The sequence below is a fragment of the Panthera tigris genome, chromosome D4 (assembly GCF_018350195.1).
Source record: "Panthera tigris isolate Pti1 chromosome D4, P.tigris_Pti1_mat1.1, whole genome shotgun sequence".
Lineage (NCBI taxonomy): Eukaryota > Metazoa > Chordata > Mammalia > Carnivora > Felidae > Panthera > Panthera tigris.
In genome coordinates, this window is record NC_056672.1 from 20113439 (window position 1) to 20401796 (window position 288358).

Genomic DNA, 288358 nt, shown 5'->3' on the forward strand with positions numbered 1-288358 from the left:
TGCGAATATTGAACCAGCCCTGCATCCCAGGTATAAATCCCACTTGGTCATGGTGAATAATGTTTTTAATGTGCTGTTGGATCCAGTTGGCTAATATCTTGTTGAGGAATTTTGCATCCATGTTCACCAGGGAAATTGGTCTGTAGTTCTCCTTTTTGGGGTCTCTGGTTTTGGAATCAAGGTAAAGCTGGCATCATAGAAAGAGTTTGGAAATTTTCCTTCCATTTCTATTTTTTGGAACAGCTTCAAGAGAACAGGTGTTAACTCTTCCTGAAATGTTTGGTAGTATTCCCCTGGAAAGCCATCTGGCCCTGGACTCTTGTTTTTGGGGAGAGTTTTGATTACCAATTTGATTTCCTTACTGGTTATGGGTCTGTTCAAATTTTCTATTTCTTCCTGTTTCAGTTTTGGTGGTGTATATGTTTCTAGGAATTTGTCCATTTCTTCCAGATTGCCCATTTTATTGGCATATGATTGCTCATAATATTATCTTATTATTGTTTTTATTTCTGCTGTGTTGGTTGTGATCTCTCCTCTTTGATTCTTGATTTCATTTCTTTGGGTCCTTTCCTTTTTCTTTTTGATCAAACTGGCTAGTGGTTTATCAATTTTGTTAATTCTTTCAAAGAACCAGCTTCTAGTTTCATCTATTCTACTGGGTTTTTGTTGTTGTTGTTGGTTTGTTTTTGTTTGATTTGTTTTGTTTTGAATAGCATTAATTTCTGCTCTGATCTTTATTATTTCCTGTCTTCTTCTGGTTTTGGGTTTTATTTGCTGTTCTTTTTCCAGCTCCTTAAGGTGTAAGGTTAGGTTGTGCATCTGAGATCTTTCTTTCTTCTTTAGGAAGGCCTGGATTGCTATATACTTCCCTCTTATGACCACCTTTTCTGGGTCCCAGAGGTTTTGGGTTGTGGTGGTATCATTTTCATTGGCTTCCATACACTTTTTAATTTACTCTTTAACTTCTTATTTGGCCCATCCATTATTTAGTAGGATGTTCTCCAGTCTCCGAGTATTTGTTACCTTTCCAAATTTTTTCTTGTGGTTGATTTTGAGCTTCATAGCGTTGTGGCCTGAAAATTTGCATGGTATGATCTCGATCTTTTTGTACTTACTTACAGCTGATTTGTATCCCAGTATATGGTCTATTCAGGAGAATGTTCCATGTGCCCTGGAGAAGAATGTATATTCTGCTGCTTTAGGATGAAATGTTCTGAATTTATCTGTTAAGTCCATCTGGTCCAGTATGTCATTCAAAGCCATTGTTTCCTTGTTGATTTTTGATTAGATGATCTGTCCATTGCTGTGAGTGGGGGTGTTGAGGTCTCCTACTCTTATGGTATTACTATCGATGAGTTTCTTTATATTTGTGATTAATTGATTTATATATATGGGTGCTATCACATTTGGTGCATAAATGTTTACAATTGTTAGGTCTTCTTGGTGGATAGACCCCTTGATTATGATATAATGCCCTTCTGCATCTCTTGATACAGTCTTTATTTAAAGTCTAGATTGTCTGATATAAGTATGGCTACTCTGGCTTTCTTTTGTTTACCATTAACATGGTAGATGGTTCTCCATCCCCTTACTTTCAATCTGAAGGTGTCTTTAGGTCTAAAGTGGGTCTCTCGTAAACAGCATATAGATGGATCTTGTTTTCTTATCCATTCTGTTACCCTCTGTCTTTTGATTGGAGCATTGAGTCCATTGACGTTTAGAGTGAGTACTGAAAGATAGGAATTTATTGCCATTATGTTGCTTGTAGTGTTGGAGTTTCTGGTGGTGGTCTCTGGTCCTTTCTAATCTTTGTTGCTTTTGGTATTTATTTATTTATTTATTTATTTATTTATTTATTTATTTATTTTTTCATCTTTTCTCCCCTCAGAGAGTCCCCCTTAAAATTTCTTGCAGGGCTGGTTTAGTGGTCACAAACTCCTTTAATTTTTGATTGTCTGGGAAACTTTTTATCTCTCTTCTATTTTGAATGACAGCCTTGCTGGATAAAGAATTCTTGGCTGCATATTTTTCTGATTCAGCACATTGAATATATCCTGCCACTCCGTTCTGGCCTGCCAAGTTTCTGTGGGTAGGGCTGCTGCTATCCTGATCTGTCTTCCCTTGTAGGTTAAGGACTGTTTTTCCCTTGCTGCTTTCATGATTCTCTCCTTGTCTGAGTATTTTGTGAATTTGACTATGATATGCCTTGTTGATGGTCAGTTTTTGTTGATTGTAATGGGAGTCCTCTGTGCTTCCTGGATTTTGATGTCTGTGCCTTTCCCCAGGTTAGGAAAATTTTCTGCTATGATTTGCTCACATAACCCTTCTACCCCTTTCTCTCTTTTCCTCTTCTGGGACCCATATGATTCTGATGTTATTCCTTTTTAATGAGTCAATGATTTCTCTAATTCTTAAATTGTCTCCTTTACCTTAATCTCCCTCTTTTTTCTGCTTCAATATTCTCCATAATTTTGTCCTCTATGTCACTCGTTCTCTGTTCTGCCTCATCTATCCTTGCCTCTGTGGCATCCATCTGTGATTGCAGCTCAGGTATAGCATTTTTTATTTCGTCCTGACTAGTTTTTCGACTCTATCTAGTATTGTTACTGTGATTCTAAATTCTGGTTCAGACATCTTGTTGTATCTGTGTTGGTTAAATCCCTGGCTGTGGTTTCTTCTTGCTCTTTCTTTTGGGGTGAATGCCTTCGTTTTGTCATTTTGAAGGGAGAAAAAGAATTCATGAGGTAGAAAAAATTAGAAAAAAACCCTAAAATTAAAAAAAAAAATTAAACACACACACACGAAATCGAATAAATGATGCTAGATCCTAGGTGTGTTTTGGTCTGGGTGTTGAAAATTGTTTGATAGATTAGAGAAAAAAGGAGAAATAAAATAAAGGAAATCATATGAAAATTTGAAAAAAATGGATATATTGAAGCCGACTAAAATGAGATGATGGGAGTAAAATAGAATTTGAAAAAACTTACATGTAAGTAAAGAATAGAGTAGACAAAAAAGTTAAAGGAAAATATTTTTAATAAATAAAAATAAAAATCAATTTTTTCTTTTTGTATTCAAGAAAAAGAAAAGGAATGAAAAAGAAAAAAAAGGAAATCATTTGAAAATTTGAAAAACTGAGTACAGTGTAGTAGACTAAAATAACGAAGTAAAATAGAATTTGAAAAAATTTACATAAACTAAAAAATATAGTAAAAAAGTAAAGAAAAATATTTTTAATAAAAATTGAAAATAAAAATGATTTTTTGTCTTTATTCATGAAGAAGAAGTTAAAAAAAAATTGAATAGATGGACTTGTTAACAGATTGAAATACGACTGAAATTACTTTGTTTTCCCCTATAAGTCAGACTATGAAGCACTTTATAGTTGAAAAATTAACCAGGCGGTGAGACTTCTGTTCTTGAAGAGGGAGGTTGGCCCAAATGGGTGGGGCTTAGTGTAACGGCTCCATTCTCCACTAGATGGTGCTGCTAGCCTACTGGGGTGGGTTGTTGTGGCGCTCATAGATGGGTATGCACATGCGTGGGAGCCGTGAAAATGGCATCACCCAGCTACCCAGTCTCTAGTATCACAACTCTGTTCTCCCCACTCAGCAATCGCGCACCTGTCCTCTGTCTACAGCCCAGGCAGTACCTCCCTCCCGAGTTTTGTCTCAGATGCGGCTGTTTTCCCCCTCCCCTTACTTCTGAGGGACTGCGGCTTTGACCCATTCCGCCCCTCCACTGGAGGGTCTCACCGAGCAGTGGCTGAATGTCAGCTACACCCACGAATGCTTGCTGGACCCTGCTGCTGCCGCTGGTGCCCAGAAACAGTTCTCGAGCTAGTGTAGCAGCAGCGTTTCAGGGATTATGGAAAATCGCAACACACATCTGGCACCAGGCTTCACCCTCAACGACCTTGTTCCAGCACCTATGAATGTGGCCGTTTACTGGGGTCTGCTGGGCCCAGGTTGCCTCACAGTCTCTACCAAATGTCTTTCCAGCAGTGGAACCGCTTTTCCCTGTGTGGCTTAAGAAACTCCCGGACCCCACTCTGCTCCTGGGGATCGCCCTTCCCACGAGAGCACCTCCAGGTATTAAGCTATGGAGTTGCAGACTCTGCTCTCCCCCTTGTTAACAGTCTTAATGGAATTTAAACTCTCCCCTTTCTCCTTTCTCCCTTTTTAGTTTAGTGCCTGCGGGTGTTTCCAATTCTCCACTTTCTCTCCGGCTGCTTTTGGGGAGGGGTGCTTTTCCCATATTCCCCCCACCCTCTGTCCTCTCTGTGCCTGCAAAGGTGACCCCTTGCCCTTTGCGACTTCTCCCTTCCCCAGTTCATCTCTGCATGCCACATACCTGCTGAATTCTGTGGTTCGGGTTGTGCAGATTGTTGTGTTTTTCCTTAGATCAGTTTTCTAGGTGTGCAGGATGGTTTAATGTTGGTCTGGCTGTATTTCATGGACTTGAGACCCACGAAAACTTCCATGCTGTTCCGCCATCTTGGCTCCCTCCCCATCAGTGCTTTGAAGTGACAAAATTATATTAGTGCCATTGTGGGCACCTTCCAACGTTCTGAAAAATCACTCATTTCTGCCAAACACCGTGGCCTGCGACTGAGCATCCAAGAATGGGAGATGATCACCCACAATCCCACAGAAAAGTAGAGACACCGAGAGGGAGAGGGGGAGAGAGAGAGAGAGAGAGAGAGAAACCAACCATTGGCTCAGTTGTGACCATGTGGCATTCAGCATCACATACTACTTGTATTGCAAGACATTGCTCATTTAAAGTAGTTAAAGTTTTTAGAAATGTTTACTCATCTTTTGAACACTTGCAGAACAAGTTACTCACAATCCAAGGTTGTACTGTATTCTGTTTGGGATTAGTTTAGCTTCTTGAATCTCTAGGTTATTGTTTTTCATCATCTTTGGAAAATTTGCATAATTTCTTAAAATAATTTTTTTGCTCTATTCTTTTTCTCCTTTTTCTCTGGAACTAGTTATTAAATGTATACTGGATATCTTGTTATTATCCTCAGAGTTCACTGATGCTGTCTTAAGTTCAATCTTTTTCCTCTATGATTCAGTTTAAATAATTTATTATAACTTGTCTTCAAGTTTACTGATCCTTTTTCCTTCAGTGTACAGTCTTTTGCTAAGCTCATCTTTTTTTTTTAATGTTTTAAATGTTTTATTTATTTTTGAGGGAGAGACAGAGTATGAGTTGGGGGAGGGACAGAGAGAGAGAGGAAGACACAGAATATGAAGCAGGCTCCAGGTTCTGAGCTGTCAGCACAGAGCTCGACGTGGGGCTTGAACTCACAAACTGTGACACCATGACCTGTGCCAAAGTCGCACGCTTAACCAACTGAGCCACCCAGGTGCCCCAAGCTCATCTTTTAAGTGAAAGTGTATACTCTGTGAGTTCTGAGCTGCTAGCTTTAGATGAAATTCTCAGCTATAACTACTTTTTGATGTCCCAAGGTCTTATATCCTATTTCCATGTGGCCTCTAAAATTCAGCCTGTTTACTGAAACTGACATCTGATGTCCTTTCCCATACCCAAACATCTACAGATGTAGGCTCTGCTGATTAGTGCTATTTATGTGTTTCTTCTGGAGATTTTTCTTACATATTTCGTGTGTGTGTGTGTGTGTGTGTGTGTGTGTGTGTAGGTGAGTGAATTCAAGTGTGTACTTAAAAAGATATTGTATTGTATCTGTAAACTTAAAGTTTTTCCATAGCTTTCAACTTTTTGGTTATTTCAATTATCGTATTATTGGAAATAGAAGTTACCTTTTTGCTTGGGTATACTTCACTGTCTGTCTCTATGCCCCAACTTTTCTTTCCTCTTCTGTGGTTCCTAAATTTAGGTGATGATTGAATGGGAACTGGTGAGTAAGCATTGCGGTGATTCTGTCAAGAGAATTTGCTGACTTTGGGTTATCCTGGTTTACGATATATTCCATTTACATTTCCTGATGAAAAATACCCCAGTTAACTCCACCTTTGCTGTATGTATTTAGTTTGTCCATTTATAGTATTTAACTGTGGAGGTGATGATCCATTGATGAAGGTCAACTAAGTATGTATGGGAAGGAGACAGGATGGCTCATTATCTTTTTAGTCTCAGGAGACCCCATAGCTGACACCTTTTTAGACCTGAAGCAGTGTTCATATTCTCCTCTCTCTATGATACCACTTACGGGAGAAATTGTGAGGAGTTTTACCAGCACAGTCTTTGGGGTCATATGAGCTTGACTCCTAAACTTTTCAAGTCCTAGTTTCTTTTTTACCTGCAGCTTTATTGAGGTGTAGTTGACAGATAAAATTGTATATATTCAAAGTATACAGTGTGATTGTATTGCACACATTGCAAAATATTTACTGTAATCAAATGAACACCTCATTCATCCACATTTACATTGTTTTGTGTGTGAGAATACTTAAGATCTAGTCTCTAGGCAACTTTCAATATGCAGTCAGCATTTTTAGTTACAGACACCAGTGGTGGACATTAGATCCTTAAAACTTCCTCTTGTTGCAACTGGAACTTTGTACTCTTTGACCAACCTGTTTCCATTTCTCCAACTCCTCAACCCTGGCAACCACCATTCTACTGTCTGTTTCTATGAGTTCACAAGTCCCAAATTCTTTATCAGCAAAAAGAGCGCAATAATACTATCTGTTGCATAATTGCCTGGAGATTCTTTTGAGGATTGAGGTGTGATGTCATGCTCACAAAGCACTAAGTCGATAGCCCAGTATATAGTACCTCTAGATCAACGTTAGCTATTATAATTCGGTGTGGTATTGATATCCCAAGTAATTGGTATGTTACAGAACATCGAATAACAGATTAGGTCACAATATCAAAAGCAACATTCCTTCTATGAAATAGAAGGCCTTCTGCACTCAGAACCCCATTGTGGCCCCTTGATGGTCAGCCAGCTTCTGGTCACAAGTCAGACTTTTATGTGCTAAGCCCTTCACTTGTTTCTCACTTGGATATTAGTAATGCTATATCTGGAGTGTGGGTAATATATCTTTAAAAGATTGCAGACTACTATTTATGCACAAGTGACCATGAAAAAAATTGCATTGTGTTGTAATAAAAGAACCCTCTCAACTAGAACTGAAGTGTCGTTTCCACAACACTGAAAGAGAGACTAAACAAAGCAAACTGGAAAAGCTGCTTGGTGTTGTGTGAGTAGTTCACATTGTTTTCCTTTTTTTATTGTACTGTTTTACCACTGGCAATCAGTGTGGGGCCTTCACTTATGAAAATATAGCTGTTGGCAGTTTAGGCTCAATTTCATTCTCAAGCTGTCATAAATGATCACATGGGAAGATAATACTTGATGGGAATTTTGTTTTCTTTCCCCCCTTTTCCCTTTTATTTTTCTTTGAGGCAACTTGTTAGAGAGGAGAGCAGATAAGATTGAGATCTATGGTATGGTGCAATGCTTGGAAAATACACATGCGTTCTCAGAAATTCTGTTCACACAGCAAAAAGATAAAGGCAGTGCCCTAATTGAATTAAAGCATTTCCCATCATTCCCACTTGTTTCCTACTATTATCTTCATAGATTCTTGAAGAAGAGCTAACATAACGAAATTTTGTTCAATATAGTACTTTGCTTGTGGCAGATCTGTGGTTTTCTCTGCCCATTTTCTAATAAACACTGAATTCATGCATTCTTGCCACAGATGTGTAACCTGAATTGAATGAAGACTTTAGACCTAAATTCTGGTTTATAGGGCACACAATTTAAAAGAGGAAGCAATCAGAAGTGTGTAGGATGTGGGACACTTGGAAGGAAAATTGGCCTGATCTCTTCAATAAGTCATTGTCATGAGAAGAATGTGGGAAAGAATAGAACCAACAAAACAAAACAAACAGGAAAAAAAAATGGTACTTCTTTGAACCCTGGTTCTATCAAACCACTGTTTTTGAAAACCTGTGGAAATTTAATGCATACTAGCTATTCGTTTTAATTAAATTCTTGTGGATTTTGGTGAATGTGCTAATGGTATTGTGATTATAGAGAAGTATTCTTACTGTTCTAAGGACTGCAAACTTAAGTACATAAGGGAGTAATGTCATCATATCTATTATTTACTTTATAAAATAACAAACAGCAAAGCAATACATGAAGCAAATATTGCAAACTGTAAAAAATGGTTAAATGTTGGCATTGAGCTTATAGGATTCATTATATGCTCTATTTTTCTGTAAGTTTGTAAACTTTCTCAATAAAAAAATCTTCATGGTACTATGCCTTTAAAAAACAAAGAGTGCTATTTATAATGTTTTCTGAGAAGAGAATTCATAATACATAAATACGGACTTATAGAAGTAGATTAAACACAGGTTGATGTAGGGATGAAGGTGTCCTCAAAGCAGTGTCAGATACTCCAATAAATATTTAGAGATACTTGCCTTTTATTTTTTAATTTTTATTTATTAAAAAAAATTTACGTATATTTATTTATTTTGAGAGAGAGAGCGTGAACGAGCACCCTAGCACAAGTGAGGGAGGGGCAGAGAGAAGAAGAGACAGAGTCCCAAGCAGCCTCTGCACTGATGATGCAGAGAGCCTGATGTGGGGCTCAAACTCACAAAGCATGAGATCATGATCTGATCCCTGATCAAGAGTTGGATGCTTAATGGACTGAGCCACCCAGGTGCCCCTGCCTTTTATTTTTAAGAGGACATGCAGTTTATGATGGGGATGCTGCTTTTTCTAGGTATAGGGACTAGGAAGATCAATTTAATATGCTCCTTGTAATAAAAGGAACTGTAGAGAATGTCAGACCATAAATTTGGTAGAGGGTGTCAGCCTGATGGAATGGGAAGAACCCAAGATTGGCCTCCCACATGGGCCTAAATTTGACTACTCTTATTTTACTAGCAGTGTGAACTTGAGCAAGTTTCTTAGGTGATCCTCCAGTGCCTCCTCTGCAAAATGGGGATGATGGAAACTTACTTTCCAGGGGATGTTAGTATGAAACAAGGTAACATACATAAAGAATTTAAGATGTGTGAAATACAACTCTGCAGTATTATGCTTAGACATTCATTAGAGGCAAGTGGAAGAGGAGTGATCAGGAACTCAGAACAGATGAGATTTAGCTGACCACTGAAGACGTGAAAATGGCAGCAGAGGGGGCATTCCAGATGCCCTGAAGTGATGGAGCCCATAATAGCAAGTGGTTCAGTTTAATTTCAGTATAAGGTTACTGGAATGGAATCATGGGAAAATAGCCTGGGACCTGATGATTTCAGCTTTTGATTGGTAGTTCAGAAAACGTGGACTTTAGGCACTGGGTGGTTTTGACAAGCTTTGACATAGAATTGTGCTGTGGAAAGATTGATCTCACAATTGGGTTCAGGTTGTTCCTGGCAAGTCTGAAGGCTGGGATGCCATTGCAGAGTCTTCCGATCTACTTAATTGTCATCCACCTTCTTTGTTACAGGACTCTGGTTTTGGGGAATGGTCATGCAACCACAGAAAAGGAAAAAAAAAAAGCAGCCGTATTTGCCACATATTATTTTGAAATAAAGGGTGGCATTGTTTAGTTTTGGCCAATGAAATAGAAGTTGAAGTCATAGGGTTGAGTCTTCCAAGAACGCTCTTTTAAGAGTAGGAGGTAGCTTTAGGCAATAGGGTTGCTGAAGGCCCTGAGAATATAGGTATGGAAAGCCAGCAATATCTTGGGCTTTCCCACACTGCCTGCTGTCGGCCCTGTTGTTACATGAGAGAAGAATAACTTCCAGTTTTTTTTCCCTGAGATGCTGAATATACGGCAAAGGTTTGTGTTCTGTGTAGCTGAATTCAATCTGCAACTGATGTAAGCACCAATTAGGAAGTTTTACAAGGTGAGTAGCAGATGAGAAGCTGTAGGGAGTTGGACTGTGGTAGGGTCAGCCTCAATAGAAATGGAAATGGATGTAGCCAGGAGACGCACACTGGGGATAGACAGGCATCATAAGACAGTTACCCATTGGATGTGTGGCCGGGGTGGGGGGAAAGGGAGGAATCCTGTATGACTTGAAAGTTTAAGCTTGGGTGATCAAGAAAATGGTAACATTATTGACAAACCAGAGATACCTGTAGGAAGAGAGAGCTTGAGTGGCAAGTGAATGAAAGTACATTTTAGATGAGTGAATTTGACTCCTGAAAGAAGAGCCCAGACAATCCAAGTGCTGAATCAGTAATACGGACTCTTAAGCCCTTAGATTGGTAGGAAGGAGAGATTGGAGTAAGGCAAGGGGTCTTACATTCCATTGCAGGGCTTCTTCTTCTTCTTTTTTTTTTTTTTAACACTTCCCATTATGAAGATGGACCATAACTATTGGTCAGGATTTTTAACCATGGGTTTAAACCACATCTGGGAAATATATAATCATTTTCTCTGGGGCACAATGTCTAGAAAAATGCTTTGCTTAGCTAAGGCATAGGTCTGCTCCGAGAGTAGAATATGGGCTAGGTGACCTCTGGATGTGCTTTATAGTTCTGTGATTCTATAATTATCTCAGGCTTCAAATCACTTTCTAGGGAACAGCAAATAATTCTTACTAATAAAACACAATTTGAAACTTGGAACTGAAATTACACATTTTCAATAAAGTGTTGTAATAAAGTTAGCGACTGGAGACTCCCCCTAGGAATAAAGAGCGAAATGTATTGGTTGGCCACTCGTGCAAGGCAGAGCTAAAGTCTACATTGATTCATCACGTGCAAGATGTGGATGCTCTATATAAGTTTTAAATATAAACCTGACAGTAAATGAAAGATCCAAAAGGACATTGTTATTTAACCGTGGAATCTGCAGTTAATATCAATAGGTGCTCTAAAGTCTAAATTCTGCATCAACCCCACTGAGAAACTTCTGCCTGATTCTAGTTCCTGCATTTAGTTCCTGTCTGAAACCTCTTTATTGGACAGTGGATGGAAATCCATCTCAGGGTTCTTTATAATTTTACCAACAATAAGAGAGCAGTGTTATTAGAAAAGGTAGCAAAGATATGGGGAGCTTTATACCAATAAAAGTTTATCCTAAATTCCCCCAGATTCAGAAGAGCAGTTATTTGGGCAATTTGGTTTTTCAGAGACTTCAGCACATGACAGAGAGCAATTATTAACATAAATTATTTATGGCGCAGTTAATTATTTTCTTAAGGATTCTATTTCCCACAGACATGTAGTGCTTATGAAGTGTAGGCTTATACATATATTAAAGTGCAGTGGTTTCTCGAGTGTCTTCAGGTAGTAGGTGTTCCTCCAAAAATCAGGCCAGGGTCAGATAAGTTTGAGATGTTCTGTAAACAAAACCTCTGTTTCTCTTTTGCAGTTCTTTTCAGTACCTTTACAAAGCTCCGTGACCCTCTCTCTCACCCCGTCCCACCCCCAAGGAAGAAATAGAAGCAGCATTTCCAACAGCATTCCAAAATCTTGGAATTATTTTAATGAGATTACTAGGGATCAAGTCCCATTGATGTTTTCTTTTTAAGGGAATACCAATTTTTTTCCCTCATGTTGGAAACTTGCCTCCCTAACCTCCCTCCTGTTTAAGCTGTAATAATGTCTTCGGTTCACATGGATCAAAGAAGCAAAAGAAGCCTGTCTGGAGACTGAAAAGAGCAGCACAAACACACAAGTTTGAGCGTGCCAGTACATGCACTAGATAGAGCAGGGAGGAATTTGGGGGAGGGGTGGAAGAGAGGGAGAGAGAGAGGGGCAAGAAGGAGCTCTGAAAGTGCTTTAAGTCCCTCTTTGCACTTTGTTCAGCTATAGCCTTTACTTTGTGGTGGATTCCTTTTCTCTTAAGGTTGAATTACTTCCTGTTCTCTCCAAAAGTGGTATAATGACTACAGTCACACAAGGGCAGAGTAAGACCTAGAAAATAAGTCACTTCACAATCAGCTCCGTGCCTTTTCAACTACACGACCTGTACAGGTTTTGAATCACACTTTAGAAATAGCTTGTAGTTAATATTTTTTAATATTAGGAAATGAAAAGAAATAATTTTTTCCATTGCAATTCTCTTAAAAGCTATTTATGTTTGCTTATCTATATCTGTATGCATTGCATTTAGTTTATGCAACATTTAATAGAGAAAAGGACAAAATATAACTAACACCTGTATCTACTATTTAAAATGAATAAATGATAGTGCTCATGATGTTTGCTTAAAATGTGTTCCTTTTTAGAGAAATAAACAATAGATAATTTTGTTTCTGACCCTCTGATCCAGTCCCTTTGAACTCTTCCTAGAGGCGAATCTAATATGAATTTCGCATCTTTCCAAATCATACTATTACGCTTTTATGGTTTAGGACTCTCTATTCAATACATATGTGTGCTTGAACAAAATGTATTTAAGCGGTATTTTATAATCCATAACACTCTGCAATAGTGTTTTTACATTTAACATTATGCTTGCATATGTATCCCCAATTTATTTTATTTTTATGAAGCAAGATTTAGCCTTATTTTGTAAACATTATCCTTTACTTGAGACAGGGCTTTGCCATGTTGTTGCGTGGTTGTGGTGTTTATCCTTTATGCCTGGATAAGCTCCCACTGAGTTGACATATGAGAGTTTGCTTTACTGTTCTCATGTGATGTAGGTAATTACCATATATTTTTGGTCATTATAAACGAGTGAGGAAAGAAGTAAGTAAATGATATAATTTAGGATATTTGAATGTGAAATTAAGAGAAAGCCTCATTAACCGTGGCTTAAGCCACTAGGATTATTTGCTGTTTACATAAACCAGGGCCTGTTAATGGCTACACAGCCGTGCTTGGGATCAGCATCAGCTTTCTTTGCAATTCTCTGCGTGCCTCATGTGTACAAGGTGACTGCCACTGCTTCAAATGTCACATCATCACAGGGCAGCCTCCAAGCCAGAGGGAATAGGGTGGGAGAAGAAAGGGCCTCTTTCTTTATGGTTCTCTTTTTCACCTTTCCCTAGGAGCTTCCAGTAGACTCCACTGTTTCGTAGCCAGAATCAGGTGATCTGTCTAAACAAGACTTAGCTCTGCAAACAACAGAATTATAGTGATTGACTTGGGCAGACATGATTCTGTTCTAGGACTAGGCACATCAACCCCCCTCCCCCACATACACACCATAGTAGATTTCACCTGGCAAACAGGGAGTGGAAATGGTGGTGTATTAGTCACGGTTCTCCAGAAGAACAGAACCAATGGGAGATAGATATCTATATACCTCTGTATTATCTATCTATATAATTTAGTATAAAGAACTGGCTCACTTGATTATGGATGTGGACAAGTCCCAAGGTCTGCAGGGTGAGTCAGCGAGCTGGAGACTCAGGAGAGCTGATGGTTTAGTTCTGACTCCAAAGGTCTCAGAACCAGAAAGGACAGTGGTGTCGTGCCATTCTGGAGACTGGCAGGTTTCTAACCCAGGAAGAGCTGATTTTTCAGTTCAAGTCTGAAGGCAAGGAAAAAAGCTGATGTCCTAGTATGAAGGCCATCAGGCAGGAGAATTCTCTCTTGCTAGGCTCAGGGTCAGCCTTTCTGTCTTACTCAGGCCTTCCACTAATTAGACAAGGCCCACCCACATTATGGAGGGCAATCTACTTAATCTACCAATTTAAATATTTTCTTATTAATTTTTTTTAATGTTTATTCATTTTTGAGAGAGAGCATGAGTTCAGGAGGAGCAGAGAGAGAGGGAGACACAGAATCCAAAGCAGGCTCCAGGTTCTGAGCTGTCAGCACAGAGCCTGACACGGGGCTCAAACTCATGAACTATGACACTATGACCTGGGGCAAAGTCGGATGCTTAACCGACTGAGCCACCCAGGCGCCCCTTAAATGTTAATCTTCTCCAAAAACACACTCACAGAAACTCCCAGAATAATGTTTGACCCAAGATATGGGCCCCCCATGGCCCAGTCAAGTTGATACATAAAATTAAGCATCACGGGTGGTTAGGTAGGGAGTGAACAGTGTCTGCTTGAGAAGTGAGGAATATCATTGTATAGCTTTTGGGTTTTTTTTAATAGCAGTATGTTTCAAATAATGGATTATTGACTTCAGTGGACCGGAAATATTTTTAACATTTTTGATATGTATTTTCCAAATGCTTTCTTAAAATACTTCTATAATTTGCAGTCTCTAGCAGTGCTTTAGAATATGTTTCCTGCATTAGTCTCAGCATTTAGGTATTTTTTAAAAAGAGCTCTGGAGGTTATTGGGTGTAAAGTATTACTAATTATTACTTTAATTTTCACTAAGCTTGATAAATAGGATAGATTTTTATCTTGTTTGTCTCATACTTGTATTTCCTTTATTATGCATCTCTCTAATGAACTCTTAGCAGCACTCAAACATTTTATAGGTACCTTATGTTTATTATATATAAGTATATAAGGTGTAAGAATATATATTTATCTCTCATATCTCTTTTCTGTGTCTCTCCATGAGCTCTCGCTTTCCTTTTTATTTAAATATTGTTACATTATTGGTACACAGGTGTTTTACTTTTCTTAATCTTATCTATTTTGACCTTTTCATTTATAATTTATCCTTTTATTTGAATCTTTGGTTATGATAAACACTTCCTTGTGGTTTAATTTTAATCTGCTTAGAACTTGGTGTGGAGTAAAGCATAGTTTTCTGAGTATTATTTATTAAATAAAGGTTCCCATTGTTTGTATATGCTTATTTTATGATTTATAAATTTTATGGACTGAATTGTGCAACCCTGCCCCTCCGAATATTGATGCCCTGACCCCCAAGGTGACTGTTCATGGAGATAGGTTCCATAGGGAGGTAATTAAAGTTAAATAAAATCAGGGTGGGGTCCTCATCTGATAGGATTGTATCCTTATAAGAAGAAGAAACACCATAGATCTTTCTATTTTTTCATACAGAGAAGAGGCCAGATGAGGATGCAGAGAGAAAGTGGCCATCTATAAGCTAGGAAGATGGGTCTCAATAGAAACCAACCTGACTGTACCTTGATTTTGGATTTCTAGCCCCCAGGACTGTGAGAAAATAAACTTCTGATGTAGAAGCCACCCAGTCTATGGTATTATTGTGTTATGGCAGCCCAAACAGACAAATACAACAACATTCTTAGATTTATTGGGATCTTTTCTTGAAAGCTATTGTTGCTTCTATTAATATATTCTAGTAACAGAAGTCTCAATTTATATAAATATATATGTATAAATATATAGTACTGTCCCAACAGATTTTTTTATTAAAATTTTTTTAAAATGTTTACTTATTTTTGAGATCGAGAGAGAGAGAGAGAGAGAGAGAAACAGAAACGGAAACAGAAACAGAGTGCAAGCAGGAGAGGTGCAGAGAGAGAGGGAAACACAGAATTTGAAGCAGGTTTCAGGCTCTGAGCTGTCAGCACAGAGCCTGACATGGGGCTCAAACTCACAAACTGTGAGATCATGACCTGAGTCAAAGTCAGAGGCTTAACCAACTGAGCCACCCAGCTGCCCCTCATCTAAACAAATTTTGATTATTCTGTTTTATATTTTGTAGTCTGCCCTTTACGTAATATTTTTTGGATATAAAATTATACTTTATTATTATTGTTTTGATGAGAGAGAGAGCATGAGTGGAGGAGAGGAACAGAGGGAGAGAGGGAGAGAGGGAGAGAGAGAGAGGGAGAATCTTAAGCAGGCTCCCTGCTGAGCTTGGAGCCAGATGTGGGACTTGATCCCATGACCCTGAGATCACGACCTGAACCGAAATCAAGAGTCAGATGCTCACCTGACTGAGCCACCCAGGCGCCCCCAAATTATACTTTAAATAAAATATGGTCTGTCAGTTGCTCTGAGTTTCTTGGTGGTACCTAGCACAAAGCCTCCTTTGAGAAGAGTTTATAAACTCGAGCTTCTTGGTTCATCTGCAGTGTTAGGGGCCCATATGGCTCAGCATGCCTTCTGTGGATTAGGAGCTACAAAATGTGAACAAGGGTGGTTGAGGAGAGAAGGTAGAATTCCTAGGGTCTCTCTGGGGGCAAATCTGGCTGAAATATGGAGGAGTTGGCATTTCCAATTATCATTCTAAATAAAGCTGAGGAGAAAACACAACTACTTAGCATTTGGATTCTACAAAACATTTAAATATTTTCTTACTGTAAATTGCACCTATGAGTACACTATTTGGATAAATATTTAAATTTTTTTTAAATGTTTATTTATTATTGAGAGACAGAGACTGAGCATGGGAGAGGCAGAGAGAGGAGGAGACACAGAATCCAAAGCAGGCTCCAGGCTTCGAGATGTCAGCACAGAGCCTGACGTCGGGCTTGATTGAACCCACAAACCACGAGATCATGATCTGAGCTGAAGTTGGACACTTAACTGACTAAGCCACCCAGGCGCCCCTGGATAAATATTTTAAACACCATTTTAGAAACATTAAAATGATTTAAAAAAATTTTTTTAATGTTTATTTACTTTTTGAGAGAGAGAGAGAGCAAGCGAGCGAGCAGGGGAGGGGCCGAGGGAGAGAGAGACACAGAATCCAAAGCAGCCTCCAGGCTCTGAGCTGTCAGCCCCGAGCCCGATGCGGGGCTCAAACCCACGAATCGTGAGATCATGACCTGAGCCGAAGTTGGACACTCAACTGACTGAGCCACTCAAGCACCCCTAAAAACAATTTTTAATATATTTTTAGCAATTACTTGAGTTCTTAATGCAAGGTTCTCTGGGAGATAAAACGTGAATTTAAAGTTGTCTTAAAAATTGTGTCTCATTTGTCCCTAGGATCAACTCTTTTGTCTGAATTGACTGAACAATCCAGCTGAACTGCATACTGATTTTATTTGCTTTTCAGTAGTTTTGATTGGTTACTCAGTTGATTTGTTGGCATTACGTAGATACAGCCCGAAATAAATTTCTTGTTCTGGAGGAGTAGAGCTTAGGCTGTTCATTACTATTTAGAAAGAAAGAGTTTCCAAAAGAACATGGAACGAATCAGTATTGATGAATTTCATTTTGCTTTAAATCACAAACTATGATAATGAAAAAACAAAGAAGCTTAGGCACAGTGGGAAGGTATGCCTCCAGTCTTGAATACTTCAGAGTGCCCCCTCACTATTCACAACTGTGAAATAGTCCAGAAGCCTTGGTTGCTAGTTGTGAGTCTTCGACAGGCGTGGTATATGTTATACTGAGGACATTTTTAGAAATAAGTCATTGTTTCAGTATTAGAATCAATGTCATCACTCTTTGGTCTTCCTCTTTCACCACACAAAGGACTCCTGGATGCTGCTTTTGGTCCAGACAAGGCTCAGCAGATCCCATTCTCAAATGTGGTATCTAGATCATCTAGATACTTCCATGTCCATAAAGACCCTTTTCACTAGGGCTGAGTAAACCTGGCTTAATTTTGGGGGGGTACTCCAAGGTAGCTTATGACTTGAGAGACAGTAAGTCCAAATATAGCAAATTAATGGGACAGAATGGAATTTTTTTGTTGGTCAGAGCTTAACTAAATTTAGTAGTGATCCCTTGAGGAAGGAAGAAAAAAAAAACCTAATTCAACACCCAATTATTTTTTAAAAAAGGATCTAAAGACATAGCAGGAAATTAGACCAGCCAGTTTGACATCAGTTAAGTCTCAGAAGCATTTTAAAAAGATCAAATGCTGGAACATTTAAAAAGCACAGCTTGATAACAGTCAATTAAGGTAGCCTCAGGATGTGGCCAGGAGATTTTAGTAATTTGTGTGTGTACAGCATGGGTGGAAAATCTGAAAGGCATTGCCATAAGAATCAAGAAAAACATAGTAAAAATCATAAAGCAGGATATGGCTATTTGACAGAGTTCCCCCCCTCTTTTGTTCCTTTTTACTTAATAACTGAAGCATGGAATCCTGGGGACCAAAAGAGCCTGGCAAATTGAATTAATAGTTTAGTAAACTTAGGTATAAGTGAATTCATTTTTTAAGTCCTTGGCAACTAAGTTTTGTGTTCCAACTGCTGTTATTTAGTGACACTAAGATTTTGGGGCAAAGGGGTCTGGTTGTGGTAGAATCATTTAGGGCAGTACTTTTCAGAGTGTGGTCCATGGGCTGATGCTATTCTATGAACTGTTATCTTCAGCAAGACAAGTACAGAAATTGAGAATATTTAGAAACTCTTATAGTGGAGTGACCAAGTACTTTCCTAAAAACATGGAGTTGAATTTTATATATCTTTGCTTTTTTAAAAAAAGGCAGTCTTAGCAATTAATTTTATTGTGTTTTGTAAAATTATAGGTCTGTGCCTTGTTGAAATAAAAAAAAAAATCCCTTCCCCACAAATAGTTTGAGAAGCACTGATAAAGACATTTTTTATTTATTTAAAAAAATTTTTTTTCAACGTTTTTAATTTATTTTTGGGACAGAGAGAGACAGAGCATGAATGGGGGAGGGGCAGAGAGAGAGGGAGACACAGAATCGGAAACAGGCTCCAGGCTCCGAGCCATCAGCCCAGAGCCCGACGCGGGGCTTGAACTCACAGACCGCGAGATGGTGACCTGGCTGAAGTCGGACGCTCAACCGACTGCGCCACCCAGGCGCCCCTGATAAAGACATTTTTTAAAGAAATGGTATTTAATGTGTGATGTATACCATGTTATTAGAAAATACCAACCTGTTTTTCCTGTAGTGAAAGAAATCCAATCATAATTACCTCAAATACATTTGTAAGTGGCTTTCAAAAATAGGTATTTGAAGAAATTCATTGGGTTAAAAGATTACAGGATCTCAGAGAAGTCTTTTGTTGTGAGCTACAGCTAAGGCTACAGTGTGAGTGGAAAGGTAGACTGGATTACTGTTCCAGTTAATTCTTCAGGCCTTTCCTGTGTCAGAAATTTATGTGTCCTTTGCCATGTGATTTTGCATTTCCTGCAATTGTAGGTCAAGTAAGTATCTTACTCGGCTGTATTGACACTGGGTTTCACTAAGTCACTTGGCTAGTGGAATGTGAGCAGAAGTGCTAGGGTACCCAGGTTCTGAGACAAAGCCCTGAAAGGCATCGTATATTTCTTGTGGCTCTCTGGTGTGACCGTCTTGGTAAGGTCATGACGTCAGCTATGAACGTGGGTCCTGGAATGAGACAGATCAAAGGTAAACCTGACCCAAGGCTTAGAGTCAAGCGAGCCACACTGCAGCCTGAGGTGGAGGCGTCCCTACCTACAGGCTAGAAAAGTGACTGCTGATTGGATGCCACATGATTTTGAGGTGTTGTTTTTTTTTTTTTGTTTGTTTGTTTTTTAACATAGCGTCATTGCAGGAAGAGCTGGCCGGCACAGTTGGATTATGATACTTTCCACAGTCACCCAATGGCATTCAGTTTTCCTTTCCAGCCTGGAAACCTCTTCTGCGTGCCGTTCTCACAAATTCTACTACCTATTTGACATTTGAACTTAATATCACTAATGGGCAACTCAAATGTAACTGTATTCAACCCTGAACTCTTGATTTTCCTCCGACTACAGCCTACTCCACGTCTTGGTAAATGGCAGCTCGCTTTTGTCTGTTACTCAGACCAAGGCCTTTGGAGTCATCTTTGAATAGTTTTTTTTTTTTTTTCCTCCATATCCCACATCTAGTGGGATGTGAAATACATTGAAGTGCATCCTTTTGTTTTTAAATTTTTTTAGTGTTTATTTATTTTGAGAGAGAGAGCATGCACGAGTGAGCAGGGGAGGGGCAGAGAGAGAGAGGGAGACACAGAACTCAAAGCAGGTTCTAGGCTCCTGGCTCCACACTGTCAACACAGAGCCCGATATGGGGCTCGAACTCACAGACTGTGAGATCATGACCTGAGCTGAAGTTGGATGCTTAACAGACTGACACATGCAGGCACCCCCAAGTACATCCTTAATCTAACCATTTCTCATCTCCTCCCCTACGGGCTCCCTAAGAAACACTCCTTAGCTACTCTTTTTTTTTAATTCCACTTTTTAAAAAAATATTTTTCAATGTTTTTTTATTTTGAGAGAGAGAGAGAGAGAGAGAGAGAGAGAGAGAGAGAGAGAGAGTGGCATGATCAGGGGAGGGGCAGAGAGAGAGAGGGAGACATAGAATCCAAAGCAGCCTCCAGACTCTGAACTGTCAGCACAGAGCCTGATGCAGGGCTCTAACCCATGAGTGAGATCATGACCTGAGCCGAAGTTAGACGCCCAGCCGACTGAGCCACCCGGGTGCCCCTTTTTTATTCCATTCTTAGTTCTGAGATCTGTCCACGTACCAGGCTGGTTAGCCTTTAAAATAGATGTCACATCATCTGACTCTTCTTCCTCAAGCCCTCTGTTGCCTTCTCAACTCACTCTGAGTTCCTTGTGAAGGCACTGTCATGGCCTAAGTGGCCATACTTGTCCTAGACCAACTGTCTCTCGCGTCTCCTTCCCTGTTGCTTGCTCCCCTGTTGGTGTACGTTAGCCACCTGGTCTACCTGCTTTCCATATGTACCCTAAGTATGTTTCTGCTGCAGAATCTCTCCTTGGAATGGTCTCTTCCAGGTATCTGCACGCTTTGCTTCCTTATTCCCTTTGGGAATCTGATTGCATGCCACTTTACTTGGCCCCATCTGGAATAACTCCTTCTCCACTGCTTCCTGTCCTGTGCTTTGAACTTGCCCTTGATCTTATCGCCCACCATCTGCCAGGTTACATACTTAACGCATTTATTATCTACTTCCACTCACTAGGAAGGGAAGCTCTCTGAAAATCCAGCACTGTCCTTTCCGTGGCTGGATTGCCAGCATTAAGAGTGGCATTTTGGCACTCAGAGAGCACATAGAGAGATGATATTAAATATCCATTGGTGAAAGCATGAGTTCAATGCTTTTGGAAAGAATATGGCCATGTTAAACCTTGAGTATTTTAAGTGCGAGTCAGGGACTCAAATGCTGCCTGATGATAATAAAAAGTAAAAAAGCTCAACTTGTGTTCTGAAAAGAAGTTGATGTTGACCAGATAGGAAAATCTTTTGGTCATGGATTTTAAAGAACAAAAGCACGTGGTTAAAATTAATATGGGGGACGTTTTAATTTTAGCATTGAAGATAGGAAAGTAAGTTACATTCAGGGTTTTTAATTTGTATGGAATATTCTATAAGGATTTTCGGTCCATATTTGAGCAAGTTTGGTTGCAGATCTTGCCCAAAGATAGAATTTAAGAAAGAATCAGGGAATATTAGAACTGTTTTTATTTTAGGGGGGAAAATAACACCTCTCCCTGAAAACTTTAAGGAACTATGGGAAGGCAAGGTTGGCCAGGTAGGAGGTGGTGACTGTCGCTCGCAGATTTTGCCCACGCTAGCACTTTCCTGGCATTTCGGCAACACCCCATTTTGGTGAGGACTCTGTATGTTATTTCAGCAGCAAAATCTCCGCCAAGATCATGAAGCGAGTGCAAACTCCAGGAAATCTTGTAAAAGAAGCAAAAATGTTGTCATATGCTTGGATGTCAGATCAGCGGAGGCAAAACTGCAGCGTATGTAGACCAAAATCGTACCAAGTATGGCAGTTCTGGGGCTTCCATCAGAAGTTGCTGCTCAGAGGTGACAGAATTCCTAACATCATTTCAAATCTACTCTGAGTATTAGGCTGCTAATCTCCAGACGTGTGTACACGTGTCACTACTTTCTAGCACTGAGCGTTTACATAGGACTCGGCACACAGATGCGTATTACGAAAGGGCAAAAACAAGGGGAAGAATGATATCATGTCTTTAGAAGAATTAAAAAAAAATTCAATTTTATTCTGACTTAGTTTGTCTTAAGTGAACACACACACAAAAAACGTTTAATTTTATCTGGAGAAGAAGGGGATGTAAATAACAGTTGTTAAATAACTGATGTGCCAGGCACAATGCTGGGAGATTCACATATGTTTCCTAGCTATAGTATGAATTTATATCTTGTGTGTAACCACTTTTAAAGATTAGAGTATTTTGGAGTCAGACACTTTCACTATTTCTTAGGGTGAAGGGGATATGAAAGCAAGTTTCATCAGACAGTCTACCTGAGACACAGAATTAAGTATTTTGCTTCAAACAGCACAGCAAGACCAGAGTAGGGCAAGGAAATTATTTTATTCTCAGGATAGAAGCTTTCATGGAAGTGTCAGCTGCTTTTGTAAGTTTTTGTAAGTTTCATGTACTGTTTTTGTAAGTTTCATGGGCAATTTATATCTGACTTTTAAGCAATATTACAGTGTAGATCGTTCTGTGTGATGAATATTCAGTAAAACAGTTTTTACCCCCTCAGATAAGGAACTGTAAATGATTGAGGAGCGTCACCTTGAATTTTTTCTTTTGGCTTTTTTCCGCTTGTATTTAGAAGGGCCCTTTGGAGCAAAGCTTAGTGACCGTATCTTTTTCTCCAATGGAAATGTCACTTGTCTATTTTTTTTCCCCTTCTGTCTGCTTCAGCTGTATATGATCTTCATGCAGTCTTAAGTACTATGTAGTATTTGAAAATGAATTGAATCCTGAAAGTTTTTCTCTTTATTTATTTATTTTCCTGGTAACTGCACAAATCCATTAAGCATTTTGTTATTCCCTGGGGGTTGAGTGATTTATTATCCTGACCCTGCTGGTCAGATAAGCAAAAGCCTAACTCAGAATGAACAACCGTCTCTCTTTCTTTGAGTGATGGGCACAGAATGTTAAATAATGGTCGGTGAACAGGGAAAAAACACAAGAAAAGAAAAATGCGTGATTTTCACTTTGCATTAACTATCAGTTACTCTAAGCAGAAAATTTTGTTTTTCTTCTCTCTGAAAACATAGTCTTCATTTAATTTTATTGGAAATTAAGCACTTTCATTAAGGAAATATATTAAGTTAGTAGATAATATAGCCCTCTAAAATGTTCTTGTTTCCTTTCTCTTTCTCTTTTGTGTGTTTGTGTTTAATTTGTTTGGTCTCAGTTTTTCCTAACTTAGGGTGAAGGGGACTAGTAAGTAGTTTCTAGTTTCACGTGTGGAATCATTCTTCAATTATTTACCTTATGCCAGGTTCAGTGTTGGTGCTTGAGAAAACAGGATGGGAGAGTAAGCTGTGTGCATAAGAAGAGGTCGTGTGACCGGGCAAGGACGCATTGCTACACAGTCTTACACCAAGTTGGGACAGCAGTGGAATCAAAGAAGAGAGATCCTTCCTGCTGCCATTCAGGCCTTCACAGAAAATGGGATAGTTGAGCTAAATCTTGAAAAATGTTTGGGCGATGTTAAAATAATAGGGAAGATTGTTTGCTAGCTAAGGTAAATGACCCTGTGCAGTCAAGGGGAACTGCCCCAATCTGGGCTAGAGAGAGATGCACTCAACATCAGCATGTAGCCACTGGAGGGTGTGGGGTCCAAAGTGAGGGCGGCAGAGCTGACTGGGCACCTCTGGGGGGCAGAGTCGCAAGTGGGCATGGAAAGACAGGCTCACAGGTAAAACCCAAACAGAGTGTACAGAGAATGAGTGCACCAAGAGTGATATTAGAGCTTACTCAAACTTTTCAGAGAATCTGTACTGAACTACAACCTGTGGTTTTATCTTCTAGGTTACTAGTTTCCTGAATAGAGTGGGTTATCAGTATGAAAATCGAAAAGGGGCATGAATTACCAAATACCACTTTATTTAATGATTATTGATAACACACATACAAAAACATTTCCATAAACATTTATATTTAAGATATGATATAAAAGCATTTGGCAGCAATAAGACCATTAAAGTACATGAATGTTTAGATGTACCTATCTTTGACCCTGAAATTCTACCTTCAGGATTTTATTTTATTTTTTAATTTTAATTTTATTTAATTTTATTTTTTAAAATTTATTTTTTGAGAGTGAGAGAGAGAGTGAGCATGCAGGAGGGGCAGAGAGAGAGACAGAGACAGACAGAGGGAGACAGACACACCCAAGCAGGTTCCACACTGTCAGCACAGAACCTGACGTGGGGCTCAAGCTCATGAACTGTGAGATCATGACCTGAGCCGAAACCAAGAGTCGGTTGCTGACTGAGCTATCCAGGCATCCCTACTTTCATGAATTTGTTTTAAAGAAATACTATATATTCATTCTTTGTTAAATAAGAGAAGATTACCTAAATGAATTATGTTTCATTGTACAATAGAATATTTCATTGAAAAAAAAGATGAAATACATTTATTGACATGTAAAGATATCCTCATTGCTACTGTTTAAATGCAGATTGTAAGCAACCTATATAAGTTATGTATATTTTTAATATACATATAGAAAGAGGCTGGAAAGATCTATATCCAAATGTTAGCTGTATTCACCTCTGGTAAATCATCACTAGATGATTTTCACTTTTCACTTTTTAATTTTATAACATTTTATAATGCCCTTATGTTGCTTTTAAATTTTTTTAATGTTTGTTTTAGAGAAAGAGAGAAAGTGTGTGTGTGTGTGTATGTGTGTGTGTGTGTGTGTGTGTGTGTGTGTGTGTGTGTACGCGCGCGCGTGCGTGAAGGGGAGGGGCAGAGAGAGAGGGAGACACAGAATCTGAAGCAGCCTCTGGGCTCTGAGCTGTCAGCACAGAGCCCCATGCGGGGCTCGAACTTGGGAACCATGAGATCATGACCTGAGCTGAAGTAAGATGCTTAACTGATTGAGCCACTCAGGCTCCCCTATGTTTTTGTTGTTTTCACAGTAAGTATATATTATTTTCAAAATCTGATAAAAACACAAATTATCACGTCATTTATTTGGAAGTTATTTTGGCATTGTGATTGGAAAAAGACCAGGGGTTGCCACCTTTGATGAGCATAGGATTCAGCAGATCTAAGGTGGGACCTGGAGCTCTGCATTTCCCACAAGCTCCCAGGCATAACCATCGTTGCTGGTTGTGGACCACAGTTTGAACAGCAGATTCTCATTAAAATAGAAATATCCTGTGTTGCAAGATTTCATTGCTTCTGTTGGGCCTCTTTTATTCCAGGCAGAAATTTGCATGGAATAATAAAGGACTTCTGGAAAACAAAACTGAAACAGTTGTTACCATTCAACGGTTCTCTTAACTACTAGAGTAAGTAGATTCCATCTCTGCCTTGTCCAGAGATTCAAGATACCCTCCTGAATTCATGGCTATCCTGGGCCTCCTAATCTCAGGAGAGAGCCTTCCTCTCAAAATAGTCTTTCTACAGAGCTAGAGTAACCATCCCCATTTGAAGCTTGCCCCTCATAAATTTCTTTTCCTTAGAATACTGTATTGGTGATTTTCTTTTATAAAATAATCAAAGCTTAAATATAAATATTTTCTTGGAGCGCCTGGGTGGCTCAGTAAATTGAGCATCTGACTCTTGATCTCGGCTCAGGTCATGATCACACAGTTTGTGAGTTCAAGCCCCGTATTGGGTTCTGTGCTCATGGTGCAGAGCCTGCTTGGGATTCTCTCTCTTCCTCTCTCTGCCCGTCCCCTTCGTGTTCTCTTTCTCTCTCAAAATAAATAAGTAAACTTAAAATATCTATTTATCGATAGATATAGAAATACTTTGACTTTTTAGTCTTTTCCAAATTGCTTTAACTTTTTAACATGTATGGGTTACATAGACATGTTAAAAACAAAAAAACAAAAAAACAAGGGAATAAAGCAGCAGTTCAGTCCAGGCAAGGTCACGATGTGGGCTTTTACCAAAATGTCTCTGCCTCTACCACCAACACAGCTGTCTACTCAGGCTTTAGTCAAATTTCTCCCCTGTTCTCAGTTAGATTGTTAAACTAACACAAGCTTTAGCAATTCAGTTAAAGGGCTAATACAATTAAAAGAAAAAGAGAAAAAGAACCAAAATTGTCAAACTAATCCTGTCAGGCTGCTTGACTAATCAACCAAAATTTCTTTTATATTGTTCTTGTTAATGAGCTGGCTGGTAAAGCAGTCAGTGTGCACAATATTTTTGAATGTCTAATTTTGGTATTAGCAAAGGACACAACGGTGGCAGTGTGCCATGTATCTGTTGCTAATTCATTTATTTGGTGTAGTCTGTTCTGCCTGCACTTGGGTTTCTTGAATGCAGATTACAGCGGCAGAGACAGATTTACCCTAAAGCTAAAAGTGCATTGTATTCACATGATGGCGAGCCTTTGCCAGAATTTACTAGAATTAGGTACTTTAACCTCCCTAAGTTAAGTTCTGTCTCTCCACTTCCCTCCCTCCGGTAAGACTTCCCTGCAAGATATTCAATACCTGAGGTCAGGGAGTTGGTGCTTTTGTAATGAGCAGCCAGCGACCTGGGGGCTTGTGGATGATATCCAGAAGATACCCTTAATAGCAGTTCACTGAGAGTTATCGGTGCATTTTTAAAAGAATTAATGACTAGGCTCTTGAGTTGTTTGATAGTCCAGCTAATGAAAGGAGGGAATAATATGGACATATTGGAAAATTATTTACATTTCCTGCTCATTGGACACAAAAGAGGGTCATTGTCAAAGATAACATGAAAGCCATAATCTGCCACTAGACCAAAGACAGCTAATTTGTTAGCGGCTGTCCGTAAATCCAAGAATATTTAAGATGAGTCACTGCAGAGGGAGTCTTGAAAAGCTTTGCATTCCTACAAACCGTACGTGAAAGACACTTGATAGTTTCCCCCAAAGTGGCCACAATTCTGAGCACAGAAGATGTGACGATAACAAATGGTGGAGCTGAAAGAAATCTTTGTAAAATAGCAACAAAAACCCCACATTTTGGTCACCTTTGCTGGAGAAAGGACTGAATTTTATTTTCTCTCTAGAAAATATCACAATTTTGTGGGGCACCTGGGTGGCTCAGTTGGTTGAGCGTCTTACCCGACTTCCGCTCAGGCCACAATCTCACGGTTTAGGAGTTTGAGCTCTGCACTGGGCTCTGTGCTGACAGCTCAGAGCCTGGAGCCTGCTTCAGATTCTGTCTGTCTGTCTGTCTGTCTGTCTGTCTCTCTCTCTCTCTCTCTCTCTCTCTCTCTCCTTGTCTCTCTCTCTCTCTCTCTCTCTCTCTCTCCTTGTCTCTCTCTCTCTCTCTCCTTGTCTCTCTCTCCCCCTCCCCCACTCACTCTGTCTCTCTCTCAAAACTAAATAAACATTAAAAAAATTTAAAAAAATTAAAATATTACCATTTTGTTGTCCTATAAAGAGAAGAAGTACATACAAACAAAAATAGCAAACTGTTATAGAGGCGGGCCAGTTCATTTAATAAGAATAAATAAGTTTTCCGGATCTTCTGAAGTTCTTAACAATTATCGGTGTTTAAAAATTTGTCAGTTATTGTACTTTGTTTGCCTGCTATTCTAAATGAACAGTCATTCTTCAACCAAATTTTACATTTGCCATTTTGTGTTCTTAAAGAAGGACTTCGAAAGCTTCAAAGCTTCAAGTCCTGCTAAACATGGTGATGTCCCCAATAATTGGAATGACTTGAAAGTCTAGGTGCCTCACGTGGGATGTTCCCAGCATGTTAACATATTGACATTTTCACAATAAAAGGGGAAAGGGCCTTTTCACAATACAAGGAAAAGCTCTAGGAATTCGCGAAGAAGTTGAGAAAAAATGAAAAAATAGACACACCTTCCTTTATTGCGAAAGTGGCTGGTTTTGTGTCATCCAGAACCCATTATGTTTTCCCAAGTTAAGCATCCTGGGGAGGCTGTAGGTGCAGATGAAAAAGCTGAAAACAATCCCATCTGGGTCACCACCCTCCCACTGTCCCAGCTCACAAAAAAAAAAAAAAAAAAAAAAAAAAAAAAAAAAAAAGGTTGATGAAGATGGTTACCCTTTGATCACATTTTGGATTTTGGTGAAGTTGGTCTCTGTTAAATACAGTGTTACCTAGGGCTAATGTCTCAAAGGAGAAAACAGAGGCTCAGAATATAAAGGAAGAATGAAATTCTAAGTGTCCATGCCTGAGGTTCCTAAGAACAGTTAACTGGGCTACAATTGTATTAATATCACTATTGTTTGGGATAGGGCACTCATTATGATGCTTCATAGCTTTTGAGTCCTCTGCCCCACTCCCACCTGCCCCATAAACCCAATTATTTTCAGTGCATGATTATGTTGTATGTGAGCTTTCTCCAGGACCTATTTATGACAATAAAGCAGAAACACCTGTGTTTATACCTTGCCTATTTGTAAAAGATTTGGAGTAGCTTCTAAGATAAGCATGATGTAAAGCAAGAAACGGGGCTTAAAAGAGGAGCAGTCATCTGATGGGGGCAGAGTGTAGAAATGTTATAAACAAATATAAGACAATGACAAAAAAATTGTCCCCAAAGGAAGATGTGCTGATAAATAAAACTGGGCAGTGCTTTGACTCTTCCTGGCACCCAAGATAGAAAGGAAAAACACATCTTAATGGCTTTTTCATTTTGGGATGAAATGGATCACAGAAATTCAAAAGTTGAGACCCATTTGGAGAAAATATTTCCACGCTGTGTGGGGCTCAGAGCAAGTGCTCACAAAATGTGGGTGGAAGAAATACAGACTCTGCAGTCAGATAACCTGGTTTTCATCCAAGGTGATAACAAGCTCGTCTACTTGTTAGTGTTCTGACCTTGAACATATTATTTACCTCTTTGAACTTGGTTTCATTGGCAACAGGGGGATAATAATAGCAACTATCTCAGAAGCACACAGTAAGTACCTAATGATGTTATATTTTAATATTATTATTTTACAAAAGCTGTGGAAACGTAGCTGAGATGTATAGATTATTATATACCATTTTAGGAAAATAAGGGACATAACATTGGATTTCTGATTCAAGGAAAGCATTTCGGTGGACACTTTGATTTCTGACTAAAGGTCCAGCCCGTGACAATTACCCATGAAAAAATGTCTCTCCCTGGGCAGATGCTAGGAGAGATCTCTTTTCTGAATGCTTTGAAATTTGGTCACGGACTCATGAAAATAGACGTTGTGCGCAAGATCCTGGCCCTGAGGTTTACCGCACGCGGTTTGTGGTTGAGGTGCAGTTGGACTGTCAGGGCCTGTGAAGGGGGGCTGTCAGGTCTCTTACTACAGGTCCCTGCCGGAACTCTCTGGGCCAGCTTTCCAGAGAAGTGTCCGGCTTGCCCACCTCTCCTTCCCCCTGTGATTGAGGTCACTGTGCTTGTGTTCAGGAGACTCTTTGGGTTTGAGCAACCCGGTTAAATCTGCCCACTCCTCCGTGGTAGATAATCATCAGCCTTTCGAAGTTTTGAGTTACTGTGCAGCAGGGGGACAGCAGGTGCCAGACAGGAGCGAGCTGCCCTGTGAGACCCTGTACCTCCAGCACTTTGAGCTTTGGGTTTCACCTTGCCCCTGCACATTAGGACAACGGTGTGGTGAGCAGCGTGTCTGCCCCCACCCGCTGTGGAGCCGGGGAGGCTAGAGCATGTTGCTGGTATCACAGAGCCATTTAAAGGCTGTGACTGTTGTTGCTATCTCTGTAAAAATGGACTGGATATTGCCTTTTAGACTGAAGGAGGGGAACGGAACCTACCAGATATTATGTCTGTTTTATATCAGCTTTCAACCTTAAACAACTATATTAAGTGCTCTTTGGGTTAGACTGAAATGCTTGAAGAACCTCATTATCATGTTTAATTATCGTGGCATTTCGTAAAAGGAGAAAGAGGAGTCTGGCTGGGAGAATCCTGCCCTCTGAGTGCTGATGGTGCTGGTTTGGATTTCAGTAACCACTAGAAGGTGCATTTTGCATTTCTTGCAGATATACTTTGCAAGAGAGGAAACTGGGAAAGGACAGGGAGGGGGGAAAAACACGCCACCGATCTGTTTTCTTTTTTGAAATTGTAAATTACATAAAAAAAAAGAAATAGAAACATGAATAGACAAAGACTTTGTTTATTTATTGCCAGGAGAGACCCATTAGGATGCTGCACTGTGTTTCCATGGCATTGTGGAGACATAAACAGAAAACACGGACTAATGCATTCAGTTAGGCACAGATTTTAAAGTCTAATGTGCAATCTAAATATATATCACATGTATTCTTGCTATTTATTTATCTATTGTATATCCAGCAGCGAAGGGGGAGACTGCCTAACTAATGGGAGGCTGTGATCCGTTTGTAAATGTGCCGACATGTTCAAGCCTCTATTTGTGATGTGTCTGTGGCTTCTCTGTGCTCTTTGTTACCTTGCAGTCCCATCTTGCTTACCTTTGCCTCTTAACTAGAGTACAGCAAAGGCAAAAAGCCTTAATTCACCTTCCAGTCAGGTAACCTACCGGAGGGAAGGGAGTTGGAATAAGTGTGTATGAATCACTGTGAGTGATGAGGACACAGCAAATTGGAGAACCCATGCTCTCTTGACAAGCAACAATTCTCGACAAGCGTAAATGGAGGTTTATTTCATAAGATCTGACAAATTTTCAAGAGAATCTGTAAATCTGCATTTTACTGATGGGCAAATTTTCGAGAGAGAATCTGTAAATCTGCATTGTTACTTGAAATCTCCTGATTAAAGAAATTAACATATTTGTTGGCCAAACGCAACAGAGCAGGAAGGGTACCAGGGCTGCCGGTTTATGACATCTGATTTGTGATAACAACTTCACTGTGGTTGTTGCTGTTGTTTTCTAAAGGCAAAGAGCCTTCACCCCTTTGGTGATGCGCACTGCACATTGCAGTCATGCAATCGCTTTAGTACCACAGGATAGCCCACAATCCAGGGCTTTGACTCCTGTTCGGTGCTCCTTCCTAGTCGTCTTGGTTGATTCTTGACCATTGATTCTTTAGAAAGTTCAGCTGCCTTTTCCTTGGAGGAGAGCATCAAGGTAGAAGGGAATTGAAAAGCACAAACCCAAAGTAGAGAATAACGTGACACTCTTCCAAAGAGCTCCTCAGTGAGAGAACAACTTATCAGAAGAGAAGAATAATTTCATTCTTTTGGGATCATGGTTACAAATAGGATGAATGGCACTCAACAAAGAATTCATTATCAGGGCGCCTGGGTGGCTCAGTCGGTTGAGGGTCCGACTTCGGCTTAGGTCATGGTCTCGCGGTTCGTGAGTTCAAGCCCCGTGTCGGGCTCTGTGCTGACAGCATAGAGCCTGAAACCTGCTTCAGATTCTGTGTCTCCCTTTCTCTCTGCTCCTCCCCTGCTCATGCTCTGTCTCTTTCTCTCCTTCAAAAATAAAAAATAAACATTAAAAAAAAAAGAATTCATTATCAAGTGAGTTATCCCTAGAACCAGAAAATAGGTTCAGGGAATGCTGCTTATAATTATTATTCATTTGCATGAAATCACTTGGTATCATTTGGGTCCCCCCCCCACACACACACACCCCTTAATCACAGGGATTGTCTCCTGAGAATCAGGGGAATCACCTCTTGTCGGAGGTGTCTGTCTTTAGGTGTTAAGGAGTAGGTGGACTTATATTCTTTGCTGTATTATAAGCAAATCTGGCATATCTTCACCTTTTTTTCCTAAACCCAGGTGTGAAGTAGTTGTTGTTGTTGTTGTGTTTTTTTTTTTTTTTTTTTTAAGGACAGTGTGGTTTGACTCAGACTAGCTATGAAATATAGTGTAAGTCTTCAAAGATAGCAGTATGAAGCCATGTTGTCTGGAAACAAGAAATTAAAAAGATTATTTTGGAGATAGTATATTTACTCTGTAAAAATAAAAATGAATTTTTTGGAAAATATCTAAACCAATGAAATCATTAGCTTGAAGAATATCAAGAGCCTTCTATTGTATTGGTGTATAACTGGTATATAATGAGTTGTGGTTTCATTCTCTTGTACTTGGTTTGCCTGACATGTTGCAACCGTGATGTGGGAACCACTCTTTTGGGCCACCTCCCTTTGTTTCATTGACTTTGGTTTCCATGGGCTCATGCTTACATTCTGATTGGGAACCACTCATTCTTCTTAGGTATTTTCTTGTGTTTTGATTCTCAGAGGTCCATTAAGTAGGAAACACCCTATTACGGCTGCAAAGCGAGTGTGCTTCTTACCCCCTAGCCTGTCACAAAGAGGGTCTGGTTTTCTGTGAAGATGATCCCCTTGCTACCCATATCACAGTGTGCTCGGATTACCTGCCAAGTGCTTGCTGTATAAATTATAGCTGCCTGGTGGGAGCTTTAATTCACATGCTTGATGTTTTAAAAAAAAAATATTTTCAAGGTTGAACTCCATAAATCCAAGTTTTTTGACTGGGTTATGTCTGCTCTCATTTTTCCTTTTCTTCTTCTTGTGTTTAGAATTAAATCTTCTTTTGTGGGAAAGGGAAGAAGATGCAGGAACTCCATGAGAAAGAATACTGTGTTTGAGGAAACTCAATAAATGCTTGAGTTAGCATTGACTGGAAAATAATATGTTATAGGCTAGTATTTACTTATTCAGATGAGGCAACCCTTCTAAACCTTTCATACCTTGAGGGCAACTTTGGCCCTCAGGATGGCCTTTTTGTTTTGTACATTCAAATGCACGCATGCACCGGCATATAAAATTTGGTTGCAGACCACCTTGGGACTTAGCATCACTTAGAAACTGAAAAAATGACGGGTGTTTACTTGGTATCTGGTTTTAAGTTTGGCAGAATCTTAATTCCTTCACTGAATTTTCTTGCCTTGCCTTTCCTCTTCTCATAGCAACTAAACACAGATTGAATTTCCAGATTAAATAACTGACATCCTGGGGATTGACGGAAGGGGAAGTTGATCTACAGAACTGATGATTGAAGACTGACACGGACACCGTGAAAATGCCATAACAGGTCTAGAGCCGTGCTTGGAATTGGACTGGGGAATAAAAGTTTGCTAATAAGTAGTTTTGAGGAGAGGATAAGAGAGACAAAGAATCACTGTGAGGTTGAGTGATCAGTGAAGTGAGATTAGAACTAGATCCTTTGCTGATGGTGGTTGTGATGCCACAAAATGCTCTGTTGTAAATTACTTTCTTTGGAAAGAGTGTCTTGTAGTTGAAGACCCATTCTTTGCTGCTGGAGGAGATATATATGTTAGAGGTCAAAAGGCTGGGCAGCTGAGAACTTGCTCTGCATAACAGAGGGAGGAAGCCCTTGAGGTTTCTAAGGGAATGAAAGAGCAAGGAAATACCAAGGGGGTCTGGGGAATGGAAAGAGAGCGAGGCTGGCCCGGGCTCAGTGAAAGGCAGAAAAAGAGACAGCTGAATGGCCAGGAGAAACCAGACCAATTTCTGATGTGCCTGAAATGGATCTTGTAGACTTCATTCTCGGTAATGTGCTGTAAAGCCTTTCATTTGCCATGTTTTTGGTAATTCTCCATTGTTCGTGAATTCTTTGGGTGCATATGGGTTACTTTTGCAACCTGGGAGAGGGTGCTGAGATTGACATTAAGGTCAAAGGCCAAAGTAGAGTCTGTAAGCAGGAAGAAGCTTGTGTGGATTGGGAGGCTAGTGGAAGTACCAGTCACAACCCCAACAACAATGATGATGACGGAGCTAGTTGTAGGCGTTATTTATTGAAGGTCTGCTATATTCTGCTACCTCACGTACATCATCCTGTTAATTTAATTTTCATGACAACGCTGCAACTTTTGGCTCCCCATTTTATCCCTGTCTTCACCCGGCCCTGTGGATTGTTCTGAATCCTTCACATAGCCCCAGGAGAAAGAGAATCCTCTTTCCTGAGCTCTGGGTTGCCTATTGTTGGCATTTCCTTCTAAACAATGACGGTGGCACAGACCTGACACTTGAACATAAATGTATTACCCGGCACTGACTAAACACTGTCAGTTGAAGTAGTTACAGGTAAATGGCATATAAAACCCTCTCCTGGATGTATATGCTCGGGTTAACCTCTTTATAGATACCTAATTTTCTTCCCTTGTATAAGATTCACAGATTTCTTCTAGATTCTTTCCCAGGTGGAGCTAAGTAGACTCTGGTGCCACCCCTAATTATGGCTTATTTTATTTCATGTGGTGCCTCATCATAATGCAATTATCATACATCAGAGGCATCTTGCCAGGGCACCTGGGTATTGGAGTATGTTCAGTACAGATTAAACCAAGAACATGAACTTGACTGGGTCTCATCTGTCTTTGCTCTTGGTTACTGTCCCTCTGGAGGTAAAAGAATACAAACTATCCCTAAGCTTTCCTGTTTTCTCTCTTTATTTTGTCTTCTTCCCTGACCCTCCCCCTACCATCCGTTACCATCCCTACCCCCAAGGACGTGCTGTCCTGCAAAGTTTCTCATGAATAATCTCTCCTCCCAAACCATAGATTCTCCTCTAATCGATACTTTCCTGTGATTCAATGATATGAAGAGGTAATACCATTCCCTGTTTCATAGATGAGATTTAGGGAGGTAAAGTAAGCCATTCAAGGTCACACAGCTCGGAAGAGAAAGAGCTAGAATTTCAACATGGAACTGTCTGGCTCCCAAGAACAGCCCCTTTCTTTCCCATTCTGGCTCTCTTTACTGGTAACCCTCTCCTGGACAATTTGAGGGCATGGATTGAGCAAACTATTCAGTATCATGAAGGTTTGCAACATCTATTTATGTTTTTTCCCTGAGCTGTTTTTTTCCTCTCTTTTTTTCAGTGGAAACTTTTCTTTTTAAGTTTATTTATTTATTTTTGAGAGGGAAGGAGGGAGAGAGAGAGAGAGAGGGAGAGAGAGGGAGGGAGTCAGCCAGCAGGAAAGGTGGCAGAGAGAAAGGGAGAGAGAGAATCCCATGCAGGCTCCATGCTGACAGCATGGAGCCTGATGCAGGGGCTCCATCCCATGAGCTGTGTGGTCATGACCTGAGCCGAAATCAAGAGTCAGATGCTTCCTGAAACTTTTTTTTAAATTAAAAATACAAAATCACCATCTAGGTTTCAGATAGTTCTGGTATAAGTTACAGTGATATTAAAGTTTTGAAATAATGCTTACATTATTATTTTAAGTGAGACTTCAGGGGCAACACACTTTCCATGCATCTCTCCAAAGTTCAAGTACAGACTTTCCCCCACCAAACTCACAGCAGAAGGGAAAAAAGAAAATCTTGCTCAACAAGAAAAGCATGTAAAATACCTTCAGCACAGGAAACACCTTTTATTTTGCTCTAAGAATAACTCCAGAACATCAAGCATTAAAAAACAACAGTGACAATAAATCTTTACAAATGCATTTCTCCCCACACTGACAATCGTCGAGAATATACTTTGCTCCATTACACTGTGTTATCAGAGACAGTGTAAATGATGTTAAGTATACCCGTGTGCCCTCCATCCCAGGAACCACACGAGGCTGCCTTTGCCACGTAGAGTCTGCTTGTTTTCTTACCTTGCGAGTTGCCCTGGGATTTTTTTTTTTCCTTTATGATACACTGGCTGCAAATCTCATTTTTTTTTTAAAACTTTTCGTTCTGAAAATGTTCGAACCTACACAAGTGGAGAGAGAATTTTATAATTAACCCTCATGTATCCACTTCACATCAACAATTATTAACTCATGGCCCATCCTGTTTCTTCTAGTTCTGTTGCTCCCTAGGTGCATTGTGCTTTGCGGGGAGAGGTGTTAAGCGGAATATAAAGCCAAAGCCAGACATATTATCGTGTGTAAATCTGAGTCTCCTTTTAAGTATCTCTAAGTCAATTCCAATTTTTCCAAATTGTTTTTATATGCAGTAGACAGGCAAGTTATTGCTTTTCCCATTCTAGGAAATGATTGAGGGACCTACAGATGCAATGAGGATGCTGTTGGGGCTGTGTCTCTCTCCCTCCAGATGTCAATAGAAGTCCCATTTTGAAGTAGGAGGACCCATAAGTGGTAGTGACTGATGGCCTGGCCCTGTGCTGTCTATTCTTCCTGACACTGGCGCCTTCTCAACCATCTTCCCTGGTACGCAGTAGGGATCTGTTTCCCAGACAAAGGAGTATGTGATGATAATGGATTGAAGTTGTTTCTATGAAACTCATGAATTTTTCATGTAATTTAAATACAGATTGGGCTGGCAGGGACATGGTTCACTGAGAAACACTTTCATGCTGAGTCTAGGCATTGTGTCCTCAAAAGGCTTGCCTCTCCTATGGAGATGTGAGGAAGGAAAAATATGAAAAGAAAAATCCAACTTTGTCCTGCAGACCTGGCTTCCGTGGCTCCACTTGACCTCAAAGCTCTGCAGTCAGGGCAGAGGATAAAGGCATTTTACACTCAGGGTTTCAGCAACCTTGACTCTTGTCCACATCACATGACTCTGCACTCCTAAAAATGAGGCTTCATTTAGCTAGATGCATTTGCGTGTTTATTCCTCTCCGTGTCTCACTATTCAAAGAAGGTATGTAGGAGATTATTAGGGCTTGGACAAAATCAAGGCATATAGTAGGCATTCAGAGCACACTTCTTAATGATTCGTTCACTCCTTTATTCACTTCGTGGTTCGAGGCCTTTTTTGGCATTTTGGGGGATACTGCAGTAAAAAAGACCCAGTCTCGGTCTGCATGAAATTTGTACCGTAATGGAGGAGATAGACAATAGGTACACAAATAAATAGCAATAGTTGTGTTAAGTGATCCGGAGCAAATGAAGGGGGTACAGGTAGCACCTGATTGGAGAGCAGAGGGTAGCTACTTGAGATCAGAGGATCCATCAGTCAGGAGTGGCAGGGTCAGCGCTACCCACGCTGTGGTCTGGGAGCCCCAGCTCTATCTGGAAACTTTTTAGAAATCCAGATTCCAAAGATCTACTAGAAGTTTGATCTAAAGCTACATGATCTACTGAATAATTATCTCTGGAGAAGAACACTCCAGGTGATTTTTCTTGCATGAAAATTTGGGCTAGGGTATGCGGTGATCGCCAACACCTAGACCTAAAAGCAGATTCCTGTGGCATGCCCAGAATGGGTCAGGAGGGGGCTCTGCTTCCAGTCTTTCAGGGGCCCAGGCTGCAGGAGTTGCCACTGTCTCAAACGCCGTTACGGGTTGTCATGAGGAACATGAGAAAGCTCCTGGGTGTGCACACATGCACATGCGTGTATGTGTCTTGTAATTAGATGCTCCAGTCAGGAAGCGACCCGTATCACTTTTGTGCACAACCACTTGGCAAGCACTGGGCCGTGGCTGCACCCAACCCCAAGGGGCGCAGGAAGGACAGTCCTCCCTTGTGCCCAGAGAAGCAGCAGCACAGGGGAGCAGGAAAAGCTGGCCTGGCGTGACATCAGGAGAGTTGACTTGATGGATGAGCAGGAGCCAGCCTTGTGAAGAGCGTTCCAGAAGCAGGTAGCACCAAGGACAAAGGCCACAAATCAGAAATAAGTAACTGTCTGCTCTTTGCTAATATTCAGAGATAAGAAAGAAGTGGGGGTAAAAGGTGGTTGACGCCAGGAGCCCAGAGTAGTGGTGCATTATTTCTGTGCCCTTACTAATGACCGCAGAGGCTAGCACCAGAAGTGACATTGCATACCTTGGAGACATCAGTGTTCCAGGTCTGGTTGGGCATGGTCTCCTTCGAGACTAGTGTGATTTAGAGAACTGGTACTACAGAGTAGAAAGTGCATGGCCCTCAGTTCCTGTCTTTGCTCTGCCACTTGGGAAATTTATTTAAGCTCTTTGACATCCTCTACAACTTGGGGGTTAGAATACCTTCCTTTTAGGGTTCTTACACAGATGTAATGAGATAAGGAGTCTAAGGGGCTTTTCTGTGACAAATTGTGGCATTTGTGTCTAACAGACACAAAAGATGCTCCTCTTTGTATCTAACAGTAGCCACAAAAGATACTAAATAATGTTACTGATTTAGGGTAGAATAGAATCATTACATCTTGGGAATTGAAAGAGATCTTTGAAGTCTCTTAATACATTATCCCATCCAATTCAGAAATCCCCAAAAACTTCCTGCCATTTGGTCATATAATCCTGCTCGAAATTTTAGTGACAGAAACTGCTCTCTTTTTGAGAAAGTACTTTTCAATCCAGAATTGTATTTTCAGAGGGCCAGTTCATTGCTGTGGTTAATTTATGCCCAGGAAAAATGTGTTCTGCAGTCAAAGAGGTTTGCAAGGTTCTGGGTTCAACGAATTAATACAGGTTTCTTTATTATACACAACTTTTTAGAGCCTTTCTTATTTTCATGAAAAATTGTGATTTTCTAAAAAGAAAAAAAGCGCTATGTTATGCAGTGTTTTCCAAGTAAGACTTAAGGGACGAGTGTTTTGGGAAACAAATGTTGGTATAAATATTAAGCATCTCTTCTCTACATTGAAGGAATTCTGTCTAACAACTTGAAACTCTTCCTTTTATCTCTGCTCTCTGGAACAGCAGATATGAGTTGGCACCGTTTTCCACAAACAGATTGCATAGAATCAACGTATGACTTAGACACATGGCCTGACATAAAGTGGAATACTCTGAGTGGTTTTGGTAGGGTACAAAGCCTTTCAACACCAGAGTCTTTGACCCCTGTTGTGCATATAAGTCGATTATCCCCAAACCAGAAAATACCCCTTTCTGACATTTCTAATTAAAACCCCGAAGAATGTATTTATCTAATGAACAAAAGGGAGATTGTGTGTAATCCTCCCTGAGTGCCTTTAATGCCTCTTTTCATCCGCCACCCTTGTGCAGCCAATACTTCCTTGCAGTCCAAAGGGAACAGGGCAGCAAAATGAAGGGACTGACCAAGGCCAGTGAGGTATTCTGTGCGTCACCTCCCAGAATAGAAGGCAAAGGTGTCTGGCTCCTGTGGTCTCTGCATATGAGCACACCACATCTCCTAAGAGGCCATTTGATGCTGGGCGAGGAAGATGACCTGGCGACAGAATGGAAAGGTTTCACTGATACCCTTTCCCTCCTATGACACCTTTGTGATGAGATCTTCTGATGTCTCCAAATCCACATTAGTTCTGTAATGCAAGGCGAAATTGCTTCTGTCATCAAAAGCGTAGGACAGTTAAAGATCTACTGAGCATTTTGAGTAGCGAGTAATCCTTTTGCAAAAGAGACATTAAATCTTACGACTTATCTTTGCAAAAGATGAGGCATTATGGGTGTAATGCAAAGAACCCTGGAATAGGAATCAGAGTACCTGAACTCTCTCTAGCCCTTGCTGTGCCACTAATAAACTTTGTGTGCTTGGATAAGACACTACCCTCTCCCGAATCAGAATCTTCATCCTTAAAGCAAGCGCGTTAAACAAACTACCTCTCAGTTTTAATACTACCCCTACAGTAATATAACCATGTTAAAAACTTTTATCTTCAATAAAAGGAATTCCTTTTAGCTCACAAAATCAGATACATAAGAAATTATTATTTTATTTAAATCAACTTACATGGGACTCTGAGCTCTCGTTTGGCCAAGGTAGAGATCAGTCTCAGACATTATCAGCATTAACGCTTCCTCCACAGAGATTTGGTTAATATTTTAATGACTTACTCAGTGCCAGAATGTCAGTAAACCCTCAGGCCATCAGTTACAGGACCGCCCCGGTCAGCATTGGGATGCCCCTGTGCCCGCTGGCCTGATGGCGTGATAACCTGTGGTTTCAGGGCACACTACTCCCGCAGCATGCTGAAGGTATAGGTCTTTATGCTCAGGGAAGAGCTTATGTCTAAAATCCTTCTTCCCTCATGGGTAATGAAACCATTTCCCTGGCCACTTCCCAGAAGCTACTATAGTGCAGTTCTATTGTCATGGGGCCTCTAGACTTTTGCCTTTTTCGACAAACTAAGAGAATAAAATTCATTTTTCTAGTGTTCCTCAAAGATATTCTCATTTCTCCCCACTCTTTGCAGAGGTTTATCCAGAAAACAAACAGTCCTGAAACTAATTTTATATTTTGCAAAAGATAGGAAGAGCTTTTGTCTTCAAGTAGCTTAACCTTTACATGGAACAAAATCCCCAAATCAAGGAAATACTAAGTGCCTGGTTATCTGTTTAAAAAAATAAGAAAAGAGGGGTGCCTGTGTGGCCAGTTGAGCCTCCGACTTCGGCTCAGGTCATGATCTCACAGCTCATGAGTTCGAGCCCCGCGTTGAGCTCTGTGCTGATAGCTCAGAGCCTGGAGCCTGCTTCCGATTCTGTGTCTCCCTGTCTCTCTGCCCCTTACCACTCGTACTCTGTCTGTCTCTCTAAAATAAATAAACATTAAAAAAAAATTTTTTTAATTTTTTTTTTAATGTTTATTTATTTTTGAGACAGAGACAGAGCATGAACGGGGGAGGGGCAGAGAGAGAGGGAGACACAGAATCGGAAGCAGGCTCCAGGCTCTGAGCCATCAGCCCAGAGCCCGACGCGGGGCTCGAACTCACGGACGGTGAGATCGTGATCTGAGCTGAAGTCGGACGCTTAACTGACTGAGCCACCCAGGCGCCCCAAAAAAAATTTTTTTTAAAATAAGAAAAGAAAAACATGGGGAGACAGACATAAATAACATTTTGATAAATTATATTGGCCAGTTGGTAACACACACAACTTTATAATCTATGAAGGAAAAGGATAAAATTTTAAACACTTTTTGATTCCACACATAACGTACTTTTAGTGTAGAATGCTTAAAGTCAAGATAAGCAAAAGTGAAATTATATATTTAAACCGTTTATGATCCAACCTCTTAGAGAAAGTTATTTTTAATATTTCGGTGTATACACTTTTACACTTTCTCTATGCATGTGTATTATTACTATTATAAAACATAGCTAACGTTTATTGTTTTTTGGTAAGACATAAGAGGCATGAGGGAAATCTAATTCATGATTAATACAGAGCCCAAGTCTTTGAATAATGAAATATTTTAAGTTGCTATATTTATCGAGAATTTATCATACCCATATACCAAGCCTTATGCAAAACCCTTTAAGTGTATCTTTTTATTTAATCTTTGTATCAAACCCATGAGATTAATATTCATGGTACATACATCTGGTCATTTAGAAAATCTTTATCTTGCTTCCCTTCTTAACAGAATTGCAGTTTTTTCCCCCCCCAACAATAATCCATTCTTCTCCTTTGTAACCTATCCCACCTGTAACTTTAGGGGTGGGCCTAATTGGTACAGGAGTGATTCCATTCTAACAGGTAGTGATTCATTCAGCCAATCAGACATGTAAGACATTAAGTCTCCAGTAAGATATGGAGTGTTGGCTGGGCATTTCTGGAAATGCTACAGCTGAGTATGATGTCATGTTTCTTATTTTTAATCTATTTTGAGTTAGTGTTTCTGCTTCTTAAGGCTACAAGCATCTTGACTAATAAAGTATTGTTATGTAATTTCTACAGATAATGAAATTGAAGTTCACCAGTTGCCCAAGTTAGTAAGACAGACTCCATCTTGGTTCTGAGTCCAGAATCTCCACTCATAAGCTTGATTTTTTTTTTTTTCTTATAGGTCACCGGTATTTCTTTTGTGGTGAACTCACTGTTTACATCCTTCAGAAAGGCACAGTTTAAGGCCAATATATATTTTGCTTTCTATAATTTTAGATAAGATATTTGTGAAAAGCTTCTGACCAAGTTCTTATGCTTATTTTTAAGGCTGCCACTTTTATTTGTAAATTAACCTCACCATTGTTTTTTTATTATTTTTGTTACTATAACTCTACAAGGTTGCATTTCAGTATTAATATAACATATACTAAAAAATGGTGAACCAGTTATAACTTACTATTTAAAATAAGCCATCTGGCAATGCAGTCCTTTTATTTGGATGTCTCAGAGTATCATTCTTTCTGCACTTGGACTTGTAGTAACTTCTTTTCCTACCACCTATCAATTTTTAAGTTTCTTGAATGCAGAGGCTGTATATCTTTATATTTTTATTCTTTTACGCTAAGTGAATAGAAATCTGGTCCATTTATGGGAGGTAGAGGCAGTATCGTTGCATTTACTGAGTGTTAAGTAATGATAGGTAATAAGCATATTCTAGGGGTGTATAAATGATGCATAGTCATCAAATAACCTATAGGTTAGATTTTATGATCTTCATTTTATAGCATAGTTGAGAAAAAGTTCAGAGATGATAATTAACTACTGATTCATTTATTCAGTTAGCAAATATTTCTGAAGCACAGCCAACCTGTCAGACACTTTGATAGTTTCTACAGATACAGTGGGGAACAAGTTATTGTTCCCGTCTACAATAACTTGATAGTTAAAGGACAAAGACAAAGAAGAAGCAGTTATGATAGAGTGAGATTGAAAGGAAAGCCCAGTGGGATATGGGAGCAAGAAAGAGAGACACCTGACTAAAATGTGGTGATTAGGGAGGGTTTCCTTAAGGAGACTACATCTAATTTGAATCCTACCAAGAAAGTAAGAGCTGTTCAGGTAAATTTACACGTAGGTAGGTCCAACTTTCATCTAGGGGGATTGGCTAAGACTTCAAAGGAGAAGGATCCCATGTATAAGTCTCTGTGGCATATTGTGAGCCATGGCATGTTCAGTGAGGTTAGAGGTGGGGCTTGATGGGGATGGTGAGAGATGAGGCTGGAACAGTAATTCATTTTTTTGAATTACCTTAAATGATATGCTAAGAAAGTTGAAGTTTGCCCTGAGTCACTTTGGGCCCTTGGGTAGAGGAATGATTAATTTTGAGGGCAGAGAATGTTTTAGATGAGGGTATGGTAAAGCTTTTCTGTAAAGGGCCAAATAGTAGATAATTTCACCTTTGTGGGTCATAATCTCCCTCTTGTTTGGTAGCATCCCCTAAAGCAGCAATAAAAAGTACATTCATGTGTAAATGAATGTACATGGCTATATTCCAGTAAAACTTTATTTACAAAACCAGACAGGGGATCAGATTTGGCCAGTAGGCTGTTCTTTGCAGAACCCTGGTTTAGAAACAAGTGAAAATCAGGAGATAGAAGGTTGTTACAGTAATGCAACCAAGGTCTGAAACAGATAATGCAAGTAGAAGTAGGCAGATTTATGAGATGTCAGGAAATGGTTTCACCAGGACTTAGAGATTGATTTGATCTGTGCATAGAAAGCAGAATAAAAATGATTCTTAGAGGACTGGTATAGGCCTTGGTGTAGATGATTGTGCTTCAACTGAAAACAGAGTTGGTTAGGGGTGCTTGGATGGCTCAGTTGGTTAGGTGTCCAACTTTGGTTTAGGTCACGATCTCATGGCTTGTGGGTTTGAGCCCCACGTTGGGCTCTGTGCTCACAGCTTGGAGCTTGGAGCCTGCTTCAGATTCTGTGTCTCCCTCTCGCTCTCTGCCCCTCCCCTACTCATGCTCTGTCTCTCTCTCTCTCTCTCTCTGTAAAATAAATAAACATTTAAAAAAAGCCTGGTTGGGAGAGTGAGGTGGGAAGAAAAGTTCTATTTAGATAAATTGAGGATAAAATATGTGCCAATGTTCAGGTGAACATTTTAGTGGGCAGTTTGACATAATAAGTTTAGGTACCCAGGGGAGAAGTCTAGGCTAGCCAAAAAGTTTTGATCATAATTGACATATCTGAAGTGTAATTGAAGGTAGGGGAGTGGGAGAAATCTTCCAGGAAGAGCAAGAATAGCAGAGGATTGGGAATGGCACCCCAGGGGACTATGATACCCAACGTATAGGCAGAAGCAGCGGTTTCCATGAAGGGAGCTGAAGAGGAGTCCCAAAGAAGTATGAAGGAACAAAAAGAAGTGTTTCCATGGAAGACAAAAGAATAGACCAAGGAAAAGACAAAATTAATGGTATCCAATACTGTGTCCATTCGTTTTTGGCAAGTGGTTTTGGATGAAACATTGTTAGAGGAGTAAGGGGGAGTAAAACTCGTTTGTAGTAAACGGAGGAGTATGGTTGAAGGTGAGTATTGACTTCTTTTTTGAGAAATATGATTGTGAAATGGAGAAAAGAAATAGATGGGGTATGTGTGATGTGTTTTAATGAAGAAGGGAGAGACTGGATGATACTTACTTTTATGATGGGAAAATACTTGAGAGAAGGCATCGAAGATGCATAATAGGTGTGTAGTTGATGGAAGTTCTCAGAAGAAGTGGACAGAAATTGGTTCCAGGGCCAAGGTTACACACTTCAAGGGCAGGAGAAAGGTTACAGCTTGTTCCTTTGGGACAGGGAGGCAGGAAACAGGAGAAATAGTTATTTTAGTGAGTTAGTAGGTAAGGGGTTGGCTAGGAAGCCAAGAGAGGTCTATTTGGTGTAAGAAGTTTGAGGCAAGGTATTTCCTAAGAGGAAAGGTTTTTTGTTGTTGGTTTGTTTTGGTGTTTGGAAGCTTCAAAGATGTGGAGAAGATTGAAAACCCCTCTTTGGAAAACTCACGAGGAAAATCACATGTTTTTGGCAGGTCTTCAGCTCATACATGGCAAATCTGGTACTGGAATTCTTATCTCTAAGTCTAGAACCACTATTTCATCCATTATACAATGCTGGCAGTGAGAACTTTAGTAGTTTTATGTTTGCACATTACATGGAACTAACTAGTTCCACGGGACCAAAGACATCTATTTCTCAGGATTTGGCCCTTTATTCTAGTTCTTCTTACATGGCATTTGTGAGGCACCGATGGAGTCTTGTTTAAAAAGTACTATGTACATAGAGGGGTGCCTGGGTGGCTCAGTTAGTTAAGCTTCGACTTCAGCTCAGGTCATGATCTCCTAGTCTGTGAGTTCAAGCCCCGGGTCGGGGTCTGTGCTGACAGCCTGGAGCTTGGAACCTGGAGCCTGCTTCAGATTCTGTGTCTCCCTCTCTCTCTGCTCTTCCACCACTCACACTCTGTCTCTCAAAGAAGAACAAATGTTAAAAAAATTTTTTTTTAAAGTGCTGTATACATAGAGACTTGCCTGTATCACTTTGTGCTTTGATGATAACAGACCGGGTGGGAAAACATTTTAACATGCACTTTGCCTTCCCCAAGTAAATAGCCTACTAAGGCCTTGCTCCAAGTGTAAGTAAAGAGGATAGTAGGAAAAGACAAAATCAAAAAAAGCAAAGATAAATCATAAAGAATCAAACCAGGGCTAAATGAGAAAATTCCACCCTGTAAAAGGAGCGGCATTTTGAATGAAAATTCAATGCAGTTGTCAAGGCCCTCCCACAATAGCAAGCTTTCTTTGGAGATTTTAGGGTCACTAAAATGACTGTTCTATGCTCTCCAGTTCTCAGACCAGAGAGTGAGAAATGGGTTGAAAAATGTCCTTGTTGAAAGTTTCTTGCTACCACCCTGTTACTTATGGTCCATCTCTTTCTTCTGGCTCCACAAAGTAGTTATTTATTAGCAAATTTGAAAAAGTCCAGTATAAACTCACAGGTCAGTGGTGAATCCACACAGATCAGCTGATGAGAGTAGGCTCCCATAGCTAGCTGACCTACGGATGAAGAAACCGGGGAAAACTTTTTCACCGTTTCCTTATAGGGTGTATTAATTTGTCTAATTCTATAACATCCCCTCTCTCGTTTTCCCAAAGAATAAGATCTCTTCTTGGGAACTGTTGGGTCCTTTTTTTTTTTTTTAAGTTCTTATTTATTTTGAGAGAGAGAGAGAGAGAGAGCATGAGCAAGGGAGGGGCAGATGGAAAGAGAGGGAGAATCCCAACGCAGGGCTTGATCCCACCAACAGCGAGATCATGACCTGAGCTGAAATCACGAGTCAGATATCTAATTGACTAAGCCACCCAGGCGCCCTCTGGTTGGGTTCTTCTAATGTACATCCACAGGAGAGAACTATCAGAGGAAGTACGAGCAAGTTGAATTAGAATGGATATTCTAATGCACTTTTTTGAGGGGTCTATAAATGACAGAGCATTTCACCAAGCATTTATCAGTGTATATAAACTCAGTTATTTTGGACTGCCCAATTATGTGCTACATTAATATTTTATGTACAGCACACTACATTTCACAGTGTCACTAAAATTAAATTTGACTACTGCAAAGCCCTGGCAGCAAACCAAGTTGTGTAAAACGTGCTTATAGCATCATTTACTCAGATGTCTACCCCGTTCTAATCATCTACGGTTCAAAGCAACAGAAGGCTAGATTTCTTCCGGTAATAATTTAATAACCTAGATAATCTTTCAAATATGAAGGTTCAGCCACTCCTCAAACTGGAAGTTAATGTTCCCCTTCCCTCAGGCTTCTGTTACCTAGGTAATGTTCCTTTCAGCGACGGTAGCGACGATAGCGACGATTGGCTCTTGGCTAGGCAGTGTCCAGCCTCCTCTCACAGATCTGCCGTACATCCCGGAGAAGCCACCCCAGGCCAGGCTGAGAACCACAGCTCTAGAAATTAAGGAGATTGTGATATATTAGTAAGACATTTCCTACATGAGTGAAGCCTATATTATATATGTGTGTATATATGAATTTATCTAAGACTGCCAGCGAGTAAAAACAACTAACCAAGTCATAAACTATTCTTTTCTTCATCTCTTAATTCTGATGACTAAGTGCTTCATAAGAGATTTAGTCTTGTTTGCATTTTTTAGTGTCCCTAAATAAATGAAAATTTGTTTTCAGTCTCCCAAGTTTTGCTTTTCGTATCTTAAAGTCGGCTGAGGGCATGTGTTCAAATGTGGACACATCTGTTACAGACTTTCATGTCTTAAGCCATAGGCCAAAGGGACCGTTCACCAAGGATGAAATTAATCTTTTTCCTGGGATTGTTTTCATAGGCATTGTTTTAATTTCTGGTACCTATCACTTTCATTTATCCTTATCTATGACTAAATATTCATTTAAAGAATTAAAGATTGAAAATTCTCTTCCTTAGTTGATCTGACTATGTTAAAGATATACTCTGGAGGATATTTTTACATTAACAAGGTGCAAGTATTTTTTTTCAACCTAGTTTAAGTTAATATTAAAATTTAAATTACAGATTATCTGAAACCAAAAATACAGAAAATCATATTGCAGACTCCTGTGTACCTGCTACTGAGTTTAAACAGGAGATGACGATTTTTAATCCTTAAGAAAGAATATCTAAAATCTGAACAGTATAATTAGTGAACTTGATCAATGAATGATGACAGCTTTGTTTCCTTTCAGTTGTTACTCCTTTCTTTTTGTTACATCATTGAGCTGGCTAGTGTCTTCCATATGATGTTGAATAGAAATATGCTTTTTTATTTTTTATTTTATTTTTTTATTTATTCATTTTTGAGAAACAGAGTACAAGCAAGGGAGGGGCAGAGAGAGAGGGAAACACAGAATCTGAAGCAGGCTCCAGGCTCTGGGCTGTCAGCACAGAGTATGACGTGGGGCTTGACCCCACGAACCATGAGATCAAGACCTGAGCTGAAGTCAGATGCTTAACCGACTAAGCCACCCATGCACCCCAGAAATAGGGTTTTTTTCTAAAGGAGTGATTCAGATGTTTTATCATTAGGTTTGTTGTCTAGTTTAACGAGATTCATTTTACCAGAATAAGGATGTTTCTTCCTATTCCTGATGCTCTAAATGTTTCCTTTCCCCCCATCCCCTACCCCAGGGAAGAGATGTTGAATTTTATTGCATGTTTTGTATTCTTCTAGAGATGGAGATGTTAATAGGATATTTTTATTGACATTATATTTTTAGAGCGATTTTAGGTTTATAGAAAATTTGAGGGGAGGGTATAATAAAGGTATCTTACATATTCTCTATTCCCACACATGCATAGCCTCCCCATTATCAACATCCCCAACAAGGGTGGTACCATTGATTATAAGATGAACCTACACTGGCACTACATAATCACTCAGAGTACATAGTTTCATTTTGGTGTAGGTTCAATGGGTTTGGGCAAATGTATAATGACATATATTTATCATTATGGTATCATATAGAGTATTTTCATTGCCCTGAAAATCCTCTGTGCCCCACATATTCATTGCTCCTCTGCTCCTCAACTCCTGGCAACAGCTGATTTTTAAAAAATTGTTTTACTCTTTCCATAGTTTTGCGTCATGTAGTTGGAACCTTATAGTAAGTAGCCTTTTCACATTGGCTTCTTTTACTTAATGATATGCACTTAAGTTTCCTCCAAGTCTTCTTCTGGCTTGAGAGCTCATTTCCTTTCCAGTGTGGAATGATATTCCACTGCCTGGATGTACCCCAGTTTATGAATCCATTCACCTACTGAAGGGCATTTTAGTTGACTCCAGGTTTTGGCAATTATAAGTAAAGCTGCTATAAACATCTACGTAAAGGTTTTTATGTGGGCATACGTTTTATCTCCTTTGGGTAAATACCAAGAAGTGAGTTTTCGGGATCATATGGTAAGAGCTTGTCTAGTTTTGAAAAAAACAACTGTCTTCCAAAGTGGCCAAGTACCATTTTGCATTCCCATCAGCAATGAAGGCGAGTTCCTTTTGTTCCTCATCCTTGCCAATATATGGTGTTGTCAGTGTCCTGGATTTTGTCCTTCTTATTGGTGTGCAGTGGTATCCAGAAGGTTTTTAGGGACCTCACTGATAGTCTAGTTGGTGTTTGGGCCTGAGTCAGATCTCCTAATCTCTAAATAGTTTTGCGATGCTTTTTACCATGTAGCATGAATGCTTTTTACTGAAATTCTTAATCTTTCCACAGTTGCTAAACTGATTTCTGTCATTCCTCAGTGTCAGAACAGACATTTTTTGTATTTGAATCTTTACATATTTAATCAGTTGAAACTCAGAACACTCCTATCACTTTTAAATCAGCATTAGCCCCAGGAAAGTCACTTAGCAAAGTAAAATAAAATGAAATAAATAAGTAAAATGTGTGAATACATGAGATTCATGGGCGGTGGAAAGAGCTGTATTTGTATTCAAAGTAGTATTGCCTTTCAAATTTGATTTAGCAGCAAACTGTATCTTCAAACAAAATATAACCAGAATGCCAACGTCAAAAATAGATAAAACAGCATCTCATATTGATAGCTTCATGGTGGGCAGAGTGAGATGTGGATCCGGGTTCCTTTTTCATAAGTAACCACCAGATTTTTACCCTTCTTGCGCTGGGAGGTCCCTCAGATGTCACAGAGCATTGTCTACAAGGCACAGTTCTAAGATAATTATATATGTTTTTTGACAAATATGATAGCTTCTATACATTTAAATAGGCATTGCTTTTTAAAATTTGAGAATTTACACATTTCTTATAGTACACTTTTATGGTTAAAACACAATATATACAAGCAAGAAACAAAAATAACTTAGTATTTCTATTTCTACTAGGCTTTTGTACCTACTTAAGGAAATCACCATAGGAAGTTATATTTTTGTTCCAATCATAGTAACATTTCTCAAAATATATTTGGACTGCTCATTGAGTCTATTTATGAACCACTGTAGAAAACAAGTATCAATAGATTAAAGTAATAACTTGTTTTGAATGAAAATGGAATTACCTTCACTGCATGGATCTTTTGACTATTTCCAAAAATCAAAACAAACATCAAAAGGATGTTTTGCCACCATTACAGCTAAAGGAATTGCAAATGCCAAATGTAGTTTTAAAAGAAAAGTTCCCAATATGATATGACTGTGGGGCAATCGTAGCATCATTAGAATAAATGTATAGCCTACTTTATGGTGATTGCCTTGAAGGATTCTGTGTTACTATGGCTGTGTTGTGGTATGTTTGTTCAAGACAAGTCACGCCTGGTAGATTCAGAACAGATTACAGTGTAGGGAAGATGGAGAATGAGCAAGAGGGAAAGGATTTCCAGTTGGGTCCGACTGGTGAATCTTGTTACAACCTAAAGGGCAAGGAAGGTCAAGAGTGGCCACAGGGACTTAGCGGTGAAGACTGAAAAATAAATCAATGTATGGAGAAAGGAATCTGAGGGACAGGTGTAAAAGAGAACAAATTAACTTTATAAAACAGGAGTTTTAAATCATTGAAATTTGATGAAGCTCTCGGAGTATGATTGACCTAAGAAAGTAGCTTTGGTATGGTATAGAACTTTCCAGATTTGAATTAGCAGCCATGGATTTAGTTTCTTCCTCCACTGCATTTGACCTTGGGAAAATTACTTAAACCCATTTGTGTTCATATACTATTTTGCATGTATCTCTATCACAGGCCTTATTACAATATATCTTTGTGAGCCATTCATGCATCTGTGTCTGTTCTTAGACTGAATATTCAAGACAGCTTTCTTAACTCATTCATCTTTGCCATTTCTAGTGCCTGGAAGAGACTGGCACAAAACAGATGATCGGTTGTTGTTTGTTGAATAAAATGCAGAGCTGTAAACATTAAGGTCACAACGGAAAGTTCTTTGTGAAATGTAGAGGACTCTACCGCTACCATTAAAAATAACAATCTGACAACCTAGCTGTGACAAAAGAAATGAAAATTTTGATATGAGATCTTGCTCAATTTTATCCTTTTTTAATACATTCAATTTCCAAAAGGTTGAGATATTAAAGTGTTCTCTGTTGTGTGAGTATAGGTAGAAGTTGGCATTGATTCTAAGCAATCGAAATGGCAGCAGTTGGATTGGACTATTTAGGGATTACATTCACATAGTCGTGAATATCTCAAGTTTAAATTGCCCCTTGCCTGGTGGCAGAATTTTGGTAGGAAAGTACTAGATTTCATCAGGGGATCCCTCCTCAGTGACTTCCATGAGCTGCTTTTCTTCATCCTGTTATACTCTTATGGAGAGAGGATCGGTATTTTCCTTTGGTTTGAAGTTAATTTGAATCATACTCAACACTGAAGTGAGTGTCCCTTTGCATGCTTTTTTTTTTTTAAATTTTTAATGTAGACTTATTTTTGAGAGAGAGAGAGAGAGAGAAAGAGAGTGCGAGTGGGGGAGGGATGGAGAGAGAGGGAGACACAGAATCCAAAGCAGGCTCCAGGCTCTAAGCTGTTGGCTCAGAGCCCGACGTGGGGCTTGAACTCCCAAGCCATGAGATCATGACCTGAGCTTAATGGACTGAGCCATCCAGGCGCCCAGCCTCGCATGCTTTGTGTGGTACCAGGTTCCTATCTGGTGGCTTGTGTTTCATGTTTTATCAGACACCCCACAGTGTAGTTATCCTGACCTAGGCAGGAACAAGATCCACCTCTGCCTGAGCTGGCCTGGAGACTTGTAGATGATGCCAGCTTTCCCTGGGAGATCTAGGTAATGCTTCATGCTGTTGGGAATCCTGAGGATAATGGCTTTGACCTATGGTAGGCCTCCTAAACCTAGACTATGAACTTCTCCTGGGATGATTCTGGTGCAGATCAGATGGATGGAAAACAAAACGTTCAGCTGCCATTTTGACGATCCTTAAAAACTCTTGAATTGCTAGGCAGCTTTCCAGTAAGGATGCTGCACTATAGTAGTTCAGTCTCTTATCAGGTTATGCTGTCCCATTTCATAAGCTCCTCCCCATTTATTATTCTCCCATTCCAACCTTGAACAACATTTGTTCCCAAGTATGACTCCAGTTGATTATCCAGAGGTGTCAGGCATGATTAAACCCTACCTTATATCATACATCATTCTTTTTTTTTTTTTTCCATTGGGGGCCCCAAGAGAAATGTCCTTTTCTGCTCCTTGCTGCCACAACAAATAAGTTCCCCTGTACTGTATTTACAGAAAGACATATTTCCTGATGTCTGTGCCCTGCACAGGTTAGCAGATTGGATGGCAGTAGTTAGGATCATCATAAATCCATTGCTGGCATGATGTGTCTGGGGTGTTCCCAGCGGTCAGACTCATGGAGCTACCATAAATGGCTGTCTGAGAAGTGACAACCAGAAATAGTACAAAGGTTCTTCTTGCCCCTCCCACCTCGATCACATTGGTTAACAAAAGGGAATCCAGGAAGTCTGAGCATCACTGTGTGAGCTGAGAGCTGTCCTCATTTCCTGTGTGTGCTGAGTCTGGAGCCAGGGGGTTTAACTGGAGAGTGTGTGTTTGGTTGAGCCGTAGAAGCCTGGGTTCAAGAACTGTCCCCTCTCTTTCACGTTTACACTGAGTCAGGTGAGGAAGGTCTTTGAGCTTCAGTTTCTTCATCTGTAAGTAGGGGTGATAATATGTAAGTCACCATCCGTGAAGATTAAATCCCATAAGTACAAGAATATGCTCTGTAACCTGCCTGGTGTATAGGAGTGTAAAGACTTGGTGTCTTCTGCCGTGTGCTCGAAATTTAGGTCTTGCTTCCTGCTTGGGTCTCAAAACCAAAGTGTGTAGGTTCACATGGCTGCTTCCGCTGTCCTGCCTGCTTGTCTACCCTTGCTCTACTGCATTTCACTGACCTCTGGGTTTGGCATGACCCTCGGCCCTGGGTGGACATCTCCCCATTGCTGTGTTTGGCTTCTGTGTTTACCCTCAGGCTTGACTCTGTCTACTTTGCTTTCTGGTGTGTTCTTGGTCTCCATTCTGTGTTCCCACATCCCAGTTCATTGCCCTGCAGCTTTCCCCTTCCTCAGCTAGCCAGAGTTCCACCTGACAAAATGTTTCAAGAGCTTTTTTAGGTAGTTATAAATGGAGTCTTTTCAGGATACAGTTTATCTTTAAAAAAATTTTTTTTAATGTTAAGTTTTTGAGAGAAAGAGAGGGCAGACAGAGGGAGACAGAGAATCCGAAGCGGGCTCCAGGCTCTGAACTCAGGAACCATGTGATCATGGCCTGAGCTGAAGTTGGATAAAACGACTGAGCCACCCAGGAAACCGCATCATGATACAATTTATCTTTAAGTGGAATTTGATTTTGTATATGGTCGAGGTTAGGAAACTAGATTTTTGTCTTCCAGATGGGATTCTGTAAGTTTCAAGTAAGATTCTTGGATTGGAAGGGAGAGACATTCAGCACTTCAAAGTATCCTGAAACTAAACTAGCTTAGCAAAACTCTGAATTTGGAGATGGGCCAGGTAGGGAAGAGAGTAAAGAAGCAAAGCCTTTTAAAGGCCTCATGTCATCATGTGTACTTATGGTTAATTTTTAATTTTCGTATAATAGCGCTACGTCAGTTTTATTAGGACTTGTAATGACTAGAAACATAACTATTAGAAAAATCGAGGGGAATGTTAGAATTTCAGAATAAACCAGAGGGAATGTGCTAGGCATAAGTGGAATTTGAGTAAGCTGGGAAAGGAAAGAAAACTAGAAACTGTCAGGATGTCCCTGGAACCACAGTAGAGGTGACGGCCATCTTGCCAGTGGAAAATCCCCCAACGGGAAGGTCCCGAACAGCGCGCCAGAAGGAATTGAAGGTCAGCCAATCACCAAGCGACAGCACAACCTGGCGCGAAAAAGCCCACCGACCTAAACCCCGAATGGCTGCTGCTTAAAAACCCTGCCCCACCACACCAGGGCGTGACTTCCTGACTCCTCTCTCTCTCTCTGAGTCACGGAACTTCGCCTGAGACCTTAGCTCCCAATAAAGCCTTTGACTGCTAAATTTTTTTGCTTCTCTTATCTTTACTCTGCCTTACGCCTGGCCCTAACAAAAACTAAATGGTGAAAGCAAAAAACCCTGGGCTTTTGGTCAGTAACTGATGAACCCCAGTGAGGCAGATGCGGAGAGGTCTAGAGGAGTTGGAGCTTGTTTGGGCAGGAGATACTGGGTTCGTGGTCTTGAAGGGGTCAGGGTAGAGACTCTGGGTGGGCATGTGCCTTTGGTCTTGCAGACTGTCTCTGTGGTCGGCAGCCAACCATGGAAGCCTCCTGAATGTGTGCGTCCCAGGACGGGGGCCTTTGCCCTGCTCTTAAGTGCAGTATTCCAAGTGAAAGGACTTGAAAGGTCTTTTTCCCCCCTACTTTATGAGAACTCACAAAAGGTTGAAAAAATATTTTTGTCTCCCTCCCCATCCGCCAGGCCAGGAGGGCTAAAGTCCCAAAGGGGGACATATGAGACGAAATTCCAGTATTGGCTCAGATACCACATCACCTGGTTTTTCTATTTGTGCTTTCCTCAGGGGTGAAATGGGAGTAGTTTCCTCTCCCGGGGACATTTAAAAAAGATGAATGTTGAGTTTGAGGAATCTGAAGGAATGTACCCTGAGTTGAAATCCGTGAGGAAATACTGCGCTCACAGCACGTGGAGCTCCAGGACTCCCTTCCTTTGGGTCCACACGTCTCCCAGAGGCAACCCCACTTACTCTTAGAGCCAGGATGCTGCTCTGTCGTGTTCTTCCTCCCATGGCTCAGATACCAAGGGCTTGTTTCCTCCCCAGTGCACTTTTAGTCTCGGTTTTTCTGCCCAGATGCCCCAGCCGGCCAGGTGGCTTTGCCCTGGGGGTGCAGAGGCCTCTGCCCATGAGGAAAGAGGAAACTTACAGATGAGGAAGTGATGAGAGAGAATGACTGGATACATCTGAGACACTGAGCCCGGTTTTCCTCCCTCCCTTCCCGGATCCTCCTGAGTTTATCCCTTCCCTGCAAATAAGCACCTTGAGGCAATTAAAAATGCTGAGCTCCGTGGTGCTATCACACCAATTAGGTCTTTATTCGGAGGAAATTAGTTCTGAGACAACAGTCAACAGCCTGTCCTTCGAGGTGGCTCAGGGAATACAAACCTCACAGACATTTGGAGCCTTTCTGCTGACTACCTGCCTTTGAAGGAAAGAAAGGCTTTGCCCGTTGCCTTTGTTTCTCGAAAATGCCAAAAGCAATGGGGACCATGACAGGATTAGCAGTGGAGTCGAAGTCACTGCTTCCACTGAAGGTGGGAACACAAGGGAACAGCTTCAAGTGCTCACGTTTTCTCCTTCTGGGGATTACTTTTAAGGAGCATCTTTCAAAAATATCTGTGTGTTTCCCTCAAATCACTAAAACAAAGGCAAACCAAAACAAACCCACAGCATCCAAGAGGGGGCAATTTTCCCCTCAGCTGAGGCACTATTTGCCGAATTGCAGTCTAGGAGTGTTTTTTATAGCCGGGTTATAGATGGCTGGAAATCAGGAGGTTTTGATGGAAATGTGGACTGACTTTTAAGCTGTATTGATGCTTGTGAGTGCTGCTATGATCAAAATGTCCTTTCTCCACCCGACTCCCCAGGCTCTTTAATTCTTATAAATAATGTGCTAGCCTCTCTCACTGAAGCTGGTCAGTGAAGCAGCCGGGAGATATGATTAAGGAATAAAATTCCCATTCTGGGTCAGGAAACACAACCGTGGGTTTGATTTCAAACCATTCAGCTGGGACAGAAAACAAACAAACAAACAAACAAACAACAAACCCTTTTCACAGCCCAGTTACCTCTGAGCAGCAGTGAAATGGTCAATGCCTCCTTCCTGTTCCCTACCCCCAACTTGGGGGTCCCTGAGGGCAAGACTTGGCTCTCCCTGACCTCTAAGCCCCCGCCCCTCTTGGCAGAATGTCTTGATGTGGAAAATAGCAGTGCCCTTCAGAGCTCCTCCAGTGAATTTGTTGTTGTTGTTGTTTTACAGTTTCAGGGATGAGAGACGCTCAGTGTTGATAAATGTTCTGGCACCGAGTTGTGGTATAGACTCGGAAATTTCGTCTCTTAGTCAACTGATTGCTACAAACGAAGCAGAGATACTCACTCTTAACTCTGAGGGGTATAATTGGAACTCTTTCTCACATGAAACCAAGGTCTCTGCCTTTGGAGAGCTCGTCAAATTTGAGGCCTCTGTCACTGCTTTCAGTCACAGAGTGCTCTCAGATCTTAGTCCCACACATTTGTCACTTTTCGACGCCCCTCCCCCTAAATAAAGCATACGTTCCCATCTATTAAGTTCTTCGCACATCAGAGCCACCAAAAAAGAGGTCAAATAATACAGTTTGGCACATTTTTTACTTTGTCACTTACCGTGGAGATTTCCTAGTTAGAAAAAAGTTGACAACTGCCCTTGAAAACATGAGAATATGGAGATTTTCTGCCTTGACAGGTTTCTTTTTTTTTCCCCCTTCTTTAGTCTCACAAATCAGGCAGTCTCTGTATTCCATGAAATGTAAAGTTTAGTTGGATGACTTTTCATAAACTTCATTTTTAACACATTTTCTCTCCTCTTGTATTTCTATAATATATGCAGAATGCCAGGCTCCTCAAAAGAACTTTACAGGTCATTTTCCTGCCATAATAGTCGAATCAGCAGCAAATGCACTTCATGGTTTAAATGCAGTGACAGAAGTAGTCTGACAGCAGAAATATGTACTGGATGGTAACTTCCACAAAAGCCTTGAGATTTTCACATGAGTAGAGCTTATGGCTTTTTTTTTTTTTTTTTTTTTTTTTTAAGATCAGCTCTGTGTAAATACGGACGAAGAACATTTATTGGCTCTGTATTATCAAGTGCCCTTGACCTAGTGACATTATTGACTTTCCACCATTGCCTTTATATGTATTGGTCCAAGAGGACACAGCCGTAATAGCTCTGTCCCCCAACAATTAATTTTGATCTGTTCTATGTGATGAGCCTTACAGAAGCCCTTGAAAGGGTGACTTTCGAGTCAGCATGTGCATGTGGATGTGCACACACAATTTTTTCAACCCCCAAATTAGGTCACCTGGTCTGGTTTAAGATTTTTCTTCTTGTTTGTGAATCTCTTGACGTGGAAAGAGTGGCACAAGTAAAACAATAAAACTGTTTTTAGTTATTATTAACCATGAGATGTCTTTATGGAAAGAATAAACGTAAATGAAATTGCAGTGGTTGTGCTAAAATTGAAATTCTCATTGGTAGCAAGATGATCTGTTAAAATTCTCGCTCAGGGTGCCTGAGTGGCTCGGTCAGTTAAGCATCTGACTTTTGATTTTGGCTTAGGTCATGATCTCGCTGTCATGAAATCAAGCCCCATGTCAGGCTCCCTGCTGGGTGGGCTCCTTGCTGGGCATGGAACCTGCTTAATATTCTCTCTTTTTCTCTGTCTCCCTCTGCCCCTCCTCTGCTCGTGCATATGCACATGTTCTCAAAAAAATGAAAAATTCTCAATATTGAAAGCTTCCACATATTTTTAAATGACAATTTCATAGATACAATACAAATTTATTATCTATCACTCTATCTATCAAGATTAGTACATAAGGATGTTAACAGATGAGTATCTTAGCCAGTTTTGGCTGTATAACAGAATACCATAGATGGGGTGCCTTTAATAACAGGAAATTTCTCACAGTTTGGAGACTCTTAAGTCCAAGATCAGGCTACCAGCATGATCTGGAATTCTTATAAGAAAACTTCTTTCTGGTTTGCTTTCTTGCTATATCCTCATATGGCAGAGAGACAGAGGGCTCTGGCTTCTTCCCATTCTTGTAAGGAGACTAATGTGTGTGAAGGTTCTACCCTCATGACATCATTATCTCTCAAAGGCCCACCTCCATAGACCATCACATTAGGGATTAAGACTTGAACATATTAATTTGTACAGCCTGGGTGTGGTTTGGGTGGGACACAAACTTTCAGTCCATAACAGAAGATTCCCATTATTGAATCTTACTGGATGAACCTAGAAAAATTGAGCAAAGAAAACTTAATTTACTAAGCCACTATTCATTGACCTTGGCATTGTTACTTGTTTTTAACTCCCATTTAATATGCAAAATAGAAATCGTAATTGTCTATGTCATGCCCATTTCATCTCAGGGAATAAATGAAGATTAAGTACTGTAAGTATCTTGTGTCCTTGGATCAAAGCAACATATCAACAAGTGTGCATTTTCCAATGTGCAATTTCTATATTATAATTAATGCGTTTGGTTGTTTTGTAATTTTTTAATGTTTCTTGATTTTAATATTTTTTTAATGTTTATTTTTGAGAGAGACAGAGTGCAAGCAGAGGAGGGGCAGAGAGAGAGAGGGAGACATGGAATCTGAAGCAGGCTCCAGGCTCTGAGCCATCAGCACAGAGCCTGGTGCGGGGTGAGGGTGGGGGGACGCTTGAACTCACTAACCATGAGATCATGATCTGAGCTGCGGTTGGATGCTTAGCTGACTGAGCCCAGCATGTTTTGTTATGTTTAATACTAGTATTTGAATCATAATAAGAGCCCTTTTTCCAAGTGCAAAGAGTTTACTGTGGAGTTTTGTTATTCATGGTGGTCAAAATTAGAAACCAATTGCCATTTTAGGTTTTAATTTTTCTTTCTTTTCCCCTTTCCATTGCTCCTTTCCTTTCTATATCACCTTGAATAATTGTACAATACAGAAAAGTTTGGAGAGGAATATAACAAGCATTCTATATTTGTTTTGTTGTGTAACATACTGGCTCAAAACTTTGTTGCTTAAAACATTAATCATTATTTCTCAGGTGTGAGGGGCTACATAGGAAGTCCTACTGTTCTGGACTTGGCTTACTTTTGCATGAGTGGTGTTAAAAGATAAACTGAGGCATATTAAAAACTTAAGAGTTTATTTGAACAGAACTTGATTTGAATCAGGCAGCATCCAATCTTGCAGATACATAGGAGCTCTGAGGAGCTATACAAAATGAAAGATTTTTATAGGTAGAAGGGAACAGGAACAAAGAAGTTGTAATAGAAAGCATGTTTGTTACTGTAAGGTTACTTTCCATTAGGGACTAATGGGAACTTTATCAGGTGGATTACCTAACTAGTGCCAATCATACAATTTCTTTTTTTTTTTTTTTAATTTTTTAATGTTTATTTTTAAGAGAGCGTGCGTGTGCATGCATAAGTGGGGGAGGGGGAGAGAGAGAGAGACAGAGAGAGAGACAGAATCCGAAGCAGGCTCCAGGCTCTGAGCTGTCATCACAGAGCCTGACATGGGGCTTGAACTCTGGAGCCGTGAGATCATGACCTAAGCCGAATTGGACACTTAAATTACTGTGCCATTCAGGCTCCCCAGTTGTATAATTTCTGATGGACTGGTTTAAGATTCCTTTTCTGGGACAGCTGATACTATAATTAAGTTTTGGTTTGGTGACATGGAGGTTAGTGTAAGCAACTCCGTTTTGGATCTGCTGTGTTGGTTTTAACAAACTTCCCCTTTTGATTAGACTTTCAACCTGAGACACTTGATCAAAAATTAAAGGTATTAGTGCTACTCTCATCTACTGCTCTGAGCCCTTGAGTTGTTTTTGATGAATCTCTCTGCTATTCACAGGTTACAACATTGGGTTGATATTCTTTAAGTTACTTGATTTCTTTGTTCCTTTTCTAACATTGTGTTCTTAGGGAAATAATTTGCTTGGTGGTTAGTGACTACATATGTATGTATGTATGTTTGTTTCTTTCTTTATTTATTAAGTTTATTTAGTTTGAGAGAGAGCATGTGTTCTCAGGAGGGGCAGAGATAGAGGGAGAGACAATCCCAAGCAGGCTCCATCCTATCAGTGTGGAGCCTGATGCAAGGCTTGAACCCATGAACTGTGAGGTCATGACCTGAGCCAAGATCAAGAGTCAGACACTCAAATGAATGAACCACCCAGGCGCCCCCGCAAACATTCATTTAAAGCTTCTGAGAGAATACAGAACACAAGGGAGACTACTATGATTATTATAGGCAGAATAATTCCCAATATCTGTAGTGTACTTCGGAGCCATATTCCCCAAAACCCGAGCCATTCAGAATCAAATGAGTCAAAGAAAGGCTCTGGTTGAAGAAGTCAGTGTCTTAAGCCAATTGGCTTGTTGAGTGGTCTTATGTAGCTGAGTCTCAGGTCTCCCAGAAGTGTCCATCTGAGTGCAACAAGTTGTGTTGGCCATAGCACAAACACCTCCTTGATCAGCTGAAAGATTACCAAGAGCTATCCTGTAATCAAGAATAACTTTGACTAGGGGCATCTGCGTGGCTTGGTTGGTTAGCCTCTGACTTCAGCTCAGGGCATGATCTCGTGGTTCACAATTTCAAACCCCACATAGATAGGGCTCTGTGCTGATGGCTTAGAGCCAGGAGCCTGCTTTGGATTCTGTATTTCCCTCTCTCTCTCTGCCCCTCCCCCACTCGTACTCTGTCTCTGTCTCTCTCTCTTTCTCTCAAAAATAAATAATAAAACATTAAGTAAAAAGAATAACTTTGGCTAGAGAGTCTGTGGATTTTTATTGGGCAGCTATTGCTTTAGCAGTGGATTCTGCAATCAAGAAAGCAGTGTTCTTGTTCCTATGTCTTGGGAGGAAATAGTCTACCTTGATGTTGACTACTCCTCTTCTTAGTCAATTTGATTTTTAGGTTTCTGGGGTTTACACAGGACCAGATGTCAGATGGAGCCTTCTTCACTTGTGAAATAGGCACCCACGTTTTGACACCTTGTAATTTAGCACTGGTGTCAGTGGTCAAGAGTACTAAGAAGGGTCCTTTCCAGGAATCTCACTTCTGCCAAAGCATCAGAGTAAAATAGTAACTGTCTCTAAATGACAAAAGGTTTAAAAGTACCCATGGTTAAATATCTGATGAGAGTTCATTATTATGAAATTGACAAGGAAATTTAGTTATTTCTATGGCAAACAACATTTTAAGATAATAACTGGGATTATGACTGATAACATTATACCAGCACATACCAGATTTCTAGGAATTTCATACATTTTATGGAATACTTATATTAATTAGCATATAAATTAATTAGCATATAAATATAACCTAAGAATGTTTATCACTTATTTGATAAAGCTGCCCATGTAATTTGACATACCAAATCTAATTAGTTTAATATCTCTCTCTTACAAGGTGAGAGATAAATCCTTTGAGATTTTCCAGGGACCCTCTACGAAATCTCAAAGTTAGTTTGTGATCCAAAAGATTCCATTTGGAATTTGATTTGAGAAAGTCACCAAAATGTCAAAAGGTTTGAACATTTGACTAAATAGGATCACAGGTCGTTATGAAATAATACTTAATTATCTATTTAACCAAAGTGATAATGTAAGCTTTTAAAGGCAAACATTGAGGGTTCCATAGCTGTGAACAAAACTTAACACTCAATATAGAGGACTCTGTTTTCTTTAAAAAAAAATTTTTTTTAATGTTTATTATTGAGAGACAGAGAGACAGAGGATGAGCATGGGAGGGGCAGAGAGAAGGGGAGGCACAGAATCCAAAGCAGGCTCCAGGCTCAGAGCGATTATCAGCACAGAGTCCGACGATGCGGGGCCCAAACCCACAAACCATGAGATCATGACCTGAGCTGAAGTTGGATGCTTAACCGACTGAGCCACGCAGGTGCCCCAAGAAGACTCTGTTTTCTTATAGAGCTGATACAAAGTGAAGCACAGTAGACTTTTTTTGGTAGGGCATGAAATCTTTGCTTTCCAGGTAGGTTACCCCAAAAATAAAGAAAACAAAGTAAATAAGCAAAAAAAAACCCCAAACAAACTCTTTTATAATCTTTTATTAAGAGCAAACTGATAGTCCAAGAAAGCTTGGTCCTTTAACAGGGAGAAAACCAAATTCTAATTTTGCCCTAGGTTTTTTTGATATTAAGATAAAACAAAAAACAAACAAACAAACAAAAAACCACTTAAGTAAATCTGTTCCAGACTTAGCCAGCTTGACCACATATCAAATGCCTTTCCCAAGATTCCTTTTCCACAAATCTTCAACAACTTTTTTAATATTAAGATTTTGTCCTTTGTAAAAAAATCTCCTTGTAGAACAGTCTGTCATTTTACTTTCCGTATCTACTTTTCATGCAGTTGTTCTCATTCACTCATTATTTCTAAGTTGTTTTACTAAATACATTGATTAGTACTATTAATTTGTAGACTCCTTTATTCCTTGTGAAAACGTAAAAGTCGGCAGTTATGTCTCTTATACCAGCATTCTGTGGATTGGCAAGTTTGTGAATACATCTCATAATTTCTACATCTCATAAGAGTAGACTCTTACAGTAAATTTTTCAGTGTGGCAGGAAGCATCATTACTCACAGACCAAAATATCTGAACCTGTGTTCAGTAATTAATATTTCAGTATTTTATCTTATTTGGAAATGATCTGGACATTCAATGAATATTCATTATTTAATTTATCTCAATATAACTTAAAGGTTTCAAGTTGCCAAAAAGATTTTTGAAACTAGTAAAAAAAATTTTTTTAATGTTTATTTATTTTTGAGAGAGAGACAGAGCACAAGCAGGGAGGGGCAGAGAGAGAGGGAGACACAGAATCCAAAGCAGGCTCCAGGCTCTGAGCTGTCAGCACAGAGCCTGATACGGGGCTTGAACCCACGAACTGTGAGGTCATGATCTGAACTGAAGTTGGATGCTTACCTACTGAGCCATTCAGGCACCCCAGTTTTTGAAACTATTTTTAAGTTGGCATACCATAAAACATAATTATTTTTGAAAGTTTATTTATAAACTTTGGCTTACATCTGTTTAATTTAGTTATTCCTAACAATTATACTTAGATTACTGATGAAAATTCCATGAGACATTAAACAGCTAACCATCATCTTAAATTATCTTTCTCATAAGTTCTGTGTGACTCCTTCTGTCTATCTTCTGATACCAGAACTATTAAGATACCAGAACTATTAAAAATGTAAACTGAGGCATATTAAAAAATTTAAGAATTTATTTGAACAAAAGTCAGTTCAAAGCAGGTGGCATCCAGTATAGCATATAGAAAGAAACTCCAGGGAACTGTACAAAATGAAAGATTTTGATAGGCAGAAGAGAGTAGGAACAAGGAAATTATAATAGATAAAAAAGCAGATTGGTTATTGCAAGGTCAGTTTCCTTTAGGGGATGGCAAAAGTGGATCAGGCAGATGACCTAACTAGTGTTGATCAGGTGATTCTTGATTGACTGGTTTAAGATTCCATTTCTGTTCATTCGTTTTTTTTTCTTGAATCCTGCATGTTAAGAGACAAACAAAAAACAGACTTTTGTATCTAGAGAACTTAATTTGGTGGTTTGCCAGAGGGGAGGTGGTTAGGCAGATGTGTGAAATAGACAAAGGAGATTGAGAGTAAGGGGGGATGAGCTAAGTAATGTATAGAATTATTGAATTATTATATTGTACACCTGAAACTAATATAACACTGTATATTAATTATACTTCAATAAAAAGAGAATCCATTACCCAATCTCCTCCCCTCCCAAAAAGGATACTATTTCTGGGAGAGCTGAAAGTGTAAGTTTGGTAGTGTGGGGCTTAGCATGAGCAACTCCTTTTGGAGCCTATTGTCGTGTTATTAACAGTGGTCAACAGGTAGATCAACTTGGTAGGGAGTAGAGGCTGCTAGTCTGTGGTGACTATAGCTGGGTTGACTCAGCTATGCTCTGCATGGTCTGTCATTCTCCAGTATGCTAATTCAGGGTCATTCATGTAGTGAAAGCCAGGATCTCAAAGAGGGAAAGCAGAAGTGTACAAGATCTCCTGAAACCCAGTCTCAGAACTGGCACACTGTTAGAACTGCTGCTTTCTACTGGCCAAAGCAAGTCACAAGGCCATCCAGTTCAAGGAGTGGAGAAACAGATTCTTCCTCTTGATGGAAGGAGCTATAAAGTGGTATTTTAAAAAGCATGGCTATGAGGAGGGCTAAATTGGGGCTGTCAGTGCAATGAACCCACCATGCATGTGGTTTCAGACCTACTAGGATTGGTACTTCATCGTATTAAAATTCTCACTTCTCAATTGAAATGTTAATAAAATATTAAAGATAAATGTAAAAAAAATTGGGGTAATCTTGGCACATCCCGTTCATTTCCCCAGCTGGGGCAATTATTATCGCAAATTTGGTACATGAAAAGTCTGTTTTTAAAAATACTTTTGGGGGCGCCTGGGTGGCGCAGTCGGTTGAGCCGCCGACTTCGGTTCAGGTCACGATCTCGCGGTCTGTGAGTTCGAGCCCCGCGTCGGGCTCTGGGCTGATGGCTCAGAGCCTGGAGCCTGCTTCCGATTCTGTATCTCCCTCTCTCTCTGCCCCTCCCCCGTTCATGCTCTGTCTCTCTCTGTCTCAAAAATAAATAAAAACGTTAAAAAAAAAATACTTTTGTGCGTGTACCCACATACACACCCACATATGCTGGAAGTTTTAAAATGTATGTGGAGTTTTTGACCCTCTTCCCATCAAGGTGTAGTATGTGACAACCCCTCCCCTTGAATATAGGCTGATCTTGGTAACTCACTGCTAACAATAAAAATACAGTGGAAGGGACAGTGCATGACTTGAAAGTCCAAGTCATCAAAGAAGATACAGTTTCCACCCTGGCCTTCTCCTTCCGGGAACACACTTCAGGAGCTCTGGGCTGATGTGTAAAAAGTTCACTTGAAGGATAAGGACTTCCCAAATATGTCCATGTCCTAATGCCCAGAACCTGGGAATGTTTCTATCTATGACAAAAGAGATTTTGCAGATGTGATTAAATTAAGGATCACGAGATTAGGGGAGATTATCCTGGATAGTCTGGGTACACCCAGTGTAATCGCAGTGGTCCTTATGAAGTGAGAAGCCACAGGAGTCAAAGCAGGAAAGAAGAGATGTAATGACGAAAACATGAGGTTGGAATGTTAGGGGGAAGAAGTCGTGAGCCAAGGAGTGTAGGCGACCTTCAGTAGCTAGAAAGGCAAGGAAACGTATTGTCCTACAGAACCTCAGGAATCAAGCCCTGCCTTCATCCTAAGTAAATCCCAGTGTGTCCTCTGTCAGCCTTCCGAACTATAGAACTATAAGATAATTTGTGTTGTTTAAGCTAAAATAGAAAAAGTAGTTTAGCAAAGGCCACCAGGTTGAGCTGGAGAGCCCACATGGGGAGACCACAGAAGGATAGTGAGATATCCAAGGAGTCCTAGCTTTTCCAGCCCTGAGGAGGCAGACAGGTAATTGATTTGAGTCTTGAGACTCCAGCCTTTGAGTCACCCCAGTTGATGCTGAGTGGAGTAGGAATGAGACGTCCCCACCAAGTTGTGCCCAGCTGTCACTTTGTGAGCTGTATCTGTCAGCTTGGGATGCCATAACAAAATGCCATAGATTGAATGGTTTAAACCGCACAAATTTGTCTCTCATAGTTCTGGAGGCCAGAAGTCCAAGGTCAGGGTACCAGCATGGTGGGTTCTGGTGAGAGCTCTCTGTCAGGCTTGCAGACCAACTCCTTCTTGCTGTGTGCTCACATGGCAGAGGGAGCTAGGGAGTCTCTGGAGTCCTATCAGATTAAGCTCCTACTCTTATAGCCTCATTTAATCATAATTACGCCCTTACTCTAAATACAGTCACACCTAAGGTTAGGGCTCCAATGTGTGGTTTTTAGAGGGACACATTTTAATCTATAGCATAAGCAAAATAAATGTTGCTCTTTTAAGCCATCTAAGCTTTGGGGTGGATTCTGTAGCAATTATTTATTTAATGGGCAAAGTTATATGGTAAAGATAATGTACTCTTTTTGTGTTTTAAATATTTACATAAGTGCTATTGTACTTTATATTCTATAATTTCTTTTTTTGACTCAACATACTTTTGAGATATATTCATGTTTCTAAATATAGATAAATTATGCACTTTGATTGGTGCATATTACTCAGCATATAACAGCACTATATTTTATGTATAAATTCCCTTAAGCATGAACTTTTGGGTTGTTTATAGTTTTGTTGCAATTACAAATAATGCCATAATAAACATGTTTTTATATTTTTCTCATGGGCAAGCTCAGACTTTTTCTAAACTGTATTCATTGGGTCATAGGATATGCATAATCCTTTTTTAATGATATGTGTTCTTTTGATTTTACTGATGTGGCCAATTTACTTCTTAGTTCCCCTCCATCCTCTTTTTACTAATCCCTTGAGGATTGTGTAGAGGCTCCTGCAACTCTTTATTCTCACTGACAACCTAATAGTTTTAGATATTTTAACTGTTGCCAAAATGACATCATTCGTATAGGTCACTTTAATTCCTACTTCTCTTATAGTTTGTGAGGTTGAGTATCTTATGAAAACATTTTCTCGGCTCTTTTGGCATTCTTTTCTCTATATTGATTGTTTTCTTTGTTATTCTATCATGTTTGGTCTTTTTTATTTTTAGGAGCTCTTTTTGTATTTTGAACATTAATATTTTCCTCTTATATGTTGTGAAATCATGTCCAGATATTCGGCTTCTCTTTTTTCTTGGTTTACTTGTCAATAGGAGAATTTTCATGATTTGTTTTAATCATATATGTATATGTTACACATGCGTGCACGTGTGTGCACTAAACATGTAATTTTCTTTTGTAAATTGTGGATTTTGTGTCTTCTTCTTAAAATTTTTTTTAACGTTTATTTAATTATGAGGGAGAGAGAGAGAGAGACAGAGCAGGAGTGGGGGAAGGGCAGAGAGGGAGACACAGAATCCGAAGCAGGCTCCAGGCTCCGAGCTGTCAGCACAGAGCCTGATATGGGGCTCCCTCGAACTGCAAGATCATGACCTGAGCCAAAGTCAGACCCTTAACTGACTGAGCCACCCAGGCACCCCACGTTTTGTGTCTTCTTTAAGAAATATTTCCCTAAGGGGCACGCAGGTGGCTCATTCAGTTAAGCATCCGACTTTGGATCGGGTAATGATTTCATGGTTCGTGGGTTCAAACCCCACATTGGGCTGTCTGCTGTCAGCACAGACCCCACTTCAGATCCTTTCCCACCCCCTCTCTCTGCCCCTCCCCCACTCGCACTCTCTCTCTCAAAAATAAGCATTTGAAAAAAAAAATACTTCCCCGATATAATATTCTGGGTCTTCGTCTATTGTATTCTTGATATTTTCAGAACTGTATTTTCAGTGAATTCATAATTTCCACTTATTAAACAGATCAGACTGTCAGTTTCTTATGTTTTCTTGAGACTGATAGTGAGGGGCAGTGTGGAGATTTATGAAATGCTAGACAAAGAACTGGAAGAAGGAACCGAAAATTCCAAAACTCTCAACTGTATTCCCAGAGAATAATGTCCCTAGGACAAATTGGTTCAATCGGCTACAGCTTTATTTTAATGGCGATCCTTGAGGTGACATGATGTTAAAAGTTGTCTTGTTTTGAAATGTCCTTTGGGTCTGTGTGTTAGCTAAGATTTACCAGACCATTGGTATCAATTTTACCACCCTCCCTGATTATACAGTTTATTAGTTGGTAGCTGCAAGAAACTTGAAGGTAGCGTGTGAAAAACGTAAGAAGAAATAATAAGATTTTTTTATGGGGATGAGAGGAAAGGATGGGATCCTTGTAAACAGAGAACATGATATATCCCTGTATCTTGGCTCACAAGGTTTATTTCTTCACCTTTTTTCTAATATCTCAGTGGTACATATGTGTCATACAAGATATGTTCTTGGTTAATGCAAATATGTGTGTTGCAGAAGACACATGTACACAGACTGTCCTTATGTAATTTGGTCACACAAACGCAATCTGGCTACCACGCTGTCTCTTCCCTGCGTGTTAGTAGAAACTAATAGATGCGTTCTTTGTAGCCAGGGAGGGGAATGAGGGCAAAAAAGTCATATTGCCCCACTTTCCTTTCTTTCTTTTTTTTCTTTTCCTTTTCATCTGCTGTTGTTGCCATGCCTTATGTCAGAGCACATTGCTTCAGGCCACGGCTATGATAACCCCAGGGCAGGATGGGTGAGAGGGAGACAATGTCTTCAGGCTGTGGCTTTATCTTGTCTTAGGAGAGTCTGTTGCAATTGACGGCAGGCAAGCTGTTCTCCTGTCGGTGCTTTGCAGCATTTACGGATGCCTCAGGGCCCAGAGCTCTGTGCATGCATGTCTGTCACAGAACATGAAGGTTCTTCTGGGGTTGTCTTTGTGGTGTTGTGGGAGGCACAGGGGAGTGCAAATGTAGAGACCCAATCCCTATTCCTGCTTTGCCATTAACTGGATTTGTATCTTTTATACAGTGACCGCACTTTTGCAAATATCTCTGTCTCAAGGAAGTGTTCCCGAGTCACGTTGCAGTTACCACATTACTTACTGTCTCCTTCTGTAGAACATGATTTTCTCAAAGAGAGAGACTCTGTCTCATTACCTTTCCGTCCCCCTGCACAGGGTAGGCACTTAAGGAAACATCTGTTGCGGAAAGTCACATATCTGGGTCTTTGTTCTCTCTACAACTGGGGGATTGGAATCCATTAGCTGTAAGTCCTTCTATGATTCTGTGACACGTGTGTAGTTGTGATTAGGCTTTAAGTGGCTGCCACGCTTCTGCACACTTTCACATGCCAAGGGGATGCCCATCTCATGTGACAAGAGAAGACGGGACAAAGACACGGTGTCTGAACAGCGAGGGAGGCTGTGACAAGTGCTGATGGAGTCCATTTAGAAGGTGCCTGCTTTCTGACGATAGTACACATTACGCCCAGTGGTGGAAAAAGGTGCCCGGGGTAATGGGACAAAGATAGCAAGCGTTTCATAGAGTATGTACTAAAGAAAAGGCAGTCTATTTAATTTATATATTACATACAACTGTGTGTTAGCAAATTAGAAACATTAATGGCTTAACCACCGTACCAAAGCCTGTAGACTCCCACTTAAATCTTGACCTTTGACAAATGAAGACAAATACTGGTAATGTCCCTGGCAATTTCTCTGGCATGAGAATAATCCCTAATATAAGGAAGCCATTATTCTAGTGCAGAGTAATGGGCACAGAAGGGAATAAGTAGATGATATTGAACCCGGATGTTGTTTCTAGAAGATGACCTGGACCTCATTAAGATCACATGCGGAGGTTTTCTAATTTCCTGGTGAGAAGGGAATGAGATTCGTGCGTGTACACACACACACACACACACACACACACACACACACAGACAAGCACAAGCTTCAGTATGTATCTGAGCTTAAGCAAACTATTTTAGCCAGCTGTTTATTCCCTAGCATGAGCTTAGTTCATACTGCCTCACCTGAGAATTGAAGCCAAGATTCTGGTGTTCTAGAACATTCCTGTCTGGATGTGCCACGTTTCACTTGGTTTACTCAGTTTTCTTCAGAGGAACTGTGCATAAAAAGTGGAGTTTAGATATTCCAATGAATATCTTCAGGGTAGTTTCAGATATTCTAATAAACTCAATAAAGCAAGAGTTTTATAATAGGATGCTGAAATGGAAAACACTCAGCAATGGGGAAAAATGAGATTACCATTGAAGAAAAGTGCCATAAATGACCAATCACAAGTGACTTTAAAGCTGTGCAGGGGTGGGCACAACCTAACTTGAAAATCAGGTGCAAAGAGAATGGATATATTTCATGAATCACAGGTGGAAAATGAAAGTTTACAATAGTTCTAGTGAGGATATTCTTAGAGCCGGTTCCAAGTCTTGAATTTACATTTTTATGGTGAACATAACCCAAATGCTGATCTTCAGAAAGAGTGACATCATTGCTGAACAGTTTTTTTGTTGGTCCTGAGCAATGGAATATATTTTAAAACGTCTAGTTTATTTTTCTTTTTATTCATATGGTGAAGAAATTGAAATTGTTACATTGTACTTGCATTTTTAGAGAAATTTACAAGATTTTACCTTCACTTTCTTAACCTAGGAATCAATTCGGACTCTGCCTCCATGAAAAATTAACCATGGCATCTTGACCTAGATCAAGCCAGTCAGTCATCCACAGAGATTTTTGTGCAGACCAAGCAGTTGTAATTTCTGGAAACCACCAGTAGGTGTCTCCTATCAGTAGGTTTGGCCATGCAAGGGGCTGCTCTCATTTCTTACTCTTTTAGTAGTGGGCATTGTGAGAAATTTGTCCTTTGTATAATGCAGATAATCAAAGATCATTTAATATATTTCTGAAATGGGTCAAATTATTTTAATCTGAAGCCCAACTTTTCAGGTAGGGAGTTTCTAATAGTGATAGTTTTGTATGTGTGTTAATAAATGATCAGAATATTACTTCACCGGTTGAGCTGATTTATTTTGAAGTCTGACAAAATTATGATTAAAAACAAAAACTTCTTAAAGCATAAGTTGACAATATAGGCATGCAAATGAACATTTCCTTCACGAGACTTGCAAATGTGAGAAATTTCCTGGAGATCCAATCTTGAGTTTTCACTATGCATGAGGTCAATGTTTAATATCTGAAGTCTACAGGGTCTTCTTAATGGGAAAAAATACAAAAGTTATTTCTCCAAGGAAGATTAAAAAAAAAGATTTCTTTTCAGAAAATAAAATAGAGGTGCTGGGTGAAAAGTTAGCCTAGAATGTTCAGTTTGTGGCCAGGCCACTTCCGAGAGGTGACATTGTATCACTTGTACTTTCCAGGACTGTCCTCTTGTTATTGCAACCATCCTTTTAATACAGTCCTGCTTATTGACCCAACATTCATCTGGTGCTGAGCATACACTGTCTTCTGAATTCCTTCTCTCTCCAGCAAGCTGGTAGTCTGAGGGCGCATTATGTCTTACACTCCCTCACGTCTCATGTATACCCAACCTGGAGCTAGTATCCTCCTCAATTGACACAGAATGTTTCTACATTGGTTTACTATGGAATTGAGTCTTATGGATAGAGTGCTCTAGCTTGTGACAGATTTTTGGGACTTCCATAGTTTCTGACAAGCATAGTTCCTTGCACATAGTAGGTGTCATATTATTGTTAAGGAATAAATGAAGCACAAGGCTGATAGAGCAAGAAATGCATATGCTTGGGGGCACCTGGCTGGCTCAGTTGGTAGAGCATGCAATTCTTGATTTCTTGGTTGTGAGTTCAAGCCCCATGTTGGGTGTAGAGATTACTTTAAAGATAAATAGATAGATAGACAGGAACACATAACCTAATTGTGTGTGTGTGTGTGTGTGAGAGAGAGAGAGAGAGAGAGAGAGAGAGAGAGAGCGAGCTAGAGAGAAAAGAGGATATTTATTGAGTACCTTGTGCAAACCATGCCGTGCATTGCATAATAGACTTACTTAAGGGCCACCCATAAGTTCAACTGACCTCAGCTGACCATGGAAGAAATGGAGTTTAATTCTGAACTAGGCAGGTCTAACACTCTCTAGAGATCGATGCAGAGAGGGACATAGAATGGCATTCTTGGTCAATGAACTATTGAGCAAAAGAGGAAAGAATTTTGAAAATTGTTTTGGAGCATCCTAAATGAAAATTTGTACCACCAGGAATGTGTTACTTGTTCAATTACCTTGCATAGGTTGGGTTCCATAGGAAATACTCTAAGATGGATATTTTTCTGCTGAGGTTACTGGGGACACAGTCAGGATTACAGTTGTGGGTGGGTGAAAAAAATAAGATAGGGCAGAGAGAGGAGTTGAACTGAGATGCAGTCTCAACAGAGGCTTCAGTCAATCCTATAAGGAGTCCTGGAGCTGCGATGTTTTTCAGATTTATGCCACCTAAAGGCAAGGAGACCAGTCTTGGTACTCCCGTATCCACCTGTAATTAAATGTAGGCTGCCCCAGGGAAGGCAGTGACCTTGAATGTGGGGACTTTCTTCAGGTAAGGACAGTTCTCAGTTGGTGGCCATCGGGATCTGCATTCCCAAGTGTTCTGGGAGTAGTGCCTAGTGGTATATTGCCTAGAAGGGGCACACCAGGGGTGTCCACCAACGTATCCACTACCTACCCCTTCCTTTGTTTTCTCCAACCAAAGAAAAAAAAAACCCTCAGCCTCATCCATGGAGAAGTGAAATAAGGTTTGATAATCAAATTAGTTCTTCTATCAAGGGTAGAAAAGGGGACTGTTTTCTAAACTTCAACATTTTGATTCAATCCATGCCTGGACCTCAGTGCCCCATGTTAGAGGAGAGAGCAAATCAAAGGACATGGGTTTGATAGTTTAGGGTTAGGAAAATTGACATAATTGCAGGATTAGGCTTCTGGTTTGAGGGGCCAGAAGTTCAAGCTGCAGAGTTTAAGAGGGCCTAGAATACCCAGACTTTACTGGGAACCAAAACAGATGGTTTTGAAGGTGATGGGAATGGTATAAATGGGACTGTTTGGGTGGGAGGTCATGTCTGCACATGTCTTAGTGCAGTACAATAAGAGAGGCTTATGGAAATTTATGGTTCCCCTGTGTCCAGCAAGTTCACCGTAACCACACAGCTAGGGGCATGGGCACAATGGTCAGGCTTTGGCCAACCTACTAGGAGGTAGCCAGGCAGACGGAGAGTTTTTTTTGAGAGTTTCAAGGCAATGCCTAAAACTAATGTAGTATTGTGTGTCAACTATACTAAGGAAAACAAAGGTCCAAGGAAGATGTCTTAGTTCAGTCTACCATGACAAAATACCATAGATGGAGTGCCTAAACAACAGAAACTTACTTTCTTGCAGTTCTGGAGGCAGGAAAGTCCAAGATTACGGTTGTGGCTGACTGATTTCATTCTGAGAGCTCTCTTCCTGGCTTGCAGATGGCCTCTTCTCCCCATGTCCTCACATGATGGAGAGGGAGCATGAGAGTGAGTCATCTGGTGTTTCTTCTTATAAGGGCACTAATCCTATCAGATCAGGGCCTCCCCTGTATGACCTCATTTAACCTCAGTTACTTCCTTCAGGCCTCATCTCTAAATACAGCCAACCACACTGGGGGGTTTAGGGATTCAAAATATGAATTTGGTGGGGTGGTGAGTAGGACATAAATCCTCAGTCTGTACTGGGAGAGCCAATATTTCCGTGGAGATCTATCAGACACCATAGCAACAACAGCATTTGTCCCTGCCTAGACAACTGGAAAAACTGTGGGAATAAGTTGGAGCTCTGTGGTCACCAAGGGGTTCCAGGTTACTTTAGCTCTCAGGCAAAGAAGACATTAATCACTTAAAGCACAAGACTAATTCCACAGTCTAATAACTGTATACCTCAAACCTCCATAGAGGTTGTCTCAGAAGAATGGATCAGGCTAAAAGGTCCAAAGGAACAACACAAATACATAATATTGAACAAATAGTCCCTCATATAGCTTGGGCCTGGTTCACACTCTAAAAGATTTGGATGTAGAAATAGTATTGTTCTTAGAAACTAGTTTCCTATAAGGATTTGGATTTTCTATCCATAACTCTCTGCTTTGGAGATTCAGGCCTGCTGTTTCGTGAGAGTAATGCCCTCACAAAATTTCAGGGCTTCTTATTGGAACAAGGTTAGAGCTGACCCTTTACTTGTAAGAGAGTTGTGTGTAGTTCTCTCTAGCTCTGTCTCTATATTTTTGTCATTGGTGCTATGCTTAAGAAGCTTTCCTCCAGGGGCGCCTGGGTGGCTCAGTCGGTTGGGTGGCCGACTTCAGCTCAGGTCATGATCTCTCGGTCCATGAGTTCGAGCCCCGCGTCGGGCTCTGTGCTGACAGCTCAGAGCCTGGAGCCTGTTTCGGATTCTGTGTCTCCCTCTCTCTGACCCTCCCCCATTCATGCTCTGTCTCTATCTCAAAAATAAATAAACGTTAAAAAAATTAAAAAAAAAAAAAAAAAAGCTTTCCTCCAATTCAAATATCTGGCATAAAGGTTTCACAGCAGAAGCAGGTTATCTTCTGTTATTTGCATCTCTTTGGTCATCTCATTGATACTTTGTAAGGGGGTAGACATGCACTTCAAGGATTTCCGGGTGGCCATCTTGACATGGAAGGTCAGCTCAGTGTTTTTTAACAGAGCGCTTAAACTCTTTGGATCTTTCTCTTTTAGATGAAAAGAGTTAATTACATTTAATTAGACATGATTAGGAAATGGTGTTTAGGTTACCTTCCTGCTGCTCCAGATTGTCCCCTGCTCACGTCAGTGTTTGTTGGCTCTTGCAGGCAGGAGCTGGGCTTGGTGAGAAGGCGGGTGGCAGCCCGACGGATACAGAGGTACGCTGGCCAGACAACGATAGCTCTAAATAACTGCCACCCTGCCCCTTTTATTCATTCTTCAAGGTCCAGCTTAGGTTTTATACCCCAGCTTTTCCATTCTAGGCTGACTGCTTAATCTTCTAAATGGCTAGTATTTGTTAATGTTAGTATTTTCATTACAATCCATCCAACTTATTTTTCATATAGGCTCTGATATACAGTTTTTACTGTCTAGTTTTTGTACTATATAATATAGAGCTTAAATATGTATTTGGCTTTCCTATAAGATTTTAAGTTTCCATTTGTAATTTTATCATAACTCAGACCAAATCAGTCTTTAGAAATATTTACTAATTTGTGGTTGAACATGGAGACTCACGTGGTAGGAAATAACACATATAATGACTACTAACATGTACCTCATATGGTTGTACCTCAAGGAACTGTTCAGTTTTAAAAATATGTATCAAATCCTTCATACTTCTTTTACAAAAAAATACATTTTATTAACAAATTTTTTTAATGTTTGTTTATTTATGAGATAGACAGAGCATGAGTGGGGAAGGGGCAGAGAGAGACAGGGAGACACAGAATCTGAAGTACGTTCCAGAGCCTGACGCACAGAGCCTGACGCAGGGCCTGAACCTACAAACTGTGAGATCATGACCTGAGCCGAAGTCAGACGCTTAACCAACTGAGGCACCCAGTTGCCCCCAAAATACATACTTAGTATGTATCATGATACATACTTTTTCCCATGATATTTGAAGTCCAAAAGATCCTAGACTTGTGTCAGAGGATCTCGGTTTGAATCTTGATTCTTCCATTTAGCAGCTGTGTGAGCATGAACGTCAGTTTCTGCATCTAGAAAATAAGGATATTAGCTTCCTCATGAAGTTGAATGAAGGCATGATCCAATTCAATCTGAGTTTCTCCAAAGCACATCAGAAGAAAGTGACAGTTCCTTTAGATGGAAATTCAACATTTAATTTGAATTCCCTCCAACTTAAGCCAGAGTTGTTGGGGTTATAGGAAACCAAAGCCCAGATCATAACCATACAACAAGAAGCACTCAATTCAAGTCATTACTGAAGCTGTTTTGTTTTAGGAATTACTTCACAGTTGAGCTGTTGGTTTTTATCCCAACTCAGTCTGTACACGTTATTAAATCTGGAATGAGTAAGCTTGTGGCACATCTGGCAAGAGGATGGAGGCCAGATTCCAATTTTTTTATGCCTAACCTCCCTGTGAAGTTTTCCGGCGGGTACAGCAATGTGATTTTTGACTCTTAACATTGAGCCGCGTGCCATGCTTGTGGGTGGCTGTTAAGTGGCTGTCATTTCCAGTCCCCAAGGTGGGCAGGGAAATTGTTATTTTGTGTATTTGGGGCAAAAGTCCCCCCTCTTTTTGGCCCCGTGGCAGGTTTTGACTCCATTATTCCATTCTCCGGACATGGGTAATCTCTCATTGACATCTGGAAGTGTTGTGCCAGAAAAGCAGAATGTCAGCAATGAGGTTCTCCATGTGGATCTGAAAGAAGGCTTTTTGCCTTTAACTTGGGAAGTTTTTGTGAAGCTCTTTGGGATCCTTCTGGATAAAGAACCTTCTATAAACCTCACTTATGATGATGATGACTGCTGGCAGAATCGAAGTTACATGCATGCGTCGGGAGGACAATATATTCTCTTTGTGCCCACATAAACTTCCATTTATCTATACAAATATCTTTGAAAAGAGAAAGGCTGAAATGTCTTCTCTCCAGCTGGGGTGCTGTTCTGTTGTTGAAGCACAGTAAATTGGGTCACCGTCCAGCTTTGCATCCGGCACCTGCTCAGCCACACAATGGGGAAATGAGTGCTTCTATAGTGACAGTGGCAACGTGTGGCAGACCGGTGCCAGGGATCGCCGTGGACAGCTAATAAGGAGTCCAGGAGAGCCGATCATTCAGATTGCTGCCTTTGTTGCTCTTGTCTGGGAGGAAAGACATTGCTAAAAGGAAATTTATTCTTTTAACTCCTACTTTTGAACTCTTTCTGTGCTCTCTGAGGAGAGCGATTTTAAAAGGTTAGATATTGCTAGTATGTGCCAAGTTGGAGAAGGAAATGTCTCTAATGTGCAAGAATACAAGGAAGCATGGATTTTCTTTCTGGAGACTAAATGTGGTGGTCTGAGATTGATTAAAAAGGATTTGGTGGTTGAATAAATGGAGTTCTGGGTGTAGTGGAATGAGACCTTAGACATGGAGTCAGAGTTCGCATCTCGAACTCACCATCGACTTTCTGTGTCATGTTGCCTTGGCTTCCTCATGTATGCAGTAGAGGGTTAGTGTGAAAATGAAGTGAGCAGAGCACCTGGCATATAATGGGCAGTCACTGCATATTCATTAAATACAAAAAGTATCCTGTGTGAGGGAGGGCTTGCCCCAGTCAGGATAGGTGACAGTTCTCTGAGGTAACATACAAGCCCCAAATCTCAGTGTCTGAAACAGCACAGGTTTATATCTCTGTCAGTCACACTTCATGTCCACTGAGGTCAGCTGTCCTGCTGCCATGGGCATGCTCTACATGGTCCTTAGTCTGAGTCCCACTGAAGAACCACTCCCTGGTCATCATAGCAGTAGAAAGAAAAGCTGTGGAAGGATTTGTAGCTGCCATTAAATGATGTGTCCTGGAGACGATGCCCATCCTTTCAGCTTAGAGCTCACTGACCAAAACTGGTCACGTGGATCCTCCCAATTGCTAATGAGCCACTCTGTAAATCCTACTTTTGCTCCAAACAAGGAAATCCAGACTAATTTGCAAGTAACACTGATGACCTCCAAAGTGTCCACTGAGCAGGCTCTGTTAACGTATGTCTCTGCTACATACCAAAGTGCTGTTATAATTTTCTTCTTTGTTATAATATGTAATCATTGCCTTCTGTTCAAATTTTAGAATTGCAGGTTTGTTTTCTCTTTATTTTTTATTCTGATGAAACACAAGAAAACTTTGTATTTTCACAGAATGGAAATAGGGTTTTGTTTTACTTTACTCTGGGCAATATAAGGTAATGCTGCCTGGTTTCAGCTTTCTTTTTGGTCTTGGGAAGTTGTAGACAGGGATGGAACACGAGAAGATGGGGAGGGGGCAAACATATGACAGTTTCATGAAAGAATATTTTATCTGGCTAGGTAAGATCCAGTTGGACATAATTATTCTGTAGATCTTAGGCTGGTTATAAAGCTACGCAAAAAGAGGGAAGAGCTAGCTTTAAAATATCTATTGTACACTTGAGAAAAAACAGAAAGTTTATTCATTCTGTTCTTGATTCCCCCCCCCCCCTTTTGGGAATCTTTATTGCCCCTGAAAACTGACTGTGTGCTAACATATCTGTATGCCTTTAGGAATTTGAAGAAGAGACTGCAGGAATCTGAGTCTTTATTGGTGTAGTAGACACTGATAATTATCTCCCAATATCCATTTCCCCTTTGAACTTTTGATAGTAGGATTCCTGCCATCCTCTCCTGGCTTGGCTAGAGACTAAAGCCCTGCATAGCCTGATGGAGCAGATCCTCCCGCACAAAGTTACTTTTGGATGTAGTTAACAGTTGATGAGTACCAAGTATTGCATTGTCTCTCTTGCAGCTACGTATGTTGGCCACGTATTAAGCTCTAGCAGAAGTGAGCAGTTGGGATGTGGGCAGAAGTGATGGGTGCAACTTGTAGTCATGTTGTTACTACGGAAGCTCTGTAATGTCTGCTTCCCTTTCTTTCTTGTGGGTTGGAAAGATGACAACTTTCTGAAATAGTCACTTTGGGCCCAGGGGTAGAAGCGATGCATTGAGGACGACTCTCACTACCTCAGGCTGACTATCCATCTCTGAACTACTATGTGAGAAAGAAATGAGACTTCTATGTTGATTAAGCCATTTAAAAAATTTCTTTTAATGTTCATATCTTTTGAGAGACCGAGAACATGGGAAAGGCAGAGAGAGAGGAAGAGAGAGAATCCCAAGCAGGCTCCGTGCTGTCAGCACAGAGTCAGACGCGAGGCTCAGTCCCACAAACTGTGAGGTCATGACCTGAGCTGAAATGAAGAGTCGGACGCTCGACCAACGGAGCCACCCAGGTGCCTCTTGGCCATTATATTTTTGGGGTCTTTTTACTTTGGCAGTGTAGCTGGCAGGTACCTAGGAACTCTCCTCTTTCCAGGCTTAATTTTATTCATAGCATCACGTTTTAACTGATTTAATCTCTTTGTTATCATTTCTTTTTCTCTTATATTGGGGAGCATGGGGGAAGCTGGTCATTTGCTGAGTGTGAGATTTAAATTTGTACTTATTTACATCTTCTTGCACTTTTGCCCTCTTAAGTTCATTAGACAACTGTGAACAGGGTCTTTGAATTCTAGGCTGTACCTTCCTCCAAATGAATATTCTAGCTTAGACCGTCAGGTCTATTTTATCCATCCAGGCAAGTTATTTTACCTTACACAAAACCAAACTCTGTGTGATTCAACATTCTAAAGTGCAGTGAAAGACTCCCAGGGCTTAATGGCCATGTGTGTTATAAGAAGAATTCTGGAGGCATATTTAGGTATGAAAATAAGCCCAATTGGCCTTTGCAGAGCCCTATTTTCTTCATTTGGTTCCACTTCATAGTTGAATATAAGCCTGGAGTGAAGGTCTGCATTTTTAGAAATTGTGACTCGGGCATATTCTCAAGGCAGATGGACCTTTTCTAAGAAGCTGCTGCCCTGCAGGGTGGGTGGGTGTGCACAGTAAAGAGGTAAAAATCAACTGTAGCTAGGACAAGGTGGATAAAGAGCCGGCCTTCTCTGGGTGTGACTGAGGCTTTTACTTTCCACTTGGTCACTTGATGGTTTATTTAGTATCTTGAAATGGAGTAAAAATTAGTGGGCTGTTTTTCCACCTTTCCTAGCCAAAGTCACTTCTTAATAGGTAAAACAGACCTAATCCATCCCCCACCCCCACCCCCACCCCCACCTCACACAGTATCCGTGCCCTTGGTAAAATGATGGGAAATGCAGCCAGTCACCTTGCTCTTTCCACAGAAGGTCAGGCTGGGCTCTTTTAACAGCTGTTTAGATGAAACCAACTGAATCAGAGAACTGAATGCATTAGTTGTTATGGCATCTTCAAGACTAAAAGCAAATTACCAGTAGCATGTTTTGCCCCATGTTTTGGCATGCCTTGAGAAGAATTAGTGATAGCAATAAGTGGTCCATTTAAATGATTTAGTGAAAACCTGAAAGATGGATTTTTAATTGTCTCTTGACCAAAAAGAAGCCTATTTAGATCATAAAAATCTTAAAATGCCTTTTTGTAGGAATGCCTGAGGGGCTGAGTCGGTTAAGCGTCTGACTCTTGGTTTCAGCTCAGGTCATGACCTCACGGTTCGTGACATCAAGCTCCTTGTCGGGTTCTGTGCTGACAGTAAGGAGCCTGCTTGGGAGTCTGTCTCTCCTTCTCTCTGTTCCTCCCCTGCCCCTAAAAATAAACATTAAAAAAATGCCTTCTTGTGCAGTTTTGTTTTGCTCTTTTCTATTCTCTTTATTTTTATACCCAAAGAAGTTATAATAATTATATGTCAATCTAGAGTACCAGGTATCATAGCATGTGTTTATAAAAGGGGTCCATTCCACAGGCTAAAATTCCTGTCAGAGAATTCCCATCTATGACATTGTTCTGTTAAATGACTTAAAACTTATAATTTTAGAGCTGGAGCTTGAACATAGTGATTCTAAGAATACATAATGTTAATTGATTTATGACTGGCTAATGATCATAAAATAAGATACCACATTTTAGTCTTTAGCTCTGGATTGCTGTTATAAAGATGCAACTCCCATTTGTTCAAATTTTGCAGCGACTCAAATAATTTACGATGCAAGTAAACCTTTGTCATGAGATGTTACCTCCATGACAAATTTGCTTGAGTTTTGTTCACTTGTGTAAAATCTGTCTCAAACACTAGAATAGTGATAGAAATAACTCACTTGAATTACTAGGCTCATGCAAAGGAAGAATGTGTTCACTCTGGTGGCTCTGGGCAACTGTTAAAATCATCACATATCTCCTTAACTTACTGAACTAGAAAAATAGAGTAATGGTTTGGGAGATCCACAAGAATGAGTTGTATTGAAACAGTCAATGTTAAGAAACCTTGTCAGATACATGTATATAACTTCTTGCCATGATCTAATAAAACACCCTCTGACTTAAAAAGGATAAGGGGCAGTGAGGTTGGTATAATTTAATCTGACTTTAACCCCTCTAATTTGATCATAAGCAAATCTTGGCTAGCCTCTACATCAATAGATGATGAAGAGTTTCTTGAAACATCAAACGGTAATTATATCTATACTATACCAAACCATCATGATTAGGAGCTTTATACTCAAATCCCTGCTGGGCCCAGCTAGATAATTAAATAATAAGACTGTGTATAGAGAATGATGGTCATTGTGGGGAACAGGAGCATTCATGGGACCATTCCACTGTAGCCTAGGCTTGCCGTGTGGGAATCTGGGTTGAGTGAACAGGTTTTCCAGTTTTTGAGAGAAATTGGAAATCTGGGTTTTTATGTAAAATATGCTGGTTTGTTTTTATTTATTTATTTATTTATTTAGTCTTTTAAAGTTTATTTATTTTGAGAGAGACAGAGACAGCACAAGTGGGAGAGGGGCAGAGAGAGAGAGAGGGAGAGAGAGAATCCCAAGCAGGTTCCATGCTGTCAGTGCAGAGCCTGATGTGGGGCTTGATCCCAGGATCCTAGGATCATGGCCTAAGCCAAAATCAAGAGTCAGCTGCTTAACTGACTGAGCCACTCAGGTGCCCCTATTTATTTATTTTTAACATTTATTAATTTTTTTTAAAAGACAAGGGAGACAGAGCACAAGTGGGGGAAGGGCAGAGAGAGAGGGAGACACAGAGTTAGAAGCAGGCTCCAGGCTCTGAGCTGTCAGCACAGAACCCGACGTGAGGTTCAAACCCATGAACTGCGAGATCATGACCTGAGCCAAAGTCAGATGCTTAACTGACTGAACCACCCAGGCACCCCAAGATATGCTGATTTTTAAATGATGGCAAGAGTTTGAAACACTGTGGACCAGCCAGCCTATACTGATTTCAACTCAGGGGCCATAAATTTGAAGTCTCTCAACTAGATATTTATAGTGAAAATTCATTTAATCGTGCTGTTGTTTACTTTTCACTTACCTTTCAGTGGGGTGGAAATTTCTTCATGATTGTTTCAGTGTATGCCTAGGTTGGGGGTACATACATGAGATACAGTGTCTTGGCATCATTACGTTTGATCTAGTTATTTGTAGTTCTCATAGATCTTATATTTGGGAATATGAGGGTGCTATGTAAATTCTTTGATAACCTTGACTTAGGTGGGGATAGTAGGGAACTCAGAATTTGCCATAATAAGTGTGAAAAGATGCCTGAAATGAACAAGTTAAAATTCCAGTGATAGAAGTAGAATTGCCCACTTAGGAATTAAAAAAGAAACACACACCCATAATGTAAGCATAAAATAACTGATGTATGTAAAACCAATGGCCAAAATTATCCTTGATGTCATAACGACTTAGAAGCTAAATGTCATCTTTTATACATTGTGTGACCCAGGAAGGTTAGGGTATAGGAAGAGGTTGGAAAATGCCCTTATGTTCACCATATATGCTGTAACACTTGAAAGTTTATGAGCCACTTGTACCATATAACTGATCCATTTGATGTAGCCAGCATGTCTTTCTAATAGGCTCAGCTAAGATACAATACCACTTCAAGGAGGTTTAAAAAATAAGAAAAAGACGGTCCTTTCCAAAAGAGATTAAAGGCACAAGAAAGAATTCACCAAAGAACACAGATTCTGGAGCCAGAATGCCTAGGCTTGGATTCTGGCTCCATCATTTACCCCTTCTGTGTACTTATGGCAAGTTACTTAACTTTCTCTGTGCTTAAATTGGATTGTAGGTGAATCTCCAGGGCACATCCTAAGTGTTGTATAATTACTTGATATCAATGTTAATAATGAGGAAAAGCATGCTGGTTACTAGGTAATATGTGTGTGGCCCTCATTTTAAGCACTCTATAGATTGACCCACTTATTCCTCCTGGTAAGCCTGTGTGTTACCCATCATTATTCTTATTTTAAAAATCCAATACTGAAGCTTAGTGAAGTTCAGTATGGTAGAAACTTACAAATAGTTCCCACTAACTGCCTCCCTGGAATAATCTGTACTTTCCATTTTATCTGTAGAATACACATGGGTACCCAGTGCTTCCCAATGTCTGTGGCAAGGGGAGGGCTCTAGGCTCCACCACCCAAGTTGTGGGCCTGCCAGGTCAGCTGTGTGTGCTTTCCAAATTACCTATATATCTTTTGTAATGAGACCTGACCCTAACATTGATGGTGTCATGAATAGGCATACCAACGGAGGCCCATATACCTTGGGTATAAATATTTAAAGATATGATTTAAGCCAGCAAACTCTTAAGGTATGTGCTATCCTCCTTCCTTGATAAATAAATCTTCACAATGATTTGGAAGGCCAAGTTTAAATTTCTAGTTCTCAAAATCTTTGGTGTTCCATGCAAAATATGGCAGTGCAAAGAGGGCCCATCTTCGCCAGCTTCTCCTGCAGTCTTCCACCTCCTCTTCTAACCTCAAATTTGTCTCACACCACAAGGGGTCTCAAGAAGTATATTAACACCTTAAGAAGTTTTCAAACCTTGTGCTATTTGGCCAGGGAATTTCAGGGACCTTGGACCTGGAACGTGGCTTTGAAAGGGGAAGGTTGTTGCTAGATGGGCATGTCACTTTGGCTCCATTGAGGGGAACATGGAAAGAATAGGACCAAAATGTGGACTTCTAAAGCACAGGCCCAGGACAGGGGTCCCTGTTCATGTGTCTAGAAGAAGTATTGATAGTGATTATTATTCAATTCAATACTTTTCGGAGAGATAGACTGTTAGCATCCAAAGATAGGGTTATTTCTCTGAAAACTATGTTGGAATCTTTGGAAAGTCTACATATGAGTAGCCAAAACATCATTATTATATTGGATATGGGAAAATATATTAAAATATAAAATATATTAAAATTATATTAGATGTAGGAAAATATATTAAAATATAAAAAAGTATATTAAGATAGAGAAATTTCCTACATTCAGCTTGACTACCAAATGTTCTTTACCAAATCCAGGAGTTGAAAATTGTAGATGATGTATTATGGATATGATTTATTCAAGAAGATCAGTGAGTAATGCCCACCTGTGGATTCTTATTCCAAGAAATGGCTGTGTTCTATAATAAAGACTGAAACTAAATTTTCATTTATTTATTTAAGACAAAATGGAAGAAAATAGATATGATTTCAAAATTTATTTCCTGCTTGAATCAAAGTTTTATTAACTGATCAACTCCCAGCCCCAGTCTTACTGGTAGACAAGCTTCTCCTGTAACTGGCTCAGAGTCAGGTAGGTGGTAGGTTGGAAGGGTAGGGGTGAGAGAGTAGGTTTATCTTATTGTAAATATTGTAACAGCTATGCTTTATTATTAAGAACAAGATAAGCATAAAGGCACTCATGTGTAACACTCCGTAAAACTTTTAAAGTAAGTTGAATGTTTACTAGGATTACATCTTAGGTATGGATTAGTTTTCAAGAAGGGTTATGGAAATCCTGAATAAGTCTGATTATCTAATATGTTTTCTGGCTCGTAGGCTTCAAGACCAGCTTTTATACTGTAGCATTCTGTGACTCGGTAGATTGACCCTAATACCAACCTTGAAGAAAGCACTCATCATCTTTTCCTTAGTTTTGACTATACGAAAGCCTGTTGACTTTCTTGAATAATAGCATAATTTTTTTGCATACTATCTTTAGGAGGTTTTGCCTAAAAGCCTGGACCAACTAACTGAGAAACCTAGGAGAAGTGCACTGACTCCAAGTGACTTTAAGAGAGGTGGTCAAATTATAACAAAATGAAAGACCCGGAAGAAATACAAAATTAAGAGAAATTTAAGCAATTGTGTCTATGGCCCTTTGAAAAGAGAGAGGTGAACATGTTCATAGAGTTTTGGTGAAGTGGCAAAAATGTCCCGAAACTCCTCGAAACCTAAAGAGCAGTGGGTTGTGTGGGCGGAGTGCATGGCCCCTCCTGTGCTCGCTGGCGTGGAAGCGGGCTTTAGAGAATTCATATGCTGTACCCTTGCCATGATGCACACAAGAAATTGAGCTGTCTTGCCCTTGTAAATTATTATCTCCACTGATTTTTATTTTTTAAAAGCTTAGTTATTTACTTTCAGAGAGAGAGAGAGAGAGAGAGAGAGGACTAGTGGGGGAGGGGGGTAGAGAATCCCAAGCAGGCTTTGCACCGCCAGCGTCGAATGCAATGCGGGGCTCAAACTCACGAAACCCAAGATCACGACCTGAGCCGAAGGCAGATGCTTAACTGACTGATTTTTCAGTGGCGCCCCTCCACTGATTTTTCAAAATAACTTTGTGAAGTAGAAGTTGGTATCCTTAGCAGAGATTATAAAGAATATAATGCTCCCTTTCTTTCCTTTAACTTCTTCTGGGGCAGACTTCATGAAATTTTGGCGGTAACGCTTGTGAAAGCTGTGTGCTCTTTTTGTGCTGCCTGCAACAGTTGGAAACCTGAATATTGCCAAGTCAAAGGCAGCCTTACCACCGGACCAGTGTTGCTTATGAAAGGCTCTGGCTCACTCAGTCTCTTATTAGGGACCTAAAACTTCCTCTTACCTCCACCTGTGCTTCTGAAACTCCGTGTGCATATGCATCACCTGGAGATCTTGTTAAACTGCATCTTCTGTATTAATAGAAGTAAGACTGGGCTGTAGATTGTGCATTTCTAAGAAACTCCCAGTCCATGCCAGTGCTGCTGACTTGAGAGCCATGTTTTGAGTAGCAAGGACCTAGACAGTAGCTCTCACCTAAGAATAAAATGCTAATATTGAAATTCTGAAATTACAGAGAAGGGGTAGGGAAACTGGGTCTTGGAAACACAGCACTTGTTTATGAATACGTAGAGAATTGGTGACAAAACAGCAATGGATACAAAACTCCTACTATCTTCTAGCTTCGTCACAGTAACCAAAGCTAGGAGACCAGTTCTGCAGTGGATGGGAAGTGTTGTCTATGGAGATCTAAACTGGTATTAGGGAAGATGTCCCAAAGCACAGCAAATGCTTTTCACCTATGCTAGTTACAAGTAAATCCTAGGCCAAACTTCCTAGCAACTGCTAAGTGGATTCCATGTGTTCCCCTGATCCCATCCTTCCAAAGCTATAATGAAATTTCAGCATTGAACACAAACCAGAATGAAGCACCATAAAATTAATAGACTATCTCATCCATGAAGGATAGGGATAAATTTATTCTGTGCCTTAGAGAAAAGTACATTGGGGCCCATGTGCATGCTAATCTAAGAAGGGAAAACTCTGTAATCAGAGTGCATTACTGGCTGATCTTTCTTTGCTGGAACATGATGACTTGAGTCAAGGTGTTAGAATAGGTAAGAAGATGCAGCCACAAACCAGGATTGGCATGCGGGGTTTTTCCAGCCTCCTGTTTTTCCTCAGGCCATTCAGTGCGTTATTGGGCCAGCACCTGTTCAGTAATTATGAAAACCTCACATTGACAGGCTTCTGGATCATGGCATCAAATGAGTAATTGTGGGAGGAAAAAAGAGGAGTTAGGAAAGATGGTGGAGAAACCAAGACTGGCAAGAACCATGTTTCTCATGAAAAGAATATTTTGCAGGAAGGAAGTATAGAGGGGTAAGCTAGAGGACAGTTTTGCAACCAGAGAAAGGGAAATGAGAGTCAGAATTCGGTACGATGGCACTTGCTTTGGTAGGGTGAGCATTAAAATACCCTCTGTTCCATATTTTATTGACATTTAATAAAGACCAGATTTGCTGGCCCTTGCCAGAATCAATAAGTCCTCAGAAACCCTATAAGCTACACGTGCTTTATGTTTATGTTTTCCATATTTTTTGTTTTGTTTTGTTTTGTTTTGTAGCCTAATGGTTAGAAGCACTGATGTGAGAGCCAGGCCCGCCAGGTTCAAATCCTGTTTCTGCCGCTTACAAGCTGGGAAACGTGGACACATTTCCGAACTTCTTGTGCTTTAATCTCTTCATTTGTAAGATGGAAATGTTGTCTCTTCCAGTAAGATAGTTATGAAGGGCCAATGAGATAGGCTTGCCCAGAGTACTTAGAACAGTGCCAGGCACTGAGTAGGCACCATTCGGGTCACTATTATTGTTGTTGTTGTTCTTATTATTGGTTTCATCATCTTGATAATAAAGCATGGCAAAGAATCATGCTGCCACAAACAGTTTCACAAGCAAAGCCAGATAAAACAAAGAGCAGCTTGAAGATGATTTCTGACAGTGCTGTTAATTATAACATAGAGGAAACTGTTCTCCAGAAAAGCAATTGCTATTTTGATTGGTTCTTCAGTTAATATATTGCTTGATTTTTCAGTGCAACAATTGAATAACTACAGTGAGCCAGACTAAGTTATACAGCAGTGTCTAAAATAAGATTTTTTTATTCATTTCATATAAAATATGAATAGCTTTGATTCTAGAGGAGATCTAGTGTTGTCACCATTCTCTTGAAAGATTTCCGTAGCTTTCATAGTGCCATGGCTTCGACAGTTGCACCTACTTTTGCTGGTTCCTGTCGGTTAGACGTTTCCATTGGTTTGTTTAAATGCTTCATTTAAGGGAAGTGCCTACACGAAGGCCCTGCATAAAATTACCATCAGTAAATTTGCCAGGGGAGGGGGGCGGAGATGGTCTCCGAGTACAGAGGAGCCAAACACGTTTTAGAGAGGGAACAACCATTCTTTCTTGCTGTTCCCTTTTGGTCCTGCACCTGCTGCATTCTGATCACCACCATGTACAAGCCCAGAGCCTGAGAAATGCTGTCCTTGTATGCTGGGCCAGGAAGAAAAATCTGCAGCGAGAGATAGGATTGCTCTGGTGTTTATTTATTGGAGGCCATATACTTTTAATTCTGGCTTTAAATTCCGCAGCTAGAAGTGTAGTTTGTGGGTAAGGGACAGGTGAATTTCCAAAAGTGATCTCAGAAGGGTTGACTTTTAGAATCCCCGAAGATGGGGATATAAGGGGGACCTTTTAAATAAACCAAGTGCCCACAATGGCTTTATTACCACACTGCTACTTCACACTGTAGATTACACGAAGGCCTGGAGACTAATTTCAGCAACAGGCACAATTTACTAGCTATAGTGGGCCTCAGATGAATAGTTTCTTGTAAAATCAGTGGCAGCTTTATCCTAGCAGAGCACAAATAAATCAGCTCTTATTATTCCACATTCATTTAATCCTGGGACATTAGTCAGTGAGACCTTTCTGCAGCCTAATAAACAGCAGCAGCAGCAGTTTTTCTTTATGAGAGTAGTTGTTCATCCTAAATTAGAGCCCGCATTAGGCCGAGGCAGAAACTTTTGCAGGATGATTTAAAGATATATAATATGAGACCATAATAGTGTATGAAAACTGTACCCATGTGTATAAATATAGCAGGGCCATAATTTTGCCGTGCGTGGATTACTTTAGAACGTGCGGCTTATTTTATCTCTCTTCCCTGAGAGTATCCTTTGTGGCAGGTGATACTGTTATCCTGTCTCTCTTGACGTTGACTCGAGTGTCCTTTTATGTCACTTGGGAATTGGGTAGGCACTGAAGCTGCGTCCACCTTTTTTCCGTTTTACCCGGAAGAAACTTCACCAATTTCCAGCCCGGCAGAAGAGAATGCAAGGGACGTGTATCTAAACTGTGCCCCTGGCTGTTGCTCTTTGAGGGGTTGTAGCTTGAAGCAAAATCACAACCCAAGCCCACATAAAACCTGTTTATTCCAGTAAAGCTCAGGTCAAGTTTCCTGTCGTAATGTCCCTCTGTATGTGCAGAATACAACTTGACTCTTGTTGTAACTGATGATGTGACTTTATTAAGATAGGTTCACAGAAGCCTTCCACTTGTATAGATTGACCCTGCCTCACGGGTGGACAGGATTTCTAAACGGGGGAGATTACTTTTTGTTCATCCACAGCATAGATAGGACCTCAGTAAACTGTGGGCTAATTCCACGCAGGCTGTTCTTTCATACCTCCATCAGGAAGCCATCAGCTTGATAAACAATACACGTGGAATCACCAGCTCATCACAAGCAAACGAAGAATCAGAAATGAATCTGTTCACTCCTATGTTTGGTGTGTGACTCACTTTTACTATATGGGTTGAGTGTGTGTGCTAAATAGTGCTTTTCACAGTTCAGCAGGTATTAACTGAATACCCACTGCGTGGGCTCCACAATGGAATTTTGTGTACATCTGCTTTTTCGAAATGTATTTCTTGTGGTGGAGAGAAGAGGAAAAATAGTCCAGACCATTGGATCCCAGTGGAACTAATATAAAATTGAGACACATTTTTTATTTTATAGATATACAACACAGTTATCATAACCAGGTATCACTGCATTTGATCAGTAAATTCTAGCCCATTCATTTAATAAAAAGTAAAGTACTCTGACACAAGTTCCATTATTTGGAGACAATAAGGACAGAAACCACACACACAAAAGACAGAAGCCACAAACTGGGAAACACTACATGCTAGTTTTCAGGAGCTGTAGATAGAGAGTGCTCAAACTGTAGCTAAAATACACTGTAGGTAAAATGGTCTTTCAATACAGTATGTGTAGTCAAAACAGGTTGTATTTTCCCACAATATATCAATATATATGATGCTTCCTCTCAGGAAGAATTACATTAGTTTGAGGGTAGATTTCATGGATCCTGATTTTTCTGTAGCATATTACCCCTGTGTGGGTGAAGGGTTTCTGTCCAATATGAACCTCTGGCCGCAGGGTTTGGCCAATTTCAGCTCATCTTTGTGCAGTGCATCCTAGAGTGGACCAGATGATCCATATAGGACATCGAAAGACAAAGCTGTTACAGCAACTAGAGAAAGAACACCAAGGGGTCAGTGCCTTATCCTCATGTGGCAAGACCAGCACATTATTAGGCAATGATTTCCAATATAGATGAATAACTCTTTGAGTGCGGGAGATATCCTGTACTTCCTTTATGGCCTCTCCAAAGCCTACATAACTTTCGACATATGGTAGGTGTACATCGTACTGTCAGTTGATTTATTGACATAAGCTGATGAAAATTATTGAGTCACCAATCCTTAAAGACATGGTGTCTAAGACTAGTTTCTTCTACTTTTTCATACTATTCTTATGTACCAACTTATTTATAATATTTACAATAAAATTCCCTAGAACTAAAAAATTCAATAGCAAAATTCTTTGCTTTCCTGAGTACACTGGGGAACATTCTGCTCTGGGTTGCTGGGATATCTTCTCACTGTTTTACCAATTTCTCTCTCTCCTGTCTGGCTGTTTGCTCCTTCCATAGCTCTTAGAAGTTCTTCAGCTTCCATCTTCTGAGATTCCACTTAAGCAGCCTTCTTTGTACTGACTCTAAAACAACCTAACCCAACTTTATTCACGCATGTAGCCACATCTGGTCCATGGGAAAGTCTCATGTCTTGTTCTTTTTTTTTTTTTTTCTTTCTTTTTCTTTTGGTCCCCAACCAAATAAGAAAATCAGGTTCTTCCCTCATTCAGCATTCACTCATTGAACTCACCTGTCACAGAACCAATCAAGTTCTCTGCATATCCTGATACTTTTTATACCCTTATCATGGATGAGAGGTTAAAGAATCATCCAGTAGGTCCTCAGGCTGTCTTCTGGGCAAGCTCCCCCTGCCTCTAGCCTCACAGCTCCTGTTGCCATCTGCTATTATTCTCACACCTTGGATGAAACAGAGACAGGAAAACCCTTCAATGTCCTGTTATAGTGAGTTGCACATTTTCAAAGAACGTGATTTATTCAGATGGTTGTACTTTTTCTTCAGTATTCATAGACCCCACCTGACCTTAGTTTACACTGGATATTTTATAGTTCTGAATCTGTGTATCTTCTGTGCTTTGGGTGAAAATGAGGAGATGTAGGCATGAGTGCTTTTTCTTGTACCAAATTTCTTTCGAACAGATACTACCCTGCATTGCCACGTTTTCATTTTGCTGGCATATAACTAGAAACTAGAAACAAATACTCTATGAGCTCTATTTTGTGGGTTAATTGTCTGTTTGCACTTTAATTTTGGAATCTGTAGAACTTCAGCTTTGAATCTGCATGAGTCTTTTAATGAAAATTATAGCTTTCATACATATCTGTAGTTGTGGGGTAGAGGAGAGGGAGTGCAGAGGAGAAAGAGAGTAATTGGTAGAAGGGGAAAAAAAGCTCTTTTTGTTTAAGTACTTAACTATTCTCAGTGCTTTATGTCTATGGCCTGGAACCTATATTCGTTGCAAAGGCAAGTGTGTTCCTACTGAATTTTAAAATCTGGAGAGGTTTGAGATGATCTCGTGCAGCCCCTTTATTTTATGGTTTACATTGAATAGTAGGTTGCAAGAGCCTGTCTCTTTTAGTTGTAAAATTCTTGATTCTATAAAGCTGAATCTTACATTTTAAGTGATTTTTTCCCCCAGGTCACATAGCTGAATAGTGGATGAGATGACAGCAGAACTCAGTTTTAATATGTGAAGATTTCTCCTTTGTTGGAGCTAAAACTGGGAAGAGATTTTCCAGTATTTATTTCAGGATCTTATGTATCCATAGGATTTAAACAAAAATGCATTGGCCATTGGGGATTTCCACACCACATCTGTACCCCATGCTTGTTACAGTTGTCCAGGGTGCAAGAGTATGTATGGTGGGTGATGGTGACAGATACGGAGGTAGTACAGGTAAAGAAACTGACACTTTCTCTGAATTATTGCGCTGATTTCTCCCAGGAAACTTCAAAACAAAAACTTAAATAGCAAATGTAGTTTATGAAGAGTTGATGAACAATATTCACATGATGTGCAACTTAGTTGTATGTACTTTTCCCATATTTTTAAAGATTACCTAAAGACTACAAGATGCATCCTTAACTTGTCAGGTTCTTTTTTTTTTAACGTTTATTTCTTTTGAGAGACACAGACAGAGCGTGAGTGGGGGAGGGGCAGAGAGAGGGAGACACAGAACTTGAAGCAGGCTGCAGGCTCTGAGCTGTCCGCACAGAGCCCGTTGTGGGGCTCGAATCCACAAACCGACATCATGACCTGAGCCAAAGTCAGACGCTTACCCAGCTGAGCCACCCAGGTGCCCCTTGTTAGATTCCAATATAAGTTAGTTCTCTTACTATTTCTCAGACAGTTCTAGGACATTTGGTGACTTGATCTGTCTGTTATTGTTATCTTTGTAGTGTAGCAGACTACTCTAAAATTTAGTAGCATTAAACAATAACCCATTGGTTAAGTTCCTGGATTCTCTGAGTCAGAAATTTTGAAAAGGCACAGTGGGGATGGCTTGTCTCTGCTCCATGATGTCTGGATCCTCACCTGGGATGACTTGAATGCCTGGGGTGACCTGAGCAGATGGCTTCTTCCCTCACATGTTTGGTGTCTGGGCTGAGATGGCTGAAGGAGGGACTCATTGTAATTATTGAGCAGAGGCCCTCTATGTAGTCTCTCCAGTATGGTGGCCAAAGAGTTGACTTTTTATGTGGTGACTTAGGGATCGAAGAACAAGAGGGCAACGTGGAAGTTGCATGACCTTTTATGACCTAGCCTTGAAAGTCACATATTGTCATTTCAGCCATGCTCCAGTGGTTTAAGAAATCTCAAGTTTGTGCAGACTCAAGAGAAAGGGATGTAGTCAATAGCTCTTGATGGAGGAGCATCAGAGGGTTTGTGGCCATATTTTAAAAATAATATACCCAGTTAACCCCTTCCTGACTGTTACTGTTGTTGTCATACTTTAGAATTTTATTCACATTGTAAATCTTTCAAGAGATTGTTGAATTTAAAAATAGTTAGATTCATCCACGTAACATACTGTGTTGTACCTTATTTCTTATTGCATCTTTATTTGTCTCATTTCTCTTCTAGAACAGCGCCCTTTACATTTCCTTTAGTGTGAATCTCCTGGTTTCTGTTGGTCTGGAAATGTCTTTGTCTTTCACCTCTGAAGACTTTTTTTTTTTTTTTTTTTTTTTTTTTTTTACAGAGGTTAAAATTCTAGGGTGGCATTTTAAAGATAGTGTATTGTTTTTTTTGTTTTTTTTTTTTTCATCTTTAAAAAAATAAATTCTCAGGGGCACCTGGGTGGCTCAGTCAGTTAAGCGCCTGACTTTGGCTCAGGTTGTGATCTCATGGTTCATGGATTCAAGACCTGCATCAGGCTCTGTGCTGACAGCTCAGTCTGAAGCCTGCTTCAGATCCTGTGTCTCCCTCTCTCTCTGCCCCTCCTCTGCTCGTGCTCTATGTCTCTCTCTCTAAAATAAATAAACAATAAAAAAATTAAAAAAAATAAATTCTCAGACTTCTTATTCTTTTGGTAATGCTGTCTTCTTTTTCTGCTTGCTTTTGTTTTTGCCCTTAACTTTTAGCTAGTTGATTATGATGAGCCTAGATATGGTGTTCTTTGTATTTATCCTGCTAGTGTTTCTTAAACATGTGGCTTGATGTGTTCCATCAGTTTTGGAAATTGCTCAGTTTTTAATCTCTTTAATTTTGTTCTGTCCTATTCTCTCTTTCCTCTGCTTTTGGGGTTCTAATTATACATACATTAGATTTTTAACGCAGTGTCACAAATGCAATATTTCTATGATTTTCATTCTTTTGACTCTCAATATTGGGTATTGTTTACTCAAATATTACAGTTAACTATTTTTTTTCTTCTACTGGGTCCAGTCCTACATTTTAAGCTACCTTTTGTGATCATCTTAATTTCAATTATTGTATTTTTAAATTTTGGAATTCCATTTAACTTTTTCTTACGAATTCTGGTTTTCTGATTTTCCATTTTGCCATTTTTTATCTGACCATATAACATCTTTATCTGATAGCTCCAATATATATCGGTTACTTGTAAGCCCATTTCTGTTTTTCCTTGTATATTCTATTTCTTGTTATGCCAGTAAATGTTTTTAGTTGAATACGTGGCATCAGTTGTGAACAATATGGAAGGTCTGGATATGTTCTTTCCTTTGAGTATGATTTATTTGATCTTTTTGGAGGCAGCAGAGGGGCAGATAATCTCAGTCCAAATAGAGACTGAGCTGACCTGAGGGTGATTTTCAGTTTTTGTAAGGCTCAGTTTTTGTATTTTGAGTTTGCTATCACCTCTCTGGGAGAGCTCTTCTTGCTTCTCAACTGGGATGGCATTTCCATCTCTTTAATAGACCTTGGACTTCTGTTTTTGTATCCTGAATACTCTGACTGCCCCATTCTCTGCAGTGTTTTTAAGGTAATTTCTACTTGACTTCTTAAACTTTTGCTTTGTGCAAATGTCTCAAGGAGAAGCTTGAGTGTGTCTTCCTTCTTTTTAAGATCTTAGCTGCTCAGGTCCTTCCTAACTTTATAGTTCTGACCTCCATTTCTTGCCTCTTTGCTGTAAGAGATGGCCTAAGACTCAGCTAGCATCTCAAGACCTTGACTGACCCAAGTATGAACTGATACTCCAAAGAGAAAAGTGGCATGCAGAAAGTTTGACTTCTCTCTGTGAGTTTTCTCCTTTTCTAGGATCTGATTCCATAAATTCTGGCTTTTTCACCAGCTCCATGATGGCGTCAGATAGATGTTTACAAAAATCTAAATTGTCCATATCTCAACAGGATCGTTGGTCTGCTACAAGCTATTCTGTTGTAGCTAGGATTAGAGGTCTAGCTCATTCAATTTAGGAGAAATTACATAGAAACAGATTTTAAAGTAAATCTAAATGTTGTAACCATTTCCTCTAATTGATTTGAAACTATTTTTTAAAATTTAATTCTAGTTTAAGTGATACTCTTTCTGTTTATTTTTCTGGCTGACCATTTAAAAATTTATTTTTTTATTTTGAGATAATTACAGATTCATACGTAGTCAAAAGAAATAATACAGAGTGATCCCATGTATGCTTTACCCTGTTTCCTTCAGTGGTAACACTTCACAAAATTATAGTACAGCATTACAACAAAACCATTGACATTGATATGGTCCAGATATGTAACATTTCCATCACCACAACGATCCCTTGTGTTGCTACTTCACAGCTACACCCATTTCCCTCTTGCCCCCACCCTCTCCTTAAACTGTGACAACTACAGATCTGTTCTCCATTTCTACTATTTTGTCATTTCAAGAAAACATGTAGGCTTTTGGGATGATTTTTTCTGTAGCATAATTTTCTGGAGATTCATTAAGGATGTTGATGATATCAATAGTTCCTTCCTTTTAGTTGCCGAGTAAGATTACACAGTATGGATATATCATGTTTCGCTCTACCAACCATTCGCCCATTGAAAGACCTGATACTTTTTAGCTATTATGAATAAAGTTGCTGTGATCCTGTTTGTAAAAATCTTTGTGTCAATCTTAGTCTTATTTCTCTTGGTTAAATGCTCAAGAGTACCTTGGTGGTTTATATGGTAGCTGCAAGGTTTTATAAGAGACTGTAAACCGCTCTACAGAGTGGCTGTACAATTTTACATTTCTGCTAGCAATTTATGTGTGACCCACTTTCTCCTCTTCCATCGCCAGCATTTGGTGGTGTCACAGTTTTTTAGATTAGACATTCCAATAGATGTGTAATGTTATCCCATTGTAGTTTTAATTTACACTCTCCTAAAGGCTAATCCTGTTGAACATCTTCTCATGTCCTTATTTTCCAACTGTATATCATCTTTGCTCATGTCTTTTTCTCATTTTGTAACTGGATTTTTTTTCCTGTTGAGTTTTGAAAGTATTTATTTTAGATACTAGTCTTTTGTTAGAACTCTGATTGTCAAAAATATTTTCTCTGCATTTTGTAATTTGTCTTTTCATTCTCTTACAAGGGTCTTTCAGAAAGCAAAATATTTTAATTTTGATGAACCCTATAAAATATTTCTTTTATGCGTTTGGTATGAAGTCTAAGAACTCTTTGCCAAGTTTTCTCCTATTTAAAAAAAAATTTTAACGTTTATTTTTTCATTTATTGTTAAAAATTTTTAATGCTTATTTTATTTTTGAGAGAGAGAGAGACAGAGACAGAATATGAGCTGGGGAGGGGCATAGAGAAAGAGGGAGACACAGAATGTGATGTAGGCTCCAGGATCTGAGCTGTCAGCACAGAGCCAGACACAGGGCTGGAACCCACGAACTGCGAGATCATGACCTGAGCCAAAGTCAGATACTTAACTGACTGAGCCACCCAGGTGCCCCTAACATTTATTTATTTTTGAGAGAGAGAGAGAGAGAGCGAGAGAGAGCGAGAGCACGAGCACATCTGGGGGAGAGGTAGAGAAAGAGGGAGAGAGAGGATGCATAGAGGGGCTGTGCTGACAGCACAGAGCCTGACTTGGGGCTCAAACTCATGAACCATGAGACCATGACACAAGCCAAAGCCAGATGCCCAGCCAGCTGAGCCACCCTCCTATTTTGTTTAAAAAAAACTTTTATAGTTTTATATTTAAGTTTATGATTTATTTTGACTTAATTTTTTAATAAGGTGTGAGACTTAGGTTGAGTTTCATTTCTTTTGCCTGGGGATACAGCACCGATTGATCTGGCACCATTTGTGGAAGAGGCTATTTGTATTCTCTCTTGTATGGTTTTGCACCTTTGTCAAAATCAGTTGAGCAGAGCTGTATGAATGTATTTCTGGGTTCTCTGTTATTTTACATTGACTTTTGTGTCTGCCCCCTACTAGTACCACACAGTCTTGATCACTGTAGCTATATCCTCCTTCTTGAAATCGGGTAGACTGGTTTCTCCCACCTTGTTCTTCTTTTTCAGAAAATCATTTTTGCTATTTCAGTTTCTTAGCCTTTTTTCACATGAATTTTAGTATGTATGAGTATGTATATATATATTATATATATCATATGTCATATCATATATATCACACATACCACACATATCATATATGTATGCAAACATACATAACAGTGTTGCTGGGGTTTTGATAGGCATTGTTTAAATGTCATTTTGAGGCAAATTGACATCTTTACTATGTAGATTCTTCTAATCCATGAACATGCAATGTTTTTCCATTTGATTTCTTTCATCTGCGATATATACTCTTTCAGTATGTAAGTTCTGTACATGTTTTATGAATTTATACCTAAATATTTTTGTGAGTGATTGTAAATGATATTGATTTTTTAAAGTTTATGTTTATTTATTTTGAGAGAGAGATTGAGAGTGAGCAGGGCAGGAGACAGAGAATCCCAAGCAGGCTCTTCATTGTCAGCACAGAGCTGGACGTGAGGCTTGAATTCACAAACTGTGAGATCATGACTTGAGCCAAAATCGAGAGTCAGACACTTAACCAACTGAGCCACCCAGGTATCCCTACATGGTATTGAAATTTTAATTTCATTGTCCACATGCTCTTTTTTAGTATATACAAATGCAGTTGATTTTTGGTATGTCTATCTTATATTCTGTGACCTTGCTGAATTCATTGTTAGTTTTAGAAATTTTATTGCTTGTTGCTTTATTTGTATTGTTTATTGTATTCCTTGGGATTTTCTACCTAGACAATCATGTATAACGTTCTAATCAAATTAGAACAGTTTTACATCTTCCTTTATCATCTCTATGTCATTTATTTCCTCTTTTGCCTTAAATAAGCTTCGTTCTTAGTGTTAAGGAGAAATAATTTTACTTTCACTATGAAGTAAAATGTTAGTTGTAGGTTTTTGTAGATTCTCTTTTATGAAATTAAGGAAGTCCTCTTCTATACCTATTTTTCTGAGGGTTTTTATCATGACTGAATTGTCAAATGTTTTCCTGCATTGATGATTATGGTCATGTGATTTTTTTCTTTATCTTGTTAATGTGATGTATTACATTGATTGGTTTTTGAATATTGAATCAAGTTCCCATTCCTGGAATGAATGCCACTTGGTCATGGTATGTAATTATTTTTATGTATTGTTGAATTCTATTTGCAAATACTTTGTTACCAGTTTTTGTGTCTGTATTAATGAGGATATTGGCCTATAATTTTCTTGTTTGTACTGTCTTTGTGTGGTTTTGATAATCAGGATATTTTTACCTTCATAAAATTAATTGGGATGTGTTCTCCCCTCTCCTAATTTCAGAAAAATATATTATGTAATCAGTGTTAATTCTTCTTCCAATATTTGGTATAAATCTCTGGTGAAACCCTCTGGGCTTGGAGATTTCTGTTTTTGGAGTTTTAAAATTCTTAGTTATTAAATTTTTAATGGCTGTATTTATTTGTTTCAATTTATTTCATTTTGAGTGAGTTGTAATATATTTTGTAAAAGATTGGTTTATTTCATCTTAATTATCAAGTGTATGTATATAGAGTTGTTCATAGCATTCTCTTATCTTTTTGATGACTGTAGGGTCTGTAGTGATATCCCTGCTTCATTCTTGATATTGTTAATTTGTGTCTTTTTTTGTCAGTCTTGCTAGAGGTTGGTGAATTTTATCAGCATTTTTGCTAGGCATGAGGCTCTGCATTGACAGTTTTTGTCCTTTTAGTACTTGCTGAACATTGTGCCACTTCCTTGTGTCTTCTGTGGTGAGATGTTATTCAAAAATTGTCTTCTCTCTATGTAAGATGTCTGTTTTCTCTGGCTACTTTCAAGAGCTTTTTCATTGTCTTTAGTTTTCAGAAGTTTGCTTATGATACCTTGGCATGGATTTCTTTGTATTTGTCCTGTTTTGGTTAAGTCAGCTTCTTGAATCTGTGGGCTTATGTCTCTTGCCAAATTTGGGAAGTTTTTAGCTTTTATTTGAATATTTTTTCAGGCCTTGTCCCCTTTATCCTCTCCTGCGACTTGGTAACATGAATGTTGGATCTTTTGCTAAAGTCCCACAGGTACCTGAGGCTCTATGCACTTTTTAAAAGTATATGAGCATTGAGGAAGGCACCTGTTGGGTGAGCACTGGGTGTTGTATGGAAACCAATTGGACAATAAATTATATTAAAAAAAATAAAAATAAAAGTACATTGTCTATTGTTCAGATTGGGTAATTTATCTTTTTCTGTCTCCCAGTTCAATAGTTCTTTCTTCTCATCCCCTCTATTCTGTCCTTCAGCCCATCTCCTGAGATTTTTATTTTGATTATCGTATTTTTTAGTTCTAAAATTTCCATTTGGTAAAATAAAATAAAATCTCTATTTCATTCTTTAAATCTTTTACTTCTTTGCTGATATTTTCCAGTTTTTTCTTTGTGATTGCTTGTTAAACCTTTTATCATGGTTACTATAAAACTTTTGTTCAATAATTCTACCATCTCTCATGGTCTCGTGGTTTGGTGGGTTTGAGCCCATGTCAAGCTTCATGCTAATGTTGCAGAGCCTGCTTGGGATTCATTCTCTCTCTCTCTCTCTTCCTCCCTCCCTCCCTCCCTCCCTCCCTTTGCCTTGCCCCTCTCCTGCTCTCTCTCTCTCCCTCTCTCCCAAAATAAATAAATAAACCTTAAAAAATAATTCTACCATCTCTGTCTTTTCCTCAGTGTTGGGATACATTGATTGTCTTTTCACTCAGTTTGAGATATTCTTGGTATGACCAGCAATTTTTGATTAAAATGTAGACAGTTTTATGTTATGAGAACTTGGGATCTTATTTTAAGCCTTTTTGTTCTAGCTAGCTTCCTTTGACACTGATTTGGAAGGGGAAACAGAAGCATCACTTTGTTACTTCTAGGCGGAGACAGAATTTAGATTCTAGGGGAATCTAAATTCCCCTCTCATTGTTCCTTAAATCAGAAGCAGGATATTCCTTGTTTCTACTAGGCAGGAATGGGATTCTGTCTCCCATGTGGTGTCTAGTGTTACTGTGGTGGGAGCTGGCCTCATTACTGTCTTGAGATGGGGCAAATTCTAGCTCTGTAACAGGTCTCTTCTGATACCACCCCAGTGGGGAATGGACAGGAGTCTTATTACTAAAAGGTGGAGGTGGCAGGCCAGGGTTTCATTGTGGTCTGCACTGACACTCTGGTGGGGAAGAAGGAGCTTGTTACCAGCTGGCAAGGATGAAGGTCCCAGGTCCTTACTTACCCCCTTTGAAACCACCCTGGTGGGGGTGTTGGGATACCTTTTTACAGCCTCATGAGGGTGGAAGTCTGGCTGCTTGTTTGGACTTTGCTAGTGTGGGTAAGGATGGCACTACAGTTTTTTTCTTTGGTGTTTGGCTGATGTAGAATGATTATTGTCTAAAAATATTTCTGTCTTGCTAGGATGCCCCTCTTCTGGTTTTTTGGATAGAGACAGCTGGTTCTCATGGGGACTTATTTTTTTCCTTTCTATTTATTTATTTATTTGTTTATTTGTAATTTCCATCCAAGTTACCATATAGTGCAACAGTGATTTCAGGAGTAGATTGCTTAATACCCCTTACCCATTTAGCCCATCCCCCCTCCCACAACCCCTCCAGTAACCCTCTGTTTGTTCTGCGTATTTAAGAGTCTTTTATGTTTTGTCCCCCTCCCTGTTTTTATATTATTTTTGCTTTTCTTCTCTTATTTTCATCTGTTTTGTATCTTAAAGTCCTCATATGAGTGAAGTCATATTTGTCTTTCTCTAATTTCACTTAGCATAATACCCTCTAGTTACATCCATGTAGTTGCAAATGGCAAGATTTAATGCCTTTTGATTGCCAAGTAATACTCCATTGTATACATATACCACATCTTTATCCATTCATCCATCAATGGACATGTGGGCTCTTTCCATACTTTGGCCATTGTTGATAGCCATGATGGCTGTAAACATTGGGGTGCACGTGCCTCTTTGAAACAGCATACCTGTATCCCTTGGATAAATTCCTAGTAGTGCAATTGCTGGGTCATAGGGTAGTTCTAGTTTTAATTTTTTGGGGCACCTCCATACTGTTTTCCAGAGTGGCTGCACCAGCTTGCATTCCCACCGGCAGTGCAAACGAGAATGTCTTTCTCCACATCCTTGCCGACATCTGTTGTTGCCTGAGCTGTTAATGTTAGCCATTCTGACAGGTGTGAGGTGGTACCTCATTGTGGTTTTGATTTGTATTTCTCATGGGGACTTTTTTTGTTTGATATCTTTGGCATTTTTGAGTTGCTGGCTTCCGGTCCAAATCTAAGATGTGTGAGGCAATAAGAAAACCCAAGGAACTCACCATCATGTTGTTACTTGGGCACTCAGGTTCCTGGCCAGTTTATTTTTCTTCTCTCTGACTTTCAGAGTCTTATTATGTCTGTTTTATATATATAATTCCCAGTGGGTTTAGTTGTACTAATTTGGGGACACAGGGAAAAGTGTACCATATTGCATCTTTCTGGATGTGGACATTCCTAAAACTCTGGAAAACATTTTCTTGTCACCTTCCTGTAATTAATATAAATCATGGCTTTAATTTCAGATACTTCTTTTTTTCAATGACCTTCCCTGTCTTATTTTGAAGACTCAGTGTTTTTAGATTGGAGAATAAGGACTACTTGTGATGGTGTCGGGAGTCTTCTGATGTATTTTCTTCAACTTACAGATTCCATAAGAGTGATACCTTTTAATAAAAATCACTGTTGGATGGAAGTATTGACATAGTTAACCCAATGTCATGGCTAATCTACCAGTCTGGAATTAGATCTTGAAATGTATTCTAAGATATTTTTATAACCAAATTTGTTGTATTGGATTAAAAATTACAGAATCTCTAAATTTCAGAGAACCTTAGCGGCCATCTGGCTGGATTTTCTATTTATTTCCCATCCTGGGCAGGTGAAGATTCATGTACCCAGTAAGCACTTCTAGTGATTCCCTTAGGCAGTGATATGGAGTAACCAAAGGCAAATAGGGATGCACGAAGACCAGAAGTAGTGAGCTGGGAATGGGCGAAGACTGGGAAAGGGTAAAGAATCTGCAGTGAAAATTCATTTACTATTTTAGCGTTCAATTATTTGTGTGTTATAAAATGATTTGTTGAGTATATTTTAACTCTGTTCCCCAGTGTTGTCTACTTTTTTCTTCACATTTTAAATACTCTCGTTGAGCGTAATGGCACATCAAATTTATTACATAAAAATAGCTCTTCCCTATATGATTAATTATATCACTTACTAGGGGATAATTCTTGCCAACAGTGAGCTGATAGTAGAAGGATTCTAATGTATCCGCGGCGCAGGATTAAACAGTCTTACTTGTTTATGTGTGTTAGGGTGATCAAAAATGGCATACTAGAATTGTTCTATGTAAGCCATTATTGAGGAGGCATTGTTTCCAGGTATCAAAAAATATCTCGTGTACCTTCCTCTGAATTGAGGGATTGGATTTGTTCAGCTGGCCACTGTTAAAATTTAGCTACTGAAGCCCAAGACATAGATACTGCGCTTTGTCTTCTTGACTCCCTGTAACTCAGAATTGGAATTCTGCAACAAGACTTATTCACACGCAAGCTCTGCAGGGCTAATCAGTGGACTTTCGTCACTTCTCACAATATATTTTAGGATGGGTAGACTTGTCTGAATGGCTTAAAGATGGAAATAGGCAAAAATGTTATTAATATTGCATGAAATTAAATTAATGTTAATGTGGCCATACTGCATGGCTCATCGGGGGACAATTCCAGTTTACAACTGTTGTCCTGTCATAGTTACTAATAGTGTCTCTATCACTCTCAAACTGTCCTGGTTTAGACAATAAATTATACGGCCACCTTGTTATTATGCTCTGTGTGTGTGTGTGTGTGTGTGTGTGTGTGTGGTTTTTGCCAGCCATACCACAGATCTCATGAAAAACATTCAATATTTGGATAATGAGATTATAATGAGCTTCTGATCATTCTAGCACTGTTGTGCTCCAGGAGATGCAAACACACACACACACACACACACACACACACACACACACACACACATTCTCCCAATACTAGCGTGCTCTGTGGTCTGTATTCATAATTGAATGAAATGCTCACTTACAGCTGGAGGGTAGTGAAAATGAAGGAATACTTTTTCACCAAAATTCTCAGACCCTCTGAATTCTATCAAGGGACCTCTTGGCTGGGTAGAGGGCATCTATGGAACTTAGGCTAAGTATTGCTGCTCTAAAATAATATATATATATATATATTTTTAACGTTTATTTATTTTTGAGACAGAGAGAGACAGAGCATGATCAGGGGAGGGTGAGAGAGGGAGACACAGAATCTGAAACAGGCTCCAGGCTCTGAGCTGTCAGCACAGAGCCTGACACGGGGCTCGAACTCACGGACTGTGAGATCATGACCTGAGCTGAAGTCGGCCGCCCCACTGACAACCACCCAGGCACCCCTCTAAAATAATATTGAATAAATTCGGGGAAGGTAGATTGTTTTTCATACCTTTAAAGTGCTGAGGCAGTACAACAGTTCAAAAAATGTAGAGACGTGCTTCTTGGTAGAGTAAATAGACTCAGATGCTGTTGCCAAAAGCTTCCCTTTATGTGCATTCAAATTTACAAATTTGTGCTTTATTATCGCAAACACTGCAGATAATGTAAAATGTTCTCCATTTTTATATAGGGCTATTATGACAACATCTTTCCGTTTTTCTCCATGATGCTATTCTCTCCATTCATATCATACCTCACTGGATTCACAAGCTTGAGAGAGTCTGTACTTTCACATAGTAACAGTTTACATCATTCAGGCAGTCATTCTGGTCGTTTGTTGAGTGGAGCATGGCTGTTTATAACTTTATTTGTATTTTTCCCTTTCTCGGTGTTAGGGTCGTATCCAGAGCAAGTGCTTCCCAGTACCCAGCACTGGGTATGCTCTCAAGGTATGGGAGAAGCACAGGTAGCAAGATGGATACCATGGTTCACGTTGATGCAGGATTAAAAATGCAAGGCAGAATGTCTGGAGGGCTGCACTTGTAGTTTGGATAGTGAAGTCTAGTGCAGGAACCATGTGGTGACAGGCTCCAGGCTTGAAAATAAATCTGGCTGGGGTGCATAGAGCTCATCATGACTGGGTTCAGAAAACAACAGTGCCGGGATCCATTGTCGATAGAAGTACCATTTCAAGGTAATGTGTACAATCCTTTCTTATCACCTTTCTGTATTCTAAGCCATTGTTGTCAGGTGTCTGTTCTTGCCCTTATATCTGGAGTATATTTCATAATGGGTCAGTCGATGTAGGGTGGCGAGCCAGCAAAGTGAAACAACGCATGGCTTCCTTCCCTTTTGCCTCCCTCTTTCCTAGTCTGGCCTGTTTCTGGGTTTGACCATAAGATAGATCCTCCCCTTAAGAAGAATGGCCGTGGGAAAAATCTGGCTGGGGCACGAGCTCTGAAATTATGTGTTACTTCAGATTATTTCACTTTCCCTAACACTTCAACAGAAACAGAAGAAATTCCCTTGCTTCTCCAGGAGGAGTCTCCTCTGACTATTCTCTATGTATGTGGCTGTCCCCTCCCGGTTCTAGACATAGGCTGAATTCCCAGAGAAGGAAGAAGGAAAGTCACTGTGGGCTTCAGAACGTGGAAGGACGAGCAGATGAGAGGGGGTAAGAACATGAAGACGGGTACAAAAGGCTTACAGTCAAATTATCACCACACCCCATTTCTTTCATGCTACACTGGGCCTTTTTAAGTGTCTTACCTAAAGGCTTTCTACTTGCCTGTTTCTCCCTCCACCAAAGGCATCAAAGAATGACTGGAACGAGGATCAAAAGAAGTGTTAACATAAGACATTTCTGCCATGAATAAAAAGACAGAAAAAATCACCTTTCGTGTTCTGTGTGACTGGTGACTCTGCTCTCAGCAGCAGGGGCAGGGACAAGCCCAGAGAGGGGCTGTGGGTATTAAAGATCAGAATGTATCAAGGGAGCAGGGACACCTGGCAAAGATGTGTTCTGCTTTTGCAGCAGCCAGAGGGACGAGGTCCAGTGTCCACCTTTCCCTCCCGTAGACTTGGAAACAACATGAGTAGAAGAAGGGAAAAGCCACGGAGTGAAGTGGACGGCTCTGAAGCAAGATGGAGGGAAGGGGAAAAGCAATTCCCAGTTGCTGATGGATTTCGGTTCATCATTGTTGATTTTGGACTAAAACCTTCTTTCCAGCCAAGCAGGCAGGCAGAGGTGAATTTATCAGATGTGATTTTTATCAGAACCCCCCGTATGAGGCAGCCAGCAGTCACCGCAGGACCCCGGTGCCTGTGATTGGCTCTGACACATCCGGCCAAAAGGGCTCTTATTCCACGAATGATCTTCTTTTTCAGATGGTATTGAGTTGGGACTGATTTTGATAGCCAGTTTCAGTCAAGAATCATAAAGTTATTGCACATTTAAAACCGTTGGTATGAGAATCATTCTCTTCCTCTCTTCTCTCTCTCATCATTTCCCAGGGCTGCAAGGTTACAGAGAGGTCTAATCAATTGTCAAACTCTCTTTTATCACTAAGAAGGTGGTAAAAAAAAAAAATCTAACTGCCCTACTGTAGGGGGTTCTCTGACTACACAGCACCCTTTTCCACATACAATGCCGCCGTGATTAATGTCCTCCCACCTCAGACCTTGTTAAAGCCTGTTCTCTCAAGCAGCCTGGTGGAGCACAGGGAGAGCAGGCCGAGGTTGCATAAATCAACGTGTTCTCACAGCCCCCAGGATATCCATTATAGATGCCAGCTGGATGGCTGGAAGATAGAGAAAAATGAATATTGTATCCTGTGGCCTTTTGCCTCTAATGACCACTTTTCAACATTTTTGAAGGCATGATTAAATTTTGATAACTGGGGAAGTCACTCTGAGCAGGCTGAAATAGAGATAAATTGACGGAGGGTCTGACATCTCAGTGGAGAGCCGGCAACTAATTAGTGTGTGAAGCGCACTCTGAAAGAGATGTAAAAGGGAGGCAGGTTTAATCAGAGGCGCTGCTGAGGTACAGGAATAGTCAGGGATAATTGCGGCCTAGGTGGAAATCACAGGCTCAATGAGCGGCTTTTTCTGTCCGCTTGATTGGCAGCCGCTGACCTAGTGGCCGGCACCCTTGAACCCTTACAACAGTAACAGCCTTGTCAAAGCAATTTGCTTGCAGCTCTCCGTGACCAGTTATTTCAGCTGCCTGAGCTGGGACACCCAATTTGAAAGGGCAGTCTGCTCCCCTGGCTGGCTGGGAGCTGGGCGGAACAGTCTCATTATTCCCCATGACTTTACTTTTGAACCCAGTCGCCCTTTCTCACCCTCAACCCTCCATAGCCTGCTTATACTTAGGCATGCTCCTGGGATGGCTTCTGCAAAGATACCATGTCAGGGCAATTTGGCTGTTCATTTGGGGAGCAGGGGGCGCAGCTCAAGGGCATGAGGCCATGTTTGGGAGTTAGGGGGAAAGGGAGTGCCATCAGGGTCAGAGGCAAAACCAGAAGAGGATTTGCTGTTCTGAGGAATGGCTCTGACTGCCAGCTTTTCCAAGCTACAAGGCAAGCTAGGCCATGTATCAGGTGTCCCCCCCCCCTTCTTGGTGACTTGAGGGGGAACTCAGAGGCAGCCCAGTCAAGTCCCTCTATCCACCTTTCGTGGCTGGCTGGAAGATGTCACCAGGGCACATACTCATTGCATTTTGTCAAAGTAGGATTTTGTTTATTGCCCTGCAGGGACTTCAACTTGCATTTAGGAGAACTTTTTTTTTCCCCCCTCAAGGCTGCATTAGCCACCAAGACATTATCATTTCCCTTTACTACGTTGTTTTTTTGGGGAAAGGAGGCTACGTGCGAAGAAATAAGATTGTAGAGAGATGGGTGAGAAGCAGCCATCAGACTGGCGTGCAGACTCTATTCTTTCCAACTTGATGAATTAGTGTTTATTCTCCCTCCTCCACCTCTTCTCCCTCTCTTCCTCTTTTTTAAAAATTTGTTTTAATGTTTATTTTTGAGAGAGACAGAGTGCGAACAGAGAGAGGGAGACACAGAATCCGAAACAGGCTCTAGGCTCTGAGCTGTCAGCACAGAGGCTCATGCAGGGCTCGAACTCACGAACCATGAGATTGTGACCTAAGTCGGACGCTTACCCGACTGGGCCACCCAGGTGCCCCTCTCCTCCTTTTTAGCTGTGTTTCTCTTTTTAAATTGTGTTAGTCACCTGGACCTGGAAAGATGTCCAAAACTAGGATGGTTGATGTTTGTATTGACAGCTTAGAGCTTCAGAAAACCCTATAGTTAGAATTGTCTTTTTCTTTGCTTTGCTTTTTCTTTTTCTTTTCTTTCTTTTTTGTTTTTTTTTTTTGCTGTGCTTTCTAATAATTTTTTTATTTTTTAAAATTTATATTCAAATCAGCCTATGGTGCAACAATGATTTCAGGAGTTGATTCCTTAGTGCCCCTTACCCATTTAGCCCATCCCCCCTCCCACAACCCCTCCAGTAACACTGTTTGTTCTCCACATTTATGAGTCTCTTCTGTTTTGTCCCCCTACCTGTTTTTATATTATTTTTGTTTCCCTTCCCTTATGTTCATCTGTTTTGTCTCTTAACATCCTCATGAGTGAACTCGTATGATTTTTGTCTTTCTCAGACTGACTAATTTCACTTAGCATAATACCCTCTACTTCCATCCACGTAGTTGCAAATGGCAAAATTTCATTCTTTTTGATTGCCGAGTAATACTCCATTGTACGTGTATACCACATCTTTATCCATTCATCCACTGATGGATTTTGGGCTCTTTCCATACTTTGGCTATTGTTGATAGTGCTGCTGTAAACATGGGAGTGCATGTGTCCCTTTGAAAGAGCCCACCTGTATCCCTTGGATAAATGCCTAGTAGTACAATTCCTGGGTTGTAGGGTAGTTCTATTTTTAGTTTTTTGAGGAAACTCCATGCTGTTTTCCACAGTGGCTGCACCAGCTTGCACCAGTAGCTGTACCAGCGGCCACCAACAATGCAAAAGAGATCCTTTTTCTCTGCATCCTCACCAACATCTGTTGTCCTGAGTTGTTAATTTTTGGCTTTCTGACAGGTGTGAGGTGGTATCTCATTATTTTGATTTGTATTTCCCTGATGATGAGTGATGTTGAGCATCTTTTCATGTGTCTGTTAGCCATCTGGATGTCTTCTTTGGAAAAGTGTCTGTTCATGTCTTTTTCCCATTTCTTCAGTGGATTATTTGTTTTTTGGGTGTCAAGTTTGATAAGTTCTTTACAGATTTTTTAATACCAACTCTTTATCCAAAATGTCATTTGCAAATATCTTCTCCCATTCTGTCGGTTGCCTTTTTGTTTTGCTGATTGTTTCCTTCACTGTGCAGAAGCTTTTTATTTTGATGAGGTCCCAGTAGTTCCTTTTTGCTTTTGTTTCCCTTGCCTCCAGAGATGTGTAGAGTAAGAGGTTTTTGCCTGCTTTCTCCTCAAGGAATTTGATGGCTTCCTGTCTTACGTTTAGGTCTTTCATCCATTTTGAGTTTATTTCTGTGTGTGGTGTAAGAAAGTGGTCCAGGTTCATTCTTCTGCATGTCGCTGTCCAGTTTTCCCAGCACCACTTGCTGAAGAGACTGTCTTTATTGCATTGGATATTCTTTCCTCCTTTGTCAAAGATTAGTGGGCCATACGTCTGTGGGTCCATTTCTGGGTTCTCTGTTCTGTTCCATTGATCTGAGGGTCTGTTCTTGTGCCAGTACCATACTGTCTTGATGATTACAGCTTTGTAGTATAGCTTGAAGTCTGGGATTGTGATGCCTCCTGCTTTGGTTTTCTTTTTCAAGATTGCTTTGGCTCTTTGGGATCTTTTCTGGTTCTATACAAATTTTAGGATTATTTGTTCTAGCTCTGTGAAGAATGCTGGTGTTATTTTGATAGGGATTGCATTGAATATGTAGATTGCTTTGGGTAGTATCGACATATTAATAACATTTTTTCTTCCTGGAATCTTTTTCCATTTTTTTGTGTCTTCTTCAATTTGTTTCATAAGCTTTCTATGGTTTTCAGTGTATAGATTTTTCACCTCTTTGTTTAGATTTATTCCTAGGTATTTTATGGTTTTTGGTGCAATTGTAAATGGGATCGATTCCTTGATTTCTCTTTCTGTCGCTTCATTGTTGGTGTATAGGAATGCAACCGATTTGTGTGCGTTGATTTTATGTCCTGCAACTTTGCTGAATTCATAAATCAATTCTAGCAGTTTTTTGGTGGAATCTTTTGGGTTTTCCATATAGAGTATCATGTCATCTGGGAAGAGTGAAAGTTTGACCTCCTCCTGGCCTATTTGGATGCCTTTTATTTCTGATTGCAGAAGCTAAGACTTCCAATTCTATGTTGAATAACGGTCGCAAGAGTGGACATTCCTGTCTTGTTCCTGACCTTAGGGGGAAAGCTTTCAGTTTTTCCCCATTGAGGGTGATATTAGCATTGGGTCGTTCATATATGGCTTTTATGATCTCGAGGTATGCTCCTTCTATCCCTACTTTCTTGAGGGTTTTTATCAAGAAAGGATGCTATATTTTGTCAAGTGCTTTCTCTGCATCTATTGAGAGGATCATATGGTTCTTGTCCTTTCTTTTATTCATGTGATGAATCACATTAATTGTTTTGTGGATATTGAACCAGCCCTGCATCCCAGGTATAAATCCCACTTGGTCATGGTGAATGATGTTTTTAATGCGTTGTTGGATCTGGTTGGCTAATATCTTGTTGAGGAATTTTGCATCCATGTTCATCAGGGAAATTGGTCTGTAGTTCTCCTTTTTGGGGTCTCTGTCTGGTTTTGGAATCAAGGTAAAGCTGGCTTCATAGAAAGAGTTTGGAAATTTTCCTTCCATTTTTGGAACAGCTTCAAGAGAACAGGTGTTAACTCTTCCTGAAATGTTTGGTAGTATTCCCCTGGAAAGCCATCTGGCCCTGGACTCTTGTTTTTGGGGAGAGTTTTGATTACCAATTTGATTTCCTTACTGGTTATGGGTCTGTTCAAATTTTCTATTTCTTCCTGTTTCAGTTTTGGTGGTGTATATGTTTCTAGGAATTTGTCCATTTCTTCCAGATTTCCCATTTTATTGGCATATGATTGCTCATAATATTCTCTTATTATTGTTTTTATTTCTGCTGTGTTGGTTGTGATCTCTCCTCTTTGATTCCTGATTTCATTTCTTTGGGTCCTTTCCTTTTTCTTTTTGATCAAACTGGCTAGTGGTTTATCAATTTTGTTAATTCTTTCAAAGAACCAGCTTCTGGTTTCATCTGTTCTACTGGGGTTTTTTGTTGTTGTTGGTGGTGGTTTGTTTTTGTTTTTTTTGTTTGTTTGTTTTTGTTTTCAATAGCATTAATTTCTGCTCTGATCTTTATTATTTCCTGTCTTCTTCTGGTTTTGGGTTTTATTTGCTGTTCTTTTTCCAGCTCCTTATGCCTAAAGGCGTAAGGTTAGGTTGTGTATCTGAGATCTTTCTTCCTTCTTTAGGAAGGCCTGGATTGCTATATACTTTCCTCTTATGACTGCTTTTGCTGTGTCCCAGAGGTTTTGGGTTGTGGTGTTATCATTTTCATTGGCTTCCATATACTTTTTAATTTCCTCTTTAACTTTATTTGGCCCATTCATTCTTTAGTAGGATGTCCTTCAGTCTCCAAGTATTTGTTACCTTTCCAAATTTTTTCTTGTGGTTGATTTCGAGTTTCATAGTGTTGTGGTGTGAAAATATGCACGGTATGATCTCAGTCTTTTTGTACTTGTTGAGGGCTGATTTGTGTCCCACTATGTTGTCTATTCAGGAGAATGTTCCATGTGCACTGGAGAAGAATATATATTCCACTGCTTTAGGATGAAATGTTCTGAATATATCTGTTAAGTCCATCTGGTCCAGTGTGTCATTCAAAGCCATTGTTCCTTGCTGATTTTTTGATTAGATGATCTGTCCATTGCTGTGAATGGGGAGTTGAAATCTCCTACTCTTATGGTACTACTATTGATGAGTTTTTTTATGTTTGTGATTAATTGATTTATATATTTGGGTGCCATCACGTTTGGTGCATAAATGTTTACAATTGTTAGGTCTTCTTGGTGGATAGACTCCTTGATTATGATATAATACCCTTCTGCATCGTTTGATACAGTCTTTATTTTAAATCTGGATTGTCTGATATAAGTATGGCTACTCTGGCTTTCTTTTGTTGACCATTAACATGGTAGATGGTTCTCCATCCCCTTACTTTCAATCTGAAGGTGTCTTTAGATCTAAAGTGGGTCTCTTGTAAACAGCATATAGATGGATCTTGTTTTCTTATCCATTCTGTTACCCTCTGTCTTTTGATTGGAGCATTGAGTCCATTGACGTTTAGAGTGAGTACTGAAAGATAGGAATTTATTGCCATTATGTTGCTTGTAGTGTTGGAGTTTCTGGTGGTGGTCTCTGGTCCTTTCTAATCTTTGTTGCTTTTGGTATGTATGTATGTATGTATGTATGTATGTATGTATGTATGTATGTATTTATTTATTTTTCATCTTTTCTCCCCTCAGAGAGTCCCCCTTAAAATTTCTTGCAGGGCTGGTTTAGTGGTCACAAACTCCTTTAATTTTTGTCTGGAAACTTTTTATCTCTCCTTCTATTTTGAATGACAGCCTTCCTGGATAAAAAATTCTTGGCTGCATATTTTTCTGATTCAGCACATTGAATATATCCTGCCACTCCGTTCTGGCCTGTCAAATTTCTGTGGATAGGCCTGCTGCAAACCTGATGTGTCTTTCTTTGTAGGTTAGGGACTTTTTTTCCCTTGCTGCTTTCTTGATTGTCTCCTTGCCTGAATATTTTGTGAATTTTACTATGATATGCCTTGTTGATAGTCGGTTTTTGTTGAATCTAATGGGGGTCCTCTGTGCTTCCTGGAATTTGATGTCTGTGTCTTACCCCAGGTTAGGAAAGTTTTCTGCTATGATTTGCTCACATAACCCTTCTACCCCTATTTCTCTCTCTTCCTCTTTTGGGACCCCTATGCTTCTGGTGTTTTTCCTTTTTGATGAGTCACTGATTTCTCTAATTCTTAAATTGTGCTCTTTTGCCTCATTCTCCCTCTTTTTTTCTGCTTCATCATTCTCTATAAGTTTGTCCTCTATATTGCTGGTTCTATGTTCTGCTTCATCCATCCTTGCTGCCATGGCATCCATCCGTGATTGCAGCTCAGTTATAGCATTTTTCATTTCATTCTGGATATTTTTTACTTCTTTTTTTCTCTGCTGAAAGGGATTCTAATCTATTTTTGACTGCAGCTAGTATTGTTATTATCATGATTCTAAATTCTGGTTCAGATATCTTGCTTGTATCTGTGTTGCTTAAATCCCTGGCTGTCGTTTCTTCATGGTCTGTCTTTTGGGTGAATTCCTTCGTTTTGTCATTTTGAAGGGAGAAAAGGAAATAATGAGGTAGAAAAATTATAATTAAAAAAATATTAAAATCAAAAAATTAAAAACACATGCACACACACAAATTGAATAGATGATGCTAGATCCTAGGTGTGTTTTGGTTTGGGTGTTGAAAGTGGTTTGATAGATTAGAGAACAAAAAGGGGGGAAAAGGAAAAAAGAAATTGTTTGAGAATTTGAAAAAATGAATACACTGAAGTCGACTAAAATGAGGTGGTGGGGGTAAAATAGAGTTTGAAAAAATTTACACAGGCAAAGAATATAGGAGAAAATTAAAAATATTTTTAATAAAAATTAAAACTAAAAATGAATTTTTTCTATTTCTGTGTCAAGAAAAAGAAGAGAAAAAAAGAGAAAAAATGGAAATCGTTAGAAAATTTGCAAAAGTGAGTACACTGTAGTAGACTAAAAATGATGGAGGTAAAACAGAATTTGAAAAAATTTACACAAAAGTAAAATATAGTAAAAAAAATTAAAGAAAAATATTTTTAATAAAAATTGAATATAAAAAACAATTTTTTTCTTTCTGTATTCAAGGAAAAGAATAGAAGTGAAAAGAAAAAAAAAGAAAGGAAATTGAAGAGATGGACCTGTTAACAGATTGAAATAGGACTGAAATTACTTCTTTTTCCCATAGAAGTCAGACTATGAAGTGCTTTATAGTCCATAAACTAACTAGGCGTTGACACTTGTGTTCTTCAGAGCAAGGTTGGCCCAGTTGGGCAGGGCTCAGTGCAACGGCTCCATTCTTCTCCAGATGGCGCTGCTAACCTACTGGGGTGGAGTGTTGTGGCGTTCCTGGTGTGTATTTGCATGCGCGGGAGCGGTGAAAATGGCGTCACCCAGCTACCCAGTCTCTAGTATCAGAACTCTTCTCCTGGATCAGCACTTGCCCACCCATTCTCTCTTTCAGCTTTCCTCTACTCCCTGCTTTTTCACTGTCCATGACCAGGCCCCAGGCAGTACCTCTCTCCTGAGTTTTGTCTCGGATGCGGCTGTTTTCCCTGGCCCCTTACTTCTGAAGGACTGCGGCTTTGACCCATTCTGCCCCTCTGCAGGCAGGTCTCTGTGAGCAATAGCCAAATGAGCAATGGCTGAATGTTGGCTGCACCCAGGAATGCTTGCTGGACCCTGCTGCTCCTGGTGCCCCAAGACTGTGGCCAGGTGCCAGTCTGCCCCAGAAAAAGTTGTCGAGATAGTGTAGCAGCAGCTTTTCAGGGATTATGAAAAATCACAACACACATCTGGTGCCAGCCTTCACACTTAATGACCTTGTCCTAGCACCAGCGAATGTGGCCGTTTTCTGGGGCCTGCTGGGACCAGGTGGCTTCAGCAGTCTCTACCAAATGTTCTTCCAGCAGTGGAACAGCTTTTCCCGTGTGGCCCGAGAACCTCTTGGACCCCACTCTCCTCCTGGGGATTTGCCTTTCCCACCAGAGCACTGCCAGGTATCGAACTGCGGAGTTGCAGCCTTTGTGCTCCCTTTGTTTACAGTCTTAATAGAACTTAAACCCTCTTCTTTCTCCTTTCTCCCTTTTTAGTTTAGTCCCTGTGGCTGTTTCCAATGTTCCACTTTTTCTCTAGCTGCTTTTGGGGAGGGGTGCTTTTTCCATATCCCCCCGTCCCCTGTCTCCATCCTCTCTCTGCCTGCAAAAGCACCTCCCTTCCTGCGGCTTCTTGCTCCCCAAGTTCACCTCTCTGCGCCGTGTACCTGCTAAATTCTGTGGTTCAGGTTGTGCAGATTGTTGTGTTAATCCTCCAATCAGTTTTCTAGGTGTGCAGGATGGTTTAGTGTTGGTCTGGCTGGATTTCATGGACACGAGACACACCAAAAACTTCCATGCTGTTCTACCATCTTGGCTTCTCCTGCTTTGCTTTCTTTTTATGGGATCTGTTGCCCCCACATAAAAATGAGGTCTGGTCATGATAGGACCTAATTACATTCTTTGAATGTACTGATCCTTGTCTGTTTGCTATGTGGTTTGGCCAGTGGGGGTCTCCATGGCGTGTACCACACATAGCTGCTTGCTTCGTGAAATGGACATGGCTTCAAATGGTTGCTCATTTCCCTGAGTGCACCTGTTTATGCTACAGGACATTAGGTGGAGTGAATACCCCATTCTGACTTGGTGGATGTGCCTCCCCACCCATTCTCCTTAGGGGCTGGCTGCTTCAAGTGGAGACTAGGGAATATTCTCCAGTTACCTGCCTAAGGTTCCTCAGGAAGCGGGAAGGCAAGGAGCCACAGGTTCCCATATCCAAAATGACATCTGGCTTCAGAACTCCCAATCCCAAGATGGGTTTCTGCCATTTTCAGAAACTACTGTCGTGTACAGTAACAACACGGTAATTTGCTTTTTCTTCTCATATTTAGTTGAGAAGTTCCATGCAGAATGATAAGGGGAAAAAAAGATAACAGTAAATGGACACCAGGCTTTCCCAACTCCCGGACAAATAATTGCAATGCTTCGTGCAAAATAAGTAGTAAGAACACCCATAGATGCTGTGGGAGGAGAGAAGAAAAGTATCTGAATTCTGCCTCGTGGCTGAAGAATACTTCACAGAAAATTGTGTCCCTGAAGGATGAGTAGGAGTTTACCAGGTAAAGATGAAATGGAAGTGAATTCTTGGAAGAGGAAAGAGGATGTGCGAAGTGTGCAGTGAGCACTTGGCTGTGACCTGGGCATCCTCAGGAATATCACCAGTGAGGCAGACAGCAGCCAGATTATGAGAGGTCTAGGATGAGCTCATCGCCATGTCTGCTTTCATTTTACCACCAAGGCTCGTGTAATAGCTGGCACACAGTAGGTACTCAATAAATGCTTACTTAATGAATGAATGAAAGAACAAGTAAATGAGGAACCTGGACATTAATAGGGAGTCTTGTGATAAGATTTTTTGAAACAACTGGTAGATAATGTAGAGGATGGCCCACATTGGAAGGATGCTAAATGGTGAGGACATTAGGTAAAACTGACAAGGAAAAGAGTGACAGGCAGGGCTAAAGCAAAAACATACCTTCAGGAATGCAGAGGATGTCTTAGATTCAGGAGACATTTCTCCAATGAACCTGAGGTATTCAGTTGGATGTGGGGGACATGTTGAGTATGGCATAGCTATATGGCAATTGTGAGAAAGAGGTAAAATTCAATAGGAATGAACAGTTACATAGTCCAGCCAGGCATTGGGAAGGGAAGTGGGGAGAGTACCAGTGAGACGTCACCAGCATCTCCCGTACATGCTCCAGTGTGGGCCTATGGGACTGTGAATCGTCATCTGAGCTGGGCATCACAGTCTCCACTGGTATGTTAGAAAATTTTGGTAAGAATGTAAAATTCCTGAGTTCCAATACTATGCTTTCTCTTCTGTCATGTGAAAATGTTGAGTTGAGTAGATTGTAATTGGATTACATAGATTACATGGAATGGGGCATAATTTATTGAAAATAATAGAAAGATGAATAACATATCCGAGCTGATACCAATGAAAATGGTTCATATAATGTAACATTTGTTGAAAAAAAGATACCGCCTAGCACGTGCCAGGCGTTTGGAAATATTTTAAAAATATAAATTACTTAAAAAAATCAGTTACTTAATTCTCATATCCCCATGGAGACATTGTCAAAATTATCTGTATGTGCAGATACAGAAATTGAGGAACAGAGAGGTTATGTTTCTTCTGTGAGGTCACATAGCTGGTAAGTGGAAGAAGCCAGGTGTGAACCCAACATTCTCTCCAAAGTCACCACACCTACCCACTCGTGTGGGCTGGCTTCTGTTGTTAAATCGTGTCCCAGGTGGATGATGACTGATTTAGGCCACTGGAGTGGCCAGGCCTGGAAAGTAATCACATACAAATGGTGTCACAATTAGAAATAGTTTTATAAGCATGGAGTGAAGGTTAAACCATTCGTTTGTTGTCACTATTGAGGCCATGTTTAGTGCCCTTCTCAGTCTTTCAGTTTACTCACTTGTGCTGACAAAACGTTTAATGCTTTGCAAATGCAAAGTGTCGAGAACCCTTACTCAAAACTTTTCATTGATTGTGTCCAGACCCAGACCCCTGGGGATTCAGGAGTCAGGTGCAAGGACATGGAGTCTGGGTGAAGTGGGTCTGTGCAACTGAGGGACAACCCCAGAAGAGTTCGTGAACCACTTTTGGAGTGGTTCGCAAACTCGTCTTGGCTATGCAAGTGTGTGCTACTTCTGCCTGAAGACTTTGAAGCTGCCCAGTAGAGAAGCAGAAGAGATTCTGGAGACAGCCTATCTGTGTTCAAGCCCTTCCTTCGCCACTCCTCAGTCATGAGACTTTGGGAAAGTTACTCATGACTTTACCTCTTGCAGTGTCTTTACCTGTAAACAGGGCTAAGAATGGTCCCTGCCTTAGAGGGTTATTTTGAGGTTTGAGTTAATGCATCATAATTAGTCCTCAATAGATGTCTGCTTTTATTAATCTGCCAGTAGCACCCCAGAAACCAATCCACCTACTCTCCCCAAAATCTCTTTCCCTTTTATGTCCCCGTAGCATCTTTTTGCATTGTTTATACAGTAAAGATGAAGTATTTAAGGACTAGGACGCCCGGGGCTTGTTTCTTACATGAGCCTGCATATGTAAATGAAGTAGCATTTGGATGGAGTCTTTCACTGGACACACTCCTTCCCAACTATGCTTATTGTGTCCAGAATTGTAAAAAAAAAAATGGCAATAATAATGGAAAATGGCTGGTTTCTGAGATGTTTGTAGAATGCCAGTGCAAAGTTCTCTCGTTTTTGGAATATCTGTAAACATTTCATTGTGTAAAAACACATCTAATCTGTTCCATTGATTATAACACTATAAGTCAGTGTTATTTACTTACTCTTTTTCTCATTACATTTCACATGTGCAAAATTAGTGTGCCTGATGACATCATTAATACATACATGGTTGGCTTTTTCCACCCCCCCCACCACTGATTGTTGTTAAAGTTGCCTGCCTTCAGTAAACACCCCAGTGATGTGTCAAAACAGGGCAGTGGGGACTGCCTGCTCCCAATAGGAAGAAGGATTTTATCCCTGGCAATGTTTAGAATTTTAAGGCCATGGCCATTAATAACAAGAAGACCTGACTTTGTAACAATTACTATTGTTATAGATTCTTTCTAGACAACATACCCATGTTGCCTGCGCCCCGGCCTTCCCCTTGGTGGTAAACACTAACATGTACAAATCATAAGCATCTGCTCGATCAACTTGACACAAGTGCTTGTAACCACCATGCAAATCAAGATGGAGAACATTTCTAGCAACTCGGAGATTTTTCCATGTCCTTTTCTATCAGTACTCACCCCCGTTTCCAGTTTAGGTGACTTCATCAACATAGATTGTCTGTGTGTTCTTAAACTTTGTATAAATAGAAGCAAAGAGTACATACTCTTCTGAGCAAGGCTTCTTTTCCTTAATTTTATGTAAGAATTTCATCCAAGTTGCTGCACGTAGGGTAGTGTGCTCTGTTTTACCGCTGGGGAGCAGTTTTGTGACTTTGTAACAATTTATTTACACATTCAGCTACTGATGCACTTTGGGTTATTTCTGTTGTTTTGGCTGCTGTGAGCAAAGCATCTGGGAAGGTTCTTATAGGTGATATGTTCTCCTTTTCTTTGAGAACAAAATAGGGGTGAGGCTCTTAGAGCATCCCTCAGTCCTGGGGCATAGGGTTAGCTTTAGTAGATCCTGTCACACTGTTTTCCAAAGTGGTTGTATTGTCACAGTCCACTGTTAGTTATTCATTATTTTTAAGTAACTTAAACAGTATCCTCAAACCTACCACTGAAATAAGGGTTATGTCCCCTACTTTAAAAATGAAGAAACTGGGGTGCCTGAGTGGCTCAGTCAGTTAAGGGTCCGGCTTCGGCTCAGGTTGTGATCTCATGGTTCACGAGTTCGAACCCCTCATTGGGCTCTCAGCTGTCAGCACAGAGTCTGCTTCTGATCCTCTCTCTCTCTCTGCTCCTTCACCACTCACTCTCTCAAAAATAATAAACAAATAAACATTTAAAAGAAAATGAAGAAACTGACTCAGGAGGGGTTTAGGGCTTGTACATACTGCCCAGCTAGAAAATGCCATAAGTGAGAGTTACCCCCAGGTCTTCTCAATTCAAGGACACCTAGGTCTCTCTCTGTTCTAGCATCTTTATAGAACAGTTCCTTTAAAGACATGGAGTTATCTGCAAGCAGAAAAGGCACTTGTAAGGCATTCACTGGTACAAAATAGGGAGAAAAAAATCTCAAATTCTGGCCAGGAAAAAAAAAAAATTGTGTGTTTCACACTTCTGCCAAAGAACTTGCTGGCAGAGAGCAAATTGCCTGTCGGACATGGATGCTGGCATGATTCCCAGCACAACCTGCCTATACCTTGTTTGGCATGAGAGTTTCAAGATTTTATGTGCCCACAGGGCCAGTGCATGGCATCCTTGCACGGATCTTCTTGTATTCACCTCTAAATGTTTTCCTTCATTATCAAAAATAAAACCTACACCCTTGCTAAGCAAAGTGTGGCCCAGGGACCATCAGCAGGTATCAGTGGGAGCTTGTTAGAGACACTGAATCTCAGGCTCTACTCCAGCCCTTGAAGTGCTGCAGTGTGACAAGGTTCCCCAGGTGTTCCTGTGGTCACCCAACTTTGAGAAGCCCTGATGCGGAGAGCTCTAGATTAGATATCACTTCCTGCTGTTGTGGGGTCTGTGGGAACATGACCCTTCATCTCTGAGTCTCAGTGTCCCAATCGGAAATATGGGGCTAACGATATGTACTTTGCAGAGTTGTAATAAGGACTGAAAAATATAATAAATGTAAAGAAGCAATGACAATTCCTGACAAATGTTGGTGCTCAACCAAATGATAGTTGCCCATCTTTTTTTTAAGTTTATTTATTTATTTTGAGAGAGAGAGAGAGAGAGAGGAAGAGAGAGAATCCCAAGCAGACTCCACGTTGTCAGTGTAGAACCCGATGTGGGGCTCCATCTCACAAACTGCAAGGTCATGGACACTTAACTGACTGAGCCACACAGGCGCCCCAATAGCTCCTCATGTTGAAGGTATACTCAAGCCAGGGGGGTCTGACTTTCTCAGGGATAAAATACAAGCCTTTCACGATCGTCAACACTCTGTACCCCGTGCCTAGTCTTCCCCTACCCGCATTAGCACTGTAAGAGGATTAAGTATCTGTAATTGTCAGGCCTCACTTGGAGCTATACCTGGAAGTTACCCAAGCATGAGGGCCAGCCGAGGCCTGTCTCAGCTGATGTTCTTTGCTGACTGCTGCATGAAAAACCATAGAACTTAAAAAAAATGGAGAGCTGCAGCTATGGAATAAAAAGAGCAAAACACCTGCCAGGATAATAAGCAGGTTTTGCAGGGGAAGTTTGTTATATAATAGGACAGAGACATTCATGGGCAAGGAGGAAGCTGAAGGGTTGGGAGATGGGAGCCATGACATGTCAGAAAGCTGGTGTGTATAAATATTGTTCATAAGCAAATTAAGGATTTTTAAAAATAGGCAAGGAAAGGTCTCTCCAGCTGAGCTGTCCTGAAAAATGAGATGTCCCTGAGCTACAAGTTAGTATATTTTTCCTGGTTGAAAAAGAAATATGTTTGATTGGACAAATATCTTTAGCAATGATAATTACATGGGTCCCTGAAACATTTCTCGCCTGGTCATTTTCTGCAGGGTTAATCTCAGTGGAACATATTAAAAAAACACAACTTGTATTTAATGACCTTTTTCTCCTTTCTTGGTACTAGTTTTCACTGTGTGATTTCTGCCTTTGGTGTCAGATTGTACAGGAAAGCAGTTGAGAAGGTTTGGGTGATAACAACAGGCCCAATCAATTTTTATAGGGCCAGCAGCAGTGATGACTTAATTGATACCTTGGTGAAAAAGGCTGTGATCCTTATGCTAAATTATTTAAAAAATAGCTTTCAGTGTAAGTTTTTAGAATTCTGTCTATTCTCTTGGTGTTTGAAATAGTACCAACAGTTTGAATGTGGACAGGCTTAAGAATGGAAATTTCATGGCTAATGTGAAATACAGGATTTCAGTAGCTGAGTGAAGCCGGGGGTACTGACCAGGGTGGAGCAGGCAAAGGGAAGTACAGATAATGTATGTCATGAGGACAATCGACCCAACCTGGTAGCCTGTAAGCATTGTTGTGTTTTAAATGGACTTTGTACTTCCTGTCACAGACATATTCAATTAGGTGATATCCTGTGATTATTTCTAAACTTATGTGATTTCACAAAAACTATTGAAACTAGGGGAAATCATTCTAAACACAGGCAAAAGAAAATGCTTTGATTGGAATTATAATAATGTCTTTCACAATTTCTGACAGATAAATTATGAACATTTGCAGCAAAACTTTGGAGCACAGTGTTAATTTGAGCTAAGTTCAGAGTGTCTGTGGAGCTTTTATTTTTACAAATGAGTGTTGAGCTATTGGGGTGGAGGAAAGCTGGTGCTTCTTGCCTTTGAAAGGTGATGACTTTTGCATTTATCTTATAGTGATAATAAATACAAAGTAGCAAGTGTCAGATTAGAATAAGGAGCTTCCTGGGAGCAGCCCCTACGGACAGCCATTTCTCAGAAGTCTGTCTCCTGTAAAGCTTTCAAGATGGGGTAGATGGTTTCCACTTACTGTGTATATCACTTTACAAGTATGATATTTCCAGCTGATACTATTTTCTAAGCTACTAGTTTTCTCATGCTTCAGTATAACCGTAGAGAACTTATATAAAATTATTGCTGTCCCAAACTTGGGAGATTTTGAGGTTTTCTGGAGGAAAAAAAAAGGCCCTGAAATGTAAACAACAATATCAAAACTTGCAGACAGACAGTGAAAATATTTTGCAGGGAAAGAGATGAACCTAAACCATTGTCTTAATATACACCATTTCTTGTGTCTGTTTTACAAGGTCAGGAAGTTCAGATACTTCCCAAGAGTTTCTTATTCTTTTTCTTTAAATTTTTTTAATGTTTATTTACTTTTGAGAGAGACAGAGCATGAGCAGGGAAGAGGCAGAGAGAGAGAGGGAGACACAGAATCTGAAGCAGGCTCCAGGCTCTGAGCTGTCAGCACAGAGCCCGATGTGGGGCTCGAACTCATGGACCGTGAGATCATGATCTGAGCCAAAGTCAGATGCTTAACTGACTGAGCCACCCAGGCGCCCCTCCCAAGAGTTTCTTATTTACCAACAGTGCAAATAGAGTGTAACTTTACTGTCACGATAGCTACTGCTCATTGATACGAGTCACCGAGGGGCACCTGGGTGGTTCATTCGGATAAGCGTCTGACTTTGGATTTCAGCTCTGGTCATGATCTCACAGGTTGTGCGTTCGAACACCACATTGGGCTCTGTGCTGATGGTGCAGAGCCTGCTTAGGATTCTCTCTCCCTTTCTCTCTTCCTCTCCTCTGCTCTCTCTCTCTCTATCAAAATAAATAAACTTAAAAGAGTCACTGAGAAAACTTAAAAAGGGGTTAGCAATGTTTTAATAAATTTGAACACTGAGCAGTATAGGGAATAGATGAATGAATGCTACATCCTATAGAACAGTGAACAGGGCACTATTGTAAAATGTGGGGTACCTAAGAACTTCTAATAGAGTCACAGAATCATAAAGACATAGGGGCATTTGGTGTCACATAATCCAGTCCTAATACTTTATACTACTCCAACAATTTTATTGTTCAGTCGTTGCTTCAACATATGAGATAAAGGGATAATTAGGAAACCCATTTGATTTTAAATAAATTCTATTTTGTAGAAAATTTTAACATTGAACTCACCTCTTCCTCTCTGTTGATTTCCTTTATGGTTATGGATCTCCCTCAATAGCCACACTGAAACGTTCTGACCCCTTTGCTGCAAGACACAGTTTCAAATATATATACGTGTGTGTGTGTGTGTGTGTGTGTGTGTGTGTGTGTGTGTATGTGTGTGTGTGTGTGTGTGTATACATATATATATATTTTTTTTCTGTATGTGGTTGCCAGAGGCAAGGGAGTGGGTGGAGGGGGTAAAATGTGTGAAGAGGGTCAAAAAGCATATAAACTAGTTATAAAATAAATGAGTATTTGTGATACAACATACAACATGGTGACTACAGTTACTAATACTGTATTGCATATTTGAAAGTTGCTAACATAATAGATCTTAAAATTTATTATCACAAGAGAAAAAAATTGTAACTATGTATGGTGATAGATGTTAACTACAGATGGTCTCCATCTTAGAACGTTCAACTTAACAATTTTTCAACTTTACGATGGTGTGAAAGCAGTTCACATTCAGTAGAAACTGCACTTCGAATTTTGAATTTTGGTCTTTTTCTGGGCAAGCGAGTTGCTAAATGATTCTCTCTCTCTCTGTCTCTCTCTCTGTCTTATTACATGAGCAGTATATGTTTACTGTAGACACTGTAAATAACCAAAAACTTGACATGAAATGGTCATTCAGTACCCAGACCACCTGATATATTCATTGTTTGTTACTGTTTTGGGATGTGGCTTTCTAGACACTTTTCCTATGCACATATTATATATATATCTTTAATAAAAATACTGTTTTCCAGGCTGATTTTCCAGTTAATATATCTTCAGCTTTGTCCCATGTCAACAAATGTTTGCTTACAATATTTTAATGACTACAGAATATCCCATTATCTATTATTTGTCATGATTTCTTTTTGCCAATTAAGATCATCTCTTTTTTTATACTAATGTAAGCACTATAATGGATATATGTATGCACATCTTATTGATATGACTGAGGCTTCTTTTTAATTAGTTTCAGGTGCACAATGTAGTGATTCAACAATTTTATATATCATCCAGTGCTCATCACAAGTGCACTCCTTAATCCCCATCACCTATTTCATCTAGCCCCCTACCCACTTGCTCTCTTAAACCATCAGTTCTCTATAGTTAAAAGTCTGTTTCATTATTTGTCTCTCTTTTTTTCCTCTTTGCTTATTTGTTTTGTTTCTTATATTTCACATGAGTGCAATCATATCACTTTCTATGACTTTCTTTCTATGTCTTTCTGTGACTGACTTCACCTAGCATGATACACTCTAGCTCCATCCATGTTGTTGCAAATGGCAAGATTTCATTCTTTTTTACGGCTAAATAGTATTCCATACCACTTCTTTAAACACTCATCTATCCATGGACACTGGGCTGCTTCCATAATTTGGATATTATAAATACTGCTGCTATAAACATAGGGATGCATGTATCTCTTTAAATTAGTGTTTTTGTATTTTTTGGGTAAATAACCAGTAATGCTGTTACTGGGTCACAGGGTAGTTTTATATTTAATATTCTGAGGAAGTTCCATACTATTTTCCACATGGCTCTATCAGTTTGCATTCCCACCAATAGTGCATGCATGAGTGCTCCTTTTTCTCCACATCCTGGCTAACACTTGTTTCTTGTGTTGTTGATTTTAGCCATTCTGACAGGTGTGAGGTGATCTCTCATTGTAGTTTTGATTTACATTTCCCTGATGATGAGTGATGTTGAACATCTTTTCATGTGTCTGTTGGCCATCTGGGTGTCTTCTTTGGAGAAATGTCTGTTCATGTCTTCTGCCCATTTTTAATTGGGTTATTTGTTTTTGGGGTGTGGACTTGCAGAATTTCCTTACATATTTTGTATACTAACCCTTTATCAGATACATCATTTGCAAATACCTTCTTCCATTCTGTAGGTTGCCTTTTAGTTTTGTTTATTATTTCCTTCACTGTGCAGAAACTGTTTTAGGTTGATAAGAGTCTCAGTAGTTCATTTCTGTTTTAATTTCCCTTGCCTCAAGAGACATATCTAGAAAAATGTTGCTATGGCACATGTCAGACAAATTATTACATGTGTTCTTGACTAGGATTTTTATGATTTCAGATCTTGCATTTGGTCTTTAATCCATTTTGAGTTTATTTTTGTGTATGGTGAAAGAAAGTCATCCAGTTTCTTTCTTTTGCATGTTGCTGTCTAGTTTTCCCAACACCATTTGTTGAAGAGACTTTTTCCCATTGGATATTCTTTCCTGCTTTGTTGAAGATTACTTGACCACCTAATTATGGGTCTATTTCTAGGTTTTCTATTCTGTTCTATTGATCTGTGTGTTTGGTTTTGTGCCATTACCATACATTTTTTATTACTATGGCTTTGTAATATAGCTTGATGTCTGGAACTGTGACACCTCCAGCTTTGCTTTTCTTTGTCAAGATTGCTTTGGCTATTTGGGGTCCTCTCTAATTCCATATAAAGTTTAGAATTTTTTGTTCTAGTCATGTGAAAAATGCTGTTAGTATTTTGATAGGGATTGCATTACATCTGTAGATTGTCCTGGATGTATAGACATTTTAACTGTATTTGTCCTTTCATCAGTGTTTTACAGTTTTCAGAGTACAGGTTTTTCACCTCTTTGTTTAGGTTTATTATTGGCTATCCTTTTTGGTGCAGTTGTAGATGGGGATTGTTTTCTTAATTTCTCTTTCTTCTGCTTCCTTATCAGTGTATATAAATGCAACAGATTTCTGTGCATTGATTTTGTATCCTGTGACTTTATTGAATTCATTTATCAATTCTAGTAGTTTTTTGGTGGAGTCTTCCAGGGTTTTTTTAACGTATAGTATCATGTCTTCTGCAAATAGTGCAAGTTTGACTTCTTCCTTGCTGATTCTGATGCCTTTTATTTCTTTTTGTTGTTGATTTCTGTGGCTAGGACTTCCAGTACTATGTTGAGTAAAAGAGAGTAGACATCCTTGTCTTGTTCTTAGCAGGAAAGCTTTCAATTTTTTCGCAATGAGTATGATGCTCACTGTGGGTTTTTCATATATGGCCTTTATTATGGTGAGGTATGTTCCCTATAAACCTACTTTGTTGAGGGCTTTAATCGTGAATGGATGTTGTACTCTGTCACATGCTTTTTCTGCATTTATTGAAATAATCATATGGGTTTTATCCTTTCTCTTGTTGATGTGATGTATCACTTTGATTGATTTGCAAATATTGAACCACACTTGCATGGGAATAAATGCCACTTGATTATGGTGAATGATTTTCTGGACATGTTCTTGGATTTCTTTTGCCAATATTTTGTCAGTGATTTTGCACCTATTTTCATCAGAGATATTGGCCTGTAGCTCACTTGCTCTCTCTCTCTTTTGTTTCTTTATCTGGTTTCAGTATCAGGGTGATATTGGCCTCAAAGAATAAATCTGGAAGTTTTCCTTCTTACATTTTTTGGAATAGTTTGAGAAGAATAGGTATTAATTCTTCTTTCAGTGTTTGGTAGAATTAGCTTGTGAAACCATGTAATCCTGGACTTTTTGTTTCTTGGGAATTTTTTGATTACTGATTTTATCTCCTTGCTGGTAATTGGTATGTCCAAATTTTCTATTTCTTTCTGCTTCAGTTTTGGTAGGTTATACGTTTCTAGGAGTTTATCCAGTTTTCTATAGTTGGCATATAGTTTTTCATACTATTGTCTTACAATTGTTTCTATTTCTGTGGTATTGGTTGTTATTTCTCCTTTTTCATTTATGGTTTTGTTTATTTGAATCTTGTCTCTCTCTCTCTCCCTCGATGAGTCTGGCTAGAGGTCTTTCAATTTGTTGATCTTTTCACTGAACCAGCTTTTGCCTTCATTGATCTGTTCTGTTGCATTTAGTTTGTCTAACACTATGTCACTTATTTCCTACTCTAATATTTATTTCCTTCTTTCTGGTGATTTGGGGTTTTGTTTGTTGTTCTTTTTCTAGCACCTTCAGGTGTAAGGTTAGGTTCTTTATTTGCAATCTTTTTCTTGCTTCTTGAGGTAGACCTATATTACAGGTAGACCTGTATAAACTTCCCTCTTAGGACCGCTTTTGCTGTATCCTAAATGTTTTGGATTGTTGTGTTTTCATTTTCATTTGTTTCCATGTACTTTTTAATTTCTTCTTTGATGTATTGGTTGACCCATTTATTGTTTAGTGGCATGTTATTTAACCTTCATGTGCTTGTGGTCTTCCCAGATTTTTTTCTTGTGGTTGATTTCTATTTTCATAGTGTCATGGTCAGAGAAGATGCATAGCACAACTTTTATATTTTTTGAATTTTTTAAGGCTTGTTTTGTGACCTAATATGTGACCTTTTCTGGAGACTGTTCCATGTGCACTTAGAAACGATGTGTATTCTGCTGTTTTAGGATGGAATGTCCTGAATATGTCTGGTAACTCCATCTGGTCCAGTGTGTCATTGCAAGTAAGCCACTGTTTTCTTGTTGATTTTCTGTTTGGATAATCTGCCCAATAATGTAAGTGGGATGTTAAAGTCCCCTATCATTATTGTATTACTGTCAATTAATTCCTTTATGTTTGTTTTTAATTGTTTTATGTATCTAGGTGTCTCCATGTTGGGTGCATAAATATTTCCAATTGTTATATCTTCTTGGGTTGTCCCTTTTATTGTATACTATCCTTCTTTGTTTTTACCCTCTGTTTTAAAGTCTGTTTTGTCCAATATAAGTATTGCTACTCTGGCTCTCTTTTGACAATCATTTGCATGATAAATGTTTCTCCATCCCCTCACTTTGAATCTGCAGGTGTCTTTAGGTCTGAAATGAGTGTTTTTAAACAACATATAAATGGGTTCTGTTTTTTTAATCCACTCTTACACCCTGTGGCTTTTGATTAGAGCATTTAGTTCATTTACATTCAATGTAATTATTGATAGATTAGTATTTATTGTCATTTTGTTACTTGTTTTGTGGCTGTTTTGTAGGGGTTTTTTTTGATCATTTTTTCTCTTTCTCATGGTTTGCTGGTTTTCTTTAGTGATATAGTTGGATTCCTTTCTCTTTAGTCTTTGTATATCAGTGATTTTTGATTGGCGGGTACCATTTGGTTTGTGTATAACATCTTCTGCATATAGGAGTCTATATTAAGTTAATGGTTGCTTAAGTTTGAACACATCTTTACTCCCCTAAAACCCATCATGTTTTATGTGTATGGTGTCATATCTTACATACTTTGTTTCATCCATATCTTGACTGATTTTTACAGAAATACTTGTTTTTACTTTTAGTGTTTAGACTTATTACTCATTTCTTTCCACTCAAAGAGTCCACTTTAATATTTCTTATAGGGCTGGATTTGTGGTCATGAACTCCTTTAGTTTTTGTTTGCCTGAGAAACTCTATCTCCTTATATTCTGAATGATGTCCTTGCTGGATAGATTATTATTGGCTAAAGGTTTTTCCCATTCAGCACTTGAAATATATCATGCCACTCCCTTCTGGTTTGCAAAGTTTCTGCTGAAAAATCTGCTGGTAGCCTTGTGGAGTTTCCCTTATATGTAACTGTCTTCTTTTCTCTTGCTGCTTTAAATTTTTTTTTTCTTTATCACTACTTTCTGCCATTTTAATTACTATGTGTCTTGGTGTGAACCTCCTTTGGTTGATTTTGTTGGGGGATCTCTGCACCCCTAGAACTGGATATCTGTTTCCTTCCCTAGATTAGGGAAGTTTTCAGCAATGACTTTTTCAAGTAAATTTCCCACCCCCCCTTTCTCTCTCTTCTCCTTCTGGGATCCCTATAATGCGAATGTTGTTATGATTGATGGAGTCTTTGAGTTCCCTAAATCTACACTTGTTTTGCATAATTCCTTTTTCCTCTCAGTTGTTTAGCTTGACTACTTTCCATTGATGTCTTCTAGTTCATTAATTTATTCCTTTGTTTCTTCCACCCTGCTATTTATTCCATCAAATGTATTTTTAATTTCATTTACTATGTTTTTATCTTTGATAGGTTCTTTTTTATCTCTGTGTTAAGGGTCTCACTGATGTTCTCTAGTCTTTTCTCTCATCCAGTACCTTTATTATCATTACTTTAAATTCTTTATCAGGCATGTTACTTGTATCTGTTTTGTTTAGGTCTCTTGCTGTGGTTTTGTCCTGTTCTTTCATTTGTGACAAATTCCTGTGTCTTCCCATTTTGCCTAACTCTCTGTGTCTATTTCTGTGTGTTAAGCAAGTCAGCTATGTCTCTTGCTCTTGAAATTAATGGGAGGCTGTGCACTTTAACTAGGTGGCGCTGGTCCTTCTCCACAGGGGACATGCTGCCACTGTGGAGATCAGGATTGTCAGGGGCTGCTCTGCAAAGCACATCTAGGGAAGGTCCCTGTCTTCTGTAGGAGATCAGGAGACACAGTGTTGGGAAGGTTTGAGAATCTTCTGGGGGAGGGATTCTGCAGCATGGCACTGAGGGTACTGTGGCAGGCCTGGCTGGAGGAGGGTAGGGTGTGGTATAAGCAAGTTAGGTAGTTAGTGGCTGTGTGTTTATGATGAGAGGCAAGGGAGGGAAATGGTGCCTGCCAGCTCTTTGTTCCTGAAGAACTCCCCTAAGGGAACCCTGAAATTAGTAACTAACCCTTCTGTAAGCTCTAGATTCCTTCCAAACTGCTGCTTCCAAGCTGTATTCCTATGGTTTGTTTGTTGTGCTGTCTTTTTAAGGGTGGGGGTGCAGATTTCTTATCACCTTGCAGGCTTTCTCAGAGCCTAGCTGCTGATTTTTAACATTCTGGGTTTTAAGTCCCATACTCACAAAATTCAGTGCCTCTGGCTTTCAAAGCAAGTGCTGCAGGTATTCTTCTTCCCATTGTAAGTTCCCTAATGTGCTAGTGAGTTTCTTGCCCCTCTCTTCACTCACAGCTCCTTCCCTCCCTGCTGTGGTCAGACTCCCAGGGTTTAAGTTCTCTCCTAGTCCTGGCTTTTCCTACTCTCTTTGATGTGGCCTCTTTTTTATGTTTAGTTGTGGAGTTTGATCATATGATCTTTAGATCCTTTACCTAAGTTGTTTGCTCTTATGTGTTATCTAGTTGTATCTGTGGCAAGAGGTGAGTTTAGGGTCCTCCTCCTCTGCAATTTCCCACAGAAGTCCTCCTTTGCTCCTGTATCTTGGCCCTAGGCAGGGGCAGGTGCAGCTCCTGGCCAGCCAGGCCATCACGAGGTTCAACAACTGATCCACTTACAGCCATTCTGTACCCATACCATTCTGGTTTTTTTTTTCTACAGTATCTAGTAAATTATAGGTGGTAGTCCACATTTTATTATAAAATAGGCTTTGTGTTAGATGATTTACCCAACTGTGGACTAATGTAAGCAGTCTGAGCATGTTTAAAGTAGGGTAGACTTACTCTGATGTTTGATAGATTAGGTGTATTAAATGCATTTTTGAGTTAATGACATTTTCATTTTACCATGGGTTTATCAGGATGTAACCCCATCGTAAGTTGAGGAAGATCTGCAGACTTATTGTAGTGATGGTTTATACAAATATTGAATCATTTTGTTATACATCTGAAACTAATAAAATGTTGCATGCCAATTATACCTCAATAGAAAAAAATAAAATCAGCCAATCCCTGTTGAGATTTTGATTGGAAGAGTTCAATGAACTTAAGTTCAATGAACTTACAGATGCATTTGGCAAAAATTAGCATCATTGGGAACACGATGTTATCAGCTAGTCTGGTAATTGGTTTGAAAATGTAATAGAAATAAATTTGTGCCAGACAATAATGTCTTATAATTTATTCCCTTTATTTTGGGGAAAATATCTCATTCACAGTAACAATAAAGAGTATAGGTTGCATAATCAATGGAAGGCCATGAAGAAGGAATGAAGAGAGATGTAGACTATCACATAAAACAAAAAACAAAAAAAACGATAAACTTCTGTATTACCCCCAAAGTATTTCTCTCACTATTTTAACCATCCATAGTTATTTATTAATGTAATTACTTGTGCATCTAGTCATTTAACAATACATACAATGCATACTGAATGCATATACATAGAATGTACCATAAGCTGTATTAGGCACAAGAATTCAATATTAAATGTATATAGTAACATTAAAATGGACTCACAGTGATTTATCATTGTTATTGACACTTTATATGTATTGTGCTGTATAATTCTCACAATAACCTTAGAAGAACAGTTTTTCTCTCTGTGTTACAAACATGAAAACTGAGAATAGGTGGAATTAAGTATTGCCTACAAATTTACGCAGTAATGAAACAGAAATTTGAATCTATTTCCTAGACCCTGTAGTCTGTGCTTTTAACTATTTAATTCTTACTCCATAGCTTAAGTTGGGAGATACACATGCAAATAGTTATAGTATTATTTAATATGTACTATACAACGATAATATAGGAAATGTGCAAAGAGATGGTTTTAATTCTGACTGCAGGTTTCAAGAGCAGGTAATTCTTTGAAAGATGCACCTTGAATGATGAGTAGGGCAGCCAGGAAAATGAGCAGATGATATACAAAATAGAGGAGTATGAAAACTTCAGGTAACAAAACATAGTAAATATTAATGGAGCATAAAGTACAGGGAGAGGTATCTGAAGATATCAGGAAATCAATAGGAAACCAGAGTTTAGAATTTAGAGAGCTACAGATACCAAGGAGGCTTGAAAATGCTCCCTAGAAAATGTGGGAAATCATTGATGGGAAGCCAATAATTAGATTTGCATTTTAGAAAGTTCTTTCCAGCAGCATTTTCATAGTTAACTCAGAGAGGGCTAGACTGGAGCCAGAGAAGAATGTGAGGGGGTATGATACAAAGGAATACTTTGGAGTGGGTCCACAAATCCTATACGTAGAGAAGAAAACACTGCTTTCTGGGTGGTTTCAAAGCAACAGAGTAGAGTAAGGGGTGTCTGCTTGGCATCAGGGATTGTTAACTTTTGGACCTGTATGTGCTTATCTTCCAAACTGTGCTTCTTAATGTCATGGACAAGGATATTTGTAATCTTGAATGCATGACCTGCCTTTGTTGCTGGTTGGTGGGGCTGGCCAACTCCAGCTGCTGCTTAGCAGCTATTAGTGGCTATTTTCTGTTTCATCAGAGCCTTGCTGTGCTGGCCACCCCTTGTGTATTATCAGCTGCCCTTTTTTTTTTTTTTTTTTTTTTTTTTTTTTTTTTTTTTTTTTTACCAATTAAGCCCCAAAGATAACAGCAGCAAACTAATATGTGAGTCAATGGAATCTTTGCAATATTTAAAGGTTCTAATATTAAGGACTATATTGGGTTATTGAGCACTCAATTAAAGAGCCTCAAGTGTTTAATTTAGGATTTTCCATACAACAGGTATTGTTTGTTAATTAGTTAATTAAGTAACAAATGATTATTGAAAACATGCATTAGGATTAAGCAAGCTGCAAGAGAGATAAAGATATCTCCAAGGCAATTAGCTCATTGTAATTTTAATGATAAATGTGTAATTAGACTCTTCTTCTAAAGAGATTGTTTGGAATGGTTTTCACAAGCATTAAATGGGCATGTAACAAGATATTTACTTATATAACAAGCCAAATATAATTCTAATTCTTATTAGGCATCAGCCAGTGTGTTCAAATGATACCTAATTTGCTAAAAGCAAAAATTTTACAAGTATTAGTACTTAAAAATAGAATCCATTAAAAGCTTATATAACTAACGTAATTATATTACAACCAGATTTATCCCCAAGCCTGTTTATTTCACTTCTTAGACAATTATCTGAGACTTTGAAACGTATTATGACTTAATAGCCAACATTTATACATTCGTGTATCCAACACTTGAGGGGATTACCATTGCATCACAAAATGAAAACCCTCTCCCCTTTGTGCACTAAAACTGCAGTGGGTGACTGATGTCAGCCTTCTGTGATTGTCTCAAGTGACCTCAAGGACATATCAAAAACAGGTAAAACCAGAAAAGCAGTTAAGCAGAGGCATGCAGGCAATATTTTTGAGCAATCAGATATGATTGAAACATAATGTATTAAGATGACCTAAGGGTCTTTCTCATGTCTGTGTGGAAATCAGTAAGCCCTAATTTTTACAACCGGAACAAATTATACCTTGCAACTGCAAGTATTTGGAGAACTGCTTGCAGGCACAATGCCCTTTTCCCCATTTCTGTATAGATAATCCCCTATAGCTAAAAAGCTTTAGAGCAATTGTTCAGAGCAGTCTGAAATACCGTCTCCCGAGCTGTAGTCCTCAGTAAGACAACAAATACAGCATTCACTAACCTACTTTGAGGTTGGCTTTCTTTCAGTCGACACCTTTTTTAGTGTCAACTTGTCAAGAAAGAAATAGATTCCCTTCTTGGATGTCTAGAACCTACCACAGTTTCTGGCACATTGCACTGCATAGGTGTCTGTTAAATTGATTTGAATGAGCAGAATTAGGAAGTCTAGATGTTTCTTAAAGCATGTAATTCTTTTTATCCCCATTTTATTGCAGTATACTCCCTGCCATCATTTTCTATGCTGCTCTTCTGTACATATTTTTTCTCCACTCAGCAATCTGGTTGAGTAGAGCTGGCGAGCTTTTATTTCCAGAGGTCTAGCAAGGATTAAGGGTGCTGTGGAAATTATAATAATGATGATAAACTTAGTAAATAGCAGCAAACATTCTTTTTTCATTTATTGTCAAGTTAGCTAACATACAGTGTAGTCTTGGCTTCAGGAGTACTTTCCCCAGATTCGTCACTTACATATAACACCCGGTGCTCATCCCTGTAAGTGCCCTCCTCACTGCCCATTACCCACTTTCCCAACCCCCACCCCCATCAACCCCCAGTTTGTTCATTGTATTTAAGAGTTTCTTATGGTTTGCCTCCCTGTCTGTTTGTATCTTATTTTTCCTTCCCTTTCCCTATGGTCACCTGTTAAGTTTCTCAAATTCCACATATGAGTGAAATCCTATGATATCTGTCATTTTCTGACTGACTTATTTTGCTTAGAATAATAACCTCCACTTTCATCCACGTTGTTGCAAATTTCATTTTAAGTGCTTATTACCTACCAGGCACGAAGAGATGCTCTTTTCGTTGGGTTATTGCAATGTGGACTATCAGTAATCCTATGAAGTAGATCCTATCTTATCTTTATATTTCAAATGGGGAAGCTGAGGCTTAGAGTAGTTACATAATTTTTCCAAGATCACACAGTTAATAAGTAGTGGAGTCAGGATATAACCCCAGGTATTGCAAAGGCAGAGACCGTTCTTGCCTGGGATTGGGTACTCTTGATGCAGATCCTGAGATGGAGTGGTACAGTTTGGTTTATGAGGGCATGATCTCAGGGGAAGCCTGTCAGGGAGTGAGCCAAGAAGGGCAGGGCAGGGGAAGCAGCTAGGCAAAGATGGGAGTTCACTTGAAGTCTAGCCTCAGTCTGATTGCACAGGAAGGACTGGAGTAGAAATAACACCACAAATAATTCCATCTTCAGGCTGTATGGATAGGAATTTGAACCCCGGATTCTTCCTCTCATGGGCTGTTGGCTACCCCTGGGGAAAAAGACCTAACCTCACAGGTGTGTTGTGGTGGGAGGTACTTCACTTAGGCAGAGGCCACTTTCCGGGACAAGTCTGTTTATGAGCCACTGCAGCCAGCTGTCACACCAGCAGCCAGCCGTATACAGCAAATCGGGGCAGGCCGCCAGTAGCAACTACTGCAGAACCTTCCTCCGGTAATGGTTCTCACTTCGAAGATCCCGTGAAGCAGACTAGGTTATTATTCTCATCTGCCTGCTCCTAGTTGAGTGGCTTTGGGAAAATTGTTTACCATTCTGAGTCTCACTTTCATCATCTGCTAAGTGGGAGTCTTAATACTATCAGTCTCAAGGGATTGTTATGCTGACCAAATGAGAATGTATACGAATACATTCTGTACACTAAAGCAGAACATGAATGTTGTTTGCGGCACTGTTGTTAGCATATTTGACTTCCCAAGGCTCGGGGGCAGCCAGTGGGTAGTAGCCCATAAAGCTGTGGAAGTCCAGGTCCAGATGACAAGTTTGATTAAAGAGGTCATAAGCACAAGGCCAATGATACACAAATAGAGAAATAAAAGGATAGGATGAAGCCGAACTTGAAGGAGACTCTTTCAAGAATTCTGCTGAGTATTGATAAACCTAATTAATATGAGCAGAAACCGAGGGTCAGAAAAATTAACGTGCCCAAGTGCTCCAGCCAGCAAATGGCAGACCTGGGGCTCTGACTCAGGTAATTTGAAGCCTAATTTTGCATACTCCTTTTCTGCCTTCAATATTGGTGAACCCAAGTGATTTTTCTAAGGGAGTCTCCTGTTCTCTTGACCCCGTGAAATGTTTCTTTTCCTATCTCAGGAAGTTTTCATTCTGAGCATCTTGTGCCTTAGCTCTTTCTCCTGGATTCGTGACCTCTATTTAATGTAATAATTACACATTCCAAACGGAGCAGAGAGAAACAGTCTCTGATTTCTCATGGCTCACAACCAGCACTTATTCTTATAAGGCATTTGGAGCCTTACCTGAAGCTTAAAGGACATTAGCTTCACCTTAATACCACATTCAGTGGGGGTCAGTTTGGAAAATTGACTTCCCGCATAGTACTGAAGCCTCAGTGAAAGATAAGAAAGCCAGGTGGTGTTAAGACTGTGGGTTTCAATAGAAGGTCCATCATTTGTGGAAGGAAAGAGATTTAATTTTTTGGGAGAGTCTAATTTTCCTCTAGAGGACTTTGTGCAAGTACTGCTCAAATAGCCATTAATTTAAAGGAAATGTCTTTGGAAGAAAAACACTTAAAGAGAGTGATTGATTCTAACTGATAAATAATCCAAGCATGTAATAATCTCATCATGTAATTATAGTTAAATAAAAATACTGAGTACATGTAATGTTTTCTCGCAACATCCTGATGAAGTATGCAGCAGGGGGACCATTTGTGTTTTCCCTGTTTTCCTGCCTTTGCTCATATGATGGAAAATATTACTCTTGCAAGAGAGGTCGCAATGGCCTTAATTGTGCTTCACGAGCATTTCTTAACCAATCAATAGCAAAGAAAGGGTAGCGTAACTCTTTGACCATTTACAACTACTCCTTGAGTACTTTTCCTTCCAAGGCAGTGCAGAGAAGACATGGATAATTGGACAAAACTGGGGGTCCTGTTAGGGAGAAGGGAGAAAAGAATAGAGAATGGATAGATGACCCTTAAAGTATACAACAGAATAACGAAGATAGTACTGAATATTAAAATATATACTATATTCTAATCATTTTATTAACCAGTTAGAATATGCAGACGAGGAAGAATAAGAGTTTTGTGATTAACATATCTAAATCCCTAACACCAACCTACAGAGACCTTTTCTTCCTAATGAGAACAAATGTATACTAAAGCTTGAGGCCCTGAAAGCAACTGGGAAGTACCTTGATGGGAAATTTCCATATGGCATGATGTCTATCATGAGTAATTCTGAAAGTGTTATGAACACTTCTTTGGAAAAGGGAAGACACTAACTCTCTTTCTGTAACCTGGTGAAGGAGCACAGGTTTTGAAGGCAGGCAAATAAATATTTGAGGTTTTGCCCAGTAATTTTTATCACATTAAATCACATCAAGTCGTATTGCACGTCAGCCTTCATTAGTTTCTACCTCCTAGAGTTGTTTTGAAGATTCAGTGGAATAAAATATGAAAAAATACTTGGTGCACAATGGGAAGATAACATTGTCTTTTTTATTGTACGCATGAGAATGGGAGACGGAGGGTAGGGGGTCACTGACCAGTATGTAGGAGAAACGCAGCCTATCCCTGAACCTAAGCTTTTTGTGGTAGGCCCCCTATGGTGGCATAAGGTTTGGCAGAAGGCAGCTGAGATGTAAAGCAAATTCAGTTCTGTCATGGTTTTGCTGTGAAATCTGGAAACAATCAATTGACCTCAAGATTTCATCATGTTGGTCATGATATTTATTTTCTGGCTTTATAAAAGAATATATGAAGACGTATCTAGATACTTGGAGCTTTCACATAGTCTGTACATTGAAGGCGGCATTATGTAAAAAAATATATGAAAATGATGAATAGATATTTGACCTTTTTATTTTATTTAGTGTGTGTGTGTGTGTGTGTGTGTGTGTGAGAGAGAGAGAGAGAGAGAGAGAGAGAGAGAGAGAGAGCGAGCGAGCATGAGCAGGGGAGAGGGGCAGAGGGAGGGAGAGAGAGAATCCCGAACAGGTTCTGCACTGTTAGCCCAGAGCCTGATGTGGGGCTCGATCTCATGACCCTGGGATCATGATCTGAGCCAAAACTAAGAGTGACACACTCAACTGACTGAGCCACACAGGCGCCCCATGAATAGATATTTGTAAACCTGTATTTGTGCTTTGAAAAGAAGTAATCTGAGTAACAGTGCATTGTGAAATTTGTTACACCGTGTGTTTGCCTATTACGGTGGGTGCTTAAAAGGGAGGGAAGCACTTCTGCTGGGGATTAATGGCTGACGGACTCCCTGCAAGAGGCATCATAATCTTTCCTTCTACATAATACTGTGAAGATCACATGACATCTGGTCATTACAAGGCCACCATTCACAAAGCACTGAGTCTTCCATGTCTCACAACTTGGAATCTCTGTACTGAGGAAACACCCTGGAGTATAAGGACTATGTTAGAATTAAGCTTTGGGCTCAGAGTTATTTAATTCATGACATATCATTTTCAAAAACTCCTGTTTTGACCCAGAGCAAATTTCCTTCGTTTCCACTATACAACGAAACTTACTGATTTTAAAATTCATCTTCTGAAGAGATTTCCATTCAGAGACTACTGCCATGCCTGTGTGATGGCAGTACTCATTTTAAGCTCGTCAAGGCATGTTTAACTGAGTCTCTGAGCCAAATTTTTGGTTTGGCAAACTGCAAATAACCTCTCTGCACAAAGCATTTTTAATAACATTTGTGAAAAATCTCTTCTCTCTGGAAGTCAACATGTTCTGCATAAACAATAAAACAAAATGGAGGCATGGTCTATTAAACAAACAGCAGCGATAGACTCCACTATTTCATCATACCACTACTTGCTTAACAGGGTGCAAGCAATTAAAAAAATCTGGAGTCATTCTTTAATTATTTCCATTAACTGTTCAAATCTGAGCTTTTCCACGATGTTGTTTATGAACAGTAAAAGTAAATCAAGTGATACTACTAATAATTTTCAATTAAAAAACAAATGCTCGAAAATGAGCTGCTGGCAGAGTCCAGTTGCTTGAGAATATACACTCCCTTTTCATTGACGCAAGACCTAGTTAGATAAATGAGTGTAATTTTAACTCTTCAGTATACAGAAAAGTTTTTCCAGGATTCAGAAGATTCCAGGCTGGAATCTCTCAATATGGATCATTTCTTACTACCTTCTTGTTGTTTCCCCCTTCCCTTTTGTGCTCTCACCATCTTTTACTTCTGGGTGATTTGGGGCTTTGTGGGAAAAGCAAAGGTAGGTTAGGAAGAACAAGGAAATCAGGATCAGAACAAGAACAGTATGTGCTCAAAACTCAGGAATAAATAAGTTTCCTGGAAAGGAAAACTGAATATTTATTGTCAGGTATTATCCTTCTGTGTGGAAGGAATGAAAGTGGTAGGGCAGACAGAAGGGAAAGCTGTCTTTCTTCTTGATCTTGCCTGTTAGAGCTCCTTTGTTCTAGTGTCTGCCTATTTCCCAAATTCCCGTTGATAGGAAAGATCCATGGAAATGGTTTATACCAAGATATGATAGCCAATGACTCTAGGCTCATTAAAGAATAAGGGTTTCAGGTATATTATAATACCAAACCTAAAAAATTTAGAGATCAGTGTTGAGATTTCAGTGTTGAGCTTCCAGATTATTGCATAGTCTAGAAATGCTGTCAAATATATTTGATTATTGGGTACATTTCTATATGATTTATATAATTACTATGAGATTACATATGCCTGTGAGAGAAGAATGGAAAGGCAGGTACCAAAATAGTAATTAGTGTTTTGTTTGTTGAAAATAGGGAAAAGTCCTTCTTCTTCCACCAGTTACTCAACTTGTAACACTTCTGTTTGGTACCTTTTATAATAATAAGAGCTAGAACAAGTATATGTAGATGTCTGAAGAATAAAGTCCAAAGTTGAGATGAGCTATCAGCTGGCTATAAATGGATTAGCTCATAGGAAGGGAGAGTGAAAGATTGGCAGACTATCCAGGGTGCAGAAAAACTGTAGCCCGAATCCAGTAGAGCTTATAGTGGGGTTGTATGATGCCCTCCTCCTTTCTTGTCTGTCTAAAGAAATTGATGGTAGAAGCAAGACCATTAGAAATCTGGATTATTGTTTTGAATTCTAGTAGGAATTCTCAGCCTGGCTTGATGTTGAATCACCTGAGTGATAAAGACACAAAGCGACTAAATCTAATAACCTAACAGTCTTACTCCACTTAGGTCAGAATGACTCCCACTCTGCAGAGGGTCCTTTAAAATGCCTCATTCCAGAAAAATGACTTAATCCCACTTTTATATCATATTTGTTTTTGTATAGAATATCCAGGGTCATGAATTTTTTGAAAAGTGACAACTGGTTCTTGGTTGAGCTTTTTTTTGTACTTAGAGAAAGCAGATATGTGCTATCCTTCCCTCACCACCTCAACCAAGGTATCATGGCTTATTTATCTCTGCATATATTCCTTTTAAGCCAGGAGTCTACCCGTCATCCTTTTAAAAGCCGAAAGGTTTGAAAAGGCAAGCAATTCCATCCCAGTCCCCCACATTCTTTTGTGGGACTCATTTCTTATGCAAGCGGTTCTATCCTGTAAAGGGGGGAATATGCAGTAACTAAATATCGCCTCGTATTTTTAACAGTAATCCAGGGATAGTGTTTTTTTCCACCAAGACACACATTTTGATCTTCATGGTTTAATATGTAATTTATCTCACACATTTAGGGCTCCTCCATATTGGTGATTAAATGCCAAGTGAGCTATTTTACTTATTTGGATGAAGACAAGGAATTTGCATTCAATATTCTAAAAACACAACCAACTATTTGATCTGTAAGGCAATGTAGACCATTGAGTACGTGCACAGTTTAAAAAATTCCATCCTTTGAAATCGTGGTTGAAAATGTCGAAGTCGAGCTGCAATGAGCCTCGTCTGAACAAGAGAAAGCCCCCAACCTCACTAATAAAACTTTCAGATTTTTTGATTGAATGCCATTTGAAATTACCCTCATCACGTTAACGTGCAATAGGTAGCATGCAGTAGGGTTGCCTCTCGACATGACCCTATTAGAGATTGCCACTTGTAAGGAAATCAATTCAAAAGCAGAGGCTGTATTAAGCTGGATACCAGGTCAAATGACACTATTTGGGGGAAAAATGGAGAGGTACTTCAGCCTAATGATTTGTGAAAAGTTAAGTAACAACAAATTCCATGAATATGAAATTGCGGAAAGAATGCTCTCATCACTGCTTTTCTCCCTCAGCCCTCTCTCTGTGCTGACGGTAGCCGTGAGGAATTAGAAATGGCACCTGCTTGTACGCCTGTCTCTCTGAAAATGATGCTTTCTAAGACTGTGATTTTAGAGCATTTAAGGTGGAAAGGGGGAAATCTCAGTTTGGGGTTCTCAAAGTTTTTTTGTTTTTTTTTTTTTAGTCAGTAAAAGGGATGGTAGGAAGCACAGAGTATTCTGACAACTCCTACCTATTTTTGCTTCTGAGAACCTTTGTGTATTCGTGCAGCTGGCTGTAGAGAAATTTGACAGTTTTCGTGGGAAGCTGTGGAAATCTCAGGAAAAAGCAAACTTGGTTTCTGCATTAATAGATGATGGAAGTGGATTTGGGATCCTCCACTAATTTATAATTGGTTTTAGGAATTGTAATTTTTGTCAACTTCTTGCTGGAATGTAATATAATGAGTGTTAATCTATAACACAATGAAACTACAGCACAATGTAAAGTGTTGTATAACGTCATACAAATAGAAAAGTATGTATATCATAAATTACAACCACGGATTTTTCACACACTGAACACATACCTGGGTAAATCTGTAAGATCAAGAAATAACTGTGCAGCAGCCTCTCTGATGACCTCTTCCCATCTCTACAGTTCACCAAGGGTAATCATTTCTCTGTCTTCTAGATTCATTTTGCCTCCTGTGTACTTTCCAGAAATGAACTCATACTGTGTGTCCTTTCTTGAGTCTGGCCTCTCTCACTCAACATTGTAAGGCCCATGCATAATTGTCTTATTTTATTTTAACTTATTCATCCTCATCATTGTTTATTCTTCTCCTGTGCGATTATGCCGTTTATCCATTCTCGCTGAGTCTTGAGGCTCACTGTTTTGGCTCCTATAAGCAGGGCTGCTGTGGACATTCTTATACAGATATTTTGATGAAACACATACACACATTTATGTTGGGTATGTACTTGGGGGTAGATTTGCTGAGTCATATGGTTTAGATAAGTCCCTGTTGTGTAAATATTGCCAAACAGATATCCAGCGTGGGTGCTGTTTCCCCCTCTGCCAGCAGTGGATGGGGATTCGGTTGGTCCACACCCTCCACACTTGATGCGGGTGTGCGGCTGCTAGGGATTGTCGAGGTTCCTGAGGACACTGTTGTTTTCTTGTTCATCTCAGTGTTCAGAGCATTGACCCCAATGATGGCACTTGGCTGGGTCCCCAGATTACTTTCAACACTAATAATAGATGGGTTTATGAGCAGAGGGGTCATAGAAGCAAAACTGAGGTCTATGTGGAGTCAGAAAGTTAGATCCTGGGGGATCATGATGGCTACCCATTAGGCTTCCTTGCAGTGGCTTTTGTTGAGGATATGTCAGTATGAGGGGACCATCCATTAGGACCTTTCTGGTGAAAATTGAATCAGACCATAATAGCTTCCTCTTGTTACCCACATATGTACAGATTTTTCTTTTACAGTAGCAACCCACATGTGCAAAAAGGCAGTTTTCTTTACTATTCTATATTTGTTTTGAAGTGTTAACATGTATATTCTTATTAGAAAACTATCTGTTCCTTTCAAGGAAACTCAGATAGTTTTGCTTTAAAACCCTGTATCTTTGATGTAAATATTCAGCTAAGTTGCAAATTCGCCCTTCTACTCAGTTTCCTGTCTCTCAAGACATGATCGGTTTTCCCAGGGAACATTGAAGAAATAGTGTCTGGTTGCTTCCTGGGCTGCCTCGACCCCATTATCTTCCAAGATGGGTGGCTTGATCTGCCTGGACTCTGGCTGAGGTTCCTGCCGCAGCCTCTGGTCGTGAGGCCCACGAGCTCTGCATCTTGAGTTCAAATCTGGGATGTTTCTAGTTATGATCCCCAGAGTCCCCTTATGACTCCTTTGGAAGTGGGGGAGGGGTACTCAGCTGCCATCCTGTGCCTCTCTGGGGGTGTGACAGACTTTGTGGAGCTTCTCTTCAGGCTAATCTGCTGGAGCACTTCCCCCAGTCATTACCACGTCTCTCCCTGCTCTAGGTTGCCCCCAGCCCCATACACATCTCAAGGATTTTCTCAAAGGCCCAGCAGTAACTCTGCTGCTGAGATCCCCCAGCCCCACACTAGATATTTTTCCCATTCTGCCACCCTTTGTTTATGTGTCTGGGAAGAGTTTGGATAGAGTTGGTGGGAGCTCTTAAGATAAGCGCGTCTCCATCAGAGTCTGTTTTTTTTTCTTGCCTGCTCATTAAACATTAGTTCCTTGTGAGGTGGGGGAAGGCAAATTGCTTCATTCATGGTGCATTCTTCTTGGCTGTCTAGTTTTAATATGAACCCTGTTCAGTGTTCTAAGTTTGGTTATTGATATTTAAAACCTCGGGAAACTGCGAGAAGCCATGGCTCCCCCTTTTCACTTAATACAGCCAAGTTCTTGGCCGACTAAGTCACGTACCCTTCAGACTTTATCCGCATGGTTTTGAGAAGTCTGTTGAGTCATTTGACTTTCGGTCCTGGGTGAATGTGTGTTCTCTCCCAGAGTGCAGTGACTCCATAAAGCTACTATTTTGGTTTAAATGGTGGAGAGAAAAATGGGGTGAGGGTAATAGGAACACATAGTTTTATATCAAGTCATGACCCACTGCCTGGTGGAACTAACTGCCTTCCGTGTGTATACAGGAGGTGAAACACAAGGAACTAGGAGATCTGTTTGCCCGGGGGACCTTTTAACTTCTCCATGTAATAATATCGCTTTTCATTTTTCTTAAGAATATGAAAATAATAAGCTGAGTATTAAGTTCACTAAGATGAGTGGGCCTGCTTCCAAGAAGATAAATTAGAAATAATGAAAGAAGAAAGGAATATGCCATGTTTATGAAATTTCCATGAAAATTCACTTTTTTTTTTTTGTCAGAGCTCCAAATTAGGTAACAATGTTATGGCAGGATGTTACAGTTAATGAGCCAGGGAGGGCAATAAAAAGATTGAGAATACCCTCTCCACTTTGAAGCAGACTCCCTGTTATGCCAGCGGGCTCATCTCAAAAATAGCCCCTTCTTTGTTCACACCGAGGGTCAAGTAAGTTAAATCAGCCTGAGTTTCCAGGTTTCCTTAGAGGTTAGAAGAAATCCCAAGCAGAAGGGCTTCTGTAAAGAAGGGCTAATAAAAACCATTTCAGTTGGTCAGTTTTTCTGGATTTCTTGAAATTTCCATTTTGCTATGTATGATCAAAGACTGAACGTATGTCTGAATGTGTCGGGCCCAAGGGATGACATTCCTACATCTGATGTTTCCTTTATCCTAGCAATGGATTAAATCCACTTATTAACATAGCCTTTCTTGTAGTCTCTTGTACTTACAAGTGTGAGACCCTTCTGATTCAGTGTCACAATAATTTTTTGTAGATATTTACTAGAAATACTTTTATCCCACACTTAGCCCAAGGCTATGTGTTCATTTACTCATGCATTTTTTTTATTCATTCTATGTGCTTTCAACAGATTAAGGGAGCACAAGAGAATATAGAGATGAGTAAAACCTGACGCATGGTGTTAAGGAGCTCACTATCCAGTGGTATAGACCGTTTCTACTTTGTAAAAACAAAGTACAGAGAAGTGTTGGTGCTGGGATAAATGAAGTACAGTGAGGCACAAATGTGAGAGTGGTTTTCCATACTGGGGAAGGTTCAAAACTTTTCATAAAAACAAAAACAAAACAAAAAGCAGGAGTTGGACTTAGATGTTCAAAAGGTGAACATTGTGGGGGCTCCTGGGTGGCTCAGTTGGTGAGCATCCAGTTTCAACTCAGGTCATGATTTCGACTCGGGTCAGTTCATGGGTTCAAGCCCCATGTCGGGATCTGTGCTGACAGCTCAGAGCCTGGAGCCTGCTTCGGATTCTGTGTCTCCCTCTTTCTCTGCCCCTCCCCCACTCATGCCATGTCTCTGTCTCTCAAAAATAAATAAACATTTAAAAAATAAAAAAAAAAAAAGGTGAACAATGTGGAGAGGAACACTCCTAGCAGGAAGTGAAACAGGACCCAAGCTGTGGTGTCCCGGAGCCACATGACATCTCCCGAGACCCCAGAGTATGGTTCAAGTGTGCCGTACAGGAGCTCAGACCTTGAGAAGAGCAGCAGAGGGTCACATGTCTAGATGGTGGTGTTTCTGGTATGTCTGTAAATTGTCTCTGGATGTGGATAGAGGATATGATCGCATGCATGTCTCAGGTAATTTGGCAGGAAGACAACTCGGCTTATATAACAAGACACTGTTAACGTTTTTCAACATTACAGAAACTACATATGAGGCCTGGGCTAAGTTTCTGGCAGTGGAATAGAAGGACAAAGGTGCATATGAGAAATCGGTTGGGTCTGTACAATTCTGATGTTTCTATCCTGGGTGGGAAGAAATAAAGGGGACGATCCGTGAGATAAATAATTCAGAAAAGAGGCAAGTTCTTGGGGGGGGGACAAATGATCATTTTGGCTAGGTTGAGTTTTAGACACTTAGATGTTCAAGAGAAATTGTGTAGTGTATAGTTGCCTAGGTGGAGGTGACGTGATACTTTAGAGGTCCCCTATCTTTAATAAGTTCATCGAGCTCCTTCTGATAAATGTTTATCAACCAATTATGCATTGGAGGGAGGGAGCTTGTTCGAGAAGCCACAGATCTTTATTATGTTTCAGAAAATGTTTGCTTCCATTAATTCTCATTGCTTTGGAGAAGATCTTGAAACAATCTTATCTGTGTTTCTTATGATATATTTTGTCAAAGAGTGAAAACAAAAACGTGTTTTTCATTCATTGCAAGAAACATGAGTTATTTTATTGGTAGAAGCTTTCCTGGAATGAAAGAACTAACACAATGATGGAGAGTTTCCATATCAGAGAAGTTTTTAAGATTTGACAAGTTAAACCTTTTGAAATAGAAAACGTTACCAAGAGGCCTGACTGCTTGTTACAGATGGATGCCTTTTCAAATGTGACTTTGGTAAACAAAGTTGCATTTGAACTACCACAGAGACCAAGGGTCAAAGAAACAACATTATTTCCAAGGGGTAGGAGTATTGTAGACAGAAAGTCTCAATTTTGTTTAAGGGCAAAAGCGACATTATTTTATGGTATGTAATAATTGTAGGTAAGTGTGTAAACTATTACAGAATGGTCACAATGTAATTCTTATATAAGTATTTCAGTGTCTTATTGGATTTCTCCAAGCTGGTTCAGAAACCCTTGGGTTAGATCAGTGGTTCTCAATCGGGGTGATTTTGCCAACAGCCTCCTCCCTCCTTCTAACCTGGCATGAAGAGATGTTCAGCAGTGTCTGGAGATGTTTTTCATTCATCATAATGTGGTAGGACTTTTGGGAGTGGTTGTTACTGGTGTTTAGTAGGTAGAGATCAGGGATGGTGCTAGTTATCTTACAATACACAAGCAGCGCCCCCCACCCCACCCCCCCACCACCACAAAGAATTATCCAGCTGAAATATCAGCAGTGCAGAGGTTGAAAACCCTGGCTTCATAATAAAATAAGTGACAGTTGCCTTAAAAAGTAGAGAACTAATCGTCTGAATTGATTTTCAAGTTTGGATCTAATTCCTTCCTAAGTAATTACTTGCTGGGTGGTGGTGGTGGGTGTCTGTGTGTGTGTATTTGTTTGCTTGTTGTTTTTACCTGGACTTATTGTTGTTTTGAATTAATTGCATTTTATGCCCTAAACTTATGGGTTTTAAATGGAATTAAGCTATATCAGCATTTTACTTCTTTCATCATATATATATATATATATATATATATATATTATATACACATATATATGTACATATACATATATACATTTAACTAATCACATTTCTATAAACTCTAAAACTACTTTGGTTTTCAGAATGGCAATGTAGACAGAGCTCTATGAATGTCGATCTAAATCATTGAGTCTTGAATGACTGTATAGTCCCGTGTCTACCAGCTCGGTGTCTTTCTTTTTTTTTAGTAGGATACATTAATGGGGTACATTTGTGTATTTCATTGTTATTTATAAAATGTTTTTATATACATTTACACTTTCCCATTTAATGCTTATAAATCTGGTATCAGTTAATTATTATTATCATAACCTTTGTAAAAATGAAAAAAATGAGAAAACAAGAAAAAAACTTCCCCAGCTATTTGGGGCATATTAACTATAAAATAAAATCGGATATTTGTTTGCTCATTTGAAATCAGCAATGGTACAGGTACTGTGATAAGTACTGTGCTAAGTTCTGGAAGTAAAGTCAGAGTCTGTGTTGAATCCTATGATGAAAGCTTTAGCCTCTTTTATTTTTATTTTCATTTTTTTAATGTTTAACATTTTGAGACAGAGACAGAGAGCAAGCAGCAGAGGGGCAGAGAAAGAGGGAGACACAGAATCTGAAGCAGGCTGCAGCCTCTGAGCTGTCAGCACAGAGCCCAGTGTAGGGTCCAAACTCATGAACTGTGAGATCATGACTTGAGCTGAAGTCAGACGGAACCACCCAGGATCCCCAGCTTTAGCCTCTTAGGATTAGAACTTAGGTTCTTTGAGAGATTCCAGGACCAGAAAAAGGTTTGTCTTTGATATCTTACTACCATAATGTTATTCACTCTTGTAGAGTTAGAAGAGGTAGAACTGATGCCATGGACACCACGGACAATTTATTAATTAATACCCTTAAAGTGTGAGAAGTGGCAAAATTCTGATTTTTGAATGTCATATTCCTATACCTAATTATCTTGTCTTCCTGGTTCTACTGGCTGCGGGTTATGGATCAGCAAAAGAAAGCAGTTATAAGCATACACATCTGAAGAATTTAAAAATGTCAGAGCTAGAAAAGATCTTTGAGAACCCCCATTTTCATACCCCATATGGTCAGAGGGGTCAAGCTACTCCTTATGTCACAGACAGTTACTAAGAGAGAGATAAAAACAACAACTAAACTTCAGACATCCTGACTCCCAGCTAGGTAGCCTTTTCTACCAAATTTCTTATCTGCCTTCCTCATAGAGCTCCATGTTTGAGGACACATAGGATGACCGGCCAGTGCAGCTTGTTTGGGACTCTGTGTTAGCACTGTCTGTCTTACATTGTGGGAAAGCCCTTAGCCCTAGGCAAATGGGAAAAGTTGGTCGCCCTCAGTTGACAAGATGCATAGAAGTTATTTATTAATTGGATGAGTATTACTGATCATAAGACTGTTATGTCATTTGCTAGTTTTCTTGCTGCACGTTCACCAAAAGTGAGCTTTTGTTTCCACCCTACCAGTGTGAGGTGATATGATTAAATCTGTGCCTTTGTTCAGGGGTCTGCTCACAATCAGTTCTTCCTATCTCCATTATTGCTAGTCAGCTTTATCTGTCTTTGCCAATCAATTTTCTGATTAATGACTTCCTGTTCGGAGAATACTGTCTTTCTTCATTAGGATCCTGTCTTTGGGTATCAACTTACAGCATTTCTACAGCCTGCTCAAATATTTTCTAACTTAATATTGGTTGCCCAGACTGGAAATTAGTCTACTGTAAGAGGTGGGTAATATAGGAGAATATAACACCAAGGGGTCATGGGCATGTTGAGTAGGAAATACTAGGAGATATTGTAACATCTCCCATTTATATGAGATAATCTTTTCAATAATGTACAGAGGTTATTTGTTTAACATGTTCCATTAACACAAGAAATAAAACTCCAGTCTGTTCATACGCATAAGCCTTTGAGATGACTGGACCTATTTGCCAAGAGAACTGGAATTAACCCCTAGACAGAGTTAGTGAATTTCTCCTTTGAGTCTCTAAATGCCTAGAGAAGAGACAGATGTTTTCATTGAAATGTGAAAACCTTCCACCTTCTTCATGTATGGCAGTGTTGGCAAAAGTATTTGCTTGAAAATCTTAATAATGTTTATGTCACAATGAGATACCTCTTCGCGTATAACAAAGTGGCCATAATAGAAAAGTCAGACAAACAGTTCTTGGTGGGGACGTAGAGAAATTAGAACCCTTATATATTGCTGCTAGGGATATAAATTGTACAGACACTTTGGGAAATAGTTTGGCAGTTTCTTTTAAAAAAATTTTTTTTAACATTTATTCATTTTTGAGAGACAAAGAGACAAAGCATGAGTTCAGGGGGCAGAGAGAGAGGGAGAAACAGAACCCAAAGCAGGCTCCAGGCTCCAAGCTGTCAGCACATATCCTGCCACAGGACTCGAACTCACGGACCATGAGATCATGACCTGAGCCAAAGTCGGACGCCCAACCAACTGAGCCACCCAGGCGCCTCAGTTTGGCAGTTTCTTAAAATGTTAAACATAGATATTCTATGTCACCCAGCAGTTCCACTCTTGGGTATCTACCCAAGAGAGAAAAAAAATTCATGTCTTATACCAAGACTTGCACATGAATGTTCATAGCAGCATTATTCCTAAGAGCAAAAAGTGGAAACAAACCAAATGTCCATTGGCTGGTGAACGGGTGAACAAAATGTGGTCTAGCCATACAATGGAGTACTATTTGCAATAAAAGGAAATGAAGTACTAATACATTCTTTAAGATTGTTGAACCCAAAAACATGCTAAATGAGAGAAGCCGGACTCAAGACATCACACATTGTATGATCTCATTTATATGAAATGTCCAGAAAAACCAAGCATAGAGGAAAAGTACATTGGTGATTGCCTGAAGCTAGAGGTATGAATGGGGTGTGAGTGCACGAAGACATAAGGGCTCTCTCTGGGGTGATAGCAATGTTCTAAAATTAGACAGTTGCACAAATATGTGACTTTATTAAAGATTGTTGAATTGTGTACTTGAACAGGTCAATTTTATGGCATGGAACAAAACCATGTACCTCAATAGAGCTATCTGATAAAAAAGAAAGCATGCTCGTCTCAATTTACCTTTCTTAAAATTACATAGGGCCAGGAAAGGACATCAAGACTAAAAGACCAAGATAATGTAAGATTGTGCATGGAGGGATTTCATGAAGTCCTTGTTTCTTTTTACACGGTAATTTTACAGAAAGAATTGAACCTGTGCTACTTGGCAGACCTTCCCTGTCAGTGTGTTTTGGAGAGCCTACATTGCTTTGGCTAATCTAGCTCTTTTGTTCTCTTTCCCCCCATCTCATTACCAGTGTCTCTTTGGTGGCATTTAGAGCAAGGGAATAATGCATTTTCTTTATATAAGTTGGAACAGAGTTTGGAGCCTCTGTACAGTGAGAGAACCAACATCGAGGAGAATCCTTATCATACAATAATGGCATCTTATGATCCAGGAAAAATGGCATCCCTCATCCTCTCTTCCCTCCACCAAAATCACCTGCAATGAGAGGGAGTGGAAACTCCATTCCATAGTCAGACTCCAGCAGAATCCAAGTGAGCTGTCCCAGCCCACCTGCCACAGGCAGAGTGTGGGGAGAGGAGGGAAGAGATTTTCAGTAGACAGTTGAAAAGGGCAAGAGAGAGGCCGAATGCTTTACATTTTTTTCTTGAGGTTTCTTAAGATGCCCATCTGCTTATCACTTCACATTGAAGTTCCCAGACCAGTCTGGCTCCCACATAGACTCTCCCTCTCCTCCCCCTGCCACCGTGGCTCCTTGCCCACACCCCGGCTTATTTTCCATCACACTACCTGGAAGTCAGCCCTTTGTGCAAGTTAGGGACCAAATCAAAGCCGGCAAAATGGAATGTGTAGGTTATTTACGGATTGTTGCCGAGCAAATTTAATCACGGGCCTGTTGTAACTCCATCATCATTTCCCTTGACGAGAACATCACAGACTTAAATTTTGCAAAGGAGGGAGAAGTGGCCATCATCCAACTATAACAGTAACAGCCAATTCTGCTGTGATGGGAAGAGGTGCTGTATTAGTGCCAATACATTAACCAACTTTTCAATTGTGGGAGGGAAACCGATTGCCATTACAATTCCCATGGTGCTCCTCCATGAAGGTAACAGAACTGCTTGAATGAGCATTCATTTCCACCTCTGCTGGAGTGTGTGTGTGTGTGTGTGTGTGTGTGTGTGTGTGTGTGTGTCTGTATAAGAGCGTGAAAGAACAAGCAAATGACTGGTTAAGACTTGAGAGTAGGCATGAGGGCTAGACATCCTGAATGATTCTTTCATTGCTAGTTGTGTGGTCTTGGGCAAGTCAATCAGCTACTATGAAACTTGGGCTGTATTTGCAAAATAATAATGATAATAATGCCACCTACTAGTTGATTAAAGAGGGCCACAAATTCTTTCACATTCCTTCCATCAGAAGATGAAGTCTTTGTCCCCTCCCCTTGAATCTAAGTAGGCTGTGTGACTGCTTTGACTGATAGAATATGGTAGAAGTGACAGTCTGCCAATTTCTGGGCATTGGCTTTCGAGGACTGGCAGCTTCTATCTCCTGGCTTGCAGAGAGTCCTGAGCTGCCATTTATGAAGTCTGACTGTGCTGAAACTACCAAGCTGGAGAGGCCATCTGTTGGTGTTTCAATTGACTATTCCAGAGGAGCTCATTCTTCCAGCCATCCCAACATACCAGGCATGTGAACGAAGCCATCTTGGATTCTCCATATAAGCCTGGCACCACCCCAAGTGACCTCAGTTGATGTCACACGGAGCAGGAGAATTGTTCCGCTGAGCACTGTTCAGATTCCTTGGCCACAAATTCATAAGGTGTATTAAATCACTTGCTGTATTAAGCTGCTAAGTTTTGGAATGATTTCAACAGATAACCAAAACACCTACTACAAAGCCGTTGAAAAGATTAAGTGTAATAATAAAAAGTGTTTATTAAATAGTAGCTTTTAATGCTATTTTAATAATAATGAAGATAATACTAATAAAAAGGAACATACTCTAGCCTTGCCTAATACAAAAAACTGACCTCTTTTAATTAATTTCAGGAACTAAAACCCTTCCTGACTTGCAGGTTTTGTTTTTAACAACAGATGATATGAGTATTTGCCTGGAATAATTGGAGCGTCACACCCATCAAGATAAAGCAAGAATTTAGTGGGTACCTCCAATATGGCAGGCACCACACACACATTTTCTCATTTAATTCTTACAGCAACCTTGTGAGGTGACACCGTGGGTCCATGTCTTACAATGGGCGCAGAAATGTCGAGTAACTTGCACAGTTTCGCAGCTAAGAAGTGGATGGAACCAAAATCTGAACACATGGCTGCCTGCCTGCAAGGCGGAGAAGATGCCTGAATTGAATTGGTTCTTGAAGGATGTGTGAGAGTAGAATGACAGCAGGAGGGAGGCTTGGAGTCTTTATAGGGATGTCTGCACTGGGAATGGTGAGAAGATGGGTTGCAGTCTTCTCTGAAGAGAGAGAGACATGAGCTTCAATCAGCAAAATCTTATTCTCGGGGATGAATGGGAGGCCCAAGTCCCTACTTCTCACTGATGAAGAAGGATGTGGTAATGGGCTTGGAGAGACCGGCCGGGTGCTAGAAGTCAGGGTGAGAATGATTGAAAGCTCAAAGTTTGCTTCGACTCACGGTTTCTGCTGAGTCTGACTTTCATCTCCTCTCTTGGCTTTCGGCAAAGCAAGTGCTGGCAGAGAACAAAGTCTGCTTCCTTTAGTGCCTGAGGGACACAGCCAATATCAAAGTTGATGAAGAAACAGATTGCGTTTGTCGGGATAGCTTCTGAACTTCTTGCTAAATCATTGTAGCCCGTGACCTAAAATAACTCCCACGATGAAACTTCTGGCCCATGCTTGCCTTCAGTCCTCTGTGAACAGCAGGGCTCCCCGTAGCCTCTTGTAGCTCTGAATTGGGCATATGGAGTAGAAGGTTCATGGCTGACAGGAGCAGAATTTCAGGCCCAGTACTGTGCCTCTGCTTACCTCCTGGGTCACAGAACCTCATGCTGTGCTTGACTCGTCAAAGTACCTCATCCTTGACACTCTGACCTCGCATCCTCCCCGAGTACACTGACCTTACAGACAGTCTCTCACTGATCTCCTCACACTTTCTTCTCTACCTCACTGTCACAAGTGTGCAAACCTAGGAAGTACCGAGGCTGGCTCCTCCCATTCTCTGGCTTTGGAGCAGTAACTGGGCACAGCAACTAAAATGAAAATACAAACCATCCCAACCAATCATGTTAACGAAATAAAAAAGAATAGAAAAGGAAAAAACAGGTAGCTGGAGTAAATAAGTACTTGTAGAGTTAAACAACTTTCTTACCTTTCTTTTCTCTGGAGGCTGTCCATATAGAGTATCAGAAGGACGATTTTGAACATCATGGCCTCTGAATTCCTGTTCATATTTGTTGGGGAAATAAATCCACAACAACAAAACATTGTTTTAAATGTATATATTAAGTATCACAAAGTAGAAATTAGATCTGGGCATAAAGGCTGTTTAAGAGGATGATTATTCCACTTAGCTCTTGAAAGCAAGTTAACTAGTTACTTTATTTGTGGCACAGTGAAGGGAGTGAAGGCTTTTGTAGAATATCTGGGCTCTGCTTTCTCTTCTGAAATGTTGTTGACTTTTCCATTCTGGGGTTTACAGTTATCTGGCCAAGGGTCTATTTCCATGTAGAGGGGAAGTTTTACACTTACACTTAAGATCCTTTCCCTGACTTCATGAGATGACCGAGTTTTCATTCCCAGCAACAAAAGTCAATCTGTTTGTTTACTTCTTCCATTTCTGTGTCTCCTCCCCGCCCCACCCCCCACCCCCCCCCCAGCATATCATTTCACTCTCTCCAGAGTTAGATGATGAAAAAGGTATAGACACCATGACATTCACCTCTCACCCAATTTGGGTATATTAATTAGTGAGACTTTTGTGATCGTGTTTTTTTCTCTTTCCTTTTCTGCCAGAGTAGCTTCTTGGTAGAAAGGAGACATGCTATGATATTGTAGAATCTTGTGTCTCTTTCTTAACATTTATGGAATGAACGTGCATCCCTTTTTGTAGTTGCTGCTAATGAGATTTTCGTTGTGGTCATGGTTGTTTTAGTTAGGTGTGTGGGTAGAAAGAGTCTGAGATCTATATTTGTACAAGAATGTCTAGTCTGTATAATTTGAAATGCCTCCCTAAATGATTAATCCTCAATCTTCCCTAAGAATCATGTGAATTTCTACTATTTGTTACATGTTTATTTAATAAATTCTAGCGCTTCTGTGAGCTTTGCATGCATTGGTAGCTTCATTCCTCACAGCAGCCCCGTAAGACAGCTTGCTGTTACCATCACACCATTTTTCAGGTAAGACAGTGTGGAACAATATGGCTAAATAACTTCCCCAAGATCAGACAACTAAGGCAAGGAGGGATGAAGGTTTGATCGTAGGCATTCTGGAATCTCTGCCTGCAACCTCAGGCACTGTGTTGTTTTCCTTCAAGAACTCAGAAGGAGGAACGAGCTCTGTTGCATCAAATACACCATCACCAAGCACACATCTTTGTGTCAGTTCCTGGCTTTCTCCAAATGTGGCTCCTATAGTACCTATTATTCACTTTAAGTGCTTAGAAGCTACATCAGGGCTAGATTTACACATGTGATGGAAGCATCATTCCAGAGACTTTCAATATCTTGTGTCATGGTACAGTGAGCCATGCTTCTGGGTCTCACGGGGCTGTGTCCTTTGTTCTTTTTTTTTTTTTTCTTTGTTCTTTAAAAATTGTGATGCACTACTGTCATCTACTGTATTAAAATAGCCATTATTTATTTGGACTTGGAATGCTTTCTCTCTCCTGTTGCTTTGGAAAATAAGCATCTCATTGTCCTTAGTTCGTTGCTTTTCACATTCCGTTTTCCCAGGTGCAACACATATTCCTCATTCTGCTGAATCCCTTCATATGGACCAGGGATGAGTTATTCTTCAATGAGTAAATGAAAGAAGAAAGATACAACCGACAGCCAAGAGCAGAGAAAACTTGTGTCTCTTTGCCCTGATAGCCTTCTTAGGACATCATTTCAGAACTTTGGCTGGGGAAGTGGAAAACATAAATGAAAACATGAGTGAGAGTTTGAGTCATCCTTCTAAATAAATAATTGTTCCCACTCTTCTTCCAGCCAATGTGTCAGCATAAAGTCTCCCTTGACCCAGGAACCAAGAATTATATTAGTGATCAGTAAATGTATCACATTCAGAAGAAAAAAAAAAAAGATATAATGTGCAGGGAGAACAGAAGTCATCTGAGAATTGAGGAGGGGTCAGGGGACTGATTTACTCTGTCCAACACCTCATTCCATGGGCTGATTCACATTCTCTACTGGTGTCAGTGCCAGAGAGACATGCTGTCGAGTACAAGTATTTCAAAGCATTGCATAGGGAGAAGCTGAGATAATTGTTTTATAGTGTGAGGCTTGTCTAGATTCTGGAATGGTTGTTTATTATTATTTGGTGAAGAATGAAATTAGAAAAAACTTTGGGTTGCTCTTCCATTTTTAGTACAGGCAAAGAAAGAAAAGCTGAACCATGAATCCTTAATGGCTCTAGACATTGGAAGACTATTGATTTTGAATAGAGAGCAAAACGTCCAGGTTGCTAGGTTGTAAGGAACAATGATTTATACTGCCTATTTTTGGATAGGCACCTCTTGGTTGAAGAAAATGTGTAGAGGGAGTTATATGTGGTATTTTTTTAGGTTCTGGAGACAAGAGAGTGTGGTTTGAAGCCTCCTTGGACTGGCGCTCAGCTGTGATTGTGCACTGAGATCTATCACTTTGGGGTCCTGGATTACCTAATTTCTCTGAGTTTCTTTGTCATTACAATAGATATATTAATATTAATGTATAGGGTTGTTGGAAGGATTAAATAAATTAATAGAGTATATGGACCAGTAATAGTTTCTGGCATGTAACAAGCACTTACGTATTGTTAGTGACAGTAATTATCATCATCATCTTGTGACTGTCCCACGCGTGGGAGCTCCCCACTTGGAGATGTCATTCACAAAGAACATAGGCAGTCTGGAAGCAACCACCATTGCCCGTGATGGTTTTGTGTCATTTTATTCTTTTCCATGTACCCAGGTCCAGCACCATTTTCACCCCAGAGCCTCAGTTTGCTCATCTGTAAAATTCACCCAATGCCCGCTCCATCTTCACAAATTGAAAACAGGCTCCTGTCTTATGTTTCCCTCAAGTCTAACCTGACTTTGTTTTCAAAGAAAATAATGGATTAACGATCTGCGCTGTGAAAGAATACCCTCAGCGAGTAATTACTCTATTGCCCAAGAACCACACCTCAGCCTGAAGGAGGGAGAGGGGTTACAAGGACAGTCCCATACAAAGGCATTTTCAGTGAATTTCGTGGAACGAATGAGGTATGCATTGCACACCTGCCTCTTAGGATTAATTCTCAGGTTACAGTGAAGCTCGGAAAATTGCTATTTCTTGACCTAAAAGGAGGTTAAAACGCTTTCAGTGGAAATCGATTCACTTTAAGGTAGTTAGCACTGTTCATATTTTGTAAAAGTATCTATGACAGGCCTGGTTTCAACTGGCACTTTACGTAGCAGTTGTAGGAAGCTCATCACATAGAGAGTGGGATCGGAATGAGTGTTTAACAAGATGGGCTATTTCCTTTGTTTCACTTCTGAGATAAAAGGGGAACACGCCCTAGACTCCCAGACAGCGGGGGATATTGGGAGTCACCTCCATGTCTGCTACGGAAGACGTGGCAAAGTGATGGCTGGAAAAAAGAAATTAATTCTTCCTGCTCCTCTCTTATTTTTCCTTTGCTAGGGGGATTTACATTACACGTGGTCAAGTGGCATTATGTACAATGAAGGAAATGAGGTGTGAGGGCATCATTCAATAAAAAAAATGATAAATCATAAAAGATCATTTGGAAAAAAATGCTGTTAGCAAAAGTTTGAGAAGGACGAGGTCCTTTTTTCTATAGGGTTTTAGGAAATGCTGTCCCAGGTAACTGTGCCATTTGTATGGTTGTTCGTCACTTCCTTGAAACGAGAGTGATAAATTTTGAATGAAATTAAATAAGAAATAATGCAGGCTGTCAGTTAAGGCCTGAGACTGGCTGCAGAAAATTGCTTCCTGGGGAGACAAAGTATAATCATGGTCATGACTAGTAAATTAGAAAACAAAACTCAAATTAGGAGACTGATCTCAGTGACTAACATGTATATGGCCATTGGAGTTTAGCTAGGTAAGCTAAACCAAGGGGTAGGGAGGATCTAGTGAATGAGGACCTTCATGCACTTCTGTGAAAGAGAAAATGGTACAGCTATTTTGAAGAAGAATTTGGCAGATGAATTTGAATGTGTGTGTATCAAAAGGCCGAGTATTGCACAGTCAGGTGTAATGCTTGGAAAATGTCTTGCCCAGGTACACAAAGTAACATGTATGAGAATGTTAATCATATTTGGAGTAGCAAAGAGATGAAAACAAACTAGAAACAAACAGAAAAATAAATGGAGAATGAAATATTCTTCTGAGGGCATACTACACAGGATCCCCCCAGATAGACTAGTTGTACATATATTAATGTGAAGAGATCAGAATATTAACATTGAATCAAATAGCTGTGTAGCTCAATGCTGCTTATGCAAATAAACATGCACATACATAATGCATATACACAAGAAATAAGATTTGTGGGAGGTGGATTCGAAGCACAAACATGCAAAAAGGCTGACTTTGAGGGAAGAAAATATGAAATAAAGCAGAAAGGGTGGACAAATTTGAACCAATGTGTAATACGTTAATGACCTAATGTTACAAATGAAGAGATAAGATAAATCTAGTTCTGTATGTCAGAAGTCAAAAGTTGCATCTGTATCTACATATAAAGGATACCTATATATGTATAGTTATATGAACGAGTACCTATATATGTATATAAAACGTCCTCTGTCTTTATATCTAGGTATAGATCTAATATACATCTCTGTGTATAAAATCTGAACGGTATTGCGTTTAGTGTGATAGTTTTGAATCGCCAAGGGCAAATCAGAAAAAGTGGGATGGTTATTCCCCAGATGAAGGGAAAAGGTTATAAGAGATGCCAGAAAAACAGGTGTCTACTTCTGAAACCCTGGAACTGTGAAGAAATAAAGTGATGAGATACAATGGAGTGATTTTGGAGAAACTCCATTTTTGGAAAACCGTTTTTCCCAAGGAATCTATAAAAAGTGAAAACATTTATTGATTTTTTTAAAGCAATCAGCCTGATGATGGGTCTGCCCTTTGAGTCTCCTGAGCATTTAATGAGACTTCTCCTGCTTGGAGAAGACAGGACACCAGTTGTGTTAACAAAAGACTTGAGTTACTTTTTGTGGTTTCAGAAGACATAATTAAGACAATTAATAGATAATAGAAGGTATTCAGTAACAGTAGGATAAAATTTTCTAACTCTCTGCCTTTTCTAATGCAGTAGATTGGAGGTGGTGGACTATTCTCTCCTGTTGTATTAACACGGGATGTTGTTGAGGGTCTTGAGACAGGGTGGACAGAATGGTCCCCCAAATCTGCCATATTTAGTAGCCTCTGACTCTATACAAGTTAAGCTGTGCTCATTTTAGAAGTTGCTGAACAATTATGTGGCTGTCTTGGAAGCACTGAAGTTTTTATATTGAGAGATAATTAATTGATAAAGTCCTAACTCTCTTGTTCATTGACAGATCTTGGTGTATGACTTTTTTTTTTTCCTCCACGGTGGTTTTTGGTGCATCATCTTTATAATAGTTACCCAGATAGACAATTCAAGAAAAGCTGTATCAACAGAAAACCTGTCCCCTATGATCGCCCACACTAGAAATATGGATGACATCCTCTTCTAACCTTGAGTGCTTAATTAAAAAAATATTTTTCTGTTACCAACTCAGAATTGAGATTTTGCTGACTGCTTCAGGACACCGCCAAAACTATAATGCAAGTGTCATTTTTAAAAGGAGTTGTAGAGCTATATCACTGATCTCCAAGGGATAGGGATGTGGGAAAGAACTCTTGATGTTTCTGAAGAATGAGGCAGATGATCTGACATCCTGGGGAAGCTCCTGAAAGCTTGTAGATTTTCTGAGAGACAATGCCCAAGTGATGAGGGAATAGGAGTTGAAGTTAGAGAGAGAAAGCAGATTTGAAAGTATTACTTTTAGAGGAATGACAGTTCTCAACTGTGGAAAGAAAAATTTGGCATTATAATTGTTAACTCAAATGTGAGTCACCTGTTTCTAAATATCTGCACATCACATGTCTTGGAATGTATATATCTTTAAAAAAGGCACATCTTTGCTTTATGTCGTTCCCCCTCCGTTGGCCGGACAAAGGTGATAACATTATATATGTGTTTCTTTTCTTAATTTAAAAAAGTTATTTATTTTGAAAGAGAACATGAATGTGTCAGTGGAGGAGGGGCAGGAAGAGAGGGAGAGAGAGAATCCCAAGCAGCCTCCACAGCACCAGTGCAGAGTCAGACACGGGGGCTCGATCCCACGAACCGCAAGATTGTGATGTGAGCCAAAACCAAGTGTTCGACACCCAACTGACTGAGCCACCCAGGTGCTCCAGCAATATCGGGACATTTCTTAATTGCCTTAGCTCTAGCTCTGCCATGAGCCTCTATCCTTGTTCTGGCATGTGGAAGACTACACAGTGTGACTACCTTCCCATTTTGACTACCTCCTTTGAAAAGGAGGTCGTGGTGGTCAGGAGCCAAGATGCCACCACTGAAGGTACAAGTTTCTAGTGCGACTTCCTGCAGGAGGGCGATCAGAGTCTGTCTGCATGCAAGTGTGTGATGGGGTTGAGTGACCTGCTTATCAAGAAATGTGTTACCTGCGCGGAACACAAAATTGCCTGGATATGTTCATTAAAACCTTATGATGTATACGTAGGAAATTTAGAAATATATTTACACATGTATAGGATTTATATGTATGAAATTGGTCTGGAGAAGGAGCTCCCGTTGTGTAGGATAATTTAATCAAGATTAACAATGAGGTGAATACTCCTGGTATGAGACGTTTGTTCTCCATTCCTGATGCCACCGTCCATGGGAAGTGAGCTCCATCTGTGTTAACACTTGCCTTCCCTTCCCTTTTACTCACTCTGCCTTATAGGAGGCATAATAATTTCCCAGCTGGCAAATTTGGGGAGAAAAAGCCAAACATGCCTGTTCCAGCTCCTCTGTTTTCCCCTTATGATTCCATCTGATCATAAGAGTTGTAAATCCTTCTCATCTCCTCTCACTGATAGTCTCCCTAGGTCAGAATTGTTGCCAACAGAGTGGGAGAGTCTGTTTAATTCTGCACTTGAGTATTTAGAAGCCTGTATGGCCTCCTCCTAAGCTATATCTTCCCAAAGCTGTTAGCAGAAATGATAGCCGTAATTTGACCTTCTATTTACCTTCACACGGTTTCTCTTCTCATTCTGTCCAGAACCTAGCATGAGGGTGACAGGTACCACCATGGCGGTGGGGGGGGGGGGGGAGGCTTAAGGGATCTCATGTTTCAACATACAAGATTATAGTGACTCTGAGAGCTCATGCTAGGTTACATGGTAGAAACAGCTGCTCCTCCTTTTCCCAGGAAGAGGACCTTGCCCCTGAGTCCAGTGACTCCTAGGACAGAAAGCTTTTTATTCCAAGCAAGGTGGCTGAAACTCTCTTTGGACCCTAGGTTCTCTGTGTGCTGGGCTTACCAGCAATTCCTCTGAACAGTCAACACATAAACCAAGATGTCTCACACCTAAATACTTTGCTACCCTCCCACTGACCTGTGTGTGTTCTTGTGCCTCTTATAAGAAGGAAGAGGAACAGGGGACGGAGTCCCACCCCTCCCCCCTCAATGAGGACACAGATGCACCTCACGTGATAGCTGTGTATTAATTTTATTACGTTTTCAAACTGATTTTTATAATAGATGTGCTGTGGTCAATTTTCACCAACCATGCACAAGATTTCCAGGTCTACATTTTCACTTTGTAGTATCACCGCCTTAAAAGTTTTAGCTGTTCTAGTAGTTATATGTTTTGGTGATTTTAGCGTAGTAACTGTATAGTGTAATCTTACAATGGTTTTAATTTGTGCTTACTTAGTGATGAAAGAACTTTTACAGCTTTTTATGTGCATATATCTTCCTTGATGCAGTAAGCTTTTTTATGTTTTTATTTTTTTCAGCTTTTAAAAATTGCATAGCTTGTATTGAAGTTTTAAAAAACACATAGTCTGGATAGAAGTCCTGTGTAATGTACATATATTATGTAAATATTAACTCCCAGTCAGTTTGACTTTTGTTTCCTAACTGAATCATTCAAAGAAAATCAAGTTACAGTTTTGATGATTTGATGAAGGCCAATTTATCAATTTTTTTATGGTTTGTGCTTTTTATATCCTACCTGAGAAATTGTTGTGTTATCCAAAACTTCAAATATTTTTGCCATCTTCTAAAGGTTTTATAACTTTGGGTTCTTTATTTAGGTGTGTCATGTATTTTAAGTTATTTTTGTATGCTGTGTAAGCTAAGTGTCTTTGTTTTCACATGGCTGACAAATTGTTCCAACATTGTTTGTTGGAAAAAGTGTTGTTTTACCATTGAGTTGCTTTGGCACCTTTGTGGAATATTGATTATATATGTTGGATCTATTCCCGGACATTATTTTGTTCTGTTGCTATGTATTTATGTTTTCCTTTGTACCAAAACCACATTCTCTTGACTACTGTGACTTTATAGTAAGTCTTAAAATCAGATAGTGTGAGTAGTCCAATATTATTCTTTTTAAAATTATTTTGGTTATTCTACATTCTTTGCCTTTCTACCTACATTTTAGAATTGCAGTGCCAATTTCTATAACAAGACCATGTAAGACTTTGTTTGGGATTGATTGTACTGACTCTATACATCAATCTGAAAAGAACTAACATTTTAATAATGTTAAGACTTCTGATTCAGGGGGCACCTGGGTGGCTCAGTCGATTAAGCATCCGACTTCAGCTCGGGTCATGATCTCCCAGTTTGTGAGTTCGAGCCCCGCATTGGGCTCTGCACTGACAGCTCAGAGCCTGGAGCCTGCTTTGGAGTCTGTCTGCCCCTCTCTCTCTCTCTGCCCCTCTCCCACTCATACTCTGTCAGTCTCTCTCTCAAAAATAAATAAACATTAAAAACTTAAAAAAAAAAGACTTCTGATTCAGGAACATGTATAGCTCTTGAGTTATTTTTCTTTAATTTCTTTCAGTAATGTTTTATAGTGTTTAGTGGATAGATCCTGCGTGTATTTTTTCTAGCTGGATTCAAAAATATTTATAATTTTGATGTTATGGTAGTGTTTGTTAATTTCAGTTTCCAATGATTTGCTAGAAGAAAAACAATTGATTTTCGTGCACTGTGAATCTTCTATCATTAGTTGTTGGATTTTGTTGTATTCCTTCAAAGAGTGTTGGATTTTGTTACAGTGCATAGCTAAACTGAACCCATTAGATATTTTTGAAGATTGTTTTTAAGCTTTGTTAGGGTGCTCCCCAAATGCTTTTTAGCCTAGGGCTTCTATCCCCACTACTAAGGTGATACTCTTCTGAGGATTCTATCAATACTTAATGTGTCATAAAGTCTTTCAACTCTAGCTGGTTCAAAAGTTAGCTATTCCTAGAGCTCCATAGGAACTCTGGAAAGTGTTCTGCTTTCTTATTGTTCTTACCCTGGAATCGGGTAGTTTTCTCTCCCTCATTCACAGATCAGTAGTTAGCCAAATCTTCAGGAGAAGCTTGCTCTCTTTTTGTACTGTTTTCTCCTTTTCCACACAGTGCCTCACAAATTCTAGCCACCTCTGTTTTCTCAACTCAGTGAAACAGATTGGGCCACTTTGGCCTGCTCTTTTTTTGTGCTGTGGCCAAGAACACTCTCCAAGGCAATAAGGTGATGCCGTCTTTGGGCTCACCTTATTTGTCTTCCTTTTCTCAGGGATCACCATCCTGAGCTGCCTGTGTCCAATGTGTGAGAAACAGTTATGTGAGGTATTATATTTTTGTTCAGTTTTCTAGTTGTTTAATATGGGAGGGAAATTTCTGCAGCTGTTTGTCTTTCATGGGAAGAAGCAGAAATCAATACTTATTTGACCTTTCAAATATCCTAGAGAGGAGATATCCATGGCTTTTGTGCAGAAAGCTGCAATAGCAACCTCATGGTGGCTTATTCTGGAGGGATTGACACTAACCTCCACAATGTTTCGGGCTACTCTCTTTCAGGATGTGACAAAATAACTTTTCCTTGATTTGAATAGGGTCTAAACTTACTACAAGTCCTTTGAGACTTCCTTGAAGATGAGAGATAAATCTCAGGATGACAAAAATTGGCATCTGTACTCTGTAGAAGAGAGCAAGAAGCTAGATGGATTTTAGGATTGCATTCTCTATGCCTGCTAGAGACACCATTGTCCTGCTTACTAATAAAAAGGGACACATATTTTTATCCTGCCATCCCTATGCAGGCGTGATACTGCACAATCAGTTCCAGAGATAACTTCACAATAGAATAGTTGCACAAATTTCAGGACACATTGTATCCGGACCACTGCATACAGTCATGAATTTAGCAAGTGTCCACCCCAAGGAATTGAACTGATGGAAAACAATTTCTGAAATCAAGAAAATGAGGACATCCTATAAGAAGAAAACTTACTGATGTATTAACCTCACACAGCTGAACATTATTTATATTTATATTTGAGCTCCTTCCTAATCTTGTTTGTCTAGGAGTATCATGTGGAAATAAGCATATTTAATAAATTCTATCATACTTTATTAACACCATCAAAATCATGAGTTGGCAGCTGTGTATGTGTGAAATGTGACAGGTTTAGGCATGATTTGATGTAAAACGCACCCAGATCCTGGTTTTGCACACTGGCTCTGTCATTATCCTCTGTGTGACAGAGACATTGTCTCTATACCTCAGATTCTTTATCTGCAATATACCTTGGTTGGACTGGATCAAAACTTTGCAATTGCATGGCGGATGAAGGTGGGAAGTGACTCAAGTCATTACAGCTGGTAAAGGGTTCCTTTCACTAGGGCACCTGAAGATTGCCCACGTTTAGGGAACAGTTGCAATGAGGTCTTCTAATGACTTAGCTTATTGTTAGCTCAAAACCTGTGTGGTCACTATGTGCATAACTTCTGAGTACTGCTTTATCTATATCCCTTAAGTTTTGGTATGTTGTGTCTTTATTTTCTTTCATCTCAGAGTATTTTCTGATTATCCTTATTATTTCTTCTTGACCTCTTGGTTAGGTCACGAGGTTTAACTTCTACCTGTTGGTGAATTTCCCAAATCATTGTGTTACTGATTGCTTATTTCATTTCATCGGGGTCATACTTTGTATAATTTCAATTCTTTTACATATGTTGAAACTTGTCTTACAAGCTAACATATGGCCAATCTTTAAAGATGTTTTGTGTGCACTTGAGAAAAGTAGGTATCTTGTTGTTGTTGTGCCTCTATTACATATTAGTCACAATATTGAATAACCTATTATGTAATAAAATTTTTACTAATTGACACATTGAATTTTTTGAAAGAATCTCTTTCTTAAAAAAAAACTTTAGTTTTTTAGAGCAGTTTGTGGTTTTTTAAAGACACAGACATAGAGATTTCCCATATACCCATACGCCTACACGTTCATTGCTTCCCCCGTTATCAACATCACTCATCAGAATGGTACCTTCTTCTTCTTTTTCTTTTTCTTTTTAAACAGGGATCTGCCTATGTTGACACATCATAACCACTCAAGTCCATAGTTTACCTTAGGGTTCACTCTTGGTGTTGTACATTCTGTGGGTTTAGACCAATGTATAATGACATATATCTATCATTATGGCATCCTACTGACTACTTTCACTGCCCTAAAACTTTTCTGTACTTTGCCTATCTGCACCTCCCCCAAACTGACAACCACTGATCTTATTGCTTCCATAGTTTTGCCTTTTTCAGAATATTATATGGGTAGAATAATACAGCAGTAGCCTTTATAGATTGGCTTCTTTTACTTAGTAATATGTATTGAAGCTTCCTTCATCTGTTTGCGTGGCTTAATAGCTTATTTCTTTTTAGTGCTTAATAACATTCCATTGTCTAGATGCATCACAGTTCATTTAGTCATTCACCTACTGAAGGACATCTTTGGTTGCTTCCAAGTTTTATCAATTATGAATAAAGCTGCTGTAAACATCTGTGTCACGGTTTTCGGGTGGATGTTAGTTTTCAGCTCCTTTGGGTAAATGCCAAGGAATGTGATTTCTGGATCCTATAGTAAGAGCATATTTAGTTTTGTAAGAAACTTCCAAATGTCCTCCAAAGTGGCTGTACCATTTTGTGTTCCCGTCAACAATTTAGACAAGGTGCGGTTGCTCTATACCTTTGCTAGCATTTGGTATTGAAAGTGTTCTGGATTTTGGCTATTCTAATTGTCTATGTTTAGTAGTATCTCATTGTATTAAATTACATTCGCCTTTTGACATATGATGTAGAGCATCTTTTTATATGCTTATTTGCCATGTGTATATATTCTTTGGTGAGGTGTCTGGTAAGGTCTTTTGCACATTAAAAAATGGATTCTTATTGTTGAGATTTAAGGGTTCTTTGTATATTTTGGATAATGTGTCTTTTGCAAATATTTTTCCCAGATTGTGGCTGTCGTTTCATTCTCTTGATATTGTCTTTCACAGAACAGACGTTTTTATTGAAGTCTATCCTATCAATTATTTCTTTTGTGAATCATGGCTTTGACGTGTCTAAAAAGGCATTGCCATACCTTCTAGGTTTTCTCTTATGTTATATTCTTGGGATTTGATTGTTTTGCATTCTGTATTTAGGTCTGTGATCCATTTTGAGTTAACTTTTGTCTAGATATATATATCTAAGGTCTCTGTCTCTCTATATATGTATGTATGTATGTATTTTTCCATGTGAACATCCCAGTTGTTCCAGCACCATTTGTTGATGAGACAATCTTTGCTCCACTGCACCTCTTTTGTCAAATATCAATTGAGTATATTCATGGGGGGGGGTCTATTTCTGGGCTATTTTGTTCCAATGATATATTTGTCTATTTTATTGCCAATACTACACTGTCTTGGTTTCGATAACTTTATATGAAGTATTGATGTTGGGTGGCATCAGTCCTCCAACTTTGTTCTTCTCCTTCAATGTTGTATTGGCTATTCTGGGTCTTATGTTCTCCACGGAAACTTTATAATTTGTTTTTGATGTCCACAAAATAATTTCCTGGGACTTTAATTGGGATTGCATTGAATTTGTGGATCAAGTTTGGGAAAAACTTGATATTATTAAGTCTTCTTATTCATGAACATGGAAAAAATCGCCATTTACTTAGTTCTTTGATTTAATCATCAGTTATGTAGTTGTCCTCATTTAGATCATTTACATATTTGTTCGATATATACCTAAATATTTCTCTTTTTTCTGTGACAGTGTAAATGGTATTGTGTTTTTAATATCAAGTTCTACTTGTTGTGTATAGGAAAATGATTGACTTTTGTATAATAAACTTGTGTCTTGTAACCTTGCTCTAATCACTTATTAGTTCTAAGCATTTTTGTTGTTATTCTTGTTGATTCTTTCAGATTTTCTGTGCTGATGACCATGTTACATGTGAACAAAGGCTGTTTTATATCTTCTTTCCCAATTTGTATACCTTTTCTTGTCTTTTCTTTATTGCATTAGCAAGAACCTCCAGTACGTTGTTGAAAGGCGTGATAAAAGGCGATTTCCTTGCTTTATACCTTATTTTAGTGAGAATGCTTTGAGTTTCTCATCATTAAGTATGATGTTGGTTATAGGTTTTTTAAGAATATATACAATCAAGTTGAAAATATTCCCCCATTCTGAATTTACTGAGAGCTCTTTCTATGAATGGGTATTATGTTTTTTCAGATGCTTTTTCTGTATCTATTGATAGGATCATGTGATGTTTACTTTTTAGCCTGTTGATATAATGGATTACATTTATTTTTTTTAAGTTCATTTATTTATTTTGAAGCAGGGGGAGGGAGGGAAGAAGGGGGATGGTCAGAAAGAGAGGAAGAGAGAGAACCCAAAGCAGGCTCCATGCTGTCAGTGCAAAGCCTGATGCAGGGCTTGATCCCATCACCCTGAAACCATGACCTGAGCTGAAATTGAGAGTCAGATGCCCAACCAACTAAGGTACCCAGGCACCCCGGATTACATTTATTTTTGAATGTTGAACCAGCCTTTTGCACTTGGAATCAATTCCACTTAGTAATGGTGTACAAACTCAATTTGTATCCTAAATTTACATTAGAAATGATTTTGAAAATTTGTGTTTTGAAAGATGTGAATGGAGTTTATGAGGAAAACTACTCAGGAAACACTGAACCAGAGAGTCAATGAGTCTTCACATGAATATATATTTAGGGCCAGTTTTAGGCCCAGGAGAAACTCAGCCTGTTGTTAAGGAAGAGAGAGAAAAGGAGATGAGCAATCAACAAAATTGTAGTCATTTTTGTTCTCAGGAAAAATAGGATACTGAACTATTTATTTATAAACACTCTTCCAATTTCTCTACTATGTAGATTTTTACATTTGACATTCATGCTTATGTGAAATGTTTTATCTATTATTTTAGAGTGTGATGTTGGTTTTCTCAAATGTAAGTTCTGCTGTCAAGGACAAATTGCCTAATCCTGCTTCAAATGAATATAGAATGAGGCCAAAATGTGGACATAGATGTGGAACAGATAAGCCAGGGGTCAGAAACTAGTAGTAGACTTACTTCTTCTCATAATTTCTTGGACTGTAAATAATCAGTTACACTGCTCAGTGTCTTAGTTTCCTATTTTGTTTAATTGGGAAAATATCACCTGATAGGTCATACAGATTGATGACTTTTTAATCTGGATCTTGTTATATTATGTTAGAACTGTCACCATAGATCTTCAAGGCAAAAGTATTTCCTGATTACATCATTTACTCTCTTTTCCAAGTGTCTGCAGAGTTTTGTCTTAGTTTTCAGTTTAAGGACATTTCTCTTTTCCTTAACCACATGTTTTAGTGCTGAGAATATAAGCATGATACACTTTAAAATCAGTGGAGGTTAAAGAGTCACAGCAAAAAAAGAGAGAGGAAAAAAAAAAAGAAATTTAGGCCTGTATACTTCCTCGGTATATTGTGTCCTATTACTAACTTATCCTCTTACTAAATAAATACTGATCCTGTTACTAACCCAGACAAGTTACAGGAGAGATTGGGAAGAAGAAAAAAGTCTTTGCTAACTTTCTTTTCATCTTTTTCTTTTTCCTCCAAAAATCAGATACTCCTTATGGTATATTATGTCTTAGTACTTTGCTGCCCTTGGAGTAGCACTGTGTTCATTGGCCCATTCATTCATTCATCCATTCATGAAGGATTTATTGAGCACCTACTAGATGCCAGGCTTACATTAGACTCCTAAGGTCTTACAGTGAATAAAGCAGGCAAATGTCTTTCCTTCAAGAACCTAATATTTTCTGGGGGAATACACACAATAAACACAAATATGTATTATGCTAGGCAATACTCAGACCTAAAGAAAAATGAAGCAGAGCAAGGAGGTTAGAAAATAGCATCAGAGGAGTGGGTTGCATATTATATAGGTGTGTTAGGAAAGACTTCTCTGGTAAGATGATGTTAGAGTGGACATGTGACAAAGTGAAGGGGTGGTCCATGAAGATATCTGTGGAAAGAATATTCCAGGCCAAGGGGGAGAGGGGTATAGCAAATGCAAAGACTGACTCAGTTGGAAGCTTGACATGTACAAGGACTAACAAATAGTTTGATGTGGCTGGAGCAGAGTGAGAGAGAGAGAAAGAGTGGGAGATGAGGCAAAGAGGTAGCAGATAGCCAGATGATGGAGGGTCTTGGAGGCCATTGTATGAAATTAGGCTCTTTGCTAACTGAGGTGGGAGGCCATTGGAGTGTTTTGAGTAGAGCAGTGACATATGTAACATAATTAAATAACTCAGTTGGGTGTAGTGTGGAGATTACATTGTAGGGGGTGTGGTTTCAGTAGTGCTGTTCTTTTAATGGTAGGATTCACTTCTTGGCCCTGTTGTAGGTGGGGCCATGCAGCTATTATTGGTCAATGCGCTGTGAATAATGGGACCATCATTCACTTTCAGATTGGAGGGTCCAATTTCTGTTATGTAAAACTGTGTAATTTTACTTTACCACAGCACCTGAGGAGTCTAGACAGTGACTGCTCTAACGTCAAGAGTGAAGTCAACATGGAGTAGAGCCCCTGGCTGCCCTGTGACGGACATATGATGTGAGTACGAAATAAACCATACTTTTTTAAGCCACTGAGCGTTTATAGTGGTTAACTGGCAATTAAAAGTAGGATGCTGCCATAATAAAAACAAACAAACAAACAAAACAAAACATGAAATATGTGCATTATCTTAGGGACTAGATGTAGACTGCAAGACTGTTATCAGAATCCAGAAGGATGTTTTGCAATGGCAAGTTATTTGGTAAAATCTTTGATAATATGGAAGGCAGATCAAGTAGCTAATTAATGAGCCTGTATCCTTAGGGAAAGACTTTGGGAAAGTAGATATTAATAGTGTGTGTTGACTGATGCTGGCTACATTTCATAAAAGATCACATACAGAGATGACCTTAGCAAAGAATATCCTTATTTGCAAGCATGAATGAAAGGGATTAGAGACTAGTCACAAATTTGGCAATATGTGGGGTTGTCAGGCACTCACTGTCAACAACAAATAGAAGATAAAACTGAGAAATGTTTTGAGGGATAAAATTCAATTAAAATTGATGCTTATAGCAATGATAAAATCAAGAGTATAGCTGCTCCACTCACTGTTGAAACCTCTCAGTGGATTAAATAATGTCCAGAAAATGATTTCAATTGGACTAATAACTTAGAAAACAGAGCAAGACTGAAAGTGTGGCTCTCTAACAGAAGCGAATGAGTCCAAGGTGTTCACCACTCAGTCTGGAACTAAGGAGTTGAAAGAAACAAAGAAATAGAGCAAATTAAGAAAAAGTTAAGGAAAACAACACAACAACAACTGTGTGTGTGGGTTTTCTTTTTGTTTTTGTTTTTTGGTTCATGAGCTAACTACCTGCCATCCAATGGGTAAGAAATCTACTAAAGCGATTGAGACTGTTGTACTGTCAAAGAAACCAAGAGCAAGGCTATATGGTCTCTCACTGTTGGAGACCATGATTCATCAGCCCCCAACATCCTACAAGCAGGAAACAGAGTGTAAAACCTGCTTTGTCCCCAGGGATACCAGGGTCTATCCCATGTGTGGTCGAAACTATAGAAAACTGCAAAATGTAGCTCCTTCTGCACAGTGGAGCCATGAGCCTCATGGGGTTGCTTTGAAGTTTCAGATCAAAGCACTCAGAACAGTGCCTAGTGTGGAGTTAGTGCGACATAAATGTTTGCTGCTATTGTTAATACATTTCCTCCCTTCTTCCTCTTTTTCTTCTTTCATCTCCTCATTCTTATCTGTATTTTCCTCCTCCTTCTATGCCTTCTTCTCTTCCTCCTCCTTTTTCAGCTTCAAGAGAGCCAGAACCTGGTTGTGAAATCAAATGTGCTTGACTAGAGCTGTATCTTGAAGTATTTGCTGCCATTCGTTCCCCTCAACGTAGGTTCCAGGGAATGCTTAAGGTCTCACGTGGCCATTATCAATTTATGGGAAGATCTGTTTCTGTCTCTAACCCAGTATTTCTCAAACATTAGCTATATGTTAGAATTACCTGGAGGGGTGCCTGGGTGGCTCAGTTGGTTGAGCATCCGGCTTCGGCTCAGGTCATGATCTCATGGTTTGTGGGTTCGAGCCCCATGTCAGGCTCTGTGCTGACAGCTCAGAGCCTGGAGCCTGTTTCGGATTCTGTGCCTCCCTCTCTCTCTGCTCCTACCCCGTTCGTGCTCTCTCTCTCTCTCTCTCTCTCAAAAATAAATAAACATTAAAAAAAATTAAAAAAAAATTACCTGGAGTCTTGGGGAAAAAAATACTGATGCTTGAGCCTCATATATTTGTGTGATCTTCTAGCTTTTGGACTTCAAGTTCTGGATATTTTTAACTCTCTGATTCCACTTATTTTTATATTCCTCCTTGTTATAAATGAGAAGTTCCCACTTAGGTTCATTCTTGGGCCCTGGCAAGGAGAAAACAGGGGTGATTTTGGACAGCTGAATTGCACAAATGGTAAAAGGTTTTGTCAAACTGCCTTATCTCAAACTTGTGATAAAGTCTCTTGGAGGTAAAGAAAAGAAAAACTGAAGGAAATGAACCAAATGCCTCATTTTTGTTGGATTAAGTTTGAAGGGTTTGTTGTTTCCACCCAACAAATATACATTGCAAGCAACCAGCCCAATGTGTTTAGTCCTTATTCTATTATATGTGCGTTCACATCTGCTTTGGCTAACATCTGCTCACCTTCTTGTGAGCTTGAATATTGACTAAGTAGTAATCAAATGTCAAGGTGGTTCCCCATTCTCTTGTCAATTTCATATTATTAACAATTACCATATTTCTTCAGGCTTATTTGTTCTGCATCTGGAGAGCACAGACTGCTCTTTCCCGCTAGGCTGCTGCTGCCACTTGCCTTTGTGATTTGATTCCGTGTGTACAGCCCTCTCATAGCTACCACCCCAATTGTATTACCAAAAGTTCCCCGATTCTTTGTTTTACTTCCAAGTTGCAAAGAGTGGAATGTCTCATACACATATATTTCATCATCATTATTTAATTTACTTTGCTTTTCGGTCACTCGATTCAACCAAAATTTATTGGGCGCTTACTGTACACAAGGGATGTGTGCCAGGAATTGGAGGCATGCAAAGATGAGAGAGTTGTGATCCAGGATTGGAAGTGGCTTTCATCCTGAGATGGCAAAAGGTGTGTGCACGTTTAACACGAGACAGAGTTTTGTTATATGCTCTGATGGTAATGTGGACGGAATGCAAAAAGTTGTAAGTAGTGAGTTAGGTACTGGCATACTGACATTCGACATATTCTAGATCTCTAGTTGTAGAGACACTAATCAGAGGTCATAGTTTTCCATTTCACTTACCTGTTTATGCACTTCATATATTTGTGAGGGATTATATTCCCCCAGGCAAGTCTGTAACGGAAAATGACCCCAAAACATCCCTTTTTGCTTGACCTATGTTCCTGTCCTTCTAGTGGGTACATACCCTCAAGTATACAGTAGATACTTTAAAAATATTTATTTTGAGATGGGGGGAGGGGCAGAGAGAGACAGAGAGGAGAGAGAGAATCCCAAGGAGTCTCCATGCTCAGCATAGAGTCCTACAGGGGTTCAATCTCACCACTGCGAGATCATGACCTGGGCTGAAATCAAGAGTTGGACGCTTAACTGACCAAGCCACCCAGGTGCCCCTCTACAGATTTTATGGGTGCTGAGCATTGGAACGTGATTATTTAATCCAATCCATACCTTATAGCAGTGTGTGTGGAAGGCATTATTATTCTTGTTTAAAAACTGGGTGAAGGGGCGCCTGGGTGGCTCAGTTGGTTAGGCGTCCAACTTTGGCTCAGGTCATGATCTCGCGGTTTGTGAGTTTGAGCCCCACGTTGGGCTCTGTGCTGACAGCCCAGGGCCTGGAGCCTGCTTCGGATTCTATGTCTCCCTCTCTCTCTCTCTGCCCATATCCTGCTTGTGCTCTGTCTCTCTCTTTATTCAAAAATAAATAAACATTAAAAAAAATTAAAAAAAACTGGGTGAAAAGTTCACGACATTTAAGTGAGGTTTGTAATAGCTAGCATAAGACCAAGTCATGTTTTGAACACTAATGTCCAGACTAAATGTCCAATGGCCACATCACAGGTGCCACGTGAATAAATTAATTATCATGAAAGCAACAAGGGATGGATGTTTTCCTTTATTGGTCCTTCTCAGAACTGTGTTCTGAGTTGCTCCCGTGCTCAACTTTGATCTGTCAAATAATTTTGGGGACACAGAACCCAAAGGGTGATGCTCCTGTGCCAAGGTGCACACTGACCTGTCCTCACCACAGAAAAAAAGGAAGCAACGGAGAGTGACCTAATAAATGCTAGACTAGTTTTTGGTATATATTTTAACTCTACAGAGTATGTTGATATAAATTAAGATGTCTTGTGGTAACTTCCAAATCATAAATATTTAAAATGCTCATCTACATTATTCATAAAGATGTGTTATGAATGGGTATGTGTGCATTTATAGTTAGAGTGTGTTTATGTACACACATCTATATGTATATTTAGAGGATCTGCCTCTTAAAACTAAGCTATATATTCATAGGCAAAAAGTATATTTAACTCATTTTATGTGACAATATATTTAGTCAGAATTTCCCTACTACATGTTTGTATAAATTCTGAAGCTGCCTATCCTTCCTGTGTGTTTTCTGGAAATTTTACTTCCTTTCAGATTGAGGAAATCTGTGTGTTCTCACAGAAGCACTCAACTCATTTTCGGCTCTGGTATTTTGTATATGATGGCTGCATTCTTGAAAAACCATGAGGCTGTTAGAGGCTAAAGCTATGCTCCAAGATTGGGTAGAACCTATCATACATCCAAGCCAGAGTAATTTTATACATTGGGATTCTGATTTTGCTTTTGTTTTTTAGATTTTGTTTTTGTAACTTGTATTTATATATGGAAACATAATTACAGAAACCTTTAATTTTTTTGTTCTGCTACTGTATTTTGTACTAACAAGTTTAGTTTGTAGAAGGCTGATGTTTCTCCTGCAGAATTAGAATAAAGTCAGATAGACAAAGGCTTTGAATCTGGCTTCCCTTCCATTATGTGTTAGAGATCTTGATTTCTGTCTATAGGGCAGATGGCTGGACTTATACATCCCTCTTGAATGGGGAAATCAGACTCCTTTTTTTTTTAAGTTTATTTATTATTTGAGAAAGAGAGCTTCTGTGCATTTGAGCAGGGACAGGGCAGAGAGGGAGAGAGAGAGAATCCTTCCTAAAATCCACACTAAAAGCATAGACCCTGACCTGGAGTTCGATTCCATGAACTGGAAATCAGACTCCTGATAGTAAAATTTAGGTAACCTAGGTGCTATTATGGCTGCATGACCAATTTGACATCAGAATATCATGAATGGTAAAAAGAGCATTAGAATTTGAAGAAGTAAAATTAAGGAAAGGATAGGCTGGGAATGTATTTTCTGATCTCCCCTTTCCATAGACTGGGAGAAACTGATCTCTTGTTAATGGACAATGGGCCATCGTGAATTGAGAAGGAGTGAGAACTGAAGTAAATTAAGAGATTAGAATGTCACCTCTTTGTAAAATCTTTCTATGTCTGTCTTGGGCCAATATAGTTATAGAATTCATTGGAGAGTGAATGCCATGGGGTCATGTGGAGTGTGACTACAGATCTAAGAGCTTTAATGGACTGATATATTGTTGCAAAACTAATGTACTTCCTCTTAAAGCCCTCCTTGACTTTGGCTTCTTCCTTATTGGTTCTCATTTGTTTTAGGTGTGGCTCTTGCAATGTTCTACCCTATAATGTAGAGATGTCTTGGGGAGCAACTTTCTATGCAAGGGTTACAATTCCCAATACCCCTGCACTTAGGTGTGGACATAGGAGTAGTTCTTAATCAATGGCATGAGAATAGAAGTCGGTTCTATTACTTTGGGGCCAAGTGTATCATCACCATATTTCCTTGTTCCCTTTATGCTAATTAGATGCTAACAATTATGAGGGATTTTTTCTTTTTTTCAAGATAGAAGGAAACTGCAATCCTGAATTAGACTGAGGATCATCAAGTAGAAACATGTAGTCTGCTAGAGGAGGAAAAAATCTCTCAAAAATTTCATTGTGTTAGCCACTAAATTTGTGGGTTTATTTGTTACAGAAGCTGGTGTTACCTTAACAAAATACATAAGACATTTTTGAGTTAATATTCTGAGTGGTGGAGTTAGGAGCTAGAAAACCAAGGTGCAGTGAGTCAGAGTAGAGAATGTGAGAGCACTGAATTTGGAAATGGTTAGCAATGAAAACAAGAAAAGTGATAGGATTATAGATAGTTAGTGATATGTATAGAATTGACACCACCCTCCAGTGTCTCTCAATGAAATTTGAAAACAAATTCTTTCATGGTGTTAATATTTACTTTAGTAAAATTCTTCTAATTGATTTTGATGCAGACATCTGTTGCATGACTTGTTTGGAAATCATATCCAGGCATGAATCTCCATTATATTATATTATATGTCCTTGTTTGAATTTTAGACAGATAATACAATTGTGGCATGTTCTGATTGGATGGGAGCCAGTGGTGTGGGCAGTGAAGGAATTTACCAAAGGCAGAACAAAGAAATAGAAGTTTCTTAAATACATGGCAAGGGAGCAGCAGGCAAGACAGTAAAGAAGAGACTGTCGGCCACAAGGTGGTGGAGAGGGGCTATATTTACAGGGTGGAGTGAGGAAGTAAGGAAACATGTGGAATTTTCTCTTTTTTGGTAATTTTAGGAACTGTGCCTGTTTGTAAGTTGCCCATTGGTCAGTTAGGGCCTATGTCTGTTTTGAGGCAGGCTGCCTAAAGAGCCTGTTTGCATTAGCTCTGTCGTCACTGGGGGCCCTTTGCCTTGCTCAGGTTTCCGTTGCTCAAGCCTGTAGCCTAAAAGCAGCCTCTACAACAAAAATTTAAGTTTTTAAATGCATTTAAAGATATCAATAAATTCTTAGTCTTAAAACTAATTCCCCTTGGAAGAAAATACTTATTTACACTGATTCTCAGAAAAGGTACTCTCTGACGGTTTTAGTATCATGACATTTGTTTTTAAAGGTTCATTTAAATGTACTTTTTTTTCTACCAACAAAACAGTAAATGTATTGAAAGAATATCTACAGTAATTGCTGGGCCCAAAGAAACATTAATATTTTTTTTTCCCCAAGAGATAAAATATCTACAAAGTGACAACATTCTACAGAGGCTCAATGGAAAAAAGGAAAAAGGAAATGAATGGTGATAATTGCAGCACATGTCCCATGTCTAAAGAAAACAGCCTTGTTTGGAAGGCTTTAGTTTGGTTCAAATTCTCAGTCTGTTTTCTGAACAAGGATTGAAGTAATAGTGGGTTGATCTGTTGGTGCAAAAATTATATAGTTCCTCCCAAGAGTCTCCCTGATTTTGGATTTCTAAAAGTGAATCTAATAAGTTTTAGACTTAACTGACCATTATTTTCTCAGTAGAAAGGCAGTGTCAAAAACGTGAAAACAGTATTTATTTGGTTAGAGAAAAGTGTTTTAAGTGTCCTTTTTTCTACTATAAAAATATGTACATTTCATGTTGAAAATTTAGAAAGTAAAGATAAGCAAAAGCCGAAATAACAAATGAGTAATATTTTTCCATGTACGAATATGGTCTTCTTTTGAAAAAATAAGATTTTGCTATAGATAGATGGTTATAAATTTCTCTCAAATCCAGATTATACACAGTTTTATTTGTTTTTGAATATTCTGCAGTCCTACTTGTGTTCAACAGTTAGGTTGATTAGAATTTTCCAATACAAAACTTTTGTTTTTTTGAGAGAGAGAGAGAGAGAGAGGAGTAGGGGAGGGGCAGAGAGAGAAGGAGAGAGAGAATCCAAAGCAGGCTCCGTGCCCAGTATAGAACCTGACCTGGGAATCATGACCTGAGCCAAAACCAAGAGTCAGATGTTCAACCAACCAAGCCACACCCAGGTACCCCTAAAACTTCTATTATAAACCTTCATATTACTAAAAATTTCTAGATATACAGATTTTATTTTGTTTCTTTTTAAATGTTTATTTGTTTGTTTATTTTGAGAGAGAGGAAGGGCAGAGAGAACAGGAGCGGGAAAGAATCCAAAGCTGACTCTGGACTGACAGCATGGGCTCGATCCCACAAACTGTGAGATCATGACTTGAGCCAAAACCAAGATGTTTAACTGACTGAGCCACCGAGGCACCCTACAGATTTCTTTTTTAAAACAAATTCCTTAAAGTGACTTAGTGCTTTAAAAAATGATGCTGATTTGATTTCTTTTTTATATTCTGACCAAATGTCTTCCAAAGATGATGTACTAAGTTATTATCCCATTTATGACAGAGCTTTTTTCCCACCACTCTTCAGTTTTGAATATTGCCATTTTAAAAGTTCCACACATATCTTTTGTTTTAATTTACATTTCTTTACTCCTGTGGTGGTTTCTGGCCATTCTTCTTTTACAAATTGCTCATGCCTTTGCCATTTTTAAGATAATTATCTTCCTTCCTTTTCCCTCCTTCCCTTCCTTCTTCTTTCCTTTTTCACATCCTATTTTTCTCCAGCTTTTTATTTTTAAAATTTTTAAATATTTATTTATTTTTGAGAGAGAGAGAAAGGGGAGGGAGCAGAGAGAGAGGGAGACACAGAATGTGAAGCAGGCTCCAGGCTCTGAGCTGTCAGCACAGAGTCTGATGTGGGGCTTGGACTCACAGATTGTGAGATCATGACCTGAGTCAAAATTGGACAGTTAACCGATTGAGCCACACAGCTGCCCCTCTCCAGCTTTTTAAAAAGTGTGTTCATTTTAAGTGTAGCATTTAAACAATTATGTACACTTTTGGTATTTTGTCACAGTTGAGACATGGAAATTTTCATCATCTCTGCTGTAGGCAAAAAAAGTGCCCCCTCCCCCCAAAAGGATCTCAATCACCTAATCCTTGGAACCTTGAATGTTACCTTATATGGCAAAGAATTGAAACAAAAAAGGACTTCAATATATATGATTGGATTAAGGATCTTAAAGGATAGAGATTATTTTTAGATTTTCAGGATATGCCCTAAATGCAATCACATGGATTTTTTTTTTTAATTAAAAAAACTTTTTTTAATGTTTATTTTTGAAAAAGAAAGAGCACGAGTGTGGTAGCAGCAGAGAGAGAGGGAGACAGAATCTGAACCAGGCTTCAGGCTCTGACCTGTCAGCACAGAGCCTGACGCAGGGCTCAAACCCACAAACCTTGAGATCATGACCTGAGCTGAAGTCGAATGCTTAACTGACTGAGCCACCCAGGGGCCCAACGCACATGGATCTTTGTAAGAGGGAGGCATAGATTTAATAGACAGAAGAGAGGAACAGAAGCAGAATTAGAACAATTTTATGCCACTGGCTTTGAAAGTGGAAGAAGGGACCATGAGCCCAAGCAATGCTCTGGACACTGGAAGAAGTGAAAAGCAGATTTTCCTTAGTGCCTCCCAGGGAGGGTGGCCCCACTTTGTTAGCCCTGTAAGTCTCGTTTTAGACTTGTGGCCCTTTAGACCTATAAGACAGTACATTTCTGTCTTTCCTTTTTTAAAGCCACTGAATTTGTGGCAATTTGTTATAGCAGCCATGGGAAAGTAATACTGTTCCCCCCAAAATAGTGGGTACTCTATGCCCTTTGCAGAGTCTCCTGCTGGCTGCCTGAGTGATATTCTGGATGTCAGACAACTATTGGTCTGCTTTCAGTCTTTATGATTTTACTTTTTTCTTTTAGAATTTCACATAATGGAATTATATAATATAAAACATTTTATGATTTTAAAGGAGTATGTTTTTGAGGTTTACTTGTGTTGTGTGTGAATTTTTTTATTGCCAGGTAGTTTTTTTATTGTGTGCATATACCACAATTTTAGTATCCATTCTCTATTTGGTGGTCATCTGGATTACTTCCAGTTTTGTGCTATTATGAATAATGCTGCTTCAAACATCCATTTAAACATATTTGTGAATATGTTTTCACTTATGTAGATAGTAGGTTGTGTGCTACATGTTTAACTTTGTAAGAAACTGCTAACCCTTTTACCAAATCAGTTGTAATATTTTAAATACTGACAATATATGAGTTTTAAAAGTGAGAGGAGAGAGGAGGGGTGGGAAGAGAGAAAGAGAGGGAGAGAGAGGGAAGGGGTAGAGAGAGATAAAAAGAGAGGAAGGGAGGAAGAATAAAGGAGGAGGAAAAGAAGAAGGATGAAAGAATAAGAAGCAATCAAAAGACTGTTAGAAGATATTAACGGTTAAGGGTTATCCTATCCAACACTGATCCTCTACAGTGTGGCCTCCCAGAAAAAAGAAGTGGTTTCCTGAAAAAGTCTATTGAAATTATCCATAGCCATGTGCATGAGGCAATCAATCCTGGTCAACCCAAAAGTTGAAATACAGCCTCTGTTATGGACTGTATGTGTTTCCCCCAAATTCTCATGTTGAAGTTCTAACTTCCAATGTGGTGGTATTTGGGGGTCTTTGGGAGATAACTGGCATTAGATGAGGTCATGATGGAATAATACCCTTGTAGGAAGAGACATGAGAGCATTTCTGTCTCCCTGTCCATACACTGAGAAAAGGTCATGTCAGCACACAGTGAGAAGGTGACCATCTGCAAGCCGGGAATGAAGCTCTTACTAGAAACTGGACCTTGATCTTGGACATTCCAGCCTGTACAACTGTAAGAAAATAGATTTCTGTTGTGTACACTATCCAGGTTATGGTATTTTGTTATGGCAGCTTGAACTGCCTCTTAATGAAGCCAGAGAATGGGCTAATCCACTGCCCTCTTTCCTATTGTGAGTGAAGAATGAAATGTCCTGTCATTCACTTCCTAGAGGCACAGTTACAAAACCTGAGTCATAACACTCTGCTCATACCAGAGAAGGAGTTGGGGTTTTCGTAAACATAATGCAAAGATGACAGAAAAAGGCTAGAGTTCTGTTTCCACTATGTCATATTGTTAGTGTACCATACTTAATTGTTAATATGTAAGGATTTATTTTCAAAGATGTTTATTATAGCGTCATTAGTCTTGGCACAAAACGGAGTACAAAGGAAATGCTCAGTAAAAAATATGGTTCAATAATTTATTATTCTCTGCACATATTATAAAGAATGAACTAGAGCCAGACCAGTTGATTTTGAAGGCTCAATATTTTAACCAGATATTTATTAGGAAAACAACTTAAGATGAAAAGAGGTATGCATTAAATGATCCCATTTAAAAATACAGTGAACAAAGGAGTTAAGATGGCAGAGAAGTATGGGGACCCTGAGCTTGTCTCGTCCCTGAAACACAAGTAGATCAACATCAAACCATTTTGAACACCTAGGAAATTGATCTGAGGACTAATGCAACAATCTGCACAATTTGAGCAAGAGATCTTGCAGGTATGCAGTGTGGAGAGCTGAACTGGGGGAGAGAAAGGCTGTGGAGGATAGGGAGCTGTTTTCACAGATAAGATAGAGAAAGAGAACAAGGGAGAGAGAGTGCAACACATCAGGATCACACAAGTAAAGGTCTCCCTCTGAAAAGTAGCTGGAGAGAAGAGAGAAAGACAAAGTGCACTCATAGGGAACTAGGAAAGAAAAAAACTAGAATGAAGCTGAAAAAAAACTAGAAAAGAAATCTGTTCCAAGACCATTGACAGGGAAAAAGAAGAGGGTTTCAATACTGCCAGTTTTTTGTTTTTTTTTTATAAACAGTGGAGTGAAGAGTCTGGAGTTTCAGAGCTTAGTGCCTGGTGCTGCTCTGGTGAGAAAGCAGGGTGAATCCCTGGGAGTGGGCAGCACAGTCTGAGAGCCCCTGTGTCGCATGAGAAGTGGTTCCGCTTTTTCGAGTGCATTTGGTAGAGGCAATACAGCCTCTCCGTAGGCAAAAGTCCTAGCAGGACCCAGAGAACTGCCACATCTACTTGTATAGGAATAAAGATGCTGGCTGAGGGCAGCAAACCCTGGTGCTGGCTGTGTATTTCTGTTTATGTAAACTCTGAGCTTTTGCCACTGCACAGTCACGTGCACATTTTCTGGGACAAGTCAGTACCCAGCCATTGCTCAGTGAGACCCTCCCCCAGAGGATAAGTGTGGGTCCAAGCCATGGGTGTCTCTGAGTTGTGGGGTTTTGAAACACAGCCCATCTGAGACAACACTCTGGAGGAGGTACTGTTTGGCAGGCAGACAGCTTGGACACAAGGTAAAGGTGGGGAACAGGTGGAAGCCTGAGACAAAACAGGGGTGATTGATGGTGCATCTGTGAGGGCACAGAATTGATGCTCTGGAGACTAGAGAGGAGGGTGAAGCGTTTTTTACTAGTTCACCTGCACTGATTGACTCCAGTGAGCTAAGCAGTGCTGCCAAATGGAGAACAGAGCTGTTACACCAAGCTCTGCCCACCTGCATCCTCCAGGCACATCTCCAGTAGGACAAGTAGGCCTGAGAACCAGGGCAGCAGGCCCCTCTACCAGCAGACCAGTAAAAATCCCTTCCACCTGCTTACTCTCTACCATCATCAGTGTGCTGTGAAGGTTCAGTTCTAGGGTAACCTGGATCTAGCTGCATTTGGGTTTCTTTTTGTTTGTTTGTTCATTTATTCATTTTCTTTGCTTCTGTTTTTATGTTTTTTTTTCTTTTGTGGATACAGAAAGAGTACATTTAAAAAATTGTTTTTGATGTGTATTTACTTTTGAGAGAGAAAGAACATGAGCAGGAGGGGGGCAGAGAGAGAGGGAAGCACAGAATCTGAAGCAGGCTCCAGGCTCCGAAGTGTCAGCACAGAACCCGATGTGGGGCTTGAACTCATGAACCATGAGATCATGACCTGAGCTGAAGTTGAACACTTAACTGACTGAGCCACCCAGGTGACCCAGAGCACATTTTTAAAAATTCTATTTTCTTTATTTTATTCTATTATTTTAAATTTTTAAAATTTTTAATTTCTTTTTAAAAATTGTTTTCCTTTTTCTTTTTCTCACCAAGCTTCTTTTATAAGCAGACTGAACCACACCTAGGATATAGCTTCCTTTATTTAGTTAAAAAAATATTTTAATGTTTATTCAGTTTTGAGTAACAGAGCACAAGCAGGAGAGGGGCAGAGAGAGAGGAAGACACAGAATCTGAAGCAGGCTCTAGGCTCTGAGCTGTCAGCACAGAGCCTGACATGGGGCTCAAACCCACAAACAGCAAGACCATGACCTGAGCTGAAGTGGGACGCTTAAACAGTTGACCCACCCAGGAGCCCCTTTATTTGATTTTTAAAATTGTTTTTAATTTTTAATTTATTTTTTTTTCTTCCTCCAAAATGGCAAGATGGAGGAATTCACCCCAAAAGAAAGAACAGGAAGAAATTATGGCCAGACATTTAATTAACACAGATATAAGTAAGATGTTTGAACTAGAATTTAGAACCACATTGACAAGAATACTAGTTGGGGTTGGAAAAAGTATAGAAGAAACTAGAGAATCCCTTTCTGTAGAGATAAAAACACTAAAATCTTGTCAGACCAAAGTTAGAAATGCTGTAACCAAGATGCAATCTCGAATGGATGCCATGATGGCAAGGGTAGACAAAGCAGAGCAGCGAATCAGTGATATAGATAAAATTATGGAAAATAATGAAGCTGAAAAGAAGAGGGAAACAAAGGGAAAAGATCATGATACAAGACTTAGATAACTCAGTGGCTTATTAAAGAGGAATAGCATTCATATCATAGGAGTCCCAGAAGATGAAGAGAGAGAAAAGGCTTATGTGAGCAAATTATGCCTGAAAACTAACCTAATCTGGGGAAGGACACAGATACGAAAATCCAAGAAGCACAGAGAACTCCGATTAAATTCAATAAAAGCCAACCATTACCAAGGCATATCATAGTCAGATTCACAAAATACACAGACAAGGAACGAATCCTGAAAGCAGCAGGGGAAAAAAAGTCCTTAACCTACAAAGGAAGATAGATCAGGTTCACAGCAAATCTGTCCACAGAAACTTGGCAGGCCAGAAAGGAGTGGCAGTATATGTTCAATGTACTGAATAAGAAAACTATGCAGCCAAGAATTTGTTATCCAGCAAGGCGGGTACTCAGGATAGAAAGAGAAATAAAGAATTTCCCAGACAAACAAAAAGTTAAGGAGGTCATGATCACTAAGTCAGCCCGGCAAGAAATTTTAAGGGGAGTGTCTTGAGAAAAAGCAAACAAAAAAAGACCAAAAGCAACAAAGACTAGAAAAGACCAGACAACATCACCAGAAACACTCCATAGGGAACACAGTGGCACTAAGTTCATATTGTCTGTAGTCACTCTGAATGTAAATGGACTAAATTCTCCAATCAAAAGACATGGGTATCAGAATGTATAAAAAAAATCAATATCCATCTATATGCTTCCTACAAGAGATTCATTTTAGACCTAAGCATACCTGCAGGTTGAAAGTGAGGAGATGGAGAACCATCTATCATGCTAGTGGACATTAAAGGAAAGTTGGAATAGCTGTACTTGTATCAGACAAACTAGAGTTTAAAACAAAGACTGTAACAAGAGATGAAGAAAAGCATTATATCATAATTAAAGGGTCTTTCAAGAAGATCTATCAATTGGAAATGTTAATGCCACCAACTTGGTACACTCCCCCCGCAAAAAACCATAAAGAAACTCATTGATAATAATAAAATTTTAGTAGGGGACTTAACACCCCACTTACAACAACGGACAGATCACGTAAGCATAAAATCAACAAGGAAACAATGGCTTTGAATGACACTGGACCGAATGGACTTAACAGATATATTCAGAACATTTCATCCTAAAATAGCAGAATACACATTCTTCTTGAGTACACATGGAATATTCTCCATAACAGATCACATACCAGGTCACAAATCAGCCGTCAACAAGTACAAAAAGATTGAGATCATACCATGCATATTTTCAGATCACAACACTACGAAACTTTAAATCAGCCACAGGAAAAAATTTGGAAAGGCCACAAATAGTTGAAGGTTAAAGAACATCCTACTAAAGAATGAATAGGTTAACCAAGAAATTAAAGAGGAAGTGAAAAAGTACATGGAAGCCAATGAAAATCAAAACATGACAGTCCAAAACCTTTGGGATACAGCAAAGGTGGTCATAAGAAAGAAGTGTATAGCAATGCAGGCCTTCCTAAAGAAGGAAGAAATGTCTCAAATACACAACCTAACTTTACAGCTAAAGGAGCTGGGAAAAGAAAAGCAAATAAAGCCCAAAGCCACCAGAAGAAGGGAAATAATAAACAGTAGAGCAGAAATCAATGATGTTGAAATAAATAAAACAGATCAACAAAAATAGGAGCTGGTTCTTTGAAAGAATTAACAAAACTGATAAACCCCTAGCCAGACCTAACAATGAAAAAGGAACAGACCCAAATAAATAAAATGACAAATCAAAGAAGAGAGATCACAACCAATACTACAGAAGTACCAAAAGTTATAAGAGATCATTATGAGAAATTACATGTGAACAAATTGGGCAATCTGGAAGCAATAGGTAAATTCCTAGAAACATATAAACTACCAAAACTGAAACAAGAAGAAATAGTAAATTTGAACAGACCCATTACCAGTAAAGAGATTAAATCAATAATCTAAAATCTCACAACAAACAAGAATCCAGGGCTGAATGGCTTCTGGAGAATTAGAGACCAATTTGCCTGATGAACATGAATGCAAAAATTCTCAACAAAATATTAACAAATTGAGTCCAACAATACATTAAAAGAATTATTCACCACGATCAAGTGGGATTTATTCCTGGGCTGTAGGGCTGGTTCACTAGCCCTGAATCAATCAGTGTGCTACACAACATTAATAAAAGAATAAGAACCACATGATCCTCTGAATAGATTGAGAAAAAGCATTTGAGAAAATACAGCATCCTTTCTTGATAAAAATCCTGAAGAAAGTAGGTGTAGAAGGAATATACCCTAACATCAAAAAGTCCATACACAAAAGATCCACAACTAATATCACCCTCAATGGGGAGAAGCTGAGGGCTATCCTCTTAGGGTCAGAAACACGACAGGGATGTTCACTCTCACCACTGTTGTTCAACATAGTAATGGAAGTCCTAGCCTCAGCAATTAGACAATGAAAAGAAATAAAAGGCGTATGAATTGTCAAGGAAGAAGTAAAACTTTCCCTCTTCTCAGACAACATGATACTCTATGTGGAAAACCTGAAAGATTCCACCAAAAATTACTAAAACTGATACATGAAATCATCAAAGTCACAGGATATAAAATCAATGTACAGAAATAAGTTGCATTTCTATATACCAGTAATGAAGCAGCAGAAAGAAATCAAGAAATCAATCCTATTTACAATTGCACCAAAAACCATAAGATACCTAGGAATAAAGCTAACCGAAGATGTAAAAGTCTATACGTTGAAAATTATAGAAAGCTTATGAAAGAAATTGAAGACAACACAGAGTAATGGAAAAACATTCCATGGATTAGAAGAGAAAATATTGATAAAATGTCTCTACTACCCAAAGCAATCTACACATTCAATGCAATCTCTTCAAAATAACACCAGCATTCTTCACAGAACTAGAACAAGCAATCCTAAAAGTTGTATGGAACTAGAAAAGACCCTGAATAGCCAAAGTAATGTTGAAAAAGAAAACCAAAACTAGAGGCATCACAGTTCTGGACTTCAAGCTATATCACAAAGCTGTAATCATCATGACAGTACGATACTAGCACAAAAGAGACATAGAGATCAATGGAACAGAATAGAGAACCCAGAAATGGATCTACACATGTATGGCCAACTAATCTTTGACAAAGCAGAAAGGAATATCCAGTGAAAAGAAAGTCTCTTCTGCAAATGGTATTGGGAAAACTAGCCAGCAACATGTAGAAGGATAAAACTAGACCACTTTCTTACACCATACACAAAAATAAATTCAAAATGGATGAAAGACCTAAATATGAGACAAGAAAACATCAAAATCCTAGAGGAGAACACAGGCAGCAACCTCTTTGACTTTGGCTGCAGCAACTTCTTACTAGCATGTATCTGGAGGCAATGTAAACAAAACCAAAAATGAACTGTTGGGACCTCATCAAGATAAAATGTTTCTGCACAGTGAAGGAAACAATCCACAAAACTAAAAGGCAACCTACAGAATGGGAGAAGATATTTGCAAATGACATATTGTATAAAGAGTTAGTATTAAAGATTTGTAAAGAACTTATCAAACTTGACACTCAAAAAATAAATAATCCACTGAAGAAATGGGCAAAAGACATGAATAGACACTTTTCCAGAGAAGACATCCAGATGGCTAACAGACAGATGAAAATATGCTCAATATCACTCATTATCAGGGAAATACAAATCAAAATAATGAGATACCACCTCACACCTGTCAGAAAGCCAAAAATTAACTACTCAGGAAACAACAGATGTTGGTGAGGATGTGGAGAAAGAGGATCTCTTTTGCATTGTTGTTGGGAATGCAAGCTGGTGCAGCCACTCTGGAAAACCGTATGGAGGTGCTTCAAAAAATTAAAAATAGATCTACTTTATGACCTAGCAATTACACTACTAGCTATTTATCCAAAGGATTAAAAAATTCTGATTCAAAGAGACACATGCACCCCAATGATTATAGCAGCACTATCAACAATAGCCAAATAATGGAAATACACACACACAGACACACACACACACACACACACACACACACACACACACACACACACACGCACACATACACACTGGAATATTACTTGGTGATAAAAAAAGAATGAAATCTTGTCATTTGCAACAGTGTGGATGGAACTAGAGTGTATTGTGCAAAGCGAAATAAGTCAGTGAGAGAAAGATAAATATTATATGACTTCACTCATATGGGGAATTTAACAAACAAAACAGATGAACATAGGGGAAGGGAAGGAAAAAATAAAGACAGAGAGGGAGAAAAACCACAAATAGACTTTCAAATATACAGAACAAACTCAGGGTTGTTGGAGGGGAGGTGTTTAGGGGGATGGGCTAAATGGGTGATGGGCCTTAAAGAGGGCACTTGTTGGGATGAACACTGTGTTGTATGTAAGTGATGAATCCTTGAATTCGACTCTTGAAATCAGTACTACACTCTGTCAATTAACTTGAAGTTAAAAAAATTTGTAGGGAACAAAATTAAGTGATTATTTTTTTAAAAAGAAGAAAGAAAGTAACTTTCCCAGAAATCAGTGTTCTTTTACAGGCTATTCTAATCTTACTCTTTCATTGACTTCTATTATCAGGGATATAGTGATAACCTTAGATCTTTTGTCTCTCTCTTCATCCAAACTTGCATTTTCACTGCCTACTCTTCATCTCAGCTTAGCGATTTATAGGTACTAGAAACTCTACCTATCCAGGCTACTACTTTCTTTCACCTCTACTTCTCCTCTTTTCCCCCTGATCTGAATGCATGACAACATCAATCACCCTCTTGCTCAAACCAGAATCCCCAGCATCATCTGTTATTGTTCCATCTCCTTCATACCCACATTTAGTCAACCACCAATATGCTGACCTTACTTCTAAACTATCTTGTAAATGCATCCACATTTCCCCATATCCACTGTCCTTTATTTCAGGCTACCATCATCTCTTGCCTGAATTAGTCCATATATCCTTAATAAGGCTTTTTGTATCTAATCCTGCTTCTTTTAACTGTCTTCTTCACATGGAGATCGGAAAGATTTTTTCCATAGAAAAATGGGGTTGGTCCTGTTCACAGTTTAAACCCTTTGATGGTTTTCTCAGTTACTCCCAGGTTAATAATCAAGCCTATTTATATGGATTCATAACTATAATAGCATGTAATTATATGATTGACTCTGGAAAATCAAAGTGAAAAGGGCAAACACAACAACAAAAATCGATCATTTAGAAATGAAAAAATTACTCTCCAGAATAATTCTTGTAACAAAATGACATCAAAACTGTAATTGCATACTATAATAAAATAATAACACTTCAACCTAAGCTACGCTCAGAGGGAAATCTGTAGTCTGGAATCCTTTTATCATAAAACAAGAGAAAATGAAACATTCAAATGCAAGAAGCTACAAAAAATTTTTTTAAACACTGAAAAGCATAAAGAATGAATTAGTAAAACCAAAAACAGAAGTTAATGATGTAGAAAACAAAAGAACAGGATGATAAATAGTTGAAAGGTTAATAAAATTGTCAATTTCATGAAAGGTTTACTGAAGGGAAAAAGTGAGGAGACTGATGAAGTGGAGAGAAGATAGAGCCACGTGTAGGAAAGCTATTGAAATACTTGTGAGAAGATATCTTTTAACACATTTATTAATAAACTTAACAGTCTTGATAAAGTGGAGAATTTTAAGGAAAATACAAAGCAAACTAAACTGCCTTAACCAGAAATAACAGGAACAGACTAAAAACCATGAAAGTGTTTTGAAATGTTACCAATAAATACTCCCTGAAAATGCCTTAGCTCATGTGATTTTACAGGTCAGATTCCCATTGTGCTCAACACACATTCTAAAAAGGCTTAATTTTTCTATGTAGAAAACGATGGCACAATCTTGTTATCAGTATGTAAAGCTAACATCACTATACCCAAGCCAGATGAAGAGATCAAAAGGCCCATAGGCCAATCAAATCACATACATGAAAAATTCCTAAATGAGATCTATTTAGGTATTTAACATAAGAAAAAACATAATGACCAAGTAGAACTTAGTCCAATTATTAAAATTGGAGCCATTAATACAAAATAGAAAGACCATATGATCCTTATCAAATAATGCCTTTGAGTAAAATTTAGCATCTGTTCCTAATAAAAGGAGAATATTAATTATATTGTTTCTCAATATTATAAAAATTGTTCATCTTAAATTAACAGTCAAAATTATATTTAGCAGTAAACATCATATTACATCAGGGATATTCCCTTTTAAAGCTAGAAAGTTGGCAAGGATGTTCTCATTTAACATTGTTCTGGAAGTTTTATTGTTAGTAACTTGGGAAGCAAAATAAATGAGTATTGATACTGGAAGAGAGGAAGTAAAAATTACCATATGAATATGAAGACAATGGTTATCACCCTGAAAAGTTCAAGAAAACCAAATGAAAAATTGTAAGAACTAATAGCATAATTCAGTAAGTTACAAAAATCAAAACAAACATACTCCATGACATTTTCAACCTATATATTATTATTGATCAGTTAGTAAGCATCATTGGAGAGTCCCATTTTCACTTATAAGGATGAGGGTCCCATTTATATTGAGAAGGACTTCAGAAGAATAGGTTTGAACTGGGAAGAAGCAAGATGCCTATTTGAATATGTCAAGTTTGGGACACCTATGAGATTGAAATGTAGTTGAATTTAATCTGTCATTATAGAGCTGGAGTTTAGTGGAGTGGATACAATATTTCAAGTTATAAGGCTTGATGAATTCTCTTGAGAGTGAGTGTAGTTGGAAAAAAATTGATGCAAGGATTGAGCCTTGGAATGCTCCATAATTTAGAGATTACTTAAATATGAGCCAGCCAAGGAGGCTGGGAGGGTGATAAATTTACAAGTGAACCAGGAGTGGGACACCTGGGTGGCTCCGTCAGTTAAGCATCCAACTCTTGGTTTCAGCTCAGGTCATGATCTCGTGGTTCATGAGTTCAAGCCCTGAGCTGTCAGTGCAGAGCCTGCTTGGGATTCTTTCTCCCTCTCTCTGTCCCTCCCCTTCTCTGTCTCTCTCTCTCTCTCAAAATACATAAACAAACTTCAAAACAAAACAACAACAAAAAACATTTACAAGTGAACCAGGAGTTAATGCTATTCTGAAGGTCAATTGAAATTTGTGTTTTAAGAACAAGGAGGTGATCTTTGCCAAATGCTGCCCACTACTTAAGTAAGATGAGGACAGAGAATTGGCCCCTGGATTTGGTAATGTGGGGATTATTCATAATCTTGACAAGATACATTTGTGTAGTGGTATGGATGTAAAGCCTGATTAAAGTGAGTTCAGGAAAGAATAGGAGAGAAATTAGACATGGTAAGAGCAACAACAAATTCTCTTGAGTTTTTCCATAAAGGGAAACAAAAATGTTAGAATATTAGCTAAAGACTATAGTCAAGAGCTTTTTACATTTTTTGAAAAGTAGAAGATCTAACATCACTTTCATACACAGATGGGAATAATCCAGGAGTATAAAATTTGATGGTGTATGAGAGAAAAAGATATAGTTTGTAAAACTAAATCCTTGGGTAAGTAAGAGGGTATAGATCTAATTGGCAGATAAGCAGAGCAGATGGCATTGGGAGCAGAGACAGTCTATTAATTTATTTTTTTTGAATTTTTGTTTTTTTATATGAAATTTATTGTCAAATTGGTTTCCATACCACATCCAGTGCTCATCCCAACAGGTGCCCTCCTCAATGCCCATCACCCACTTTCCCCTCTCTCCTACCCCCCGTCAACCCTCAGTTTATTCTCAGTTTTTAAGAGTCTCTTATGGTTTGCCTCCCTCCCTAACTTTTTTTTTCCCCTTCCCCTCCTCATAGTCTTCTGTTAAGTTTCTCAGGATCCACATAAGAGTGAAAACATATGGTATCTGTCTTTCTCTGTATGACTTATTTCACTTAGCATAATACTCTCCAGTTCCATCCACATTGCTGCAAATGGCCATATTTCGTTCTTTCTCGTTGCCAAGTAGTATTCCATTGTGTATATAAACCACAATTTTCTTTATCCACTTGTCAGTTGATAGACATTTAGGCTCAAAAAATTAAAAATAGATCTGCCCTATGACCCAGCAATAGCGCTGCTAGGAATTTACGCAAGGGATACAGGAGTGCTGATGCATAGGGGCACTTGTACCCCAATGTTTATAGCAGCACTTTCAACAATAGCCAAATTATGGAAAGAGCCTAAAATAGACAGTCCATTTATAACAAGAGTAGAGAAAGTGATGTGATGTTTATAGACACAGATTCAAATAGGTTGGTAATTGTGATAATTAGAATGTGTAGAAATTGTCTTCATCTCCTGATTATAATTTTGTCTTTTTTGTATTCCATTTACCTTGTTTGATAAAAATTGTAAGAGCTTTGTAACATAAATGGGGGACTACTTACATTTTAACACTTTAAAAATGAATTTTTAAGTCTCCTATTTAAATGCTATGGGATATTTCACTGTGAAACTAGTTTACCTGGTTGTGCAGTTTTGAACATATTTTTAATAAGCTTGTGTTCACTTTTATGTATTTATACTCACTTCTTCTTCTTCTGCATGGCTCACTTTTCTTCCAGATTTATACATGGCTGGCTTCCTGTTATTTATACCTCTGCTTAAATTCACTTCATCTGATAAAGTTTGACTGCCCTATGCAGAGAACCTATATCTTTCAATTATTTTCACTCCTATTGTCTTAATATTTTCTTCATAGAATTTATCACTCTCTGCAGTTATATACAGTCTTGTTAGTTTCATTTCTGTCTCTTTCCCCTAAACCATAAGTTCCATGAGGTTAGCAATATTGCTGGTCTTTTTCAACACTGTGCACCCAGCATCTTTGTATTCCTTGTGTCTCCAGCAATTATTATTTGTTGAGTGAATGAATGATGAGAAAATGGTGGGGTAAGGCCACTAAAATGGCCATATCATATATTTAATCATTTTTATGAAAGAATGAAATTATAATTGTCCTAGAAGAATGATATAGATAAACACACTGGGGACTCATTGAGGAGAGGGATCATTTTATTTTGATTTGTATCTGACACATTGACTGGTGCAATGTTTTATAAATAAAAGCATTTGGTTAACAGTCTTTGAATTTGTATGTTAATTGGTGAATTAATGAAATATGCTAAAGCTGAGGCATACTTTAGGTTTGTTACTTTATTTTTCCAAAACCAGTATTTTATTGTGGGTACTATTTTAAAAAACAAGGATTTAGCACATGTGACTGAGTATGCCTGATTTTTTGAAGCAACTTTGGGTCTTAAAGACAGCATCTCTGAAGTTCTAACTTAGAGAGTTAAGGAACATATAATTAACTTTACCATAAGCTGATTATAGAGTATCACCAGTATGGAGCAACAAATCATCTTATCAACTAGAGTACTGTATGATACTCAGTGAGAGAAACACTATTATATATTTAAAAAAGTTATATTGCCCATTTAGTGTAAGAGAACTATATAAAAACTGGCAATGTCACAGGGAAAAATGCTTAGACACAATTTCCATTTCCAGATAAATTTTGCTTTTATGTATTAGTTGTATTAGTATCCTACTGAAATTCTTAGGGTAGAAAGCAGTTATGATTAATGGCAGGTGTTCATAAGCATGTTTTATTATAAGTAGTATAAAAACTAAAGATTGCCTCTTTACATATCCTGTGCTGAAAACTATTCAGAAGGTTTTAGAATAGTCAAGGTCAGCTTCTTAGCCTATTTTATCATGCTGGGGTTGGCATTGTGGCATTTAGAGGATTAATTTATTTATATTTTTATTTTGTTAATGTTTATTTGAGAGAAAGATAGAGTGTGAGCAGGGGAGGGACAGACAGAGAGGAAGGCACAGAACCTGAAGCAGGGTCCAGGGTCTGAACTGTCAGCACAGAGCCCGACACAGGGCTGGAACCTACAAGCTATGAGATCATGACCAGAGCTGAAGTCAGATGCTTAACTGACTGAGCCACCCAGGTGCCCCTAGATGATTGATTTTTAAATTTCCAAACAGACCACTGTTGAGGGTCAGTGTAAGTGCACTGATATTATGTAAACCTAGAACTCACTCATTGTTTGGTTCCTTTATTAATTTGTTAATTCATTTCACATAATAGAATGCATTCCATGAGGCAGTCTTAAGCATTGAAGATAAATAAGTGGTCATAGAAATTGCCCTCCTGAGCATATAATGGGCCAGCAGTCCTAAGTCGAATATAAGAAAGAAGAATAAAGTGAAAGATTCACTGGTAGGTCCCCACAGTTACTTCTGTGCTGTTCACTGAGCCACAATCAAAGCTCCCAACAAGGTCTGCATCTCAGTCCATGAGGCTTTGGGGAAGCTCTATATCAGCCCCTAAGTGTATTGGATTCTCCTTATATTTGTCAGTCCCATAGTCTTTAGTGTTATTTTTTTATTAGCCAAGCCCTGCATTACTTTGATCCCCTTTAACAGTTATTTTCTTTATATTAAACTTTGCAAATTAAAAAAAAAAGATTATTGAATAAATAGGTCTATGGCAGAAGCTGAGCTTCTGCATTTCTTTCTTTTTTTATTTTTTTAATGTTTATCCATTTTTTTTGAAAAAGAGACAAAGTGCAAGTGGGGGAAGGGCACAAGGGAGGAAGACACAGAATCTGAAGCAGGCTCCAGGCTCTGAGCTATCAGCAAAGAGCTGAATGTGGGGCTCGAGCTCATGAACCACCGCATCATGACCTGACCTGAGCCAAAGTTAGAGGCTTAAGCAACTGAGCCACCCACCCGGGCACCCCTGATCTTCTGCATTTCTAAACAAACTCCCAGGTGGTGTTTCTGATCCTTGTATCACACCGTAAGTAATGAGAACATGTAAAACCAAAAAAAGGGAGGTCTTTGGTTTTCTGAAATTCTCAGTGATTTGAGTGTACACAAGGGTCAAAACATGTTTACACTAAAATGCTGAAGAGCCAGGTATGCTCTTGTGAGGGTACCCTCACGCGTGCCTCCAAGCCTTGTTATTATTATATGCAAATAGTTCTTTGGCCCTTCTTCACATCTTAGAGCCCAGCCCACTCTTGAGAGGATTAGCCTGGGAACAGTGCTCACCTAGACCCTAGAGACATCTTTGAGGCTATTTGGGAAAATCATTCTGGGTGCTTCAGAATATAAACTGACTCTAGTGGAGGGAGCATGAGATCATGGATCTGAATAAAATAGAATCTACACACATGAAACTGGGTTCAGAACATGAATGGACTCAAATCCTCATGTATAATTGTGTGTACATAGCTGACTGGAATATTGGAGTTGGGACTAAGTTCTCCTGAACACAGAGAGAGGGAAAAGAGTAGAGAGTAGAGCTCTTTGTTGCATATTCTCAATTCTGGACTATGCGTATATTCTAAGTTTTCTCTGGTATATGACAGAATGAGGCATAGAGAAGAGATAAAATATCAGTTAACTTGGAGTTCCTAACTTTAGAATTCTCAGTCTCATCATTTTCCTTCACTCTTTAGTCAATGGCTAGCCATTCCAGCAGGAAAAAGGCATTTCGCTGAATGATCTATTAATACTCTGTTGCCAGTAATAACTACTTTTAATAAGTACTTTCATTATCCCTGTTTTCTACTGTAATTTCCCCTATTATCCTCAAGAAAAGGTATGTAAAACAAAGATACAAATTAAATTATAAGACATATCATTTATGACAGAATTTTATGTTTAAAAAATTTTTTTAACATTTATTTTTTTTCAAGAGAGAGAAACACAGTGCGAGTGGGGGAGGGGCAGAGAGAGAGGGAGACAGAACCCAAAGCAGGCTCTAGGCTCTGAGCTGTCAGTACAGAGCCCAACGCAGGACTCATACTCATGAACCATGAGATCATGACCTGAGCCAAAGTCAGCCGCTTTACTGATTGAGCCACCCAGTCACCCCATCTGACAACAGAATTATGACCCACAGCCTTGGTGGCAGCCAGCCCAAGAAGCCAAGCCACACCTCTATGGTGGTCAACTCAGAATAGTCAGTACATAATCAATGACTGCCAACTTCTATATGTTTTGCCCTCACTTCCAAATCAGAACCAATCAGAGAAAGGCATATTTGTATGTCTTATGCCTACTTAGCTTCACTGCACTTCTGTCCCTAGCACAAAATGCACAAGCATTACTTATGACCAACTATTGCTAGCTCTCATGGAATCACCTAAGTCTAAATCCTCTCCTTCTACAGGATAGCCTTCTGTTTCTTATATATTTTTTCACTATAATTTTAATTCTTTGTGCCTGTCTCTCTAAATGGTATGATTTCACCAAGGATGCTTTGGACCTTCTGTGTCTATTCTAAGGAATAGTTGACTAGAACAAAAATACTCATTTGATAATCATCTTAGAAAATAAAGAGAATATGGGCAACATTTTTTACTGGTATATAGAGGCCAACAAACAATATCCTGATTAAAAAATTGCTTCACCAAATGGTTCTCTGGACAAATCTAATGAGCAATTTGGCAAACTTAGGCAATAAGAACCTAGACTCATAAATCTTCACTCTCCTTATTGTCCATTTGACTCTCTGTATCTGGCTCCCATCTTCCCCCATGCCTCTGTGACTGCTCTACTTACACATCTCCATTGACTGCTACCTTCTCTTCTTGTCTAGATCCTTTACCTTTTCCCCAGTGGCTGTTCTAAGACCCCAGAATACCATTTTCCTCTAAGGATAAATGCATCCCAATTAGCTGTGTGTGCAGGTTACTATAGAATTCAAACCTTGAATCCATGTTAAATTTAAGACTATAATCAGGGACTTTCCTAAACACAGAGGTGGCCAGCAACTATTTCTAGGAGCATCAGAATTCTTTTGGATGCATATGACCCAGGGCTGCCGGACCTCTTTCACCTTGTATGCATATAGTCAGAACCTCAGATGCTAAATTTTGAATGACAAAAGACAATGGAACCTATTCAGAAAGGGACTTCCTTTTTATAAAAAAAATATTCTACAATAAACCCAAGGGTTAAGAGAGACCCCAAAAGTAGGAAAACATATCCTAAAAGTCTATTGAAACATTCCCAGTAAAAATCAATTTGATCGTAATTCAGTAATGCAAATAGAGAAAAGATGATGTCAGGATGGGAACTGTCTACTTACCTAAACTACAGGTGTTGTAACACCTGGCAGAATATTTTGAGATTGTTTTTGAAGAATAATAAGATGAGATTCAAACTATGGCCCTGCCATTCAAACTGCTGGGGGAACATTTCCCAACAGAGCCCCTACTGACAAGGACACTTGTAAGTATTTTAAACAGAAGGGATATTTTGAACAAAAGAATATCCCATCTTACAAAAAAGAAAGCAGGACAAAGAAAAAAAAACCTCATCTCAGATCAAAGACGACACACGAAGGAAAGAAAAAAACATCCATTATCCTGCTTTACCCTTAAACACTCAAGGTGAACGAACTATAAATATATATGGTCAACCTCATAAATTTCTGGTACATATGGGCATCATTCCTATATTAAATCCGTTTACTTTTGCTTCACTTCTTCCTGGGCATAAATATAGCACACAGGTGCTAGATATTTATAATAGCCCAGGTTTTCCCCGTGTTTTAGCACTTAAATGTAACCCTTGGACCTTTGACTAAACAGCTTTATTTCCTGCTCTGTGATACCACCCTTAAGAATTTAATAGGGAGGGATTTACTTTGAAAATGGAATTGTAATATTAAGTGCACATGAGAAGGACTATTTCTTGAGGTTCCAGAGGACTCCAGTATTCAGATCAAGTTGTGTCTGCTCTAGATAGAGCTTTGCCTTCTCCATTGTTTTTGATGCATACCCCAATTGAAGATCTTAACACTATACCCGATACTATATGGACTAAAAATTCCACTGACATAGGAAAAACAATCGGATTAGAACCTATTAAAGTTAAGACAGATCTTGCCAAAGTATTGCAAACTCCCCCAGTATCTCTTGGAGCCAGAAGCAAAGAAAAGAAAACCTCTAGTTGAAGACCTTATGTCCAAAGGCCTTCTCATACTCTCTTTTAGCCAGTGTAACACTTCTGTCCTGCCAGCATAAATAACAGATGGATGAAGATTTTGATTTGTTCCAGATTTTAGAATATTAAAAAAACATATCTCTCTTCTCAATAGTGCTTAGACCAAATGTCATCTCAGTATCAAATCTCCCCAAAGTGACCTGTTTCAACATAGTGGATTTTTTTCTGCTCTTTTCAAAGTGTACCTTTAGCCCAGGACAGTTAATACTTGTGGTGGCCAGTGGTACACGTGGAAAGTTATGCTCTAGGGGTTCACTGAAGCTTCCTCAAATTTTTCTCAGGTCTTTATTCAAATATTAGATCTAAATTTCTTGTGTCACTCAGTTTAGATACAATACGTGGATGATTTGTTCAAAGAACAAATACTTTGTTTAGGGAACAAGGAAGCCTATAAAAAAAAATTCCATTTGTTTGCCTCAGCCTTAGCAGAAAAGGGACATAAAGTTTCAAAAGGTAAATAACAAATTTGCCAAACTGGTCCATTATTTAAAATATGGCTGGGGCGCCTAGGTGGCTCAGTCAGTTCAGCGTCCGACTTTGGCTCACGTCATGATCTCACAGTCCGTGATTTCAAGCCCCACGTCTGGCTCTGTGGTGACAGCTCAGAGCCTGAAGCCTGTTTCAGATTCTGTGTCTCCTCTCTCTGCCCCTCCCCCACTCATGCTCTGTCTCTGCCTCTCTCTCTCTCTCTGTCAAAAATAAACATTAAAAAAAGTTTAAAGTATGGCCTCTCTAGGTGGGAAAAACAGTCTCCAAATAAATTAAAGATTATCTAAACATAGTATAGAGCCATCGTCACATGATAACTTTAAGAATTTCTAGGTTCATCAGGATATTGAAGGAAATGAGTGTCAAGTTTTTCTGAGATTGCAGCAGCTTTTTATAAACTGACCAAGTGATGAGAAGAGATCCTCTCCTCTTGGAGCCCAAGCATGAACAGGTCTTCCTACCTACAAAGACCCTTTTGTCTACTTATGCATGTGCAGTTTGGGCAAGTCCTTGGGCTTTTAACCTAATGTCATGGGAACCATCAAAAACCCATCATGTACAGTAGCTTCACCCTTGACCTGGATGCAAGACTTACCCTCCTTGGTTGTAGAGCAACCATTGCCACTTCAAAACTTGATGCTTTGTGGACTAGTTCTAGACAACCCATTTGGATTTATGGTCCCTCACACCATATAGCCTCACTATTGATCGAGAACACACAACATTTTCCAGCAATCAAGTTAATTTCTTGAGATGCTGTTACTCTTTCCTTCTCAAATACTGTTTCCTGGTACAACTTCTAGAATCTTACACTCTCTATTCTCTTGCCCTATCAGAAAAAAGGAACCTAACAGTTGTCTTACTTCAGGTAGGGAACCTTATGCACTTTGCTCATATTTATTGAGACTTTCATTGAGAACCGTGACCTATTATTATTTCTTAATGAGTCATACCTCAAGGTTGGAACTAGAGGCTGTGAAAGCAAGATGTGTTTTCACTAAATTAAGCTCTCCTTTAGAATATAGTTTTCTATCTGAGGTAAAAATCAACCCAGAAGGCCTAACTTTTGGCACTTAGTAGAACTTGTAAACTAGCCACAGAGCAGATAGTATAAACATTCATATAGATAATAAACTTGGTTTTGGCATAGGACATGGCTTTCTGATGCTTTAGAAACAAAAGAGGCTTTGTATCTCTGCTGCAGCATCCACAAAAACGCACAAAAAGGTGAGAAACCTTATTTTTAATTTTTAAATTTTATTTAAATCCAAATTAGTTAACATATAGTGTAATAATGATTTCAGGAGTAGAATTTAGTGATTTATCACTTACTTATAACACCCTGTGCTCATCCCAACAAGTGCTCTCCTTAAGGCCCATCACACATTTAGCCCATCTCCCCACTCAGCACCCCTCTAGCAACGCTCAGTTTGTTCTCTATATTTAAAAGTCTCTTATGGTTTACCTCCCTCTTTCTTTTTAACTTGTTTTTCCTTCCCTCCCCTTATGTTCATCTGTTTTGTTTCTTAAGTTCCAAATATGAGCGAAATCATATATTTCTCTTTCTCTGACAGACTTCTTTTGCTTAGCATAATACATTCAGTTCCATCCATGTTGTTGTAAATGGCAGTATTTCATTCTTTTTGATCACTGAGTAATATTCCAATGTGTGTGTGTGTGTGTGTGTGTGTGTACACACCACGTCTTCTTTATTCATCAGTCAATGGGCATTTGGTCTCTTTCCATACTCTGGCTATTATTGATAGTGCTGCTATAAACATAGGGGTGCATGTTCCCCTTTGAATCAGCATTTTTGTATCCTTCGGATACCTAGTAGTACAATTGCTGGGTCATAAGGTAGTTCTATGTTTAACTTTTTGAGGAACCTCCATACTGTTTTCCAGAGTGGCTGCACCAGTTTGCATTCCCACCAGCAGTGCAAAAGCGTTCCCTTTTCTCCACATCTTCACCAACAACTGTTGTTTCCTGAGTTGTTAATGTTAGCCTTTCTGACAGGTGTGAGATGGTATCTCATTGTGGTTTTGATTTGTATTTCCCTGATGGTGAGTGATGTTGAACATCTTTTCATGTGTCTGTTAGCCATCTGGATGTCTTCTTTCAAAAAGTATCTTTTCATGTTGTTGAGAAACTTTTAAATGTGCTGTTACTTCCTAGAGGTCTGGATTTTATAAAGTTTGAGACCCATGTAAAATATGGGAAGGAAAGGAAAATCTCTACTAGATGATTATGCAAAACAAGCAGGATTAATTAAGGTTATGATCCCATCTAAACCTTCAAAGGATATGCCTCCAGAAAGGTTCAAAAAGGCAGTTAGGAAATATCACTGTTTAGCTCCTTCTTTTGGAAAGGAAGAATGGAAAAAATCTGGTTGTACCCTTCACTCAGGTAGTGTCTGTGATCACAAGATGGCTGGTTGGTGGCACCAGATGATTTCAAAATTGTATTAACGAAATTTCTTCATGCAACCACTCATCATGTTATAGACAGATGGCTCATTATCTTAAATCAACATTAGCCAGGAAACTAAAAATAACCAAGAGAACTTATATTCAGGTCAGGCCATGAAAAACTTTAAAGATATGGCATGAACATGAATCAAAGCCTTATGAGCCATTTGACCACGTCAGATGAGTTTTATCTATCTCCTATTTTCCGCGGGATCTGAGTATGTTTCCATTATTATAATATGGATTTTAAAATGGGTTAAATCCTTTTTTTGCTCAAAAGATGCAGTCTCTAAAGTGCTGCTTGATTTTGTGTTTTCTGCTTAGGTTTACCAACTTTTATATCATGTGACTGAGGCACAAATTTATGGGAAACACAAGATAACTCTGTAAGGTGTTATCTCTTACTCAAAAACTCCACTGTCCTTAATATCCTTTTGGAAAGGTTGAAAGATTAAATAACATCTATAGGTATCCCCAGCAAAATTTTCAGAAACGCTTGAGTTTTCTTAGGCAAAGTTACTCCCACTACTCCTTATGATATATGGTTCACTCCCTTGGGGACATATCTGTTATCCTTCTATGAACTGAAAGTTGGAAGGCCCATGCATTTAGAGATTTCATTTCTGATACTGGACTCTGCTTCACAGGGACGGGCATGGCAAAATATTTCAAGGGACTCTGGTACTATACTCACTCTTATTATTAACAGATTAAGTCTGCCTTTCTACAGCATCAATATCATCTTTAGTCTCTTCATGACCTTCAATCAGGAGATTTGTATATTGGAGAAGACATCAGAGAAAAGCTTTTCTTGAAACTCATAGGAAATAATCTTATTAGGTACTGCTAATAACAAATGAAGCAGTGAAACTCCAGAAGGTCAGTCTTGGGTTCATGTTTCACAACTGAAAAAGTCATTGGGAATTCACGCAATTAGAAGTCTAACAATAGATGAATTCAAACTGAGGATTCTCAGAAATCTAGAAGCTGCTTATCTTAAGAGATAGGCAGCTAGTTCAAGACCTTTGGAACAAGCTGATGACCTTGGAATGTAGACAGACCACCAAGACCCCTGTGTCTGTCTTGTTTTTCTCTGTTTGCTTATAATCATTTTTTTCCTTGATTGTAGACTACTCTAACGGCCTTTTTCTCTTTTCTTTTTATTATAATTTTTAGATCAGAATATACTAATGCCTCACTAGTGCCATACTAATTCTTAGATAAACTAAACGGTAGCCACTGCCCTCAATCTTACCAACTGCCACATATGCCACCCATCCCTGGATCTTATGACAAAAACCTTTGGGCAATTCTAGTCTCATCATATGAGACCATACGTAGGAAATTACAGCTGATGGCATTTCTGCTTGAATCTAGATGGAAATGACTTTCAGCAACTCAAACTGCAACTTTGCTAGTGTTACTTTCTCTTAGAAAAAGAGCAAATTATTACAATCCATTGATAGACCATAAGTAAATCTATATGTAAGTTCAATAGTCTTTGCAAGGTAGCAAGCTAAATACTTGCTAAATGAAGAAAATAATAGAGATCCAAATATGTAATACAGGTAATGTGAGGCCTTGCTTTGAGCTTTTGTCACATACAAATCATCTTTTTTATCCTGGATTTCCATGGACTCTTACTTCCTTTGTATGTTAGAGATGCCTGGTCCTCATTGCCTCATATTAACACTCCTGCACCTTTGGAATTCTAAGACAAAGTGTAGAAAGCCTAATTCTATAAATCACCAAGGCTGGGAATTCTTATTCATGTATGAGCTCCAAAAGGAGATCACGTTTGATTATTGAGGCATTCCCCGTGGGAGGATTACTGACTCACTGTTTATGCAAACTATCAGAGAAGTGTTTCCAGTGGTGGCAATCATACAAATAGAAAAGGCAATAAAAAAGTTATCACTAACTGACAGAAGTTACCATCAGTGATACCACCAATGATACCATCAATGATACTATCAATGGAATACTTGGAATGGATACTATCAATGGAATACAAATCCATCTTAACTCATGGGCATGAATACAGATGGACAATTGTATTGCTCTAAGTTTGTTGTTGGCTAGTCATTTTGGTGTCTAAGCCATTGCCAATATTTCTTGCTCTGTTTGGATCAGTAATGCAGGCAGGATAGAACAGGCTATGTATTGGCTTTAGGATAGAGCTACTTGGCTGTCAGGTTAATTCTTATGGACCATGGATTAGTTCTCTTGGCCTGAGTTGAGCAATTGGGGTTCCCTGTTCCAAAGATTTAATAAAGAGTATTAATTATTCTTGTTTTACTCAGTGTTCATGGTGCTGGGTCATTGCATTCTTTCTGGAGCCTTAGGTGACCTTGTGCAGTCACTTTCCTGTCAGATGTTTGCCATGATATAACAACACAAAAGTCAAGAAGATCTCATGATGCAATGGACTGTGGAGAAAACTGACATGGCCCGAGCAGTGAAGACCTGGGTCTTTAGCCATTCATGAATTGTGCAGTCTCTCTCAAGTTGTAAAAATGACCAAAGAGGCAGGGAGTGGGGGTGGTAGATGGGCTGTGAGACTGAATGGTCTACAGTCAATGGCCAGACCAAGTGTGATAATGGGACTCTGGTCCACAAACCGTGGTGGCATCCGTTCCAGTAAGCCAAACCACATCTCTGCAGAAATTGGTCCAGAATGGTCAGTGATTGCCGGCTTCCCTCTTTTCTTAACCCTGCCTCCAGCTTAGAACCAAGCAGAAAAGGCTGGGTACGTTCCTGAAACCAGTCACATAAGATGTCTTATTTCTAGATAGTTTGCCTCCAGCTTCCCTATGCCAACAACTCCAATCAGAATATATCTAAAGCCCCCCACCCCACCCCTGCACACATTTTTAAAAAAACTATCAGGCTTTCCCACTCTCCTGCCTTCATTGAGTCTGTGAAATGCAACTCGTGGTAGCTGACACCCTTGCATAGAAAGCTCTGAGTAAATGTCATCTGTTTGCTCTCCTTTAGGTGGTTTTTTGTTAATCCTACAGCCCTGAGCCATAACCCCTGTCACCTGAATCGAATATTTTAAGTGTTACTTGAGGTTAGTAGTTATTAAAATGTTAGTGTACATCAGAATCACCTGGAAGGATTGTTAAGCCACAGATGGCTGGGCCTTTACCCCCAGAGTTTATAATTCAGTAGGTCTTGGGTCGGGCCAAGGATGAGCACTTTAGTTTTCAGATGATGCTAATGTTGCTGGTCAGCTGACAGCATTTTTGAGAAATGTCACCTTATACTGCCAATATGATTTAGTAACAACAGCAGTAATACCTGATTTTATGTGGTGTTCTCGCTCGCTGTGAGACAATTGTGTAAAATCTATGGACCCAAAGACATGTTTTAAAACATGACCTTCTTTGGAAACATACACCTTGACTTGGAGTTATGAGGTTATAAGAGGGAGAGAAATGAATTTGATCAGAGTCAGAGGGAAATGTCTCCACCTTGCCCATAATTATGATTTGTTTTGTCCTTCTAGGGTAATTAGCCATTCTTCAGCAAAGGGAACTAGGAGGCTTTGTACTTACTCATCCATGATCTAAGGCTGAAAAGGCAACCTCCTTACCAAATTGAAAAGGTGAAAATAAAATTATTGGGGTTAAGTTAGTTATGATCGCCTCTTACCAGAAGAAAGATGAATAGGTTAGCAATGGTATCTGGCCACTAATTGTTAACTCCCTTAGTAAATTCTATTGTCATTTGAGTGGAAATAGTGATGCAAAAAGCTGAGAGTAGAGCAAGGATGTAGGTGCAGTTCTTGCCAAGGCAGTGAAGAAGACAAAATGACTCAAGGTGACATTAAGAATCGAAGGGTTGGCGGTGAGTCTCCCTTGGGAAGCTCATGGTCTTACTGCTGCATATAGATCTTGGCTGGCCTGTGGATGTCCCCCCCACCCCACCCCACGCACCAATGTTCACCATTCTCTTATGCCAGCATTAGTTTTCCTCCTTGTTTTACCTTACTTATGTTCCTCACAACTTAAATACATCGGGTATCCTGATAACCAAATGATGCTCTTTGTTTTCAACTTTATTTCGCATTTTTGCTTGAATTGTCTGAAAAAACAAACATGATAAATCTCAACATAAATTGGACAGGTTCCTGTGTAATCTGCCTTTCTCAGTTAAGATTTACGCACAATAAAAAGAACGGTCAAGTACTTCCTTCTTTGTGCGTTCTACACCAGAAGGCGTTTATCGGCAGTGCACTGAGGAAACATTTTTTTATGATAGCCAGTTTTGGTCTTTGCTTTTTAAAAATTTGAAAAACGGAACCAAATTAAAAAAAAAAAAAAGACCACGGTAATGATTAAGGGGTGAAAACAGATCTGAAGGGGAACTGTTTAAAGAATTGGATTGTTTAGCTGAGTAACAGAGCAGATTCAAGGTTTCATAGAAGGGTCTACCTTGTGGTCAGTCATTACCACCTAATAATTTTTTATGAATGACATCTGGGAGAATGAAGAATGAAACCAATTACAATTTCTAATGGAACATTTGATCTAGTCAATGATTCTGAGGCACCAAATGCCTTCAGGAAGCTTTCTTCTCAGCTGGAACCTAATTTTACTGGAGCCATTTTACTCTGTATGATAATGCAGCTGTCCTTTGTGGCTTCTCTGAGGTCAAAAAGGCATCACTGTGTGCTGTTTAGGAGTAAGTTTCTTTCTAAATAAGATCTGACTGGGTCATTACCCAGAAGCAATAATTGGGCCATCGGGGACAAGATGAGCTCAAAATGAAAGAATTATTCACTGGCTAAAGATGATAAGCCACTAAGGCAAAAAAAAAAAAAAAAAAAAAAAAAAATCAGCTAAGACCACAGATTATGTCATCGGAATTAGGGCTTTCTCTTGCTTATTTATATGGGAGAAAGAACTGACCATATAAGGCTTGTTTAATATTTTGCGGTGGCAGTTTTAACCAAAATTGATTATTGCTACCCCCTACCAAAAAAAGAGAGAAAATTATAAAATTCCAGTTACTGTAAGCCAGTCAACAGTAGAGGAAATACTATGTATATTTAGAGAGGAAACAATATTACTTATGAAAATACTACTTAAACATGGCTATGTGGGAATTGGGCTGCTTCCAATAAATTTTTAGCAAGCATTTCATATTTTTAAAATTAATAACTTGATTGAGCATATAAGACATTATTATGAACAATGTTTTTTACACATGTACTTGTAGTAAAAGAAATGCTTTGAAAATAAGCATTTTATATAAATGATACAGAAATATTTTCATCACCTTGGAACAAATATCTGATCTCATTTGCATTGTTTTTATTTTTTATTATAAATCTGAAAATAGGGATCAATGTGTTTTGTAGTTCAGTTGCTAAACTGCCAAAAATAAAATAATAAAACTTCATCTTTCACTGCAACCCGCAAAGGGATTACTTGCTTTCTTTCTTGGTTTCTTCAACATAAAAAGTACTTGTTATGAATAGAAAACAAAGAAAATAATAGCTCTATGCTTACATATTTTCATATTTTATTTTTATTTGGAGAGTTTTATTAAAAGCATATTGTTGTATGTGGTATGTATCTAGGTTTCTATTAACGGACCTATATTACATATAGCACTAATGTGAACAGTATTTTCTCAGCTCAGTATTCGAAGGTATACATGCAAAGCACACCTTATTCACGAGTCCTAGTGGGTATTATTCCTGCAAGATATGGTGAGAATATGCCTTTAGATTTAGTGCCTTCATATTAAGGCAACATAATTGTGGTCTTTAGTTCACTTTGAAAATTAGTTGTTTGCAATCTAGAGTAGTTGATTGTTTGCAATCTATAGCAACACTGTAGTTAAAGTTCACAAAAGACTATTTAAATCCATTATTTAAATGAGAAAGTGACTCAGTTGAGCCACTGTGAGAAAGTGGGCTTAGTTAAGGCTTGTGAGCAGATGGTAGGATGATCAACTATCCCAGTTTGTCCAGGACTGAAAGGTTTCCCAGAACACAAGGCTTTCAGTGCTAAAACTAGGACCATCCCAGGGAAAACTGGGAAGAGTCGGTCACCTTAATATATGTCTTCTGATGGCTCTCCTTGAAGGAATATTCCCACCCTAAACTCCAACCAGAGACAACACTGAACCACTCTACCATCTCACCTTAGGGCATCATTGCAATGGAAGTGAGGGAACGAGGAATGCAGATTTCTTGGGAAAAAGCACCAGAGTAGTAAGGAAAGGATGTTAGGTTGTACTGTAAGTGTGAAGGAAAGCCATTGGAAAGTATTAAGTGGGTGTGGCCTCATCTGACTTAGGATTTAATAGAATCTGTGTGCAGGTGGAGGTTTGACTGTAGTAAGGCAAAGGTGAAACAGGATGGCCATTTAAGGGTCTTTGTAGAAGTTCTGGAGTCATTATAGGGTGGCTTTGGTAGAAAGGAGTTGAATTGCAATGTATTTTGAATATAGAACCAATAAGATTTATGCATGGATGGGATGCAAAGTGTGAGAAAAAGAGAAAAACCAAGGATTATTACAAAGTTTTTGCCCTGAACAATTGGGTAATTGGTGTTGCCTTTTACTTAGATAGCAAACGCTAAAAGAACTGATATAGGGGAAAATCAAGAGTTTGTTTTGGGTGAAAGTTTGATAGGTTTATTAGAAATTCAAATAAATATCAGGTAGGCTATTGGCTACAAAAGACTGGAGTTTAGGGGAAATACTTAGCTAGAGTTTAGAGAGGTAAATCTAATGGTTATTGATGTTTATATTGATGTTATTTGAAATAATGGGACTGACTGGGTTCATCTGAAAAGTGAAGGAAAAAGTTGAGGACTAAATCCAAGGAACTTCAACATTTAGAGTTTAGAAAGAGGTGAAAGAGTTGACACAGGAGTCTGGAAAGGAGAAGCCAGAAGGGAAACTAGGATAATTTAATGTCATGACATCAGGAGAAGACAGAGTTTCAAGAAGGAAGGAACAATTAAGGATATCAAATGTTAAAATTTCAAGTAAGACGAGGATTAATGATTTTGATTAGATGTGGTAATATGTAGACTCTTACAAGGGTAGTTTCCATGCAGTTTTTGGGATAAAAGCATGACTGGAGTAGGTTTGAGAGAGCATGATGAGGGAGAATAAATGGACCCAGACAGTGTGGTCTGATGACGGAAGTTACCACTATGTAAATTTCATTGAATGTGGTAGCACTTAATGTTTTTAATAGCTGGGCTGTACTTAAGTATATTGCACACTTGTGAGTTCAAAATATTCTTCATAAAATCTTGTCTAATTCTAATTTGTGCTTTTTCTTTAAAAATCTAGTTTGTGGCTATTGTGGCTATATTGCCCTTATAAGCAGGCTGTGGCCACCATTACAAAGCTATAATGAAATGACACACCCATGCCTCGTGCTGAGATAATCTAGGTAAAACAAATCACAGGCTTTTCATAAAAAGCTTATACACTGTGAGATCCAAATCATTACTGTTAACAGATGATCAGTCTTGGCCCTCACACATCAGTATGGAATGGAAAGTCAACTTCCACCCTTTTTTTCAAGTTGATGACATCTTGGCCTTAAATTATAGTCATAATAGTAGTGGATAGCAACAATGGTAGTTACGTTAGTACTTAATATTTTACTGTATTGCAGTTGCTTAATACAAGATCATAAATGTGTATGCTTTTGTTTTTCTTTTTCAGTGCTAGATTTCAGTGTGAACAATTTCAGTATTAAGTATTGAGCATGCACACTGCATAGTGCTAAGGTTTAGGTGTTAAGAGAAAAAAAAAAAATTAAGATCGATCCTGAGTTAGCTCTGACTATAGACTGGTTCAGATTCAAATACAGGCTAGAATAAAAAATTGGACAGAATTTTTACTTTGGATCACAACCAAATCTGCAGATAAGCAAAGCAAAGGGCAGACAGGAAGCCAAGGTTAGAAGTGAATGGATGCTGTTCCAGAATGCCTTCCTCGTTCTTCACAGAAGGTAGCCCAACTTCCTTGTCCTCAGTAGCCAGCATGGAGTGAGGAATCTCAGGTCATGAGAACCCAGAGCTCTAGGCTTGCTGCTTTTTCTCATGTTATGCTGGGCAAGAATAATTCTTAGAGGGAAAACTTCAATTAACTTTTAGGAAAAAAGAAAATTTGGGAATTAGAGAGAGAGGTGGATGACGATCACTTGGTCTTATTTTCTGTCAAGACCTTATGTGCTAAAACCAGTAAACACCAATTACCAGGGAAGGGGGTGTCTTGTTCAAATGCAAATTCTGATTCAGTCTCCAAGATGAGGTGGGTGCTGCTGGTTAGGGCACAGACTTTTAGTAGTGAGGAGCTAAATGCTTAACATGGTGAATTAGAGTAAGATGGAAAAGACAAGTTTAGGACAAATTGTGGAGGGTTCTGAAGATCAGATTGAAGAGTTAGATTTTTATTTTTATTTTTTTAATGTTTATTTATTTTTGGGAGAGAGTATGTGAGTGGGTGAGAGGCAGAGAGAGGGAGGCACAGAATCTGAAGCAGGCTCCAGGCTCTGAGCCGTCAGCACAGAGCCCAATGCAGGGCTTGAACTCATGAACCTTGAGATCATCACCTGAGCCAAAGTCAGACGCCTAATCGACGGAGCCACACAGTCGCCCCAGAGAGATTTTTAAATGTAGAAGATGGGGCACCTATTGATGAATTTAGATCAACTGCCATGAAGTCATGATTTTAGAACTAGTGATAAATTAGACAACACAGAGATCAGACAGGATGGCATAGATTTCTGAGAAGTTGAAAACACTTGATGGGATTTGGAGATATTTAAAATATGTTTGAGGCAAAGAAGATAGTCAATAAAAATCCCAAAGTTGTGAGACAAGATGAAGAGAAAGATACTTCCATTACAAAAATTGTTAAGCAAGGAATGTTGGTGGATGGTGAAAAATGAATACTTGCCCTTCTATCTAGAGATATGCTAATATCGTTAATAATATTGGCAGAAAATAAAGGAAAAACCAGCCTTTAACTGAGGGCTAATAAATATGTGCATACCAAAAGACGGTGACATGTTCGGGGGAAAAATTAAACTTTAAATTTTTGAAAGAGTATTATTATGAATTGCAGAGTGAAAGAATAAAGGAAATGAATGGAAATGAGAACTTACATCCCAAAATAGATATGAAACTTCTGGAGCAACATATAAACATTGCAGGGTGGAGAGCAAACAAGCTTCAGCTGAGGTATAATTCATAAAACATCAGCTGGAGTATGTCATTCAAGCTACTTACATAATTATAGTCCAACACTTCTGCTGCCTTTGTTACTTAGGTCGCTCAGTTTATTACTGCAACTTAGAACCAGCACTTTAGGTGATTCATTAAGAGAGACAGAGCAGAGACAGAGAGAGAGAGAGAGAGAGAGAGAGAGAGTGTGTGTGTGTGTGATGTATTTTTTTTTAAATTAAAGATGCCCTACCCTCATTTAACTCTAAGAAGATTTTGATTATAAAGTGGCTGTAATGAGTGTTTTGATGACAAAGGTTTGAGCTCTTAGAATATTCTTTTTGTTCCTTGTACTGATCATCTGGTAATAGTGCTGTGGGAGAAACTTCTCATTGTGTGCTAGCGTCTATCTCTTTCTTTTTTCCATAGCACTGCATTTTTATTTACGGAAGTGTCCGGTTACAGACTAATTTTCCCAGCTTCCCTCATGGCTAGATACGGTCATTTTGGCCAATGTGATATGAGTAGAAGTGATTTATGAGACCCCTTTAAAGAGGAATCGGGTTGTGCCCTCCTACCGCAGTTTCCTCCTACATCTGCTTATTCAAACATGGACATGGTGGTAAAGCAGACTAGGAAAAACATGAATGTGCGGTGAGAGAAGAGCATGAGGTGATGTGAGCCTGGTTTCCTACATCCATGAGTTGCCAATCACCCACACCCTCACACCCTTTCAAGAAAGAAGCACATTTCAATATTGTGTATTTGGGGCTTTGTTACAGCAACCAAACCTGTGTTCTAATAAATACAAGGCACTTTGAGGAAGGTCAAAACCTAGTGTACCTCTAGACCTTCCTCACTAAACAGAGGCCCTCTTTTATATCAGTGGGGTGTTAAGTATTAGAGTAGCCTTCCACATTGACCTTTGTCCCTAATCTTTCTATACCTGTTCATCCAGCCCTTTCAGTTCTGGAAAGCCGAACATAGTTTTCTCCCCCAAGCCCACTATTGCACAAAAATACACAATCCTATTCCTTGTAAATTCCTAATTGATTAACTAGCATAACGTGGCCATTATCTCCTTGTTGTACAGTGCCCTTCCTTCCTGGTTTCAACTGGTGTCTTTTTTTTTTTTTTTAAGTTTATCTGTTTTGAGAGACAGAGACAGACAGAGAGACAGAGTAGGGGAGGGGCAGAGAAAGAGAGGGGGAGAGAGAGTCCCAAGCAGGCTCTGCACTATCAGCCCAATGCAGGGCTCCCACTCAAGAACTGTGAGATCAGGACCTGAGCCGAAATCCAGAGTCAGATGCTTAACCAGCTGAGCCACCCAAGAGCCCCTCAACTAGTTTTTTTTCCCCCAAAGATGTATAGTCCTCCTTAAACTGGGAAATGAAATATTTGCTTGAGTATGCTGTGGTTCCATATCCTCATTTCCTTTTATGTCAGACTACTCAAATGGTGAGACTTTGTACACTGTCTTCAAATAGTACCATATAAAAACTCTTCCATTCTAATTATGTTATTGAAACTACCTTTTTATTTTATTTAATTTATTTTTTTTTTAATTTTAGTTCATCTCATTTTAATGTGTATTTAGTTTTTTTTTTTTTTTTTTTTTAATTTTTTTTTCAACGTTTTTTATTTATTTTTGGGACAGAGAGAGACAGAGCATGAACGGGGGAGGGGCAGAGAGAGAGGGAGACACAGAATCGGAAACAGGCTCCAGGCTCCGAGCCATCAGCCCAGAGCCTGACGCGGGGCTCGAACTCACGGACCGCGAGATCGTGACCTGGCTGAAGTCGGACGCTTAACCGACTGTGCCACCCAGGCGCCCCTAATGTGTATTTAGTTTTAAGAGAGAGAGAGAGAGCACAAGCAGGGGAAGGCAGAGAGTAAGGGAGACACAGAATCCGAAGCAGGGTCCAGACTTCAGTTCTCAGCACAGAGCCTGAGGTGGGGCTCAAACTCATCAACTGTGAGATCATGACCTGAGGTGAAGTCAGACACTTTACCAACTGAACCATCCAGGTGCACTGAAACTGCCTTTTTATTTTATTTTATTATTTTATTTTATTTAAAAAATTTTTTTAAAAATCTTTATTTATTTTTGAGATTGAGACAGCGTGTGAGCAAGGGAGGAGCAAAGAGGGAGGGAGACATAGAATCCGAAGCGGGCTCCAGGCTCCGAGCTGTCAGCACAGAGCCTGATGCGGGGCTCGAACTCACAATCCGTGAGATCAGGGCCTGAGCCGAAGTCGGATGCCTAACTGACTGAGCCACCCAGGCGCCCCTGAAACTGCCTTTTTAAAAGGTTATACTTTCTGCCCCCTGATTATTAAAATAATAAATTCTAATTAAAAAACCCTAGAAAATATAAAGGACAGAAAGCTAATCCCTAATCTACCATCTAGGATACATTAACATATAATAAATATATATTATGGAATATTTTCTGAATATGAAGATATATACCAAATATGAACTAATTATATAATATTTATATAAGTTATACTTGGTATATATCCTAGTATTTGTATTTGGTATATATTATGTATATAACTATGATATTTGGTATAAATATTATCAGTATTAGGATGCATGCCAAATGTTATATATAATATAAAATTTCATATTATGTATTAAAATGATATTGGGTGTGATCCTAGTATTTATATCTTTTTATATTTCTTTTATTTAATGAAATCATACCACATATACCTGTTGTTTTATGCTCTTTTGGATGAATAATATAGTTTGGACCTCCTTCCTCACCAATAAGGAAGGAATACCTAGAGAATATTATATTAAAGAGATACGCATGAATTTATTTTTAGAATTACTTCTTTAAACATCTGTACTGTTATGGTTGCACATTTGAACTGTTTTCAGTTTCTGCCATTATAAATAGTGTTAAAATATTTACTGTACATGCTTGCTTTCTCCTTTTTGTTCTCAACTGATGTTGGTTTCCTTTCCATGCAAGTATTGTCCTCTGTAGTCTCCCATATTCAAATCAAGCAGTATAAGATGCAAATCTGATCCTACTTCTCCATCAAACCTGCTCTTTTTTCCTTTTCTCATTGGTATCTGTCTACCAGAATTTGTATAGCCATTTCCCCATTCATTTTGGTACTTAATTATATATGGCCTTCAATTAATCATAACTGTATGTGTGTTAATAGTGAGATCTATTAGGCAAGGAAGGCATAGGCTTCTATAACCCCTGACTGACTCAGCACCATTACTTCCAAAAAGCTGTATCTCTTGCTTGAGAAATTTCATTCCTCACTTATAGGTGGTGTGTGTGTGTGTGTGTGTGTGTGTGTGTGTGTGTGTGAGAGAGAGAGAGAGAGAGAGAGAGAGAGAGAGAGAGAGAGAGAGAGATGGAGACAGAGATGGGAGGGGAAGGGGCTAGGGAGAGAGGTTAGAAGTTTTGTTCTGCTTTGTTTTATATCTAAGACTGTCACTGCACCCAATTCCCAGAATAAATTTGCCAAGGATCACTTCACTTTGGTCAGCTCAGTTGACATCTGACCAAGAGCATCATGTTTTGATGCAGTCATGGAATACCACATGTGAGGAAGGCGATGGGAGGACAAAAATGGAGCGGGGGCAGCAAGGAAAAGAACAGAGGTCTGGAAGCAAAAATGCGCTAGGAAGAGACAAATGGGCAGAGCAAAATTACTCAAAATGAAGTCTATGTTTAGAGACTGAGAACTAGAGCTTTCTTTTTACGTCACTCTGGTTAGCAGTCACAAATATAGAGGGTCTCGACTTGGGTTCTTATCCCACTAGGCCACATGCTAAAAGGCCACATGTTAATTCTATATTTTCATAGGCCTCAGTTTGTGAATTGGAGGTATTATTTACTGTCCCGACTATATCAGTATAGCTGAAATATCAAGTTATGTAACAAATGTGCTTCAAAAACTATACAAGTATGTGCCAGATTGCATTTTCTAAAGATGGGTATGTAGCATCTCCTATGCCTTGTGGCCTTGCTACTCTTCATCGAGAACCCTTTGCCCTTGTATCTGAGTGGGCTTGTGACTACTTCAACCAATACAGTATATGGCAGATGTGATGCTATGATAGTTCAAAGCTAGGCCATGAAAAGCAATGCAGATTCTGCCTTGTTTTCTGGAACACGCTCCTGAGATCCTTGAGCTACCATGTAGGAAGCCCAACTACCCTGAGGCTACTCTGTTTCGATGATGTGTTGATCCCATCAATAGGCCAGGTGTAGATGCTGAGTGAAGATGCTTCCAAATGATTGCAACCCTTGCCCTGCCCCCAGTCTTCTCAGCTGACTCCCCAGACATCACGAAGCAGAGACAAGGCATGTTCACTGCACCCTGTACAAATTCGTGACCCATAGAATCTTTGGCCACAACGAGATACTTGCTTATGATCTAAAGTTTGGGATGGTTTGCTATATAGCAAATAAAACCAGAACAAAGTCTAACAGATGACAGTCATTATTATCATGATCACTTGGTGTAGGAAAACATGCTGGTATCATGTGGTTTAATCTCTGATGAAAAGCAAAGGTGGATGAGTTCAAAGCTACAGTTAGGAAGGAACAGAGATTATCATCAGTGTTGCCTCAAAACTGTTGTTTTCGGACAAAGAATGTCTGTGGATGCTTAGTCTATAACAAATTAGAGACTTTTCCCTGGCATCAGCTGGGACTAAGAGACTCACCAAGATACTCTGGCCTTGGTCTTTCACAACGAACCTCATAGAGGTGCAGGCTGCCCCAATCCCCAAGTGCTCTCCTTGTGTCTCTGCCAGACCGAACATCCTGAGCCAGCTCACACAAACTGTCTCCCTGATCCAGAGCAGCTGTCTAATTACAATTTTGTTATTATTAATTACAGAGCAGAAAATCATTTGTAATTAGCTCAGCCTAAATCATAGTTTAAACAGCCAAAAATTACATTACAAACTAAAGTGTAATTAAAGCACTACACTAAAGTGTTTATTTAAACCCAGTTTAGTTACTGCAAATTTTTCAATCAGCTTCTCAGGCTCATACATAGATTTAATTAGTCTCCAGTACTGACAGTTTAGTGCGTTTATTCATTAAGCATCAATATTGCTGAACAAATGTAAATAAAATATAGACAGAGATGCTTTAAAGGGGCAGTCACGAAACATCTGGGCGAGATAATGAGGCTGGGAAAGATGTGAATGTTAATCAGGAGCAGCACTGAGCAGGTTTATAGAGCGGGCTTGCGCTGCAGTTTGACTGGAATAGTGTGGGGTGGGGCGGAAGTCAATTCAATTCAGTTCTTGCCATTGCTCTGGAGTAGATGTCAGGTGCCTCTCAGTGGAATCTGGATGAGATAAAAGAGACCATCCCACTCTACCAACCTCTGGGGCTCTGTGTGCATCTTCTTAAGAAACAGAAGAGCTTACAAAGGGATTCTCAGGATGAAGTAGCTTCTTTCTTAAAGGGTGTAGAGAAAGTGGTCTCTGTGACAATAGGTATCATGCGCATTCCAAGGAGTAAATTTTCTATTCAGGGACTATTGTTTGGAAAACCACTCTTTGCCACACATGCAAAAATGCCTACACACACTTCTAAATGAGTTCCAGATTCTTGGAAGTACTCTTCAGGGGCAATCTCCACATTCGTTGATAGGGCTGCTGTTTCTCAACACATTCTGGTAATTCTTTGAAGTGCCTTCAGAATCACCTTCATCATTGTTGGTTGGATTTGCCTCCATAGCCTCCAAACACCCCCTGCCCCTATTTTCCAGTCTTATCCCCTGATCATCATTTTCTTTTCTTTTTCATCCTGCTACTAGAATTATTTCTCCAGAATGGAAGCCCTTTTGTGGCATTCTTCCACCTACCACCTTAGGGGTTGCCGGTTGTCTCACCAAGGTTCAGGAGCTGAAACTTCTCACACGAGGCTCTCTGTGGACTGGCCAGCCTGCTTCTCTGTCATTGTTTCGGTGTTCTGTCCTGTGGCCTAATTCTTTAGGATTCCCGCAAATCACCAGACTACTTTTGGCCTGCATGCCTTTTACACACGTGGTATGCCAGTCTGTGAGCTGACTTTCTTGTCTTGGCTTGGCCAAGTCCTGTGCATCATTCAAAATTCATCCCTGGCAGTGTCTTGTTGGGAAGGCCTTCCTGATATTCTTGTTCTGTTCTTCACTGTAAGTAAGTACCAACCCCGCTGCCCACCCCCCTGCTAGCACACATACCCTATTTCCATGCTATTATTGCTTTTATATCACTAACACCATATATAATAATCATCTAGGCCTGCTGAGACCAATAAAATATGACCTCTTTGGATTAAAGGAGGTGACAATACATAATGACTTTAGGAAGTCATTATTCACTTCAGTGTCCCCAACAGCATCCATGGTGCTTTTCACACCCCAGGTGCCATGTAAATATATGATGCGTGAAACATGGCACTATTATTTTGGGTGTTATTGGTGGTCCCCAACCTTTACTTTTTTGAAGATAGATTATAGTCTTGGAAATAGTCATGAATTATTTGAAGACAAGATTAATAAATGACAGTGGTCGTAAAATGGTGTCCAATGATTTTTGGTAAAGCAAAGCCATACATGGCTAAAAGTAACCGTGTTTCACAGAATAAAATAGATGTGGATTAATTATTTCTGAAAAATCTCTCAAGTATAATAACATCACTGGCAAAAGGATAATGCAAATTTGGTTGTTTTTTTAAATACTTACAAAATGATTTTTATAATTGCCCTGTTGCATTTTTGTCCTAGGTAAATATTACTATTTTTGCTGGATGGAAATATTTGGACAACTTTTGCTTTATAAGTAAGTAGCAACAATGGTCAGGAACACCCTCAAGAATCACATATTCTTCAGTGAATGCAAGTTTTTCCCTTACCTGCTATGGGACGTTGGGCACTTAACCACTGTATGATTCAGTTTCCTTATTTATAAAATGGGCGTTATAATAATACCTGCCTGATAGGCTGTGGTGAGAATTAAAGCGGTTAATGCATGTAAATGTTTTTGGATAATGCCTAGTATATAGTGGTGCTACATTATAGTTTATAAGTTTTACTTTTATATTAGTAATATTATTTGCTTTCCTGAAATATCAAGTTTATGTAGAAACTTGGTATAACTTAAGTAAGTCACTGGTACTTGGAAAGGGGGCAGTTTCATTGCAACCGAGTTAGAATAGTGGATCTTAACTTAGATGTTGATGTTTGTCTAATTATTTTGATTCTCATTTGTATTGATGGATTTCATTTTTTAGATGAGAATCAGATGATACATCCAAAGTATACCTGACAGTTCCTACTGGAATATGTACATATTTATCTTCAGAATTTAAGAATGAATGAGGAGAGACATGCAAAACCATTTAAAACTAGCGAAAGGATCTAGATTTGAGTTGTAAATTGTCAGGTTATATCTCTTTAAAAATAAACCAGGGTCACCTGGGTGGCTCAGTCAGTTAAGCATCTGAGTCTTGATTTCTGCTCAGGTCATGTTCTCATGGTTCATGGGATCATGCTTTGCATTGTGCTCTGCATGACAGGCTGAGCCTGCTTGGGATTCTGTCTCTCTCTCACTCTCAAAATAAATAAATAAACTTAAAGAAAATAAACAGTCTACAAAAGCATTGAAATCCTTAGTATGTACTTATGAAGCAGTCAGATTTTGAGGACTTACTTAAATACATTTGACAGGAAACGAAAGAACTGACCTTGTCTCCAGCCTTTCATGTTTTTCTTTGTTACCACTGAATATCTATTTACAAAACAGCTTCTAGTACCATGTAGTGATCTAGTTCTGGGAAAGAATTTGTTCTGCTGAAGTTAAGGCAGATACTCCTAATGAATTTAAATAACCCTATAGAATTGCTCTTTTCAGAATAAATCTTTGGCATTATCCCACTGGTTCAGATTACGAATGTCATCACAAACAATTTAGTGAGACTTGTCACTCTATTTGTCGTAAGAGTAATCTGTTTATGACACAACTCAAGATTCTTCTTATAAGAATCAATGGGAGATATTTCTGTGTTTTCTTGTTTGTTCAGAACTGGTTTTGATTCCTTCTTTGTACAGTTATCTAGAAAATCCAGAGTCAAATGCATGATCATCTTCTGGCAAACAAATGACATTTTGCAACATGCAATTTGTATATTTATTACTTTTCTCTTACTCTCAATGTCCCTTTTAATGCTTCATTCACCTATTTCAATATATTGTTCTTGAAAAATATATATTATTAACTATGATATTATGTATTTATGAATTCATCTTTATGTGTTTTAGAAGAAGGACAAGAATAAATGAAAAAGATGGAGGAAGGAAAATGGGAGAAAGAAAGGAAGGGAGGAAGAAAAAAGAAAAGACAAGGAAAGGGAAGAACAAAGAAGAAAGGGGAAGGAAGGAGTCTAGAATGGAAGGAAGGAAGGAAGGAAGGAAGGAAGGAAGGAAGAAAAGGAAAGGAAAGATGGAAGAGGAAAAGTTTTGAAACTCCTTTTGGTTGGTCCAAATATAGAGTAACCATATGGTGAGATTTCTTATATGGTATTATATTTATGTCTCTTATATGGCCAAGTGAGTACATTATATTCCTTGTAGAGTGGGACACTGTTAACAATGACTAATACCTATATCTCCACACATGTGAGCTCCTTCACCAGTTCTCACTTTTGGAAATGTTTGCAGAACATTCTGTATTAGAAGGAGTCATTCACTTGGGTGATCGGATGTATATATGAAACATGTTGAGAACCCCAAAGCTGTATAGATGCCAATAACTCAGGCTAACACTTCTGTCATGAAAATAAGGCTATCTGATGTGTGCTATTCTTTGCAAGGATGGTGTTCATTTAAAAGCAAAATCTCTTTTAACTTATAGAAGACAACTTATGGTTGCCCAAAACATGGGGATATCATGCAAAATCACTGAATTTATTATTTAAATTCCTCCTCCTTTTTGGTTTTCCCTTCCTTTTATTTTATTTGAAGTAAATTCATAGTTCATTAGAAAAGCCTGCCACAGCTTTCAGCAAATTGCTTGCTTCCACCAAAGTTCTTCACACCCTGACAGCAAATTTTTTGAAGTTTTCAAGATTATAAAAAAGTTGATCTTCAAGAAAACATTTTTTCTTTTGAATATTCTTTTGCATTTTTATTTATCTTGTACATTTAACGTAGAGAATAAAAATGTAGTGGATGCATATGATATGGTTATAATGTGAGTTGAGAATACAAAATTCCAAGTCAGTAAGTGGTCTGGAATTTCATCCTAGGAATTGGGTAAGGAGGTAGGTTTATACATTAAAGGCCCTTGCCTCCAAAAATATATCTCCTTTCTTCCCCTAAAATTCTTCAGAGGACAAAACTCATTATGCTATAATTGGATATAAAGTTTATTATACAAACATCTTGTGGGGTGGAATATGGTTTTCCCAAATTCATGCTAATATAAACCAGATAAATATCTCCCAGCTCCAGGATCACCGTTTCTCCACTCTGGTCTGTATAATATGGGCTGGCCCACGCTAACCAGATTTCCCAGCCTCTGTGGTCCACTGGCTTCCATCTGAGATCAGCTAATGTGAGACAGAGAGTAGGGAGGTTAAAGGAAGGGAGGAGCTAGGGTATTATACCTCCCTCACTCTGCTCAAGGTGGCTGTCACACCCTCTGTGGTCACAGCTCCCAGTGGGTAGCTCTTGTTGTGGTTCTAGGACCCACCAAGCAGCCTCAACTCATCTGCTCAGGTAACCACATCTCCATTTGTCTCTTCATCACTCAGGGGTGATGAGGGGTTTCTTCTGTAGCGGTTCTGACACTTACCTACCATAAGGCTTTCCAGGCCTTCCAGCTTTTTGGGAACTGGTCCCCAGTGCTATAGGCTCTCTACACAAATTCTTGTTGTGAGGTGCTATCTTCCTGAGTGGATTTTTATGGATGTTATATCTTCATTATTCTCTTTCTCTTGGTTACCCAAAACAAACTTTTCTTAGTGATTACTTATTTAGCGAGGTGGCTTCCATGTTATAAGGAAGAGCAAAATAATTCATTAACTTTTCCAGTTGAATGTCTGAAAGTTTGCTTAATGTCATCAGACAGTGTGAAATACAACATCCCAGGCCCACAGGATGATCAACAAAGGGGGAAGGTGTTTCTGGGCTTGCTGCTTATGGTGCTGGAAAATCAATCTCCTGTGAGAAAGAGCTCCCAGCAATATAGATTGTTTGAACTACTTACCATTATGTCAAATTCACTTTAGCATCTGCAAACAGACATACTGTATGAATACTGTAGAAGCACTGTTTTCTTTGTTTGCACTTAAAGGCCTAAAGTTACATAGATTTTCATAATCAAGAGAGCTTAATTCAATAACAAGTCCTTCATTTAACCCTTAAATACTTAATGTCTTGGGTCAATTTCTGTCTCATTAATGGAAAAAAATAATTCATACATAATTTGTTCCTTCAAGACATAACTAAGTATTTAGAAGGAAACTTTAGTTTTGAATGTTGGTGTCTACCCATTCTCAGCTCCCTGAACAGTTATTCCATTTCTTTTCCACTTTGAGCAATGGTGATATCACAGCCAATGAAATTCAGTCAATGAAATTCCCAGAGTAAAAACCATTTCCATGAGACTTCAGCCAAGTGTGCCAGCTGCTGCAATCCCAGGACAAATTAGGTACAAACCACGTGTAAGTTTCTTCAGGTGAATAGTCAAGGGTTTGGCTAGATGTTCTGTGCATACAGATGAGTAGTGAGGAGATGACCGGATGGGGGATACAGGCATATTCCAGTTGGTGAGGTACCAACCAAGAGGGCAGAGGGGAAAGATGTTTGGGCTTCTTTCCTGCAATGCACCTGTTACTCCTCAGACTATTTCACCGTGGCCGTGGACTCCCTGCCATTTTCCAGGTCATACTTTTGTACCCAGAGCATCGTGCATTTAGTCATTCACTCATTCAGTGCTCCCCCTCCTAGCTCCTTGCCCCACATCTTATAAGAGAAACAGTCTTCCTTAAACACATTATTATATTTTGTAAAATCTTGCCTGACCACCCTAAATTGCATGATATAGTTATAAGTTTGTTATGGCTCTGTGTTCATGGCTGGTTTTCAAGCATGATGGAGCTTGAAATAATTAGTAGTATTAAGAAATAATAAAAATAAAATATGATGGTTGGGGTGCCTGGCTGGCTCAGTCAGTAGAGCATGCGACTCTTGATCTCAAGATTGTGAATTCAAGCCTCACGTTGGGCATGGGGCCTAATTAAAAAGAATATGGTGGTGGTTTTGGTAGGGGGAGGTGTATTATGGAAGGATACTTCAGGTGGTTTAATGTAATGTAGAAAACAGAGAAAACATGCTTGAGTAAGTGACGTTCATAATGAGATCTGAAGGATGAGTGGAAGTTATCTAGAAAATGTGTTATCTAAAATATGCACATTGGGGCTAGGGGAGGGAAGGGTGGCAGTTCCTGTAAGAAGGAGCCGCATGGGGGCACCTGGGTGGCTTGGTCGGTTAAGCGTCCGACTTCGGCTCAGGTCACGATCTCGCGGTCGGTGGGTTCGAGCCCCGCGTCGGGCTCTGTGCTGACAGCTCAGGGCCTGAAGCCTGTTTCAGGTTCTTTGTCTCCCTCTCTCTGTGACCCTCCCCCGTTCATGCTCTGTCTCTCTCTGTCTCAAAAATAAATAAACGTTAAAAAAAAAATTAAAAAAAAAAAAAAAAAAGAAGGAGCAGCATGTACTAAGATGTGTCAGAAAGCAGAGCGGTGAAAGACCTGTAGGGCTCAGAAGGACTGGAATGTACCCTGGGAATGGTGGATCCCTGCCAGGTAAGGCTGAAGAGTAAGCAGTGGCAGGACTCTTGGATGGGTTTGTAAAATATCCTAAAGATAAAGGGGCAGCTTCTCAGCAAAAGTGGTCATTCTTAGAAGATCTTTCTTCTAAGTGAAAAAACCGTCTTTTGAGGTGCTTTAAGAGTGAGGAGATAAGAAAGATGTCTATTAGTGCAATAGGTAAGATAATCGGCAATACAGCTGAATTTTGGTAATCCAGATGGAGGAAATGGCAATGGTCAGGGCTGAATTCTGGTAATCAAGATGGAGGAACTAGATAGATTCAGAAGGTATTGAACAGCTAGGGCCATTTGCAGTTTATCATACATTGTGCAGTTTGAATACTTAGTTTGTATTCATACTCATATACATAACAATACATACATATACATGTATATGTTTACATATATATAATTTTATATATCTGTGTATCTATCACTCATACATTCTCAAATTCTCATATATTCAAAATGAGGATCTATTGGTCATCAATAGGGCAAAATGCTTGAATTTATACCTATTATAGAAAATTCCGGAATTTTGATATTTATACTGTTCTTCCCAATTGTATTATAAGCCCTTAAAGGTTATATGTGTCGCTCACAGTACCAGCACAGAGTTTAGCATATATTAGGTGCTCAGTAATGTTGTTTGGTGAACTCAAATGTGCCTGTGTGAAATTCAGCGACTAAGCAATCTAACCAATGTTAACACAAGTTCTGACCTATTCCTACATGAAGGGTTGTTGGATTGTTTGCTACTGATATGCTAGATAGAATGTACTTAGTAGGTAGTGATAAACAGTGTGGTGTTTCTGGAATATTTAAAGTCTGATGACCCCTTGACCAGAACTGAGTTCATCGTACTTTCAGTTCATAAACACATTCGCCCTGAAGTTGTTTGAGAGGCAAAGGGCTTTCATTTAATATGAAGCTGATATTACTGATTTTTTTTCTTCCACACATAGTGGGGGTGTGATAACCAAGACCTTATATTTATTAGCCCGACTAATCATTAGTAGTGGTTGAACTTCAGAGAACTTCGGGACTTTGGTTGAGTTTCAAGTACTCAAGTCTGGATGCTCATCAGAGTGTACACACACTAGAGAAAGCCCTAAAGATCTCTCTCATTTCTAAACTGTTTTCTTGGTGATATTTGTTTTCCTTTCTTCCAGCCTTTCTGTTCAAGTATAGTCCCATCAGTAGCTCATATATAAATTCTGTTTCTATATAGTTTTTTGGTTCCATTGTGAATTTTCAGCCCAGTTAGTTCTAGAGAGCTCTTAAGCAGAAAGATTTATTTTTTTCTTATAAAGGGAAGATAAAAAAAATATTTCAAATAGTTTTTGTACAGCATGGTGTATTAGAGAGAACATGGACTTGTGAGCAAATAACCCAATTTGAAGAAAATTTTAGCCACTTATGGTGTAGAGTGGAACATATGACTTACCTTTTTAGCTTTTGTTCCCTTATTTACTGAATAGGGATATACATAATCTAAGTCACAGAATCTTAATATTAAATATAAAACACAAGTAAAGAGGGTTTTTTTTTAATAGCCTGGCATATAGGAGATAGGGTTTAAAAAAAAAAAAAGCTAAAACTACTGTTGTGTTTTTTTTTTTCTTGTCAACTTCTCTGTTAGAGATTGAACTGAGATTATCTAATGCTTCTTAGCTACCACTCTCCAATTTCCATATAAACTACAGTCATCTAAGAGCCATGTCCATGATGAATTGATTTTGTATTTCCCATAGCATTTATCACAGTCCTGACCTAGTACATACTCAGGAAACTTTTTTGAATAAATTCATAAAATAAACTTATTCAGGAGGTTGTGAAATTTTCTGTCACTGAGAATGTTATGACAAACAAACATTTTGAGAGAAGGAGCAAGCTTCATTCACTGTTACATTCCTAGTTCTTGTATCGCAGTGAGGATTCAATAAATATTTGTCATTGAATGAGTAAATAAGTGAATGAATGAAAATATTCCAACCTATAATGATTTTGTAAAGAATACCCCAAGTAGAGAGAAAATCTACCACTTTGCAAAACTGGATAATAGGCCACCCAAGGTAGCCTGCCAAAAAAAAAAAAAAAAGGAAGAAAAATTACAGAGAAGATGGATTTAGTTTGAGTAAACCCCTTATAAGAATATTAATATTGTTTTACATAAATTCTAGGACTCAAGGACCGGTTTTTGAGTTAGGATGGAAAACCGTACATTGGGTGTTTCTGTTGAAGGTGTAAGTTAACTGGTCTATAGTGTGTCATCATTTTGGAGAAGATAACGTTTATCTCTATACCTCTTACCTGTTTTATTCATATCGTTTTTTTCTTTTCACTTTTTATAGACTATTGTTTAAAGACAGTTGACTAAGAGAAAAATCAACATTGAGAATTTAGGAAGACAAAGGTGTTGGCATAAAAATTTGTCTGGTAATGAGTAAAACCAATGAAAGTAGAATGAAAACTAAACATTGAAAAAAAACCCTAAACATTATAAATAAGGTTTTAATTTCAAAATTTGTCTGAAGAGAACACATATGTATGGAAAAATAATTTTAAATTATGATTTGATTCTAACTCTGTATTTTATTTATTTTAATACAGATCATGAAATGGAAAAGTTTATAAACAAAAGTAAAAATTGGCCCATTCCTCATTTCTTATAGGGAATACTCATTTTTTATTTTGTTAATTAGTTTCATATAGGATAAGATTATATTTTGAAAACCTTAAAAGTAACTACAAAATATATTATGATTTATAACTTTGAAATCACTAAAGACAAATGGAGGCAGAATATATTAAAAGAGAGGAGAGGGGAGGGGAGAGGTGGGATGGGGTGGCAGGGGGTGGGGTAGGGTAGAGTAGGGTAGGGTACCTGGCTGGCCCAGTCAGTAGAGCATGTGACTTTTGATCTTAAGGTTGTGAGTTCAAGCCCCACGTTGGGTATAGAGAATCCTTAAAAAAAGAAAGAAAGAAAGAAATAAATAAATAAATAAATAAATAAATAAATAAATAAATAAATTAAATAAATAAACGGGAAAATGTGATAATATATTTTAAAGGAAAGTTTTTAAAAATGTTTTACAAAAATAATTATAAAATAGGGTTCCTGGGTGGCTCAGTTGATTAAATGTTTGACTCTTGATTTTAGCTCAGGTCAAGATCTCATGGTTCATGAGTTTGAGCCCTGCATTGGGCTCCATGCTGGCTATGGAGACTGTGCTTTGGATTCTCTCTCTCCCTCTCTCTCTCTCCCTCTCTCTCTCTGCCTCTCCCCTGCTGACTTTCTCTCTAAAAATAAATAAACTTAAAAAATAATAGTTTAAAAGCAAAAAATATACAAACAGTATTTGATATCCTACAAATACAAAGAGTAATTGATTCTAGCATAATAGTGTAGGAGATTTCACTGGAGTTAAAAAATTGAATGTTTTTATATCTACACACACATACACACACACACACACACACATACAGTTACATAGCAAGACTACATATTGTTTTCAAGATTCTATAAACATCTCAAAAGTAATCATGTACCAGGCCACCAAGACATGTACAGATCTTTAAAAAAAATTTTAATTAGAAATAACAAGAATTTTAAAATAATAAAACACCGAAAGTGAATCTTTTAGAATAAAACAAACATAAGGTTGAATAACTATTGGGCAAAAGGAAGTCAAATTTTGCAATACAGATTTTTTAGAAAAATTATTAAAATTTAAATTCTACACATCAAAATTTGAAATGTGACTAAATTGGTAAAGAGAGAGCAATGCATAGCTTTAAGTATTTATGTTATTTGAAAATAAACACTATAGAAGTGATTACAGTAGTTCAAGAAGTTATAAAAAACATAGTAAACTTAAGAAAAGAGAATCTGATAAAAGTAGAAATCATTGAATTAGAATACAAAGTTGATTTGATACATAATATTTTGCTGAGAAAACATTAAAATGAAAAGCTCCTAGAAAATCTGATTATGTGGATATGACAAATAAAAAGAAAATGAAAAAAAATCTAATAATATAGTGTTTTCATCCATTCACATCCCTAAAACACATTGGCTAACACATCTGGTTAGTAATTCAGCTGGCACATAAACTGTGAGAGACACAGTCTTAAATATTGTTGCCTGATCTCAGGAAGAAGGATGAGGAGAATAAGAAGGAGAAGAAAAAGGAGAAGGAGGAAAAGAAGGAAGAGGAGGGGGAGGGGGAAGAGAGGAAAGGGGAGGGAGGGGGAGAGAGACAGGGAAAGGGAGAAGGAGAAGGAGAGGGAGGGGAAGAGGGAGGGGGAGAAGGAGGAGAGGAAGGGCGAGAAGGGATGGGAAGGTGGGAGAAGGGAGAGGTAAAGAGAGGGAGAGGGAGAAGAAGGAGAAGAAAATATTAAATTATCTCAAAATTTCAAACCAGTTTCTGTAGGAAACTAAGAATAACTAAAGCATAGTCTTATGTTGCTTAAGATGTCACAGTCAGGAAATGGTAGAAAGAGGGTTCAGATTTAGGTTTGCTTGATCCTAACACTTTCGTGTCCTATGAACTGGCACAGAACACTTTTCACATAGTTCTAGGTCTCCCATTTAGTTAACACAAAGGCATCTGTAGCAGTATCAGCCTGCATGGTTATGTAGGATTTTCTCTAGCAGTCTTCTACAAATGAGACAGGAACAAGATCACAAGGTACAGGAGAAATCTTGTACTAAGGAGAAATCTAAAAAGGAGAATCTAGTTGGAAGTTGCAACAATAACAACAACAAAAAAGGAATGTGTGGGGATAAGTTTCTCTTCCACTAAACTTCATTGACTAAAGGAAGGGCAAATTTGCTTACTTCCCAAGGTTCAAATACGGGCACTGAAGAAGCAAGCAGGTCTGGGTTCATAGTAAAAGGAATTCCACTCAAGAAGGGCTCCTTGAGGTGGAGATAAGACCCGAATGAGGGAGGCTAGTTGGAAAACCGGGGCTGTTGGGGTCTTAAGTGGCAGCTAGATACAAAGTCTTATCCTTGTGAAATAGCTTCAGCCAAAATCCCAGCAAAGGATCCCTAAGGAGCCCACTTAAAGTGCCCCAGGAGAGAAGGAATTAGCTTTTTACACCTCCCAGCAGATGGTGCCCCAACAAAGGACACTAAACCCAGATCATTATTGTTTTGATCCAGTTTATCTTGTCTGCTCTTTTTCTCTCTTTCTTTTTCCACCCTAGCCATCAAGGAGCCAAAGCGGGAGCTAGGGAGTAGAAGAGGAGGTGGAGAGAGGAAGAGGAAAGAGGTCGACCATATCGACTATTCTACTGTGGGTTTCAGTTTAGGGTAGTTGAGACCCAGAAAAAGGAAGAAGCTTTAAGTTGGGTAAAAGTCTAGAGTTCTGATGTTATACAGGTACAATATGCTAATTACTGAAACAAGATAAGTTTTAGGACTAAAAGATTTTTAAAACGTGCTTCTGGCCTCAGATTTAACTAAGGGGTGGTGAAGAATGAACTCATAGAACAGGATTGAAAGGGCAAAAAAAGAAACAATAGGTACAAACTTAGGTGTAAAAGGTATAAAAGATTTTAAACTTAGATATAAAAGGTATAAAAAAACAACACGCATACCAAATAGGTATAAAAGAAATAAGCTATGGATATGTAATATAAAACATAGGAACTATAGTTGTTAATACTGTAGTGTATATTTGAAAGTTGCTAGAGGAGTAAATCTTAAAAGTCTTCAAAACAAGAAAAAAAATACATATATAACTATGTGTGATGACAGATATCAAATAGACTTATTCTGGTAATCATTTTGCAGTATATAAAAATTCTTTTTTATGATTTAAAAAATTTTTAAAGTAATCTCTATCCCCAATGTGGTGCTCAAACCCACAACCCTGAGACAAGAATTGCACACTCTTATCAATTGAGCCCACCAGATGCCCCAAACACTGAATCATTACGTTATAGTCCTGAAACAAATATACTGTTATATGTCATTTATACCTTAAAAAAAAACCAATAAGGTTGGTTTTGACTTTAATGCTACCAAATATAACTCATTTAAAAAAGATTTTGTAAATATTCCCTGAATACCTATCATGTGCCAGGCACTGGGGTTTCAGAGATCAACAGAACAGTTGGCAAGGTGCCTGCACTCATGACAATTATATTGTACTAAGGCAATTAGATGGTAGACAAGTAAACAATGAAGATATCAGAAAGCATGAATTTTATGTATAGAATAAAATTGGAATGATGTAATACAGAGTTTATTAGGGGAATAGTTAAGATACGGTAGTCAGTAGCAGCTCCTCTGAGGAGTTATTTAAGCTGAAGGCAGAATGGCAACTGGGATCCTGACTGAAAGTTATGGGGAAAATTCATCACAAGCAGAGAAAATACTTAGGAAAAGGCGTAAGATGGACATAAGCTGGGTGCAAGCCAGAAACAGAAAGGCCAGTGTGGGCTTGAGCACCCTGCCCTAGGGAGGTAATAAGTTGAGACAAGATTAGAGATAATGGGAGGGGCAAGAAACCAGAGACCTCTGTAAGGTAGAGATATGGGCTTAATTTTATCCTAAATGATAGAAAGACAAGGGAGGGTAAGGAACAGGGAATGATGTAATCTGCTTTACATTTTGCAGAGATCTCTGGGTGCTCTATTCAAAATGGACAATCTATTGCTGAATTTCTGGGAATTTTGAAAGCCCTTTGTTTAACATGGTCATTCTTAAAATTGGCCATGGCAGATATATTTATACCATGGAAATTGGCAAATGCTACAAGTCAGGGTTTTTCTCCCTCTATTAAACATTTACCAGCACACTGCTGAAAACATGATAGGCAAGCAAAATAAGCTGCGAGACCAGTCAGGAAAGACACCCCATATTCATGGATAAGAAAAATGACTATTGTTGGAGTACCTGGGTGGCACAGTGGGTTGGGCATCTGATTTTTGATTTTGGCTCAGGTCATGATCCCAGGGTCGTGGAATCAAGCCCTCGGTTGGGCTCTGCGCTGCGTTTGGAGCCTGCTTAAGGTTCTATCTCTCTTTCCCTCTGCCCCTCTCCCCTGCTTGTACTACCTCCCTCTGAAATTAAAAAAAAAAAAAAGACTATTGTTAAAATGTCCATAATACACAAAGCCATTTTTAGATTCAGGGAAATCCCTGTCAAAATTTCAATGGCATTTTTTTTTCATAGAAATAGGAAAAAAAATCCTAAAATTTGTATCGAACTAGAGAAGACCCCAAATAACCAAAGCAATCCTGAAGAAGAACAAAACTGTCAGCATCACACTTCCCAATTTCAAATTATATTACAAAGCTATATTAATCATGTATTAGCCCACTATGGTTCTGGCATGGAAACACACAAAAACAAATGGAGCACGACTGAAAACCCGGAAAGGAACTGTGACATACACAGTCAACTAATATTCGGCAAGGAAGCCAAAAATACTCAGTGGGAAAGGATAAACTTCAATAAATGGTGCTTGGAAAACTAGATAATCACATGCACAAGAGTGATATTGGAGTCAAAAAATTAATTTATACCACTCAAAAAGTTAACTCAAAATGGATTAAAGACTTAAACATAAAACCTGAAACCATAAAACTAGAAAAAAAACAAGAGAAAGTTTCTTGACACTGATCCTGGCAATGGTTTTTATAGATGTGACACCATAAACACACAGGCAATAAAGGCAAAAATAAATATGTGGTACGACATCCAACTAAGAAGTTTCTGCTCAGGAAAATAAGTAATCAACAAAATGAAAAGACAACATAAGTGGGAGAAAATTTTGCAAACCATATCTGGTAGAGGTTAATTTCCAAAATATAGAAGGAACTCCTACAACTTAATAGCAGAAAATAAGGAGTTCAATGAAAAAATATGCAGAGGACATGAGTAGAAGTTTTTCTAAAGAAGATATATAAATGGCCAGCAGGTACATGAAAATGTACTTAATATCACTAATCATAGAAATGCAAATCAAAACTACAATGAGAAGTCACATCACGCCTGTTAGGATGGCTACAATAAAAAGACAAGAGATAACAAATGTTGGCAAGGATGTGGAGAAAAGGGAACACTTGTGCACTGTTGATGGGAATGTAAATTGGCACAACCACTATGGAAAATGTTAGGGAGGTTCCTCAAAAAATTAAAAATGGAACTAACAGCAATCTCATATCTAGGTATATATCCAAAGGAATGAAGTCAGGAACTTGAAGAGATATCTGTACTCTCATGTTCATTGCATCATTAATCACAGTAGCCAAGATATGGAAACAACTTAAGGGTCTGTCTATGGATGAATAGATAAAGAAGATGAGGTATGGATGCATACACACCCACACCGCCCCCCCCCCAAACACACACACACACACACATACATACAATGGAATAATATTTAGCCATGAGAAAGGAAATCCTGCCATCATATGTGACATCATGGATGGACCTTGAGGACATTATGCTAAGTAACAGAGAAAGAAAAATACTGTTTAAATGTGGAATCTAAAAAGCCAGACTCAGAGAGTAGAATGGTGGTTGCAAGGGGCAGAGGTTGATGAGATAGGGGAAATGGGCAGATTTTGTCCAAAGGGTATAGTTGTAAGATAAATAAATTCTGGGGATTCAATATAGAGCATGATTACTAGAGTTAACAATACCATATTGTATACTCGAAATTTGCAAAGGGAGTAAATCTTAAATGTTCTCACCACAAAAAAAGAAATAATAATTATATGAGGTAATGGAGTTAACTAACCCTACTGTAGTTATTTTGCAATATGAAAAATATCGTATCATCAAGTTGTACACCTTGCACTTATACAATGTGATATGTCAGTTATATCTCAATAAAGCTGCAGGGGTTAAAAAAGAAAAAAAAAAAACCCACAAAATCAAACCAGTAAATCTATCCAAAGAGGATCATATTTTATGCTGCTGCTGTTTCTTCTTTGACCATTTGGTGTCGCTGTGGAACATGGATTCATTGAAGCGTAGTGAAGTCCTTTAGGATTGCAGAAGCATGATGGTGACCCAGGGACATATGGCTAAACAGCTGGCACTCCAGTAGGTACTTATGCACTGTCACAAGCACAGTAGTAACTGAGGTCAGAATTACTTGCCTGACAGTGATTTCTCAAGACTTAGAAGAAGATGAAGTCAGTCTTCCACATGGTTCCACTGAACTACGGTATAGCTGTGCACGTCCAGTGGCATAGCCATTTATTTCCCACTGCACAGAAGTCCTTTACTTTGCCAGTTCCAAAACTTGTTCCATTTCCTGCTCCAGGACATATGACATTTCCTTATTCAAACGGACAAGGAGAGAACAAGATATTGACATGATTTGTTATAATTGTGAGAATAGAAGTAACAAAAGACATTTTTTTTTGCGTTTGGTGTAGCAGTATTGTTAATGTCATTAATTTTTAAAAAAAAAAAATCTTTAAAAAAAGCATGCTAGAAAAATCTTATTTGTCATTGTCTTAGTTCAGATTAATCAATATCATACTCCTTAAACCTAAGTCTTTCCATTGCGTTGTAAATTGTCAGTCTAGTGCATGCCAGCTTCAACCAGTTGCAAAAACAGTCCGAGTGGATTTACAGTACTATGGAGAGATGGATGGCCATCTTCTTCTAAATTGTGCCAGCTGCCCAGTTTATTACTCTCATAATGATTCCAGGCTCCTGGGGAAATGAAGCGCTTTGTCACACACTGATCATGCTTCAAAGAAGATACTTCCATCCTCTTCATGTATTAGCAAACAGAAAGTCAGTTGTCATTCACAATTTATTAGCAATAATGCAGGAGGTAGGGGTGGATCATGCATACTAGGTCTTTGCATTGAGGTCTGGTATGTTTCCTCATGAACAGATTAAGAGAAGGGTTTCCATGGAGATGCTGTGTCCAACTTACTCCTCCACCTCATGCTCTCATCAAAAAGACATCATGATTCATAAAAGCTGGAGCATTTGAACAAACTTCGAATTTGGTCCAAGTCTTCTGTTTTTTGTTGCCCCAAATGGATTACCAGAGCAGCTTCCCAGCCCCACCCTGTGTCTAAGAACAAGAATATGAAACCTGGTTTTTTTACTTTAATGAGTATTTGCTTATGTGGGTTCATATTCAGAAAATTCTAAGCTGAGTATTTTTGTTGTTTTAATCATGAATTCTCTCTTCTTCCCCCAAATTCATATGTTTGAGCCCTACCCCTTTATGTGACTATATTTGGAGACAGGGCTTGGAAAGGGGTGATAAAGGTCAAAGGAAATGATAAGGGTGGGACTCTTATCTGGTAGGGCTGGTCCCTTAAGGAAAGAGGAAGAGCCCCCACAACTCTGTGTCATATGAGGACACATCTGCAAAGGAGGAAGAAGTCCTCTAGGAATTGACCGTGCTGTCACTCTGATCCCAGACTTGGAGTCTCTAGAACCGTGAGAACATAAATGTCCTTGTAGCCATCCGGTCTGTGGTATTTGGTGTTGGTATCCTGAGCAACTGAGAAAGTACAACATGGGGAGAACAAAGGTCCTTGTCCTTTGTCCCCCCCTCACCGCCCCATGAGAATAGATGGCTATTTGCAGAATAAAGGTTTCTGGGGGAAGAACAGAATGCCTTCCAGGGACCTTATTATAAGTTGCAATGCTTCCCTTCACTTGCCTTGGTAAAATAAAATACAGACGTGTGGTAAAGGAGTGAACCTCACTTTATAAACTTCAACACGAATCTTGTATTGCTTCTTCATAAGCTTGCCAAACATGTCCAAACAGACTATTACATAGAATAGCTAACTAGTGTCTCTCTCTCTTTCTCTATCATATCTGCATCTAATATTGCTATAGGTTTAAAACGTACCAGTTTTTCAGTGATGTCTAATTTTATTAAAATCCCTTGTTACCCTTGTTACCCTTATAACATTTGTAACTCCGTGTTTGATTTCTGTATTCCCAGTTGTACTCTGAGCTCTATGATAGCAGGGTTTTGTATCTCTTTTGCTCATGAATTTATCCCCAATAACTACCACGATACTTGCCAAAGAGTGAGTGCCCAATGACTATGTATTGAATGAATGAAATTGAATTAATGAATTCCTGTTTCATCATGGCCTAATTTATTTTGGGGCTCAGGCCAAAATCCTTCATATCTTAATTAAATTGACAGCTCTGTCCCTCCTGGCAACATTACAGATGAGAAATAAAGATGTTTGGATGCAGGTGCTCAGTTTGGGAGTTGGGACATTTATCAGAATCTAATCACCCATGTCTGTATCTATTTCTCTGCTTTCTTACCTCTCGTGCAACCCACATAAAAGATATTTAATACCCTTTTCCCCTTCTCTCCAGTTTAGGGACTACAAGTTAGATGACTATTGTCTACCAAAGTTCAGTCCTAGATAATGAATCCAATCAAGCAAATCTAAAAGCTAAACAAAGAGGTTAGCAGTAAATGGATCCAATCCCTACATGGGTCTGTCTTATTTTACATTCTCAGGAAACTGTACCATGTGGATTCAACCAAATTCTGAAATTATTTTGTTCACCGTGGCATTTAGTGAGATTAGTTATTTTAAAACATACATGTAATAGAATTCCTTAAATTGTCACATCTTAATTATCCACAAATTTTATTATGCGTTGTGAACTGGAGTCTGATACTCTGTGCTAAATGACAATCACACCCTGATATAAGAACAGATGTATACTGGGCCACCTGGGTGGCTCAGTTGGTTGAGCGTCCGACTCTTAGTTTCCGCTCAGGTCATGATCTCAAGGTTCGTGAGTTCGAGATCCACATCGGGCTTCATGTAGGCAGTGCAGAGCCTACCTGGGATTCTCTGTAACCTTTCTCTCTCTGCCCCTCTCCCCCCCCCCAAATAAATAAACATTAACAATATTAATTTGAGCTCTTACTTATTACTTAGACATTGTGCCATTCCTGGGATTTTCTTACCTGCACTTCTCTCTCAATACAGGTGATATTTTCTCTCATTGGCCATTCACAACTCTCCAGGTATCTATCTATCTGATCATTCAGCCAACTAAGGTCTTCTCTTGGAGTCCCACCTCCTCATTAAACGGCTCTCTTGGACAGATTCCTTTTAAGATGATTTCAAGCTGACTTTCTCTCCTACAAGGCCCATATCTGGTCCACGTGAAAAACTCACCTTGTTGCTGGGGCTGCCTCAAGCTTCTACGGTACCTTTCTGCAAATAAGAAAAAGGTGACTCCTTTGGAAAGATGCATCCTTGTAGAGCACATGGCTTCGTAAGTCACTAGTTCCTTTGTGGAAAGAAAAGTGCATCCCTTGGAGTGGGCAGCTGAGGGCTTGCCCTTGTGGAACAGAGAGAGGGTGTGTTTCACCCTCCATGTGCCACCTCAGCCAACCACCTTCATGCAGTGCACACATGATGCAACCTTCTCCATGCAAGGCCACGTGTGGCCAGTGCAGCTGTCTCCTGGTTTTCTGTCTAAGAGCGGCTAGCTGGCCACGGTCATCCACCATAGGGCTTCTCCTCGTGTGGATCTGGCTCCAATCTCTGTGCTCCGGCTACACCAGAGACAAAGCATGTTCTTTGAGGACCTCTACCTGTCACACCTTGCTTCCTTGGAAATGTTGGCACCCCTTCTCCTTCCTGCCAGGTAAAGATCACTGCTGTCCAACAGTTCTTTCTTTCTCTCTCTCTCACTCAAAAAAACAAAAAACAACAAAAACAAATGCCGGGGGCACCGGGGTGGCTCAGTCGGTTAAGTGTCAGACTCTTGATTTCGGCTCAGGTCATGATCTCACTGTTGGTTGGTGGGATTGAGCCCCATGTCGGGCTCCTTGCTGACAGTGAGGAGCTTGGATTCTTGGGATTCTCTCTCATGTTGGGATGCTTGGGATTCTCTCTCCTTCTCTCTTTCCGCCTCCCCTGCTTGCCCTCTCTCTCTTTCTCTCTCTCTCAAAATAAATCAATACACTTAAAAAAAAATGCTGCTTTCAGCTCCTACAAACATTAACCCTTTTACATCTTCGAAGTAGGGTTATTCTTGTCTAACTGCTTTGAGCCAGCTCCTTTGCGAGTCAAGTTCAGGTGATCAGGTGCCTCCCTCTGGAACGTGTAAATGGTGTCACTTAGTGGTTTGTTCTAGCCTTTTGTGATCTCAGTCAAAAAGGAGATTTTTAAGAAGCTCCATTTTAATATCCTCTCTCATTCATTAAAAAAAGCCCATGTTCATGTTGTTTCTGAACAGTGCAGAAGTCTCTCATTCACATTCGACCAGTTCAAAAATCTGGAGACCGCTCTTATGTCATCTGCACCACCTAGCCTGCTTTCTGTTGCCTGTTCCTCAAAATGACAGTGGCTTACACACTTTTCCCCATCCTGATTGCCTCTTTGGTCGTATTCTAATTTGCCGCGGTCCTTAAAATGTTGACCTGTAATTGAACATAATACTCCAGATGTGGCTTGATCAGAATATAGAAAGACGGTGACTTCCCATAAACCAGAAATTACACTTTCATTAATGCAGTCTAAGATCCTGGGCTTTTTAGCAGCCACATCACACTGAATTACAGAGTTGACTGTAATTCAGAATAATATCCAATTTAAAGCAAGTGCTATTCCCCTGCCAGCTGGATAGGGTTTCCCATTTTAATGGAGCATTTAAACCAAAATGAGGTTAATATGTGACCAGAGGTGGCATTAGACCACCAAAGCACGTTATGCTCCTAAATTGGTTGACTAATAAGTGTCACAAATCAGCTCAAGTGAAACTGGAAGTGTCAACTACCTTGACTACTTGTCAACAGGAGGAGAAATTGGGGTGGTAGAGGTAATAAACAAGTCATTTTTCAGAATTATTCATAGGTATTTTGTCTGAAGGAAGAGGGCTATTTATTATACAACATGCTGTCTTTGGGTTTTAATACGATATTTAAAATTCAGCGCTCTTTAATTTTTAAAAACAACATGTTTCTGATGTTAAAATACTCGTTCATTGTAGAAATTTGGAAAACATGGCAAAGTGTAAAGAAGAAAAAAGAATACGTACCCACTACTGTTAACTTTTTTTTTTTTTTTTAGCGTCGATGCTTTTTTGTTTAAAATTGCTTTTGCAGAGGGGAATAGTCACCTGAATTAACACAGCTTTACGATATTCATCTTTAATAGCTGGAGATAAGTGCCACTGAGTTTCTTCAACCAGGAAGTGCTTTCGTGAACAGTGTTCACGGAAGGCATGACTAATAACTTATTATGCAGCATTAGAGAAATCTGATTTGTCTCGTTTGTCTGTATCTATTAAAACCACACGACACGACCATATTTGTAGGTAAAGAGTGGCTGAATATTGGCAAGTATCCTATGATTCCACGTGGTAAGTTTGTGGCAGTCTTGCAAAGTCTTTCTTGAATTTTGTGAATGTCAAGACAGTTTTTCTATATTTGATCTAATAAGTAGCCCCGTTTGGGAGGAGATATCAGAGACTGGGGAACAAATGAGCTGCTCACGCCTATGGTGGTTTTCAAGGACTAAAATGCAAAGATTACAAAGGTTAAAAATTTTGCATAAGTGTTGATGTGTTAAGCACATTTTAAAAATATTTTTTAATGTTTATTTATGTTTGAGACAGAGAGAGACAGAGCATGAGTGGGGGAGGGGTAAAGAGAGAGAGAGAGAGAGGGACACACATAATCCAAAGTGGCTCCAGGCTCCGAGCTGTCAGCACAGAGCCTGACGCGGGGCTCGAACTCACGAGCAGTGAGATCATGACCTGAGCTGAAGTTGGCCACTTAACCGACTGAGCCACCCAGGTGCCCCAAGCATTTTTTAATATACCCTTAATTTGTTTGGTAACATGAGCTGGGGTACTATGTTTCTGTGAGTCTTTGGCGATACCTGTCCATTTTGTATTCTAATATACATAGTGCTGACCAGACACTATAGATTAATGTCCTCAGGAGGGTTGCAATATCGTGGGAGTTTGTTTAGCCCCTCTCTTTTACATTTTAAGGAAGCTCTAGGCCTGTATATCCATGCAAACATATTTTCGAATAGGTTAAATGAAACGTCTCTCTCGGTCCAAATAAAATATCTTAAGAAGAGTAGCATAAATCAAATCACTGATACTAATCTTCCATGTGGGCAGCACTTGGGTGAAATAGAAATACATTTTTTTTGTGTGTTGTGATTATTGCTTAGTGATCAACTGTTCAATTGAATTAGCCTTCGTTTTCCATTTTCCTTGCCTCTCAAGGTATAATTAAAGCCTGATGTCAAATCTTACTCGAGGTCCCATCAATAACTTCCACTTAACCACTTTTAAGAAGACAGTCAGCCTTAGAGCTCAGACAAGGAGACTACAATTCACAACTTACTGTTTCGATGACCCTTAAAAGCCATCCCTGGTCAATAATTCAAACCAGTGTCCAAGTCTCTGTATAAGGGGGAAGGAATTAACCTTTTGTGTCCTCGTAGCACTGTTTCATCCGGGTAATGTAAATCATTCAGATTGAAAACATAACAAGATAAAGAACAGGTTTTCTCTGTGCACATAGGTGAAGTGGGCTGTCTAAGAAAAGCAAAGCAGTCATTTCCCTTATGCTGGAAACAGAAAGAATAACAATGCTGTAGTGGAGCTGGAAGCTGCTCGTTAGGCTGGTATTAGAAATGGAAGAGGTCAGAGCAGCACCAAAAAGCTGCAGTGATTGCCCAAAAGCAGGTTACGTGGAAAACACTTGAGCTATTATATTAAACACTGTTTTGTTACTTACAATCAGAAATACATTTCTATTTGTTACCTCCATTAACCTCCCCCCAAACTTGGGTGTTATACCTGCTTGACCCAAAGGAAACTCAAGCTGCCAGAAATTAAGTGGTAAATTGGCTACAGTACAGAGAAGGCAGAACTTGAATTCAAAACTTCTGAATCCATGATTTGTGCTTTTTCCACTACCTCGCAGCTGTTTAAATGGTCTTGAGTCTTCTCCATTCTCACGGAAAGCTAGGTGGGGGCGGACATTCAGTCCAGGTGGTGGAGAGGTTCGGCTCCCATCTGTGTTGGATATCAGAGCTGATGACCTTTTACAAATGAGGATGAAGCCAAATTCATTGTCAGACTTCAAGTCAGTGGTGATGTCAGCATGACTCTCCCCAAGAAATTGTAAAGCTTAGAGTGATCACTTTTCTTAGTTCAATTTTTTTGGAAACCGTAAAATTAAGTATATGTATATACATATAAGTATATGTATATACATATATATATATACATATAAGTATATGTATATACATATATATATATTTTTTTCTTTGTTTTAACAGAGTGCAAATAGTTCACAAAGTATAAAATGTAAACCAAATTATGTCCCCATCCCGATTGTTCACTCTCATGCCCACTCCTGTTCCTAAACTATAGCCGTCTTAACTGTATCTGATTTTAGTTAATCTGGTGCTTATCACCAGACTTTTAAATAGTAGGCTCACATTTAACTATATTCTTTGATTTATAAATTTACAATTTTTCCTTAAATTGTATTATAATAAAAGATGAGCAGTTAAATCCACCTTTGCTACTTCCCACATGGCCTCCAGTCCTTTTTGTGTGTTTTTAAGAAAATGATATGTACTATATATTTTATAATAACTGCACATTAATTATAATTATAATTAAGATGCTTATAATATATTACAGATGACGTGTTAAATATATGCTTATTATATATTATTAAGTTTTGCTTTTCTTTCAGATGCCTTTGCAACTCTAAATGATACACTTTGTTAAATACTCATGAGGCTGAAACACTGGAAAGTTTGACAACAAGCTTTCATTTATGGGTAGGGCTTGTGGATGGGAGGCTTCACCTCAGGGTAAATGGGAAGATAACAACTTTACGCGAGAGGACTTGCCACGGAGCTAGATCCAATTTATTGCATTACAATGTGGAAAAATTATTAGCTTAGGCATACACAGGAAATGTCCTATATAGTAAAAGCTTCTACATTTGATGATTCATGTGGAAATATTGTGTGTGTTATATCTTGTTGGTAGAAGTAGACCTTATTAAATCAGTAGATTTAGGCGCTCATGCCCTGGTCAAGAAGAAGAACAACTTTTGGTCAGAAAGACACTTGATCTGGAAATGACAAAGGGGAAGAGGCAGTTTTTTGGGCCCTGAGAGAAGGGGAATGAGAAGGTGATTCCAAAGTGTTGGAGAAGGCAGTGATCAAAATTCCATGATGACTGAGATTTCAGACCCGGGGTAAAAGAGAAAACAGTGAGTCTGTAAGCCCTTAAGCATGTTTTGGCATGTTTTCTGTCTTTCTCCCACTGACATATTTTTGAACGACATAGATAAACCAAGTGTTTGGGGATCAACTTTGATTTGCTTTTATAACTTGTTAGCACTTTGAAGGAAACATGGAAATGAGAAATTGCGAAGACCATTCTCCTGGAGGTTTCTATGAATTAAGAATGGGCTGCATGGAAGTGTGAAGAAATTGACTGCTCTCCCTGTCTCTTGTACTCATTGTCTGAGAGTCTTGGGCACCTTCAGATGAAGTAAATACACACACACACACACACACACACACACACACACGGAAAGCAAACAAACTAGTATCTTTTATATAACTGCACTTAAAGAGTTCTGGCCAAGCTTTTGCTCTTAATCTTTTACTATGTTGACCATCTTCATCAGACAGAATTATCACATAAGATTTTATTTAGAGATATAGCTCTCGAAACAGATATATGGCCTCTAGATTGAAAACAAAATTATTTCTTATGACGTACAGATTTAGATATCCGTAGATACTATATTTGATTGTTCAGAAAAACTGAAAAGATTTCAATGTAGAATAATGTTTTCATTTTGCCCATGAAAACTAACCCTCCATGTAAGTTTTAAGGAAAAACTTACTTCCTGTGCTTTTCCTCTACTGTCAGCGGTGCTTCTGACACCAGACGTGTGGATTTTCCACACACAAAGCAAATTCTCCGATGCCAGCTGGGTGTCCTGCAATTTAACTCAGCTCTGACACTCTGTACCTGGAGTTAGCCTCAGATCCCATAAGTAAGGGCTCAGTCCCACAAACCTGTACCCCTCCGCCCCTTGAAGTGGCTAATTGCAAGTCTAGGTTGTTACCTGTGCTTCTGACTGACTGGCTATGAATCAGAGATTTGTACAACACCCTCCTTGGATTTGATTAATTTGCTAGAGCAGTTCACAAACTCAGGAAAACAGTTTACTTGGTCGGTTAGTGGTTTATGATAAAAGTGTATATTCAAGATCAGTCAAATGGAAGCGGTGCATGGGGGAAAGTATGTGGGAAGGGGCACAGAGCTTCTATTCCCTCTCCAGATGCACCATCCTCCCCACATCTTAATGAGTTCAACAATCTGGAAGCTCTCTGAATCTCATAGTTTAAGAACTTTTATGGAGGCTTTATTATGTAGGCATGTTTGATTAAATGACTGGCCATTGGTGAATGACCTCTAGCCCCTCTCCTCCTCCAGAGGTTGTGGTGGTGCCTCGGGCTGAAAATTGTAACCCCCTGATCACATTGTTGGTTTCCCCAGGCCCCATCTAAGCCCCTAAGGGGGCTTTCCAAAAGTCACTGTAAACTTAGGTGTTGTTGAAAGGGACTTGTTAAGAATAACAAAAGGCACCCATTTCACCTTTGTGCTCTAAGCTATTTCAGGAATTTAGAAGAGAACCCAAACTGTATATCAAAAGATGCTCCTATTACTCTAGTCACTTAGGAAATTACAAGGAATTTGGAAACTGTGAGCCAGGAACCAGTGGGCAAAATCAAAATGTATATTACTTGTATCACACAGGTGTTAAAAAAACAAAGGTGAAATTAAGGATGAGATTAATCGCCATATTAAAATGAATTATTTTTCTATATAGTCCATTGTTTCTTCTTTACCAAAACATATGTTGATATTTGTTTATTTATTTATTTATTTATTTTTAATTTTTTTTTAATGTTTATTCATTTTTTGAGACAGAGAGAGACAGAGCATGAATGGGGGAAGGTCAGAGGGAGACGGAGACACAGAATCTGAAGCAGGCTCCAGGCTCTGAGCGGTCAGCACAGAGCCCGATGCGGGGCTCGAACTCACGGACCGCGAGATCATGACCTGAGCCGAAGTCGGCCGCTCAACCAACTGAGCCACCCAGGCGCCCCAACATATGTTGATATTTAAAAGGATGTATTTAAGAAGTCAACAGTTTTTAATTATCAGCATTTTTAGAAAGAGAAGGTGTGAAAGTATTTTTTAGTAAGTACCAACATAAAATGTTACTTATGGTTCAACAGTTTTCCTTAATATATGCTTAATCACCAAGTATTTCAAGCCTACAGTTTCTAATATAGAATTCTAGAAAGTGGAAATTTGCAAGGCTTATAATTATAAATAATTTTATACTTTACATTTGAAATGTGATTTGATAAACCTGACCAATAGCAGACAATGTTACATAAAAATGACCCCATGTTAACTATCAGTTTTACATGAAGTTTTAAATTCCTTTCCCTGCATGTATTTGGAATTTTCTTCAACCTATATTTTTAAACTAAGAAATATGAGGAGGAATTGGTGTACTTGGGTGGCTCAGTCACTTAAGCATCTGACTCCTGATTTTGGCTCAGGTCATGATCTCATGGTTCGTGAGATGGAGCCCCATGTCGGGCTCTATGCTGACAGCGCAGAGCCTGCTTGGAATTCGCTCTCTCTCTCTCTCTCTCTCTCTCTCTCTCTCTCTCTCTCTCTGCCCCTCCACTGCTTGCATGGGTGCAGTCTCTCTCTCTCTCTTAAAATAAATAAACAAACATTAAAAAAAGATACATAAGGAGGAATAGATAGTATCTTTAAAAATATTCCACATACTCTATTTTCTTCTAATTTAAGCACAACACATTTCATTTACATACAGTTTTTAAGATGCTTGAAATGACTGTGGAAATAACATCACAAGTAACCACAACTAATTTAGAATGTTTTGATTCATACAGATTTTTATCATATTGCTATGTCAGCTAGCTCATAGGGTTGGGTGTGAGTTTTGATCCATAAAGCAGTGGTAGGTAGTGTTTGCTCCCTGGGCATGGTATACAATCTCTATCATGGTGATGACTGTTGCATGTTATACTACTGACTATACAGTATTGCCGTGACACACATACATCCTCATAGTTTGATGACATCTAAAATTAGCAGCTTACACAGTTGTTGTTACGGTGATGTCCTATCTTAAAAAACAAAACGAACTGAGTAAATATTAAAGATCTTATTGGCTTTATTCAGCAATTTGTGAGTTGGCCAGCATCCCATCGAGCCCATGGAAAGGAACTGTGAGGAGCTCTAAAAATGAAAGACTTTTATAGGCAGAAGAGGCAGGACAGGGAAGTTGTTCTATCGGAAAGTGGCTTGTTTCAGCAAGGTCACTCTCCTTTGAGAGACAGGATCTATCAAGCAGATTACCTCGCTAGCATTGACCAAGAAATTTCAAATTGACTAGTTTAGGATTATATTCCTGGGAGAGGCTAAAACTGCAGTTAGGTTGGATCTTAAGTCTCGATTTGGTGACACAGGGCTTAATGCAAGTGGCTCCATTTTGGTCCTCTTTTCTCTTTTTATAATACCTGAATACGTGTCAGCCTTGAGGGTGACTCTCTTATGGGTTTACTTTCTCATTCTTTCCAACATTAAAGCTTTCTTCATCAGATCGCAAAGAATCCACTGATAGGTCCTAGACTGTCCAGTATTGTGCCCCTATCATTTTATTACCAATTAACAGAAGTAAGTATGAACTTCATAAATTAGTGTATGTTCGTAGTACTATGTTAGTTGATGTGCAGAACTTCTCCTGCCAGTTAGGAGCTCTTACACACGTGAGACACATAATGCTTACATAGATATATTTTCAAGGACCTTTAAATAGGCAAGTAAAATAATACACCTAAACACCGACATGAGGTTATATGTTTCACACACTAATCTGATTAAATTCACTTTGATGCAGGAGAATGGGATTGATACATACCTGGAAGACTCGATAGTGAAGTTCTAGTTCACATAAGAAGAACTGTGTATGTTCATCTATTGTCCAGCCCACGGGAAGCTCTGTAAGGATCACAGCACACAAGAGTAATTTATATGTACAGGTTCAAAATCCACTGGCCTTCTTCTGCTCTATAAGGAAATAGAATTTAACTTAAATATATTTGGGGATTTGTTAAGTATCAAAGTCGCAGAGCGGCAACACGGTTCCATGCGTATCATAGTCATTGATTAAAGGCGGGCTGACTGAGTGAACGCATGAGATGCTTATGAAATGCATGAGTATGAAGAAATAGTGTCAAGAAGTTCATGAGTTGAGTGGAGGTGGTCCCTATGGATTGGGAGTCTATACCTTAGATGTTTTAGGTAGATAAAACTTCACTGTGTTATTTAGATTTAATGTTTGCATGGGTAAAAAATATTAGCAGATTAATTTTTTAAGGACACAAAAAACCTCGTGAAAATAACGTTCCCTGATTTGGGACTTAGAAATTAGAGTCACTATAATTAATCAGCGTATATTTTAATAGCTAACTGATGGGCTTTAAAGTGCTCGGGTTCTGTATGTTTCTCCATGTTTCTCCGAGACGGTACAAACTACACAGAGATGAACTTCTCCGAGAACACATTCTACACTAAATATCAAATATTTGAAATGAGAGGATTTATAGGAGGTTTTATGTTTGCTATTTTAGCATGGGCCTGTCTTCTTTAGTTTATTTTTTTTCCCTTCATATAACAGGTCGATAAATTTTACCTGAGTAATAAAGCAATTTTGTGGAAATCAATCTTCAATCCTGATTTATTCTGAGTGGTTTGTGTCAGTGACTAGGAGATAATTCACAAGGTACGTCTGCCGTTTGTCTGCCAACGGGGTCTCAGAGGCTGGCCAGAGAACGGTTGGATCTAATCCTCCTCTTTAACTCATCCCCACAGAATCTTCATTCAGCCGGTTTGCTAAGTGATTTGGGTGGCTAGCAACATAGGAACAGGGATTTAGAATGAAGAGGGAGAGAAGGAGCAGGAGACAGGTAGAAAGAGGAAGAGCAAGAGAGAGTTTGAATTTGCTCTGGTGGAAACAAATTTTTGTTTGGCACGTTAGGGGTGGATGTTTCCTCCCAGAATGAAATAAGCAATAATGGTGGGTTAGCAAAAGGTCCCGACTTTTTAAAGGAAATGTGGTGATTTTCTTAACGGAGGTAGAAGCTCCCAGGAGGAAACTCCATAAACAATCTCAATGTGTGGCTTAAAAGCTCTCTTTTGCAGCCACTAACATTTTTAATGTGGTGGGAAAAGATGGAAAACAAAATGGTAGAATCTTCTTTTGTCTTTTCTTTCAACACACACACACCCAGGCACATGTTTTAGTGATTAACTCTTTAGACTTGGATTTGAGATGGATTTAAAAAATAATAACAATAAGAGGTGCCAGCAAAACCCCCCAGCTCTCACTGGCAAGTGGAGTAGACCTGTAAAGGGCTTTTATCTCCTGCCCATCATCTCAGATTGTCTTGTTTACCCCCCTGAATCCTGATCAGGCACCATTACTGCACTCAGTGTCCACAGCACTCTTGTGAAGGAAAAATTAATTTTGAATTAGTGGCCCCATAACTGCCTGTTCTTCGCATTATCTGTCAGGAAAATAAGCAGACAATAGCTAGCTAAGTGGATTTCTGTGAGCTGCCATTCAAAGGAGAAGGGACAGGTGTTCAATGGGGCTTCTTTCTTTCCTCAACTGCTATTTAACAATACATACAAGAGGAGTTTAATTGTCTGTACCCACCTGCACCCTTGTCATTTCTTGGTTTTATTGGTTTTAATGAAAATATTAAGTGCACTCTAGTAACAGTGGCTAAGTGACATTTTGATTGAAATATACAGGGAAATGTATAATGGAAGCAGGCACTATTACAGTTTTAATAGAAACTGAAAGAAGTAACATCCAGAACAACATTTTTGCTATTGTTATGCATATAGCTCGTTCTGAGAAGGGTAATTGGGGATGGAAAAAAAATGGTTGTTGTTTAAAAGAGGCTTTCACCTTAGCTACCTGACTTTGTTTTCCTAGAAGAATGGAGTGACCAGGCTTTGGCATTTTTCTTTTATTAGGTACCGATTAGGTAGCATCCATCATCAAGTATGCATTGGACTACCTTTCCTCTTCTCTGGAATCACAATTTATTAAAGTTTCTCTAGAGAACATGGATTTGTGGATAAGAGTATGGGATGAAAACAGTGATTCATGGCAGCTGACCAAGTGGAAAAGGGGCTGGTGATCTTTCTCACCAGCTGGCAAAGTCTCATGTTTGCCAAAGCCCATCTCCTAGACTCAAAATAGAGAAAGAAAACAGTCAAAGTAAATATTATGCTATGAATCATTTTCAGTGCATGTAATAGCTTTAAGTTTTGCTATATTTAAATCTTGTTTGTTATAAGAACAATAGACTCTTATATAATGAATGCAAAATAAAATAGAAAACACCCAGTGAACATATATGCACATACAGGCACACACACAAATTACCTCTTAGAGTTTCAACTGCTAGGATAGAGAATTAAAGTCCTCATAAATTTCGCATATTTTTATTTAAAGTTAGAATATTTTCTAAAGAGCATGGAGTGGCAGAGAAGAACAATTTGTCCTTCATTAAGAAAGTTCCTAGGGGCGCCTGGGTGGCTCAGTTGGTTAAGCGTCCGACTTCAGCTCAGGTCACGATCTCGCGGTCCGTGAGTTCAAGCCCCGTGTCGGGCTCTGGGCTGATGGCTCAGAGCCTGGAGCCTGCTTCCGATTCTGTGTCTCCCTCTCTCTCTGTCCCTCCCCCATTCATGCTCTGTCTCTCTCTGTCTCAAAAATAAATAAACGTTAAAAAAAAAAAAGTTCCTAAATGTATACAGTCGTGTAAAAAAGTAACATACTTTTCTTAAGTGAGAAGTTCTTTATTCATCCATGGTAAAACAAACAAACAAACAAACAAACAATGTGGAAGGTTTACAATATATTATAATGCTAAAGGGTAAAACAGAAATCCATCAGGACACGTGTCACATACCTGTGAGAACATGTAATTATCCCCAGTATTTTTTGCCCATTACACAGCTGTACAAATAGTCTTATTCATTCAATGGTCCACTGATTCATTTATTAATCCACCTATCCATTCATTGTATTAGAATCTTTGGGCTGCAAGTTGTAGAATATTCAATTAAAATTGCCCTAAGAAATAAACAAATGACTCATAACAAGATGCCTGAGGCAGAGTAGTTCCATGTTTGGTACAGTTTCTTAACAGAGTCCTCAAAGAACCAGATTTTTTTCATATTTCATTCATTTAAGCCTGTTGCTTTTCATTTCTTTGCTTCCCTGTCTTGATTGCAGGTTGACTTGAGGTGTTACATTCTTAAAAGGCAGGAAATCTGAGCATCTTTATTTTTATTTGGAAGAAAATCCAAGAAAGCCCAAGTCCCATTGGTAGAACTGGGTTATAGGCCCTCCCCTTAACCAGTCCTGGAAATGAGGCTTGGGATTTCCATTATTAGCTCATGCCAACCATGATTCTGGCTGAGCTGGTGGAATGCTGGTAAATGTCTAAAAACCTGCTCTCTGGGGAGAAAAAAAAAGCATTGGTTATAGCATTGACTGATTTCCGTGGTGCCAATATTCTCATCATGGCTGCTTTCAGGCTACCGACATGACTTCACTAAGGCAGAGCTGGGAAGAGATGTGTGTAACTGGCTCCCATAACCCATTGTTAGATCTCTCCATCACACTAGCAGGCTGGGTCCGTTGCTACCCACTACCCAGCTAAAATGGGGTTGTTTTAGAGAGAAATAAGGGGAAATTGACATATTATCTGCAGTGTCTGCCACATTCATTTGTTCATTCATTTAACACATGATTTTGATCCCCTCTGGATGTCATATATTAAGGATAAGTACTAGGCACCTTTGAAGGAACTGCTTTAACTATGCCCCTTTGTTAGAGAAGCTGCTTACTCCCACAATTCCTGCTGATGGGGCAGTGAGCAATGTACCATTGCGACCATTCCCTGAACCCCTCACCCCCATTATAATCGACCTAATTGGGAACTATGTAGAAACTGATAATAGGGCTTTGCATAGTGAGGACTTGGACAAGTCAGACTTTTGAAATCATTTATTAGTATTTAATATTGAGTAGGTTTTGTTGAAATCAGGCAAGCTGGTTTTATGCAATATGAATAATCAATAGAATGGGATCAATAAAGGAAACATGGAGCTAGTCATCAGAGAGTAGAAAAATAAGAGACATGATGGGGTCAGAGATATATAAAAAGTGTGATCCCAATTCCTGACTTTTGGTTCTGATCTATCTATCTGTGGCCCAGCGAGTGGTATCTTCCTTCCTCTCCTTGAATAAAGCCTTACAGTACATCCTTGTGGCCACCATTTTATTTCCTCCATAGAATTGAATTTTTTTTTGCAACTATTTTTATTATCTCAAATGAGTTCCTATTCCTTGCAATCAAAATTTTCTTAACTGGAATAGAGCACAGCGGTGAGCATGAACCTCCTCCTGTTGGTGAGCTCATAATCCAGCAGTAGAGACACAGAAATAAAACAACAGGCAGTGACTTTGTACTGCCAAATGCTTCACTTAGATAAAGTATGCATCATAATGGGAGTACATTAGAGGGACAGCTTTGCCTAGTCTTTAGGGGGCAAGAGAATATTTTAAGAGTCACAGAATTATTTTAACTTGTACCATCAGGAGAATTTTTGTCCACTCTAATTATAAGACTATGTTTTCGGGTATGAAGTTTATGGTCTTAACTCTATTCCTATTTTTTCTAGATTCCAGATTCTAGGGTCTCTTATTTATTGGACTGCTTTTAGATCCAGAGAAGGAAGATACACAACTGTCGTTAACGCTTCTAGGTCAAGGCAGAAACTCTTCTAATAGAGAAAGGGAAAGGTGTGTGTCACACACCTTTTAACACAGAGCACATGTACGCAAGGGACATTAAGGAATGAATGTGGTGTCATTATTTTCTCTAAAGTAGTTCTGAAGAATTAAACTGTTTAGGCACCATGAAACCCAAGCCAAAAACAAAAGAAAAAAAATCAGAAAATCTCGTCTAAAACAGTTGTCTTCTGAAGTATGATGAAGGGGTTCTACCTTGTACGGGTAAAAGAGAATATGTGGCTCCAGCAGCAGAATTTTCTGTTTTAAGGCATTTATGGCACTAGATGAAATCCCTCCCAGTGAATGCTGGGTTGTAGACCATCTATTTTAAAGACACGTTTCTAGGTAAAATACAAAAAGAATCAGTAATGTATTTCGTGCAGACCCTTCCTTTTACTTCACTGTTGGTCTTTACTTCTTGGCTCAATTGCAGTTTATGCAGTTATACCCTGATTATCTGAAGCTCACCCTGCTGTCACTTCAATTGGTTAAGGGGTTCTTCTTCACCTCTCCTTTCACAATCTTGTGAAGTGGCTATAGAAACAGTTATTACATTTACTGCATCTTCTGTTATCACTGAAACCATCTGAGGGCCACATACTAATAGCAGATACTACCACAGCATTAGATGGCAGAAATCATACAAATGTGTTTAAACTATCTTTGGCTTCCAATGAAAGAACACAGGGATTTTAGGGCAGTGAAACTACTCTGTGACAATGTAATGATATGCCATTATAATTTTGTCTAAACCCATAGACTATACACTACCAAGAATGATCCCTAAAGTAAATCATGGACTGTTGATTATAATAATGTGTCAGTGTGGGTTCATCAGCTGTAACAAATATATCACTCTCGTGGGAGGTGTTAGTAATAGGGGAGCTTATGCACGGGAAAAGGCAGGGAGTACATGGTAAATCTCGGTACCTTCCCCTAGACTTGCTGTGAACCTAAAACTACTCTAAAAAATGAATCCTGTTATTAAAAGAAAAACAGGCACATGTTTACAGTGTGAGAGCTCAAATAAGCAGGAGGAGCATTGGGAGCTTTCTCAACCTCAGTTGAGAATGTGGGTGTCAGGCACCTCACATTTTTTTGCCTCTCTGCACATATCCACAAAGACTGTGGAAGAGCTGTTTTGATTTGGGGGTTACAAATGAATTTTAGGTAATAGGTTAATTTATAAATATAGGATTCACAAATAATGAGAATCAACTGTATATATCCTGCTTGATTCTGAATTAGTCCCACCATGATTCTTAACTTGTAATCTGTATTTGGTTTATGGTAGATTATGTCTGTGATTTCTGTGATTTTAAGATGGAACTCAATTTCCTTTTCCTCCTAAGATCTCAGTGTTGATTTTCAGACTAATTTGCTTTCAAATAACAGTTCTACCCCTCATTGACTGCATGTCTTTATTCAAGTTGTTTAACCTCTTTGAAGTTCAGATATGTTATCTATATATGGGAGGGAAATAATACCTAACCCTGAAGAAATGTTGTGAGATGTGGAAAGATGATGGCTGTACAACAACTAGCACCCTACTTGGCCCATTGTGGGAGGTAATGGGTAACTAACTACTCTAACACCTACTACAGTGGGTACTGAAGAAAAGTTAATTAGGTCCTGTGACATAGGCATGTGAAGAATCTCATTTATGTAGAGTCATTCAGTCATTCATTTGTTCATAATTTAAATATTTACTGAATACTTAGAATATGCAAGATACTAAGCAGTTGATAAAAATGCAAAAACTAACATTGAATTGAATAAGGACATACCTAAGCAAATCACATAAAATGAAGATACATTTAGTTGAAGATGGCTCAGACTGGCAAGGTTAGCAAGGGCTTCACAAAGGAGACAATGATTAAGCTAAGTCTTAAGGAGATATAAGAATTTACTACATGAGCAAAATGAAGAACAATATTTTAGGAAGAGAAATTTATGGAAATTCTATGTATGGAAGCCATGAAGTGAGAGAGAATATGGCACATTTTGAGAACACCAAGAATTTTGATGTCATGTAAACCTAGGGTTGAGTGTCAAAATAAGTACCTGTACATGTCAGAAAAACAAACAAACAACAACAACAAAAACCCCACAACAACAAATCAGTCTAGCTAAAGATTTTAAACCTTATTCAAAGGCCAATGGAAAAACCAAAGAAAATTGTTAAAATAGGGATTGATATAATTCAGCTTACATTTGTGACAATCACTGGTCACTGATACAGAAGATCATTTGGAGGAGCATTGCTAAGAAAAGAAACAGTTTCTGAGATCATATACCAGTTCATTGTGGAGAGGTTGGAAACGAAACATTTGGGTGGCAAAAAAAAAAAAAAAAAAAAAAAAAAAAGATTCATCCAAAAGAGAATGAGCAAAAGCTATACATGAGAACTTGCTAGAGCCGGGGAGTTAGCCACCATCCCTTCCATTTGACAGAGACTCAAAGCCAGGTGTAGGAATGGCAAAGCCTATGGCGGAAAGAAGTGGAAAATCTCTGATATGCCCCAATTGGAGACAGTTGACATGTCAAAGCCATACATAGATTGGCAGCTACCAAGAGGCAGGCCATAGTGTGTTATGGGTTAGGGGCGCATAAAGAGCTTCCTCTGGTTGGTTTTAAGTTAGAAATGTGGGACAAATTAGAGAAGCTGTCAGTTGTTAGTCAAGTCCTGAATGTTTTGGACCAAGGGTTACAAAGGTTATTGTTTGACTTGCTGGACTGCTTGATAAAGATACTAGTTAGACTTCTTGGATTCATTACCATAGATAGGTTGGCTTCCTGGGCTGATTGCTGCAGATTATGAGTCAGAATTCCATTTTTACATAGAGTCTGGCCACTATCTGATTGTTTATTTAGTCTCCTGAGTGGGTAGTGCATTTTAGGAACTCATAAGGGACCACTGAAATGGAAGGTAAAACTGATATTCAGACAAGATCTGTGACTTGCCCCTGGTCACATACCACAGAATGTGGTGGGGCAAGAACGGGAATCCCTTGATCCTATCTAGTGCAGTTACTAATTTTCTACACTGTGTCTAAACTAACTGATTAAGAGCTATGAGAGGCGAGAGGATGAAAAGGAAAATACCTGTTCTACATTAAGAGCAAAAGAGGGGGGAGAAAAAGCGAAAGGAAATTAGATTGGCAAATACTGCCACGTTCTAGTCTTTCCATAATTTCCATAAGGGAGAAAAATCTTCACTGTCTGCACTTCAAAATATTATCTCCTGTCCCCAAAACATGCTCTTTTTTCATTAAGTGCATTATGATTTTCTATGACTATGGGCTTCATTCTGTGTATTCTGCACAAACTTGGAACAAAAAGAATAAAGTAGAAACTGAGCAAATGGAACAGTTTTTATTTGGATGAATTGCCTGAGCCTGTATGTCTTATCTCAAGGAAAGGATACTTCTTTATTCCTTCCCTCCATACCCTGTATTTTTTCTTACTGGATTAAAACCTACTGAATGATTTAATTTGAAACAAGGATTAAATGTTAGTAAAAGTTTCAGATTTGATTTTGAGTAATATGGATGAATGTCTGAAAGATTCAAAAGCTATTAGCAGACCAAGGAAGCCTGACAAAACTACAGGGAAAATAAGAGCTAACAAGCATATCATCTTGGTTTTCCATGCTCATAAAAGTCCAGTCAGTAAAGACTGATGATATGAAAGTGTGGGGTTTTTTTGTAAAGTTTATTTATTTATTTTGCTAGCGCACAAGCGGGGGAGGAGCAGAGAGAGAGAGGGAAAGAGAGAATCCCAAACAGGCTCCATGCTCACAGCATGGGGCTTGATCCTACAAACCAGGAGATCATGACCTGAGTCAAAATCAAGAGTCTGTTGCAAAAAAAGATTGGGAGGGGGTGGGAGTCGGTTAAAGGAAACTGCTAGTAAATTGTGACAATGTGTCAAAAGCAAAATATTTCTTCTGCCTGAAATACAGGTATTTACACCCAGTCAGTGGCAGAGGCATAGTGAAGAAGCTGTTGACCTAGAACCAAGGCCTTTTGTACCACTGCCTCTTAATTTATTTAACCCAGCCAGGCTCCTTACATTTTGTAGGCAAGCCACACCTCACTAAGCACTTTAAATGCGGAATGACTGAAACTCTTTCACTTTATAACTCCTTCAGCTTTACTTTCTTTCACTGAGAACTGGTGGAAGGAATGAGTTTAGGGCAGGACATTTCTGTCTTCTCCCCTTGTAAACAAAGGCTTTAGAGGAAAAATATTTCAAGTAAGGGAAATTCTCTTCCCATGTTGGGGTCCACCTTTTTCCTCAACCTTCTTTGTGCCCCTCCAGAACTGACTCCTTAGTGTCCGAACTCAATAGGAACCTCACTGTTCTCTCTGGGGAGAGGGAAACACCAACCTTAGACCACAAGGCAGAACACATGCTAAAGTTTCATTAATTAACAATATGGAAACAATCTCCATGATCATATAGTACATATGCTACTAATCTTCTTTAACTGCCTTACCAAAGTAGACCCTCCAGGTAGTCAAAAGAAGAAAGACACCACCAAGGCCTCTTTTCTAGATAACCACATATCCCAAAATAAGATCTGAAGAAGGTGCTGGGGCTGCCGGCTTGCAGAAAATCCCAACACTCCTACTTCCTGGGAAGAAGCAGCGGTAAGAATCCAAACAACTGAAGACTACAACTGTCATATTATATCAAGCTCATGATTCAGAGGACCCCATTGGATTAAAATGCAATAGCCTCATGCCACATAGGGCAGGGTTCACACTCTTGACAAGGCGTGTCCAGCCTTTCGTAACCTGCCCTCTGGCCCCTTCTCCACCTTCTTCTGCTGCCAGCCTCCTCAACTTCCCCTGACTCCACTGCCCCAGGTGCTCCTCTCCAGCCATTGTATTTTACCTCCCTCCTTCCTTCCTTACAATTTGCCAACGTTTCCATTTCTCAAGAACTTAGGCCATTATTGCTTCTTCTTTGAAGGCTTTTCTGACTTTCCCTGTCCCAAGAGAATTTTATATATATATATATATAATATATATATATATATATATATTATAAATATATATTATAATATATAAATATATAAATATATATAAATAATATATATATTTTATAATATATAAATATATAATATATAATATATATTATATATATTATATAATATATAAATATATTTATATTTATATATAATATAATATATAATATATGTCGACCACCACCATTTTTTGTATTTGCTCAGTAATCTTTGCAGTCAGTGATATTTTTTACAAATATGTCTGTTTTCTCTCTTGAAAGAGAGCCCCTTAGAAGCAGTAAATATATCTGTCATTACTCATCTCCCTAGCTAAACACATTTTTTTGCACAATAATTATTGTGCATAATCATTATTTATTGAATAAGTGACTTAATGTGTGACAGTGGTTACAAAATTCTGCCTCTGACAGTAGACGTAACATTTAATAAAAAAGATCCAGATAAGTCATTTTCCTTGTTAAGGCATTGTAAATATAGTTTATAAATAGAACTAATGCTTTCATGACACAGATATTTTTAGCCCCTTTGGGTAATGAAATTCAAATGTTTATTTCACACTTTGTAAATGTTTAATTCACTTAATTTTTTTGGAGGGCTTCAGGGGATAACACCAATTTCCAAATTATGCAGAATAAGTCCAGTCCAGTTTTATGCTATTTTGGTCCTCCCTGATTTTCTGGCTATAGTTTATTCCTTTGGAAGACTGAAAAGTTATTACTTTTAAATTGTGTATTTGTCAGGATAATGATAACTGACCGACACACGTACTTTGGAATCCTGACCAGAGCTGTACTCAGGAGATCGGATGATGTCATCAGAAGTCTCACACTTTTCCTATTTCTCTCAGCTCTGCTTGTCTGTGTGCTAATTTCATTCCTTTAAGCAGTATCCATCTGATGGCAAAGATGACCACCGGCAACATTAGGCTCCCCTAGTGTTTCCAGTAAGTGATCCCAGTGAAAGACCATGTTTCTCTCTCTGTGGCATGAGCCCAAGTTATGCAGATGGCTCATTGGCCTGCATTGTGTCCCATGTCCCTCTTTGGACCAGTCACTGTCGCATTGGACACTAATTGGATAGGACTAGGTCATAAACAGATCCTTGTGCTAGGGACGGTATGGGATTAATTCTGGTTTACTGTACCAGCACTCCATGTTTAAAAAATGTAAAAGAGATGATTTCCCAGGACAGATACCAAGCAACCAGTACTAACAAAAATATTTTGGCCCTACCACAGATATCTTCTGCTTGTTCTCTACAGCTGTTCTATGTCTTTCTTGAAATTAAAGCGATCAGAATGCCCTAAAGTATGCAGTATCAGAACTGCCATCGTATTGCAGAAGACCGGAACATTTTGTTTTGCTTTTAAACGTTAGTACTAAACATTAGGAGATTTATGGGTTTCCTTTTTGTCTTTTTTCCACATAAAGCTTCATCTTGAGCAAGTATTTATAACTCTTTGCTCCCATTCCTGAATCATAATTGATTGCTTGGGGCCCAGCATTCTCTGAAGAGAGTTCAATTTTTCTCTTTTCTCGAATATTTGCCTTGCACTAAGATCATATTAAATCCACCTGCCACTTTTCTGCCCACTTTCAAAGCTTCAGAGATTGGCTGCCCTTTATCCACCCCCACCCTTCATATCCATCCAAAGATGGAACACTGAGGAGGGTTTACTTTAAGTTTTAAACTAAAGATTTCTGTGCCTACTTTCTCCACAGTAGTTGGTGATATCATCGTCACATCAAAAAATGATTGACAGTAAACATAATAACATTAGCAAAATACCCCAGTTTGTCACACCCTTACTGTTTATAGAGTTAGGGTCAAGTTAGCTTGCTCTGATCTTCCAAAGCACAGCTGAATGTGGGGGATGAGACAGTGGCAAATACAGTTTCTAGATGTGGAATAGTGTAATAGTGGAGGTAACTGCATTCTTGTCACAAAGCAGAACATGACTGCAGTTGATGTATAGCTGTTTGAAATTTGTCTTACCATAAGGAAATAAGACTTCCTTTTCAGAAAGCCACTTTGACCAAGTATATGAAAATGCAAAGAAATAATGATACGCTTCAGTAATCATATAGTTCGTTGGGAACTGCTCAGTTACCAAATGCAACAGTCAGGCCTTCACCAACATTATTTCCTGTGTTAATTTCCATGACACATGTCTATAATAAATGGGTTCTCTTTGAGGTCTCCTTTTTTATATTCTCTTTCTTTTCTACCCTATAAATGCGTGTTGCCATGACCTCTCCTTAGACTATAATCTTGTGCCTTTATACCCTCTTTTTGGCATTTTCTTATATCTGCATCATTTCTGTGTATGATATACATACACATCTGTATTTTTAGCTAAACTATTCTTCCAAACTCTAGACCTAATTTTTGTGTGTGTGTGTGTGTGTGAGCCGTCTCTATTCAGGCATCCCATTAGGACTTCAAATTCTTTACTTGTAAGATGGAACACCTCATCACAAAACCTTTCTTTGTCCTAATTTTCTTTCCTCTATCCCTCCTTCCTGTTTCCTTTCTTTATTCTTTAGTTATTCATTGTCTAAACTATTTTATTCCAAGAAGGCCCAGATGTGTACAACAATAAAAACGGCATACATTTCTTAGGATTTTGACTTTCATGCATCTATTATGCCAAAAAAGGCAAACATTTCTTAGGTACACAGATTTAAAACATTCAATATGACAACAGTAAACTTGTCATGATGACCAATATTTTCTTAAAACAAAATTGGTATTTGTAATTGAATATGACAATGACTGCTGTGCCATTCATCCATTTTTTAAATCATGTATCAGATGCCTTGTGATCACTAAACTTCCATCTCGTTTGTCCTCTTAGAGTGAAAACTTTATAAACTTGTCCTAAATTTTATGAATGTATCTTTTAGAAACTGATCCTGCCTCTATTCTGTTTATGAAAGATACCAGACATATGAAAGAATGTATGTAATTCAAGTATAATAATTACAAAAAATGGTAAAATATTCATGTACCCTCCATCAAGCTAAAGAGAAGTATTAAAAACATTTTTTATAGTCTTTATGTACCCCTCTTCCACCCACCCACGGAGCCATATGTTATCCTTTATGGATGCACCACATAGGTATGCAGCCCATATTAACCACACATATATGCATCCCTGTGTGTGGTTTTGTCTTTTGACCTTTTTTATAAATAAAATAATTTTATAATTTCTTCTCCGATTTACTCTTTGCTCAACATTTTGTTTATATAATTCTTCCATGTTGATACATATATACTCCTTCATTTTTATTCTTAATATTTCTTTGTATGACCATGACAAAATATTGATCCATTTTAGGGGCACCTGGGTGACTCAGTCAGTTAAGCATCTGACTTCAGCTCAGGTCATGTCTTGCAGTTCGTGGGTTTGAGCCCTGCCTCCAGCTCTGTGCTGACAGATCAGAGCCTGGAGCCTGCTTTGGATTCTGTGTCTCCCCCACTCATGTCTCTTTCTCTCAAAATTAAATTAAAAAAAAATATTTCAAAAAAATATTGATCCATTTTTCGGTGATAGTAAATTGGGATGTTTCTAATATTCTTATTTAAAAAAAAATTTTTTTACATTTATTTATTTTTGAGAGACAGAGAGAGATGGAGCACAAGTGGGGGAGGGGCAGAGAGAGAAGGAGACACAGAATCTGAAGCAGGCTCCAGGCTCTGAGCTGTCAGCACAGAGCCCCACATGGGGCTCGAACTCACAAACCGTGAGATCATTACCTGAGCTGAAGTCGGACGCTTAACCGACTAAGCCACCCAGGTGCCCCTCCAATATTCTTATTATTTTGAACAGTGCATCTGTCTATCTATCTGTCTGTCTATCTATCTATCTTTTAGAATATTATAATGAACCCCATCTTGCCATTGTCTGTATTAAAAAGTCATCATTTCTTAGCCAATATTCCACTGGATTATTTTGAGTTAAATTATTTCAGTGTATGGACATTTTAAAGTTTATTTCTGTCATTAGTTTACACCTTAATATCATTGGGGCCAGAGGATATACACTTCATGGTATCAATTTCTTTGAAATTTCTTGAAACTTACCACATGGAAGTCAGTTATTGCAAAAGTTAATTTTGTGTTTGAAATGAATGTATATTCTCCACTTATGAAAGCCAGGAATCTATCTATAACTACTTAGTCAAGCTGTTCAAATTTCCTTGTCCCTACTGATATTTGTTTATTTAGTATATCAATTGCAAAGAGAGGTACGTTAATTATGGTTGTATTTGTCCATGTCCATTCAGGTTGCTGTAACAAATGACAATAGAGGGGGGGTGTGTTATAAACAACAGAAATTTATTTCTCACAGCTTTGGAGGGTGGGAAATCCAACAACATGATTCAATGGCAGATTCATTGTCTGGTAAGAACCCACTTCCTGGTTCATCGACCATAGTCTCCTTGCTGTGTCAACCTGGTAGAAGAGGGGGAGGGAGCTCCCTGGGGTCTCTTTTATGAGAGTTCTAGTCTCATTCGTGAAGGTTCTGTCCTCATAATCTGTTCACTTTCCAAAGGCCCCACTTCCAAATGCCATCATGCTGGGGATCAGGTTTCAACATATAAATTTTGGGGAAGACATGAACATTCAGTTTATAGCAGTATGTTTATCATTTTTTTTCCTTGTGATTTTGCCAGTTTATCCTATACCTTTTGAAGCTATGTTATCAAGTACATACAAGGTTAGATTTTTTTTTTTTACATCTTCTTTGTAAATTGAACTTTTGTCAATATGTTATAGTATTTTTATATTTTCTAATAATTTCAGCTTAACATATAAAGAACTTATACAGTTCAGCACCCAAAAAGCAAATAATCAAATTTAAAACATGGGCAGAGGACATGAATAGACATTTTTTTTCCAAAGAAGACATACAGATGGCCAGCAGACACATGAAAAGATGCTCAACATCCCTAATCATCAGGGAAATGCAAATCAAAACCACAAATCACCTCACACCTGTCAGAATGGCTAAAATTAAAAGCACAAGAAATAACAAGTAAATAAAAATAATTTCAGCTTATTGAATTTTTTTAAATATTAATATATTTATAGCAGCTTTCTTTGGTTGGTTTTTATAAGGATACACTTTAATGTTCAAGTTTTCTAGGTATTTTTGTTTTAAGTGTGAATTTTATAGATAAGAATACTTGAATTTTGCTTCTTTCAATCTTTGAATGCTTGCTGTACTTATTTTGATTACTGATATATTTGGTTTATTTTCCTCTCTTATGTAGGCTTAATTATTTTTTACATTTTAATATGCACTTTCTTGTGGGTTTCCTGTTCAATTTCCATATTTCCCCTCTGATATTTTGGAAGTTATGTACTTTGTAACAATTATTTTCATGCATACTATAGAAAATCTACATGCACATTTTAATAACAAATTCCAAACTTATTTGGTGTATTATAGATCTGTTCAGTTAACAGTATTAACACAAATTTAGTGACTTAAAACTATACATTTATTATTCTTCAGTTTTTGTGGGTCAGGTGTCGGTACAGATTAGCTGAGTCATCTGATGGGAGTCTCCCAAAGTGACAGTGAAGATGTCTTTGACTCAATAAATGTACTTTTTTTTTATTAGACATTTGTTTTTTAATATTTACAACCTTTTGGGGTCTGAGTCTATATTGGTTATATTTTATGTATTAACTGATGATGGCTTATTTCCTGTTAACTTTTGTGATTTGTTTTATTGAGAGTTTGTATACCTTTTACTTTTATCTGTGGAAAGGCTTTGAGAGCCGATCTTCAGTGTGTTCCTCCAAAGAGGTTTTTTATTTGGTGTATGCTAGGCACCTCAGGGCAGTCACCAACCTAGGTCAAATTTAAACTAGAGTTAGGGCTTGTGGATTTTTCAGACTATGTAGTTATTACAAATTCTGTCCTCAAATTGAAATTTATGTAGGCCTTGGTTACTAAATCTCAGAAAATGAATTTCTTTTACTTGGTTCCACCAGAGCAAAGACAAACACAGATAAGTGAAATTTGGGAGGGCCCTTTCATCACCTTCAGTTTCAGAGATTTAGTAGAAAACTCAAACATGAGGTTCTAATTGCTTTCTCCTGGTGGAGTCTTGCAGACAACCCTTACTTCCAGCCATAGTATGTGGCAACATGCATGGAATCTTGCCAACTAGAGAAATATACTGAAGCCTTGAGGTCCAAAGTTTTTATTGAGGGTCAGTCATATAGACATGACTATCTATCTGTGTGTCTGACCTTAGTTTCTAGCTCCTCTAAGAGTCAAGTTGATTCTGCATGGGTTAAGGCTGTCCCCATTAATCACACCATTAACATGGACTATCTGGTATGGTCCAAGAACATCATGTAAACAAAGACATCTTTATCAGACAAGGCATTCCAAGTGCCTAGGGGCTATTTCCCAGGAACAAAATACAAAGGGAGTATGTTTCTTAGGGCAAGATTAATCTTTTATTAAATGGTTTGCACCCCTACTATCTCCCTATGTAGGCTTCCCCTATCCCAACTGACTTATTTTGCCTTTTGAAAAGTTGTCTCACTTGATAAGGCCTAGATTTGTTTGGGATTTCAGAACTGATGTTGTACCCTATTTTATCCCAGTTTTATTTCTAGATAAATCATAATAATGGATGGGATTATTAAAATCTAAGTTCTGGTCTACCTGGGATGGACACATCTACAAGACCAAACACTGACGCCATGTTTCTTTTACCTCTACATTCATGATATCTTGTCAATTCTGGCTCCTAAAGAATTATCATACCTTCGCATCCTCTCAACCATGAGCTGAACTGAATGTAATATTTTTTGAATCTAAAATTTGTAATTGTAATGAACTGTGAGTGGCTTGTATAAACATCTGATCTCCCATATATTTTTTTAATGGAAATTATGATATCTGGAGCTTAAATCTTGGAAACGTTTTTGTTTCCTTGCATTTCCCATGGAATCAAGTGGTGAAAAGTAGCTATTTACTATCTCCCTAACCTGAAGAGGACTCTTCTGAAGTCAAATTCCCATTAAGGTACATCTTCAAGAAGATCCCTTACATGGGGCTTAAAAGTCTCCTGACCTCCATTTTCCATTCTCAGGGGAAGCGGGTTCAATTAAAAGACTTTAATTGTTATGCACAGGCCTATACAAACATTTCTGACTTTTTCCAGTGACAGGCTGGTATAAAAGTATATGGAGAGGAGAACACATAATATCCAAGTCCCCTCTTATTCATCTCTTACTTGCTTGCTCTTTTGATATACCTATGTGATCTATATCGTTTTTCTTTTTCTGGATAAGATTAAGGAAAAACTTGCTTATCAGAATCTCTAAGAAGGTAAAAGAAGATATTATAAGTCACAGAAAGATACTTTCTTTCTACTAGTACAGTCCCCAGCTGCAACATGTTGGACTTGACTGTGGGCAGCAAGGAGACCCCTCTGGAGTCTATTTCTGTTTTAGCTCTATGATCTCCTCTTACAGGACAAATGGAGTCCAGAAACTGTTAAGGCTGAACATTGTCAGCACAACCTCCCCTTTTTTGGTAGAGTCATTGAAGGTTAAACCTGATATTTAATTTTATTAGTTTGGTTAAAATTGAATTCGAGGGAAAGGACACAAAGTGAAGGAAAGGAAACGTAGGAAGGAAGAAGAAGAGGAAGGAAAGAAGAAAGAAGATTTGTGAGGAGGCCTATATTGTTTGTTGATATTGAATTACATTACAATGATAAGTGGGAGATATTTGAGAATGTTAATTATAATCTACTGTTCAGTGATAAAGTTTTAGACCAGTTGAAGAGACTATAAAACATTGCTACTATTCTAACTTCATGGATGAATAAAAGGGCTCGAGGTACACAGTTGTACTTTAGACTCAGAACTGTGCTTTTTAACATCATGCAGAGTGAATGAAAGATTTCTCTGCCAACAACACATTTTCTGACTTTTAACCTTAATTTTCTCACAGAGGGAATCGGAGGAAAGGCCTCTGGAAAAATTTTCAAATGCAGTCATATTTTAATTCTTGGATGCTATTTTGTTTGTTGTTGTTGTTGTTGTTGTTGTTAGAAAGTAAGAAAGTGGTGGAGAGGGGCAGAGAGAGAGAGAGAGAGAGAGATTGAAAGAGAGAGAGAGACAATCCCAAGCAGGCTTTACGCACAGCACACAACCAACCATGGGGTTCACACAGCCCGACTCAGGGTCCCACAATCCTGGGATCATTACCTGAGCCAAAATCAAGACTCTGATGCTCAACCAATTGAGCCACCCAGGCATCCTTAATTCTTGGATGCTATTAATGGGAATGTTGCATATGGATTTTCTTTTTTCTTATTTTCTGAGTGGCAAAATAGTGCAACATTTAAAAATACATTCATATATAAGTGCCCCCTCTTTGGGCTTTTGGGTCTGAAATGAAAGTTTCTCAAAGGTGATTTCCCATCAAGTAGGGCAAAGGTTCAGCAATGTGGATCTTTCTGAGACTGAGATTTATTTTTATTTTCCCAGAGGTTCCTGAGAATTGCTTGTTACTGCTCTTTGGCTATCTTCAGAGATTGTGTGACCTGGTATGTGACCCTCAGCATATTAAAATTCTGAGATAATGAGTTTAAAAAAGAAAACTCCACAATTTATGGGCTGTCATTAAAAGACACAGGGTCGTAAATAAGATGATTATTTGCAAATAGAAATGGGGAGGTGGGGAGATGCTCTTAGAGGATATTATTCTATTCCTCATTATCTCTAGCCTATATTACTGTCCAGTTTGCTTACTGGTCTCCTGCCTAAGTGACCTCCATCCGAGTGTTCTTTCTCATATGATTGTATTACTGCCTTGCTTAGCATTCCTCAATAATTCACCATTGTCTACAGCAAAAAACAACTACTAAATTTTGTTGCGTATCTCAGACAGAGTTGTATATGATCTATTCCCCTGTCCATTTTTTTCTAAGTTGCAGTAATGAGCTCCCTGCCCTCCCCCTCAAACCTGACATTCTTTCTCATGCCTCCCTATATGTTTCCCTTCACTTGCTTCATTCCAGAAAAACCCTTCCATTCCAAACTCTGTCTAGTCCCTCCTATTTGGTTGTTAATTTTTTTAATGTTTACTTATTTTTGACAGAGAGAGAGACAGAGAACAAGCAGGGGAGGGGCAGAGAGAGAGGGAGACAGAGAATCTGAAGCAGGCTCCAGGCTCCGAGCTGTCAGCACAGAGCCCGATGCAGGGCTTGAACTCACAGACTGCGAGATCATGACCTGGGCCGAAGTCGGACGCCCAACCGACTGAGCCACCCAGTCACCCCAGTTGTTGTTAATTTTTAACCAGCCTACTGCTCACCAGGCCTTATACTAAAAATCCATGAGACTTTTCTTAACTGCCTCTTATGTACCCCTCTGTGGGTGGCTGGATAATGCCTTCCAAAGATGTCTAGGTCCTGAGCCCTGGAACCTATGGATTTTATTTTATATGACAGGGATGAGTTTGCTGCTATGATTAAGTTAAGGATTATAAAAAGAGGTTATTTTGGATTATCCCAGTGGCCTTCAATGTAATCACACACGTCCTTATGAAAGGGAGGGAAAGGGAAATTAGACTTTAGAGGACAAGGCTCTGTAGTGGCAGAAGCAGTGACTGGAGTTACATGCTTTAAACATGGAGGAAGAGGTCACAAACCAAGGAATAGAAGTAACCACTAGAAGCTGGAAAAAGCAAGGAAATTGATCCTCCCCTAGAGACTCTGAAGGAAGCATGGCCTTGCCAACTGTGTGGTGTTGACCTGGTGAAATCTGTTTTGGACTTCTGGGCTCCATAAGTACCAGAGAATAAAGTTCTGATGTTTCAAGCCACTGAATTTGTGGGAACTCGTTACAGTAGCAATAGGAAACTAACATACCTTTTCTGCCTTGCACACTCCTTTTGAGTATTTCATGCTTTTGTAGTCATTTGTATACTTGCTGTCTCTCTAAATCAGTGATCTGTACTCTACTCAGATCCAACAACTTATTTATCATGCCCCTTTCACTGTCCTGAAGTGAAATTCACCTGTGCTCATAATTTGAAAAATCAACACAATGCCTTACCTTTAATATATGGAAAAATGAAAGGAAAATTAAGATTTATAATTAAATTATACTTGTTTCTATGTATAAATATTAAGCATGATTAAATGTCAAGACAACTATGATAGACACTGACTCGTATAAATAAGATAATTGTGAATGTGACAGCTGCATATGCAAATCAATACAGGTGTGTTTCTTTGGTGACTCAAATCCTAAAAGGGTAATTACTGTTTCTCTCTTTTTTTTTCTGTTTATCATTACTTTTTATTGTTGACGAAACCACGTAGAACTCTCAGCAAGTCCCAACAACAAAAAATAAAATAAAAGTATATATAATTATTCCTAGACTTTCATAATATTTGCATTCTTGGAGAATTCACTGTAAGTTAAAACTATGAAAATTCTTTGTGTGTTTTGGTTAATGTCCAGGCTCAGATGATGTCAGAAATGTTTTTAGCACATGAGTGTCTGGTAAGAGATTGGGAAATCGTTGGGGAGCTGGGACATTTCTTGACATGTGAAGTGTCCTATGAACTGTGGAATGTCAAAGACCTTGAGCCTGTGCACACTACATGCCAAAAGCACCTCGGAATCATTAGAGCAACCAGAAATGTCCCCACAAACATCCAGAATCCTTCAGTGAGAACCACTGCTAATGTATTCTCAGCTCCATGTAACCAGTGAGTGTGTCTTATTCATCCAAATGGTCTCCAAATCTATCTTGGCTTCTAACACATAGCAGATGTTAGGCACCTGCATGTGGTGTGAAGAAAAGGTTGTGTAAATATCGTGTAGTGTTCTTTTTGTTTTTTCATAAATATCAGTAAGGTCAAGGTGACTGATAACATTCAAATTCTCTATATCATTTTTGTTTTAAACAGCTTCATTAAGATATGATTGGATTCAGACCATACAATTTACCCTAAGTGTACAACTCATTGGCTTTAGTATAGTCACAGAGATGTGAAACCATCATGATCCTCAGTTTTAGAACATTTTTTATCATCTCATAAAGAAACCCAGTACTGTCTAGCCATCGACTCCATATATCTCCATTTGCTTCAGAAAATAAACAGACAATAAACAATTGCTAAGGTACTTTATGTCTCTAGATTTGCTAATCTGGGTATTTCATCTAAATAGGATCGTCTAATATTATCTATTAATAGTAGCTTCTTTCATTTATTAAGTTTCTGAGATTCATCCATGTTACAGTATGTACCAGTCCTTCATTCATCTTTTGTGGCTAGCTAATATTTTATTGTATGGATATATCACTTTTTGTTCATTAAATTAATCAAATCCTCCTTATTTTCTTTACCCTCTACTATTTATGTTTTTCTGTAGTTGCTGAGATGTGTTAAAAGTTAACATTTCCTACCACGATTGTACAAATGTTAAATTCTTTTTGACTTTGTCAATTGCTTAATATATTTTGAAGCGTCTTAGGCATTTATACATTTATGATTATATATCTTCCTGCTATACTGACTCTTTTATTGTTATCCCCAATAGTAAATACTGTTTCTCTTGAAGTCTGTTTTATGTTACACATACACACACACACACACACACACACACAACACACACACACACAAGCTAGCTTTCTTATATTTCCTGCTGGTATCAGCTAATTTTCTACATGTTTACTTAAACGTTTTCTGTGCATACAGTTGGATCTTGCTTTTATATTCATTCTGATAATCTCTTCCTTCTTATTGGAAAATTTAGTCTATAAACATTGAATAAAATTATTTTTATATTCAGATTTAGGTCCATTATGTTGTTTTTAGTTTGTTATATCTATCTTCTCTTTTTCTCATTCCTTTCTTACACTCTTCTGAATATTTTATAGAATTCGACTTTAATTTTTTATTGACTATTTCACCCTAGATCTTTGAATACATTATAAACTTCTCTCATTTTTTTCTTGAAAGTCACATGTACTTAAATTATGGCATAAAATAGTATTTTATAATTGCCTGTGCTTTTGTAATAATTTGTGAAATAGCTTATTGCCATTTGGATACTTTTCATTCATTCCTAAAGATCTGAAATTTCCTCCAGCATGATTTCTCTTCAGCCTGAAGATCTTCCTTTATTATATCTTGCTGCATTGCCTTGTCATGAAAAATTCCCTTAGCTTTTGTTTGAGTATGATTTGTCCAGGTATAGATTCTTGGAATTAATTCAAACTGGGGTTTGCTAAGCTTTTTGAATCTATAAATGTATATCTGTCACCAAATTGGGAAGTTAGTTCTGTCACTATATGTCTAAATATCTTGCTCTGCACCATTTTCTCTCTCCTCTTCTTCTGGGACAAGTACTTCTATATAATACCTTTTGAAGCTTGTCCCATAGATCCCCGAGGCTCTTTTAATTTTTGCAGTTGTTACCTCTCTCTTCTTCAATTGTTATGTTTTCTTGATTTATCTTCAAGATCAACATTTCTTTATCATCTCTATGTTCTTATGATACTAATCCAGTGATTAGTTTTTGGGTTCTTTTTTTTTTTTTTCCAGATTTCCTACTTATGTGCTATTTCTATCTTTTAATTTGACACAAGTGTATTTTCTTTTACCTCATTGATCATAATTCAAATAGTGGCTTTAAAGTCCTCATCTAATAGTTCTAGCACCTGGGTCGTCTCAGAGTTAGTTTGCATCAAGCATCTTTTCCTTTGAGAATGGGTTACATTTTCCTTGCTCAGGTAATTTTGGATGTTATAAATGTTATGTTGTGGATTATCTGGATCGTATATTATATTGCAACAATATATTGATATATCATCAAAATGTTGATATTGTTATTTTTTACAGATGAAATCTGAATCGGTACCAAGTTCAGTTATTTAAACCTCCAGTCTTAGAAACTTTCAGTTATCACTGTGCAAGCTTGATTCAGGGTTTGGCCAGTGATTTCCTTCTCTGCCCCTCTGCATTCTAGAGTTCTTTTATCACTCTGTAGTGGTTTTGCTTGCCCTAATTAGGACTCCTTTCTCTGATTCCTCTGGGTAAAAGGATGATTAAATTTCGGTGTTTTTCTTTTTTTTTTTTTTAATGTTTTTATTTATTTTTGAGACAGAGAGAGATAGGGCATGAGCAGGCGAGGGGCAGAGAGAGAAGGAGACGCAGAATCTGAAGCAGGCTCCAGGCTCTGAGCTGTCAGCACAGAGCCCGATGTGGGGCCCGAACTCACGGACCGCGAGATCATGACCTGAGCTGAAGTCGGACACTTAACCAACTAAGCCACCCAGGCACCCCTCTTTTTTTTTTTTAATCATAGTTTTAACCATCACTTCAACTATGGCCGGCCTCAGAGTAAAGCTGCAACAAAACAAGGCACTCAGTCTATTCACATGCTCCAAGTATCAACTCTCCCCCAAGACATGTCACCTTGGTAGTGTTCAGATCCCTCCAGATCCTTCCATTGTTTTTGTTGTTGTTGTTTTTCTTGGCTAGGTTCTTTGTTCTTTGTGGGAGGGTTGGTTTCTTAAAACTTACTCTTCTATATCAAAAGCATGTTAATTTCCTTTTCTAGAAAAAAAATTACAAAGATCCGAAAATAAATCATAGCTTTACATTATTTTTAAGCTTTATATTATTTTACATGAACTTGAAGTTTTCGTGCACAATTCACGATCTGTGTTCTTCTTTCGTATAAACAACCAAAGGACCGTCTTTTGCTCTGAAAATTCAACAATTGCTGTAGATGTAATAGTTCAGACCTCTGGACAGCAGTGCGTTTGTTCAAAGCTACAACTATGACTCTGTTCAGAGTGGGAAGTTTCTGTGATAATTTTGCAAATGGATGAAAATACTAGTGGGCTTTCTTGAACTCACTCTGGGCGTTAATTGCCCCTATTTCTGAAGACAGCAGGGAAGAGGAAAGTTGGCAAGGAAGAGTAAGAGCAGCCAACATTGCCTTCTCTTTTCTCTGTGCTCTAGTGAAAAGAGGATGAAACATCACAGAGAGATGAAAATCTTTTGGTTTGCTGTGAATCAGGCCAGCATGTTTGATGACTCAGGGAAGGCATTGATGGGTACAATGTTAGAAGAAGAAAGTGACAGCAAGGGCAGGTTATGAACATATTGTTCCGCCTGTAAAATAGCCACTTGCCTACTTGCCCTGTACAAAGAGTGATTTATCCAGGCAAGAACACCCTGTAGGGAAGTGGATCAAAAGAGAGCACCAGCAAGTGAGATGAACTAGCACAGGGCTTCTCAAACTTTAGTGTGCAAGCCAATTTCCTGGGGCATCTTGTTCAAATGCAGATTCAGACTCAGGAGTTCTGGGTGGGCCTGGGATTCTGCATTTCTAACCAGTTCCAGCATGGAACTGGTGCAGTTGCTCCTGTAAGTGGCAACAAACCAGAAGCTATCCTGTGGCAGCATTTTGCCTACAGCTGACCCTGGTGCCAGGTGAGGAGAGTGAAATGATGATTTCATTTATTTTACTGCCAGGAAAAATTCCATGGGGGGAAAAGTGTAAAAATTTTTGCTTGAGTTGGTCAATTTTTTGTGCGTTGTCCGAATATGTTATTAATTTATTATCAGGGGTAGTACTTATTAAGTTCCCCCTCATCCGGCTGTTGTGCGGTAACACGGCTCGTTATATGTTGTAAGGTGTCAACAGCTGTGTTATTGATGGTGATGCAATTTTCCTCACTGATAATTATTATAAAACTCCTGTTTTCAGTTGGGGATTATTTTACCCTGCTATTCTTTCTGTGGCATTTCTCACCGTTCTTTAAATCTGTGGGGTTTTTTCCCCCACGCATTAAAAAATAAACATCTATTTCGTTTTGAATTAAGCGTGGGTTTTTAGGTTATATTTTACTTTAGTGTTTAATATTTGTGATCCTAAAACACATAGGAAAAATTACATAGTTTATTCTCTGCTTTGTAACTATATTCTCTAAGACACAAAGTAAGATGGGCAGGACAAATGATCTCTGTGCTTCTTCCAGGTACGAAGGGCAGTTTAGAGAGCAAGGACACTAAAAGTGTTAGAATATTAGAAATCAGGGTATTTAGATGGTGTAGTAGGACAATGGAAATAGTATCAAAAAAATGCTTGCAGAGAAATTTGATAACTTTGGGTGGCTAATCTTTAGAATATATTGCCAAAATAATCTTCAAAATTTATATGACCCCCTAAGATACTCCTTCTTTAAAAAAATATATATATATATATTATATTATAATATATTTATATTATATATAAAATATATATAAAATATATATATTTTATTGTCAAATTGGTTTCCATACTACACTCAGTGCTCATCCCAACAGGTGCCCTCCTCAATGCCCATCACCCTCTTTCCTCTCCCCCAACCCCCATCAACCCTCAGTTCTCAGTATTTAAGAGCCTCTTATGGTTTGCCTCCCTCCCTTTCTGTAACTTTTTTTTTCCCCTTCCCCACCCCCTGGTCTTCTGTTAAGTTTCTCAGGAGCCACATAAGAGTGAAAACATATGCTATCTGTCTTTCTCTGCCTGACTTATTTCACCTAGCATAATACCCTCCACTTCCTTCCACATTGCTACAAAAGGCCAGATTTCATTCTTTCTCATTGCCACATAGTATTCCATTGTATGTATAAACCACATCTTCTTTATCCATTTGTCAGTTGATGGACATTTAGGCTCATTCCATAATTTGGCTATTGTTGAAATTGCTGCTATAAACATTGGGGTACATGTGCCCCTGTGCATCAGCACTCCTGTATCCCTTGGGTAAATTCCTAGCAGTGCTATTGCTGGGTCATAGGGTAGATCTATTTTTAATTTTTTGAGGAACCTCCACACTGTTTTCCAGAGCGGCTGCACCAGTTTGCATTCCCACCAAGAGTGCAAGAGAGTTCCTGTTTCTCCACATCCTCTCCAGCATCTATAGTCTCCTGATTTGTTCATTTTAGCCACTCTGACCGGCGGGAGGTGGTATCTCAGTGTTGTTTTGATTTGTATTTCCCTGATGAGGAGTGACGTTGAGCATCTTTTCATGTGTCTGTTGGCCATCTGGATGCCTTCTTTAGAAAAGTGTCTATTCACGTCTTCTGCCCATTTCTTCACTGGATTATTTGTTTTTCGGATGTGGAGTTTGGTGAGTTCTTTATAGATTTTGGATACTAACCCTTTTCTGATATGTCATTTGCAAATATTTTCTCCCATTCCGTCAGTTGCTTTTTGTTGTTTCCTTTGCAGTGCAGAAGTTTTTATCTTCATGAGGTCCCAATAGTTCATTTTTGCTTTTAATTCCCTTGCCTTTGGAGATGTGTCAAGTAACAAATTGCTGTGACTGAGGTCAGAGAGGTTTTTTTTCCAGATACTCCTTCCCATTTCACTCAGCCTCATCTTAACTAACACTGTCCAAACAGAAGTCAGTCATCATCTTTAGTCCCACAAGTGTGGTGTTTTACCCTGAAAGATTAGAAGCTCCTTGAGGATTTGTACTCTCATTCAACAAATATTCAACTGTTTTTAAAAGACATTATTGAGAGGCACAGATGAAAAATTACATTTTGATACAGTAGGTAAGAAAGACCTGTTCTCAAATAAATTAAAAAAAGGAAAAGAAAATTAAATCACATATGAGAGGGGCAAATGATTTGGTGTCTCAAAGGAGATGGAAAAAACATCATTCCTCTGGAAGCTTTGGAGGAGGTTTCTGGCAAAGGAGAGTCAAAGAACCTGGTCTTGAAGGATTCGTGGATTTGTGATAGACATAGGAGGCTGGCCATGTTTGGAGCCAAAGGGACCTCATTATCAGATGCTCACATGATCATAAACTTAGGGACAGGGGGGTCCCTGTAAACATACCCACACAGATGTTTACAGAGTAAATACTTTAAATGAGTTACAGGTAAGCTGGGCTACTCAACCTCAGCCGTTTACTCCAGTGAGGTATACAAATGTTATCACTTTCATGCAGATTTAAGTTAGTGTTTATATTATCTATTATTGTAAAATAAACTGCTCCTAATGGCTTTAGAAAGCCAGTCTCCTTCCACTCCTTTCCTTCTCATGATTCTCTGGGATGACTGCGTAGATTTTCCGCTGATCTCTTGTGATACCCGTCATGTGATGCCTCTCATTTGATGACAGTCAGAAGGTACCTAGGGCTGAATTCGTCCATAAGCTTGACAGAGATGTTACAATAGCTGGAACTTTCTTCCTCTCCCTATGGTTTATCCATGTAGATTGTCCATCAAGAAAGCAGAACTTCTTACATGGTGATTCAGGGCTGCCAAAAGTGAGCATTCCAAGAGAAAGGAATTAAAATCTGCCCATTGTCTTCAATGCTAGTCTTAGAATTGATACCTCTGCCAGATTATGTTGGTTAATATGTGACCAGGCAGCCCAGTTTCATTGTGGAAGGTATGTGAATGTCAGAAGAAGTGCTTCATTGGGGATCATATTTTGAAACTAGCTATCCCCGGAAGCAATATTGAATGTTTAAATATGTAATGTCAACAAAAATTTAAATAGAAAAACCCCCATTTTGTCTTTGTAGAGCCATGTTTATTTTTTAAATTTATTTTCATTTTCTTATTTATTTATTTATTTATTTATTTATGAGAGGAGGGGGAGAGGGAGAGGAAGAGAGAGAATCTTAAGCAGGTTCCATGTCCAGTGTGGAGCCCAACACAGGGCTTGATCTCACGACCATGAGAACATGACCTGAGCCAAAATTAAGAGTTAGACACTTAACTGACTGAGATACCCGGGTGCCCCTGTAAAGCCATTTTATGGTTGAATTAAGATATGGTTGATCAATTTGGCAGTGGAGTGTAGTGAAGAGAAAATCAAGGACAAAGCCAAGATTTGAACCTGCATAGCTATAAAAATCACGGTATCATTAGTAATGATAATTCATGCAAAAGAAGATTTAAGATAATTTATTCATAGAAAAATGATGTCAAGAAGTAGATCTTCAGTATAAGATTATGAGATTAATTGGTTAAATCTGGGTTTCCAACAGAGTGCTCATTATATGTAAAGGCTAGTGCACCAGAGTGACATTCATAGTGAGGTGAGGGCAGGAGATGCAAATGTGAAAGTCTTGTCAACAGAGATGACACAGCATAAAATTTATGGTGCACACGGCTAGGAAACTGGTGGAATAAAGACACACAGAGGCTAGATTATAAAACCTTTTGGAAATTTTTTTTTTGTGATGGAGAAAGGGGAAAATGAAACCAGCAGACGGAGAGAGGTAATGAGGTAAGATGTAAAACAAATTTGATCAGTATCATAGTAGCCAAACAGGTGTTTAACACTGTTAAATGCTCCAGAAAGCTGGAAGAACATGAAGCCTGAGAAATAGTTGTTTAATTAGTAGTTGGACCAACAGAAATGAAGGGGGTGATTCTTCTAGGGAATCTCTCAGTAAGCTGTCTCTAACTTCAACAGATGCTGGGCAAACATATGTATAGTGTTTTTGTTTTGTTTGTTGGTTTGTTTTTTCTCTGGAGGAAAGCAGACTCTAGTAACAAAGAAGGTTCAGGAATAGCTATTGGGTCAGCAATGAACAGTGTTTGCCACACTTCAAAATCTTTACATATTTTACCTTTTTTCCTTGTCATTTTTCTGGCTAAACTTTTTAGTGTCTTATTGAATAGAAGCAGTAACAGCTTGCATCCATGCCCTTTTAACTGGACTTAAAAGGAAAGTTTCTCATATTTTATATATCTGAGTATGAAATTTACTATAAATTTTGGGAAGACAACCTTTATAAGTTAAGGATAGTAGTTAAGAAAATTCAATTCACATTCTAGATTATGTTTTCTATTTCTGTTGAGATGATAATATGTTTTTTGTGCTTTAATTTGTTTAATGTGGTAGATTATACTAAAAATTCTTAGTCTAATATCATTCTTGAATTCCTGGAAAATCACTTGAATTTTTGGGAAGAACTCAAATTATGATTTGATTATATGATTTATTTATCATAGAATAATATGATTTATTATTATTATTTATAATACATGGATGAAATTATTAATATTTTGTTTATAGTTTGTTTAAAACTTAATAAATTTGAAAGTTGTCTGCAGTGGTCCTTTCTCATAATATCCTTGTCAGATAATAGTATTGACAGTTTAAGAGTGTCATTAAATGAGTTGAAAACCTGTTCCTCTGTTTCGTTTTAGTTGAACTCTGCATGCGAGTAATCTGTTTTTAGAAAATTTGTTGTAATGTTCATTTAAACCTTATAGGTCTAGTGTCACATGTTTTTTGGGTAGGTTTTTTCTATGGGTCTATTTGAGTTATTTCTTTTTAAGTATTTTTGGCATGGAATATTTTATATACTTATAGAAAACTGTTGAATTCATTACAAACTTTAATTTTACTGCCATAAAGTTTTATAGGGAAAGGCTCTATTGCATCCAGAGATTTGTCCAATCATCATTTTTGATTTTGCATTGTGTGTGTCTCTTCATTTGACTAGTCTTTTCGAAAAACCTGCCTTTAATTTTTTAAATCTTTATATCATGTCTGTGGTAAGCAGAATATTGGTCCCCCTAAAGAGGTCCATGTCTTAACCTCTAGAACTTGTGAACACATTGTTACATGACAAGGAGATTAAAGTTGTAGATGAAATTAAGTTTTCTAATCATCTGATCTTATTTTTTTTTAAATATTTATTTTTATTTTTGAGACAGAGAGAGACAGAGCATGAACAGGGGAGGGGCAGAGAGAGAGGGAGACACAGAATCTGAAACGGGCTCCAGGCTCTGAGCTGTCAGCACAGAGCCCGACGCGGGGCTCGAACTCGCGGACCGTGAGATCATGACCTGAGCCGAAGTCGGCTGCTTAACCGACTGAGCCACCAGATGCCCCAACTAATCATCTGATCTTAAAATAAGGATGTTACCTTGGTTTATCTTATGGGCCCAATATAATCACAAGGATCCTTAAAAGTGTCAGAGTAAAGCAATATGAGAAAGACTTGACTGGGCATTGTTGGCTTTGAAGATGGAAGGAGGCCACAAGTCAAGGAAAGCAGTAGCCTGTAGAAGCTGGAGAAGGCAAGGAAATGGATTTGACCCTAGAACCTCTATAAGAAATGCAGCCTTCCTGACACCTTGATTTTAACTCATTAAAACACATTTCAGACTTCTGACCTTCAAGACAGTAACATCATAAATTTGTATTTTTTTTTAAGTGACTAACATTGTGATAATTTCTCCTAGCAGCAGTGGAATTTGCTGTTTTGGTGTCTGGAATGGGCTGTTACCGAAAAACATGAAAGTAGTTTTAGAATTGGGCAGTGAGCAGGAGGCTGAAAGAATTTCGAAGAAGGCAGAATGAGGCCAGATTGCCTTGACATTGAAGGCTCTGCCAGCGAGGATTCAGATGGAAGTGAAAGGAGGAACATGTTATTGGAAATGCGAGGAAAGTGGATGCTTATCACTTAGTGGCAGAAAATTAGCTGAATTGTGGCCTGAGGCCATGTGAAAAGCAAAGCTTGGCAATGATGAACTTGGATGTTTAGCCGTGGAGACTTTCAAGCAAAGAGTTGAAGGTGTAGCCTAGTTGCTTATAATGCAAGAGGAATGTCTTAGATTGCTCTTCTTCCAGAATCTCAATTCATAAATATCCCACTCTCTAACCATTGCCACCTCTCTTTCTATCCCACTCCCTCCTCTCATGTCCTAAATACAACACTTTTTAAGTCCTACTTGGTTCTACAATTCATTGGCTTTCACCATTCCACACTTCCCTTTGGTACGTCTAGGACTGAAATAAATGAGAGAGTTGACATCTCGAATGTCAACTTGTTATTATTAATGGCATGTCATCTTCCTCCAAAAAAATTGGGAGATAGAAGGTAAAAAGAAAACAAAAGAAGTCCTAACACCAACCACAATCTTTCTTCTTAAAAAAGGAGAGCTGATAGGGGATACTGGGAATAAGATATTTATTGCAATGTTGCATTTGGCCATAATGAAGGATTTAAAGCAACTAAAAGAAAAATCTGAGTATCCTGCATTTTAAATCCCATTTTACTGATAACTCTGCTTTCTTTCATCATTTGGGATTAAATACAACATAAAAACTTTTATAAGGGGATCAAGTTAGAAGAAACAAATGCAGAAATCCTGTCATTCTATCAATTGTCACACATCTAGGGAAAATTAATGTATGCATTCATGCATGCACTGAACATGTTTATTAAGCATCTATTTTCTATCAAGCACCACAACAGAAGCTGGGGATTCAATGGTGAGGAAAAGGCAGACAAAAATAATTATGAAATATATTTATTAAAATAAGAATTTATAAAGAAATGGACAGTTTATTTTCTGTGTACATATTATTTGTTCAAAACAAAAGACACTGATTATGTCCCTGGTGGACCCCTTCAAAACACATCTATGAATAAGAGGATTGATAGTAAATTCCAAGTTGAATTATTTAATTAAAATGTACTTAGAGGAATTTTAAAGACGATGGGGCAGAAAGAACTGAGGAATAAGTCCAAAGATTGTACCTATGATAGCAACCCCAAAACAGTTTTAAAAAAACAAATATTTATATTTGCCCCCGTCACCTTCATCTGTAGGTCATCTGTGGTTCTTTTTTTTAATTAAAATATTTTTAATGTTTATTTTTGAGAGAGGGAGGACAAGTGGGGGAGGGGCAGAGAGAGAGGGAGACACAGGATCTGAAGCAGGTTCCAGGCTCTGAGCTGTCAGCACAGAGCCTGACAAGGGGCTCGAACCCACGAACTGTGTGAGCTCATGACCTGAGCCGAAGTCAGATGTTTAACCGACTGAGCCACCCAGGTGCCCTGATAAGTCATCTGTGGTTCTATCCCAAATTTCCTTCACTGTCCTGGATTCTAAGCTGAGGGAGCATCCTTTGCCTGAGGCAAATCATTATTGTGGGAGAGTGGAAATAGCAATAGGGAACAAGCCAATGACTCTTCAAACCTCCACTTACACGTAGCTTATGTTCTACTCACATTCCATTGGCCATAGCAAATCAGATGGACAAGCTAATCTCAAAGCATGAGGGAAAATACGTCTCTTGAGAGAGAAGGAGAGAAAATACTTAGGAACTAAATTGATATTTATTTAAATAAAATGCAAATGGTTCTTTGAAAAGGCAGAGTACAAAGACTGAGGAAAAAATAGAGACCATACGTTCAAAATAGATTCAGCCGTGTTTCAGAAATTCTAATTAATGTCGATCTTATATGGCCGAAGAGGAAGCCTGGTATATTGAACTGGGTCAAGTTGCAGACGATAGAATATGATCTAATTAATCAGAAGAACATTTTTTTTTTTTACACCAAGAAATAGAAACTCACAGAATTATTGAAAAGGCTAGGAATTGGTTCTAGGCTAAAGTAAAGGAATGATTTCTAGGCTCACAACTGATCTACCTCTGCTGCAATTGTTAAATGGGCCTCTGGCTTCATAGAAAGCTGACAGTCCAGGCAGCTGCTGTCACCACTGCTGTTTGCAAAGCGTGCTCCTTCTGCCATGAAAATGCCAGAGAAATAACCTGCAAATTGGGAAGTTGCTAATGGGGCTCTAGAGCCTTCTCGTATCTGCTCTATTCTGTGCCAGCAGAATAAATGCTGTGCTCCCTACTTACCTCACATAACATTTTTAGGAGTCAAAGCTTATACAGGGCACTAATTGGTGGAATAGAAGCACACTGAGAAACCTAGCTCTAAGAAAATCAGGGAAGGTAATTCTTTTTTTTTTCTATAATAGAAAGGCTTCATTTAATCTTTGTAATAATTCTATTTCATTATTCTGCTCTTTTGACTTAGACGCTAATCATACAAATAAACAGAAACAAAACTCAATTAGAAATTGGATAAACATCACACTTGGTATATATCGTCTTTTTTCAGAAGCGTGATATATTAGGTAAAAAATTCAGTCCTAAGAACTGAAAGACATTCTTTTCTAAGGCTAATGAGGAAAAACAAAATTAGCAATGATTTACATTTAATCAACTCTCATTTACAGAGAGAACATTTCTGATTAAAATTTGAGAGAAATTGATGAAATTAAATACACTTTTGTTTACCTATTCACTTTTTTCAAAAAATTAGCACTTTTTCTACATTTTGTTTAAAAAATGAAAGAAAAGAAAGCTACAGGGAAGTTAGAAGAATGGTATTTGAATAACTTATTGTCATTTACTTATTTCATCAACTGTTAATTGTCATATTTGCATTCTCTCCCTCCCCCCTCCCTCTGAGTCTCCCCCAACCCCCCCCACCCCTGCCCTCATAAAACACATGCTTTAATCTCTTTGTCCCTCTACACATGACTTGGTTTCTGCAGAACCATTTAAAAGTAAGGTGCACACATCACGACCCTTCACCCCTAAATAATTCAACACGAATATCCTAAGAACAAGGACATTTTCCTCCATAACCACAATACCATTAACACATTCACAAATTTTAACATTGACTCAATGGGAAGTGTAACTTTTAGCTTTCTCTGCATTAAAAAAGAGGTAGGAATGGATGTTGACTGAACCCAGGCACATTATCTTCCATTTTTAAGTTCAAGAACTGCCTTCCCCTATATAGGGGTTGACTTTGATGTCTAAAGCTGTCACTATCCTGTCAGTCCCTGAAGGTGAATTTTCTACTCAATTCCATTCAGAATCATTTCCCTTCTGGATAGAAATTATCATAAATGTAGCCATTCATTCCTGTTATGCCCTGAGAATAGACTCAGGGTAGGTTGAACTTGTAGTGCCAGAGTCAGGCTCTGACAGGGCACATCTGTTTGGTGTCAGCAGATGTGGCTGTGGCCATGGAATTCATTTGCAGAGCCATGAACAGGGAGAAAGTGGAGTGTTTTTGTTGACCTCTTTGGTTCTAATGATGTTCTCAAATAATAAGGATGAAGGAAATATACGAAAATGATCTCCTCTGTTACTTCTATAACTGAAGCCCATTAAGGTAAAATAAAATTCAGAAGGAACAGCAAAAAAAATGTGTTTTCCTTTATTAACTCTATACAGTAAACATAATTCAAACTCAACTCCCTTTGTGGCATTGATGCAAAGCAACTACCTAGAAGCCCAACTAGCTACAGCCTCTTTTATTTCATTCATCTCTAGAGGGAGGGCTTGAAATATGTGAGCCTCAGACTTCTGCTCAGGTCATGATCTCACGTTTTGTGAGTTCAAGCCCCTCACAGGGGCCTCCTACTGTCCCTGTCCATGCAGAGCCTGCTTCAGATCCTCTGTCTCCCTCTCTCTCTGCCCCTCCATCTCTCTCTCTCTCTCTCTCTGTCTCTCAAATATACATTTTAAAAAAGTATACAAAACAGACTTCAGCAAATGTTAAGAGCAGTCCAAATGGGGGAGAGAAAGGTGAAGACTTCTGAAATACAAAGAAGTTGCTCCCTGAGTTGATTTCCTCCCAATGACCCGGTCTTTCTTTTGGAAGTGTCCTGACTATAAATCAAACTTGCACATTTCAAATAAAAAATGACACAAGTTTTTCTTACCCACCCAAGTATGAGCATTTCTGGAAGAGTTTAAAGTCCACCATTTTTTCAACATTTTTTAAGACTTTTACAATGTTTTTATTTTATTTTATTTTATTATTTTTTTGATGTTTTTTAATTTATTTTTGAGACAGAGACAGAGCATGAGCAGGGGAGGGGCAGAGAAAGAGAGAGAGACAGACAGAATCCAAAGCAGGCTCCAGGCTCTGAGCTGTCAGCACAAAGTCCGACCTGGGGCTCCAACCCACAGACTGCGAGATCATGACCTGAGCTGAAGTTCGACGCTTAGCCTACTGAGCCACCCAGGCGCCCCTACAATGTTTTCATTATTTATTTTTGAGAGAGAGAGAGAGAGAGAGAGAGCAAGCACGCGCACCAGTGGGGGAGGAGCAAAGAGAGAAAGGAAGACACAGACTCCCAAACAGGCTCCAGGCTCCAGGCTCCAAGCTGTCAGGACAGAGCCTGACCCAGGGCTCCAAGCCATGGACTGCAAGATCATTACCTGAGCCAAAGTCAGATGCTTAGCCAACTGAGCCACCCACATGCCCCTAAAGTCCACCATTTTTAAATGTTCTTAAGCTGCCCAACTCTTGCAGCTTCCAGTACAGTGACGAGGAGGCTTTCATTTTGTAAAAATTTAAAATTAATCCAGATTTGACTTTTCGCTGTTTTCATTTTTTTACCTTAGAAACTTAAAAATTCTGAGGTAGAAATTTCAGAAGTGTTTAAAATCGAATATAAGAAAAGTGACTCATGAAGAAACCAATCTCCACTGAGGGCTGAGGTTTCATCTATGGGCTTCCCCATCATTTTGTAAAAAGTCTACAGATTATTTGATAGTAATTTTAATGCATATGTACGAAGGACCTAATAGATGTTAATTTAGTATTTATCAAACACTAAGATACATTTTGGGGAAAGATTCAATCAAATTTGAGCATGTAAGTCTAACAAACAGGTAAGATCTATATGCTTAAGGTAGGTAACTGTACCAGAAAATGCACATCTGCCTTTTAATATTCTCCCTAATAGGGAGATACCATGATGCTTAAAACATGGTCTCAAGAAGTAAAAGTTCGTTGTGGTAGACCTTGAAAGAAAAATTAACTATTTTTGAAAAGATGATTTAAGGATATGTTTATTGAGGATCCGCTATGTTCAAACTTTTGTGTAAAGTATATCCGTATTAAATAATGAAAGAAGTGCTCATATATTCTCTATAGAAAACACATACCAACAATCCAACTTAAACCAAAGAGAGCATCACCTAGGACCCTCATGCCAAACCCACCCCCATTCTCACACCCTCCACCTTCTATCACTCACCTGCTGCAAATACATCAATGGCACAGCACGGATTGATACATCGTGAAAAGGATGCCATTTCCCTTCTTAGGACTTGAAGAGAAAGAAATATTTTTCATCCTGAATTTGCCCTTATGCCTTTGCTCTGCCCTTAGTTAATGTATGGTGTTTTTGTATAGTGATATAGTAGATGCAGTGCTTGAATCATGGACCAATCAGCATCAGCACAACCTGTTTTTGTAGTCATATCTTCTGTGATTTCCCAGTATGGACCATGCTCCCCCACCTTTTTGAAATTTTCCTCATTCTTGAACATTCATATTTTCTTACTTAGTTTCTCCTCTAAACAGCCTTGGGGCAAGGGTTCAAATGTGTTTGGAAGTACAGGAAATATCAGTAGAAAAATGTAAAAGTGAGACAGAGAAGAGAAAGCAACCAATAAAGGATTATAGGGTCTCTCCTGTTGCGGGCAATTAGAGCTTAATTCCGCTGGAAAAACTCTGAGAGGCAGTGTAGGTTCATCACAGGCAAGGAAGCTGAGCATTTACTTCTACACCAACTGTGGGAGGTATTAATTCCCCAGCTCTCTGGCCACGCATATCTGTAGGAAAACGCATTCAGCCATTTCAGAAACAGCACTCAAACAAATGGATAAAGATACTAGTGGTTGGAAGTTGGCCCCTGAACTTGGATACTCCAGGGACATGGGTTAGAATGACTTTATTATTCGTGGCCTCACTTATTCTTTTCCCTAGATCTTTGCTCCTGGTCTCCTCCTACCTTCTACTTACCCAGTTTCTCCTCAAGATATCCCAAATATCTCTCTCTCTAATGTCATCTCAGAGCATCAAATGAGGCTTATTCTTTCTTTTATTATTCTCCATTACACCTATAATGGTTCTTGTACTACCATTTTGTGCTGAAAACATTTGAGTACATAGTTCATTTTCACTATTAGAAAAAGTGATTTAAAAAAACAGGGACTTTGTAAATGTGTATCTCTTTCAGTGTCTAGTAGAGTGCCTTGCACACAATCGATACTATAAAAACTTTGTTGAGTGTATTTACTGAATTGAATGTGTTCTGAAAACCAAATATCACAGGGAAAGAAAATATCAGTATTTTAGTATGATCTAGCAAAATGTAGACAAGTGCATTTACTATTAAAAATACATCTCACAGTTCCATATGAAGCAAGGCTTTACAAAGAACAATTCAAAGCACAAAGTGATTTGATATATATTCTTTTCAACCTGATTGTGATAACTTTTATTCAGCTTTTTCTCAGCTTTTTGCTATCTAGTTTCAAGCCCTCAAAGTCCCACTTGTTAAATACATTTTTAGTATTATTTACAAAGGTATTATAAATCCCATAGGACTGAGATCACCACAGCTGAATCTTTCATTATTCTCATAGTGGGTAATATCTGTTCATCTTTGTCATTCTGAAAGTATCTCTTTTTTACTAACAGCAAAAGATCCCCTTCTCCTGCTCTGTCTGCCTTCTCAGTGAATGTGTCTGATGTCATTCTGTCTGTTATTTTCAATTTGTCTTCCTGCACCATTGCCCCAGGCTCTCTCTGGTGTATGGCCTCATTTCAAATTTGAAGTACCATCTGCATAAATTTAACTTATTAAAATTATTTAAAATAATATCCTATTTTTAAGTAGATTTTTCTTGCAATAGAAACAGGAAAATGATCTTGATAGGCATTTTTAAATTGATGGAAAAAGAAGTTGAAAAATAGAGAAGGTGAAATTAGAGGAGTTTATTGGTGGGCTTTCGCTCAGTGGTTAAGAATTTTTCTCTTGCACTATTTAAAGATAAACATTTTAATCTAGGATTTTGTAAAACCATGGTCCATGAGTTAGAAAGCATTCCAGTCATCTGTGTCTGCTCTTGCCTTTACTTGTCTAGCATTTTTATATGATAATTCATGAGTGAATGTGGATGTGCCTATGTGTAATAAATATGTGATTTCATAGATGAATAGTACTGTCATCATTTGCAAATATTTGGCCAAGTTGACTTTACAACTATAGTACTATTCTGATGACCAAATCAGTGTGTGTTTGAGCAGGGGGTGGTGATTTCCCACGCCACCAAGCAATTAACTCAATTCTGACGCTGTCTGCCTGGAGGTAGCATCAGATCCCACAAGTTAAGGGCTCAGTCCTAAAAGAACGCCTTCCTGCTCTGACTTCAGATGCCAGTCACAAGTCCATATTGTCACCTGTGCTTCTGACTAACTGGCTATAGTTTGGCTTCCAACAAGTCTCTTTTCGGGCTCAACTCATGTGCTAGAGTTGACCTCAGGACAACATTTTACTTACTATATTACCAATTTATTACAAAAAGTCAGGAAGAGCCAGATTGAAGAGATGGACAGGGCAAGGGCAAGGTATAGGGAATGGGCACAGAGTTTCCATATTATTCTACAGCATCTCCATGTGGTCACCAGTCCAGAAGCTCTTTGAACCTCCTTTTTTTGGGATTTTTAAAAAAAAAATTTTGGAGGCTTCTTTACAAAAGCATGAGTGCTTAAATCTTTGGACACTGGTGATTGATTGAACTTTCAGCCCCTCTTCCCAATCTGGAAATCAGGGGTAGGACTGGAAGTTCTGATGCTCCATTCAAGATTGTTTCCCCTGGCAGCCAGTTTCCATCCTTAGGTACTTTCCCAAAGTCACCTCATCAAACATAAACTCAATTATGAATAATAAGACAGCCATTTCACCTTTATGGCTCTGAAGCCATAATTTCAAAATAGGAAGTAATTTCAAAATTAGGAAGTAAGGACAAGAGACCAAATATTATAACACAAGAGGCTCCTATTGCTCTTACTGCTCAGGAAATTCCAAGGGTTCTGGGAGCTGTGAGCCAGGAACTGTGGACAAAAAACAAATATATATGAGAAATACATTTTGCTAATATGAAAAACTAAATTTATATTTCTTATAAGCCACCACGTATAGATACAACATATAAGAATAACCACTAGTGTGGGATAAATTAATTAGCCATCAGTATGGGAAAATATGTGCTTATTTTATTCTCCTTTTGAGTTAAAACTCAAAAAATGATGTTTGTAATATTCTTTCCTAAACGTATGGATGTCACCCTCTTCAGTGTTCAGAAAGGATGAGGGTTAGGATATGGCCCAATAAGAAGGTAAAATCAACTATTATAATTAAAGCAACTCTTCATCTCTGCCATATATTTTATGCAAAGTTTTATCGGTTTATTGTATGTATTTCTACATCCAGAGAATTTTAGAAATGAAATAATATGCAGTATTGGTCTATACAGTGTCTCCGCAGAGAAGGCTCAGATTTGAGCCATTTAAGTCTATGAAATGACAATTTTCTTTATAAAGCAAACCATTTTCTAAAGGCTTCTGGGCTTGCTTCAAAAGTAGAACTTTGAGTTCTACTTCTGTCACTTACTGGCTGTGTGATGTTGGATGAATTACGTAAACTTCCTGAGCTTTATGTTTCTCATTCAGAAAAAGAGTGGTGATTCAATGAGATACTATATTTGAAAATACTTTATGGCATGCTAGACTGTACTTTAGGAATCTTTATACTGTTTCCACTTTACATATGAAAATTAAAAATCACCTTTGGAGGAAAAGTACTTAACCTCATCTGATTTGACATCTGCTATCCCTTCACAGTTTTTTGTTGTTGTTGCTTTTCATACAAAAAAGTCTTCCTCTGTCTAACGTAAGCCCCACTTGTTGCCTGCTAATATCAGGAGAGAATGGTTCATTACTTACATTTTACCTGATAAGCAAGTAAACAAATATGTCTGAAGTCCACTAATTCTAGGATGGAGATCATTCCTAGTGCACAGCATCCAGTTCAGCCAAATAAGTAAATTTCCAAAGCCTTATTTTGTTGAGTAAAAGCAAAGCTCCCTGTGACTTTAGTTGTGAAGAAATGCTGTTGGAAATCAATAAAACAGCAGGTTTTTCCTAACCCAACGTCTTTTCTGTCAATAAAAGTATACAATTATATAATGGAAAAATAGGACATTTAGGGAGATTTCAGTAGAACTAAAGACTATATTCTACCTGATATATTCGGAGATAATTTGTAGGTGACATGTTTAAACTTGCCCCTAGAGACTATTAATTTGTTATGACTGAAAGAGAACAGCTGGGGTCAAGGACTGGATTGAGAACACAGCTGGGTAAACAGCAGTCTTTCACCCCCACTGAGGGTATGTCTGGTCAGAGCCACCATTTCCCGTTAGTGCCATTTAGCCACCCAGGAATATCCCCCAATTTATCTTCCTGAGTTATATTCCCGATTTCCCTGAGCATCTGAAATGTTATCAATTCTGAGAACAGGGGATCTTTAGAGTACAAGTGTTCTGGGAGTATTTTTACTTCCCCCAGTATTGATGCAGTATTTGCTTCTGTATTGGAGAAACCCCAGAAAATTCCTTATAAATGCCTGGGAAGATCATTCCAAATTTTATTTCTGTGATGGTGACAAGAGGCAGACTAGTCATTTGGGTGACCATTAAGCAAGAGTTGACAGTGGTTTTTGACTTCTCTGCACCTTAAAAGATAACATGCCTAAATAGATACTCGTTTCTTCTTGGGGTTGCCCCTGTGATTTTTTGCTACTATTTTGAGTGAAGTGTATTTATCTTATTCATTTTTAAATGAAAAAACTACTTTTTATTAATTTTTCTTTTTCTCTTTATTCATTTTATTGAGGTAAAATTCATATAACATAAAAGCCACTATCTATAACCATTGAGGTAAAATTGATATAAAAGCCACCACTATAACCATTTTATAGTAAACAGCTCAGTAGTTTTTGTTGTACTCGTAATGTGGTACAACTATCACCTAATTTCAGAGCATGTTCTTCACCTCCAAAAGAAACCCCATACGTATTATGCAGTCACTGTCCATCTGTCCTTCACCCCAACCACTGGCAATCACTAGTCTACTTTCTGTCTCTATTTATTTTGACCAGTGGAATTTCCGGATCATATGATAGTTCTATATTTGACTTTTTTGAGGAAAGGCCATAATGTTTTCCACATGGATGTACCACTTTACATTCTCACCAGGAGTGTAATTTTTCCACATTCTCATTAATAGTTGCAATTCTCTGGGGTTCTGTTTGTTTGTTTAAATTATAGCCATCCTCTTAGGTGTAAAGTAATATCTCTTTGTATTAATGTGCATTTCCCTAATGACTAATGGTATTCAGCATCTTTTCATATGCCTAGTGGCTTTTTGTAAAATTTTGGTAAAATATCTATTCAAAATATCTTTGTTCATGTTTTAATTTTCTTTTTGTTGTTGAATTCTAAGAGTTCTTTCTATATTCTGCATACTAGACCCTTATCAGATATATGATTTGCAAATATTTTCTCCCATTATGTGGGCTTTTTACTTTTTTTAGTGTTTCTTATAGCACAAAAGTTTTTAATTTTGGCAAAGTTCAATATATCTAACTTTTGCTCCTTGTACTTTTGGTATCATATTTAAGAAACAACTGATCCAAAATCACAAAGATCTGCATCTGTGTTTCCTTCTAGGTTTTATAGTTTTAGCCCTTATATTTAGGTTTTTTATCCATTTTGAGTTAATTTTTGTATATGATATAAGGCTTGGATCAAAATTTATTCTTTTACCGTGTGGATATCCCATTGTTCCATCACCATTTGTTAAAAGGACTATTCTTTCCTCATAGGATGACCTTGGCAATCTTGTTGAAAATCAGCTGATTATAGATATATGGGTTTATTTTTGGATTCTTGGTTGTATTCTATTGATTATTTTGTTTGTCCTGATGCTGTTTTGATTACTGTAGGTTTGTATTAAGTTTTGAAATAGGGATATATGAGTTCTGTAACTTTGTACTTCTTTTTCAAGATTATTTTTTTAGCTATTCAGGGTCCCTTGCAATTCTCTATGTATTTTGGGATCAACTTTATTTTTTTCTGGAAAGAAAGAAAAGTTAGAATTTTGAGAGATTTACATTGAATCTGTAGCTAAATTTAGATAGTATTGCTCTGTGAACAAAAATGAATTTCAATCAATGAAAATAGGTCTTTCTATATTTAGGTCTTCTCCAGTTTCAGTCAACCATGTTTGGTAGATTTCTGCACATCTTACATGTCCTTGACTAAATTTATTCCTAGATATTTTAATATTTTTGATGTTATTGTAAGGAAATTATTTTCTTAATTTTATTCACAGATTCATTGCATGAGCATAGAAATACAATTATTTTTGTATATTTATCTTATATCCTGCAACTTTGTGAATTTGTGTGTTCTAACAGATTAAGTGGATTACTTAATCCTTTCTGTATACAAAGATCATGCCATCTTCATGATTCTCAATAAATCATCTATTTATAATCATCTATTTATCATAGATTGCTTCTGTCCAATTTAGATGCCTTTTTTTAGTATCTTTTTTTTTCTTGCTTAATTGTCCTCTGTTGAACTATCAATACAAAGTTAAATAGAAGAAGTGAGAGTGGACATTCTTGTCATGGTCCTGATCTTAATGGGGAAACTTTCAGTCTTTCACCCTTAAGTGTGATGTTAGCTGTGAGTTTTTCATATATACTCTTTATCAAGTTGAGAAAGTTCCCTTCTACTCCTAGTTTGTTGATTGTTTTTAACACTAAAGAATGTTGTATTTTGTCAAATAATTTTCCTGTATCTATTAGGTGATCATGTGGGTTTTTCCTCCTTCATTCTATTAATATGGTATATCATATTGAATGAATTTTGCATATTGAACTACCCTTCATTTCTGGGATAAATCTCACTTGGTGTTGGTGTTTAATCCTTTTAATAAACTGAGGTATTTGTTTCACTAGTATTTTCTATAATGATTTCTGTGTGTATATTTATGAGAAGTAGTGGTCTGTACTTTGCTTTGATAATAATAGCATCATAGAACAGTTAGGAAGTATTCCTTCCGCCCTTGCATGCGCACACGTGTGTGTGTGTGTGTGTGTGTGTGTGTGTGTGTGTGTGTGTGAAACACTTTGGGAAAGATAGGCTAAATGTCTGGTCAGGGTTTTTTGATCATAGATTAATTTTTTAATTTGTGGATCTATTTTTTTTAACATTTATTTATCTTTGAGAGAAAGAACACAAGCATGAGTAGGGCAGGGCCAGAGAGAGGGAGACAGAGGATCCAAAGAGAGAGGGAGACAGAAGATCTGAAGCAGGCTCCAAGCTGTGAGCACAGATCCCCATGTGGGCCTTGAACTCATGAGATCATGACCTGAAATCAAGAGTCGGACGCTTAATGCACTGAACCACCCAGGTGCCCTGACCTGTGAATCTATTTGGATTTTCTGTTTTGTCCTCAGTTTTGTAGTTTGTGAGTTTTGAAATATTTGTTTGTTTCATTTAGGTTATCAAGTTTTTTGGTCATACAGTTATTCTTATTATTCCCTTATAATTGTTTCATCTCCATAAAGATGATAGTATTGTCCCCACTTTAATTTCTGATATTAGTGAGTTTAGTCTCTAATTTGTTTTTTGGTCAGTGTAGTTAAAGGTTTGTCAGTTTTGTTGCCTTTGTCAAAGAACCAACTCTTGGCTTTATTGACCTTTTTATTTTTTTATTTATTCTCTGATTTATTTGTCTCTGCTTTACTCTTTACTATTTCCTTCCTTCTTGCTATGGCTTAAATTTATTCTTTTTCTATCTTTTTTTAATATGGGAGATTAGGTTATTGACTTGAGGTTTTTCTCCTTTTTTAATGTAAACATTTGAGGTTAGTTTTCCTCTGGGCACTTCTTTAGCTGATACCATAAAATTTGGTATGTTTTGTTGTCATTTCATTCCTCTCAAAATATCTTCTAATTGTCCTTGTGATTTCTTCTTTGTCCTATTGAATATTTAAGAGTGTTGTTTAATATATGTGTTTTTGTGATTTTTCCAAATTTCCTTTTATTAATTGATTTCTAATTTCATTCTGTTATGTTTTGAAAACATACTTTATATGAGTCTAAGTATTTTTAAATTTATGAGATGTATTTTGTAGCCCAACTTCTGGAGAATGTTCCTTGTACCCTTGAGAAAAATGTCTGTTTTGCTGTTGTTGAAAGGAGAATTTTAGGTATGTTAGGTCTAGGTGGTGTAGCGTTGTTCATGTTTTCTAATTCTTTACTGATCTTCAACCATTCTGTTCATTATTCAAAGTGGGCTATTGATGTCTCTGTAATTGTTGAACTGGCTATATCTCCCTTCAATTTTGTCATTTTTTGCTTCATTTATATTGTGACCCTGTTGTGATATTCACTTGTTTTTAATTTTTATGTATTTTTGATGAATTAATCCTTTTATATAATAATCTTCTTTGTCTCTCAAGTCTACGTTTGTTGTAGTTTATTTTGTCTGACAGTAGTACAGCCATGTCAACTGTCTTTATGATATTATTTCCTTAGAATGTTTTTTCAATCCTTTTTCTTTCAAATCTTTTGTCTCTGGATTAAAAATGAGTCTCTTATAGACAGGTTATTGTTAGATCATGTGCTTTATTGTTTTAAATTTATTTTGGCACTCAACCTGTCAATTGCAAATTTAAACTCATTTATTGTTAATGTGATTACTGATAGGGAAGAACTTGTGCCATTTTACTGTTTGTTTTCTATGTATTTCTGTGTATCTTTTTTGTTCCTCACTACTTCTATTATTTCTTTTTTGGTTAAATAGTTATTGTCCTGTGCATCATTTTAATTCACTTTAATTTCTTTTACTATATATTTTTAAGTTATTTTTAGGGTTGCCCTGGGGACTACAATTAACATATTAATTTATAACTAATTAAGATTAATAACAAATTTATTAAAATAATATACAGAAATGTTGCTCCATTATAGCCCTTGCCTTCCTTTTGTGTTATTATTGTCACAAATTCCATTAATGTACTCATTAGTAAAGATTTAATATTGTGTTATGCTGTTTTTCAAAGTCATCCTTTAAAAAGGAGTCATAAAGAAAAATACATAAATACTGACTTGATATTTACCTCTGTAATTACCTTTACTGGTATTCTTTATATCTTTTTGAAGATTTGAGTTACTACCTATTGTTCTTTTATTTCTGCCTGAAGGACTTCTAAAGGAAGTATAAAGGAAGCATTTCTTGTAGGGCAGGTCTACTAGCAACAAATTCTCAATTTTTGCTTATATGAAAATGTACTAACTTCTTGTTTGTTTTTTTAATTTTTTTTAATGTTTACTTATTTCAGAGGGAGAGAGAGAGAGAGAGAGAGCACGAGGGAGGGGGAGGGGTGGAGAGAGAGGGAGACACAGAATCCAAAGCAGGCTCCGGGCTCTGAACTGTCAATACAGAGCCTGACACAGGGCTCAAACTCATGAACCGCAAGATCATGACCAGAGCCAAAGTCGGATGCTTAACAAACTGAGCCACCCAGGCACCCCTCTTGTTTGTTTTTTAAAGACATTTTTACTGGGCATAAATTTTTAGTTGACATTTTTTTTCTGTTAGCACTTTAAAGATGTGATCCACTGGCTTTCGTCTTTAATGATGTTTTTTTTAAGTTTATTTATTTTTGAGAGAGAGAGAGTGTTATTGCGGCATGAGTGGGAGAGGGGCAGAGAGAAAGGGAGAGAGAGAGAATCCTGAGCAGGCTCTTCAGAGTCAGCAAGAGCCTGACACTGTGCTCAATCCCATGAACCATGAGATTATGACCTGAGCTGAAATCAAGAGTTGAACACTTGACCGACCGAGCAACCCAGGCACTCATATTCTTGGTGATTTTTGATGAAAAATCAGCTGTTAATCTTGTTGATGAACCCTTGTATATAACAAGATCTTTTTCTCTTTCAGGGTCTGTCTTTAGCTTTAGCTTTCAGCAGTTTAAAAAGGATGTGTCTTGGTGTGGATCTCTTTCAGTTTATCCTGCTTGGAGTTTGTGGATCTTCTTAGATGTGTATATTAAAGTTTTTCATGAAATTTGAGAAGTTTTGGCCATCATGTTTCAAATAGACATTTCTTTCTCTTTATCCCCCCTCTCTCCTTCTCTCCCTCCATCCCTTGCTCTCTTTCTTCATTTTTCTTCATTTTTTGGTCTTACTGGATAGTGTCAGTAGATCTTTGTTCAAGTTCATTGATTCTTCTGTCTTCTCTAATCTACCATTGACCAACTTTAGTGAATTTTTCAATTCAGTTGTAGATCTCAACTACAGTATTTCTATTTTGTTATTTTTTAAGTTTCTATCCTTTTATTGATATTCTTTACTTGGTGAGCCATATTTCGTGGTTTACTTTGTTCCCTTCATGTTACTTATTACAGCTGCTTTAAAGTATTTTTCTAATATCCAATGTCTGGGCTTTCTCAGAGACGGGTTCTATTAATTACTTCCGTTCCTGTGTATAAGGCATAGTTTCCAGTTTGGCCCCAGGCACATCTTCTTTTTAATATTGGCTTAAACAGTGGTACCTATGTGAGCTTGCATCCCAATTGTTCGTGTCTAGTAGGTATTCATCTTGTTAAATACCACCAGGAAGATTTTTCTCTTATCCTTGTATTTGGCTCTGTAACCCTCCAAACTGGTAAAATGCAAAGAAATATACATATTTCTCCATTTTCAATACCTAATACTTGAAGACAAAATAACTGCTGATGTAATTCCTTAGTTCACAGTGTTCCACCAACCATTCATTCATATTCTCTATTATTTTGTATAATTTCTGTCCTGGAATGGATGTATAAAGATTAATGGTGGGTGGCAGAATTCTCTCTGCCTCTGAAAGTGAAGGAATATCTACCTGGTTTTGCTGTTTGGCATGCAGCAGACAGTGAGGAGAGGTGAAATAACTTGCTACCCTATTTATTTTCTGTTTCATAAAACATTGCATGGAAAGCTACCAGTGTATTTTTCTTAATCCAGCACCTAAAGCTGAGTAGCAACTGGAAATTCTAGACTTAAGTAATAGGCTTTCTATCAGTCTTTATTTTTGGAAGGTGTGAATTTTCATCTTTTTCTGTTGCTTCATAGGTATTTTAGTGATAAATTGGAAAGGCTGTGGCAGAAGTTCCCAGCCAGATGCACTTTAAGCTGGAAGAAGAGAGTGTGTTCTTTGTGTTCACACGTGTCCTGCAGCCAAAGTGTGCTATCATATTCCTTTGGAGTTTTTAAATTTTTTTTCCCCAGCAGGACCAGCCCTGAGTTGAAATATTTAAAGTTGGTGGACTGTAAAGTGATGAGATTCACTTGACACTATGGAAAACACAAAGCCTTTGGGTTTCATTATCTGTGCTGAATTTAATGAGCCATATGAGAAAAATAAAATTAACACCACATCATTGTGGGATGTTTAACACAAAGACAATTAGCAGCACAGGGAGTTGTCCAACCTAATCTGAGGTCCTAGCAACCCTGAAGGGTTAGTGTTTTTGTTCGATGTGCTTCCCAGGAGTTGTAGACTGAAATTTCTGCATGGCTAGGTCTAGAGCATGAACAGTCAGAGGGATGAATGCTCTGGATATGTTCTGTCATGTTGGCTACATCAAAGACTCTTTTCTCTTAGGTTCCAATTCCTTTTATAAGTTTGAAAATGAGCAGGAGTTGCAATTAATGAGTCACCAAGTGAAAAAATCCTTCATCAGCACAGCACATCTGTGGGACAAATGTGGGAAACGAATAAGAAAAGTCACAAGGGCTGCTGACAGGGACCATTCATTTCACTTCCCTCAGAAAGGACATTTGATTTTCTTAAAACTGAAATCAAAAGAAGGAGCCATCACTCTTGAACACACATAAACATGCATGCATATACACAGGTCACTTTGGTTTTATCTGTCTCTGCTCTGAATTCATGTTACTATAAACAGAAGCTTGAAATCCAGTGGTTGAGTTTGATTAAACCTCCATCTGAGAGCATCTGAGAGTACGTATATGAGCAACCTCATTCTAAGATTTCATATGTATTATCAGTAACAACAAACATCTGTGACAGTAGTTCAAATAGAAGTAGAGAAATAGATTGAACTGAAATGACTCGATTCTATTTAAGCCTGTGATGTTTTTATTTCACAAAACACATTCCTTTACTTTGGTTGAAAGCCTTCAATCATGTGGCCCATCCCTCCTGGCCTCTCCCTGTACTTCAATTCCAAAATTCTATTTCTTCCTCACCTTTTACCTCTAGATCAGTTTTGTCCAATAGAACTTGCTGCAACTACAGAAATATTCTAGCTCTGCACTACATAATAAGGTAGCCAATAGCTTCACATTGCCTATTGAGCACTTGAAATGTGGTTAGAGTAGAATTTTAAATTGTGTTTTATTTTGGATAATTTAAATTAAAGTATCAACAGCCGCACATGGGTAGTAGCTACTATATTGGACAGCATAGCTCTAGATCCTTACTATTTAAAGCTGCAGCAGTAGCATTACCTAGAAACTTTCAGGTATTCAGAATCTTGGACTCCACCCAGATACAGTGAATCTGAATCTGAAGTTTAACAAGACTAGATGATGTTCATGTTCTGTAACATTTGAGAAGCACTGCTCTAGATAACTTCATCATTCAAGATTGAGATCCAGAGTCCTTCCTTTAGGTAGTCAGGACCAACTTAGCAGCAGTAGGCACAGTGCTAAGGACCCACAATCCTTTTAGAGACCCATGAAAATGTTAGAATTTCTTTTAAAGTCATAATAAAACTGTGAACCTCTCAAATTATTAATAGTCATGTTTCTACACACACAGTCATAGGTTATCATTTTATCTATACATGGAAGAAGGGACCAATGAAGGCAAAAGTGCTCAAGTCATGTGGATGTCATAATGTGGCCCTGTTGGTATCATCTTTGCATCATTTCTTCCTGCCTCTTGTGGCTTGCTGATCATTCTCATCACACAGTGCTACGTAAGTGTAGTGACTCCTATGGCCACTGCATTATCCTCTAAGCCCCTTAAAGGCAGAAACAGTGTCTTGCATGGGTTTATAGCACCAAGCCTGTGTTGTTTCACACATCTGGTGCTTGATAAATGTACAAAAGAAGGAAGAAAAGGCAGGGCTAGGTTCTGATAGATTTAGTAGTTTACTGAAGGGAATAAATACTGATAGCCAGATCCCTCAAGCTGATTTTGATGAGATAAAAAACAAAATGGAACCCTCAAAGTCCTTATAAACCAGCCTCTCATTAGGAGGTATACAGAAGAAGTAACTCTGCGTTTCTTGGCAGAAAACCATGACTCATGTGCTGTGGTGAACAAAGAGCAGTTCCCTTAGGGTGAGGACACCTGATTTTCTTTTCTTTGTTATTTCACTAATTTCTTGTACGTTTGGGCAGGTCATTTCACTTTTGATTTCTCAATTTTCCATTGGTAAAATAAAATAATGAAAAGCTAACTCTTTTTGAATTCTAACTGTGTCAATGACTTTCCTGACAACTTTTAGTGATGAATTAATTCATTTACTTTTCATAAAACTTTATTGTCATCCCATTTTACATATGAGGAAACTAAAGCACAAAGAACTTAGCTGTCTTGCCTAAGATCACACAGCTAGGAACTAGAGGAGTCAGTCCTGAAATAGGCTATCTGAGCCCAGGGTCTAAGTTGAACCATTATTCTGAGTTGTCAGAGATAAATGACTACATTTGAT

The 288358-nt window shown here is 38.7% G+C and overlaps 1 long non-coding RNA gene across 2 annotated transcripts; it reads left to right on the forward strand.

Moving 5' to 3' along the window:
- The first annotated feature begins 6983 nt into the window (after nucleotides 1–6983).
- On the forward strand, nucleotides 6984–212768 carry LOC122233161. 2 transcript variants are annotated; one of them, XR_006210642.1, is made up of 3 exons: nucleotides 6984–7202; nucleotides 166396–166487; nucleotides 212712–212768. It is a non-coding gene; the product is annotated as an uncharacterized LOC122233161 (long non-coding RNA). The 2 variants fall into 2 exon arrangements; XR_006210643.1 differs by lacking the exon at nucleotides 6984–7202 and adding an exon at nucleotides 73389–73439.
- Nucleotides 212769–288358: the final 75590 nt, after the last annotated feature.